The sequence below is a fragment of the Mixophyes fleayi genome, chromosome 11 (genome assembly GCF_038048845.1).
Source record: "Mixophyes fleayi isolate aMixFle1 chromosome 11, aMixFle1.hap1, whole genome shotgun sequence".
Classification (NCBI taxonomy): domain Eukaryota; kingdom Metazoa; phylum Chordata; class Amphibia; order Anura; family Limnodynastidae; genus Mixophyes; species Mixophyes fleayi.
Window position 1 is genome coordinate 91,261,101 of NC_134412.1, and position 264,971 is coordinate 91,526,071.

At 40.1% G+C, this 264,971-nt stretch overlaps 1 protein-coding gene across 5 annotated transcripts; it reads left to right on the plus strand.

The window, feature by feature from the left end:
• Window positions 1–113,987: 113,987 nt before the first annotated feature.
• CASZ1 (castor zinc finger 1) lies at window positions 113,988–243,574 on the plus strand. Of its 5 annotated transcripts, none has more exons than XM_075190243.1 (20): window positions 113,988–114,090; window positions 183,087–183,150; window positions 221,547–222,061; window positions 225,630–226,476; window positions 226,966–227,028; window positions 227,432–227,522; window positions 227,685–227,849; window positions 230,821–230,993; window positions 231,294–232,111; window positions 232,433–232,544; window positions 232,848–232,911; window positions 233,067–233,227; window positions 233,326–233,448; window positions 233,589–233,897; window positions 234,138–234,336; window positions 234,545–234,716; window positions 236,814–236,962; window positions 237,085–237,307; window positions 237,623–237,907; window positions 240,191–243,574. In XM_075190243.1, the coding sequence occupies exons 3-20, from the start codon at window positions 221,584–221,586 to the stop codon at window positions 241,309–241,311; spliced, it is 5,553 nt and encodes a 1,850-aa protein (XP_075046344.1). In that variant the 5' UTR covers window positions 113,988–114,090; window positions 183,087–183,150; window positions 221,547–221,583; the 3' UTR covers window positions 241,312–243,574. The 5 variants fall into 5 exon arrangements, with proteins under 5 accessions (XP_075046344.1, XP_075046343.1, XP_075046341.1 ...); XM_075190242.1 differs by having other exon boundaries at window positions 183,087–183,141; window positions 221,540–222,061; XM_075190240.1 differs by lacking the exons at window positions 113,988–114,090; window positions 183,087–183,150 and adding an exon at window positions 199,305–199,614 and having other exon boundaries at window positions 221,540–222,061.
• The last annotated feature ends 21,397 nt before the right edge of the window (window positions 243,575–264,971 follow it).

Below are 264,971 nucleotides of genomic sequence, written 5' to 3' on the forward strand. Positions count from 1 at the left end.
GGGCAACTGCCGGCATTAGTCTTCACTGGTTGGGGGTTTGGTAAATGTTTTTGCAGAATTTGAGGTTTATCTCCCTTTGATAAAATGACCCCTGTTTTACACTCCTGCAATTGAAGCAGACTTAATAGGTCATAGTCTGATAGTATACTTCTATCGACCTCAGCTCAAGGCAGTTTTCGCTATATAAGTCAACTGCACTGTCTGGGGAGGCTTGCGAGGCAGCATAGAAGACAAACTTGGAGTTTGACTCTGCAGATGGTGGTTGTCGATGTGGCTCCTCCGACTGCTTCAACAACCACCTTCCGCATGAAGCTGACATTCAAGCCCCAGGGTGAGTCCTGCAGATTCTCATCAGTGTAAGCCCATCATTCTGCCAACAGGGAGGGGTTGAGATGTATAGGAAAAGACCCCCCCCCCCCCACCCCTACACACACACTTCCATTTTAACTAAATCGTATCATCATCATCACCATTTATTTATATAGCGCCACTGATTCTGCAGCGCTGTACAGAGAACTCGCTCACATCAGTCCCTACCCCCATTGGATCGTATGTAATAAGAATACATGCAAGAACACAAACAGCCCTTTTAAGTGACATCCATACCCCAATTGGTGGGTGACTTTTAATTAACTTAAATGTGTTAAAGTTTAACTGTTCTTCCATTCCTCCTGCTTAGAGGTAATGTTAGGATCTATTCCCTGGGATCGCCAACTTAACATTACAGTTTTATAACCAACACTATTGCTCCATTTAATTCTTTATGCAACACTGCCTGAAAAACACAGGGGTAGAACTGTTCTATAAGGGAAACTACCACTTGGATGGACATTGTAATCTTATTGCTGCAATCGTCCATTCAAGAACCACTCCCCCCTTTTGCAAGTTCTAAAGACGGCATTGCTTGGATTATTGATCCTTCTATGCTTCTCCATCCACCATATATGCCAATGAAACCATGTCCACAATAATTAGATTAGAGTATGAATATAACATTTTATTGGCCTTACCAAATAACTATCGAGCAAATAACTTTGACATGGGAGTATCAATGTTTTATTCGGCAAGAAGAGTGTTGGTAAACAATAAATAAAAATAAATAAATGTAAATAATTTGTTTCAGGATAGTGTCCCTTAATTTTATTGGTGATCTCCTCCTCCAGCTTGATGACAGCCTCTGTAAGAAGAGCCACAGCCCAGCAAGCCATCAGCCAGGTATATGACAGATGCAGAGAGCTAACTGTTACTGACAAGAGCAAAGATGATGGGGAGGAAGTGAGGAAAACATCAGGAGAGTCCCAGAGTGACTGAAAACAGATGCTAAACTGGGCAGAATCACTCTCAATGAATCTCCGCTGGAGGTAGGGAAATGAAATAAGGGAAAGAAAATCAATAGACAGAGGAAAGAAACGCAGATTACAGGTTCTCTCAACTAATGTATTTTCTTTAAGGAACCTTTTTAAAGGTGCATTCCAGTTTATTCAATCAGCCTTTTTAATAAAATTCATTTTTCCATCCATCTTATCTGGTCATTTAGTTAAAAAAAAACAAAAAAACAAACAAAGAAAAGCCTGTTTCTAAAAGTCAGAAATATGATGCACTTCTTATCTTCGGGGTAGGATAGTTTCAGGGCCTATACAATTTTCATATGCGTGTAGAACAATTGTTTTATTTCACTTTGAATTACTAAGACATGTGTATGTAAATTTAATGAGAAGATCTATATCCCACCGACGGTCCTCATTTTTTTTTATTAAGTACCATATAAAGCAGCGATCCCATGGGGGGGAAAAAAAAAAAAGCTTTTTTTTTTTTTTATACATAAATTACTGTTAGGCTATAAGAAAAAGATTTGTAATTACAATTTTTTTTGTCCTTGGGTTGTTTCTTCAGGTTGCATAATTTTGCACGTCGTCTGACTACCATGGCAGCCACAGTCACATAGTGTATGATGATAGTTGAGCAAAAAGGCCCCTGTGTCTGTCTGCAATGTAAAATCCTCCCTATCCTTCTCCCCCACTCTGCCATGATTTGATGAGAGCTGTGAGCCTGTGTGTGACTTTCTGGGATAATGATTTGTAGGAGGATAGCTAAGGAAAATGAGGTGCACGCTTAAAATAAAGTTAACTTAGCTTGTTATTTAAAAAAGAAAAAAAAACTATGTGGGATTGATGCATGCCCTGTCTACAAGGGACGCTGTATGTCATGAGGTTGATGTTTGTGTTTTGATGCATTTAATAGCCAAAATATTTAATAATCTGACCTTAATTCAATATTGAAATAAAATCAAAACAAACAATGATGTATGAGAATATAATGAGAGAACTTTATAACAATAACTACAACAAGAAAATAATTGTGATGGCCCTATGCAGCTTTCCAAATACAGTATCTGCTCATCATTAGCAAGTGATAGCACATAATTAACTGATGGGCAAAATGTTATAATTAATGCAAGATCCCTACGTTGGTGTTTTGTTGTTGATCTGCATTTGCTATTCTGTTAAATTATGGCACGTGGACACAATTTCCATCTTGCGAAAAATCTAACCTTCTGCAAACCAGTAGCTATATACTCTATATTGTTGCTATTGAAAATAATAAAAGTTCTGAGTATAATTGAGGTTTCTTTAATCATTAAAAAAAATCCATCCCAGATCTGTCCTAATGAATTTACCTACGAGACAGCAAGTACCAATTTGCAGCCAATATATACTGTAATCTGTATATATAAAAATGCATTTGTATTGTATTCGAATTCTCTGAATTTTTATTTTTTTTCTTCTATGGCAGGGACAGGAACATTTTGGCTAGCTCTGCATCAACTATCAGTATAAAAAATTGTTGTTTTTTTTGTAATGTTTGCACATCTTGAATGTTTGGACAAACTCCAACGTATTGAAGACCAGATATGAGGTGCCATTTATGTTTTAAATCGTTTGGCAATTAAAGCTGGTGGATAGTCGAATACTGCAACTATGTTTAGGAGATTTTATTAAGGTCACAATCAAAGAGAAAATATTCATAATTCTTGCACCAGAGATAAAATGCGACACACCAGTGGAAGAGTCCCGAGTGATCAAATTGTGTGAATTATTTTCGGCATGGTACTGACAATATTATCCAGGGATTCTTCCATCTGTACTCCATTGTGTCCTACAGTTTTTGCAGTTTTCTGGTAGTGAATCTCTTCTCTGAAAACTTTGTTCACCTTGTCCCACAGAGGCTCCTTTTGGGTTGAGATCTAATGACTGGGAAGCCCACTGTACTGAGCTAAATTCACAAAAACTGTTCCAGCTCTTTTGCTAAACCTTGTACCCAAGGCGTTATTTTGCTGACAATGCCCATTCATGGATGGGTACATTGCTACCAGGCGGCTGAGCATTTAGCTATCCCAGACCCAATGTTTGCCACAGAAACACACAACAAGTTGGAGCCATGGACTTGTGTGGTTTTCTATCTATCCGCCGTTCAGTGGAAATACTTGGAACCAGGATGCAACAGACCCTGTGCTTTCAATTCTCCAGTGTCCAATGGTTGTCCCTGGGCCCTCTACAGCCGCACCTTCCTGTGCCAAAGGGAGTGGAACTCTGTTGGGTCATTGGCTGCGAAACCACTTCTATGATAAGGTAAGACGAGATTTGTATTCTTATAAGCTCCTATGAGCACCACTGTCGTACACGGCTGTTAGTTGACTGGCTGTAGTCTGTTTGTTACACTGCATCCGCTTCCATCAGCCCATTTAATTTATGGTCTGTTTCCACACCACTTTTGGCGGTCAGTTATTTGGTTTTTGGCCCATTCTTGATACACTTATTAAGTGTGAAAACTCACCAGTGTTGTTGTTCCTTATACTACTCATACCATATTTGGCAGCCACTACTATGTATCATTCAGAGTCGCTTACGTATTTTCCTTAGTCCATTCTTCCACTGATTTGCACACACATGATCCATTGGTATATGCTTTATGTAGCATTCTCTGAATAGCCAGTAATAAAAGATATATACAGTGGACATAAAATAATATGTAAATATTGTTGTTAAAATGTTCTAAAAATAGATAATAGTATTGTTAAAGAATATTTTAAAAGTATAGCTGAATAAAAACAGGCTTTATTCAGATATTGAAGCATTTTTTCATGGATCATCTTCTGTCATTAAAATAACAGAAGAATAATTAGAGTAGTACATTTGCTGCTTGGTGAATTGGCTTTCCTTTGCATATGGATTATACCACTGACGATCCCTGGCAAATCTTATCAACGACAGGGTTGCCTCCTTCATAGCAATGCTATTGCTAGCGGTTCATAGATTGGGAGAAGCCCAGTCTATGGCGAAAATACCTGAGATAGGACATTTCTTCATGTACTAAATAGAGCCCTAAGTTTTAGAAACTGCATTAATGTGACCTTGTGCACAGAGTAACCTTACCCAGAGTGCAGTATATGCCATTTAGTTTCCTGGTTTTAGGAAGTGTTTGTTGGACAGAATTGGAACTTTATTTATTATCTGCCTTTACAGTGATCCATAATGAAATCAACATAGAAGAAGTTGGAATTTCTTCTCAGCAGCACATAATTATATAGTTTTTATAGTTTGGTACATTGTGGTTTCTACCATAACTCCTATATTCATGTATGTGTTATTGTATCCTCTTGGGCCTAAGGTCGACCATCAGTTGTAGTTCAGACTCTCACATCTCCGGGTCATGCAGGTTAAAATGGACATATACAGTCATGGCCAAAAGTTTTGAGAATGACACAAGTATTGGTTTTCACAAACTTTGCTGCTTCAGTGTTTTTAGACCTTTTTGTCAGATGTTGCTATGATATGAAATGTTTGTAATTTTACTTCACTATAAGTGTCAAAGGCTTTTATTGACGACAATTACATTAAGTTTATGCAAAGATTCAATATTTGCAGTGTCGACCCTTCTTTTTGAAGACTTATGCAATTCGCCCTGGCATGCTGTCAATCAACTTCTGTGCCACATACTGACTGATGGCCGCCCATTCTTGTCTAATCAATGCTTGGAGTTTGTCAGAATTTGTGGGTTTTTGTTTGTCCATCCGCCTCTTGAGGATTTACCACAAGTTCTCAATGGGATTAAGGTCTGAGGAGTTTCCTGGCCATGGACCCAAATCTTGATCTTTTGATCCCCGAGCCACTTAGTTATCACTTTTGCCTTATGACAAGGTGCTCCATCATGCTGGAAAAGGCATTGTTCATCACCAAACTGTTCTTGGATGGTTGGGAGAAGTTGCTCTTGGAGGATGTTTTGGTACCATTCTTTATTAAGGGCTGTGTTCTTAGGCAAAGTTGTAAGTATTGGGACATATTGGCCTGTAGTTGGAGGTAAAACCCTATCGACATTAGATCACCTCCCGAAATGTTACTGTTACCTGACACACTTCCTGCCTTTCTTCTGCTGCACTAGTAGACTATACTACCATACAGTGATGCTACATGCTACTTGCTGACCATGCATATCACAGTAGATGATATTAAACGTAGCCATAAGGATTATTTTTTAATACAAAAAAGACTTTTATCACCGCAATTTGTAAAGAAAATATCGCATGGGGAGATGCCTGGCAATGCAGAACTGGAGCAGTAGGGGGTTAACTTAACCGCTTCCTCCAGACCATGCGCAATGGAACTAAACTCCCAGACTTGGACTTTCCATTCCATTCATAGAAAAATAAATAAAAATGTAATAAAAATAAAGTACGTTATTATTTAAATAAATATATCTTAAAAATATTTACAAACAATATTTATAAAACATTGAATATTAAAAAAATCTTTATATGTATGTATGTATGTGTGTGTGTGTGTATGTATATGTATATATATATATATATATATATATATATATATATATATATATAAATTTGCATCACAAATATATAGGACAATAAAAAAAAAGTTACTGTAAGATGCACCTTTAAAAAAGTATTTATTTTATTAAATTGATGTATTTTTTTTATGATATTTTACTATTAATGTGTAAATAAAAGTTAATATTTGACTCGTATGTTAGGGTGGCAGGAGCTGTTTTCCTCGGTAGAAACAAATGTGGACTAAATAAAGCTCTCTCTTTTCACAATAAACATTTTGCTTAAAAAGCTGTACATAACAGCTATGTAGTTTTTCAGCGGCTTTTAATGGCTTGTGTGGTAGCACAGAAAACATAGACCTCTATGAAGTTGCTTTAATTTTTCTTTTGTCATTGCTTGAGCTATTTTCCTGCTGGCCCCAGACACCGCATGCACTGTAAAATGTTTTAGAGCAGTAACTCTGTTTGACACCCTCTGGGCAAAACTTGTTCATTTCAATAGGTAGAAAAGAAATGCAGCAGAGCAAGCTCTCGTGTGACCCTGCCTTTATGCTAGTAACACACGGGCACTTTGACATCATGTGGTCTCCCTATTTTAGGCACATAGGAGGCAGTTTAAATGCTGGGTCACTGACACACTAGTGCTAACAAGCTTTATAAATACTGCGGAAATACCCTTTGGCACATACTTAGTCAGCATTGTTATGTATTGTTTTATTAATGTGTTTATTTTCTTTTAAGGTTGGCAAAGCATACATCAGTGTGTTTAATATTATTTTTGTGAATATTCTATAATAGTTTTAGATTTACTGTGTCATAGATGCCAAATCTCCCTGTTTTTACATAAATGAACATTTTTGAGTTTCCCCAATCCCTACGGTCTTCCTTTGATCTATATTGGCTCTTTTGGTATATTCCCATATTCATGCTCCCAAAGGTGTTTGCAGGGCTTCTGGATTCCAAATTGTCTTTCTCTGCATGAATGTGTGTTGTTATACTCTGGTAGAAGTATGTATGCTTACACAGATCATGTACATCTATATTTATAATTAGGAACAGAATAAATTAAAGGGCCGCCACAAAATTAAAATATTCAGATTTGCAGTGAGGTACAATAGATTGATTAGTGTTTGTCTGTTTAAAAAGTACAGTGTTTCCACCCACTCCCATTACAGACCACATCTTGAGAGAGATTGCAGTCATTTGAGTTGCTGTGACATCACTAGCCCGTCCCCTGTGTGTGAACCTATCCAACCCCAACATGTATTGTGGCAGAGCAGACCTTTCAGTCACACTGCATCTTGTGTTTGTCCCTCCAGACATGGAAACCTGCTGTAGAGGAGTGATTGGGAGCTTGGTGAACATTTGTGTATTGTATTCAGCTCAGCTATGCACAGTCTTTTGATGTATATTCATGTCAAATAGTGACTTTAATCCCCATTTCCAGTGCAATAGGGCTTTTTGTCTGTCGATCAAGACTGATAACAATATAGTGTTCTAGTCTTATAATTTATATTTATTAACAAGAGACAGCCAGAAAGATATAGCTGCAGGTGAAGTTACCTGATGGTGGAAAATCCCTTTTTAAAGCATCCTATTAACAGTTGTGTGGCTTAACTCTGCCTCGCATGTCTAGAATTTGATAGATTCTTTGAATAGGTTAATTATCTTTGCAAAATGGCTTTAAAATGAAGTCGGTCTTTTTGTCAAATCAGTGAATATAGTTATTCTTTCAACTAAGCTCCCTCGCCATTAAGAGGAATAAATCAAAATGTGCTAATTGTTCCAAATCCAACCTAATTCAATGTTTATGGCTTACAAATGGTTCCATTTTTGGCATGAGCTTAATAATTTCAGACTTCAGTTTGAATTACCGGCTATCTTTATTTCCTGCTTATAAGTTTACTGAAGCCGTCTTCATAATCCAAGCATTAGACTAGCTTATAGCAGCCCCATTCATATCTTCCCTCTCCCTCCCAATGGTCATCTTTCAGTAATTCAGGTCTTATGGCCTCATTAGATCCTCTCATTGTCAAATTGTTTTCCTCTCCCTTTCAGGATGATCTGCCAAACTGTTGCTTGTTAATTTGCTGCGAGGTTGAATGCAGTGTCTGAGTTCTCTAAAGCACCGATATGAAGTTAAAAGTTATGAAAACATTGTGATAGTGATATGTATGAAACTTAAGACTGGTGACAAATCGCTGTGTTTGGATCCCAAAACTTTTGTGTGCATGGTTATTTCATTGTGAGAGGTAAGAGCCTAACTCTAATTGCCAGTAGCTGGATATCTCCTTTAAAGGAGAAGTAAAGCTGGGAATAGCAAGAATGGTGAGGACGAGTTATCACTACTTTACAGATCTCACAGAGAACATACAGTCGCCTGCTAGGGTGATTGGCATTCACTGTGTGGTCTTCACATGGACACTAGTGGTAGCAAATATGTTTTTATAAGTGAACAAGGACATTTTCATCGCTTTTATATTACTATTTTCAAAAAAAAGCTGTGTATACAACCAGGCATCCCAAATGTAAATCTTAATGGCCTAGGGCAGGCCTGGTCAACCTGTGGATCTTCAGGTTTTGGGAAACTACATGTCCCAGCATGCTTTGCCAGTAGATAAACAGACGAAAGCTGGAGGGTATGCTGGGATTTGTAGTTTTAGAACACCTGGTCGTCTTATAAAATTTTGGCTAACCGAAATTAGGAAATTATTACATAATTTTGTACTCAGTGACTATAATTAATAAATCAGCACAATGCTTAGTGTCGGACTCCAAACATGTCTGCACCATTAACAGAACTCTCTCCTCCATGTCCTCCATAGTGACATTTTTTCAATATGTCCGACATAGGCTTCAGTGGCAATGAATTGCCTTCATTCAGAGACACTCGCTGGGCTTGGGTTTACAATTTTTGCGCCTACCTTGCAATTTTTTCCTCTGATGCTTCTTGGCCCACCCCTCTTCCAACTAACGTATTTCTCCATGATTCCATACCCCACTGTATCCTATACATATAAAATAAACAAACATAACTCTAAGCCCATAATTAAATGTTTTTACTATAGCTAAAATTAATAAAAACAATTATGTGCAACATAAGGCAAGTGTTGCCCCGGCAACTCTGCCGTAGTCAGTCTGGGTGTATGGGGCTCTCCTCCAATCCAGGCCTGGCTCTATCAAACTGACATTTTTGTCAGCATCCACGTAGCAGGGCTTTGTGAACAAAACACGAACTGAACTATGCACAGTAACAGACATTTATGAACGTGCGAAAATGCAAATCCTATGTTACCTCACGTACCTACTTTTGCACAATGTGGGTGGTGTTACGGATAAGCGGATTAATTTGGAAGTCAGTATAGTGGCACTTTGCCATTATCATCATCATCAACATTTATTTTTATAGCGCCAGCAAATTCCGTAGAACTTTACGATTGGTAACAAACCTTTATAAAACAATACTGGGTAATACATACAAGCTTACAATCTATGGGACAATGGGAGTTTGATACACAAGGGTAAGTGCTACATCATATTGCAGACTGGACCAGCTAGAATGCAAAGGTAAAAGTATTGAGTGGGCTGTGTGATCAGTCACACAACTATGTTGGTCAGAGGGTTGTTGTCTTGTGTTAGCTGTGTAGAGGGTGGTAATAGGGTAGCCTAGAGAGATTAAGATGCTAGTTGAGGAATATTATAAGCTTGTCTGAAGATGTGGGTTTTCAGAGAAGATTTGAAGACTAGAGGAAAGTCTTATTGTGTGAGGGAATTCCATAAAGTGGGGCCAGGCCGAAAAAAGTAATGTAACCGGGAATGGGAGGAAATGATGAGAGTGGAAGAGAGATCTTGTGCAGAACGGAGGTGTCGAGTTGGGAGATATTTTGAGACAAGTGAGGAGAGATGTATGTCGGGGCAATTTTGTTGACGGCCTTGTATGTTAGTAGACAAATTTTATATTGGATTCGTTGAAATACAGGCAACCAATGTAGAGACTGACAGTGACTCAGCAGAGGAAATAGATTGTAGGGGTTCAAGTCTGATTTTGGGAAGACCAGTAAGGAGGGAATTGCAATAGTCGATGCAGGAGATGAGTGTATGAATTAAGAAGGTTTTTGCAGTGTCTTGTGTGAGATATGGATTCCCATGGATGGAGATTGGCAGATTAGGAAGAATGGGATTTCATTTTGCAGAATTGGGTTATTTAAGTAGCTGGATTGGTGTGGAGAAAGCACATTTGGGGTGGTCCACGTTGTAGAAGTGGGCATACAGCTCATTCCTTCCCTGGGAAAGAACCTGATTTCTTCAGGTGGTAGAACTAAGGGGCAGTTTTCACAGGATTAAGGCAAATTTAGGTAACTGAGCCATTCATCAACAAACTAATGCCGGAGATATCACTGTCCCCATAAGGGGCAATTTATCAAGCTTCGAAAAACTTAGAAATCGGAGAAGATTTGTGCTTGAAATCTGAGACAAGCTTTTCTACCACCATCTCAAGAGTGGCGTTAAGCAGCATTTACAGCCCCGCCGGAGAGCGCAGTCCACAGTGAAGAGGGATTTCTTCATGATCTCTCCCTGGCAGCCTGCACACTCCTGTATCGCCAATGTTAGCAAGTCTGAACAGAGAACCACTGCAGGCTCCTATATTAAATTTCCACCTTGGTACATGTGGTTTGAGGAGAAAAGGACACAGTTACTGTGTTGTGAAAGTAAGTGCACGGTCAGTATGTACATGTACATCCGTGTCCTATCTTGTGAAGTTCCAGATCCCTCACATGCGCAGTTGATGGGAGCAGTGCTGAACAGGGAAGATGGTTCTTTCCTCGCTGCGTTAAGCCAGCGGCGAAGGACAACATCCGGTTTCTTAGAGCACTGTTTCGGCTACACCATAATGATAAATAGCTCAGAAAAGTAGAAGCAAAGAAACATTGATAAATAGGCTCCCTAATCTCGTTCTGTACTGTTAGGGGGTCAATTTATTTACAGTCGGACTTTGTCCCGTTAATTACAATCTGTCATCGTGGCAATTTGCTACCGAAGACATGTAGGGACAGCGCATCCGATAGGAGGCTGTTCCTGCGATGACATCTTTCTAAAGTTATCTCTGGGTTCTGAACCCGGTGTCTTTGTTGTGCTTGCGCCATTATGTAAATTAACGCAGGGGAGTGCAGGAAGGCTGCAGGGAGGGGTCCAAAGATCCCTCTACCGCAATGCTCTCCTCATCAGATTGAATGGATAACTACGTCTTCAGATGGACGTCAGCCATCGGGGACAAGCTTGATACATTTGCCCACAACGCAATGACCCCCATTAAGTATTATGGATACTGCGGTGATTTGCTTAATTCCGGAGATATCTCCTGCGTTAGGCTTTTCTTTTCAATTTACTTAAAAAGCTTAAACCATACAGAAAAAGCCGTTTCCGCATGAGTTAAGGCCTGATAAATAGGCACTTTAGTCTGAAACATTTTGCACTTTCCAGTTGCACTTCTGCAGGAAAGTTTCTTTGCACTCTCCGATCGCTGTATTAGAAATCTGTAACACAAGAATGACACATGTACAAAAGCCAGTCCTGGCTTCCTCTTGCCCCTTGGCCATCCACTCTTCCTCTCTGTGTGGCAATGGCTGAACCTTACACTATATACATCTACCACTGGTTGTCATGTTGTGATGTCACTTGTTCCTAGTGAGCTTATAGGCTGCATACTCATGATTTTCGGTCCTGCCCACAAAATGGCCACCTCCACTGTGTGTAGGTGTCTGCCACACTTTGAAACACATATTTTCTGTCTGACCCGGCCTAGCAGGGCCTTGTAAGTGGCTGAGTGCATCTGTTTCCCCACATATTAATAAGGCTAGAGCATGCAGTATTATAGGAGAAAAACATAAATGATTATATTAAATAAATAGTTGGTGTTAAAGTGCTAGTAGGTGACACTTTCTGATATTTACACTATTTTCACTGTTCGCATTTTTAGGTGTATCCGCAGAACTAAGTGCAATCCCCTTTTACATGGGTCTATCCAAAAACGCAAAAATAAGGGGTGTGAACCTAGGATTGCGCTCTGGGGACAATTAGGAGCGCAAATGTTATTTAGTGTTTCATAGGGATAATTTATGCCCGGATCAGTTCGCCATGTACTTTATTATTATTGTTGTTGTTGTTATTATGATTATTATTATTTATTATTATTTATAAGGCGCCACAGATTCTGTAACACCAGATACAGAAGCAAGTAAGAAATAGATGAGGTAATATACATAAGTAGCACAGATGAGTGTGAGTAATGCTGTGGGACTCACATGGAGTGCAGCAAAAGACATGACAGGACGTACGAGGGAGTCAGACAGTGGAGAAACCTGGGACAATAGGTAGAAAGTTACTTTAGCTTCAACACAGGCATTAATGTAACTAGTGCACAATATATTTCTTGCGTGGTAGCCATTGGGCTTATCCATATGGGTGTGATTCCTGTTTTCCTGCTATTAGAACATTTATCTGTACGGTGTCCAAGAACGCGAAAAACTCAGACCTCATACTGGGAACTGTTTTTAGGTATTTTTTTTTTGTTGTTGTTTTTTTATAAAAAAAATCTGATTGCTGCTGGCATGTAAAACGCTCCTCAATAGCTACAATAAAATGCCCACTTGGTCCAGTCTTTAGATAATTTTGTGTTTAAACCTTCCCCCGCGTGGCAAAGCAAATATGAGCCGTGTGTCTCAGATCCTAACTCCTGAAGGTCACCTTGGCTATAACTAGATTACAGCTAATCCTCAGACAGTTTTCCTTTACTTGTGGCCTGTTTAGATTTCTACCATACTAGGCCTACTCTGCAGCCTGCATATTGGCCAGAATACTGAATATGGCTGATTGGTTCATTTGACAACATCAACAATTTAGCATTCTTGATTTTGTTCATGTGAGTTTTCCACAGATCTGGTCGCTCATCTCAAACCTACCATGTCTGCGGACAACAGCTCGACTCTCCCATATTAGTCCAGAGTAGCAGATTTCATGGAGGGTAACTAGCAGGGGAGATTCTATATTATACACTAAAGGTGAAAGTGAAATTTGTTGATACAATATCTGTTTTTGCTTTCACCATTCTACAATGCTGCTGATGGCTATTTAGCTGGCGTAGCACAGATGCACGCTGACTAATTTTGGTGTGCAAGGGGTAAAAATCCTGTCAGTTGAGAAGGGTCAGGTCAGCATTATAAAGAGCCTTTGCAAATTGTACATTTCTAAGCAGCTTGTTCACTTGACACTTGTACACCCTCGAAGCACCTGTTCATCTATCAGTCACCAAGTGAAAATGAAGCTTTCCTGACCTCAACTTTGGGATTTAACCAGCAAAATAAAAAGCAGATCCCCGGTCTGCTCTACAGCTTCTTCTAACTGTTAATTGCTACAGAAATTGCCCTTTTTTTGTCCTGTAATTGTGTTTGTTCTACTCTAAATCCCCTTTCCTAAAAGTGGGGAAAACATAGTTTTACACAGTGACACAATTATGTTGAAAATTGCTGGATTAAATAATTCGTTATGCACCTTAAGAGGAAGTCCTGTTTCCTGTTTGTGAACCAGTGCACATTAAATCCTTTTTTTTCCCCCTCAGCAATCCCACAATAAAGGGTGCACAAAGCAGACACCCATAAGCGTGACCTATTTCACTTTTTTGTTGTTGCTGGATTGATCGATGAATGGAAACCGCTCAGTGTTCCAAAAGCCCAGTTTCTGTCCTATCTAGAGCATTCTCCTTGAACCTGACCGACTTGTCTGGGAGCACATACGGGGCCTGAATTGCCTGATCAGATAGCTTGTTAATTTCATCATTTCAGAGTTTTATAGATTTTCCAGTTGCTGCTGCTGCTTTTATAAACAAGCATTTCAGTGACCTTCCCCTCCGGACGTCAGCGCAATCCAGCTCTGCAAGAATCCCGAGCTCTGAAAGTTTATAAATAAGCCTTCTATCAAGTTCCAACAACAGGTGTGACCTCTCCCCCAACACTGTCCTAAATCTGAATAGTTTCAACATCCAAATAAAAACTCGACTGTGGCTTTCTTAAGGAGCAAGGACTTTGACAATGAAGCCGTTTAGGTGGGCACTGTCTATAGTGAAATGTTTCACTGTGTTACGGATCTTGCTGATGGGGATATTTTAATTTTATGACCTTGTCAGTTCATATATAATCCCCAGTTTGCACTCTTCTTTTGGTGCATACAGTAAGTTGTATTGTTAGTAATTATACAGAATATTGTATCAGCTGGAGATATGGTTATGGTGTACCTATCGTCACTCACAGTACAATAAGGTATATACTTGCCTACTTTCCCAGAATGCATATATTTACTAAACTGTGAGTTTGAAAAAGTGGACAAGTTGCCTATAGCAACCAATCAGATTCTAGTTATTTATTTACTACGTTCTACACAATGATAGCTAGAATCTGATTGGTTGCTGTAAGCAACATCTTCACTTTTGCAAACCCACGGTTTAGTAACTATACCCCCTGATTTTTTGGGGGGGCAGCCCTCTTGGGAGAATAGGCCAACCTCGCTGATCCTTCCATTCGATGTAAAGATGGCGGGGCGGGGCATTGTTAATGTCACCACCCCCCCTCCCCTTGCCCCTTGGTCATCCTATCTTCCTCTGTGTGTGGCGATGGCTGAACTTTACACTATATACATGCACCACTGGTTGTCATGTTGTGATGTCACTTGTTCCTAGTAAATTTAAAGGCTGCATACTCATAATTTTTGGTCCTGCCCACAAAATGGCCACCTCCACTGTGTGTAGATGTCTGTCGCACTTTAAAATGCATATTTTCTCCCTGACTTGGTCTAGCAGGGCCTTGTAAGTGGCTGAGTGCATCGTTGGCTTGCACAGCTGTTCAGCTGTTGGGCTCTGCAACAAGTGTTGTCTCTATCTCTCACAAATGTGGTTCTACTTCTTTCACAAGTGCACCATTAATCCAAGCCCCTGACTCACACGTTACGGTTTTTTATGAAGCTGGCAAAACCAGCTGACTATTTATTTTATTTTATTTATTTATTGTCCTATTGTTAATGGATGCAATTTTTCAATAGCATACATATCAAACCCACACTTTCTGATGGTTTAAGTATTTTTTTTATCTACTATAAAAGGCAGAATTACAGGTACTGTCATTCCTGTTTTTCTGCAAAGCCATCTGCACGGACTGTTTACTCCAGAAATCTTTGCAGTGATGATACAAGTTGTAGTAGGCCCACTGTTTTATTAGCTATGGATGGATGGAATGCAGAAAATAAATGACAGAGTGTATAGAAGGATAACTATAATAAACTTGTACACCTTTTTATTTTTAATCATTATCAGAATATAAATGATTATGATAAACAGTGGTCCTGAAACCTATCATCTGGACTGGACCAGCAGTTCATGTTTTGTTGAGACTGTAGGAGGAACACAGGTGAATTGATCACTGATTTTTCAGCTTTCTTAAGTAACATTTAATGTACTGATTGGAAGGATATCCTGAAAACATGCACTGTTGGTGAGGCTTGAGGATAGGTTTGAGCATACTGAGTTGAAACTTTTGAAAGTTGAAAAAACAAAATATTGTGACATTATTGCAAAGCTAGTTCACATCACTATAATCTCTCTATACTATCCTGCCTCATTGAATATCCCTGCTTATTGAGTGAGGGGCTTATTTAGAATGAAAAGACCCATTGTCGGCAAAAATGCATGTCTTCCCCCAACGAAAAGGGCTCTCCCCCATGTAATACCAAAAGGTTACTGGCGAGAACATTGCTATTGACTGCCTGCCTTAACTTCCCCATGCATGAGCAAGCCTATTTAACCAGTATCACGGTGCTACATATACTGCCACAATACTTGTCCTGTCATTGCCATCTCAGGATCCACTTAGAAGAACATAAGCATGAAACTATTTGCAACACTTTTATATTTTGGCAACAAAAACCATCATGTTTGTCTGTTATGAGACTTTATGTATGCACAAGATGGTAGTGCTGACCAGCTATGTATGTAATATGCATTTACTTGTCTTTCAGCAACATTTTATTAAATATCAAATGTACAATAACAGCAGGAGAATCTGAGAGGATTACAGTATCATAAGGAGAATAAAAATTGGTTAATGGATACCAGTATAGGACAGCCGTAGACAAGGAACAATTGTAGTTAGAGGTAAGGTCCAAGAGAAGAATAGCCTATGCATTCAGGAAATACAAAGAGCGTAAAGTCGGTAGAACAGGTACTGGGAAGGGACATTCCTAAGAAATACACAATAGGGATAAAGGGAGCCTTAAAGTGAGAGAGAAGGACCTAAAACACGGCCATCGCTCCCGGGTCATCAAAAACATGTTGTGGCTGGCCGTAAGATACTTGCTACATTTTCCATAACATGATCTAGTAATTTTTTGCAATAACTAAAATGAGAAGTAGAGAGCAAGGAGTAGTCTAGCTGCCGAGAGAGGGCTTGGAAGGCAAATTTCCATTTGGAACATGAGCACTTAGCCGACTTGAAGAACAGAAAATCTGTCTTTGAATTTAGTGCCAGGAATGTTCCAGGAACCCAAATCACCAACAAGGGCACCTAGCTTAAAATTATGGACTAAATCGCTCCCACACCATATTTGGTCGAAAGTCTCCAGTTGAGAGTAATCTCGGAAGCTGATAGGAAATAGAGATATGAATATCAGGAACCACCAGGAGGTTACCTAGATCTATATATTGCCTTGCCAACTTCTTCCTCAAAGCATTTTACCATGAACATTTTGAGGTACTGTATAATAAAGTGATTTAAAGCATCCCACACAACTTTTTTCCATGTTCAGGCACATAAGAAATGCAATAGAATGGACAGGATGAAGGGAAGTACAGGACTTTGCATTTGAACCTATCAAGAGGAACCTGTAGCATGCCACTTCTGGGTGACCCAAGCCTCCAGTATACCAGGTACAAAATATAACCACAGGAAAACCAACCCCAATGCTTAAATTCTTATTAATGTAAACTGTGAAGTTCCCGTAAAGGGACCTCTATAGAGAGTCAAGAAAAATAAAGAAGGTGTTTTTGGGAACCATGGCAACTTAATTGTTTAAATCCTACTAATCCAGATTTATTCCATTTTTCCAATAATTATGGAGCAAGCTTTCCGGTACATGGGGAAAGAACTCATATTGAGTGCAAAATTAAAGAAAAGGAAATTGCATCCATAGATATTCCACATTATGTGACCTCCAGCAGGGGACAATAAAAACAGAGTGGGGTGATTGGAAGTGTTTTCATCTTGGTGGCATTGATTTGTAGACCAAAGAGGCTGCCAAAAAGTGAGTGGAAATTCATTCAATTAGGGATTATCTTGTAAAAAAACATGTAAGATTACCATCAAACTTCTTCGTGTTGTCATTTGAATGAATGACATACACCAGGGGTTCATTAAAATCAACGGTGGAGGAGGGATATCTAAAATTGTAGTTGTATGTGATATGTAAGGGATCTTAACACACTAACAGCTAAAAGATAGTTCCCTAATACAAATGCTGTTTTGTGACATCTCTTGTCTACTTTTCCACAAATGCATCTGGTTTTATAGGAAAGCGTATGGATAATGGCTATATATGCCATGATATTGTGCCAGTTATTCTATCTATCTATCTATCTATCTATCTATCTATCTATCTCATATTTATTTATCTGTCTCATATCTATCTGTCAATCTATAAATCTATCATCAACATTTTTTTATATAGCGCCAGCAAATTCTGAAGCGCTTTACATTTGAGTACAAACACAGTAATAACCTGGGTAAAGCAGACAGGTGAGAAGGCCCTGCTCGCAGGCTTACAATCTATGGGAACACTTGGAATAACCAGGGCAGTTCAACTACAATTAAACGTAAAATTATCAGACAAATCTTACCCCAACACACCTCTTCCTTACACGTGTACCTGGTAATAATAAACTATCCTATAAATCACTTAATATATAATTATGTCAAATTCTTTTGGCTATATATGTAGTATTTCAGGGCTGGGCAAATATTTAGTGTGAATATAAATTAAAATTTTATGTAAATTTGTTTTTGTATTGAGTGAAATTCAAATAATGACGTTGGTGAATGACTTGGTTTTCCCATTGCCAGGTGCTTGGAGATGTGTCACAATTTTTTGGCCAATACAGCTTTTAGGGTTCAGCACATAAGTTACTGCACAGCACTGCAGAAGAAGGGAACAAGAGTTTAAGGGGTACTACTTATTATTGGAACAGAATTATAGGTACATTGTAAATTCATGCAAAATAAATAAATGTATTTTAAATTACATATTTATTACGTCCATTCCTCTAGTATCCTAGATGTGGTTGCTCAAAATAAGTCTGCTGCGGGTTTGTTTTACCGCCTTTGCTAAATAACACTATATTAGTAACCCCCAATACTGGATTTTATGATTATGGCTGACAAAAGTATGAATGCCACCTCTGTTTTTACCTGTATTGAATTTAATTAAAGAAAGTACTATCCTCTTCCAAATCACAAATTCTTTCACTGAATTTTCTTTGTGGCATCTACTTATTTTGAACCCGACATACAGGGAAACACTGGTCCCCTAAAGTGGACCCGTCATCCACACATAGTGGATTAAGACATTTTTGTGACTTGATCCATTAATTCATTAGGAAATAGTGACATCACTGCGCCACTTTATGGCTCATGTAGAGTTGATCGCATTTACCCACATACGTTCACACTTAACACCGCACAATATCGTAGAGATACGGCTTCATAGTGTTACTAGTAAACGCCAAAGACACATTACCCTATTTGTATGCAATATAATACTGTAATGTTGTGTCATATACTGTTGGGGCAGTTATTAATAAATGCAAGAGTTGCATTTTAATATAAATTGTATTTAATTTGTATTTATCTGCAAACATTGATTGTTTTCCCCTTTAAAATCAAATGGCAGTCTTCAGATTGGAAGTATCGAGTAATTTTGATTTGATGGCTACAACTTCATATAATATAGCTGCCACACTAAATATTTCAGTACCATCAGCTGTAGGGGTCAATACGCAAGCGGCCAATCGGAAGTGGCTGCATAAAGCCTTGCCGCAAGATACACATCACCTGACAGATCTATGTATCCACGTTTACTTGTTGCCCTTACGGTACTTGACCTATGCTTGCCCACCGCTTCCCTCGCCTCCCCATTCCACCTCTTCAGTTTTACAGTCGTTAATGTAAAATGGGCACAAATATTGATATGGGCATATACGTGTATATTGTAGTAAGCAAGTGTAGAACATAAATTCATATGTTCTAAAAATAAAACAAACGTACGGCAAGCTCTACATTGGCCACTTTGTGTCTCATTCCTCTGTAGCGTCACTAGTTCAAAGTGAATGCATAAATTCCCTTTTTGTGTATAGTGACCCAGCATACATAATGGCTGCCTCCAGTGTGTGTAGGGGACTTGTTTAAAGGAAAAGAGTGAGATGCAAACTGGTGGCTCCTGCTTTGCATACTGTTATCCAAAATGTTTGGCTGTTTTTAGCCAATCAAGTCTTTGAACCTGTTTTCAGATATGCTCATAATATTGCTATATTAGTCATTTATGTATTTTGAAACAATGAACAAGCTCTACCAATCATCTTAAAATGAGCAAGGTCAAGATAATTACTCCTATACTAGTTATTATTTTCACATTCCATTATTAGGCCCTGGATATTTTACATTGTTGTGTTCTCATTAATATCAGACTTAATGTAAATCTTGTTTTCAGTTGATTAGATGAAGAGATATTTGTTATCTGTCTCTCCTATAATTTTGGGTATAATCATCAACTTTGTTTCTGGGTAAATGTTTCCACCTCTGTATGTATCTACTTCACTACGGCGTGGTGTGCGATCCTTTTTTTTACCTTTTCCAGAATTTCACTTCTTTTAACCCCTTTGCTGCTGAGACTTTCCTGGCCACTGCTGAACCTGTATTGGCACTTTTTTTGGGCTGGTCATCTGCAAATATTAATATCAGTAATTTGTTTAATTGAAAAGACTTTTCAGAAAATATCATTAGTTTGATCATACATCCTGTCAAGTCAAAGAAATTCTACTCAAATTGGGTAAGAAAGTGTTGGATTTTTTTTATTGAAATTGCAAGAAAGTGAACTAAAAAAACCTAGACATTCTACAGAATCAAATGAGGATATGCCTGAGTTTATTGAAGCCAGGATAGGGGAGATCTTGACATTATAACCGCCCCCATTTCTGGATCTCTTAACGGTTTTTATTGTACAGAGTGTCATTGTCTGGTGATTACAATAAATACTAAGGGGGCACATCATTTGAAACGGGGCTATACTCTTTGAAATCAGGGTTCCTTGGAGGGGTAGATTTGGGCATTGCAACACCCACCACCATACCTGGGCTGCTTAATGTTTTCTGTAGTGTACGTTGTTATGTTTTTGTAATCCCCACACAATAACTACTGAGGGGCCACATTGTTTGATAGAGTCGAGTCCCCCCCCTCTTTCAAATGAGTGTATAATCCTGAGCTTATTGAAGCTAGGATGAGGGAGACCTTGGCTTTGTAACAGTGCACTCCTCTCCTATATCTGGACATTTAAATGTTTTCTGTAGTGTAGGGTGTTATTGTCTATTCTCCTGTTTCAATGGACTCTCCTCCTTAAAACAAGGGTGACCCCGAGTCTCTGGGTGTCAGGATGGATGATATCGAGCAAGAAAGATGAACTAGTCATTGTAGAACTCTTAAGACAGTCAGCTGCTGGCAATCATAACTATTTCTCTTGACATTATTCCTCTTCTAGTTCTGGAGAAGGCTTTCGCTTTTATGATGCATATGTTCTCTTGTAGTTATCCGCCAGCTCGGAGTAGCTGTGTGTAGCCCTGTATATTTCTTTGGCATCGTGCTCACTGCTGCGCACAGATCCAGGACCCTTGTTTCACAAGTCCACAGAAGGTGTGGCGGCAGCTGCTGCCACCAAGGAGGCTGCAGAGATCACCAAAGGAAGAACAGTGATGGAACTCACTGGGTCCAGCAATTGAACTGTAATAGTATTCCAGTGGATCTTTTAAAAATAATCCTGTCCTTGGTCTGATGACATTCCTCGGCACTATTTTCTAATTTTCCAATGCCTTCCCAAATTAATATATCTGAGAAAAGACTATGTGGGAGGTAGGGCACAGAACTGATCTAATGTGCAGCCATCTCTACCTGCCATCTGCATGCCAGTGTAGCAAGGAGCAATGTCACCTGGGGGAACCAATTGCTACAATGCCACACTCTACTACTAAAACTGGTGGAGGGGTTGTGGTAAGCATGTGGAAGAGGCGTAACTAGTGTGCAAGGGGTCTGACGAACCATTATCCCTGGCCCCCTGCGTCTCGGCAATGCCACATGGCCCACCTTCCAATTAATCTCCTGGCATCAGCAGCCAATCCTGTTCAGGCTGCTGACACCAGTGTCACATGGGGCGAGGGCTTGCCTCAACAAACAGCTAACACAATCTGGGCAACTATGGAGGCCTTGGAGGACCAAAAAGGTTTCAAAATATGCTGGTCCGATCTAGGATATATCGTAGTATTTTTAAATGTTCTTCTCGGCCTTTTTGAGGTTGTTTAGCTAGATTGGTAATTTCCTTGTAGTGAGCAACTAAAACGATGAATAAACAGATCCATACGACATATGTGTGAGGGACTGTATGTGGCACCACACAGTGCACCTGCTCCCCCCACCCCCTGCGGACAGGAAGTCAGCTCTACATAGGCGATTACTTTCCACAGTCCTAACTTTATATCAAGTATCTGTAAATGCTACATCTCTTACAGCTCTTTTATATAAAACAGCTTGTGTTTGAAGCTTATTGTCCTTTAAGAAGCTTTTGTGTTTCAGGTTGGCATGTATATTCTATTCTGAGTTATTTCCTATTTACCTGTTGTAGTGCAGTAAATTGTGGTTGGAAGTGTTGAATATTAAAGTAGCAAACAGTACATTAGTTTTAGAAAGAGAAAGAAAACTGTTTCTTTGAACCCAAACTTCATGATTCAAAAAGGAAATTATGGGAAGATTTTGATACATCCATGCACTAAATAGTCCGTGGGGAGAAATAAAAAGGCCATTTTGCTTAGTGTAAGCTTTGTCCCTTTTAATGCTTAGTTTCCCACAGGACTGCCACTAATTACTGTTCAAACACAATATGTTTAATGCTACATGTTGCCAAATACACCCTAATAATTCTTTATAATTTAATTCCACTAAGATATTTGTGCATACAGCTGAAAATGTTTTAGTCATTACCCAAAACCATAGATGCTGCATGTTGTCTCTTGAAATAATTAAATCTCTGTAAACTCTCCAAAAAGCTTTTTTTTTTTTTCCAGTCTCGGAGCAGATGTTTGTCTTCTGCATTTTCTGTGCAGTGACGCTACGACAAGTATAACTTACCTTCCCTGTACTATTCCCTATAATATAGAGATTGTTTTACTGATTAGCTGCTTTTTTGCTTTCAGATATGGGCATATGTATTGGGGCACTTTGATCATTTGCTAAAGTACAAATCTCACTTAATAAGATTTCCACAAATTCTCTTATGAATCAGAGACACCAGGGAGTAAATGTATCAAGCTGAGAGTTTTCCGTCGGGTTTGAAAAGTGGAGATGTTGCCTATAGCAACCAATCAGATTCTAGCTATCATTTTGTAGAATGTACTAAATAAATGATCGCTATAATCTGATTGGTTTTTCAAACCCGCCAGAAAACTCTCAGCTTGATACATTTACCCCCTGGTTTTCAGACCTTACCTGCTAGCCAACGTATTGCTGGTTTACTGCAGTCTTGCAATTAAAACCCTTGTTCAACGATACACCGAAAAAAGACCAAATTAAAGACATACTTGCCTACTCTGAGGATTTCCGGGAGACTCCTGAATTTTGGGGAGTAATCCCTGAAAGAGTAGTAGGCCGCCACCATCCTGGAGCCTGATCTTCAGAAATTGGTGGGTCGGGGGTTCGCGATGATGCAATATGCGCACTTGCCTCTTGGACCTCTACCCCAGGGTCTCCCAGCAGGGATGTAAAAATTAAATGTAGACAAGTATGTTTAAATGAAATGTGCTTTTTGGTGACATGCCCCGTTAACAATAGTTCTCCCCGCCCTCAAATGCCATAGTAAAAAATCCAGCAGTCTATCTCACCTTTCCTATGTCCCCAACTCTACATGGCCTGTCTATTTTTGCTGTATAGTTCTTTTCATTAAATAATTACTAGGGATGTGCAATGGCCACTTTTGGTGTCTCGTGTTTTGTGTTTTGGATTCGGATTTGCTTGAGGTTTTGGGTTCGGATTTGTTTCGCAAAACACCTGACGAAAGGTTTTGGTTCGGATTTAAGGTTTTGGATTCGGATTTATTTTGAAAAACACATAAAAAGTGCTAAAAACCAGTTTTGTGGGTTTTTTTTCACTCCTACGCTATTATTAACCTCAATAACATTCAATAACAATCATTTCCACTAATTTCCAGTCTATTCTGAACACCTCACAATATTGTTTTTAGGCCAAAAGGTTGCACCGAGGTAGCTTGAGCACATAATGCCAAAAAAAGAGGTACAAGATGGAATTGTTCTGGGCCCTCCCTCCCACCCCTCGCGAGATTCGACGCGAGACTTAGACGACAGAGCCTCGTTTTCATTTTTTTGCCCGCCGGAAATATCCAAACAGTGCTCGGATCCCGTTCGGATCCGCTCTATTCGGGTGGGCTCGGTTTAGCGGAATCCGAGCCCGCTCATCTCTAATAATTACGCTGGGACATTAGCTCCTAGCACTTATCAGGGATACACAGTGTTGTTGTACTGTTCCTAGCATTTTATATACTATTTATGTTCTACTTATGTTATTTCTTTGCAATCCCTGTCATTTATGCTTAAAATATTTACAGACCTGTATTGTTATTTCTGCTGTTATAAATACAAATAAAATAAAAAATGAAATGTACTTTTTAAGAAGCCTTCAACTTTTGGACAACCCATCTTCATTATGACCCCATCCCTTTCCCACCCATTGCCCTGTTGCCTAAAACCTTGAGCCAAGTCGCATTGTAAGGACAAAGCACGGGAGAACTGAATCCACCAACAGCTACCAGAGGCTCCTGGCTTTAGGTAATAGATGTCAGGAACACTCCTTATTCGCTACATGGGGGGGGGGGGGGGAGGGGTTGTACAGTCTCTCCTCATATCTACAAATATGAGTAGGAAAATAGAGTATCTGTATGTTAATCATTTTAATGGCCTTCTCCTCAAGCCGTTGAAGCAATGGTCAGGTCCTATATGTAGCATGGTGACAATCTTTTTGCAACTATAGAAACGTTATTGGGAATATCATCCAATATCATTCCCAGTCTTCCAGGGAGTTTACCACAGGTTGTCAAACTTTTCTTAGTTCTGCAGGATATTGCCACCATTGGACTGAATATTATAAATAGACTTTCATTTATGTTCTATGAATGTGTGACCTGATAGTTGACATGAGATCAAAGTGTGCTACATTTTCTGCCATTATAGGTCTAATTCTACTATTGCTTGATGCTTTGGAGATCCTAGATTTGTCCTTTTATGTAGTAAGCTGAAGAATTTGAACTTATTGTTCATTTTAAGGCTTGACACTGGCAACAGTCAGGAAATTCTTTTAGTAGTGTAGAGCTACTTGTACCAGTGATATTTAGGCAGCAAATAGGGGGTCCCATTTCACTGCAGCTTAAAAAGAGGAGGGAGGGCGACGATGGGAATCCCTTTTAAGAACTCTTAGATCTTCTGTATTAGGAAAAACAAACTGAATAGTAAATATTTTGCCAACTCTTGTGTACAGCGCGCACTGTATACGGTTACATACCTCGTCTTTGACTTATCGTTTCTTTACAATGTACAGCAGGGAATATGTTCTCCACATTCCTGTCACATATGCTGCTCGTTTATTATGGCCCTGTGATAATATCCAGCCTCGCTAATCTACTTTGAAATTTGAGTTGGTGATCAAGTGTAGATAATAACAGGAAAAAAAAAATGAAATCCGCGCTGATCCTTTGTTCCTGGGAATAATATGAGACCTTATTACAATGAGACACGCTGCTAAACATAGTGTTTAACCTCACCCCCGGCACCTCTCCCTCAACATCATCCTGAACTCCCAGACCTTCAAACTGTCTAGATACAATCAGAAAGGCCATGCCGGTTATACATGGCTAAAAGTATTGTTTAGGCTTTTCATTTGTTCATTCACTGACTTAAATATGCTAATATGTTTTGGATATCCACTTAAAGGGGTAATAATCAGAGGTAAAGTTGTTGGATTTTCTTGTCAGATATAAGAGTTTTAAAAAGCAAAATTCTTAGCAACACTATTTGGCAAATGAGATTTAAAAGTTCATCTTAGAGCAACGGTGCTTGTCAATTAGAATGTAGTAAATAGGTGTGCAGCGGCACTGTCGTGTCAGGAAGGCGGAGACGGACAAGTTTCAAACTTTTATTGTAAAGGGTGCAAGTACATCGTGCACACAAAACAGGATACAGTGAAAATAGACAACATCACTGTAAATAAAACTCTAACATGAGTAGATCTCCAGCCTGCCACAGAGTGTAACCATTAGTGGAGGGCGGTGTACAAAAAACCTGGGCCCAGGACTCACTTGAGGGCCTGGTGGTAGCAGTGATGGTGTATGGGGCTCTGAGGTGGATTTTGGGTAGGTGAAGGTGACTGCATATTAGTCTCACGGTCACGCGTTTCGGCTTTTATTGAATCTACGTGTGCAGCTTAGCGGAGATCCAAGTGCTCACACCGCCTTAAGCTACGTAGCGCACGCGGCACCAGCTTTTGCCAACAAGCACAAACTAGAGGGGTGCCCCAAAAAGTGGCTGATCCAGGGCCCATGGTTGCTTTTGGGAATCCTGGTAACATTATAGACATTTCCTAGAGTATACTGACCCTTAAAATGACTTTAGTGTATTTACCGTGACACCAAAGTATGGCGTGTTGAGCCAGGAGTTTGCTTTTGCATAAAAAAATAAAGTTTACATTGTGTGTGATGTGGTAGCGTGTCAATGCCCTTCAGTCAGTCTCTTCCATTCTCCATCCCAAGGTGTGTAGGTAGAGATGGAATACAGGTGCTATGGTGTATATTTATAATTGATTAATAAATAAAATATACACTTCACTTGGCTTGTCAAGTGATATTTAGTTCACTTGGTAGAAGAGCTTACACTCACTAATGACGGGATTGAATTTTCTACTCTGCTTCTTTTCTCCTGGTCTTTAATGTTAGGGAAGATGACCTCTGGTTCCTCATAACACCACTTGCAGGAATCCTCTCTGTAATGTCTCTGTATAACATTTGTTGAGTACCTGAATTCTCCAAATTCAGCTCCCATAGACTTTACTTTAGCATGCTCCCTAATCTCTGGGATTCTCATTCTCACACTTGCTGGGGCCATCTGCACACTAAGCACCTGCTCTGTCACAACGCTTTCCTTATCTATGAATATTTATCTTGGACTCAGAAACCTCACATGGTCCGATCTCTCCATCTCTTCCCTCCATTCCAGGCTCTCTCAATGCTCTGAACTGACCTCAACTCCAAATTCGAACGCTGAACCCTCTCAACTCACTAACTCTTGGACTTTCTGCTCCCCTCCCTTTAAAAGGGGGGTAGGAGGTATAGACGTATTTCTAGGCTTGTGTGCTGTGATTGGACGTGGGATATTTTTAAAACAAAGCCTTCCTTTCCCTTGCCCTCCCCCTTGTACTTATTATTTTTTATTTATAACGTGCCACAAATGGACCACAGCTCTGTAGATGGGTGGTACACATTTACCAGGCTACAAATACATAATTACACAATACAAAATAATACAATGACCAGTCAACATCGAATGAGCAGAGTATAAACAGGAAACATGGGCTTGCAGGTCCATCTTTTGACACGACAGGGAGCATAAAGCATAAGCTATAGATAGCACCCGTGTGAAGTAGGTCTGTGGCCTGGATGTGGGCTCAAGAAGTGGGCTGGGGAGACAGGCCTAGGGGTGCAATGATAGGAAGGAAAACACAAGGAAAGAGGGCTCAGCTCATTAGAGCTGACATCCTAGAGAGATGGGGGAGATACAAATAGGGTGGCACTGACTGGGGACCACTGGCGGTTTTCCCCCACAGCCGCAATCTTCATTAAATCCGATCATCGGGGCCAGCCCCAACCAACCAATCAGAGTGAAGGAGGAGTGTAGCTATGCAAATTCCACCCCCCCCCCCCCCCCCCCCCCTAGCCCCCTTAAAAATAAAGTCTATGTTTGCCCCTGCTGGGCAGTAGAGATGGTAGCAAAGGCAGGTTAGGAGGATGATGCTTGTATGAAAAAATTAGTTTTGAGTCTTTTGGCTAATCTAATAGGGTATGGAAGTGATTTCCACAAGACGAGTGAAGCAGAGGCAAAATCCCAAAGGCTTGAGTTGCAAGAGGTAATCGGTGTGGTAGTGAGGTGATTGTTGTTGGCAGGAAGGGGTGGGAATATGGGTAGAAATGAGGTTGCAGATGTAAGGGGGGAGGAGTGGCTCAGGGCTTTGTAGGTGAGGGTTAGGAGTTTGAACTTGATTTTGACAATAATCTAAAATAACTGTACATTGCAAAACTTCTAAAATCAAATTAAAATGGACTGAATAGCCAGCACCAATGTTATAGCCTAGGAACAGTGCTAAAGCAGGGAAACAATGGTGGAGTCCTATTGCAGCAGCGGCAATCAGCACCAGGCTATCCCAGGCTGGTTATATTCTAGCCTTATGTCATGTATCTAAATGTAGTGTTATGTTACGTATATGATGCATATTTGCCCCTGACTCCTTTGCTTAGGCATCGTTGGTTCAATCTAGTACTATATTGCAGGATGCTGTCCACATGAGTGTAGAGTTATGTTATGCATATGAGGCATTTTCCTTACCTACTTTATCTGATAGCTAAATTGCATAGAATGGAATATAGCCAGATAATTATTATATCATATATCTAAGTGTAGTGTAGTGTTGCATGTGTCATGATTGTTTGCTCCAGATTCATCCATTCGCCAGAATCTAAAATACAGTGTTGCACAATAAAACACCTAGGCACTGAGTTTCAGGGGTAGGGTTAACTGTCGACTTGTCAGCAGAAATAGAAATATTAGGTAGGTGGCTTCAGGTGAGAATATTAATAGATAATTTTTTGAAAGATTGAGTTTTGAAGTAGCAAGAGGACGTCCATGATGAAATGGCAGAAAGACATTCAGTAACACGGGCCAACCCTTAAAGTGAGAGTAGTGTTATGTTCTGTGTGTGATGCATTTTCCATGCCTACTGTATCTGATAGCTAAATGACATTTAACTGAATTGAGCCAGAGAAGCTTTATGCACCTGCACGTGTAGTGTTATGCATATCATGCATCTTTACACTGGATGCACAATGCAATATACTACATTATTGCAATATGTTATCTGCCAGAGTGTAGTGTTTTGTTATGCGTCTGAGGAATTTTCCATACCTACTGTATCTGACAGTGTACAGGGTTATGTTATATGTAAAAGAAAAAAATCATATAAAAGCGTAATATAAATATATTCATGTCAAATAAAGAAAATGGTTATCTCTTTAATATAAGACTATTGTTTTAAGTTTACAAATTGATTGAATTATTCAACTGGAATATAAATACAAGTAGCTTTTGTGCACTGTAGGTAAATGATAATGGGAGTGGTTTCCGAAAGTAATTTGCATAGCTCCTGAAAACCGTTTCATATATACATTCATACAAGCCCTGATTTAGAGTTGCTGCAAATGTAAACCTAGACTGTAGTTTTTTTTCAACTGTGCCTCTGTTATGTGAATGACGCATATTCCCTATACAATATGCCTGACATGGTAGCACAGTATTAAGTTAGCTCATTATGAAAAACTAATGGAATATATTAAAAATAATATAACCAGATTTTGTAGCAAACTATAATATTTAGAAAAACATAACTGTGTGATATGTAATGCCAACCAAGAATCAAGTCACACGGGGCTGTTTGGCCTTGGACTGAGAGGCCTGCACAGTTTTTCAGGCCTGATTCTCCTAGACTAGGGTTTCTTATATCCAGTCCTCGTGGATCTAACAGTGCAGGTTTTCCATATCTCCTTACAGAAGCATAGGTGTAATTATTACTGACTGATACAATGTAACAGATCCACAGGTGCTAATAATTATTTCCATTGTCACCTGGAAAACCTGCACTGTTAGGGGTCCTGAGGACTGGGTTTGGGAAATATTGCCTTAAGGAATTCTGTCTGTGTCTACCAGACTTTGTTTCGCATTGTAACAGGGAACACACAGATCTCCTTGTGTGAGTAGAGCCTGACATAGACCGCTGCTGGTTTGTGTTTTGCAGGGACACACGCTTGTTACCCTCTTCCTTTAGTAACCAGTCTACATCACTGGGAAATCCAGCACTTTGAAAATGGTTCTGTATCTGAAAAAAAACGATGTGATTGAGACTTAACATTCCGGTGAACTTCAACAATGTGATGCAATGTGTTTCCTTAAAGCTTTACATGAATGTCGCACAGTGCGTTCTGATGTCATCGCTTAAAATCAGTGAGTTCTGACTTTACCACTTCAGTGTTCTTTAGAAAATCTGAATTGCAAAAAACAAATGCACCCCCACCCCACAATAAATTATTACTGATATTCGAAGTCTCCTGGGGATATCTGTGACCTGCATAAAAGCAAGCTGCTGCAAGTTAACCACGCCTGTGCGAGATGCATCCTATTTGCAGTTTCACATATATTTCTTGTGTGCCCATAAGCTGGTTGCAAGTTTACAGGTTGACAATAGCAGTCGTATCTTTGCAGGCACATTTATGTGGGTTGCATTTGTCTTAAGATAAGTGCATCTGAAAATATAGGCATAAAAAATGACAACGTGTGGAGGCAAACTTTGCATGCAACTCTAAATGAAGCCCAAGGTGGGGTTTTTTTCATCCATTTTCTCTTGAGTGTTATTTAGAGGAAGTTAATTTTCTTCGGAATTGTTTCTTCAGTCGCCTGCTTTTTCTTGGATTAATTTTTAGCTAGTTTAGCAATGGAAATTCTGTTTAGTACAGTGACATTGCAATAATTCTTCAAATATCTCCTTTGTCTCAAGGTTCTCATGTCAGCCGCCTATATATGTAAGAATGTGCGCGTGTTTAAGTGGTGCCATGTAAAAATATTAATTAGAAAAATTACTGCAGCTCCCCTTGCTCTTGAAACATTTCAAGAAAGAAAGTGATGTTAAGGAAGCCAAGGAGAGTGTCATTGAGGAAATTGATGTGCATTAGCAGTCTTACACCAAGGACTGGGGTAACTTGGGTCATTATATAGGAGAAGCGTGTATTATCCAGCCGTATGCTTCCAGCTGTCATAATATTATATCTGTGCTGGATTTTACTTATAAATGGGATAAGAATATATATGCTCTTTGTATGGCGTTACATATTCTTTCGGGCACCTTACTAATAAAAGATAATAATTATAATAAATACTATATTCCAACATTGTTGTCATTCTAGCCTTTATTGTAGTATTGCATTCGTTTGTTGGTTCTCTTTCTGTTGTTTGTTAAGGAATAATTGTACACTGTGTATGTATAACTGGTGATACTAATTTCAGAAAAAATAGGAAGTTCCTATTTGAAGAAAAGAAGATTCTCTCATGTCTGAGAAATGCTCTTTGTAAAAGTGTGTAGTTGTTGACGGAGATTGTTGTTATGTTTTCATTATAATATAAGCAATAAGAGTCTTATAAATGAAAGGGTTTTCATTTGAGAACATATTCGATTGGATATAGGTTTATTTTATAGAAAAATGGTCAAAACCACACAAAAAAATTGCTGAATTATTACTGAAATTACATCTACACAATTAGCGCAACCCCAGAATATTTTAGCAAACATTTATCTTGTTTTCCCGAATACAGTTGAGAGATATGCAACCAGATTTGGAGTTGTGAAGGGGGCCACAGCCTTGCCCTATTTTAGAATATACAAAAGCATGTCCTGCATGCAAAAGAAAAGGGGTTTTCGTACAAAAACGCTTGTTTGACTGGAAATTTTGTTCCTAATTCTAAACCAGCCCCTGGATCTTTGCTGAAGATACGGCTAGTGTCTCTCATGACGACTCTATCTTTATGGTAAGAGAGCTGGAATCCTGGACACAAAGCCGCTGTATTCATTGCTATTAAAGCGAAAACATTTCTGACAAAACCTGACAGCAGCTGAAATTCAGTACGTTCATTGGAGATATTTTGTGCTGCTGTGAGACAGATTAACCAGCGTTCTTTCCTTTTATATTCCGCAGTGTCACAATGTAATAAATATTTCACAATTGGGAGTACTCACTCCTGTTCTTGTCCCATTTGACGTCTGCTCAGTGTGTTTTCAGTGTTAGACAGGTGTGGGAGAATGAAAAGGGATTTCATTATCCGAACATCCTGCCTACCTGTAACACACAAAGCTTGGAACATTAAGGATGCCTGGCCTCCGAGTTGTCACAAAGTGGGTGAGATTTGTGCAGCCGCCCTGCTGGGAGCTGCCACCAAACTCACAATTCCCAAAATACCAGAGTTGATAAAAAGTAAATGTACTAAATAAAGATTTTCCAGAGAGAAGAGACAGTTCGCTGTAACTAGTGAGAAATGTTTAGACTATTGTATCCGTTGCTTTTATCTGTTTAACTTTTGAATAAAGCACATTCTTTTACCTGTAATTTAAATACTACGGCTACAAATATGCAGCAGAGGCTTTACCTTTTACTGTTTAACAAACCTCTATTCTGGAAAATCCTTTTCTGTTTAAATCTCTTTTCCACTCTAGTATCTCAGGATGAGCTAATCATCTGCCTTCGCTAGCAGCTTCCATCACATCCGGCGAGAGGCCGTTAGGTTTCGGTCACACGTTTACGCTTTGAAAATGGTTAGAAACATAAAAACTAACGCGTTTTAGTGATGCGTCTAACATGTGCTTTTCTTTCTTTGCACTTTTCCAGTATAATTTAACCTAATGGCAGCATGTGTTAGTGCGTGAGAAGTTGTCCACGTTGCGTTCTAAATGTTTAAATGCAGCATTGCATTTTATAACGCCACAGTGGGCACAGACCATGGACTCTTATTTGTCCCAGTTGTGTGATAATTACCATGTCAAAAGCGCTTTAAAAGGAGAAATGCGTTAGTAAGCCCATAAGAGTATGTTTTAGTAGTTAAACATATTGTGATCGTTGCTGAGGGTAAGTAAACTAAGTTGGAATCATTTCGAATGGACATGTAGCTGGTGTACAGCGCGTTTCGCCTTACTCTCTTGTGTTCTGTGCAAAGTCATGTCTGTGTGCTAAATACCTGTGTGAACTTCAATGAACGCCCAGAAGCTTGTCCAAGGTGCAAATATTCATCATGTGTGTAGTCTTATAAATGTAGTGTGGTTGTAGGTGCAGGGCTTCCACGGGTACCCTGTCCGTTCCCCTTTCGTTCCCCTAAATATCTGGGCCACAAAGCTGCATTTGTTCTCTTTATACTGCGGTGTGGTAAAATCATCACTGAATGTGAACACAGACTGTTATAAACCCTATTCATACACTATTATGAGAATGAAAGACTATATACTGTAGCTTCAAATACTATTGTGAGAATAAAGAGTCCTAAATATATAAAAATGCAGAACAAATGTAAACCAGAAGGGACCTTCTAGTATCCGATTGTAACTGCTATATTTAATACATAACATTTAATAGATAACAGAGTAGGAGATGACAGATAGCAAGAAATAATATCACTTTCCACATGTTCAGGACAAGTATTCTGTATCCAATCGCGTCCTCTGGAAACGCTGCCTTTCCTTCTGACTGCATCTGTCCCTGGGTAATCCCTAAAGAGCAACCGTTACTTCAACACACTTTGGGACCTAAATCAGTGTGTGAGATTGTAGCCTGGCCAGTCACTAGGAACCAGCGTCAAAAAGGAGGCACGAGGCACCATCTTATTAAACAGGCTGAAAAAATGATGCTTATGAAAATAACAGGTGCTCTTTCCTTTCAGCTGCATTGAATTCTGTCCTGGGATTTTCAGCAAATGCAGCCGCAAAGTAACGATATCTCTATCTGAGAAATTCCGTAACTTTATCACTGTCAGAGGGGAGTCGGCCAATCCCTGGCCTCTTCAAATCCTCCGGCACGTGATGGGTTAATCAGCACTTCACCGCATCCTTCTAATATTTTTAGTGATAACATGGCTTAAATAAATACAGACGAGCGTAATGAAAGCAAATACGGCCTGACCTTTAATGTATTTAAGAAAAGCAAATGTAGACCGTAATTTAAGAACTGGTAAATGTCTTCTTGCTATTGGATGTTCCTTAATCACCTCTACTTTTTTATCTGTATTCTTCCATTAAACGGTGGCATGTTTACGAGGACAATTTGAGGCGTTTAAGGGCAGTAGTAGATCGGGCCAGTAATTTATCTGATGCCTTGGAACCCCAATTTCCAGCTGTACGAGCTGTTTGCCGAGCAGGCGGCTGTGTGTTGCTCCTTTGCTCAGACACAAGAAGCCTGCATGTATAGAGATGTGCAGATTACCAATGTTTCAATGCTTCTACGTTTATTCGTCTTCTCCTTATCAGGTGGATTTTTCTGTTTTGTCACGGTCAGACTCATTTTCCAGTGAGTTAGTTTTGAAAAGATAAAAGGGCAAAGCCAGGCTCTCCTCTCCTCGTTTTTTGTTTTTTTTTATTTCATTTTTTGAAGCATTCTAAAGAGCCATTGGCTGCCGCCTGTGATATTCCTGCAAGATGTGGCAATTAATTTTCTTTTAATCAAGGTCGGATGAAGTAAATTGGTGCAGCTCTGCAAGCCCCTCATTTTCTGTTTTTGCAGTGATGCAAAACAAATATGATCCGATTATGCTCCTTCTCACCTTATTGAATTAAGAAGCGTGAATGATCAGGAGAGCTGAGATGTTATATAGAAATCCACCCCCCACCCCTCAAAATCTAAGACGACACTGCAGGCCCCTCTGTTTTATCATCTGAAACAGTGTGGATGTTTACACATCGACATCCCCCTAAATGTATCCGACACTGAGCCACAATATTATATTATATATTAAACTTAAACCTGTATTTTATCATCTATATCACATAACAATATTTTAATATTTAATTTGTTGTGTTGCGGAGTACACACACTGTCTCTCTATATTATCGGCTATATTAAAATTTCCCGTCATCATTGCAACAAGGGTGATTTAAAGTTGCACATAATAGCGTTTGCTGGCGTAAATTGGTGCTTCATGTGAAATAAGTCGCAGTGCGCATGCACACAACTTGTTCTGTGGGACAATCCATGTTCCAATGCAAGGGGTGCAAATTTGTTTATCATTTTGCACATAAGTTAAATACTGGCTGTGTTTTCATGTAGCACACAAATACCTGATAGTTTTACACTGAAATTTAAAGTTGATCTAGGACATGCCCTACTGCAACTATAAATCTATTCCCATATTTTAAATGTACATCCCCCTCCTATGCAACATGGATTTGCCCAGGTATAAAGTCACTCCTTTTTTATGATTTGCTCTCCTTAATGACTCGGGCCGATAAAGTATAAGTCGCATTGTGCATGTATACAACTTGTGCCAGTATTTTGGGGCCCCTGGCGCTCGGAGAGGTGGACGACGTGCTCATGTAGAAGTGCAGTAAGGGCGTGTGTTGGGAGATGGTAAATATGAAGTGGACATTTTCCAAGGCTCCTATAGGCAACAATTGGCTATAGTCAACCAAGGACAGCTCCTTCACGCACATTGCAAGGCACAACACCGTTTACCAAAGGCCAGTGGCATCCATGCAGGGCATTAGGGTGGCCAACACTTGCATTCGTTATCCCCTCCCTTTATGTATCGCTGCCAGACAGTGCTGGGAAAATGCGATGAAATACTTATCACTGCTGAGCAAGAGTTTTGCCTGGAGTTTGGACACCCAAAAGGATAAACCTGCTCTATGCTAACAAAACACGGAGAGTGGGAGCTGAAGAGAACAATGCATCAATGCGAGGAGAACTGCGGCTTGTCAGGTCCTGTTTGTTTAGCTATTGATGTGCACTTGTAACTCGCACTGAACTCCTTCCATTCTCAGACTCTGAAAGGCAAGTGATTCTCTGCTGTTATCTTCTAGGGAATTCAGCCCAGGATTCATCACAAAACAGAATCTTCAAATTGTTTGCAAACGACTTTATGTGTGGAAGCTGCTTGATGCTCCCTTGCAATTATCCAGGTCCCCAGAGTGCAGCCCACAGACTGGCATGTTTGCTTTACAAATATTGTAGAGATCTGCTCCTCAGCGTTGGCAGCTAGGTATGCGGTCACGTCAGTGGCACAGAGGGATAATTTATATGTAGGGGTGCCCATAACTTTATTTTCTAACAAAGTGATCTTATATGCGCCCCTTTTCTTTTTGTTCTATTTTTTTAAACCTTTATTTTTATTACTTCTAGCATCTGCGGCACTTTGTCCTGTCCCATGTACCCCAGTTACAGATATCGAATTAATCATTTTTCACAGTACTTCCTGAATATCTGGTTTCTGTTGATTGGACCCTTTAATAAGACTTGTAGCATTGCAGTTGAGTTGTTTCTTATTTAACCATTTTCTTTTGCATTACAGACTACAAATGGTGAAACAATTTCTTTTTGCACCTTTCAGTATCTGCACAAATGACAGTTTCCTTAATAAAGTATGAATTGTGAAAGAATCACTTTCTGTGGGAAACCCCTTCTGTGAGAATGGGGAGGGTGGATACAAAGAACCTGGGCCTTCCTTGTGTGCAATTATAGCGGGTATATCGATGGTCACCACAACTGAGGTAGGAAAGATGTGAGTGCATTCTCTGTACAGCGCTGCGGAATTAGTGGCGCTATATAAATAAATGATGATGATGATGAAGTTACTGTGCTCACCAGTATTTTAATATCGTTCTGCGCACTGACGCTGATCCCAGGCTGTGCACGCAGAACCGGCTTTTCCCAAAGTTGCTCACACACCTTAGGGGCCCCGAAGAAGGAGCTGCAACTGAGGGCCCGGGATTCCCCTCCATGGCTGTGGGCTATGATAGCGTTACATAGAAAATATTAATATCTAATGTGGTCTTTTAAACACATTGATCATTCAGCTGCTGCAGTTTATTTGGTCTTTAAAACATAATTCCGGTGCAGAATTTAAAAGACAAAACAACATTAGTTAGATGTGCAACACAGAAAATTATACCACTTGATACATAATCCTGTCATTATAACCCTGTAATGTTATCTTTTATTTATAAGTCTATTATACAGCACTGGACAATGGAAGTGGCAATTTTTTTTTTTTTTAAAAGCTGATGCGCTCAGGAAACAGGACTGTGCTAATCTGCATACACTCACTATCGCTGGTCTTATTCTTCTGTTCATAGCTGCTAACTGTTTAAGTTACAGACACGTTGCTGCTGAGCAGGTGCATTTACACATGGCCTGCGGTACAGCAATATGTACAGCGTTACTGTCTGAGTAAGGCAATATTATTATTATAGCTGACAACATTATAAAATGGTTTTCTATGGCCCTTTGCAGCGGAGTCCGTGTCTCTAAGAATGCCATGTACCATGCTCCCCCTCGGTGGTACTACAATACCCATTGTGTTATATCTACTGAGTATTATTAGACTTTTTTTTTTTTTTTGCATTAAATACAGTAACACAATACTGAAATAAATATGAATAAGCAAATGGTAAGAAAGTGGTAATGGGCTTAAACAAATGTAATTCAAGTCTAAATATTGCATAGACAGAGTGCAGCAGGATTTCAGTAAAAGATAATCAAGCTCAATTAAGATTGTGGTGCAACCCAACCTATAATGTCTTCCATCTGTCCAGCTTGCAATAGGCTAGTCAGAGCTATCTATCCAGTTACTATGGTTACATGGCTGCTACTTGTCCCATTGTCTTTAGAATGTTGTATCGGTTGAGAATGGCCTACTCTCTATGTAATAAAATGCTTTATTTTTGTTGTATCACCCCAAGTGATTTGTTACCACTCTATGAAACTAAAAACAATTCTAATTCCAATATTTATAATTAAAGCTACTGTATTTAGCGCAGATAGTTGCAATGAGCAGGTTCCGCTCCTTGTCCACCAGCGCTGGCTATTTTACTTTCATCTCAAGGAGAGCGGACAGAAAAAGACCTTGAAAGTAAATTTATGGGAACGGCAGACAACCCTTCACATCCTTTCAGGGAAAGCCGAACATTCATATCTGCCCTCATTGCTCTGTGAGAAAACATTACCTGCGAGTGACCTCCCCCAACAGCATATCCTTACAAAATGGCATGAATATATATGTGTGTGTGTCTATATAATACATATATATATATATATATATATATATATATATATATTTGTAAATTTTACATTCCATTTAATTTTCGTTTCACTCTCCAAGCTTCAGAGTCATCTTCAATCCTCCTTCTCTGTCCTACTAAGGTCTAACAGTTAGGTTTGAATCTCTTCCCTCTTTTGCACAGTTAGATTGCAGAGTATTTTATATGAGGAAAACAAGTTTATTGAAGAAAGAAAAAGAAGAATCACATTTTGATTATCATTTGCACTCATTTACCCATATCCACCCTGGCATTATATCAAGTGTAATATCCATGAATTTTTAATCAATGTGTGTTTTCTATTAGGTAATTGGAAGTCTTGTAGATTTTTTTTATTTATTTTTTTTGTCTTCGCTGCTGTTTCCCCCTCGCTTGGCTTTGCAGAGAGACCACTTAGCGCAAGGAGAAGGTTTAGTGACATTTTCTCGGTTTAGCTGGTGAGTGAACACATATTTCTTTGGCTTGGCACAGAAACATTGCTGAAATTAACGATATCTATAAAGAATGAATGCCCATATCAGCGTAAGCACCCTGCTCTCTCAGCAGTTCTAACACTTGTCTCCAACACAATTCCTGGAATAAGAGCACATGAAGACTTGGTTTTCTGCCACCGCTGCAAGTAGCCAGTGAGTTTTGTAAGTCTGGATCGACATGTACGACTGTAGACAAACACAAGTCCTTTCTCTATATACACGAGAAAGGACTTGCAGAAAGTTGTAACAGTTGTTGGGCTCTCCAGAGAGTGGACAAATGTCATTTCTGTGGGTTTTAAAATGAGCAGTTTGAGACAAATTAAACAAAGTGGCAGTCAAAAGAAGAGAGTCAAAAAATAATGTGTTTTTAATACGGATGAGTCTGTTAGAAGCAGAATGTGCAGCGGTATAAAGAGTATCCTTTGCCTGCATCAGTTTGTGTGTGAGATCAATCATCGGCCAACAAGTGCCTGCCCAAATTGGCCCTCTTATAGGTTGCCAGACAGACCGAATGGCCAGATCACAGTGTGTGTAGTCCACAAGGAGACTATGAAGTTCTGGAAATGTTTTAGTGTCTGTCAATGTAAAGCTGGATGTAAAGTTTAGTGGCTTTTTAATGTTTGTGTTTTTCATGTGAAAATAGTTTCTGCTGGCATGTCAAAAAGTATATCGATGTACCCTGACTGGTTATAAATATGTGGATGCTGAGTTGTTTGCAAAATGGGCGTAAAGTACTCTACAATACAGTACGCGTAATAGAAATCGCAGAGATCTCGATATGTATTTGGCTTCACATTGGCAGCATTGTGTGCCTGATTTATGCTAAACCATCATCATATTTGCTCTCTAGCAGCTACGAGAGATACCCCTGAGGGTATATGCGTGTTTCTGTAGGTCTGCATGAGCCACATTTGCCTGAACACACCCATACTGTACTGGGCCCACAACATCAGAACGCCATTTCCCTGCACTAGTACTGTCCCTCAATCATCATCATCTATTTATTTATATAGCGCCACTAATTCCGCAGTGCTGTACAGAGAACTCTTTCACATCAGTCCCTGCCCCATTGGAGCTTACAGTCTAAATCCCCTAACACACACACACACACTAAGAGAGACTTAGGGCAATTTAATACCAGCCAATTAACCTACCAGTATGTTTTTGGAGCGTGGGAGGAAACCGGAGCACCCGGAGGAAACCCACGCAGACCATACAAACTCCACACACTTAAGGCCATGGTTGGGAATCAAACTCATGACCCCAGCTTTGTGAGGCAGAAGTGCTATCCACTAAGCCACCATGCTGCCCCCCAGCTGTAAGGAGGCACAAGTGCCAGATAGGTACAAATCAACATTGGCGCATAGGTCTCTTTCCTCTTTGTGAGCATGAACAGTGAGAGTTTGGCAATTTATGCAACGCAAAGTGGCGTAAGTTCAACTCCGCATTAGGCCCGTTAACCTACAGTAACGGAATGTAGATCTCTTGCATTGTAGGCTGGTCAAATGGTCTATCAGAGACACCGGACATATTGATCAATACACATTGTAATGTTTCATCGGATGGGGATATAAAATTACTTGTTCAAGGTCATTTACTCTGTCAGTGTGTTTGTTAAATAATCTGAGCTCTTAACCGAGAAGATAAAATAAGTTGATGATACAGTTAAGAAGTTCTGCATGCGTTTGATCAAATAGGAGTAATTCCTTCTTTGCTTGTAACAGATACCCTTAGTGAAAATACCTTCATCCGAAAGATGATAAAAGCAGAGATATTGTGTTTATTCAGATTATGATGATTTATTTAGTCAATAGTCCCTAATCAGTTTAGATTGGCGGAAGGTTTTCTGAAACAGAAAGTAATCTTTTCTGATTTTACATGGTATTCTCAAAACTAATTATTTCTTTATTTGGAAAATAATTCCCTGTAACAGAGCTCATTAAGTTGTGCTTAGCAGACCTAAATATATGTATTGTGTGGCACAAATAGGGAGCCGTCTAAACAGAATAGCTGTACATAATGTGATTATCTATTTATCTTGTCAGAAAATTGCTGTGTATGAAGGATTTTTTTTTTGTTAGGGTCAAAGTTTTCTGTATTTCCATTTATATACTGACTAGATCTATTTAGGAATGATCCAAAAAAAATGTGAAAAGTCATTTTATATAGAGGCTTTCCTCTCATCAGTAACCGATGTGTCTAATGAATTGCGTGACCGATACAAAATAGTTTTCAGGGAAAAACCATTCCAGATATTCAGCCATTGTGTGCCGTTTATTATGGTCATTACAGCATCATTATCATACGAGGTATAAATATGTGTACAGTGCCTTGAAAAGTTTTCACACCCTTGCCTATTTTTTACTATATGCCAACAATATATAGATATTATGTAGGAGAGTTTAATATAATAAGGTAATGGTAATATATGTATAGAGAATATATTTATTTACTAGTCTAGAAATAATAAAAAATGTTGTCAAAATGAAATAAAACTATTAATCCACACTCAGTCACAAAAACAAGGCGCATAATTAGTGGGCCTAAAAATGTGTAATGCTATGAAGACTTTTACAAGGCGTTCTAAACTGTAATGAAGTGTAAGCTCTGATGGTGACAATACCATATATTAAGCGTGAAAATGGTGACTAAATTGGACGATTACCCAGAAATCATCATCATCATTTATTTATATAGAGCCACTGATTCTGCAGCGCTGTACAGAGAACTCATTCACATCAGTCCCTGCCCCATTGGAGCTTACAGTCTAAATTCCCTAACATACACACAGAGAGAGAGAGAGACTAGGGTCAATTTTTTAATAGGAGCCAATTAACCTACCAGTATGTTTATGGAGTGTGGGAGGAAACTGGAGCACCCGGAGGAAACCCACGCAAACACAGGGAGAACATACAAACTCCACAGAGATAAGACCATGGTCGGGAATTGAACTCATGACCCCAGTGCTGTGAGGCAGAAGTGCTAACCACTGAGCCACCGTGCTGCCAGGAATGAACAGATCAAGGACCACACAATACAGGACACACTACAAACCTGTAACAACAGTAAAAACATGACTTGTGCCACTGATTTTGGCATAATTGTCTTAGTGAAGCATAAATGTGACTGTCGCCGTTTGCTTCATGATTAAACCAGAAGAGATTTTATTTTTGATCCAATTTATAGTTTTACATTATATAGTATGGTCCTAGCTCTGAGGATTTCTATGTTATCATCATTTTCCCTCTTTACAGCTAATTAATAATAATGTTTTGCAGCCCAGTGAAAAGTGCAAGCCACTGAGACTGAGGGTAGAATACTATAGGGATGACGGCTGCAGCTCCTCAGTATAGTTACATTTATCCAACAACAAAATAGGGACGTTAGACTTTTTGTACAAAATCATGGATTAAAATATGACACATGCATCAGCTGCTGCTGCACACAAGTCACTGCTGTGTTCTTCAGTCCTCTACACATTTGCTTTGCGTGGTCGCCAATGCCCTGTACTGTAGCGCAAAGTTTTATTTTTGTTAGCCGAGGATCCGAGAGGACAACTGCACCGCAAAATAAAATCCAACAGTTGTTATTGCAACGCCAAGTTAAAATTCACAGCGGTGTTTGAAACGGATCATGGAAGAAGAAAAGACAAATCCACACCCAACAGATTGTGTGGACTTTATAATACAAAATGCCTGGGACTTGGTTTTTCCTTAATTTACAGCACCATGGCAAAAATATACCAAAAAGAATAAAAATGTCCCCTTTCTCCACCCACACTGTTCCCGGCATTCATCCCCTAATGAAATTGTTGAGCAGTGCTCTTCACAGTGATTATAGAAAGTATCTCTTACTGCTCCTTTCTGTAATTATGACTTCATGACGGCAGCACAGTTATTTACGATTTTCTGTTTCAAAACTTTCTGCTAACTTATTTTCAGAGAAGAAACCCACATACACAAGGGCAGCACGATGACTAAGTGGTTAGCCCTTCTGCCTCACAATGCTGGGGTCATGAGTTCAATTCCCGACTATGGCCTTATCTGTGTGGAGTTTGTGTGTTCTCTCCATGTTTTCGTTGACTTCCTCCAGGTGCTCCCAAGATCATGTTTTATCGTACTAAAACACATCGTATCTGTTGACTTTGGTTTTCTAAACTTCCTAAAAGTCGTGATCAACTATGGAACGATGTCGGGGTGTGTACGCACTCGCAACCAGCAGTGTAGGCAGATATCTGTACAGAGTCACTATCTTTTCAGCAGATGATTATGAGGGATAAAGATCACAGATCTGAAGTCAAATCATGTAGGTGTGAATGCATGAATCGTCATGTTTTACCGGGACTTTCGGTCGTTAGTAAAATCGTTACAGAAATCTCATCTGCAGTAAGATTACATAGGTGTGTAACCAGCTTAAGATGTGCATGAAATCAAATGTGGCATAAGTGTGATGCTCCATCTTCTATCACATTAATGATTATTTATTTAGATGAATGTAAAATACAGTAAGATAGGTGTGTTAGTTAACAAATCTAGAAATCGCTTGTAGAACGACCTTGTCCATATACACGTATGTGCCCTCTCCGCAGAATTTTTTTTTTCCATTCTAAAAAAACAATTTGTGGAGTCTTAGCCTGGTCATTGTTCAGTGTGCGAGTATATAATCCGGGGAGCATCAGTTAGTCTGTACTTTGTTATGAATGATGACATGTTCTCTGTACTACGCTGCGTAATATGATGGTGCTCTATAAATAAACAATAATAAATAGTATTTTAGCCCATTAGCCTCTAGTGTGATCCTGCAGGGCTTAAATATTTTCAGCAAGTTACTATCCAGCCCTGTGTTCTCTTCAGCACGGAGGTAGGTAGGCAAACATTGTAACTGGCCCTTTAAATAGCTCGCACAATTCAGTCTTGTTGCGACTGTGACATTTCATATTAGCACTTAGGAATTGCCAGCTTGTCCAGTCAGTATTGTGCAATGTCGTTTGATTTTTTTTTGCAATAAACACGTTGAAACCAGGTTTTGTCCCTTCCTTAAGAAGAATGTCCTTCATTTCACTCGGGGGGCCGCTGGCCGTCCCACCAGATGTGGGCTCTGTGCCACTTCATACTTTGTAGGATCATTAGCAGAAATCATTAGCTATAACACAACCTTCTCCATAAATCTCCAGCGTACCTGAATCATTTGTCTGTGCTTAATTTCCATCTCCCTAATTTTATGATTTGTTCCTCATTTGATGAGAGTATCTTCCATTAATTGTATAGTAAGTGGATCGCGTTTCAGCTCAGTAGAATGTGTCAGCTCTGACCCTTTCTCGCTGCATCAACGGCCTTTTTTTTTTTTTCTACAGGATTGAGTGGTTTTAAAATCTTTTATACTTTATCGCCTCTCCCAAATAACTAAGTCAGGTTTAGGCGCTTCACCTGCTCTTGTTCCCATCACTCTCAAGCCACAAGTTGTCTGCCTCGGAACAGAAGCTGGTCACTTTCACCTGAGCAATGGTAACGGAGCGGATATATATGGATGCAAAGAGCATAATACATACACGGGTGTGTGTGTGTATATTATATGTCATAATTACCATTTATTTATATAGCGCCACTGATTCTGCAGCACTGTACTCATTCACATCAGTCCCTGTCCCGTTGGAGCTTACAGTCTAAATTTCTGAACACACAAACAGAGAGACAGACTAGGGTCAATTTTGACAGCCAATTAACCTACTAGTATGTTTTTAGAGTGTGGGAGGAAACCAGAGCACCCGGAGGAAACCCACGCAAACACAGGGAGAACATACAAACTCCATACAGGTAAGGCCATGGACGGGAATTGAACTCATGACCCCAGCGCTGTAAGACAGAAGTGCTAACCACTTAGCCACCGTGTTGACTATAAAGGGGCATATTTATTAAACCTTTGTCTATTCCTTGAAAACAGCAGTTTTCGGGAATAGACGCCAATTGAAGTATTTGCCTCATCTATCAACAGTGCATCGCAGCAGATATTATAGATATCTGCTGTTTTGCACTTTTTATCGTAAAACATAGTAGTCCCCATAGATGTCTATGGGGACTGCTATGCACCACAATTTAAGAATGAATAGAAAAGGCTTTACATATACGGTAATGTACGCCAGCTCAGGCTGGCTTACATTACCGTTTCTGCTATTTTTCAGCACTGTTCATCTCTGCTTCGAAGAGCAGAGCTTTACAGCGCATGTGTGGAGGGATCACATGATCCCTCCCTGTCACACTCAGACAGAATGTACGCACTAGACTTCTATGGATCACACAGCAACTTCAGGAAAGTAGAGGCAGTAAAAAGGTAAGTTTTTAACTTCACAGAAACAGCAGTTTTTTGTGACTGCTGCTCCTGTAGATATTTTTTAATAAATATGAGAAATGGTTCAATCCCTAGCAATGCGATAGTAATTTAAAATTATTTTCTATTTTATGCGGCTGTTGATAAATGTGCCCTATAGAGAGAGAGGTGTGTGTACGTACGTGTAATATATATATTATATTATATTATATTATATATATATATACAGGGTGATTCAAAAGTCGCAGTACACCCTTTTATTTCAAAAACTCTACAGGAAATTGGGAAACCTGAATACTCCAGTAAGGTATGGGTGACGTGGTCTATCTTTTACGGTATGTACCAAACATGGGCGCCATCTTGAAATCGGCCAATCGGCCCAATTCCTGTAGAGTTTTTGAAATAAAAGGGGGTACTGCGTCTTTTGAATCACCCTGTATGTATATATATATATATATATATATATATATATATATATATATATATATATATATATATATATATATATATATATATAATTATTTTATTTCATCTTCTCAATAGGTGAGATTGTCAAATGTTATTGGTTACCAGTGGCAAGTTATGTGCTTGAAATGGGCATAGCTTGGGTTTATCAGCCATTGTCTGAGTAGATGTTGGGGCTTAATTTTTCATGACTTTCCATTTGGGATCTTTGGAAAGTATGTTAAACACGGACCTAAAACAACTTGTATCCCCTCTGGTGTGTAAATTAGGACAATGTCCTATTTTACACACCAGAGGGGATACATGAAGGAAAACAAGGCAGGAAAACTATAATGTAGATTAGGTTGAGGCAACCTGTTGTAGATCAGATGTTCCTTCTATTGTAATTCTCTTCCTCTTTCGCATTGTACTCTGTTTTATAACCTGCAGATGGCGCTGTTGCTACTGCTGTCTATGATGTGGTATTAGTCTGTGCCCAAAAACACCCCCAAAACGGGAACATACTAAAGAGAAGAGACCTCAGAACAGAACCCTGAATACAATCCCAAATTTCAGTTCTTGTAAGCAGATACATTGCAGTATTCAGCTATGTTACTTTACACAAAGTGTATACACGTGTACATTTTAATACATGCTGTATCTCATTTTGATGATCTTTAACATATAGGAAACCTTAATCTTGTAATTTCCTTAATTTAAAGGTTTACTTTTTATAGAATTATTTTTTTTTAGAAGACTTCGGATTCAGATAAGACTTCTTCTTACCGATGATTCCGCTGTCTGTGTTGATGTAATGTGTAGGGTTAGAGTGCCAGTCAGTTTGGCTGAATAACAGGTCAGGTTTACTTGCAAACACAGCATGTATCCTTCTCCGAAATGTATTTTACCTCTTGTTACCTCTTAGACCTTTTACACTCTTGTTACAATATACTCTGTTTATTTAAACAATGTATTTGTGTACATATATACTTTTATACTGTGTGTGTGTGTGTGTGTGTGTGTGTATAAAATATATAGCTGCCAATGTCCTTACATATTGAGACGACTACACTATGGAAAATTAGAAGTAGAGTCTCCGCTTGTAACTGGGAATTATCCAATGAAAACTGCTTCAATCTGCCGAAAGTGGATTTTTTTTTTTTTGTTAACCTTTTGAAGATTTATACTTTTTGTTGTCTTTTTTTGCTCATTCTCCTAGGTGAAAACACAAATTTACCTCTGTCAGATCAATGGAATATCTTTTCGTGCTCATTTTAATGAGGCCGTAAAAAACCACATGGCCTTTTTTTTTAATTTAGTCTCCTGTGTCATTGTCCACAGGGTCATCGCTGCCACGATGGGCAGCCCCTTTACCGAAAACCAGAGCTATGAGGACGGAGCGGGGTTGAGATATAATGGAAGCCGGCTTCAACTTTTACTAGTAACATTATCTTTTATTGGCATCCTAAAAAGAATGTCAGCCATTAGATTTTATTTTATTTTTTTCATTGCCATTACAGTACAGAATTTTTTTTTTTTTTTTTTTTTTTAATATATACCATCCCAAATGACGCAAGTCGTAGAGAGAGGGAATATTCCGTTATCTACTTTTATAATTGTCTAGCCTTTGAAGTCATCCAATACTTTGGTGTTGCTGGCAAAACTTTTAACAGCATTTTTATTTTGCATCTGCAAAGAAACTGATTGAGCTGTAAAGGCCTTGCCAAGAAGACTTATTTAAAGTAATAGGGATGTTTTGTTTGCTGACTAGTTCGTTTTATTGCTGCTGGTTGATGAAAAGAACCGGAACCCTCTGGGTTTGAATACCTTTTAGGAATCCGTTATCTCCTCTAGAGATCTGCACATACTACCAAGACGTGTATTGTTAGCGGGATCACACAGCAGCTGGAGGACTGCATAAAGTTAGGATCAGCATCCACAGGCATTGCCGCCAGCAATGGGTTAAACTAAAATAGTGACTTGTTATAATGTAATATCGCCATTTGGATGCAAAACCAAGACACCAGTGCCAGTTTTAAAGTTCATTTGCTGGGTCTGATTGTAGCAGGCGATTTTATTCCCGATTCTATGAATAAATGGTTTTGATTATGTCATTGATTACAATACAGAACCCGGCAATTGAGTCGTGTTTCAAAGATCACCTAAAATGCAATGTAACAAAATCATCTTCTTTGTGGTAGTTTATAACTCGAGAGAGTCACACATGTAGAGTGTGTCCATTGTCTCTTCTGGTAGTGTTGTTGTTATTTTCAGTGTAGTGGAAGGTTTAAATGTATCCAGGTTACCTGAAGTTAGGAACTAGCATTCATAATTTCCATTGGTTCTATCTTAACAGACAATATGTTTAGCCAGTAACAGCTCACAGCTTCCTCATGTAAGGCTGGGGCAAGTCTATTTAATAATGCTCATGGCTGTACAAGTACTGATATTATGCTTGTTTTGATATTACCATCTCAGGATAGCAAAAACAAAAAAAAAAAAAATTTGATTCTCAATAGATTTTAAATCTTAAATTTTTTCATATTTGTATAATTTTTTTTTACTATTTATATTATATTCCTTATTATGATAGCCCAAGTTCCACTACGCATACACAAAGTGACTAGCAAAGTGCTGACCTATGGGATTCAAACCGGGGCCACCAGCAAGTTCCTCATCATCATTATAATCTGGTCAGCACCCATAACTGCTTGGCTGCCTGTGCTCAGCCGGCTTGTGTGAACAGGTTAATGCTAAGCCTTACAAAATATCACAGACACTAAACCGAACACTTGTGGCAATTGTGGTTTTGTGTCTGTTATGCCCAGCAGGTACTAATTAAATCATTTATTTTTTTGCTGCAGAATAATAAGGACTTAAATGTCCCCTTGTATACGAAAAAGTACAGAATACATTCCAAAATGGCAATGCTAAATATTTAAAATATTTGTTGCCTGCTGCTCATAATTTCACACTTACCGCAAAAAAATGGAGGGGGTGTGAGGCTTGGCTGCAGCTGCAACAGCTAAAAACTAGCAAATTAACCAAAATATGAGACCCAAAGCAACCATCAGCTGGCTCCATCCTCCCCCTCTTCTCACTCGCTGGCTCATGTGTTCCTCTGTGTGTGAGACGTCTACTAGATCCGCTTTGTCTGTCTGTCTCAAACTCAAAAATACAAGTTTCGTATTTTAGAGTCAATGACATTAGTTGTACAATTCAGTGAACAGAATACTGGTTAAATAGTCTCATTTGCTGAAGCTTCTGTGATAGGCCGCCTAGGAGGTTAGTAGTGGGTTCTAGGCGAGTACAAGATGCATACTTGCAGCTTTTGTTTCGTATTTGTCTGATTAGAGTGAATACACTATAGAGGGTTCAGTAACCCCGATTGATATTGTGCAGAGCAATTAATATTTATGAACTGCTATACGACTCCCATCTTTACTGCCCATGTGTTTGTATATTTAAAGGGGGCTTCAGACAACATTAAAGAACAAGCAATACCAAATTTCACATACGTGAATGGTTGAGTATTACTGAGCTTAAATAGTTACACATTAAATGCTCATGCACTGTTTATACTTTATTAAAATTGTCACGGTTGCTCTCTGTTCTTATCTTCAGGCAAAGCAGCCATTGCTAAGCATGGGGGTGCTTCTCTATCCTGCAGCATTGCAGAGCTTGTGTGATTTGGCAGCAAGGCTCTAATGTAGCAAAAAATACTCTGTACAGGCTGTTGATTGATGGATTCATACTCTGCGGGACAAGCGAAGTTACAGGAAGCATAGGCGATATCTAAAAACAAATAAATTAAAGAGGTATGAGAGTAGAATACTGCTACAGTATATAATGTCTTTTATCACAGGTTTGCCAATGGTCAATCTGAGATCAGTCTTCTGGTGAGAGTACATTCACCCAGTTATGTATTGCGTTTGGTGCTTTGAGGTGTTTCAGTTATGTCTGAAGGTGTTGAAGCACTAGGCGAGACTAATCTGATCTGAATAGAATTGGAGACACAGAGAAACAATGGCAACTGTACTGATTCTTGCTATCTGCATCTAGAAAACTAAGTAAAATCTTGCAACAATAATATTTTATACATGCCTCCCTTAATATTTATTTTAGACATACTGTATATAAAGATAAAATAAAAATATAGGCTTCATGTACATTTAACTTATATAGTTGAGGAGGGTTATTGAGAAAATGACCTATTATTTTGCAGTGGGAAAAACTTTTTTTTAGAGCGAGTCATATGCCTGCATTCCATGAGAGAAGTATTAAATAGACCAAAGATAGAATAGAAGCACTTGCAGAGTTTTATATATTGTAAAAATTTTGAATATATCCTTAATCTAAGAAGAAACTCTCTATTTGTTTGTAGTCATTGTAGAACTTTGCAGCATTTTTAAATGTCTACAGTGTAACTGTAACTGCCTTCCTTCCACCATATCAATATCTGTGTTCAGCTAAAGTCAGATTCACTTATTCCAAAGCCTTTTAGCATAAGAGCCGACACTAATATAGTTTTTTAAAGCCAAGGTCCTCTACAGTCGCCGGAAGGTCACATTTCTCAAGGTTATCTGCTCTTTTTCCCTGATTCGGTAAACTAAGTATTCACACTCCCTGCCTGAGAAGTGTTTCTTTTTATAGACCCTGCAGATGACAAATAATGTCTGTTTTTGGAGTCCTTTTAAAGTCAGTAATGTTGCTTTTATCTGGAGAGTCTGTCTCGGTGAAAGCAGGTATTGAACAGACCTCTGCCCGGCTGCTGCTGACAAACTTTTCAGCATTTTAGAAATTCAGTTTATTTCAAAATTTGCAACAGTGGAAATCTCTTACTTCTGATTTTCTCCAATCTCCTGTCCTAACGGCTTTAAGTTGCAGTGACACTGGTTCTATAAATACATGTAATGTGTTTTCTTCCTCCGATGGATAGTAAAACATATGGGTGTACTGTGTCCTTGGTACATTGCTTCTCTTCTCTGAAAGTTTTGTATTTATAAATACTCCTGGCAACTGCTGTTTTCGCCGCAGAGGTGAGCAAGCGAATACTATGTGTACCCCTAACATACCTACTTCACACAAAACTATTTTTCTTTCTTTCAGACACCGTTTGCATTATTGTATGTATTAAAATGAACTTAAGACTCTCTCCAACAGTTTTTTGCTTTCAGTGGAGAACATGGTCATGTAGAATTGCTGTAACCCAGTATATCTGTTCAGAGATACAAGAGACCTGTAAAATTAAATAGAATAATTTATAGCAATATCATTGTCCGATGCTTTGGATTATGTAGTTGGTATGTAATATACGTTTTTTTAAATAAATATTTTAACATGGACATGCCATCTACACACAACTGTACAATAAGCAGATATCTGATCAAGCATTAAATTTACTGTGTGATACAGTCGTATAGTTGCTTGTAAATTAAATTGACCTTTTCACACGTCTGTATAATATTCGCCGTCTTCTGGGCAGATCTTTTTGCTTATGTGAGCATCCCAAGTTCTGGCTGGATCAAGCTCATTATGCGTCTGAAAAGTTTTTCTGGGGCATCACTAAACTGCAGGAAGTCTGCCAGCTTTCAGCACATTGGCTCTGACTCGTCATGTGATAGTCTTGTCACATTATCTTCAAGCCACAGGGCAGCCCACACCTAAAGCTAATTTAAATAATGCTCAAGGCCGTACAGCAAGAAATACCAGACAGGGAAGACTGAACTACAATTTTATATGTGATTTTTTTTTTAAAAAACAAACACTGCAATTAACATTTTATTGATATTAGAGTTTTCAAATCTACCTGTGTCATGTATTTTTAATAACTTTACAGTCATGGCCAAAAGTTTTGAGAGTGACACAAATATTATTTTTCACAAAGTCTGCTGCCTCAGTTTTTATGATGGCAATTTGCATATACTCCAGAATGTCATGAAGAATGATAAGATGAAGTCCCTCTTTGCCATGACAATGAACTTTATCCCAAAAACATTTCTACTGCATTTCACCCCTGCCACAAAAGGACCAGCTGACATCAGGTCAGTGATTCTCTCTTTTAACACAGGTGAGAGTGTTGATGAGGACAAAGCTGGAGATTACTCTGTCATGCTGATTGAGTTAGAATAACAGACTGGAAGCTTTAAAAGGAGGGTTGTGCTTAAATTCATTGTTTTTCCTCTATTAATCATGGTGACCTGCAAGGAAACACGAGCAGTTATCATTGCTTTGCACAAAATGGGCTTCACAGGCAAGGATATTGCTCCAGTAAGATTGCACCTAAATCAACCATTTATCAGATCATTAAGACCTGCAAGGAGAGAGGCTCAATAGTTGTGAAAAAGGCTTCAGGGGGCCCAAGAATTTCCATCAAGCGCCAGGGCGTCTCCTAAAGTTGATTCAGCTGCGGGATCAGGGCACCACCAGTGCAGAGCTTGCTCAGGAATGGCAGCAGGCAGGTGTGAGTGCATTTGCACGCACAGTGAGGCAAAGACTTTTGGAGGATGGTCTAGTGTCAAGAAGGCCAGCAAAGAAGCCACTTCAGGGACAGACTGATATTCCAAAAAAGGTACAGGGATTGGACTGCTGAAGACTGGGGTAAAGTCATTTTCTCTGATGAATCCCCTTTCAGAATGTTTGGGGCATCTGGAAAAACGCTTGTCCGGAGAAGGAAAGGTGAGTGCTACCATCAGTCCTTTGTCATACCAACAGTAAAATATCCTGAGACCATTCATGTGTGTGGTTGCTTCTCAGCCAAGGGAGTGGGCTCACTCGCAATTTTGCCTAAGAACACAGCCATGAATAAAGAATGGTACCAAAACATCCTCCAAGAGCAACTTCTCCCAACCATCCAAGAACAGTTTGGTGATAAACAATGTCTTTCCAACATAAGGCAAAAGTGATAACTAAGTGGCCCGGGGATCAAAACATCAACATTTTGGGTCCATGGCTAGGAAACTCCCCAGACCTTAATCCTATTGAGAACTTGCGGTCAATCCTCAAGAGGCGGGTGGACAAACAAAAACCCACAAATTCTGGCAAACTCCAAGCATTGATTAGAAAAGAATGGGCGGCCATCAGTCAGTATTGTAATTTTACTTCACTATACAATAGCAACATCTGACAAAAAGGTCTAAAAACACTGAAGCAGCAAAGTTTGTGAAAACCAATACTTGTGTCATTCTCAAAACTTTTGGCTATGACTGTAGACATAAATCTATTTTTCTTTTGACATAAACAATAAATGTTTTTTATTTTATTTTCAAAGAAAAGTTTTGTATGCACACTTGCCGTATTTTTAGTCCTATCCTATTAACATACTACTGATGGGCATAGATAGGATTATTAATATTAGAGATGATACATTTGTTAACAGAGGGAGATTGCGTGCACTCAGATTTAATAATATATAACATTTCAGCTATATTGCATTCTTCCACCTTATGGGAATGTTGCATCATTAATAAATTCCCTGTGTCTGCTTATGTCATTTACGTTTTTGTAGATTTTGAATTAAATTGTTGCCTTGTTTTCTTCAGAACAGAAGGTGTTAATAGCATTACTTTCTCTGTAAACGTCGATTTTATTGTGTAACATTTTTTGAGTGGTTTCTTGGCTGCGTACTTTGCTTTTTTGCAGAAAATAATCCCTTATCAGTGTTGATAACATTATTCAACAATAGTAAAATCAACGTCTACTATATTAGGGGAGATTACTTCCACGCCCTGATATAGATTTCGGTGTCTTTTCACAATGTAACTTGAGCAGATATTCTGTATTTTTCCATTTTCCTGCTGGCTGGTTCATTATCAGATGTTTATGATTCTTTAGAGTTAACAGAATTTTTATGTGTGTGTGCGACGGATCATAATTATTGTGACGTTTCAGAGAAATGAAGATTTATTTGTGACTTGAGCTGACCTTTGATCGCACTTGGTTGTGAGCAGAATATTTTATATGTGACTGGTTATGGCTTTTTATAGTGTTCAACATTTAGAAGCTGAGTCCTGGTTTTTCAGTAATGTTAAGTAGCTATTCTTTTCTGTTTAGAAGATCACAGCAAGTCGTCTGGAGCTTGGATCGGGAAAAGGTGATTCTTTAACCGCAAACCTAGAAGTTTCTTTAAGGGGAATAATCATTTCAACAATTCCTTTTCTATATTGGTTAGTTAAAGCTTTATCGCCACCTAATCACTGAATTCCCCACTGCAGACGCTTTTCCCATGGCTCCTCTGTTTCTTACAGAACCAACAAACCTTTTATTGAAAGCCCCGGAACAGTGCTTCCGTGCCCTAGGTGCAAGAAAAAGATGAAAAACCCAAAAATGTGCACAGGGTGAGAAAGCGCCCTATACCACAACCCCTGGAACCAAATGGTCCCTTAGGGGGCAAGGGTTTTCAGACCCCCTTCGCCATAGCCTAGGGGGGGCCTTTTGCCCCTGGGTTCTGCCGAAGCTTCTCCCAGGGCATGACAACTGGCCCACCCCTGGAAGGGTGAGCAACGATGGGGTTCAGAGGGGCTCAGACCTAAGGGCCACACAGTCCCATTAGATCTTCGAGGACAGCAACCATAAGGGCTATTATAAAACATTTCCCGCCAAGCCATAAGGCACGGGCAAACAGGACGGAGAGTGCAGTGTAGCTGGAAGACCCAAGTCCGGGCTTGTAGTTCCAGTGCCCATGCGGTAGTCGGCAAGCCGGGTCATCCATGTGCCCAGAGATTGGCGGAGCACTGTCATTCCACTAATCACTGCACTAGTTTTTGGGGATTGGGAGTACACCACCTCCTCATTGTAGGTGGAGCAGAGGTAAGCAATGCTGCTCACAGGTCTCCATATTTTGGTCTGACAGTCCATTGGCCAAATTTGGTGCTGTGAACTGTTCAATGTGGGATGTTTATTGTCCTCAGTCAACCGCCCTTGCAAAAGAGTTTGTTAAATATCAGTGATCGGAAGTCTATCTCTGTGATAAGCGGCAATCCACAACTAACACCATTTAATTATAAATAATTCCCCCACCCCTAAAAAAGGTATTGGTTCTTCCAGCTATAAATGACCCACAGTATGTAGACAAGTCTACTTATTACTGGAAAGTTTGTTTATAGGATTTCCTGGGTCCCAGCTGACACATTTCCTTTTGCAATTGACAAGACTGTTATATGACAAATGATATGACAATCAGGGTCACTTCAGTGGGGTGTTCTGATCCTTGTAATTTAATTCACACTTAGTTCGGGTGACCCTTTTCTTCCTGTAAACTTAGACTGGAACGGGTAAAAACATCAGTTTTGCGTCATTCAAGTTGTCGCAGGATCAGCAAAACGTTTGGTTCAATTCTCTATCGCCACTGCTAGCAGATGATTTTAGCCGGATTGTGTAGGGAGTGGTGAAATGATGGAAAGTTGTTTCAATGGCCACTGGTATGATCCCAGGAGCTTCCGAGGGGTAGGTGGGGGCCAGTCATTGAGATGATGATGTGACCGCATGAAATACGAATAATATCTTTCTTAGAATCTCGTTTGACAAAACACACAGGCTTTAGATATTTGGACAAAACCATATTTAATAAATGGAACACCCATACGATGTGAAGACCAAAAACATTCCTAAACATGAATTACTTTTTTGAAATGGTCATAAAGTTGTCCATGTAATTTATATAATACATACATATAGTTTATATAATGTGCCTAAACATATCTGTAGTGGAAAACGAAATGTATAGAATATCTGAGATGTATGTAGAAGCCGCTTTGTAGTGTGAAAAACCAACTGGTTGGAAATTTAATGGCTACAAACATGGAAGTGACAGAATCTCTAATTGACTCCGATTCAAATTTTGTGTTTTTGAAATTTGCAACTTTAATTCAATATTCTCAGTTTACGTAAAAAATTTTGTGTTTTCAAATTATTTTTTTTTAAATGATTAAGTATTTTAACTTTTTTGTTATTTAATTCAAACTGTGACTACTCCTGTGTTCAAAGTTGTCCGTTTCATGTTCGAGGCGGGCGTTAAGGTGAATTAATTTAAGCTCGAACGAACAGGCTTGAACATTCTCAAACCTGTTTGGCTATCTCTAATTTAGCTTGATCTTATTTTAACCAATCAAAAGTTGGAGAAATTCAGTACAGTGTTTGTGCTGATCCGAAGAACCAGTTTGAGGGACATCACTTGCCCGTTAGAAGCATCTGTACTGACAAGTATTGTAGTCCATACTGGACAGGAGGCGGGCAAAGCGCGGATGAAGTACTGTAGCGTAAATATCAACTGAAATATGCAGTTTGGACGTTTAGGGCATGAAAATCATACATTGGTATTTGCCAAACAAGCAGCCTGGAAGTTTTTGAATTCCTGCTAACCAGGAGGTGCAGCCACTATACAGCCTGAGGTGAGGCAGGTCTGGCAGTGCCCGTAGACCCTTCTGAGGTGCCCGTTCTACCCTCTAACATGTGCAGTGAAGTCTTGGGTGCAGTAGTAGAGTGGGCCCTCTTCTGAGTAGAGCCCCAGGGGTTCTCGTGGTTGTTGAGCAAGGGCCATTTTCTGAGTGAAGACCCACTTCCTCTCCTGATCATGTGCCTGCCCGGTGTCCCGCCAATGTATGTATGTAGGGTATTTTATCTCTTTTATCTGGGGGTAATCTGCTAAGCATTATACCTGCAGCATTTTCCTCTTCAGAGACCTACATGACATGTCTTTCCCGTACAAGCTCTTGCGGGGCAAGTCCTAAGGCGAGCAGTCTTTAAAAGAATGGTCGTGGTTAAACTCAATTTGTAATGAATTAAAATACAGGATGCTCTGGGAAATAATATATTTGTAACGAACAAAAAGAAAAGAAAAAAACTAGAAGGGGGAAAAAAAATAAACAGCCGGTATTAATATTCTTAACCGACAGCATTTTCATAATAAAGAAACAAAAGACAACAAGTGAAGGGAGCGCGTTTTAATCACTAATCAATCCCCTTTGTGTGGTGTGAATGTAGCTTTAGGTAGTATACAATTCTATAATCGCTCGATTAGAATTTTCTCCCGAGCTCCAACTTTCTTCCTCCAAGAAAGAAACAAACAAACAGACTGGGACCCTGACTATGTAAACAAGCAACAACTAAGGTGTTAACTGTTTAATAGCTGTTACCGCACCAGCAACGAGGACGCCCGTTGTTTGCAGAACAGTGCTGAGTCTACGCTCTTTGGATGATATAAGAAAAACGGAGGAAGTTGTTCGTCTGTTCGCAGAGATTTCGCTTTCTTGACAAATTAATTTATTTACATTTTGGGTTGGTAACCTCTGTCCTAAACCTATTTATTAATATTCTTAAACTTCCTCCACTGTTTTCTAGCTTAAAAGGTAATGCCACATCACAATTAGTATTTTCAAGGTTCAGAGGCCGTGATGGGCAACAGGTGGCCCTACGATCCTCCACCTGCGACCCCCAGCTCTTTCCTGCTGTAATGTCAGATGTGTTTGTTACAGCTTGTAACACTTGTGTATAAGGTCTGCTGATATATTATTACAAATAGTTGTCTTTCTTTTTATTAAATGTATTCTAACGTATTAATGAGCTTAAGGGTAATATGTGGCCCTTTTGACGGTTAGAAGGCTGCACCATGTGGCCCCAGTCACTATCGGGTTCTCTGACTGTGCTACGGCCCGAACACCTTATGGTATTCACTCTTCATCCCCTGGTGTTGAGGGGGGTGGAGATGGAACAACTTATAACCAATCGGATCATCTGAATATTTGGAGAAGCACAGAGTATGTCAGTGAGTGTGCTGATCTTTTGGGAGGTGGTGACGTTTCCCCTCTTATTAGTGAAGACAGGGCTGCATGTGACAGGGGCAGTGACATGATGTGAGGAGGAGAATGGAGGCAGCAGGAAGCCACAGACTGAGAGGTAGATAGTGAAATGAACATCCTTGCCTGATTATATAAGTGCATAACTGAAAAGCACAGAATAAAGCCAGAAAGATAGAGAATACAAGTCTTTATCCATTTCAAGATGCTGCAAAGATGTTAACAGTAGAAAATAAATACGTTATTAAAAATAACTTATCAGTTAGGGGGGATGAATTAAAACCTCATTGAGTGTAAATCTTATATGAAGAGGTTTGTACACTCCTACCCCAGCATATAGCAGAGCTATAGTGAAGCATTATTAACAACTCTCTTATCGGATCCTTACTATTGTAATTCCATGGCAAGAATCATCTCCATTGAACTGTATCACCTGTTGTATATCTGGTATATTTTCAACCAACTTTTACCAAGTTGCCAACTAGATTAGTTCTCTTCATTAGACTTGAGAATTGTGCAGTTTCAGAACGTGGGCAGCAGAAGACTCTGAACCTTGCAGTGAGGACTGGGCAGGTAATGATGTCAGGAAGGGAGGTGCCAGGTGAGAGGAGAATATGAGGCTTGATTGGTCGACCACGGCCCCTGTCTAATCAGACGCTGCATTCAGAACACGCCTAGCAGGTTCAATCTCTTGCATGGCTCCAGTCCCTCATTGATAAAAAGCCTCTCCCTTCTCTGACACAGCGTGGTCTCCTCTTCTCATGTAACACTGGGGTTAGAAAGTAGGGACTCCCAGCAAAAGTTGTACTGAGAAAGGGGATTTTCTCAAAGTAAATTAAAGGAAAAAAAAAATTTGTATTCAGTGTATTTGTAGTCAGTATGTTTTCCTGAAAATTCTATGTTTAGGCATAGATGGTTCTGTATAGGAAGCTTTATATTGTTATATGTTTGCATTTAGTTATGTGTAAGAGCTGCAATGCTGCTTGCCTGCTGGAGTAAGCTAAATATTCATCTTTATAGTCTAATGAAACGTCTCTTGTTACAAATGATCCTGAACAATACTTTGAACAGCTAGAAGAGATGTAGAAAACGGACTGATAGGGTCGTCATCATTATTATTCAGAAATAATAGTTATATACAAAAGCTATATTCAAAATCAGAAAACGTTCACTTTAAAGCTACTCAAATTATTTGTAGATCAATTGGTTGTTTTATCCACTTTAATCAGTGAATGTTTATCTCCTACTGAGGGTCATTCTCTTTTGGCACCAAATACAGTTTGCTGAAGAAGCATTTGCTTAATATCTCTGCCTTCTCCTTATCCTCACAAATCGTTACTTTCATGGCTTAATAATATATTCTATAAACAAATTATATGCAAAGGGGAGCACTGGTGTTAAACTCATTTTCATACAGGCATCATTGTCATATCTCGCTAGAACAACGCAGCCTTGTCCTTACACATTATGACCTATCGGGCAAAATGATGACTAGAAAAAGTATTCATCCCTTATTGGTATTTTATACATTTTATTTTCTCATGTAAAAAAAATGGATTTATTCGGGAATTCTTAACATTTAAATACTCTCTCCAATAAAAAATAAAATAAAAAAAGAATTCTAAAGTCTTTTTGCTAATTACAAAGAAAAAAAAAGTCAACTATTAAATATGTCTATTCATCTATTATGTCTAATATGTCTAATATCTATTCATTGATAGAGCGAAATAAACCTTTGTGCAATTGGTTGTCTTCTGAGGTTACAATTACTTGAATGGAGCCCACCTGTCCACAATTAAAGTTAGCGAATTTAAAAATAAATACACCTGTCTGTAAGAGGTCCCACGGTTGGTTAGTGCAGTTCAAAATGAGCTTCATCGTGAACATAAAAGAAAATTCAAAGCCCGTCTGAGAAAAAGCTGTTGAAAGCCACTAGTCAGGGGAAGGAGCTAAGGATATTTTATACATTATAATTGTTACGATATCTACCATAGAACTATCGAGAGCATTATAAAGTAATGGGGAGAATGTGGCACAACAGTAAATTTGTCTAGAACAGGCACTGGGCATCCATGCGAGAAAGAGGCTTGTTCGGGAGGCCAAGAAGAGTCCTAGGACATCTGTGACAGAGCTGTTCTTCTATTGGAGGGACGGGAGAAACTGTCTACAACAATACCCCTGGCACTTCATAAAGCTTCATTCTGTGGCAAAGGGGCAAACAGAAACCATTGTAGAAGGGAACACACATGATGTCTTCAGGAACCTGAGTAACGAATTGAAATTTGCTGCTCAACAACGGTCCCCATCCCACCTGCTGCAGTTACATTAATATTACAAAGAATGGAGAGACTTCAGTGTCTAGATGTATTGCGCTGGTACAGACCCCCATAAACTCTCTGTAATTGCTGCTTAAGCTGCTTCAAACAAGTATTAAAACAAGGGAGTAAATATTTATTATTGTCTGTTTTTTATTTGCATACATACAGAATTTTGTGTTGATCAGTAGTAAGAATTCCCAAATAATTCCATTTTGATACAAAGATGTAACAAAATACAATGTTGAAAGGGCTGAATAATTTTTATAGCGACTGTGTTACTGCATCTGGTGCTTTCCAGACATTTTGAACAACTTTCAGGGGTGCAGCAGTGACCTTTATGTAGTGTCCTAATGAGTGCTTTGTGCACGTGAAATCATAGTCCTCCAAGCCATAAAACAACGCTATTTGCGATCACATTACAGGATTGTGTTCTGTGATAGGACTATGCATGCTGGCATAAGATAATATCACTATCGCACTTTCCAGATTTATAAACGACCATTATTAATAGTCTGGAGAGGTCAGAGTTGGTTGAAAGATTTCAAAATTCAGTCGAACGTAGCTGGTTCAGGGGCCCTGAACTTGTTTGCAGTCAGATTTTTTTCGGACGGTCCAACTTGGGTTCGACTGCTGCAACCGAGCTTGGAGTTCTAAGTTCAGGTTTGCAGCTCACAGTTTAAACAAACCGGTCAATTTCGTAGTATTTTAAACTGGTTTTCATTCAAGCAGCGAATATTACCGCCGCCGTTCAAAATACTGCACAGTGTAGTCATTTAAATGCTAACAAACTTGAACACGTTCGTGTTACTCCCAACTCAGAGTGAATTATGTAATCTATCTAAAGTTTGAGAATTGTTGGCACTTTAGATCCGATTAGATGAACTAGTTCAGGAACTGCTTTGAAACCAATTTGAGCGTTTCCACCTAGTTTTAAGAAGGGATATCATTAGAAAAGGATAGCGGTTATAAAAACTCATGAAACACGTTGCAATGTTTAATCATATTTCTTTTTACACAGGACAAGCACAAAAAACTAATTTGTGACACTTCCTCTTTAAATGTGTATTCACCTGGCAGCAGACAGTGCAGGAGGAAGTGTTTTATGTCTATTTCCCTAAATACACAGATAAATTGCCTTAGATGCAATCAGAAGAGAGATGCGTTTGATGGATGTAGAAGAAAACACAGTTTCCCCTCCCAAATTACTATGTATGTATGTAAATGTTATTTTGAAGAGGGAAGGGAGAAAACACAAACACACTGGAACATCTCTCCGGTGACATTTCGTATCTAAGCACAACATATAGGAATGAAATGATCTGAATACATTATATAACTGCCATATTTTTCGTTAAAGGCATGGTGTCACATTTTATTTTCCTAATCTCCATGTATCCAAATGGAACAAGAGGTGTGCAAATCAAAAAGTGCAAAAGGGTGCAGCAGCTTCAGGCCTCCTTTGAAGAGTGTGGGCCCCTCTATTTCTGACCACGAGACCAACAGTTCTCTTAGGGGGTCCCTTCACCCTGGGATCCACTGAGGCTTCACCCAGGATGGAAAGGTTGTAGCAGATTCTGTCCACCGCTGCTCTGAATGAATGAAGGTGTTTGGAGGGGAGGAGAAACAGGGGCAGCCTATTGTACTACTACTACTTTTCTGGTTCTGTATACAGTAGAGCAAATTGGTCAAAGACCTTGTTGGGAGTTTTCCTAGTAGGCTGGGGCCCCCGTAATGTCATAGGGCCACCTGAGGCATTTGTGAACTTCCTTTTTTTCCCTCCGCCTGACCTAAAGGGGGATGTCCCTAACAGTGATCACAGATAGACTGGACACAAATCAGAATGTGGCAGCTGTTGTCGGAGTTGTTGCCTGATTGTCTCACGGCACGCTGATCTGCTCATATAGGGGGCGCTGTATGAACCAGTGGTGTGAGGTTTTAACCATAGCTACACTCACTCTGATGACATGTCATACCAGCGATGTAATGCTGCTACACAGTGGGACGTGCATTTCCTCACCTCATGTTGATATGACCCCGTCTGCTTACAATTTGGACCCTGCTGCATGAGGCCACTTAAGAATATTTTTTATGGCCATTTTAAATTCCCAATCCATTTTCTTTAACTAGTTTAGTGCATTATAATCTTGACTTATTATATTGTGGGGCAGGAGAGATGAACAGATCGGACCTCCAACTTGTAAATTTTTTTTAATTGTGATGGCACAACCAAAAGAAGGGAGTAGAGGACACGTTACACAGGGCGTGGATAAGTCACGTTGGGGCACGGCCACGTCCCCTCAGCCCCTTCCCAACCCCCCCCCCCCCCCCCCCCAAAAAAAAAAAAAAAAAAACAACAACCTCTATACCAGTGTTTCTTAAACCCAGTCCTCAGGGGAATAATTCTACCACCTGTGGATCTGTTACAATGTGTCAGTCAGTAATGAATACACCTGTGCTAAAGCAAGGAGATATGGAAAACATGCACTTTTAGGGGTCCTGAGGACCAGGTTTAAGAAACACTGTTCTTTGCCACAAGCACCTGTCTCGCATCTCCCAACTATCCTGGTTTCAGGATAAAAGTCGGGATTGTCCCACTTGATCAGGACAGTTGGGAGTTTTGACATATGCACCTGTCCAGCTTAGTGACCCGGACAATTGCAGCCAGATGCTTTACTGTACAAGATTGAATCCACAGTCAGACCGATCTACAAAAAGCCACTGCGCTCCACTTTGGGAAATGACCTTATAAGACCTGCTGTGGGTTTTTTCTTAATACGTCAGGGGAAATTGTGTTTCACGTCAGTGATATTTCCATCACTGTTCTTGTGGGTCTATAATTGAAGCAGAAAAAGGGAAGTTTAGACCAGAAATGATGTGTTATGTTATACCCTATTGATGTCATGTGTGCAATAAATCAATATTTTAGTGTATATTTATTTGCACTCCCTATCTGTGTAATATACTAGTCTTGTATATGAGGTGTTTTGATATATAGAGGTTCCATCCTGTCCTGTGCACTGGGGATAAAATGAATTACCGGAATGGGGTTTGTATTGTAGTGATCCGATAAGGTTTTGCTTCTTACCCTGCCTGATGTCACAAGTTAATCTCTTATTTCAAGATCTAGAGAGATGCATCTAGTAACATGAAGTAGGTTAAAAGCTCCCTCATTAGAAGACCTTGTAAGTGATGTGCACGTTTAATTGTGTATTTAATTGTGGGTAGACCTAATTATGTATTCTGTGTGATGGTTGAACCACAGAATACATCTTCACTCCATATAAACAAAATAATGGAAGAGATTAGCACTGTTGTATTAAAGTAGAAACCATCAACGCAACATAGATTCATTCGACACAACACAATAGCAATCGCCACAACAATCCTCTGGCAAATCCGTGGATTGCCAGGTCTGGATTACCAGCACGCTTCATATATCTTCACTCCATTTCGTTTTAAAACCCTACTGTAACCATGACGTTTTTATATGACTTACCTTGGGCATGGTGCTCTAAATATCTTTTATAGCACACATTGAATATTCACAAAGTTTGTGTTGTCTACTAATGCCCCTTATTCTGCATAACGGATGTAATTCCAAGTACCCATTTAATATCTGCACACATTGACGCCTGCATAGCACTACTGCTCTTAGTCGATCTGTCTGACGTAATTCTCAGTATCTGTTAATCTGGACATGTAGAACTGCACAGTATCATTGTCTGCTGGAGGAAATGCTTAATATTGCTTCTTTCTATGGATGGGGCATAGTATTTTTCTCTGTGTTTTGCATAACAATGATTAAGAATGAATATTTACAAGAGAATTAGAGCTTGAGTGACCATATTGAGAGGGCGTAATTCTATAAGAGCTACTAAGTTTCCGACAAAAGACGATCATTGAATGGACATTTTAGCAAGTATGTGGTGACTTAACATTTATGTACAGCGAGTAACAAATAGCTACATAGTATGACTTTAGCATGTTCTTCCACTCTCACAATCGCCAACACGTTTTAGTTGAACAATTGCACCACTCTAAACATGTTAATGGTTTCAGGAGTGTTTCTCACTGGAGCCTGAAAACAGACTTACATTGGTTAAATGCATACCACAACAGGGGGATTAAACATTAACCGAGGTCAGCTATACACCTTATCTCCCCGTTCTGCCAGCGTAACGTTTTCATTAAAAAGCGTCATTGAAGTTTGGATTGTTTTTCTGAAATATCTTTCTGCTTTCAGCAATTCTGTATCCCCACTATTACATAACACAACCGCTGTTGAAGTTATTTGATGTATTTAGTTAGTTGCATGCTAACTTTTTGTGTTTGTGGGACATATATCCCAACTGTCCTGGGTCTGTTCTGCTTTCCTAGTTTCAAGACGGCCTCTTTCTTTGATTAAATAACTTTTTACTGAGATTGAGGGCGATGTGCTACGGCCCTTTTGAAGATTAGAGGGCCGTCTGTCCGGCCCATGTAGTGTATTAGGTTGCCCATCAGTGCATATTAGTGATATGGGACAGATTTCATATGTAAGAATGTTTTCCCTTCACACATCCAGTTCTACACATTCCATCACAGAACACATTGTGAAAATGACTGATATCTCAAATTTGAGAGGAGTCTGTTGATTGAGAACATGCAGACAGAGGAGCTGGGTAAACGCAGTAAGAGCCTCTTTCCTTCAGCAAAACACTATGAGAATTGCTTACTTCTGTCAATGCTTTTTATATTTGGGATAATTGCAGTGGTTTTGCAGCTTTCATCAATTTTATATTATATTATATTCTATATACATTTCCTTTGTTCCGTGGCTTAGTTTGGGCGACACAATAATTGAATTGTCCGTTGTTTTACTACATTTCCCAATGGATCAGATGATGAAGCTCTGTGATGTCTTAATTCTGAGCTGCTGCAACATCCGGGACATCCATTGTTCATAAACCTTGATGCGTTATTTTCATCACAAATAATTTTTAATGAATTTTTTTTTTTCAATTTTCTTTTATGTATTACTAAAGACAAATTTACAGGTGACCAGAAGAAAGAAGCTGGACATGGAGTTACCCATAGAACCGTTGTTACGGTTTTCCGCGGATGCATTTGCGGATGAAGAAGGCCTGCAGACTGTGGTCCGATTAGGTCACGTCTGGGCCATTTACTGCAGGACAGAAAGAGTCTCGTTGTTCTTCTGTACCACTGTTTTACCTTTGTTAAGGTCTTTGAAGCTCCACAGGCTGATTTTTCTGCTTGCCCTTCGCTTAATCTCTAATCCCAGTACTTCAAGACTGTGCCCACTCCTCTGATCCAGACTCCAAGGATCTTGATGAAGTCTGGACTTACGATGAAGGAGAAAGATGCGGTGGGTGACAGATGACTGCCTGAAGAGCATCTCCTCCGACTTCCTGCAGATCACTTTTGTCCCTGATTTTCGTCCGAAGTCTTCACAGGTCTGGATGAGTGCTGTCACCGACCGCTGATATGTGCAGCAGTCAGTGATGTCGTCCATGTACGTCTGGCCCCTTGGCAGTCAGGTCCTGGTGCCGTCATCCTTCCGATTTCTGAGACATTCAGAGACTGAGTTTTGATACTGTGGTGGCACTCTATAAACAGCTGACGTTGTCTGGGTCGTCTGTCCACACACATTTTTCACTTTATCCACGTTCTGTTCATTGGAACGCTGTTTACTGCCATTAACCAATGGTTTATTCTTTGGTCTGACTATCAAGTATCATATATTAGCTATGACCATTGTTGCTTTTGTTTTTATTCATTCGTGATATTTATCTTGAAAGGTTACCAATGTTATACTAATTGCTTGACTTAAGTATCGATAGTAGTACTGGTCCGGACTTTGTGTATATATCTATATACCTTTCTATGCATCTACTCGGTTATCTTGTTTTGCTTCAATAAATCTTTATATCTTACATATATCACCAACATTAATTCCTATATGCGCCTGGGAATTTAAATCTCTCCTGTATCTATTTGGAGGGTAGGGAACCCCCTCCTTTTAATTCTCGCTGTGGGCAGCAACCATCACATAAACATAAGGAAGCCCCTGGTATGCACATAGGTTTGGTCCAGACTAATGGTCCATCCAGTGACCGCCGTTAGCCTGTTGGCTAGTACATTGACAAGGATCTTTCTATCCTTGCGGATGTCCATGAGTTTTAATAAAGCAAGTATAGAGAAATGAGAGACTCTGTGCCGAATGATTCTCTCCGTATGTTTTACTGAACATTTGTAGGAAACTAAAATGAAAACAAATCCTCCCTATCAAGGAATAGGTGCAATGGACTTGTGGTTATATATTCAATCAAATAACATGTAATGAAAATATGACTCAAAATGGCTGTTATGGTTTGCTTGCAGCTTGGATATTGACTTTAATTGCATATTTGCATATATTAGCATAACATAATAACATAACTGAATATCTTATTTGTGAAATGAGACAATGTGTGTCAGAACTTGAGGTATAAGGTCAGGAAGCTGCGTGGACTTAACTGATCCATTTTTCATCATGTAGTCTATCTCTGCAAGTTCATAGACACATTATCAGTATTCTACGTCTTCTATGCGTCTCGTTCTTATCTGACATCCCCTTGAAAGAGCCCAAAAGTGGTGTTTACTCAGAAAATAATAATTACTCACTGGACGCTACCATATTTCTATGGAAGTCCTTCCTGCAACCAAAGCCACAAAGACTCCTTCCGACTATGTAGATCAGCAGTGCAAACACTCCTTTGTGACGCGACACGCTTACTATTGCACATGTGCACCAATTTGTAAGGGTAAGCACGTGGATTTCTGGGTTGTCGTCTACGCCGTCTGATGGAGGAAGTTAATGGAAATGAGCGTTCCTCACTGAGATTGGATTAGGGGCATGAGTGCACCAGCATTCAAATATGAGACTTTGTTTTGTGGGGTGGGATTATTAAAGCTACAACTAAGAGGTGGAGAAGCAGCGTTTATAGCAGTGTTCCCTGATTTGCGGATGGGCATATAGCCTGATTTTCACTGCAAAAGGGCTTCATTTACCTCTAAGGGGGCAGAGATTGGGACTATAATTTGATGGAGGCACATTTTGCCCCTTCCGGTTGTTCTTTTGCAGGGAAAACACATTTCTAGGTGTATTTTATGTAATGTAAGATGTGAAACACCCAAAAGTGACCCATCTATAAATACAAGGATTATATTTTATATGGCAAAAATGGTGAAAATCCCCTGTACTTCCTGGTGTCACGGCCAGCTATGGTGCCCCATCCACTGATAAGATTTGCCCTAGATGATATTTAATTACATTTTATTTTCTCTGTTCACCAAGTGGAGCTGAGAGCCCAGTATCCGGGTGGCCCTCGCACGTGACATGTAAGTTAACCCTTACTGCTCCAGGCCGGTATCGCTGAGCTGCCCTTGTTGATTGCGATGATGGGTGACTTTCTACCTCCACGGTAAATAGACTCTTCGAATATTAGAGCGTAGACCTCACAGCCCTGATCTAGCCTCAGTCTGATGATTAATTTAAGACATAGATAAGGCTAAACTGAGATTTTTAGGAGAAAAAAAACTAAACACTTAAATGAATGAGAGGTGTGATATATTATATCTTCATTCCAATTTAGTTGTTACATATGATGAGCATGATGATTACTTATAAAGACTGTGTACAGTATTACAAGTGCGTCCTGCCCTCACTGTCTGCCCAGCACAGACTGTTTCAGCCAATCATTGCCCGGTTCTAGTGGAACCTGGATATGGTCTCCTCAGCTTGGCCAGACTTTATTGAAGTACAATAAAAAATTCTAGACCCCCCCCCTCCAATTATATATTTGCCTGGGCCCCGCAGCGCCAGTGGCCGATGTACCCCACCTGTGCATTTGGTAGAAAAATAGGAGAATTGGAGCTTGATGATGCATTTTCAGGTGGGGGGAGGGGCAATGTCCTATATCCCCATGATGGACTGTTGCAGGGACTGTACACTGAACAATAGGATCTGTACAATACACTAGCCACCAAGGGAATGGGCTCTGTATTGTGTACCAGTAACTGATGTTTATAGTTGCTAACTTTCAATAATTAATTATTTCATGGGAATTTTAAAATGTATCCCTGTAAGCGTCCCTATTTTTCTCTATTGTCTAACTGCACAATGCAATTCCTCTGTTTCTTTATTGTAGATGCAGTTCTTATCATTCACTTCTCATCATGTGCTTTACAAGTTGATATCTAATGAGTGGGGGTATGTTGAATGCATGTTTAAAACAAATTCAGTATACATGACATTATAGGCATTGTAGTACTCCAAGGTCCGCAGAGACCGTATTGTGCTTGACGTGCTTCTGTGCACCAACTCAGTATCTCTGGCAGATGTTGTAAAATGTTACCAACTATGAGTGTATGTTAGTAATATTATAGGACCTTGCAGCTAATTTAACTAGCAAATAAAAATTGTCTTTAATATATGTTTAGGGGTCTAATATATGACGCTCCTACTCATTAGTGGGCTAGTTTTTTCTTTCTAAACTGCAGGTGGCGCTATTGCTACTGCTGCTCATAAAGAGGTTTAGTGATTGACTAGAATTTCTCCACCATTAGCAGGAACTAATCATGGTTATTCCCCAAACTAGAATGAAAGTTATACATGTATCTGTGAAGATGTGATCGTAATGTACGTTTAGATCTAATTTTATGCAATATTTTGAATACATTTAAATGAGTTCCCCTGTAAAATTAATGTTTTCCTGTATGGTGTACAGCAGCATTTGTCAACCTGTGGCTCTCTACCTGTTGTGGAACTATGACAATGTATCCTGGGACTTCTGGTTCTACAACAGGTATCGAGCCACAGGTTGCATAGTCTGAGTCTGTATATGAAACCTCTCCAATCGCTTATATCTGCAGATTCAATGTGACTTTTACAATCATTTAGTGACAGGTCCGGAGATGTTTCGTCCTGGTAGGAACTAATAACAGCAGCGAATATTTACTGCCTGTAACACAGAAACCTCTGAGATGGCATCTAGTATTTACGCAGCCCAATCACAAAGTAGTGGTACCGTGATTCATTGACAAGGAACAATCTTATTAGACTATTGACAAAATTGGTCTCCGGACAATTTTTAATGTTTTCATAATTTAATTAGCCTTGAGACATCGGATGACAAGCGTATAAATGAAAGGGTCTAATTTATTGCATTTTTACTAAATACAATGCCCAACTTTCCTCTGGCTCCTGACACCCTGCATTATATTCTCCACCAAACTGTGTCATATGTAATAATCTTGTTAGCCGTCTCTCATCTGGCACCGCTTGTTAACTAAAGACATTCTTGGCACCTAAGACCTGGTGTATTTTTTTTTTCTCTCTTCTAAACTGTGCTGGAAGTTAAGGACAAGGGACGTTTTTATACCACGCACATGTTTCATAAACCACGATCAAAATCACAAGCCTTCCCCCTTCCTCATTCCTGTGATAGTGTATAAAGTCACAGATACAGCCTGATTATTTATTAATATTATATACAGGCTTTTCCTTGCTCATTCCCACCACATGACCTTGTTTCATTTAGCTGTTTCGGACAGGTGAAATATTAAGTGCCTGGGAGACTACAATGAATTCTGAGAGACTGGCGCAATCAATTTAGTTACCATGGGAACTTCAAACTCTTGAAATTAGGGAAACAGTCATTTGTTAAAATCTATAATACAGTAAGCAATAAATACTATTATGTATGACATCTAGGGTGTGATATAATTATTGCAGTCATGCCTAAAGGGACATTTCATTAAAAATATTATATATATATTTAAATGGTTAGTGATAATCAAATATCTCCTTTTTCAGGTGGAGTAATTTAATTTGTGATTTTGATAAAAAATTAAATATCTGCGATTGTATCTTGTCCATTCTGTTACTCGGCCATAAACCATTTGGCCCCAATACTCTTTTATTTATTCCTCTAGCTACTACGGTGTAACCCCCCCCCCCACTTCAGTAACCGTGTAAAAGGGAGTATTCATTTGCAGCAGTTGTAAAGCATTCTTTATAACCACGATGAGAGGAAAGGATTAAATGTCATTTGTATATTCAGTGGAAAATCACATTCACTGTCCAAACAAAAACATTAACTTTCCATGCTTAATAATTTAATGACATTAATGATAATGATAGTCAAATAAAGTAAAACTTTTCCATTTAGGATTCGGTATGGTAAGATGACATTTGCCAAACATTTCAAGTGGCTTAAAAGAGAGCTAAGAGTTGTATAAACAGTCAGATTTTTGTTAAAGAACCAGAAATATTACATGTAAGCGAGCAGTCATATAAAGACGTGATCATAATAAAATTATATTACACTGTATACAGACATAGGACACTACACCCCCAACATGACCTGACCACTTGACATGATCATAATACAATTCTATTACACTATATACAGACATAGGACAATACACCCCCAATATGACCTGATCACTGGACATGATCATAATACAATTCTATTACACTCTATACAGACATAGGACACTACACCCCCAATATGACCTGATCACTGGACATGATCATAATACAATTCTATTACACTCTATACAGACATAGGACACTACACCCCCAACATGACCTGACCACTGGACATGATCAATTCAAATACATTTTTTAAACTCTGTTTTCATATTTTATTGATCGAACATTCCAATCTATCAGATTGATGGGTTAAAAAGACCCAATCTTAACAATACACTCTCTTGACATTGGGCCAATAAAGTATCTAGAGTGAGATCCTCTAGTCAACTGGAATTCAAAAGTGATAATAAGCGAGGAATATTATATATTCAGCTTACGTGACACTTGGGAGGGCAGGATAAATTATGTATTGTGCAATAACAACAATCAGGATTCATACTACAGAACTGAAATGAAAATACTAATTAATGTGCGCTGTGATTAATTAAAAGTCGTCAACAAGTATTGTTACCATTGCTCTTTTCCAGGAAGTAGGGTGACATTGTGATTTACAATGATAACTTAGACCTAAATGTACCGATTCTTTGTATTCTGGCCTCCAGCATGCTTCCAAGGATGGCAGTGGTCCTTCTATGTATTCACATTGATATTACAAAACCACTGGGAATGATCATAACACAATTCTATTCCACTCGATGCAGACGCAGGACACTATGACACTATCATCCAGGCCTGGATGACCTATCCATGCGGTACAATGAAAGGGCTGTTCATACAAACACTAAACCCCGGCCAGAGGAAAAGACGAGTAAGTAGTGGATACTCGATTCTGGACTTTCTGACCCTTACTCATCCCGGTTGTTTGTGTGAACAGAGCTTGTACCTTAGTGCAGGAATCAGTGATGAGGAAGAGCTCAGAATGTGCATCTCTGAATGCGTCTTTTTACGTTTTTATTTCAGTTTATTTTATTAGTTTCATTATAAGGGGGTGAGGGTTCCAAAACAGGAAACATGACATTATATATTGAGTCACTGATAATGTCTTACTGATGGGTGTAAGTTAACTGTGAATTACTTTTTTTTTTCGCCATAACAAATAGAGGAAAATTTTAAATGCAGCCTGATCCCCATTTCCCTTCCCCTGATTGTACACTCTCTTAGGATTCGCACTTTTCTTAATGCCCCCTCCTTCCCCTATACATTTCATTGGACATACCCCCGACTTCCCGTGAGTGAGGATAAAAGTGCCGACTGCGGGATAGTCCCCAAGAAATCAGGACAGTTGTAAGGTATGTTGTTGTGTCATTACTAGAAGTACTCAGTACAGAAGACATTCTAATATAGTATACATACTGTATATAGGACAGGATATGTTTGCTCAGATTAGGATAAATTAGATTTTAGATTCGAAGTTAACTCTCTATTTTACTGTACAGATGTATCTTTTTTTAACGAGTTTGTTTTACATCCTGGAAGAAACTGTTGTTTTTTTTAATCAGAATAATTTTTATTGGGGTATTTAAATGATAAGGAAAAGGGGTACAGAAAAGGAAGGGAGTGGGAAGGGTTACATAGTGGGGAGCCGGCAAAACACACGATACATACAATCAAAATATGAAGTGGCATTAGTGCATGAAAGTTAATATACAAGGCATACTTCAGGCAGTTAATAAGCTAGGACCAAACCATTGCATGTCTCTTGGGTGGAAGAACCTGTACGGACTTCTACAAATTGTATTTTGTGGTTTCCCTTATCTTACAAGAAACTTGGAGCGTTTTTAAATTGCTCCCTCACTTTTCTAGATTTTACACCACTCTTCCTGGTCTCTTGGATGATGTACAGTAAAGTGGGGTGTAACTGTAGTATTTACTTGGTATATTCATATAACTAAAAACGCTCAAATTAATCGATCCAGTTTGAAATTCAATCAAATTTGACCAGTTCGCAGACTCTGTACAATCATGATTTTTGGGCCAGTTCAGTATGGTTTTGACCTCTGAGGCTCAATTCCCGGGTTCGGTTCAGAAGACGTTAAAATAAACTATAAAATTCATTCCTGTATTTAAGATTATTGTTGCAGTTCGAGTTTGCATGGAAAACCGTTACTGTCAATCATACTGTACAATTTTGCCATTTAAGCTTGAATTTAGCTTAGTTTTTTTATAGTCGATAACTAAAGTTTGAGAATTTATGGGAAATTTCCGAACTTAACAGCAGATTCGACTAACAACTTTGAGATTTTAGAAACAAATTCAATGTTTTCTACTTCTAATACACTGTGTCATGTTCATACTCCTGATCGTTTTCATGCAATTAGTGCACTCCCATCAATGTGCTCAATGTGTTATTACATACCTGTGTGTTTAGCTTACAGTACACTGTATTGTTATAGCACCTGTCTTTATAACGGGTGAAGTTAGATGTAATACAAACAGAGCTGATATTGTGCGATGCCACATATTGCGGATTTGCACAGCAGGGGCGGGGCCAGGGCTGTGCGGGTTTTAATAGGCCCCATAGAATTGTATTGAACTGTGAGGTACCGAAGCCTATCTTGGCTTTATCTGTATAGTTTGGGTCCATGTGATAGAGAATGCCACCTTGAGCACCGCTCCCATGTCGACCATTAAATATCCACCTTTATTTGGGGGTGCAGTGGGATCGATCAGGGAGGCCTGCTAATCCGGGAGACAACCCAAAATTCTCCCGGACATTCTGGAAGTGGATGCAAGCATGCTACAACTGTCGCTGAGATGAACTCTTCCTGGGTGGTGCAGGGGGCGCTGTATGAAGAAGACATGTACACGACCCACACACGTCATGAGGCCGACGACTGCGCATTTTAAGTCTACAGTGAAAAAGTTATTCTGCTTCCAGAATAATAATTGTAGATCGGTTGGCAGTGTAATTTGGTTAAAAACCTGTATTAAAGTATATAGATATCATAATGATGTCTGGAGTTTCTACCCAGTACAATGTGTCTCACTATTTACATTTCTCACATAACTTAATCAAGAAATAAGTCATTAATCTCAGACAACTATGAACAGTTATAAAGAAATTACCAGATTAATAGAGCTGTGTGTTTAACTATACAGTGTTGGTATATGTAGTTATAGCTTGTTATAGTATATGCAGTTATAGCTTGTTATAGTATATGTAGTTATAGCTTGTTATATATATATATATATATATATATATATATATATATATATATATATATATATATATATATATATATATATATATATATATTTATATCTATTTTATAGTATATGTAGTTATAGTTTGTTATAGTATATGTAGTTATAGTTTGTTATTGTAAATGTAGTTATAGTTATTGTATATGTAGTTATATTTATGTTATAGTATATGTAGTTATAGTTTATGTTATTGTATATGTAGTTATAGTTTGTTATTGTATATGTAGTTATATTTATGTTATAGGTAGTTATAGTTTGTTATAGTAACAGACCGTGGAGATGCATCGAGTTTTTACTAAAATCACCTGTACCGTATTAGCCTGTGGGGTGCACCTCATGGCTAGTTGAATCTGCACCTTAGGATCACAAAAGCAGATCAAAGTAAGCCCCACCACTGTTCCAACTAAACTCCACCCATAAATGGGCGAATGTAGTTTAAACTCCACACACTTTTTATTCAGCCACACCCTTTTTGCCACCACAAATCAGGATGTCCCACCAATATCGGGACAGTTGCGAGGTTTAAGTTTTTTAAACTACACACTGGCCTCAAGAATTTCCTTAATGTGGCCTTGTACAGAGAATATTTATGATAGACATAGCTTTATGCAGGCTTTAGCAACATATAGCGGTGACAAACACCCCTTCTGCCTTCTGTCTGCCGGATGCGGATTTGGGGGCCGCCTTATTTCAGTGGAATAATTAGTTTCTGTTAAGACTACGCACCCGGTTGCCCCACCTATAATCCTACTCTGGTGTGTGTGGGTGTATATGTATATATATATATATATATATATATATATATATATATATATATATATATATATATATATATATATATATATATATATATTATATAATTTTAAACACACAGTGCATTTGTGTGTGTGTGTTTTGTATTTCGGTGTCAGTGCTTTGGCTTTATTTTAATGAAGTTTATCGGTTTAGAAGCCCAAATCCTGTAATAGCCCATCTCCTGCCATCCTTTATTTTGAGTGCCATAAAACACTATAACCTGGTGAGTACTCAATGCCCAAGTGGCCCATTCTCCTTGTGTCAGCCGTTTGAATGACACTTGTCACTATGGAAAAGTGTGAAATTACAAAAGAGAAATATGCGTTACGCACTCTTTAATTGGGCAATTCCAGAACCTATAAAGCAACATTATACCAAAATATAAATCTATACATTATAGGTCTTTTTCTGCTGAGCAACATTAAGGTACGCCGGCACAATAACTGTAAATATGCTGATGAGATGTATTTGTGGATATTAAACTATGTATTAAATATGAGGAATAACTAGTTACGTTTGGAATGAATAAATGGTGTTATGTGATTTTGGCCTATTTATCTTTGTTATGCCCCAACCCAATGTAAAAATATATATTGTAATATAGTGGCAGAAGAACCCACTATGTGCCCAGGTCTGACCTGGATTTGTAGAAGGTTCACCTAGACCTGTGCCCGGGGCAGCATATTGGGAGAGGCGGCAGACTGATTCTTCACCTTTTTGCCAAAGTTTAATGTTTAAATATTAATGGTTAATGTTACTGACTTGTACATGAATACAGAGTAATTAAACTTGGGGTTTGGGCAGACAAATATAAATCTGTTTCCTGCAAACCAGACACAACAAGATAATGTAAAAACTGCTGTGATACCTGAGGAGTAAACCACACCCAGTTAGGGAAGGGTTAACAGTGCCTTGTTTTTATAAATGGTTGCTTTGTAAGGGGGGGGGGGGGGGGGTCTCATTTGTTAAAGTCAAGTGCAAGTTAAATCAAAATATACACCTTTGAGTGCAACCTATGTAAGGGGAACATGAAGCGTAATCTTATCATCATTAACATAATTTGGAGGTGTATTTTTATGTTGGTCATTCTCAAAGTAAAACACTATTAAATAAAAATAGAAAATATTGGAATTATTTTTTTTAAAAAATTTTTTGCTTATACTTTTTTTTTGTTAATGCTGTTCATGTATAGAAAATGTTTATACAAATGTTTTCCCGGGTGCTGAATATAAGAATGTAGGGAAAGTGTTGGCATGGAGAACTAGCTTACTTGTAAATCTATCAATACAGCTGCTGCAGAACCTGTTTCAGAGTATTTATGCCAAATAATGATTGTGCACCAGTGTACAAAGTTAGAAAGCCACTTGTGAGTAAAAGTCCAATAGGAAGATTGTAGAACAGTGCAGCCTTTAGTTCTGCAGCTGCTGTGGAACTACAAGTCTCAGCATGCTGTGCCAGCCACCTGTTGCAGTCTCTGGGGAGGTGGGGGTGGCATTCAGTGTTTCATGTGTCCGGAGTGGGTGCAGCTATGATGAGGAATACTGGGCAGTGGTTGAAGAAGGGTTAATGAGCAGCATGTGCCAGTGCACAGCACTGACTGGCAGGGGTGAGTGTGCCAGCCAGCCGCCACTAGAGGTCACAGGGAGCCGCTCCGGGTTTTACACGGCCAATCTCAGCCCCGGCTCCCTGACTCCAGTCCGGGTTTCGTGCTCCGCCCCCGGCCGCCTGGTTAGAAATAGGAAAATTCAATAATAAAACCCCAGGATCAGGCAAGTTAGATGGCGCATGCGCGGAACCTCCGTCCGAAACACATTTTCCTTTACTTGGAAAGTCACCCAAAGCCGCACAAGTGCAGGTAAGAGACTTCCCTCCGCTCCCACTACGCCGGGGCAAGGGGGACACTGACAGAGGTGGTGAGGGGGGCAGGAGCTGACCCTTGGGGAGCAGGACCTGGGGGGCTGAGGAGAGGTGCAGATTAGGGAGACAGTGGCAGGAGGGATGAAGAAGAGCACAGCCTGGAGGGGTGACACTGGCTGAGGAGTTTTTTTTTTTTGGGGGGGGGGGGGGGGGGTGTTTGCACCCTGGCTGAGGAGTTGTTGCCTGGGATGACAGCTGCTAGCAGGGTGCAGACTTCTTCCCCATGCCCCAGCTTTATCCATAGGTGTCATGCCTTACCAGTGGCACTAGCACGGGCTGCAGGCTTTTCCAGGGGTGTCTGTGGACTGGGGCGACTTTTGGAAGTGTGCAAAGTTACCCCAGGTCCGGGGCAGATAAGGCGCTATGACAATTCACCACCTTTATCTATTGAACCAGGCTACAACTGCTGCACAACCTCCTGGGAGGCAGAGCTGTCAATCACTCCGTGTCTGCTGAAGTTACTCCAGTCTGGGGTCCAGGTTGACGCAGCAGAGAAGTGATTGACAGCTGCACCTCTCGAGGGGGGTTCTGCAGCAGCGGAGCTCATCCCTGCACGTGTGATGGACGGAAAAGTTACCCGATAATGAGTTCCCACCTCCAGCCACCTTGTTTGGGTCCGCAGGGACAGCATGCACCCAGAGAGCACCGGCAGAGGGGTTGCTATGGGTGCAGCTCTCACTATCCTCCTAATAATCATAATGCTGCCTGGCAGGGGGGGTGGAGGAAAGCGGCTCGCCCAGGGGGTGTGTGTATGTGTGAGTATGTGTGTGTATGTTGGGGGGGGTGCCTGTAACCGTGCATTTTTGGTCAATGTCACACTCCTATTTTTGAGCCCGGGACGGGGAACAGGTGCCCAATCTGTCACTCAAACTCTGCACGACCAGAAAAGACACTTTGGGGCGTTGACTAGAAAACAGATTTTGGAAACCAGGTGGATTCGATTCTTTTTTTTTTTTTTTTCCTTCTTTTTTTTTTCTGGAAAAAGGGTGGAAGTTCTGTAAAGTGCTGTGAAATTTGATGACTGGTTTAAAGTTTATCCCATGTAACCTGCTGCCTGGGTGCTCCTGAGCATAGGGAACCAGCTCTGCTTACAAGAGGACAGGACCCCTGTCACTGATTCTTCAGTAAGTACTAATATCCCTACAAAGTCTCTAACACTGAATTGCTACTCTGCTGCATTTACAGTTTTGGGGGAGAAAAAGCAACATTACCTCTTCAGTACTTTTTATGATTTCTAAGAGGTTTATAGTACAGTGCATTGAACTGTGATCCCACTTTTTTTTAAAAAAAAAAAATTGCTCTATAATGCTAATTGTTTCGGTATTGCCTGCTTATTTGTCTGGTTGTGGGATGTGACCTGACTAGGGGTAAGATGTGACCCCCAGAGATTATCAGGAAAGGTGTCTAAACCCCCTACTAAGGAGAAGGAGAGAGGTGGAGAATCCCTTGTACTTATTCTGGGAGAGACCTGTCCTTCACGGAGGAAAAATAATCTGTTTTATTGTCTGACCATTGTCGGTGTGGAAAGTGATGGGTCTGATGATTGTTGGAGGACACTTTGACAAACTTAAATTGGCCGAATAATGTTCACTTAAGGGTACAGTGTATGCTTAAAAATGGGGGAGTTGTGAACTTCATGATGTAGTTTAGGTATCTATGTAGATCATATCTATTTACCTATCGCATATCTATCTCTACTATCAATCTCATATCTATTAGCTAGGCACTATTGTTGCATAAATTTATTCCACAATTCATGTTCCTTTTGTTTCCATGAAACTATTACGTTCATCTATAAATATTTGAGCTGAGTATTTACTGTAAAGAGTGCTGGCCTTCACTACATGTTCTGCTTTTAAGGGAAACGCTAACGCAGTCCCTGCTGCCGCTTTTTTTTTTCGATGTCTGTTTAAGAAGCAACTTTATGGGGAATATTGTTGAACCTCGAGTAATCAAGTTTCTGCGATCTTGTGCCTCCTCCTGTTTAATTTATTAGACTAGTTATTTATTCTGTTGATGATAATCTGTTGCTCGTTTCCATAGAGATGTCAACTGATCTCTTTCAGAAATTACACTCTATATAACACCAAACAATTTAAAGGGGCAGCTTGGTGTTTTCAGACAGTAGCTGTGAAGTTTTTGGAGGTTGTTTAAGTCTCCAATATATTTTGTTTTATGGAAGGGAGGTCGCAGTAGCAGTTTTGTGCCAAGCTGAGCTTATTATGGCTAACAGAAAGTCATGTCTTTGATCCTCAAGTTGCATCATTATTTAAAATAGTTCATTTTTCTCTTCCCCCCCCCCCCCCAGCTGAAAATCTCCCAAAATGTCCAAGATCAAAGACTTTGGCAAAGGAGTATTGTTTTTAAAAAACAGTATAAAATTTGTAAGAGAGATTTCCACGAGCTGCTCATTTTTTTCCAAATCCGGGATTTTTAGCAATAAAAACAAAACTACTGAACTATAATGTTGCTTTATACTTAATCCTTGTGATGTATAAACAACTTCAAAGCAGTCTCTTGTCTTTGCTCTGAATGTGGAAGTCTGCATACTTTATTCTCACTTAATCTAAGTTTATAGTGAATCAACAAAACACAATAATGAACTTGATCAGACAATCATTTTGATTGTATCTGAGTGAGAAGAAGTACGATGATAGTGTACTCATATTCTTGCGTCTTGTTAACGGAGGCCAGAATTATAGACGTGCTGTACAGCCGTTAAAAATATGCACTTTAAATCAATTTTCAGCTTAAAATATCATCTTTTATTGTAGTTTATAAGTATCAGCATTGCAGTGTATCGCTACACCTTATTTTTTATTTATTTTCTCCAATGAAACATAAATCACAGTAAATCTATAAACACATAATTAGTTTTGCCCTTAAAAATAGCCAAGGACAAAAAAATAATAGTCATTTTCTAGCCTGCACAATGAGCCTTTTACTAGCTCCTGTTTTATTTTGCATTGCTTTAGATAGACTTTGTAAATATGCAGAAATTGCTGTGCATTTTTTTAGCACCTCTGTTTGTTTGTTATTTTGTATCACTTAATGGTGCATTTTGTTTGTGTCCTTTCGGTTTTGATGCAGAATTGACTGTGACAAGTTCTACAATAAACAAAAAAAAAAAAAGGCAGTACAGCTTTAAACTCAGGAGTTTGCATATTCTCCTTGGATCTCTCCCCTTTGCTAATTATTGTGTTGTTTTCAGAGCAAATATGTCATATCCATGGCGACCAGGCAGGTTTATTGTCTTTGTGAAGGAATAGCTCACATAAGTAATTAATGACTTTTTTTTTTCTCTCTCTCTCTGGCTTAGGTTAAACAGATCATTCAGGGAAAGTCATATCTCCACCTTCTTTCTTTTTTTTTGTAATACAGTGACACAAGAAAATTAGTTAGAACAAGAAAATACTTTAGTGGAGAAGTCGACAGGTTATTTTATTCTTGCTTTGTGTTTTAGAAGCTGTAGTGTCAGCTTTCAAACAGACAAGGTTGTCATCCTTACACAGTTAGCAATTTGGTTTGTGGTGCTGGAGGATCAGTGCTCCGTTGTAGAACAGAGCGGAATCGGCAGCATCCTGAAGGAATTTGCAATGAAATCCTCCCCACGGAACTTAGAACATCGCTTTTATTCATAATACAGACGTGTTCATTTTAGCAGCTTTTAATTGAAATGTTTACAGGAAAGGGCGACGTTACGTTCAGCAGTAGGTGTAAACCACTAATGTTAAAACAATACAACCACTCCTGTCTCTTGTAATAATGGAAACTGGGATTATTAGGGAGAGGGTGTGTGTGGGGGGGGGATCATGTTGAAAAACTTTATAAAGTTTAGCTCGGTGGCTCCTTGTGTGTTGCACATCTATGTGACATGCCACTGCTAGCATCCACTTCCTTATTAAAACCCTTAATCTTTTATCTAGCTAACCCAGCTATCCATATGGACGGTTTAGTGGGATTAGCAATTTGTGTTTGTATTCCTTTTATTTAAAATCCCAGCTCTTCATTAAAGAGATTTGCCAGCCAAAGTGATTCCTTCAAACCTCTGACTCGTCTCTTAGGCATATTGTGCCTGAAATATTCACACGAAAAAAATGTATTTTGTGGTCGTTTTGTGAAAATGTACTAACTGCAGATTGCTTTTAAATGCTCATTTGTTTTAAATGCATGACTATCGTGTATTTATTTCCCACTACTTATGGCAAAGATGTTTTCAATAAATGAAAGATAGGTGTCGTAAACATTAGTGGTAAGAGTGGACCACAAGCCACAGTGAAGAAAAAAAAAGAAACAGGAGAGAAAAAAAAAATCTCTCTCTTCCCGTTAGAATGGGCAGCTGAATCCTGCGCGCTGCTTGTGATTGAGTCTTTTACTGTCTGATATCTTACTTCCAGGGCAGCAGTGCTAAGACATCCACAAGCTGCATGTTGTGCAAGGGATCCGACACTTGAATACGTTGTGGACCTTTTAGCTGTTATATTTATATCTGTGCCGACAGAACCTGGGTACTTAAAATTGATGCTAGTCCGTCCTGTTCAATACAAGCGGGCAGTTAGCATGAGTGTTAATATCCATTGAGTGAAACTTGCAGTCGATAAGCTCGTGTTTGTAAAATGAGTATATTATGACGTGATCACTAAATCGGGATGCTGCTTAATCTTGGTGAAAATTTGTTGCTCGTTTTGTTATCCTAGGTATAATTTTCCAAAATGGTAACTGAGAAGGGCCTGCATTCTATCATGTTCCTTATTTCATGCCTACATTATTTATGCACCTGTATTTTTATGCTTAAAGCAAAGTTTACTTGCATAAAATGCCTGTTCTTTATGCCTCAATATTTTACCTGCGTATTTCCACTTTTCTTGAAGGTACCTTGGCGAGGAGCTTAGGTAAGGGCACCAGGCAGTCAGGTTAACCCTCTGACAAAATACCGCAGCTTAAATGAAAGCAAGAATAAGAGAGAAAGAGAACATCGTAAATTTTGCTAAAATTAATCAGCCGTTTAAGGGCTTCCCATTAACAAGGTTTTCTAGGCAGGCTGCCTCCTCGCGTCCCCCGGTCAAAGTCCGGGAGGGGGATGAGAAATTTGAAGAGGAATAATAAAAACAAAAGAAAGGGTGGAATTATAGAATATAAATCCTCAAGTGTCCTTGATCCATATTGTCAGTTTTTTTTTTTTTTTTTTTTGGTCTGATTTGTCCTGTGTGCCTTTGACAGAATAGGCACGTAGAGAAGAGAGCGACGGAGAGAGAGGGAAGGAGCGCGACGTGACGGTCCTTTGGAGCTCATTATCATTCTTAATAAGTCTTAAGGAATAAAGAGGAGCGTTGAGTATAAATGCTGGGTAATCCTAACACTCCTCAAGGTGAGAGGAGTCTTAAGGACAAAGAGGAAGGGAAGGCAGAGACGAGGAAACAGCAGTGGCCCTTAGAACTGTGTTAGGTGAATAAGGAAGGACCGGGAAGGGAGCCTTAGTGAAAGTTGCTTCTCTCCTTTTCCCTAGGAATATATCTGTGTCGATCAAAGGGGTGGGGGGGGGGATCTTTGAGGAAGGAGAAAGCACTTAACAGTTTCATTAGAAAAATTAGATGGTTGCGTTAGTCTCTTGTTGAAACCCTTTATCCTCAGTGGTCATGGGAAGAAGACTGTAGACGCCGGGCGATGTTCTGCATACTGGCTTAGTATTGGATAAAAAGATACGTTCTTTCTTCTTTTACAGTTCTGCTGTCTTCCTCAATGTTCCTCTATATCATTACTTCCCCTGTGTTTCATCAGTGATTCCTCGTTCAACTCCTGGTACCTAAACAAATTCCCATACAGTGTGATCCTTCCTTACATGTCTGCTCAGTGCCCTCGCTGCGCTCAGGGCCAGCTTTAGCTTTGATGTTGCCCTAGGACGCTTTAATATGCCGCCCCATACACCACCCCCTCCCACCACCAGGGCTCTCCATGGTTCCAACCCCCACAGCGTTGCATTGGAATTAAATAAATGCATGGCATTCAATTCACCCAAACTAATGGTTACATCTTTATTAAATGTAAACAATTGAGTATTCAGTATGCAAAATAAGAAGAACATAAAATCGATGATGTGCAAAGGGAGCAGAGCACAGGCCTTGTACCTCTACCCCCAGGCCAAATCCTGGACTCCCTGGATGTCCTTTTGAGAGGTCTTCAACTAAAAATTGAAAAATTTAGCAATCTTTATCAGCTCATAGTACTGTGAAAAGTGATTCTCTCAAATCATACAATGGTTTATACATTTATTTGTATCCATAGTCAATTTACCGTAGAGAACTCCTTAAAACATGAAATGAGGTAACAGGAGAACCAGAGTTGAACCTGGGATAGAGATTATGTCCATTTAATTGGAACATACATGTATGCTGGCATTAATACCATTGTATACATACTCAATAAAGCAATAGGGCTTTTCCAAGCAGGCTTATTTTTTGCCTATCTGTCAATGGCTGTTAGATAGTTGCAGCCATAAAGCACATTATGTTTTTAAAGTACAAGAGAAGAATAGGACCAATATTGGTTTAAAATGGTCCATGACACTGTGCTGTAAATCTAAATGTGTGACAAATATAGAGGCCGTGTAACAGCATTTTTGTGTGTGCATTACATGGAGACAGGGCTGGTATTGGACTGTAGCGTGAATGGTTTTCACTCACTTATGTCGGACTGAATGTTTGCTCTGTATACTGTGCAATTTGTCTTTATATAATATATATTTAGATATAATTGTATTTATGGCATTGTATTGTTTCTGTTACTTCTACACGTTTGTCTTTTGAGCAGATACTTAATTCCTGTTTCCCCCATGGCTTGTCATTTTCCATTCTTATACCGTGAGCTTTTGTGGTGGATGTGTAACATGTCCGTAGTATGCTGCTTTTCTGTACTTTGAATGAACCTAAGAGAGTCCTTTCTGTATTAATGTTTCATACATTGCCGCCAAAGGTGGATTTCAACAGTCCTGAGTTCACAGGACAGTCCTAGTTTTCAGCCGCCAAGTGTGGTGTAGCCTGCTGAAAAAGTAAGATGTCATTGGAAACGGGAAGTTTGGGTAAATTGGTGTGCGACCTAGGTTGTCCTGAAATACTCTTGTGGAGCTTCCAAGTATTGTTACACCGTATTTGTGGTGTTCGGCAAAAGATTAACACATATTCTATACTGAGGCCGTGTATCACATTAATGCTATTAGCTGTGCATTGCAATGGCTTCTGGGCGTTTAATAAAGTACCAATAGATATAAACTACAGTTAGCTTTATGTAGAAGATAGATGTGTTATTAATATCTAGTTTCAGGAACTAATTAGATCTATAGATTATTGAGATAAGGCTGTGATCACGGATTAATTGTCGTAGTCGTTTTGAGGTCAGGGAAGTCCCCACTTTGAACGGTGGATGTGCAGGGATATTCATTGAATAAATTCTTCCTGAACATTTGAAAAGAGCATCAAGAAACGCTTGTGCCCTGTTAGTGCTGTTTTTTCCCCTGCAAAGTACAAAACCATTCCACTTGGTCAATTCCAACTCTTGTATGACCTGCATATGGATGCACATCGTACATGTGAGTAACATGTTTATGTATAAAAAGTTCATGCATGCAACGTATTTTGTGTGCTGGCACTGACTATAAGTCTACTGAAGATATGCCATTATTCTGGAATGGAAAAACCAGCTCAGTTCTCAATATCACCCATCAGGAGTTTATATTCTGGCCAAATAAATATTGTGAGTTAAAACGTTTTAGTGGGGATAAAGGGTGCTGTCCTGGGGAAAACTGGGACACATGGTAATCCCAAGTGAATATCACTACAAGGGTGTCTAAAGTGGCTGATTCAAGATGACCATAGCTATGGGCAGAACAAAGCAATGTAGAATTCAACAGCCCGTTTTTAAGAAGCCAAGACTGGCATGCATCCATTGACGTCAATAGAAATGACCACACAATGTTAGTCTCTGGAAGTTTTTGGTTCATTGGAATCCTGATTTTTTTTTTTTTTTTATTGGTTCATCCCGGCAATAGGTTGCTGTCCAGCTCAAAACATGGGCACATGCAGTTTAATAATGGTCAATAAACAACCACATCCAACCAGTTGCAGTTGAAAAGGAGGTCTTTGTTCCGTGCAACAATGAAGGCAACGTTTTGAGCCATAGAGCCAAAACGTTGCCTTCATTGTTGGATGAAACATAGACCACTTTTGTACTGTAACTGGTTCAATACTGTCATTCTTTCAGCATTGATTTATTAAGAGAATAAGTATAGTCAGAGTGGGGATATTTTTGTTGGAAAATGGTTTTCGTATTGGATCAACTTTTATATTTTGGCTTTGATAGCATTTTGCCTGCGTTATAAACAAGCAACGAACCATATTAATTTATCCACATAAAGGGGCTACCTGACCACATACAGGTCATCATGGAGGTTTCTCATACGTGGGGGGGAACTGGACGAGCGTTTTGAGGGAAATTGAGCAATTTAGTTTTTCACTCCCACAGAGACTTCAAAGTGAAGATTCTGCCCTTGCTGATGTTGACAAATGACGGCCAGGGGACTGGGATGGGGAATTTCTATGGAAAATGGTTATAGACTTTTGTCAAATTGTTTTCAGTAAATGCATTGTGGCTGCTGTTACTAAGAAAAACAAGGATACTTCCTTGTCCGATAGATGCTTTGTGGCAAACTTACTGTTTGTTTATGTGCCAAGATCATTCTGCTGTTTGTCATGATAATCTGGCCCCTGCTGCTCCCTGTAGATGATATTTCATAGCAAAACGCGTTGCGGATCTTTCATATTCCTATCTGTGGCAGAGGGTTGAGGCTGTCTTTGTAGACAACCTGATGCCTATATGCTTTATTGGAAAGTGCCAGCAGGCTTTTTATTTTTTATGGGCCATGAATTCAGGATTCCCTTATCTTACTTGTACACAGGAATTAATCTATTTCACAAGGTTTATGGAGGGATATCCTTAAATATGTGAATTAGTGAAAATAAGCCTGTATACTGCATGACAAAGGTGCCTGTGGAAGTCCAACTGCTGGGGAACTACAAATCCCAGCATGCTCTGGCAACGGTCACCTGGCTATAACTAGTAATTCCCCAACATTTTCGAGATCTAAAGCTTGCTTAACGCCGGATTATTGGTCACTCTCCTTGAAAGACGCATTCAGTTTGTATTTACACATCTTTATAAGTGTGTGTATTTAGTTTTGACTCCTGTGCAAGTAAAAAAAAAAATCCCAATTACCCCTCCGTCGATGCTACATCATGCACCCATTTTGCATCATTTCAGCAGGCGTGTATCTGTCATCTAAAAATTTGCATTGTGCACTTAATGTAGCAGTCAGTTTTCTTAATGAAATTAGCACAAGTGGTCGGGAAACGCGTAAGCCCCACTCGAGGGAAGCGTGCGCCACACGGCACTAATTTCATAGCCATATTCATGAGAGAGCCATTTCCTAGATTGACCGAGCAGATGCTTATATGCAAAAAAAAAATATTCCGTGTTCCCTGATCCTCTTCAGCAGCTTGTTGAAAACGGATAGTGTTCTCTGCCTTGAACGGCATCCAATCCAAGGTGTGTGCGCCTCTCTCAGCAACGTAGGGGCTGGGGAGTCTCGGAAGGGGATGCGCAGTCAGGGCTTCAGAAAGATGAAATGTGGTCAGTTTATGAAAGTGTATATTAAACTCAGTCCTGGCTCTCTAATTTCACTGCAGTATGCCAAAACACTGCGTTTCTTATTTCAGTTACTGTGATCTTCGGGGAGGGTAATTTCCATGACGAACTGCAGGCCACACACTTAAAGGATTTATCTAATTAGAATGACACTCTTTAATTTATTTTTTTTCTTGTCCTTTTCAAGACAAATAAAGGACTGTTTTAAAATGTGGCGGGAGCAGCATCCGCTGGTAGTGCTGCTGCTGTGTGCTTCTGTCCTCTAATGGTTACAAATGTCTTCTGAAATAGACTTTTATGAACAAGTCCATACGTATATAGCTATGTCTATTAGCTTTTCTTTTTTTTACTTTTGTTTAGTGAATTGCTCAGTATTTGCAGGATGTAGCATTAAGCTTGTACATGCTTTCATGCACCCTTGTGATGCTTGGTTTGAGCTGCATTGGTGAAGGCAGCTCCATCAGGATAGACGACCGTGGTTACTTGACTTGCTGACTTTTTAGTCCATGCAATACAGAAATATATGTCAATGCATAGCCACTTAATGAGATGGGTGACAGATTCATGGACATTATAGGGATTAGCAAAGAGAGAGACACTGTAAGACTGGGGACACACTACAGGTTTTACACCCGATTATCTTGCCAATCTCACACTAAACAACTGTTAGGTCCAATATCACATTAGTGTGTATGCTCCCCCTCATTTTTTTTTTCTCATTCCAAAGCACATTGTATCGTTTTGGTTTTATAACCAGACTAAAAATCTTTGTAAACGATGAATCAATGTTGTTCCAATTCTGCAGTGTGTATGCGCTCACGACCAGCAGTGTCCATAGATCTCTATGGCGTGTGCAGAGTCACAATCTTTTTCAGCAGATGTTTATGACAGATGAAGAGCACAGATCGTTAAAGATATCGCATGGGGAGGAATTTTTTGGAGTGTGTACCCAGCTTAGCTTCAGGTAGAGGAATAAAATTGGTGCTTTCTGTGTTTATTTAAAACAATCCCCACTGGAAACTAGATAAATGCTTATCAGATATTTAAAAGGACAATAATTACACATAATTGACATTTTGATATATGAAGCATGCATGTAAAATGCTCTGTTCAGACCTAATGACTTTTCCTACTGCTGCTGTTAAACCCCCCCTCCCCAAAAAAAGGAAAGAGTTATGGAATATTTATGGAATATTTCACAAACCTCAAGAAACCTACCCCAAGCCTGAGGTCTATGGCTAATGCACTGAATTGCTTTACGATTACTTTGCAATACCAACACTTCCCGTCCCTCTGTGTTTAAATGCATTCATTTGTATTAAGCGTTGCTGTTATCTAGAAGACTTTCAGATATATGACACTTGCAAAGCTGCAAGTAAATGTATCAGATCTTTGAAGTTTTAGTCTCCTGTGCGCAGTCTCTTCTACCCTAACCAATCGCAGATTGAGGAAAAGTAGATCATTTTCCTCCAGTTATCCATTGCCGTTTGAACAATGGACGTTCAAACGCCAGTGACGCCACTTGTAAAACGTGAATGTGTTTGACATGCGCTTAACGAGCGCTTGTACACTTTAATTAAAATTTCTACTGATTCTTGTACGTCATTGGGACAGTAGGCCGAACTTAAAATGAACAGATCTGCAGTTCTTATGCTGGGCAATCGGGAATGCAACATAATGCGTTTTGGTAGTGTAATTAAAATGTATACTGTGCAGAGCTGTAACTCCCTATACTCCCACCCCTTTGCTTAAAACTACAACTCCCATCATGCACCTCATTCGACAACAACTGGAGAGCCACAGGCTCCATTAGCTTTTAATTTACTCAACCAATTGTAGTCAACAACTAGACAAGGCACTGTGAGAGGGTCCGGCTGACTTTAGCTTAGATTAGGTGCTAAGAGACCGCGTTTATATAAGATAGTCAGGGCTCAGGGTCCAGCTACAATTACATCCAAGGCCTGCTAGGATTACATCCGCAGATCAGAGGCCTGGGGAAGACGTTATCCCCAGATCAGCTTGCATGACTTTTAGTAAAATTAGGTGCTAAGAAATGGCATTTATGTAACTTGGGGACCGGGGTCTGGTTTCAGTCTTGGAAGAGGACTTTGTAGACTGTAGCATTACAACAAGAGAATAAGAAACGATAACCGCAGAAGCGGAGATAATACAGGGAGTATATCTTTACATAGTGGGGATGAAAAAGGTTTTAGAAATCTCTATGTGTTGATCCGGAGGATGGCAAAACAAAACCCTGAGAGGCATCTGCCAATCTCGCCTCACAGGAGAAAAACAATTCCTGACATCTATACCTGTCACAGGGCTGCAGCTTAGAGTATAGGATGTTCTATAGGCTGCCACTGTGTAAGTGGCCTGTGTGCAATGCAGAGAGCAATTCCAGTGGCCTGTGTGCGATGCAGAGGGCAATTACAGTGGCCTGTGTGCGATGCAGAGAGCAATTCCAGTGGCCTGTGTGCGATGCAGAGAGCAATTCCAGTGGCCTGTGTGCGATGCAGAGAGCAATTCCAGTGGCCTGTGTGCGATGCAGAGAGCAATTCCAGTGGCCTGTGTGCGATGTAGAGAGCAATTCCAGTGGCCTGTGTGCGATGCAGAGAGCAATTCCAGTGGCCTGTGTGCGATGCAGAGAGCAATTCCAGTGGCCTGTGTGCGATGCAGAGAGCAATTCCAGTGGCCTGTGTGCGATGCAGAGAGCAATTCCAGTGGCCTGTGTGCGATGCAGAGAGCAATTCCAGTGGCCTGTGTGCGATGCAGAGAGCAATTCCAGTGGCCTGTGTGCGATGCAGAGAGCAATTCCAGTGGCCTGTGTGCGATGCAGAGAGCAATTCCAGTGGCCTGTGTGCGATGCAGAGAACAATTCCAGTGGCCTGTGTGCGATGCAGAGAACAATTCCAGACGCCTGTGTGCGATGCAGAGAACAATTCCAGACGCCTGTGTGCGATGCAGAGAGCACCTCAGTAACGTAAAAATAGATCACCCTACGGACACTACTGTACTATAACAAAAGCAAAACAACCTCTTATAATCGCTGACATTCCTTGTTCTGTCCAATCACTTTTTGCTATATGGTCATTGAAAGTGACAACACGGATTCTAAGCCTGGACCTTAGGCAAGGTGCCTGATCCTACAGTAGATCCATGTTTGGAATTATTGGAGTATAATCTGGCGCTGCGCTTGTCTTGCGTATGGCGTTAATGTACCTGCAGTGTAATAACATGTCCGTACTACCAATACAGATATTTCTTACACCAGAGGAGGTAAAAGTGAGATGCACATTGTAACAAGAATTTGTTTATTCATCAAACCACTGTACTAGCCGGTGCAGAAGGGCGTTTGTTCTGCAGTCTTAGTTTGTAGTCCAATAACAGCATGTTCTTAAGTGGTATAACGTATATATGTCATTACGTCGATACGTCTATTGTTGCTTCACTTAGTGTACATTTTTGGTGGTGGGGGGGGGGGGGGTGGTAGTAAAGCAGTTTCCAATGTGATATGGGGGAATAAGGTAATTTTTTTTACATTTTTCTTTATTTTCGAAATGCAGAAGAAATCTTTAAGAAATATAACAACCCCTTTTCACCCCCCCCCCCCCCGTATTTATGAACGGATGAAAAGCATATTGCATCTATTGCCATCTTTTCATCAATGTTTAGTATATTCAAAGGGTTAATAAAATGCCCATGTGCCAGTAGCCTTATTTAAATGTCTGGGTTACTTGCAAGAGAGTTTCTGTTCTGCAGACTTCTGACTTGCAGAATAGATATGACTTGGGTGACAGTACTGCCATAAACTGCTCTGTAAGAGCACTTCCTACATCTGAACAATTTTGGTGCCGAGTTTCCTTGAGGTTTAATTTTGTAGAATTTGCTCACTTGAAAAGTTTTCAACACCTGTTCTGACAAATTGGGATCATATGCTGCAGCCGTCATGTCAGGGACGTCCTGTGTTCAGTCTCCATTGCAGGGAACGGTTTCTTGGTGTTCATATGTGGCCACCTAACTTCTACTGCAGTTTCTGTGTGTTTGTTCCTGTAATCTTTGGTCGTTAGACTTTCCCATCCTACTGTGCTCCATAGCTCAGGCCACTTTGCGCTTCCCAGCCGCAGAACAGTTTATTTGCCGTGTAGAGAAATTACATCTTGCTATATATACACAAATACCTTATTCCAGCTCCCAACTCTGCACAGAAACGATCCTGGAGTTGGTGCTAACTTTAAGCTACAGTCCTGGCTGCAGTGCTGAATAGGAGCTACCCGGGGATCATGTGAGGTCATGTCTGTGCTAGTTGCAGTATGTATGTGTACAAACAGTGAGCAAACATCTGTTCTACTGTGCATTACAAATATTCTTACAAATAGCATGTCGTCTTCCGCTGCCAAACAACCATCCACAAGGTGTTGTCCCCGGATAAACATTTTTGTAAGTGTACTGGTGTAGAAGAATGAGTCAGTGTAGGATGGTAGGTGGGGTATTTTATTGTTTCGTTGAACATTTGTGAAGTGTTTCATGATCTAAGGCATAATTTAAATACATTTTCTTGTGTTTTATGATATATTCATGTTTACATGTATATTTAGTACTTTACTTACTTTTATAAGGGCATTGTCTGCTTTCAAAGCTCCCCATGCAGTAAAGTTCCATTCTTTATGTCTCATCTCCTAATCCCTTCTCAGAGCCCTTCTGGAAGTCTACTGATGATACAGTCTTCATATCATTGTTTCTGGTTGTCTCCATACCCACTAGCGCTTGTACTGTCATTACGGTAGCATTCTACCTTATTCTTTCCACCGTCATCTACAGCAGGTAAATGCCCTTTGTTAGCAAGCCACGAGCTCCGTGCACTACCTGAGGCAGGATCTTGCATTGTTTGCGCTTGATGTACATTTTACTGTCACTGTAAACGATAACGCAACACTAGAGGCCGTGTGTTAGAGAGTTTTGAAGACCTTGTGGGCCAAATGCTATGGTAAAGAAATGAGAAGTCAATTAGTTTGTGGAGGTTGTCGGGAAGGCTGGGGGAAATAAAAAATTACCCACAAAATCGGTATAGTGTGTAGGCTATGGAGGGTACAGAGCTCAGGATATGACGCTTCAGAAGAAGTATCTAGAGGTAATTCAGTATATAGGATGGCCGCTGACATAACATGAGGACATAGACCAGCCAGCGCTCACATAGTACACAAACGCAATGACGCCATTACATGCCATTTAAATCTAGCACCAACATTTTAATTGAACAATGTAAATTACTTTTTTATTAACTTTCATATTCCCCCTAGTTTCATTGTACTTTTCACATCTGCCCACTCTCTGTCTCTCTCGTATTTCCATCACTGATTGATTGGAATGAAGAATATTATGTTTTCCGCAGCATAGATTAAGTCTGTTTTACAATGTTGCGCTGTGGTTTGCTGCGCACTCACAGTCTTCACAAACAATCATGAAATTTCACATATTTTAATATGGTTTCCAACATCTTCGTGTGTTGAGATCACAATATAACTTGTATCTTTATTGATTTATTTCATCTTTCAGCTAAACTAAAAATTTGCACAGGTTAGAATCAAAGTTTGCTCAGTTTATGGGGAAAAAAAAGTGTCTCCTTGTGTTAAAGGAATCTATTTGTACTAATGATGCCAATCTAGGTTGTTATAACTAAAATAAGAATTCCAAAGTTTCTCCAATTACAAAATCTCTAGTCATGTTGGGAAACCTTTTCATGTTGCTGAAACAAGGCGCTCAAATAAACAATCCTTAAAGTATAGAGCTATACACATGGGAGGCAGTCATTGTGTGGCCTGAACCACCGTTCACAAAGTGCCTTCGTAATATCATCATCATCTATTTATAATGTAATGTCATTAGTTCCTAGAGAATATATGGTTTGCATTTCTGCCTCCACACTGTTCCTCGCACCTCATGAAGTGCCTCAGTAACAATACTGCTTTCTAGTGAACCGATGGGCTGCATTTAATATTGGTTCCACCCACAGAAAGTCTGCCTTCGCTGTGTGCCTCACACCTCACGTGGTGCCTTAGTGAATGAATAGGCTGCATTCTCATACTTATTGATCCAGTGCACAGTGTGGCAGCTTCCACTCCTCTCCAATTAAGGAATACAGATAAACAGTGAGTTTGTAAAAAAAAATTTCTAAGGGGGAATTCAATGGACGGCGATGTGGTACGCGGACACCGCGCCCCGCATATTTCTATGTCGTTTGAGGATCAATGAGTGGAGGCTTCTGTCAAACTTCCACAGCGAAGCCTCTCCTGGACGTTCCAGAGACGCTTCATGGCTAATCGAATTCCCCCCTATTATTATAATTCTACCATTTTAAAACAAATCCGGTTTTGTGTCCCCTTTTCCTATTTGTGAGCTCCCAGCATCTTGTGTACCTTTTGTGCATAAACCTGACTTTGCAGCGATTAGTCCGAGTGAGTCAGACGGTGACTTGCACCCACATACAATACCCTTTGTCCCTCGCCTAAAACACCAGCCCAGCGTAAGAAAACACTCACAAATTATGAGATTGCTGTATTTTTCTTTCCCAGCCGTTGCCAGCCAGGTCACGTTATTTATCCAGGGTGGAGCAGCACATAAGACAAAAAAAAAAAAAAAAGCACAAAAAAAACAAGGTGGAACTGGACAGAACCCAAGAAATATCAAAACTATGACAAACAAATGTAAAACAAAGAGAAAAGCTTTCATGGGGGAGAGTAACTATCATCTGACCAAACTTAAAAGCAAAAAAGAAAATCTTTTGTAAATAACCGTTCAGCTCTTGGCTTTTGTTGCTGTGCCATGTTAATGGTCTTTTATTTGCTTAGATGAAGATGTCTGCGGCTATTATCTTGCCAGCTTTAGAATCCCCTGGAATGATTATATTGATTACACGTGTTCTATCAGGGCGCTCATCAATATAAGAGTCATGTAGAGGCTTTATAACAGTTTGACGTGGAAATGATTGCATCCTTGACTGGATTACCTGCAATTAATTAATGATTAAAAAAAATATCATCTAGGCCTGGTGTTTTATTGCTTTGACCTAGGTACAGGAAGGCGGTGATGGGCAATTCTTTGTTTCTGTGTGTACTCTGTTAACAAAGGTGGCAGAGAGTGAGGATTGCCAGTGAGAATGGCCGGGTAAATTAAAAGTAACGTATCTGTGCCTTAATAGGTCTAGGATGCACTAATGGTAAGGCTGTGTGACTTTTGGTTTTAATAGGTGACCTATAAAGGAAGGCAGTACAGTAACTAAACAGCCATAAATGAAATGAAAACATTTGTATCTTAGAGTTTCAGAGTTGTAATTTTTGTCAGAGCCGTAGAAAAATAGTTTGACGCTATTACAACCGCTCAAGACCTCCTCTGCAGCGGGTACCAGCAGCTTCTGTCCATCACATCCTGACTGATTCTTCCTACTAAATCATAGCATCAGTTTTGGGTTCTTTTTGTATTCTTTCCACCGTCCATTTGTACAAAATCCTAATTTTTAGTAAGAGATATTTTATAAGCGAGGCGTCAAGTCGATACACTTCCAAGTAGAACCATCAGTCTTTGACACCTGTGTTGCCCGTTGAGCGGACACTGTGCGTTGGCGAGACTGAACCTCGCCAATTTTATTGAGTTATCTGTCCTTGGAGCTGTGGTTCTACTGGTACAGTAGCCCACATCTCCCTTTCACAGCCTGCGTGAGCCTTATATTCACTTGCAATGAAGGCCGTGTACTTTAGGTCTCCTGTGGGTGAAGGAAATTGGTTAAAAAAAAAAAAAAATGTTTGGAGATTATGAGATGAGAATGTAAATCTTAAATAAAAAGGTAATTGAATGTAATAGTCCGCACTGTTTGGTCTTGTTAATTTTCGCTCATCCCTCTGCTACAAGGATCTGTATTAGAGTTTTATTACCGTGTTGTTTGCACTAATAAAATAGTGAAATTTATTTCAAGGAAGCTGAAGGATGGTTTTACAATGCAAATGTGAAGATGTTGGACATTTCATTTATGTCTCTGCTATTCTAGACCTTGAGCAGGATGAATTATTCCCCGGCCACGCCGGGGGGGGGGGGGGGGGATTTCACTCAGCTCCAGGAATATTTGTTAAAAGTATTTTATAGGTTGTCTCGTGTGACTGGTCCCTCCGGTTTGTTTAGATGTTTTTACAACACGATCCACTTTGGCAGCGAAGATACCCCTAGTTCAGGGTACGTTGGGCAATCAGATGGTCAATTATTTAATGGAATGGTTGTTTTCTAAATAAAATTGTTCTTTCAAACATCTCTGTACATCATAACAATATGTGTGATATAATAGCTTACACGCTCCTTTAAAAATAGCAATACCCCTGTTCTTGGGAGCTCCAGCATTACTGATATGAGTTAGTAAAAGGGGCTCCCTCAATCAAAACCGTTGGTGGTCATTACAGCCAATAAGAAATTCCCCAGAACCGCCCCACCCAATCAAAATCTGTCTACAGTCTGTATTAGTGTTTTAAGGCGCAGCTATATGTAGAATACATTTCTTTATCTGTTTTTTATAGATTTAATTGAGCACAAAGTCTGTCTATTTTTCTTGGTTGAGCTGCTGACGTAGTTATGGTTTACTTCACTATCATAGATATACACATTACTATTACTAATTAGCGGTCAGTACTGTCTATAGCACGGACTTCCTGTGTAACTAAAAGAAGAAATATTGCCAGGTGAGACTGACTGCTCTGCACGGCTCTGGTGGCGACACCGTGGACTTCTACACGCAGATTCCACATCCATTAAAATGTTCTCTTAATTCTTACATTGATTACATGACGCAGGAGTTTGTAAAACGTATTGTTTTGCAGATAGTGATTGCGAAATATACCATTCTCCAGTGTGTGATGCTCTCCGCCCATCGAATGGAAGCCGGTCCTCTATTACAGTCACTCTCTACATTGTGGTGGTTGTAAGGAGACCGGCTCCATCTTCCCATCTACCTTGTGAACAGCTTAGCATTACATTGCAAGAATGTGTTGTGCTGCCTCTGAATCCCAGAGGATTTGACAATTACATCATTCAGTGGCAAAGATGCCTTGTAGAAAACAAAAATAAATAATATAAGAGGATAAAATGTGAATCAGTCGTCCTATAAGCCTATGTATTTGTCATTGAGCAGCTGGAGGCATTGGGTGATTTACCAAATACGCTGTAACCCGAAATCGGAATATGTTGGTAATAGTTACAGTGTATTTGTGCATCACACAGTTAGATACATTCATGTTCAATATAAATATACTTTAATGATAAACCAAATGTTTGTAGTATTATTTTATATCACTTAAGCTCTGGTGGGTACAATCCTTGGACACTTCTTGGACACCTTTAATAAATAGCTTCACGGCTCTTTGAATTCACCACGGATAATACATTGGAAGTCAGGTCGGTGAGGACAATACAGGTGGAAGGTTTTGGCTGTGAGTCATCCCCGTGACCTACATATCTCTGTCTTAATCAGGGAGGATTGGAAGCAGCATATGGCGTGTAGAGAATGTATCGCTTAGTAATGAATTTAACATATTAGGGAAATTTTCAGTGGGGCAAAGCATATTTATTTTAAAAAAAATTAAAATATTTTTTGAATGTTTTTATGTCGTATAGATTCTTTATGTATTGTGTGTGGTGTCTGGTTAATAATTATAATTGCCTTCTGGAGTAGGGCTATGGTCACCCGCTGGTTGCATATGGCCCGCCACAGTCATTTCATGAACCTTAGATTCGTAGAGAACCTTCGTAGTCTATAATTTATTACTGTAAATATTTTTTTTTATTATATGAACCTTCTTGCAAACAGGTCTTTCTTAGACCCACCCCACATACAAATATTGAATAACCATGTTCTACAACATACTGCAGCCATCCAGCTTTTGGGGCACACCTCTTTGGCTTATCGAAGCAGCTCCGGTTTCGTAGCAATGGGGGTGGGGGGTGTATGTATTTTTTCATACAGGGCTGCCTTTTGCCTGTGGCTCTGTAAAGATTGTCGTTGAATAATGACAGTTAAAATCGTAGACAGAACCTGCAGCATTATAACATGTACTTAATGAGCGCTTCCGTATAACTTCATTGTGTATGTTAGTAAGTTTGGCCGATTCTAATGCTGCAGGCAGCTGACCATACTGCAAACAAGTGCTTGTCGGAAAGTCTGTGTGCAGGTCCATAGCGTGCATTATTTTCAGCGTTAAAGTGTGTTTGCCAGGCTTTAATAATGGACACTGAGAGACTGATTTCAGTGCTCTGTGATGTGATGTAAATAATAGGTTTTTCTATTATGAAAATTTGTTTTCACGCACAGATGCGTTAAGATTTTCATACATACTTTTATTTTTAGGTGGTTTCCCCCCATTTTTTTTATTACTGTTCTCAACTGGTATCCAAATATATGTAATAAATGTACCCTTTAATGTACCTTGAGACACGTGTAACACATTTTATAGAATCACATATTCCATTATAAATGACGCTACAGTGGTTAAGCCCTTTACATTGGAGTCCAAGATGAAGCGAAGGAAAAACAAGAAAGTTCTTTATCTGGTTGATCCGGTTTTGTGACAGAAAGAGGAGGAATTTATTAAATATCCTGTTTACACTGTGGCTCAATTCTAAGGGATGCTCCCATGTCAGATCTCCCAAATTTATTATAAGCTTCTAATTAAAATCTACAACTTGAAGCAGGTTTTCTACCTCTCTTCTTCAGCACAATATAATTGCATTATTTTCTGATGTCATTCGTGGAAACGCCCAGCCCAATTACAACAAAGGTGTTTAGTTAATAAACAAATGCCCGTAAAATCTGACCCCAAAAGACGTGGGGGGGGGGGGGGGGGGGAGAGAATTTATCATTTTAGTACAGGTGAACAAACAGAACACTGAGTACAGATGCAAATGATGGATACAGTGCAAACTCATGTTGGTACGTGTGTGCCACTAGATACATATACCGAGGTATACTGTACACACATCAGGTGACCGGGCATCGTAAGTAGTGGGGCACATTTGGGCCTTAATTAGTAAACCATTTGAAAGTGCTGCTATGTAGATCAATAGTTTAAAATGTTCTGTGCTTTTTGTAGCCATCGGTGTAAAGTTGGATTATATGAGGCCGGTAGAGCAGGAAAGTTGTAAATACATCCATTTCAACAGCAACCTAACAACCCCTTAGGTAGAAGATTTGGGGCCTCGCAAACAGTATCAACTTGCAAATATTAGAAGCTAAAATGCATTTTTCATGTCATAAGGGAATGTCCTAAATTACACTTGTAAATGCCAAGATAAACGTCAAAATTTTACCTCTCTGTATCTTACCCAGCTTTGCCGCTTCCTTTTTTTTTTTTTTTTTTCCCCCCATCAAAATGCATTAGGATAAGAAGAAAATTACAGAATAGCGTAAAAAATTACCCTCGCAGCAACAAGACATAACATTTCATTCCAGCTTTACTATTGAAACGCGTTGGGTTAATCAGAACACGCCCAAATAACATTAATTATTTTTCCAGTGGTCCTAAACAAGACCGTCCTTAATCGGAAGGTCTTGGCTCTTAGATACAACTTGCTTTCATTAACATGACTCTAAGCGCATACCATACAGTACTCCCAATTTAGAGGCAGGCTTAGTGATATGGAGCCTTGTCGCTGACAAGTTTGGAGGCCTCTTTTCAGATTGGGTTTGATGGGAGCTATGTTCTTATTCACACAAGTTTTGATTACATTATTTAGTTGCATAATTTTATATAAGCTTTTAGCGACCGCAAATGTGAAGCCCTAGAAGTACTTAGAAAAAAGCCTCGTCTTTCTTACATATTTGCCCGTAGCCCTTACAATGAATTTTGCCTTAATGATAATATAGATTACAGCATTTGCTGTAGTTCTCCAAATCAAGTCTCCATTAGACTACCCAACGGAACAGACAAACAAGCGCAGTTTGTATGGAAAACTGAAGTGATATTTCTGGTTTCACACTATAGACAGCGAAACAGGGAAATGCCTAAGGCAGATTTGCACAACTCTGGGATATAGCCTTACAGCTGCTGCACTAATGGTGTAATCTGCGCCGTTCTCTCGGTAGCATTGGGCAGTGGTCTTTTCTAGTTTGTGCCAAATTGCTGAAGTCCAACATCACCCTGTCTGTTAAGTTCACTGGGAAAGTAGATGGTTGTTAGTAGAAAAACATAAAATGTATCAAAAGTACCCAGTTATGCGCTTCCTGCTGAATAGGGACACCCTGAGCGACAGCCTAGTTCGCCATCTCTACTTAGAACGGACTGCAAACGTGATCTTACCTCATGTATTTCGGCTGTGTGGTAAATGCCCCTTACATGTACTATACCCAGACCAGAATGCAGTACTAGTCTAGTATTATATAGAGGGCCTCATTAGGGTTGGCTTGCTGCTACTTCATGAATATTAGTTAGTTGTCTGTGTAACTGACTGCGGTGAGATGATGATACGCAATGTCACATCACTCGGGAGACCTCCCTAGTGAATGAGGTCAGTCCATTGAGAGCCGTGCTTCTCTGCCAGTGCATTTGGGTTAAAGAGCTAAATCTACAAAGCCATTAAAATATAAAACCTCTCGTAAAAAAAGACGAGAAGGATCTATATAGGCGTCAGACCTTAATTTATCACGTTGCTGTCATTGCCTCTGTTTATTCACCCATTCTGGACCATAGAACACTGCATTGCTGTAGGCTTCCCTGTGGTACATACGGTATATTGTCTGTGTCTACGTCATTGGACAGAACACAAGGATTAGAATGTGATGAAATCTGTCTCTTTGTGGGGGAATAGTGAATGTTTAGCATCGATACGTTTTACCTTTCTTGTCACTTGTTCATACGGTATTTATATTTGTAAACTCCACTGGGGCAGGAACTGATGAAACATTCTCTGTGTAAAACGTATAAATAAAAGGTTATTATAGCTATAATACATCGTTCTCCATAGCTGTATAGTGCAATCTATCTGAGGACATATACAGCATGTGTGATCGTCCTGTGTGCTCTCGTCAGGAATGGCAAGTCAAAGCTGCCGGCTGCTGATTGGGCCCCATCCCTGCAGCCAATAATAAAATATTGCTCATGGTTTCATTATGGGATGTATTGATTACCTTTTGGGACAGATGAATTATGGAGAACATTAAATTAAAAAAAAAAAAAAAAAAAAGGAAATATTTTAATGAGACTGAGAGGTCGATGGTAGAATTGGCTGACACACCAACATTGCCGGCACGTCCTAGTGCTTACACTCTGGTGAGTGAATGTCGGGGTGAGGAAGCCACGCATGGGGGTAAATGAGCAGCAGTAATGTTTAAGTTTTGTGCAGAGTTCCTTTAAATAAGAAGAAAAAAAAAAAGTTTGATAACCAAAGTAATTCACACTATTATTGCTCTTTTTTCTGATAATAAAATAGTGGATGATTTACTTACTTCACTAAAGACCTGTAAGTACAACACAAGTTTTACAGTTTTAGATAAGATTCCAGTGACCTTGAGAATGGAACAGCTTTTTCCACTAAAAGTGAAATCATTGTGATAAAGTGTTTTTTATCTAAAGCATACTAATGTCATGTAGTTAGTTTGATAAATAAAGATATTGTTACATCCATAGTGACATTAATAAGGGCTGGGCAGACACTCTGACACGTAAAATACAGTGCTTGCTCTTTACACCCTCACCCCCCCTCCTTCATTATAACACCACCCTCACTGAACACTGGGTATTTTCTATGATGAAAAGTGCCATTCTGTCACCCTCTTTATAATGCCACACTCACTATAATACCACCTTGACACCACGCAGTTTACCAGTTTATTCAGCAAAGTTTTACACTACAGTTATCAATAAACACTTTTATTTATGGAACTGCCATGGATAGCGCCAGGTTTGTCCTGTGTTTTATAAGTTTATAAATAAAGAGCGCAGAATTCTAGAGATTAAAGAAGGTTGCTGAGGTGCTCTCGTCTTTGGCTATTCTACACCCCTCCGTGGCTGCGGAGGAGGACAGTGCTTTGAGTATAAACATATTGACAGACAGATCAGACCAGATCAGCAGTGAGTTATTTCCTATACAGAACACATCTACAGGTCAGTGGTGTATACAGTCTTACATCCTATATCTGTAAAGGCTGAAATAGGCAGCGTTTGTTTCTGTTTATAATTTAATAAAGACTCGTAAGTCGTGTGTGGAACTGTATAACCAGTCCGGACTTTCCACATACTAAATTCTGTATTTTTTGTTTTGTTAGTCGGGTCACAAAGTCAATTGCTGGTTGAGAGGAATTTGCTATATTTTTATAAAAGATTTCAAAGAATGCACTCGATGCCCGGATAATGGTGATCACGTCTCACTGACAGACAGACATGATCAGCATTAACCAGTGATCAAAGTCCAGGAACACAACAAAGTAATTGGTGTAAAATATGTACCAACCTGTATATGCCCCATAAGGTACAGAAATAATGCAGAATTAATACTCCACTGTTTCCCATCACTGTACCTTGTAGGCCTGATGTTGGAGAAAAATAGCCTTTCTTATGTGTTGCTTTGTGAACTGTCTAATTGCTATAAATGTCCATATAAAATGAGTTTAACATTTCCTTATAAATAGACTTCAAGTAAAGACTGAAGCAAGAATACATTTAGCATGGTGGCACACTGGTTAGTATTGCTGTCACAGCGCTGGTGTCACGGGTTGGATTCCGACCAGGGCCCTATCTGTGTGCAGTTTGTATGTTCTCCCAGTGTTTGCGTGGGTTTCCTCCCACAGTTCAAAAACATACTGGTAGGTTAATTAGCTTATGACAAAGTTCGATTGGGAGAATAGCGCTATATAAATAAATATTATTATTAAAATTGGTTTAGGCCACCAGAAGGCTGAATCCGCTGAGTAAAGGTGACTGGTCTGCATTGGGGACACTTTCAAGTACAAATATTTAAAAAATCATGACACTCGTTGCAAATTCAGGACAGCCGGTAATTATTCTTTGTGTCTGAGATTTGTTACTGGCTCTATTGTGCAAACTTTTAAAGAGAAGATGGTATGAATAAAACCCCAACATCTTCATCCTATTATAAGTTGAGATGTTGGTGCAGAACTTTCCTGCAGATAGTATATAGTAATGAGGGAGGCAAGAGGTTAATGCAGAAAGTTACTGTGTGCTCAGTGAGAGTCAGTACTAGGCTGTGTGTTTAATTAATAACTGAATTGCAGCTTATTTGCTGTTGAATTTACCAGCTGCCCTGCGAGCTTCTGGTTTCACCTGGGCGAATGCAAAAAGGTGGTGGTTACCGTGGTTACCGGGCTCTCCATGGCGACACACCCTCTTTATTTTATGTTCCCCAGAGTTGATTGTTTTTGGCAAAGGCCCTCAGAAAGCAATCCAACTATTAAATACAACAGATAGGTAGCTGTGAGGGCAGCACAAACACAGGCCGGATTACCTGCTGCAGGATTACCCCCTCCATGTACGCACTACATGCCTTATACGTGTGCATGCTGTACAGTAGACTTTCATGGACATACAATATGCACAGTTGCAACACACCTGTCTATACACAATATTGTGCTTTTTGTGTATGGATAACAGGTGTTGATTCCTGCATGTACACTCTCCTGTATTACAGTTTGCAGTGAGAAGTGCCTTGCATCCAAACGAGCGTTAGCAGCGCTTAGTCCATTTAGTTTTCCCACATCATGGACTCCATATTCCTGCAATTCTTGTCATACCAGCTGGGAGCTACTTGCATGAACCTACAACTTCCAGTATAAAATAATACTCTTGTTTGTGCAATGGGACAGAGATAGAGCTGACAAAAATACCCTCATTGCATAGAATGCAATTCAGAGAAGGTTCTAATATTGGTTCATGGGTTCCACAACAAAGCGTATCCAGAATGCCCTCAGGAGCGGACCATGTACAGATTAGAGGACCAGGGTGGTACCATACAACGGTTTCACTACAGTTCAGGAAGAAATAAGAGGATGTCTAGAACATGGCGAATGTAGAAGCGTGTGGAGATACACAGCCTTGTACCTAATGAGAAGCAGATTTGTGTACAACCTGCGCTGTGGTGCGATGTTTGGGTGGAACGCTGCTTGTTACATTTCAGTACATCAACGCAGTTGGAAACTTACATTCATCTATTCATCTCAATGTGACCGTACTGTAAGCACAATCAGATGTCGCCCGGAAGCGTTTACGTTTACAAAGCCTTTGGCTTTGACAAAATGACAGCTTCCTGTTTTGACAGACATATGTTTAACAATCACTGATTTAACACACTTGTAAATGTATCTAAACACACATTGAGCACATCTAAACTCCTACCAAGTGCACATAAACGCAATGCAGGTTATATGCATTTTGACTTGTAGCACGCCTCTGTGTGTACATAGGGTAGTGTGATTGTGGTCCTTCGTTGGACTGTATGGTATAATTTTGTGCAGCGAGCACCTATATTATGTATGTATGCTACCTTTACACTGAAATCCATCCTGCGCTAAATTACATCTCTGTACTTCTAACCGATTAACCTTCTCAGCACCAGAGGGTTAGCTAGTTGTGTTTGTACTGTGAAATAGAAACTGCTTCAGAATACTGGTATAAATGAATGAATGCGATGTCTTTAGCATAATATCGTGGTGTACCCTCCTTGTCCGGGTACGTTATTAGCACTGTGATGAGCGTGTACCTCAGGAGTGGTATGGTAATGGCAATTCTCTGCTTCTTGCCTATCCTCTTTGATGTAGATGTACACATTACCATTACCCACAGAGTTCTCCCCATTTATAACTCTTACAAGTTTTGTGTCAAGTGATGAACAGCTCTTCCTCTGCAGTCTTGTTAAAGTTGGCCACATATACTGTGATAATGGGAAATAACTCTGATACGCCTCTCGTTTCTGTCGCTAGCATGGGCCCCGTATGTGACTGTCTTCAGCCTGAACAAGTGCCCACCTCGGGCTGTTGTCTCCTGAGCCTCCTCTTGTAAACCTTGCATCATTGGGACGTGGTGGCCGGCCCTACTTTTTAGTAAGCTCTTTTATTCTGTAGCAGTGGCTGATTAAATAGATCCGCTAATGGTGTGGGCTAAGTATAGCCCCAAATTCTTCAGTTCCCTTGGATGCACTCCAAATGACCCCTTTGTCTGTCTCTTCTCACTTAGGCAATCTCCTCTCTTAATATACTCGTCCAGTTGCTTTGTCTTCTACATGTGAAAGACAGCCTCCATAGATTGCATGCTTATTCCAAGCCTGTACATAAAGGAAAATACATATGTGATACAAAGTGTCACCGCATTGGTCTTCCTACATGGGCTTCGGAGATTAGTAGTGTGTATTCTGACACCTATGACTTCATTTGTGTTGCAGTAGCATAGACATGCCTTTCTCTGACTAGTTCTAGTGGGAGAGTCTGCGGAGATTGTCTATCTGATGACTTGGATGTCTTGCCATAAGGACTGTTTAATATGCTATGTAAAAAATATACATATATTAAAAAGCTAATAATAAAATCCCCAGATATAGATGTAAATGTTGAAGCACCTGTAAGGTTGCATTCCCACTTCCTGGGTCCACGATCCCTGGTATAGTGCTTGCCCGGTAGTGGGTGGGATGTCTATGAGGTTATCTGAGGGTTTGTGAGGGAACGACAAGCTGGAGCAGTTTCTCCCGGGGGCTCCTCTGTTTTCTGTGGTAGAGCACCCACAAATATTTTAATTTCACCACTTATAGCTGCAGAGGGATGTGGGAGAACCAATAAGAAGCTGCAGTCGTTATGGTTGTGGCTTCTTATTGGTCCACGTGGTCACCACCCCCTCCTCTGCTCCACACAGACCCCGGCTATTGGACAGTGCTGTGAGATGAGCTCCGGAGCCTTGGGTAATACGCCTGCATGGAACCTCTGCTGGGGCTCTGGCACCGTGGGTGGGGTGATCTTTGTTTGTTATCTGACCCGGGAGTGGAGCTTTATAAGAAAGACCAAAAACAAAATACAGATAAGGCTTTATGAAATTAGAAAGCAATATCTGGGACATTGCCACAGCTTGCAGTGAACCCTTATACAATTGCATCATTATAGAAGGGAACCGAGCTGACTTCACACAATCCACCCTATGCTCTGTTTTGAGTGCCAAGAACAGTTAAACAAACCCCCACATTTCTTCATTCATTTATTTATTTATGTATTTATTTATTTGCGTTATGTGCCTGAATTATGGGAAAATAGGCATTTTAAGTAAACGGTTTCTTTCTTTTTTTTTTTTTTAAAAAAACCCGAAACCAAACCAAAATGTAAATGGGGGAGCACTTCCTGTATCTTTCTGACCTACTTTTAATTTCCTGGAAGCCAGGTATAAGTAGAACAGGTGGGCGTGACCTCATCTTGCCATTGGTGTCGCCATGTGGGCGTGTCTACGTGCGCGACGCCGTGACTCGTCCCTACGCCCCTTCATGATGCCGATTACATCATCTAGTGGGAGGGGCAACTCATGATTACGCAACTTGCGTCATCAGGGCACATCCCCGTTCACTTTGTGAGCGCTCCTCTGGGAACGTAGCTTACTCTCCCTGGAGTCTGTGAGACATAACAGTAGTCCCGAGGTCTTGTGGGAAATTCCAGGAAAGTAGATGTTACCCTTGCAGCTCATTCAGGGGGAGTGGACAATCCACTCGTTTTAAATCGGGCAAGCGGGACAGGACAATTGTGTAGAACTGTCATTCGGTGGGGGGCAGAAGATGATCTGACAAACTGAGCAAACTACACTAAAATGCGGAGATAAGATTATTATTTTGCATTTTGTCTCTGGGCAGCGTTCTCCTTTTTAAGGTTAGGGAGAGATTAGCTTAGATAAAAAGTGCTTTTTGTGCCCTCTTGCACAGAACATGCATGTACATGTACAGTTACAAACACAGCTCCCCTTTGGCATAACAACAAACCTAGGAGAATGAACATAAAACTGCTTTATTTCACCCCAATGGGGCACGGGCAGCAGATCAAACAGCCCCCCCCCGCAGACATATACGGATAATATTGGAGAAGATAGGGGTTGAATACAAATCTGCTGTCTTGTCTGCCACATACACACACCCACGCTCTCACCCAGAGGCACACCTGACTTAGGCACTACACAAACACAAGGACACCCAGCCAATTGGAAAATGCAGTGTTGAAATACAGAAGAAGGAAAAAAAGATGCCAACCTTAATTAATTTAAATATTTACCAATCCAGTTTTTTTTAATTGTGTGTTTTTGCTCTATTTGTGTACATGAAATACCTGCTGGATAGGCGTGCCCAGTGCTGATGACATCAGGGTCAAAAAATGCAATGGAAAAACATTTTCATGCCACAACAGATCACGTTAAAGTTTTTTTTCTTTCTTCCTATTTATCAAATGATTTACAAATAGAAATATAAAGTATTGAGATGACGAGACGTGTTAGAACTTCTGGAACATTTCTGTACATGGTGTCTTTTTTTTTCAGTGTAATTGTTTACTATTATTATTGGCTCTTTTCTTGGGTTCCATTTGTATTACTTTTTGATATGGTTATAATATTCAGTTAACAATGTTTTCAGGAGCTTATCAGGCCTGAAGATGTTTTACATAAAGCTATGATATGAGGGGGAGGGGGGTATATTTTGGGTCTTTTTGTCTTTTTTAAGTGGACCAGTCAGCTACACCCAGTGACGGCAGCTGTTTTGTGGCCTGAAGTACCATAAATGAAACTACCAGCTATCAGTTCACTCAGATACCCCAGTGATGTCAAACCACATAAAAATCTCAGCCTTCACTGTTCCACTATGTCCATTAAAACATGGGAAGTTAGCCTCTGATGCTGAAATGGTTGATAAAAGAAGACAGTAGCTTGTACTCAGCTGATCAAACATCTCAAATCTTGATAAGGAATGGAAACCTTTACAGATATTTCTGTGACTGGTAGAAGATTTTGTTTAACATTGAATAGTCTGGTGTTTCTTTGGGGTTTGCTGCAATGTAAAAACGCGTGGTCTGTTTCCAGTGGCTGATTATTGGTTTAGGAGCTGGAGAAATAACCTCTCCATTGCTAATACTTTGTGTAAAATTACACTTGCCTACTCTACCGGAGTATCCGGGAATATCCAGAATTCCAGGATATTAACCCGGACTCTCTGCAGAATAGGCTAGCCTACTGGATCCCGCTTCACTTTAGTCAGAAGTGGGAGGGGCTTTAATGACACGATTCAATGCAAAACGCGTCATTACACTGTGTGTGTGTCGTGGCGGGGAAGGGGGGGGGGGTGTTACACGAATTGCTTAGTCCCACCACCTACACTTGTCCATTGAACCTCCCCTCTGGCACAAAGTACAAGTATATGTAAAATAAATATATATGACAAGTCCTGTCATTCGTATGAAGCTGTGTATCTTTGGGGATATTATTTCTCTCATCTGTAGTATTTTAAATGAAAATGTACCTATTTAAGATAAAATAAATATTTTATAGCCATTGGTTTTGGACACTGGACTTTTTCAAATATTCGTTAATCTTAAAGAAACCCAGGGCGAATCTGTTGGGGGTTTTCTCGGTCTCCGTTATAAATCGATGAGCAGTATCTGTCCTTTTATGTAAAGGGTTAAAGAAGAGCAACAGCCGCCAGTGGGAGAACTGGATTCCAAGATCATTAGTGGGAGAAACATTCAATCATTTCGGAACTGTTTGTTTTAAAGGTCTATGATTAAAATGTACCAGTGGCACTAATATTTAATTTATATTAAGTCATATAAAGCATCTTTATAAACTGTACTTGGTGATTTCATAATTACCATGTATTATAATGTGCCCTCTTCACTGACCAGTATCTCCTTCTCCTAGCTGGATCCTATGACCAGACATGTTCCCCACCTGCTGACACCAGCAGTGGGCTCATTTAACTTTACAGAGGTTCCCCAGTGGACGCACTCATTATGCTTATAGTACACTATGCTGTAGGGGAGCTTTGAGAACAAGCTTCTAATGCTCTGCTACAAGTGAGATAACAGTACAAGGTTTTTTCGTGTGCCTTTAACAGACGTTGTGTTACGCCCGTGTGTACGTGCCGCTATACTACACTAGCCGAGTCTACACTGTTACATCCAAACTTAAATACTGTGACCTCAGTACATCATGCCCCGGTCCTTCCCTTGTGCACCTGGCTATTCCTGCCTCTCCTCTGTCTTCAGGCATCTCTGCGACTGCTTAGCAGCCGAAGGATTGATTTATCTCCAAGTTACTGATCCCTGGAAGTTAAAGGGATCCGATCTGCCAGCACTCATTGATTTCCCTGTGCTGCCATGTTTACAGCCTGACTTCCATTCTGTCGTATTGATCGGGAAGAGACAGGTAGCTATGTCTTTGTGTTTCAGATCTGGGAACTCGGATTCTGAGTTTCTCTGTCGTCTCGGTGTTCAGTATTTTAACAGATAAATTATACCGTTGATTAACAACTTCAGAACGATCAGCTGCTGTTAATTAAACAGTCTCCGTATGTACAATGTCGTATGTAATGAAATTGCCTTTCTACGAGTCTGTCCGCTTTGAGCTATATGTGTATTCCTTTAAATTAAAGCGTCCCAACAGGCCATATTTTGAGTATTTTCCTGTGAGGTCTCACACAAGCGTTTTGAAAGCTGCATTTAGAGAGATTGCAGAGAATGCAGTGGCTAAAGCCCACTAGTAAAACGTTACATTCAATGGGAAACACTGTTTCCTACGACATTAACGTGCGTCCGCTTAAAGAATTAATCATACAGTATTTTCAGGCGGGTTCGACTCGTGTCAAAGCACCTGTTGCAATAATTATTCCAAAATGAGTATATGGATGTGCAGGAGATTAAGTGGGCGGGGCTAGCTCATCCTGCAAGCCAATCAGCGCAACAGAATGTTAACAACAACACAGAGTATTTCATCTTGGTCAACTCCTGCAAACCTGTGTGCAGGTGTTTATAGTGGGAGCGGCCAGATGAGCACTATGTAGCCAATCTGAGCATTTAACTGATATCGACAGCACAGAGCGGTGATCTGAGGCTCCTGGAGCGGGAATATTGTGTCGTCAAACGCACTGCTATATGACATTAGGTCCATACATCCACTTGTGGCTCGTTTTGGTTACTTGCTTTAGCTGTTTCACTCTGTTGGACGCCAGCCCTCCTCTGAGCTTACAGCTACGTGTGTCCAGAGGAGGGACCCCTGTGTGAGTATTAGAGGAAATAGGTGGTGGTTGTTTAAATAGACCCTTGTTTCCCTTTGTACCACTGGCGGGCCACCCTCCACCACACATCCCCAAACTGTGGACTGTTGTATGAAACATGCAAGTGGGGATAACATGCCGCAGTCTTCCAGCATAAACGAGATGCATCTTTAATTTGTGGTCTGGTTTCTTTTCACCCCTATGTGACCAGACCGTCTGGTTTGCTGAGGAATCGGCATTTCCCTAATTTATTCCTTGCTTTCCTCTGACTACGGGCAGCTTGTTGTATGCACGTTACACGTCAGAGTCTACAAGTCGCACAAACTGGTCGATAGCCATCCCAGTTAAAAGGACAAATAAAACAAGCAGGAATTGTAAATCCAGTAAGAGGAACTGTTTATAAGCAATTTAAATTTACACCTGGGGAAAACCCCTGTGAAAGGTTCCAGGATGGAGTGTGTCTGTCCTGCAGCCAGATTCCCACAGGCACATCATGTGTGGCCTGCTGCTTGGAGAACTGACAGATCGAGGCAGCCATACCTCGGTCTGAGTGCACGCAACCTCCCCTTCCCTGTTACTACCGTCTGTGCGATGAGTCTTTACATGCCGCAACCCTGAATTGGCCTTAACTTTGTGCTTTTACATCTGCAAAACAGAGGTGTGATAACCATACAACCAAAAACAGAACATTGAACATCAGAGGGAAACTAAGAGCAGGCCGTGTTTCAGAGATTATCTGTACTTAACAATTAAAGAGGGAACTTCAAGGAACTGAGAGACACCCGGAACCGCGTTCTCTTTCAGGACAGACCTTATAATCAGTGCGCAGGTGACAAGGAGTGAGAGGGAGACAGCTAAGGAAGTTCCAAACCAGTCCAAGACTGACTTACCAGCCAGACAGGGAAGATCACAGAAGTCTGGCAGGAAACATATATTATATATATATACACCGATCACAGTATTAAAACTACCTGCCTAATATTGTGTAGGTTACCCTCGTGCTGGCAAAACAGCTCTGACCCATCGAGGCATGTACTCCACAAGACCCTCTAAAGGTGTCCTGTGGTATCTGGCACCAAGACGTTAGTAGCAGATCCTTTAAGTCCTGTAAGTTGCGAGGTGGGGTCCCCATGGCTCGGACTTGTTTTTTCAGCACATCCCACAGATGCTCGACCGAACTAAGGTCTGGGGAATTTGGAGCCAAGTGAACACCTTGAACTCTGTTCCTCAAACCATTCCTGAACAATTTTTGCAGTGTGGCAGGGCGCATTATCCTGCTGAAAGAGGCCACTGACATCAGGTAATACAGTTACCATGAAGGGGTGTATCTGGTCTGCAACAATGTGTAGGTAGGTGGTATGTGTCAAAGTAACATCACACTGCCTCCGCCAGCTTGTCTTTTTCCCATAGTACATCCTGCTGCCTCTTCCCCAGGTAAACAGCGCACACTCACCCGGCCGTCTTCATGATGTAAAAGAAAACGTGATTCATCAGACCAGGCCACCTTCTTCCATTGCTCCATGGTCCGGTTCTGGCACTCAATTGGCCATCGGTGGTGCATTCTGCGGTGAATAGGGGTCATCATGGGCACTCTGACCAGATGAGCTACGTATCCACATACGCTGCAAAGCTGCGATGCACTGTGTGTTCTGATACCTTTCTAACATAGCCAGCATAAACTTTTTCAGTGGTTTGTGCTACAGTAGCTCTTCTGCGGGATTGGACCAGACGCCCAGCCTTCGCTCCCCACACGCATCAATGAGCCTTGGGCACCCATGGCTCTATTGATGATTCATCGGTTGTCCTTCCTTGGACCACATTTGGTAGGTGCTAACCACTGCATCAGAGCTGTATCTAAAAAAGTTAAGCGCCCTGGGCAAGAAGGAAAACTGCCGCCCCCCCTAGCCTTCAATTTTAACCAAATAAACCGAAAATATTCATAAACTGCGCCCACCTTCAGCTTTTGCGCCCTGGGTGGTCGCCCCTCTTGCATAGCCCTAGTTACGGCCCTGCACTGCATACCAGGAACACCCCACAGCACCTGCCATTTTTTAGATGCTCTGACCCAATCGTCTACCCATCACCATTTGGCCCTTGTCAAAGTCGCTCAGATCCTTACGTTTGCCCATTTTCTTGCTTCCAACACTATAACTTCAAGAACTGACTGTTCACTTGTTGCCTGATATATCCCACCCCATTACAGTCATTGCCAGTGTTAGGAGATAATGTTACATATATATATATATATATATATATATATATATATATATATATATATATATATATATATATATGTGTGTGTGTATATATAGCAATAAGGATGTTTCATGATAGTACAATGTGCTTCTTTCCATCTATATTCGTGCGCTTACATCTTATCCAGTGCCTGGAATGTGCTTCACTTGTACAACTTCTACAGGATACAAGTTCCCTGACATCTCATGTACGATGTGTTAACAATGGCTCACTACTAAACTTCATCCACATCACGCACAAGTTTCCATCAGTTTTCCTATCCCATAGAGATAGATTCTTATAATAGTTTTCCAGTCATTGGCATCTAAAAGGAAGACTTGTTAAGTTTGTGGGAAGAGGATAAACTATATGTGGCCAGTATCCGCTTTCTGTTTCAAAACAATAGTACCCGCGCTCTCACTACTAATACTTTGTTTTGTGTTTTGCATCAGATTACCAAATGTATAAACACTGCCGTGTATTTGAAGACACTTACTGTAATGAATATGTGCATCTTTGTATCGCTCTAGTCTTCAAGGGGAAGTTACCCTTATAAATGATTGTACAGCTTTACAGACATGATATCTTACCTGCTACAATCTGCCTGTTTTTCCAAATCTATGTTTCCTCATAATGAAACCACAGTAATATTCTTAGGATGTATAATTACTGCAGTCTTGGATGTCACTGCCACCACTTCCTGTCTCTGAGCATGGTTTTATTTTATTTTTATTTCTTTTGTCAAGTTTTTCTGATTCCTTTGTCACTGACTTTTGTAGCGTTGTAATGGAACATGATCATATACTAGAAACTATAAGGGCTCTCCTACCACATCCTTTTAAATTATTTTGTTTTGCTGATCTGTCAGAAGAAATAGCTCTTTATTGAATCAGAAACTATACATATATTAGAAGGGATGTCTGGTAGAATGTCACAGAGGATGCCTTACTTAGAGTTTGAATTAGGTACGTTGATAGATATTCCTCCTTCTGATTAATGGCAGATTTGTATATTAGAACCTTATAATGTGTTTGTTATTTATGTTTCGCCATATATCCTCTTTCCTTGCCTGTTTCATGTGTGTTATCTCCTCCCCAAGTCTGGCACGGATTCCTCTAGTACTATTTGGATTCTCCTTTCTGGCCAAGCACAGGTGTCTTAGAAAATAACCGGGCGTGGGAATAATAAAAAAGAGCATTCATTTTTGCTAATCTGTATTTATAGTAAATAAATGGGAAGAAATCAGTTTGGAATTTACGTTCCACCCAATCCTGCCTTGTGCAAGACCGTCCAGGTCTAGAGACAGAAGGAACATTTCATGTTTTGTGTAGCCCATCCCAAGTCTTTGTTCCTCTGTGTTTCATGTCACCGCCTTCCCTGTCCTCCTGAGAGTCTGCCATAAAGTTTTGAGGATTTTTCTCTTTAAAAAGGAAAAAAAAAATCTGTAGAAAGAAACATCTACGATTAATATAAGTGAGGTGGTCGATTCTGTTGTGTTTCGGGTTATGGTAACACCATCTATGCACAAATTATGAATCAAATTTTGCTCATCCCTAAGTATCCCGAAACTCAGATTAAACCATAAATCGCACTGTTTATGTAGTATACTGTCTTGAGGCCATGGAGCTGCAGAATTATATTCTATATGCATTGATGTTGGGTTGATGTTGGTATTGTTTTGTAGTTGTGTCTGTATTTTGTTATTGATGGACAAAGCAGTGTTGCTGCATTACCCATTGTGTCGAATTTAAGTAGGCAATAGGCCCTTTTATTATTAACTCTTCATTTTCTTCATGTCCGTATGTCCCTAGTTATGGAAGTGAGCGGGGACAGAACCGCCTGTAGCCAATCAGATCGTCTACACGTTCACAACAGCACAGCGTGTTTCAGGAGGGTGCTGAGTTTGTAAGAGGCAGTGACCTGTGCACATGTTATGTTGATGAGGACAGGGTCAGTGACAGTCACATAATGTGAGGAGGGGAATGGAGGCAGCAGGAAGCCACAGATTGCGAGTTATATAGTGGAAGGAGCAGAGTCCTCCAGCAGCACAGAGTGATGTGAGACTCCTGTCACACTAATGAACAAAAATTGTAGCTGAAATTGCACTTCTACACTGAAAAGTGAAACAGTAAATTTAATCAAAATGACGCATTATTTACTAATGCTAATGAAGTAAAGTGCAAAGTTTTAATTAAGTTTCATTTTACACAACATACTTATAAATCATATTTGGATGATACCCTCCCCTTGTCCTGCAGTACTGTGTCCATGAGTCATCTAGTACTCAGTGACATAATATAATAATTCTGGTAGTAAAAGTATAAATTGAATTCTTAGTAATAATTAACCACTTTATTCAGATTAAAATAACAATTTTGACGAGCATCGTGGTCTCATAAATATTTTATTTGTTTATTATTCAAAATTGCACAATATCAGGATTTTGTCCTTTCTATGGTGTTTGTATGTTGACCTTGTTTGTGACTAATAAGCATCAACATAATTTTGTTTATCATAGTCTGCTGTTAAATGTAATAAAATTCAAGATATGTTTATTTGAAACCTCGAACTTTGTTTTAGCAAATGACATCCTCTCCTTTTTGGCTTAAAATGACCACATCCTCCTCCCACAAGGGAAACAATAGGTATGTAGTGACCAAGGAATAGAGTGGACTTTGTGCTATGAGCCAGTGTTCTTGAGTATGTGTCTTATTAATTCCCCAGAATAGGCCGCACATTCATGAAAGTTGGTTCAGTCCATAAAATGACGGCTTACACTCCATATCCCGGCTCTCAGGCAAGAAAGTGAATATGAATTAAAGTTTCTGTTTAAACTTCACAATCATTTGAGCAGGTTGCAATAATTAAAATGTCCTTTATCGCACACATGTGTTCTGATAGTAGACTCTGCGTGGCCGGTCGTCGCTGACCGCATGCACAAAGCGTTCCTCCATCCACATAGAAGCGCGTGTTAATATCCACCGTGACTGTAGCGCAGCTTGCACGGCGCACTTCCAGTTCTAGGTCGTTATGAGACGGTTTCAATGGTTATCCAAATAGTTCTCTATTAGAATAAACCTATTTTTCACTTAATTCCTTGTTCTGCAGTACTCTTGTAGGTGAGTATTTTAGCTTTTTCCTAATACTGGACGTATTAAATTTGAGTTATTAAAGTGCAAACAGGAAGGGCTTTTTTTTTCTTCAAAATGTTCGTATGTAGGATATTCAAAACAGGGATTGTCATGGAAACGCCACAATATTTGCTTAAAATGACACAAGGTCTCTTGGTAGCTGTGTTGACATATTTGGCTCCATTTTTGGCTGTGTCCCTATCTGGAATGGATCTTAAACAGTTACCCTTTGTTATTTAACAATTAGCCGCTTTTCCTCAACTCCACCGCTTTGTCACTAATTTCTTAAAAGTGGAACGAGTTCAGGATTCGTTTATTAACAACATGGAAAAAAAAAAATGCTGTTAGTCGCTTTAATTTTACAGTGTAAAGGAAACAAGATTGTGTTCTATAAATTCCACAAACTGTAGGTTTACAACACCTTATAATACAGTGGCAGCAGGAATGCTGAGATATTTCATAAAACCTCTTTTTCACAAGTTTCTTGAGGTAAATATTGATTAGAAAAATTCTGTCAGTTCTGGACTTTGACTGGTGTCAAGGTAGAAAGATGTAAAATATGATTATACTGTCCCTATAATGACGCAAGAGAATCTTCTTACGAGGAGCTGATAGCAAACCAGCAAATTATTGTAGATATGTACTGAGCTGTTATATTGTTGGAAACTACAACTGCATCCATTTACTGTGTGTTTCTATAAGACAAAATGTTTAGACAATTAGACATAACTCTTTATGGTAAATATACAATTAGCCGTCCTTTTCACATTTAATTCTGAGTTCAAATCAGGTTAGTCCGTTCACATCCCTTTGAAGAAGGGGTGGACATCCGCACATGTCCGAGCAGAATAGGGGAAGTAATGCTTGGGGTTACCATACACAGCGTGTGCTACCCGTGAGACTACAAGTCCCAGAATATGCTGCCAGCCACAGGCTCTACATGCAACGTCATGTCTAAATACTTCCTGCCTCTCCCGCTCAGTCCCCCCAATCAAATCAACCTGACCATAGTTTTACCCTCAGATTTAGCAAATCGTACAAAGAGAATAAGTGTTTCACTAAGACTGGGGTATTTGTATTATGTTGTTATTTCTTATTTTACACACAACTGTCACAGACAAAATCAATCCATGTCCAGTTTATAATTCTAATACTTACTACCTCGCCCAATTCAGCCATTGTACAGCTAATACACTAGTGCGAATTCTGTCTTCTGCCCACAATGACACCATATTGTTCCTATCCAGCTAATATGATTGGGCAGTTTGGATAAGCAGCCTCCGCTTCTGCACTGAGCTTGTGTTGTAAATTACCCCCTGTGTGTGTTCAGCTTTTACTAAAAATACATATGGTGCCATTTGTAAAATGTAAACCATGTCCCAATATAAAATATCATACCCATGAATTATTGAAAGACAGGCCTACTTAAAATGTATTTGTTTGCGATTAATTGGCTTTAATGGTTGTGCACTAAACACAGCTGCCTCCATGTTTTCTAGTTGGATGAGGGGACAAATGGACACATTTTACAAGAGGTATACAATATATGACCTGTATCTCATTTGTGCTTTTGTGTAGAAATCCATTAAAGCCAATCCATATTAATAAAGACAGCAAAGAGCGCAGTAGGACGTGTCACGAGTTGGAATGGACATCTTTCCTGCAGCATATTATTTACAAGGTAAGGCCATTTTTACCTACTAATTTACAAGATATATTTGTGGATTGTATAATTGCCAATGTAATGTAACTGTATCCTTACACTTTGTAGATTAAACACAGAAACAGATAGCCTCTATGTTGTTTCACGTTTGTTTATAAATTACCTAATGTTCTGCATACATTATTCTTGCTTTACTTCATAACATGTTATCTTTAAACCAGGTTTAAGGCGCACCTGTCGCCAACAGAGAGCGGAGGAAGCCATGTTGTGTTCTGGAACAGTATTGGTTAGAAAGCAGATTATTACTGTACATGGAGTCAGAGAACTCATTAGTCCAGTCCACAGAATGGGGCCTCCGCTCTGTGTGGGCCACACGTGTACTGCACTCCCAGCATTGTTACTGATATAGTATAATAGATCCTAGGGTGTGTGTATTAAATCTTAGGGACACACCATCAGCAACATTGTGTATTATTAATGTTTATATTCAAATATTATGGAAGGTACGGTGTCTATATTGTGTGGTCAAAAGTTTATATGACCGTTTAAAATGTATTTCGTTTAAGCTGCAGCTATTCTCTCTTTCTATCTTTCTTCATTACTTGTTTTCACCTCTTCCTCTCTCCTCCTCTCTTTCTCCTTGTCCCTCTCTTACCCTCCCCCTGTCATGCTTTTTCTTTCTTCTTCTCTTCATTCGTCTATCTCCCTCTTCCTCTTTTTTGCCCCTCACATTCTTCCTTTCTTCCTCCTCATTTTTTTTGTACTTTCCCCCATCTTTTTCCCACTTACTTTCTCTCTTCCCCATTTCCTTTCTTTCCCTCTTTCAGTTCTCATTTTTTTTCCTCTTCATTCATCTTTTTTTTTTTTTTTTTTCTTCTCCTTCTCCTTTATCCACTGTCTCTCTCTTCCCTCTTTCTCTGTCGCGTTCTATCTCTTTTTCTTCTCTATTTACTTCTCTCTCTTCCGCTCTATACTTTTCCACTTCTTTTTCCCTCTCTCTTTGTCTCACACATACTACTTCTTCATTCCTTTTTTTTTTACTCTTCCTTTTTTCCCTTCTCTTTCTATTTTTTTTTCTTCTCTGTTTCTTTGTTCTTTTTTTCTTCTCTTTCACACTGTTCTTTTTTCTTCTTTTTACCATCCTATCCATATCTCTCCCTTAATCCTTTTTCCTTCTCCCACTTTTCCTTACTCTGTTTCTCTTCCTGATTTTCTCTCCTTTTACGTCTATATTTTTCCCCCACTTCCAAACACCTCGCTTTCTTTATTATCTTTCTCTCCCCCACTATTTTCTGTTATTTCTCTCTCTTTTTCTGTCTTCCACTCTTTGTCTCTATTCATTTGACTTTTTTCCCTTCAATTAGCTGCAAAGTGTTTCTGGAACTTCCATGAGACACTTCGCGGAAGATATTTAACAAAAATCTCCGCTTATTTTTGGGGTTCAGGGGAAAAATTAGCGTAAATGCCGCCAATGTGCGTGGTGGGATGTCCGCGCCTCATCGCTGGCAATTGAATTTCCACCATAGTGTTGTGTTGGTAGCCTCAGCAAATGAACAATGTTACCAGGTGAGAAGTGACTGCTGTGTGATTTGCGGTACAGACACAATGATTCCACACCCATAAACCAGAAACATATTTATTGTGTTTTAATTTGAACAATACATTTTTCTATACAATTAAACAAATCATAACTAAAATGTGCACTTTACTTATTATGGTCCATTCACTCTCTGTTCACCTGATCAGAACTGGATAGTTTGTGCGATAGAACTTGTGACTCTACCCTGAGAACATCACTGCTTGTAGCAGCCGGCCCTGGCCCCATCTAGGACTGAAAGGGCACATTACCAAGCATACAATCCCCATTTTGGGATTTGATGAGTTCTCTGTCTTGTCTGGTACTCGTGTGTTCTAGATGGCTATATACAGCAGTACATTTTCTATATGAAATAATTACATCTGAAGCTTCACTTTCAATGGCTTGGTTTTTTTTGGGGTTTTTTTTTAAATACAAAATCTACCGGATTGTCCATTCTTCCCAACCTCCCTTAAAATCATCTCTGGTTTGTCTCTTGAGTGGTGTCAGCACTTTTAAAATCCAAAACCTCTTCCATGCTCGAGCACTAAATCACATTGATAGGCAGTCACTAAAACATTCGTTCCCCGCCAGAGTCGCATCTGATAATCTATCCATTTGTAAGTATTAAATCTAATATTACTTCCTTTAGCATTCACTGTGACCACACAGCCCCCTCTTCGCTTGACATCCACAAATCCTCATTTCTGGCCGATCCAACTACTGGAACATGACATGTTATATAATTACTAAGTCATGTTTGTCTACTTGTGTACTTTAGCTATATTTTCCTCAAATGTAATAATCACAGTAATACATTATAAGAGTATTAGAAGTCAATGAACAGTTCTCTGGTGGTATGAGGCTCAGTGTAGTTAGTATATAGGGTATGTATGTTATTCCTGATTAATACCATAGTGATGATGTCACCTCTCATTGATTATAATAGAACAATATAACGCTATTAATCTTGTTAAGGAGGAATGTCTACTCTGCTATGGATTCTAAGGATAACAGAAGTCACTGTCACAGGATTTATTTAAAAAAACCCAAACTAGTTTCTTCATGAAGTTAAATGTTACCCCCACGCTGCCCTCATTTTACCCCTGAAATGCCTGCTGAGTACACACTCATTAGGATATCTGTGCCCCCTTTAGATCAAAACCCCACCCTGATGTGCAAGTTTCCAAATAGCTATTTTTTTTTAATCAAATTTAAGTTTTTAGCAAATATTTTCTATATAGATCTTTTTTTTCTTGTCTTAAAATCCATGTCAGACCTGAGGAAAGGAACATCGTAATCATTAAATTGGCACATTTGGCTTTAGAAGAACAGCCACTTCAATCATTAAAAATTGATTGACCCAATGTAACCTTTGGTTTCCAAGTCAGGGAACTTGGGGGTCAGTTTAATGAGGCTCCTGCTGGGAGGTGGTTTTGCTTTTATTGGACGACACTTAAACATGACTGGGCAGATAATCGTCCAGATCTCTGTGCTGAGCAGTCCGCCGGCACGCTGCATCTGTCAGTCACTAATCTCTTCAAATTACACCTCGTTTCTAGAAATTACAGCAAGGCTATGAATTATGAATGAAAGCCGGGATGCAGTTCTCTAGTCTAAAAGAAATATATGAAAATCATTTTGGAGGTTGCCTGTACCGCAGTTCCCCTGTATAACGCTCACCCGTCACTCGGACAAGTTTCATACTGAGCTGATAGGGAAGACTGCCCATCTGCGGTCCGAACGAACAATAAAAGTACAGAGACCTGTTGCTTTGTTTTACTGGCACATGACTTCTCTATGTGTCCTGATCTAAGCAGCTTATTAATGAACATTGGTTCATCATAAAATCTGGAGAGGTGCAAGTTGGCTGCGATCATTCACACCAGAAAATGAAGAGTTAAAAAAACTTAATATACAAAATACACCCATTTGTGTGACAGCTATTATTTATTTTAAATCTTGCATTGATTTATTACTTTCATATATTCCCATAGCTGATTTTTACGCTTCAACTCCTTGGTGTAACGAAGTTAGAGCAGTCGCCTTTTGTACTCCTGACTTTATCAGATCCATGTGGTTTCCTGTTTCATGCCCTGCAGTACAGGAAGGACTGTGTGTGCAGAAATATTCTTCCTCCACAGACCTGTTGTCTCATGGGCAGACTTGTCCTGTAAATGTTTACTGGCTTTCCTGCCGAGCTACTTGTGGTTCAGACTTTTATATATTAATCAGAGATGGGATTAATGGGAGACAGCTGCAGACATTTATCTGGCTTGTCAGCCATCCCTGCAGTTAGGGCTTCCGGTGTCGTCCTGGCTGGCGGCAGGAAGTGAGAGCTGGTCATGGATAGGGGTTGGCATGTCGCATCCATCTGTTCTGGAGCTGACAAACAACCCATCCATATTGTTAACATATTGGCTACCATATGGACTGGTTAGCTCTCCAGGAACGCATGGGAGAGTAGACCTCCAAAAGTGGCAGCCGAGAGCGTGAAGGACAGGTTGAGAAGAGCTCAGGGGCCTTGCAACGTGTAAGGCTGCTCTTACTGCATTCGCTGCAGGCTTTTTATTTAGTGCGTCTCCTGTGTTCCTGGGCCTGCGTTGGATCATTGACCTTCATGTGTAAACGGACTGGACAGTTGTAAGTCCATCCTTCAGGGCTCCACTGAAGTGTTGTCAGCTGTGCTCTCGCAGGCTGCCAACAGCCACACAGATAAAGAGACGACACAATAACTAAGGATGGGGTTTGTTGAATGTCATGTTCAGGATCAGAGACTGGTTCAGGGAGAAATCGACTTACTGCCATGTATAGGATGGTGGTATTCATTCCTCTCCCTGCTCCCAGGAAGGTGCAGTAATCCAGCAGTCACGTTTCCTGGGCACAGTATGTGTTGTAGCTTGGATTTCTACATATAGCAGAATTGGTAGAAAAAACATTAGATACATTAGTGATCTTACTAAAATTGGCAAAATCACAAAGAAATAAAATTAGTACTTGTCTTAAGATCGTGGTTGGGGTTGAGTTATTAAGAAGAGTAAAGCATATAAAAGGAGAAATATTGCACCTGGGCAAAACCATGTTGCATTGAAGGGGGAGGTAAATTTAAAATGTGGGGACAGATTTATAGTTGGGCATGTCCTAGGTCAACTTTAAATTTCATTGTAAAATTAAAGCTATAAAGTATCTGTGTGCTAAATGAAAAAAAAAACAACCAGTATTTAACATGTGCATAATAATAAACTCATGTGCACCCCTTGCATTGTAACATGGTTTGTCCAAGAGCAAACTTACTCCTTTTTTTCTTTTTTTTGCTGTGTTCTCCTTAATGGCTCAGGCCCGTTATGACTTTGTCCTCATCCTATCACAAAAACATTGAGGAGGAGTTTGGAGAGTGTACATGAAAGGGTCTATTGACTGCTTAGAGTGGAGGCAGTTTGTGGAAGGGTATTTATAGGGAATGTACATAATCCGTTCACCAGGAGTCGGTGACATCACCGCGGCACATATAGGCAGTCGTTCTGTCAGATGATGTCATGAGACTGCAGCCTATACATTTACCATTTGACCTGGCTTGTCATTTTGGGACATCACTAAATGAAGTCATTTGCCCTTTAAGTTGTCAGTGGATTATCCTGGGAGAGTTGGAATATACGGAGCTGTAGACCTGCAGCCACAATCCACAGCGCTTGTTGTTCTGTACACCCTTCAACCTGGACAAACATTCCTGTGTCTGTCACGTTTATGACAATATACCACAACCCTAATTATATAAACTAAATGCACAGAGCGGCATTCCAGCCCGATTGGTGTTGAATATTATGATCTGTCCCATATATTAAGAGCCTCAGCAAACTAATCACTCTGTTATGTTTAATTAAAAAAAGAACAAGTTTAACTTGTTTCCCTGCACACCTGATAATTTGACAAAGTTTCCATGATATCTTGTTATGTAAATGTTCAGATCATTCCATGCAAAACAACACATGTCCCAATTTTTATAAATTTATGATTGTGTACTTTGATCAATTTAAATGTAAAAAAAAATCTGCAATTCAGGTTTGGCATTAACTAGCATTTATTGCCTGGGTTGGGTTAAATTCCTCTTTCCTCAGCTATTAATTACTTTTCACATGTATAATAAATATTACACCACTCCTTCTTGCCTGACAATGTGATGGCAAATACCTAGCTGCCGTCACCTGTTCATACGCCGCCTTTTCTAGTGTATGTAAAACAATTCTACGTGGAGACCAAGCTGCTCATTAGTGACATTCAATTCCTGCTTTCCAGATTAACTTGTAATATGCCTCGAACTTACTTTAAAAATTGCTCAAAATTTTTAAATCAATTTTATTATCCTTCGTGTAGTATATTTAGAAACACTCATGGTGAGTGCTGACGATGGCTGCTGGTGAGGCCACTGCGATGACATAAGGATAACACAAATGTCGGCCTGACCTCCCAGCCCCCACCCTGTGAAGGACTATGAAATAACATTACTCCATATTGTTAGGAACATAATCTACAGTATAAATCATGCTGTGTGGCAGGTGTACTATGTTCTGTGGTGACATAATTGTTTATAACCAGGTGCGGGTGTAACAGCAGCGCAAGATAATAACCAGGTGAGGGTGTAACAGCAGTGCAAGATAATAACCAGGTGAGGGTGTAACAGCAGCACAAGATAATAACCAGGTGAGGGTGTAACAGCAGCACAAGATAATAACCAGGTGAGGGTGTAACAGCAGTGCAAGATAATAACCAGGTGCGGGTGTAACAGTGCAAGATCATAACCAGGTGAGGGTGTAACAGTGCAAGATAATAACCAGGTGCCGGTGTAACAGTGCAAGATAATAACCAGGTGCGGGTGTAACAGCAGCACAAGATAATAACCAGGTGCGGGTGTAACAGCAGCACAAGGTAATAACCAGGTGCGGGTGTAACAGCAGCACAAGATAATAACCAGGTGCGGGTGTAACAGTGCAAGATCATAACCAGGTGAGGGTGTAACAGTGCAAAATAATAACCAGGTGAGGGTGTAACAGTGCAAGATAATAACCAGGTGAGGGTGTAACAGCAGCACAAGATAATAACCAGGTGCGGGTGTAACAGCAGCACAAGATAATAACCAGGTGCGGGTGCAGCAGTACAAGGTGTTTGGGAGTTAGTTAATCTACAGTGTACACCTCTGCTTTTCGGTAGTCCGGCCAATCTGATCAGCTCTTTAGGATAGTTAGTAATTTTCTGCAGGATGATGTCATGAAAAGGTTAAAGCCAGCTAAGTAAGCACAGACCCCCCCATCCCCCCCGTCATGTTTTGTCTGAAGTCAGACTGACCGCATGGTCTTCTCAGGCCGATTTGCTTTAGCTAATTAGTAATCTGACAAGAGCTGCCCAAGGGATTAGCTGCTTATCTGAACAGGACCAAACTCTGGCAAATGAGCCCCTCTTCTCCCCCCCGGGGACCAGCAGGTGACTTTGGGGGACGTACAATTGGAAAAAAACGGATAGAGACTTTAAATTAAATTGATAAACCTCTTTGATTGGGGGAATATGAGGAAGTGGAGGGATTTACAGGATGTAAATATATCTGTCTAGGAGAGGAAATCAGGGTGAAAAGATGCGCAGAGGGAAAGTTGAAAATGTGGGTGATTTGTCGCTTACCGTTGTGCATCGGAGCGGACAGGGAAAATCCCTGAGCCATTGTCCAAGCATCTCCTGTTTTACTTCTGTTCACTGATTTGTGTAAATCTGCTGTGTAAAATAAAATGTACTGAAGTCTTAACCCTTGTCCTCAAGAATTCCCAATTCCAGCAAGTAACATTCTCCACCGTTCCGGATAAATCACAGACGTGTCTTTATTGTTGTAACGTTACCTTAAAACACTCTCTGTCTGAGGACAAAAATTGTTAAACACTGGCTTAATCTGCCTTATACGTCGCTGCAGTAGTCTGCCCTAACTATTCCAAGTTCACAATCTGACTAAAATAGCATATACATACATTTATACATACATACATACACAGACATATATATTTATAAATATATATCTATATACATATGTACATATATATGTGTGTGTATGTGTGTGTGTGTGTCGGTGTATCTCTCTTTCTCTCTCACTCTCTCTCTCTCTACATGATTGAGATAGATAGATAGATATATATATATATATATATATATATATATATATATATATATATATATATATATATATATATATATATATATATATATATATATAACCAGTTTCATACATCATTATCTTCTCTTGTATGTAGAGCTTCTTAAAGTGCTTTCAACCATGTCATATTGTTACAGTATTAGTGACTTTCAGACGTAAAGTAAAATGGAAACGTTACACTAAATAATACAATTGTGTGTTCCACTTCCTGGAGACTTAGGTTGGTTATATGTCATTAAGCGGGGGTCTTACACAGAACCTCACATACAATCGTGGTACTGAGAAATTGGTCAGCCAAGAGAACATTGTGTTCTGGGGTCTGAGAGCAACAGTCCCACATAGCTCTGAAACAGCAGAGAAAACGAAGGACTCTTCTATCCTAATTTATATTAATACACTAAAACAATATATAACCTTTGACTAATGCACAAGCTTCCACATCCCAGAAGGATGTGTTGCGCTGGCCACGCGCTGTTGTATTACAGCACGTATTGGGCAATACAGTAGCACCTGTAGACCCCAAAACGATCTCCATGCCCGATAGGGAACCTATCATAACCGATCCTGGTTCAGCAAGTGCTTTTTGGCTTTCAGTTATTTGCTGATCCGCTTCATAGTTTGGAAATAAATAGTCTGTATTTTAAACATAATAGAAATGGACTTTATGGATACAACAATGATCTTGACAATGATACGTCTAGTACAATCAAATATGAGGTATAGGTCCGTATTCTAGCTAAAGCCCAGCATTTCTTCCTTATGTGCTAAATAAATGTTTTTGCCTGTAACATATAAATCAGTGGCCATATCTTAAACTATATAACATTGAGTGCAATTTAAAACCTCTTTGGCAACAACGAGGTTAAATTCCATATTGCTGATATTGGAGGTCACGGAACCTCCTTTTAGTGGTCCATCGTTGTAGATCGCTGTGCCAGCACTTAATAGCTTTTGTTGGCACATGACTGAGTGGGAGAGGAGAACCGGGCTCCTGAATGAGATCATGCGTGCACCCCCCCATTCTCTGCAGCTACCAGTTGCCCAGAGTGTCTCCTGGCCACATCATTAACTCGGGCATTTAGATTTCATTAACGGCATCAGACCTTGATGGTATTAAAAGCACCACCAATTATGAAACGCTTATTAATCAACAAAGTAGACCTTCAGCACAAACACAAAGCTTTTAAGGACGTCTTCTCTGCAACAATCCCCCGTTCCTGAAATAATTATAAGGCCGACAGTCGTGAGAAAAAGGAACGATTAACTCCGTACCGCCATCCGCTTCCGACGGAAAGGGTTAAGTCCACTGTGTGCGTTGTAAAGACATATGAAATAATGCCACTATAGAAATATGTTGATGGCGGTCGCTGAAGGCTCCCAAACCTATATTTAAAATCTGAGTCTAGGCTATATTTCTTGGGATAACTGATTTGTATGGTAATTAGACATGTGAAAAGGTTCCTTCGTTACGTTTAAAACTCAACATAATTTAAGGTTCTCTCGGCACAACGTTATTTCATATAGAAAATTAACAAACACTTACATGCGACTGTAGCACAAATCCAGCTATCGGCTAGGCAGACTGGATTCCTTTGTCTTTCAGATGTGACTTTTAGCGCAAACTAGTTGTGCATTACATTTTTAGTTACATAGTTACATTATTTTTAATGATTAAGGCTTGGTTTGCAACGTGGGTGGGCAGATTTAGTTTCTTCCTCACTGCAAGTTACTGTCTCTGTTATCATTTTTCTCTCTCACATGTATCCTGTTGGTGTCCTTATATAGACTTACTGACCGGAAGTTTGCTATAGCTATAAAAAAATGTCTCCCCCAGCAATAAAGCCATTTATATCTATATATTTATATCTTCTGGTATGATCCTCAAAAGTTTACATGTATGTGTGAATGGTTGTTTGTATATGAAGAAAGATAGTCGATGCCTTTGTGTCTTTTATTTTCTAAATTATCAGGTAAAGAGTTTTGTACTTTCGTTGCCCTGGGACAAAACATAAAGTTACTCTCTGGATCTACTTGTATCCAATGCAGCGAGCTCAGCAGAATAATCAAATCTAGACTTGCCTACTCTCTCAGAATGCCCAGGAGACTCCAGAATTGCCTAGAGAGTAGGCCATTCTGCCGGATCCAACTTCTCTTTCTTGTAGTGTATGGGGGAGTCCTGATGATGTGGTCTGTGTTGTCGGGCTCCTCCTGTGCCGCGCAAGGACACGATTCCAGTCATGGCGCTGTGGTGGGTGGGGCCAGTTTATGCAAATTGCACCACACCCCCATCAAGTAGGACCAACTATGGTCATATCCTGTTTGTATGGTAGAAACTTTGCTGAAACATGCAAAAAACTCAACAGTTCTGATTGTCACAGGAGTTTATTTTGGGATCGGGGGAAGGAAACCATTCCTATCAAGGTCCATTTTCTGTATCTTTGTGGCACTTGTTTCACATCTGTTTTCTCTCTGTTATATTTTGCCGTCTGAAGAACGGACTGTACCCCATTTGGCAGGGAGCAGCCTTTAAACACTTTCACTCCTACAGATGGCACTTTCCAACTAAAATGTGACATACAGCACTGACACAATACTACGATTGTGGCGATATAGATTACTATGATTATTAGTATAAGTATTAGAAGTATATAACAGCCAGGGGACATAAGTGTGCCCGATGCTGATGTTTCCTTACTGTTTTTGTTGCTTACTCGTTACAGATTGGTCGTCTCCGCCTTTGCAGACTTTCTGTTTTTTAGCTTAAAATAGGCAGAATAGACACAAATTATCTATTTTCTAAATAGATGTCCCTGTCTGTCTTTTACCAATGGCTAGATACACTCACTAGCAGAGTGTATCTAACTATCTGTTCCTAAAAGCTCTGCAGGGATCATATGCAATTCTGTGCATACAGCCAGCCCCCGCAGCTACGCCATCTGCACAATTCACTATCGCAGAAAGTCTGCACAAATCTGTTACGTTGCACCACAAGTCATTGACTTTACCAGCATGTTCTACAGCCCCAAACACCATCATATATGTATCTCAGTCATAACAACACATTGATTAGAATGTATATGTCTGCAGTGACCAGCGTGTGTGATGTGACTTATTACACAGACACATTATTATTCTTACTACTAGCGCACAACAGAAACGTTGCTGCCAGTGTCAGTAAATGACAGTCATTTGTTTATTGGGGGGGCGGAGGTGGGGGTCTCTCAAGCTAATCTGAATATTGCATTTCAGTAATGTGCAGGTAAATATAATTGTAAAGAATTCACATTTCTATCTCTTGGTCAGACAACTTAGCTGATTAATTGAAGAATGTTTACGGACATTGTTTATATACGGTATAGGTCTCCTTTCCCTGCCAGAAATCTGTATATAAGCAAAAACTCCTGTTTGTGATGGGGTCTTGTAGACTTACTGTAGACTGTTTATTAGGTAAGTGTTAAGAACAATTAGTATTATTAATAATCAGGTTTCCTGCTTCAGTTTTTCCTCGGCTCCTTGAAATGCTGCTGTTTTGTTACTTCCATTACTTTGAGAAATGACATTTTCTTTCCATCACTGTATTAGTGTTCATGATGATACAGGTTTTTTTTGTTCTCCTAGGAGAGAGGTCACTTTGGATAAAGACACATTTCCACCTGGCATGCGGCCAGGTATTTAGAGTGATATTTGTAGGACGGTCTGGGTCCTTTTCACCTTATTTGGTAAAGATGCCCCTTCCATTAGTAATAGTTGTATAGGGTATACATACATGTTGTGTCTTCCTTCACATTTGTGGTGTCTGCTCCTTTGTCTTGTATTTGGTTGAGAGCAGGTAGATGTTCTCTAGAACGGTTTAAAGGGACATTATACTAAAGAATACCTTGAAATCTATCGGGCTCTTAGAGAGTCCGTACGTTCCCGTACTGTTCATGGATGCAAGAAATCCCTACACATATGTCTGTATCCAGATCTTCAGCATTGTTGACTTGATTCCCTGTAAGAGAGGCGGTACAGTACGGGCATGTTCATGTAATTGTGACATAGTTAGTCTTGGCTACATTGTCAGATACACCTTTTAGGAGATGTATCTCTTGTGATTGCAGTGATACATGATGATAATGACCATCTAGCCGCTTCTGTTTGGCTGATTGCGTATTGACCTCCCTGTTGACCCTTAAGGACTGCCAAGACATTAGTCTCTCCTGTGCATATGACACTTCATTACATTGTTATATTGTATACAAATAGGGTAATGTGACTTTAAGATTTTCTACGAACACTGTGGATGCACCTTTAAATATGCACATATATGAATATGCTTTTTTGTTTTCCTATTTATAGTCAGTGCGCAAATGTGCCCAGAATCCTTGTTTACCGCATGAGATGTTTTGTTCGGGCGTTATTGCCCAGTAATCATTCTGTGATGTAATATGATAACTTTACCACTAGGGGCAACATTACAACGTGGATAATGTCTGAACATTGATTATCAGGACAAGCAACATGGCTTTCTCCACTCAGATTAAATAGAGAAATGAGCTACTTCATTAAGAGTAGCTTGTGCTCCATCTAATAGATATAAATAGATAAAGGCACTGTATAGAAACTACAGAGATAAACGGTATATTTTCCATTTAGAGTCTCCTTGTTTTGAGTATACCCTTCACTCTCATTGGTTTATAAATAATTGATCACCGGAAAATGGTCCTTATTGGTTTTCACCTACATTATGTACTGTACATTGTAAATGGTTCTCTTCTTCTTTATCCCAAGCGCTCATCATGTGTTGTCCATCCATGTATGTTTACAGCTCAAATTCTGAGCTTAGTAAAGGGAAATGTTCCCTATGTGTAAGTAGGGATTGTTGTAGACTGATTAATAAAAGTCAGGATGCACAGAGGTTTCACTTACTTCACTGAGATGATAAATTACTTATTGGCCATAGAGTTCAGCAGCGTAGTGAATATAAATGGCATACTAAAACAATAATTTTAGACAGTTATATTTTAAATAGCTTAATATACCTGTCATCTATATACAGTGGAAGCAGTCATTTTTTGGCTGAGCCAATATTCAGGAAAATAAATATTTATAGGAATGCGGTTCACTAGGAGCCAGTGATTGGATGGGCTCAATTCTCAGTGATGTCGCTGATCCCCAGTGATTGGATGGGCTGGATTCTCAGTGATGTCACTGATTCCCAGTGATTGGATGGGCTGGATTCTCAGTGATGTCGCTAATTCCCAGTGATTGGATGGGCTGTATTCTCAGTGATGTCACTGATTCCTAGTGATTGGCTGGGCTGGATTCTCAGTGATGTCACTGATTCCTAGTGATTGGCTGGGCTGGATTCTCAGTGATGTCACTGATTCAAAGTGATTGGCTGGGCTGGATTCTCAGTTATGTCGCTGAGCCCCAGTGATTGGATGGACTGGATTCTCAGTGATGTCACAGATGGCACAATCTGATCTGTCTGGGGTCTTTGAGCAGTCGTCTTGTAAGAAGGATCATCATACCGGGTCGTTGTAGTTAATATTATATATATTTATATTCAGTATTTCCATTGGGCCAGTCTCCCTGCCACTTACTCGGACATAAAGGGTAATATCTGCTATTTAAACGTCCCTCTTCTTGCCTGGACAGCATCACCACATTGTTATACCTCCCCCAATCCTCCCTGGTCTATGTAGATATGACATTATTAACTCCTCATTCCTATACTGTGTCTGGAGTGAATACTGACACTATTACCCTCCCTCTGTTTACCTGCTCTAATCCCTGTGTGTCTATAACCCAGTCACCTCCTGAGCTATTTGTACACGGTCCCTTTACAGACAGCAGCTGACTGATGTCCTCTCAGACCTGACTGGTAGTTTTAGTAATGTCATTTAAGGCAGAAATATTGCTCCTAAAGCCACCCAGCAATGGAGCAGCTGTCCTTCTCAATAAACAGCGTCCGTGCCTTGTATACACCATCCCCCACATCACAAATGGGTTCTATTAACCCCCCATCTCACACACACGTGCACACACAGCTCCACACGCCTGTAACCACTCGCAATATCTTTATTTTGTGTTTCCACCTAAGGGGACAGCAGCTGTTTGTACCAAGGAGGAATATCCAAAGTTTGCCATTTGCAGTGCGTAGCTCGAGCCTTCTTACGTGTGGGATTGTGGGGCAGGCGGGGGCGAGCTGTCCAACGGTTGATCACATGGCATGCCAAGTGTATTAAATTTTGCAGACATTTTAACAGCAATATGCTAGATAGTTGGGTGTCCCCTGAGGCTGCTGGATTTTTTTATCTCCTTCATAGAAGGTCAAAGCCTTTTCCTGGCTACTTGTCCTTATGCTCGTTCTCTCCTCTTCTTCTTTGCGCTATACTTCTACAGTATACTGCTTTTTCCGTTCGCTGCTTCTTTTATTCTGTTTTTATTATTATTATTATTATTATTGTTGTTGTTGTTTAACCTTTCTCCTGAAATCATCAGAGGTGGTATATTACAAAGCCCTGATTCCATGTCTTTATCTAGAACACCTTCTGTGTTCAGTCCTGAGCAATGTGCTGCTCCCCCTGATTGGGATACTGGAAGTAGAGAGGTGACTGCTAATGATTTGATATGTTTGTGTGGCTTGTAGGGCGTATTACCTGGAATAACGTTAATGTAGAGGCTGGCATGTTCTACCAGAAGAATATCTAAGTGTACAGGTGACGTCTGTAACACACACATCACTCCCCGTGTCCCTCTCTATCCGCCTCCCGCTTCCTTTCCTTTTTTCTTTTCTCCAGTAGAAGAAGGCAGGAAGAGATTCCATCTGGCATATGAATAATTGAAATGGCTCAACTTGGTTCCTGTTGCTGCTGTTTGCTCTGAGTTTTCCTCATCTCCCACCTCAGCCCCCCCTTTGTATGACATCTCCCCGCAGGGCACAGTGGTGCTGGCGTTGGGTGGAGGAGAAGCCTGATGACTGATGGCTGCTGCTGTTGGGAAACTTTATAAAAATATTTATCTCTTGTCATTGCATATAGAAATCTGGGGAGAAAGTGCAACAGCCCAGCAATATGTAATGTGTCACTGCCCCTTACCAGGAGTCTTACTGTGGTGCCAGGGCCTGTATCTGCTGGTCCCAATGTAGCACGCAGCCCCCTAGTGTGTTCTGCCACATATATATATATATATATATATATATATATATATATATATATATATATATATATATATATATATATATATATATATATATATATATATATATGTACCTTGTATATGCAATACAGAGAATAGGAATGGAACACAGCAGAACTTATATCTCTCTCTCATATATATAGATATAAATATATATATATATATATATATATATATATATATATATATATATATATATATATATATATATGAGAGAGATATAAGTTCTGCTGTGTTCCATTCCTATTCTCTGTATTGCATATACAAGGTACATATATATTAGTTGCAGTAGGAGGTACTGTCTGAATGTGGATGGCTCAGGGCATTCTGGGAAGAGTGCATCCTCAGTAATGCACACAAATGTAATAAAGATACTTTAACGATCTCCAGGAGACAGAGATATTTGCATTTTGGAGATTTTCTTTAGTAGCATAAAACAACGACATTATTACACAAGTTATAAGTGGGAGGTGACAGCAATCAAATCTACTTTCAATGGGAGGAAGCTTTTGGTTTGCTTCTGCTATACAGGAGCATTTACCAATATCATTTTGCGGTGTGTCCCCCATATTGTTACTGGTTTGTAAGCCAACACCACCAATGCCTTCTCTTAATAGCCTTGATTTTAAGAGATGTTCTGTGAAAATATAGAACTGCCTCCAGTGTTGTTGGATCCTATGTGCTCAATAAACAGGCCCCGCCCACCTGGGAATCTGTCATTTCACTTATGTTCCATGATGGAATGATATGTGTAGGGGTTAGGATTACCTCATACACGCACCTTGTTATAGGGACGGTCAGTCTTCCGTTGGCAGAACTACTATTGGGGCAGCAGGTGTGATGCATGGGGCCCCTGGTTATAAAGGGGCCCACTGCACGGGGAACTAGCAAGCTGTGGGCTCCGGTTCCTTCCTCCCTGCACCGGGGGCCACAGCTCACTAGTTCTGCCTTTAAGCCGGAGCTAACATGACCCACTTGAGTTGTTTTAATCTTGGTGTCAGATTTTACTGACACATGTCAGTAATCACAGGCTCATAGACACTAAGGACCTGTGATCTTCGTGCTGCGTTACTGTATTAGCAGCTGATTCCTGCCTGACGCTCCCGGCTGATTTCCTTGAGAACTGTCACTGGCTCATTTTGTTGCTGGAGCTGCTGTGCATATTCATATGGAGGGTTTTGAAAAAAAAAAATGGTATTTTAATGCTTTCTATTAAATTGGGACTAAAAGTAGTGTCTTAATTTGCATGCATTAGCATATTTGCATATAGATCACTGGGATGGCGGAAGATATAAGAGCGTTTTAAATGAAGATTCTGTTAAAGAGACAGACATAATTTTATTTGCTGATGCTGAAGAAAGTTTTTTCTTAAAGAGAAATAAAACAAAGTGCAGTATGAAGATGTAATCTATAGCCAGAGAAAGTCATGTGTAGTAAATCCTGCCCATCTCGTGTAAAGAGAGAGACTAGAGTTGAGTGTTCAGAGATTGGATCTAGACCAGTAGACTGAGTGTTCTCATCCTTCACTTATCTCTCTATCAAAGGTGTCTTGGAGTAGGTGAAATTACGGGTAGGTTGGCATTGCCAGGTGGTTTTGGAATAACATTAATTAGACAATGGGCCAAGCTCACAGACATAAGACACTGAGCTGCCCTACAAGCTTCTTTGCTACATTGTAATCATATTCAGGAAGATCTTGAAAGTTGTTATTTCATATTTAGCTCAAACGCCATTGTATCATCCAAGAGGTCTTTCAGGAATGGGTTTGTTGCTGTTTCTTATTTTGACTGCTCAGTACTTAATAACAATTGCATGTCTATGTGCAGAAGGAAGTGATCTCTTTACTGCACGTGCTGAAAATCTCATGTATTTCATATTTAGGCCATTGTCTTAATTCTGTACTTGGTTCCTGGTGATTTCTTATTAATATTGGTGCAGTCATTAGTGTGTAGGGGTGAGGGACGCACTTTAAATGAAATGTACTTTGTAGTGTTTGTCCTCTTTTCTACAGGCACAGTCCCCACTGTTGTGTGAAATATCTTCATTTCTCTCTTCTTCTCAGGCCTGGGTCTGTCACCTCTTATCTAAATGAGACCGTTCTGTAGGTGTTTGGGATTAATCTGGAAAGTTACAAGCTTGTTAGTGCAATTCGCAGACACCTCGTGCCCCAGTTTGGAATTTTCCAGTCCACGAAGCTGGGCTGATAAACGTACCATCCCAGAGTGGGATACAAGGATTCTCACTTTATATTACTGTCCGAGCTGTCATTCAAACCTTTGTGCTGTCATCTTGTGGGTTGCAAGGTTTAACAGATCCAAAGGTGTGGATTGCTAGCTGAAACATATGACTATATTTATTTCTTTGATGATTTTGCAGATTTGTTTTTTTGCTCGTTTCAGCAATAACTTTTTTTTTTTTTTAATATAATGTAGCTGTAAGCTGTTTGGTAGAGGGCTCCCTCATTGGGAGATGAGGGATGTCTTGCTCTCATAGCTGTAGTCCTCTGTGATCAGTCTCTCCTCGCATCCTAAGATCTTGTGACTCATGCTGCCCACTGTTCTGTGAAATCAGTGAACATATTAGGGGCACATAATAAATAAATATATATATATATATATATATATATATATATATATATATATATATATATATATATATATATACATATATATACATATATATACATATATATATATTATAAACTGGTATGCCATGCACATATACGAAGGTCTGACAAATTTGTGGACAATTTCTGAATGAAAGCTTTAGTAGGACACATAAATACTTTCCAATTTTTGCATGAAAACCCCACCACATTTATTGTATGCAAATATTACAGGTGTATTCTGCATGTAGGCATTTAATAATAACTTAAGCCACACCCATTCAGTTGATATCATGCAAGTAGGTGGGGTCAGGCTAAATAGCTCTGACACTTATCTGACTTTAGTGGGTCTTTTGGTAGTAATGTTTGACGTCCATGACAGCACATGAATGAATGCGACCACATGGAAAGGGCAGGTGGAAGCAGCCTGTTATTTCAGCACATAACACATGGTTATGAATTTCTCCTTAATAAATGGTCCTGTGTATAAATAGCTGGGACGGGGAGAAGAGGATTATCGCTGTCTTGCAGTCAACACAATCTTTCCTTGTTGAATGAGATGACCAGAAGTGTTTATTATTATTCTTAACCATAATAACAGTAATCGTGCAGAATGGGATAAACTCCTTGACCAAAGTGGGATGAAGAAAATAGGAGAGAGACTAGATTCACGCTGTGCCATTTATAGTACTGACTAATACAAGTATCACCCTGTAATCTCAGAAATGGTGATGGTTTCCTGGCCTCACATCGCATTACACAGGGGAACAGAACCACTAATAACTGTATTTTCCACAAGTTAGTAAAAGTGTCGGTGCTGTTTATACACGGCAGAGTGATAGTGCAGCCCAGGGCTGCTTCGCTGGAATCTGAGCTGCTGGCGCTGTGTGTTTTATTAGGACTTCTGTTTGGGGCTGATGGGGTTGTACAGCTGTTACTGCCCCCCCCCCCCCCCCCCCCCCCCTGCAGTAGGAACTTCCTGCAGTAGCTGGGGACTAATACCTACCGGCATACAAAATCCTTTATAATGGATTCTCACTGATTTAACCACTTGTGCCTGATAATGTGTATGCACATTGTAATTATTATTATGTACCAGCCTATGTATGGATTACAGCTATTGCTGTACAACAATCCATTCACTAGTAAGCGGGGCAGGGCTATCGATTAGTAAGCAAGTCGGTTGAGGCTTAGTCTACAGGCTGACATGCTGAGACTTGTTGTTCTACAATAGCTGGAGAGCGCCCGATGGCCTATGACGGGACTAAAATGTGCATCATTAGATGTTGAGGCAGCTCCAGGACTGAGGTCTAAGAGGTTATAAAATGTATACACCCACTTTGGCATTTCTCACGTGGAATTATGGAATCAAAATGGATTTATTTGAGATTTCTTATCACTGATCAGCAGTATTCAACTCTTGCATAAGATACATATTGATTGCTAGGATGCACCTAAATAACCTCTGGAGCAGAGGTAACAAAATAATTTGATTTGAGTCCACCTGTGTACAGTGTAAGTGTTTACATTGATTTAAAAATAAACACTTTTCATCTGTGAGAGCTCTCACAGTTAAATAGCACATTTTCATACAAGTGCTTCATCGTGAAGATCAAATAAGTTTCGAACCAAATCCAAGGAAAGGTTATTGTAAAGCACCAGTCAAGGGAAGGAGGTAAGATTTCAAAGACTTTTAAAATCCAGAGCATTGTCTAGTCCATCATAAAGAAATGAAGAGAATATGGCACAAATTGTGACTTTATCTAGAAAAGAGGGGTGCTCTCCAGAAATTAGGCTCTGTTACGAGGAAAGCACTTGTTATGGAGGCCACCAGTAGGCCTATGGCAGCTCGGACAGGGTTACAGCCTTTCACCATAGAGATGTGAGATACTCTTCATGGGAAATCTCAAGAGGTAGGTTCAGATTCTATATATAAGTCTACCCCATAGTCTTGCCTACAGATTGCAGAGAACAGGATTAAACATTTTGACCTTGATTCTAGCCGCTATATTGGGAACAAGACTAACACTTTGCATCATCCCAAAAGCACTGTCTACCATGCAGCATGGAGGCTGAGCTAACGCTGTGAAGGTGGTTCTGTGTTAAGCACTGGAAAACTTATCAAGGGAAACATGGATGGAGCAAGATGGAGACAAATCTTGGAGGAAAACCGGCTGCAGGTGACCTAGGACTTGGGAGAAGATTTAGTGACCCAAAGCATAAGGCACGTTTGACTGGCTTAAATGAAACGAATATATCTGTGAGTGTCGCAGTTAAACCTCAGACCAATTCCATTAATGATATAGGTAATGATTTGATAATTGATATTCACCAACCTCAACAAACCTATTGTAAGTCCACTAATATTGCAAAGAGGAGGTGACAAAACTAGTAAAGACTCCAATAGACTCACAGCTAGAAATGTCATGTTGGTATTTTTAATTAATAAAGTTTTTGTTATTTGACATTGTGTTTATCAGCGGTAAGAATTCCTGACTAGATCCATTGTAATTCCATGATGTAAGAAAATAGAATGTGAAAAATGTCAAAGGAGCCATTACTTTTTGTAGCCACACATATGCAAATTCTTGGAAGTCTTAGAGTACTTATCGCATTTTATAGAATTGGGGTTCCCAGTTTGATGTTAAATATCAATAAAAAATTAATTTAATGTTGTTACGTTTGTAATAATTATTGATCTATTGTTTGTCCTATTTGTCCCTAGTTTAAAACATCGCAGGAATAGAGGACTAGTAGCCATGTTTGTCAACATTCCGGTTGGGGGCATGACCTATTTTGTCCAGATGTGCACAATCATGTCTAAATGTCCACAAGCCATGCCCGTTTCTGGCAGACCACTTCCCTTTAGTTTGCTGAAAATTGAAACTGTTGGCAGTTTTGCCTCTAGAGTCTAGACTGTAGTGAAATCAACAGATATGTTAGTGAGGACAGGGCTGTGAGTGACAGGGGCAGTGACATGATGTGAAGAGAGGAATGGAGGCAGCAGGAAGTCACAGACTGAAAGTTATATAGTGGAAGGAGCAGGATCCCCAGCAGCACAGAGTATATCAGGAGATGAGTGATGTGTTAGTGAGGACAGGGCTGCATGTGACAGGGGCAGTGATATGATGTGAGGAGGGGAATGAAGGCAGCAGGAAGTCACAGACAGAGTTATATAGTGGAAGGAGCAGGGTCCCTCAGCAGCACAGGGTGGGGACACTCTGTCACAATGAATGTAAGGATATTGTGCTGTCACATGCTGTCTTTTATACAAAACAAATCCATACATCTAACTTAGATAAGTTTGTGTTTGTACAGTTCCAGTACTTAAGGCTGTGTCACAATTTGTTTAATAAATATCTATACTGCAAAAGTAAACACAGTCTTTCAAGTTACTCAAATGAAACAAAAATCTATGTTGTTATTACTTGGGCCAAAACTTTTTATATTAGTCTGCAACTCTTTGTGAATTGTATTACTTGTTAATGGTGGAGGATAGAGCATATTCACACTATAGAAATCCACATTGCTCAAATACATTTTGACTACAATGCACTTATTTTCAATAAAGATTAACAACATGCATAAATATATGCATACTTGAAAGTGTTTTGGTTTTATTGAGAGGCAGTTCTCTTTTATTAGTAAAATGTCTATTTAAAGTAAGGCTGGAAATTTTGCATGGCTGCAGACCTCAGCTGGGGTATATTGTGTAATTCGGGACAGGTGTGATATAGTAATTTTATCCCGTTACAGAATAGGAATAAACTGCAGTCCTGATTGACAGTTGACAAAAACAAATTATCCCTGCCACTATGAAGAAGTTACCTAAGACTTATTTTTTATGTCTTGAAATTCGTATTGAGCTTTCCTGTATGAGAGGAAAAAAGTTATATCTCTTCTGCAGAGGACGTGACCACCAGGAGGCGCACTAGCTGTAACTGAGTATGGGAGAGAAAGTAGTTTAGTGGTTCTATGTGACCTTGGGCAAGTCTCCCCCTAACCTCATGCATCAAACTTAAATCATAATATCTGGGTGACACCTATTAACGTATAAAGGAGACAATGTTCCATCTGTCCATCTGCTGCTAAACGGTCATTTATATGCTGAGCGAAAGTCATATACACTGCTTATAGTCTCACGGCATTTGTTATAGTTTTGTTTAATGAGATTGTGTATGGCTTTGTGCATGGAGATTCATAAATAAACACATCATTTCCAAGTTTAAGTGCTTTTATCTCTAGTCAATTGTGCTCTGAAGGGTTAACCGGGATCATTATTAAGTTCCCTCCCTGCGCCTCTTTGTGCTCCCCTCTGCTGATTGCGAATATTCACACGTAAATGACAGGAAGGAGAAAGTCTCCCTGTCCTGAGAAATGTCTCACCACTGGGCTGGGTGAAATGTGGCAGGATTTTGTGAAGAGCCCACAGCTTCGTTTGGGGCAGTTTAGTACTGAAAGCAAAGATTGGATGCCTGTAATGGTTAATATTTCTGGGAAAGGCTTTCATTTATCATATGTGTGGTTATTTTTTTTTTTTTTAGTCATTAAGTTACATTTAGCATATCCAGGTGCATAATCCTGATGTTTGTTAGTCTGTCCACGTGGCAGCCATTTTGCTGGAGTGCAGACCTCAGCTGAGGCAGCTTGCACATAGTACCAACTTACAGAGCAAGTTGACCCCGTTTGTGGAGGAGCAGGACAGGAATTGGGCGGAATAAATCATTCCTTTCTCATCCTGTACTTTTAATGGGGCCATTTTTTTCTTGGAAAAGCACTTTCTAGATGCACTCCAAGCAATGTAATTGGAAGGGTGGCTCAGTGGTTATCACTTCTGCCTCGCAGCGGTGGGGTCAAGCGTTTGATTCCCAACCATTGCCTTATCTGTGTGGGGTTTGTATGTTCTCCCCGTGTTTATGTGGGTTTCCTCTAAATGCTCCAGTTTCTTTTCATACTCCAAAAACATACTAGTAAGTTAATTGGCTGCTATCAAATTGACCATAGTCTGTGTCTGTGTGTTAGGGAATTTAGACTGTAAGCTCCAATAGGGCAGGGACTGATGTGAATGAAATCTCTGTACAGCGCTGCAGAATGAAGCTAAAATCAGCAGTAGTTTAGAAGAAAAAAAATGTAATCTTTTATTTTTATTGAACGTGACGCTGTAAAGTGGTCGGAGGGTGAACCCTGATGTAATATTTAGGCAGCGTTTTTCACCTATTGCTGATGTAAGATACTGGAGACCTTCTGAGAGGTAGGGCTAGGCATGCACCTCGCTGTATAATATCCTCCTGTGTGCCTCAGCTGTGCGGTATACATACTCTCCATGTGAGACAAGTATTTAGTGGGCAGACAATATTTATGATGAGTCAGCGTCCCTACATGGAGCTAGGGACGCCCTCATTTCTTAGTGACGGCCACAGTCTCCAGTTGAACACTGCCTAGTTGCCACGTTACTGTGAAGATGGCGTAGCGGCTGCTTGTGTCATACAGTCATTGAACAAGGCTGTTCCCAGACATGGCGGTGCCGGAAGGAGTTGCACAGTCCTAGTATTGTTAAAAAAAAAAGTATTATTTCTAATATAATTTCCCTTTCAAATTGGACAGTTTGTGGCTTTATTTCACCTCCGGAAAATGAGTAATGCAAATGATCAATTTTACATGAAAACATCCTTGAGCAGAAGGATCAATAAACCCTTTGTATTTGTCACGTTTTCCTGTTGTATTTCTGCTATAACGAGCCCCGTCTATAGTGCGTTTAGCTGCCATCATATTGCCGTAACACTAATCTGTCTTTGCATTTTACAGTAAACACAATGCCTAGTACGTTCCCCCTGCAGAATGTGGATATTATAATGTTTTGAATTTATTAATGCACAGACTAGTTCTGCTGCTAAATATTATCCATTGTTAGAAATAAATTGCTCCACCCTGTGGCCAAATTGTTATGAAAATCAGTTGGTTGTCTTTACAGTGTTGCTAGTTACATTGTAGAAGCATCTCTCAGACACAGCAGTAATATGTGTTAATTCGGAACAGCATAATAGCAGCGTGGAGCAGAAAATGTTTTCAAAACGCTATAAATGACGTTTCTGTGTAGTGACTGCTTAACACAAGCACATCAACTAAATACAAACTAAGGACGGTGATGAATCCTGTTTGAAAATAAATAATCATCTAATAATGTTTCATCTGTTCGATAACTAAGTTGATGGACAGGATCTGGGTACTTAAAATTTTAGCGCTCGGGGTGAGAAGAAAAACCTTCTCTCCCTAGCCTTCAATGTTTAACCAATTTTAAGTTAAAATATTCATAAACTGCGCCCCCCCCACTTAAGCATTGTGCCCAGGGCGGTCGCCCCTCTTGCACAGCCCTAGTAACGGCCCCGGCCTCTGTGTTCCCAGAGAGAGTCTTTACCTGATCCTTGTATTCAGGAGCCAGTGAGTAAAATCTAGGACATACTTGCCAACTCTCCCTGAATGTCAGGGAGACTCCCTGAAATAGGGGTCATCTCCCTCACTTCCTGAATAGTCTGGCATTCTCCCTGATGCTGAGCCGGTACTAGACGTGGTTGGCTTCGCCATCTGTGGCATGATGACACAGCTCAGATATTGTGTCCATGTATTGATGCCTATGGAGGTGGCCATTTTCATGGAGACCAAGATTTAATCAAAGACTGACGGGTAAGACGACATGACTTCAGTAATGGAGACTCTTCAGCCTCTAGAGATTCATTAGCTGCTTTTCTTTAACGCATAGTTGCCTACTCTCCCGGAATGTCTGGGAGACTCCCGCATTTCTGGGAGTCCTCCCTGGAGAGCAGGGCAACCTCCCAGTTCTCGACCTCTCAATAGATAAGTGGGGACTGGGCTTAATGACGCAAATATTGTGTTATCTTAGCCAAAATGATGCAATTCTTCAAGCCTTGCCCCCGCACGCCCACCTCCTCCTGGATCTCCCTGAAGCCAACGAGGAAAAGTTGGCAAGTATGATATAGGAGCCAATGGAAAGGAGGGTAGGGAGATACATAGAGATCAGCAGAAATGACTGCCCAAACTTACATGCCAGCAATCATTTTTTTAGGAACATTGGCCAGTTAGCTCCTGTGATATATTATACTATTATTTATATACCTTTATGTTATAAGTAACCTCTATTGTCTATTATATTATTTGTATACTTTTATATTATTGTAAATCTATGTGACCTATCAGTGTCGGACTGGGGCATAAAGGGCCCACTGGGGGACTGTGATGCTAGGGTCCCTCCTGAGGGGGTTTGGCTAGCCATCGTAGAGGAGTGACCAGACACTAGAGGGGGAGTGGTCAGCCCACGAAGGACAGCTAGCACCATAGTGTAGTATATAAAGAATGCAGTGTGTATATAAAGAGTACACAGTCTTGACCTGCCTCTTAGATTGGGCAGAACAGTCACCAAAAATCGGGATTGTCCCACTAAACCAGACTTGGCTAACCTGTGGCACTCCAGGTGTTGTGAAACTACAAGTCCCAGGATACCCTTCCAGCAATAAGCTGCTATATATTGGCAAAGAATGCTGGAGCTTGTAGTTTCACAATAACTGGAGTGCCACAGTTTAGCCAAGCCTGCACTAGATTAAGAACATTTGACAGACTGTCCTACCTGTTCTTGTCACTTTTGCCACCTGTGGATGCTGGTTTCTTTAGTTGTGGGTTGTCTGGATCCTGGAATGTTGGGGCCTTATTTGAAAAAAATAATGGGTATATTTAGAAAATTTCAACCAGCCCCAGCGTTAAATCAATTGGACCCACAATTAATTCTTAGGCCTTCCTCCAGCCCCAACATTAAAATAATAGTATTCCCATTTAATAAACCTATTTTCCTCCCTCCAGACAGCGCCTGTAATATATTAATTGCATTTACGTATAATAAATATACCTATTTCCCACAACCGTCACTGCCATTAAATAATTCATATTCACATTTAATAAATAGTCCTCATGCTCCTCAAACTCAGCCCCGCATTCAATTAATAGCCCCCCAAACCACCCCATCTTAGATTAATAGTCCCCACTATAAAATTAAATTGCCCCACCATTACCCCACAAACAAAATAGCACCCCTTATATGTCCACCCCTTATATGTCCACACACATTACATTGCCACAAGCCCCCTGTGCCATCACACACACACACATTGCTGTGCCTCCTTATGATCACACTGTGCCCTCCATGCTGCTTTTGCTCCCCCCTTCATCACCCTATGCCATGTTGCTTTGGCCCCCCCTTCATCACCCTATGCCATGTTGCTTTGGCCCCCCCTTCATCACCCTGTGCCATGTTGCTTTGGCCCCCCTTCATCACCCTGTGCCATGTTGCTTTGGCCCCCCTTCATCACCCTGTGCCATGTTGCTTTGGCCCCCCTTCATCACCCTGTGCCATTTTGCTTTGGCCCCCCTTCACACTCTGCCATGCTGCCTTTACTCCCCCCTTGCTTCCGTTCCTTAACTTACTGTTTCTAACGGCTTCTCTTCTGTCTTCTTGCTGACTGCTCTCTGCGGTGCTCCTTACTGAACATCGGGCGTGATGAGGTCACGCCCGACATTCAGTGCAAACGGAGCAGAGAGGACGGGCGCCGGCCCCGCGGTCACGTGAGTATTTTATTAAGTTTCCCGCTTCCCCTACCAACGAAGAGGGGAGCGATCAGGGTCGTGGTCTACCGGGGGATAGCCCGGCCCCCCGGCGGGCCAGTCCAACCCTGCGACCTATGATCTAAAAATAAACTTATATAATCTCTTAGGTCGTTATAAGCCTGGTGATGTTATAATAATCCTGCATACTCTATAATGTTATGTTTATATTATAATAAGCCAGTATACTCTTTTATACTATGTTATGTTATAATAAATTCCCATACTGTTATATTACATTGTTATAATAAGTCTGTATTATGTTATGTTTAGATTATAATAATCGTCTATTAAGTTATGTTATTATAAACTTGTATTACGTCATGTCTGTTATAATAAGCTTCAATACTGTTTTATTACTTTGTTATAATAAGCTTGTATACTGTATTATGTTTATGTTATAACAAGTCACCGTACTGTGTCACGTTACATATGTATGAAAGATTGAGGTGGGGTGAAAGAGGAAAACACTTTATTTCAGTTGGCTCCACAGGAAAGCGTTTCATAAACACTTTGCATCACTCCTCGGATGCTGACAATATTCTGTACATCTCTAGTGGTGGAAGGAAATGTACATCCAGGCATCCACCTTTCTGAAACTTCTGCTCTTCTGTCCTGGGTGCAGGGGTGTCAGAATACTGCACATTATAGCAGTCTTTGCTGGAGAGGGAGGGGGGGGGCTGTTTATCCCGTCCTCTTCCATTTGCCCAGGAACCAGCAGGACAAGGGCATAGCGCATCAGAGCCAATGTCACAGGATTTCAGTGGATGCATCATGAATTTTTCAGCATAGTTTTATGGATTTCTACCTTGGGCTGAACACTGACGAGCTCTTACACATTATAGGATATTTCTGGTTATGAACACTCTTTATATACGCATGCACATTGGCTTTACCAGACCAAGTCAGTCTTCTGTTAGTATTTAGACAGAGGCGTGTTTAGAAACCTAATGCTAGTTGTCTCAGTCACGCTGCTGCCTCCTGTGTATGGTATTGTACATGAATGTTTTACTTTACCCGGTCACTTTCCTGCGGCAGTGGAGCAGATCCCTGACTGCTCCACCACGTTACTGAGGCCACGGCTGGGTAATCCGAAGTACACAGAACCGCTTCGCTGAATAGTGGGAGGTAGATTGAGAAGATCCTAACTGGGCATTACTATACAGGATGAGAGGAGAGTGATGGAGTTATTAGTGGATAAATGATCAGTCTGGGAATGGGCGTTCTGAGCAGGTTGTAATAAGTTTTGCTGAAAACTAGACTTTGGAAGAAAAAATGTGCCCGTGTACACCCATTAGATTGCTGGATACAAATATATTTTATTATACCTAACCTTTAACCTAAGCCAGTTACTTTGCTTCCCAGTAACTTGCCTTGCTATTCAGTCAGCATCAGTCACCTGTTGGCTTTTTTTCTTTTTGTTAATCCCTATTTTTCCCTTTCTCTGAATGCTGCAATTTCTGTGTTTTCTCACTTTTCCTGCATATTGTTCACTTTGCTTCTTACAAACATACTGAATGTCCCAGCTCCTTAGAGCAGATTTCTGCTTCCTCTGCTCAGTTTTACACAAACAAATTCCAGCATTAGTTTATTGAACATTTCCATTTATTTTATGTCGTAACAATGTATTCTGGTGTTCCTCGTTCCTATTGAACTCCACAGCTCTTTATTACATAATGAAGCAGGCTTTCTAGAGGTAGTGCCACTCGTTTTAAGTGTCCTTGTAATTTTTACTAGCTCTGGACAGTAATTACAGATTACAGTCATTCACTTCCATTCCCAGATGGCCTCACAGTCACCTTCAAACACCAAGAGGAAAGAGCGGTGTGTGAGACAATGCGTTGGTAAAGGAAGATAAGTGAAAGTGAGACGGTCTTATCCTGAACACTGTATAAGAGCAATTCTGAACACGCGCTGGATGTGGAGATTGTCCAGTGTGGCGCTAATCTGCGCAAGTCTCTTTCTGTGGTTACTTCATCTGAAATGTACAGATCATCCTATTAACCGTAACACACTCCACCAGCGAGCGCTCATTCACATTGATTCCACTTCCATGCTTTTGTTAAGGAACAAAAAGTGCATTCAAAATAGGAAAATTACTTTAAAGTTGTGCAGTTCCCACTGTTCTATTGTGGATCTTCACACTGTATTACTGTATTGGTAACTTTCTGTACAGCCGTTTGTCCCAGAAACATGGTTATTTAATTTAGTATGTTTTCTACTCCTTTCCTCAGAGCCCCTTCCTAATGCCAGAGACCTTCTATATCTGTCTCCTCCCAGCCCCTCCCTAATGCCAGAGACCTTCTATATCTGCTCCTCCAACCACTCTTCTCGTAGCCCCTCCCTAATGCCAGACATTCTATATCTGCTCCTCCCACCACTCTCCTCCCAGCCCCTCCCTAATGCCAGAGACATTCTATATCTGTCTCCTCCCACCACTCTCCTCACAGCCCCTCCCTAATGCCAGAGACATTTTATATCTGTCTCCTCCCAGCCCCTCCCTAGTGCCAGAGACATTCTATATCTGTCTTCTCCCAGCCCCTCCCTAATGCCAGAGACATTCTATATCTGTCTCCACCCAGTCACTCTCCTCACAGCCCCTCCCTAATGCCAGAGACATTTTATATCTGTCTCCTCCCAGCCCCTCCCTAGTGCCAGAGACATTCTATATCTGTCTTCTCCCAGCCCCTCCCTAATGCCAGAGACATTCTATATCTGTCTCCTCCCAGCCCCTCCCTAATGCCAGAGACATTCTATATCTGTCTCCTCCCACCACTCTCCTCATAGCCCCTCCCTAATGCCAGAGACATTCTATATCTGTCTTCTCCCAGCCCCTCCCTAATGCCAGAGACATTCTATATCTGTCTCCTCCCAGTCACTCTCCTCATAGCCCCTCCCTAATGCCAGAGACATTTTATATCTGTCTCCTCCCACCACTCTCCTAATAGCTCCTCCCTAATGCCAGAGACATTCTATATCTGTCTCCTCCCACCACTCTCCTCACAGCCCCTCCCTAATGCCAGAGACATTCTACTGTATATCTGTCTCCTCACAGCCCCTCCCTAATGCCAGAGACATTCTATATCTGTCTCCTCCCACCACTCTCCTCACAGCCCCTCCCTAATGCCAGAGACATTCTACTGTATATCTGTCTCCTCACAGCCCCTTCCTAATGCCAGAGACATTCTACTGTATATCTGTCTCCTCCCACCACTCTCCTCACAGCCCCTCCCTAATGCCTGAGACATTCTATATCTGTCTCCTCCCACCACTCTCCTCACAGCCCCTCCCTAATGCCAGAGACATTCTACTGTATATCTGTCTCCTCCCACCACTCTCCTCACAGCCCCTCCCTAATGCCTGAGACATACTATATCTGTCTCCTCCCACCACTCTCCTCACAGCCCCTCCCTAATGCCTGAGACATATTATATGAAGGAAAAGTCGGAGACAGATTTAGCAATAACTTTAATCACGGAGAAAGAAATGTGTCTCCTATCATTATAATTTAATAACGTGTATTTTACAGAAGGGTTGCCTCATATGCCAGGGGCATATCAAAGTAGCTTTTTTTTGATATATCATAGAGCAATATGTAGAAAGCAGCGGGGAACACTGATGATCTCCTAATGCACCAAGAAACCCAGTTTTCAAGCCACAAGTCTTATTTTATGTGGGAGAATATTAATAAACCTAAATGTTGTTGTTATTATTAGTATTTATATAAGAAACTGTATCCTGCATATTCCCTAACAGCATTATAGAATTATCATTTGGGTAAATGACAGATCACACTACCACAATGCTGCAGAGAGAGCAGCAAGAACCCAGCAGGGTCAGTGGCCGGAGTGAGGAACATTGTGAGTCCGTCTGATGTCACTTGGAAAGTCAGCTTAAGTCATTCCCCTCCGTGGGCCAACCTTCTCCTCTCCCATAGCCCCGGTCTAATCAACCCCTATAATTTATGCAGAAAATATGATTTATATTTAATTTCACCACACTTGCTTTGTTAATTTGAGATGTAATTAACCCGTCGCCACGGCAACTAATTTTGTGATGCCGTAAATTACCGCCGCCTTTTTATCAAAATTCAGTTACTTTGGCTCCTGTGTGCAATGTACTGATGCAATTAGGTTGCTAAGGGCAACTCAGAAGTGGTTACATTCTTTTGTATCACTGCAGCGAGTAGAAGTCAGTTGTTCCTAGGAAAGGATCTGGTACCCGGGTCCCTGCGTGAATATGGTCCTGCGGGGACCTTGCAATTGTACCATTACTGTGTCAGGGTCCTGGTGTGGCTGTATGCCTCCAGAAATGATTTAACTCCTCTTTCACACGCGCATACCTGTTAGTTAGTGTTAATACATTGCAACGTTTGAGGATGGCAAATATTTACCCGAGAGGATGATCATTTTAGCAGAAAGTCCCTCTATGTTGTGTAATCTCTCAGCAAATCAGCATAAACACTTAGGGGTATATCACATATATATATATATATATATGGTGTTGGAATGAAACATCTGTTGCAACTTCCATGGTCCTGAGCAGATATAGAAGATGTCCCTCTCTACTCACCATGTTGTATAAAACAGAATTATACAGTGAGAGTACTGGGAATATTTGATCTGCAGAGCTTTAAATCCTTTTCCTTGGGGGACACAGAGAGCATGTGACTTTCCTTAGTACAGTGAGGGCAGCGTTTGCAGAAAAAACAATACTACACCTGTTAATAAGTACAAGGTGTATTTATTTTGTATTGTCAGACTCTGTAACGGGTTAAAATGCAGCACTTTTTTCCTCTTCATCTATACAGTTCATAACATGTTGCTTTAAACTTACTGAAGAGGTGTCTAGAATCTCAAGGAGATCACGATGCAAGTCCAGGAATGGACAGTAATGGAGGTGGAAGACTGTGAAATTAGAGGAAATATTTCCAGTATTCTCCCTGTCCTGCGGAAGAGTTTGTGTGCATCAAATTTTTTTATTTTTTTTTATTTAAAACAAAACCCCTCTGTGTTGCTTTTGTCACGTTAATTCCCATTTTGCCAACACCAGGGGCCCAGGCAGACGAGTTACCAAGGAACGCAAAATTTTAATTAGTGTATTTTAATCATTCAGGCTTTTCAAGCTAATCCACATACCCCAGAGAATTCCCAAGATGCTGCTCTATGCTGCGTTACCATTTATTGTTGAGTCTATTATAATTACTGTTAGCAGGTGGGGACTGCAAGATGTTTATTATGAGTTTTTCATCTTTAGTGTAATTACTGAGGAAAAAAATACAAACTAAAAAGCAGTGGTGACTCTTCGATTCCTAGACAACACTTTTCACATTTTTGTAACTCCCACTACCATTAGTTTTGGCCATTCTTGGCAGACAGGTGCGGTGAGCTGGAAGTTTGGTACTGTAGTTGTCTGTGGTGCGGAGACGTGTGGCTGCGTGTTGGAGGCTAGCAACGTATTTAAGGATGCAGGAGCCAGCAGTAATCTGGCATGAGAGCAACTGTGGATGGTTGGGTGTGCAGGCAACACCACATTATATTGGGGTGACCTGCACCATTGCTTCATGTTGAACATAAAGTCTAGAGATGCCGGAATGCTTCTTGTACTGGGCTGTCAGGCTAGAGTGATGATTTTTGACCACTAAAAACAAACTTTGGGCTGTTAATTTTTAGAAATGCCAAGTGAGGTGGTGCGCCAAACTCTAGCTTTAAAGAAAGTGGATTAATTAATGAAATGAAAACTTTTGTTAAATGCAAAAATACAAAAACAAATGAGAACGGAGAAGTTTATTGAAGTAGTGCTTGAAGCCCAGTTTAAACTACTTGTCTTGTCCAATACACATGTTGGAAGCAGAGTTGTTGAATACAGGGTAAAGTTGGCACCACTAACAGTGTAACGGGGGTTCCTATGGCTGGATAAGAGTTACATGAAACGTGGAAGTGGGATGGCTGGTCAGATATAGGTCAGACAGCTATTGTTTATATTATGAATTGTGTATGACCAAATTGTAGGAAAGATATCAAAGCAAATTAGGCTATCAATGTGACCATTGAAACCCCTCATTTTTTGATCTGATTATTGCTGTAGCACTGTATATACATACATGAGTGATGGGGTATACAGCCAGACAGTGGTGTGCAGTTTGTGTTGTATCTCAGCGGTGGTGATTGTGGTTTGCACTTTCTGTGGCAGTAAAGTGGTTTGAGATGATTTAGATGTTTTGTTTTGTATTAATTGTTCTGCATTAAATGACTTTGTGTAATTAGTAATAAGGAAGAAAGGAGAGTGACTTGTACAGGGTACTGGTGGCTACATGTATTTCGGACAGACATTGGATATGTTTGAAGGGCAGTCCCTGTTTTTTATACTTTGTTGCCAAATATTTGACTCCATCCATCTTACTGCTTTTATTTTTTCATTTCTAGGTTAAACCACATATATTACTGTACCGTATATATTCATTTATTGACATTGGAGGTCAAATATAAAATAATTATATAGTTTTTCAAAAACTATATCGAAAGATTTTTTTTTTCTCTCTATTTGTCAGCCTCTGTTGTGCTTTGGTTCAGTAACTCTGTGTCACATGATGCATCCAGCCAATCACTAGGAGTCTCAGCAGTATCAGTCCTGCAGCAGTGTCAATGGTTTGTAGGGGATTGGTAGGTAGAATATTGGTGTGACTCTAGAAATGGCCACCTCCGCTGTGTGCAGACAACAGATGCTCTTTAATAATTCAAATCTGTAGTGGAAAAACCTCTCAACCAGCAGTAGTCGTCTCATACTAGTAATCCTGTGATTTGGATCTTACAGCCCCCCACAGCCCTGTCTGTCTGATCACCCAACAAGTGACCAATCATGGAGTGATCTGCTGCTGGACTCTGCCTCTCTTTCCAAATGGTGCTATACAGACGAATGGCTCCTGTAATGTATAAAGTTAGACCATGGTATAAGGGGATGCAGGGGTTACCCCCTCACACCCCCCCAGCTTAGAACTGGCCGCTGCTCTGCTCTCAAACATGGGCCTTACAGCAGCTTTGTCAGGCTCCTTCCGAAATTCTGCTATGGGTCCTAGCATTGCACTGTTCGCCCTGCACCCCCCCACACCACTCATCCCAATCTCGTCTATCTATCTGTCTGTCTCCTATCGGTCGGCAGATCTTATATCTGTCTGTCTCATAGCTGTCGGTCTGTCTGTCTCAGACATATGTGAGACAGACCGACAGATATTGCATCTCATATCTATCTATCTATCTCCGATCTATCTGTCTATTTATCTATCTCATATCTATCTATCTATATATCTATCTATCTATCTATCTATCTCATATCTATCCAGGGGCTGGCCGGGCTGTAGGCCGGTCGCATATCTGTCTGTCTATCATTTTATCTCATATCTATCTCTTTGTCAAGACCTTTACACACACACACACACACACACACACACACACACACACACATATATTTTGCGTATGTTGAAAATGCATAGATTAAGAAAGGGGCTTGATATAGATATATATATATATCGTTATGTGTTTGTGTGATGTTGTCAAAAAGAAAGCATGGCAATCTCAGACTCCTCTTATAGGTCCTGTCTTGGACCTTTCTCAGGACGTTTTAAGAAAGGTCTAAAAGTAACAGAAACATGGATGGAATAAATAAGACACACTTGACGCTTCAGTTGAAAGTCCTGAGAGTGCCCTTATATCAGTATGTGTGTAAATATATATATATATATATATATATATATATATATATATATATATATATATATATATATATATATATATATATATATTATATATATTATATATATATATATATATATATATATATATATAGATATATCTGATCTGTGTCAGCGATGCATCTGATCTACCTTACTGGTGAACCATTGGTAATAATACCTGGGGTCTCTGGATGTAGTGAGTCCCTTTTACTGGCTGTGAATCGCAGCCCCACAATATAAATCCTCCAAGTAAGAAGACAGGGCTGGTTTAACACATTAACTGCTGGAGGGGTCAGTGTGTCGCTCAGTCAGTAAATGTGTTAATGGAGGAACTGAACTCTTAGAAGCTCATTTGTGAAGAGTGTGTGTCATTTTCTTACAAAAAAAACCTCTCACAACTATTCTTTGTGTCCTGAAAGCGTTAGAAGGACGTCCATTATAAATCCATTTTACTTTTGTGAGCCAGGGGCCCCCCAGCTGTCCCCAGCATGTGAGCGACGCAGTTGTTAAACTAGAAGACAAAATAGTTGGCAACTTCCAGAGGTTGTTTTTCAAACTGAGGTTGCTATAGAAACGCTCGGGCCATCCAAGTCAGGGGGACTAAAATATCCCCTCATGTCACCCCCCCCCCCCCCTTCAAAAACATAAGCAAACTGATATGATATGAGGAACATAAGGGCAGCTGACACTCCTGAGTGAAGGGCGTCCTTCCCTGAATTCAGACGGGCCTTTTAAAATTTTCATGAGAGTTTTGCTTGGGGGCTCTTCCCATTTAATCACAGGTTTTTAATGCAAAAAAGCAATCATCACGGTTTTATCTAATGCCTAAGACTTGGGCTGCTCAATGACCTTTAATCTGTGCTATATACAACAGATTCTTATCCCACATAGGGACGGCCGTCAGGAGCATACACACAGAGTGGTGGGACTGCACAACATGACATTACTTAAATGGCTAGTAGATCCAATACTGGGAACAATAATACTACATCTTGTAGTATCCAGCTTGCTATCTGTCCCATCCCTTTGCTGACAGCTGGGTAAGAGGGCCGAGCTCTTCTAATCACGATAATAGATAGTTGCTGTAATCCTGGAGTAATGAACGATAAGCAAGGCAGAAGATTTAGGAATCCTAGCGCCATATGAAGGGTAATGCAGCCAGCCCCCAGTATGACCCCTTCCACCCATGGGTGTCCCATGCATAAGAACCTTGTCATTCTTTTAGTTAAAAGGAATGTTGCATTTCTATGGAGTGCCTTATTGTTCATGTGTAAAAACTTTAGTCTTTGGATTTAGATATTCTTGTATATCCCATAGACAGACTTGGCAGCCGTCAACTATTAGAGGTGTCCTGTTTTCCTCCAAGAAATATCTAATCCTGAAATATATATATATATACTAATTTGCTTTGGTAGAATGAAAATTGATTTATTGCCACACTGAAAATGTGTCTGGTCAGTGAATGGTTAAACACCACGTGTCGGTGAAGCAAGTTCCATGTTTTTATGATAAAGAAAATGATTACTGCTCTGTGTCTCTATCACCCGTTTAGGTTGTTAGTGTTGGCCATTTTTGTATTACTGATTATTGTCTTATCTTTTGGTTGAATCATTTTATTCCATGTAAATGAAGTGTTCGTCATTGACATAAAAATAATTATCACGAAGCTGGGTGTGGACACAATGCTGGATTGATTAATCAGAATAGGATTAATGTGAGCAGGTTTGCCAACATATCCATGATTTCTCCCTTAATAATTAGAGGCTGAAGTTCTTGTATCTGTACCTGGATGATTTCTAGAGAGCTCCGGACAGGAACTGCACATCTTGTGATCTCACACAACCAGTCATTATCAGGACAGGCTCTGACACTCCTTTCCAATCCCCCCTAGAGTTTGACATCTTCCTCATTTTGTTCTCCCTGCGGCAGTGCGAGCTTCCAGCGTTGGTCCCTGATGCCAGGGGAACCTCTTGGGCAGAAAGGAATGTTAGGAATGGTGACGTTTAGCGGGCTGGCAGTGCCCCAGTCACATACTGAATGATGCCAGCGTTCTGTCTTGTTCTACTGAAACATTGGTGCCACGCTTCCTACCAATAGTTACAAAAGATGGCAGTGGTGTGTGAAATCTCACATCATCATCTTGGTGGTGATGATGTAACGTCGGCACCTTGTATAACCCAGTGATCCATTTACAAAGCACCGTCCTTAATAAGCTCTATTAAATCTGTGTCCTTGTTAAATAGCTGCAGCGTTTAAGGCTAAAGTATCTTCACATGTCGTGTTGTATAGAGTGCTGTAGAATTATTAATAATTAAACGATAGACGTAAAGTCTGATCATTTATTTCCACCCGTCTTTGAACCTTGAGACCAATCTCTAGCCCTCGGTAACAGATAGATATATACTTGAGTGCTCCATTACATAGTGTTTATTGTCATTGTGTATAGCAGCGGGGAATGTATTTAGTAGACGTAGTTTTATATTATTACCCCTCTGTACAGGCCGTGAGGTAGGTCAGGTTTGTGTCTGTAACTTTGTTTGCCTGCTACCTGTTATATTTTTAGACACAGCAATGTCAGACCATGTCCCTAATGATACCACACACTAATAAAAGACTATTGTGAGAGGATTATGACAAATCGGTAAGATTTTGGAAAAGTGAAGAGAAACAATGGCATCTTTACTGAATGGGTTATGTGACCCACCACCATATACATCCATATATTTTGGAGCAGTAGAAAGTGAAGAAAGAGAAATATTGAGTAACAGTTGATTTCATGTGAGTAGGAAGGAGACATTGATTGTTGCAATTCATCAATGATAAAATTCTGTATAATGCATTTGTTACAACTGCCTAAATGTAGGAAATATTTAAACCTGTACAGCTTTGTACTGCCATATTCTGCAGTATGATGTCTCCGTAGCAATACATGCTAATAATTAATTATAAGAGGATGGACATGGCCATTAGGTGGCAGTGTTCTGTAGGGCCTATGACTAATTTTAAGTTGGCAGAGCAGGATATATATATGGCAGCTTCTACTCATCTTAATTACAGAAGCTATGATGCAACTCTGAAGCTAACTACGTTTTATTTTCAGATTTACAAGCTGTATGTATACATAGTGAATCGGTGAATCGTATGATACCTAACTGTGTGTGTGTGTGTGTGTGTATGTATGTATTTCTTTTTTTTTTTTTTTTCAGTTAGCAAATGAAGATGACACTATACTACTAAACATCTCAGACCGTACAACAGTGTGAAGCTGTCACTCATAGCTGGACACATGTAGGGTTTGAGGTACATGTTTAAACACTACATATACAGAGCTCTTGTCTAGGCCTCAGCTCTTCCCAGCAATATATCAGTCTAAAGCTTGTAACTTAGTAGCTAAATGAACTCTATTTCAAAGGTTAATGCCAAAATCTGGAGCGGATTAGGTAAAAATTACTTACAACACCATTAAAATTCTGAACTCTTTCTGTTGTGGCTGTAAATTAATTTAAAATGTCAGGTTTTTTTTTTTGGTTTTTTTAAGGGAAAAAAAATCCAGTAAGAAATTGAGCCAACAGAGCAATCTGTAGTACGTCTGGCAGCGAGGAAAGTGTGGTTTCTATTGACAAGAAAAAATATGGAGCTTAACTAGAACCATATGGCAGCCACTCCGGAGAGAAGTAGCTGCAGAAAGGGAGAGCGGACGGCGAGGAGGGCAGAGTAGATAGGGTGACCGGCTGTCTGCTGATTACCATGGACAATGTTACCACCCCAGGGAGCCTGAGGCAGAGCTGCAGTGATAGTGGAAGGCCGTATTCCTCTGAATATAAGCAGGTGTGTGTGCGGGTGGAAGAGGCACCATCCCATCGCAGATTTCATTATAAACTTCCTTTATCTTGTCCGGTCCCTCATGCATGATATACAAGTTTTCAGCCGATAGCAAGGAGCCATCTGCTTATCCCCAGCTAAGAGACATGACACTGGGACATCCCAGGGTCTGTCATTGTGACCAGCACCAGTTTAGCTCTGTATCTAATGCAATAAATTACAATCTAAGGACAATATTCAAAGATTCCAGCATAATTAATCAGTTCCTGAATTTAGTGGAAATTTAGTATAAAATATAAAGCCACTGAATTCCATATAACATGATCGATTTCTGCCTTTGATCAGTGCCAACATTAGGGTGTAAATGTATCAAGCTGAGAGTTTTCCAGCCGGTTTGTAAAACCAATCAGATTCTAGCTATAATTTATTTAGTACATTCTACAAAATGACAGCTAGAATCTGATTGGTTGCTATAGGCAACATCTCCACTTTTTAAACCCGCCAGAAAACTCTCAGCTTGATACATCTGCCCTTAGCTGTTATATGTGGGCCGTACAGTATCAGGAATAGGAAAGCATGTTAGACTAATGGAATTAATCTGCTGGTTTTATAAGTGTGGGATTTGAAACACTAGTAACATAAATGGTCGCATAAAACGTGACAGACAGGCAGTAAGTCCAGGATAGTCAGCCTGGTGTAGCTACACATAAGCTGTAACGTTCTCTGTCTGAGTTATATTACTGGTCGCTTTGGTAATTCCCATCCTTGGTAGTTACATTCTGTCACCGCAGTGTAACAACGCTTTGTTATAAAGGTAACAGACAGAGGTGGTTGGACTTTGCAGGAATTTCAGCACCATTTACAGGGAAACGTTGTTGCTGGTTAGGGATGTCTGTGATTTATATGTAAGAACAGATAATGGAGGACTAATGCATGAGAACAAGAGAAGTGGCACTGTGTAAACATCAGCATAAACAGGATGAGAAAAGATACTGACTATTACATTCTACACACATATTAAGAGAAGTGGTACTGTGCACATTTCCATATGTCCAGATATCTGCTAACTTGCCTGATTTGAAATTTGTGACAAAATAGGCCAGACCCTGATCCACCCAAACCACATCCAGCCTCTAAAATTTGGGACAAGTTTGGAAAAACCTGGGACTGTCACAAGTATGGTGAAAGAATAAGAACTGAGAAGTAAATACTGCTTGTGTATACATCATATATACAGAGTAAGGACTGATACTGGGGCATACGTAAAGTCGTCGTACTGTGCACATACCCATATATACCGAATAAGAACTGATCGTTCAGGAATTAATCATGTTTACAGATCTGAGAGATTTAGTCCACGTTTGGTGAAATAAAAGGAAGGTAGATTGCCAGGGACAGTTCTTTAACCATTGGGTTCTCTCCTGTAGCTGAGCAGTAGGCACAGATGGCGATTATGGGCCTCGTCATATTGCCACGATGTCTCAAAGTCTTTCTTTGCCACAGTCACTGAATGCGTTAATGCTGATCACCTGGTGGAGAGATTAGCTGTGTGCCAGGAAGATATACCCTGGCTGTATTATTTATTACCAGACAATTACGCTTCCTCTCTCTGTGTCATTAAGCGTTGACAGGGGCTCTATGCTGTGTCTCTCAGTATGTACTGGTGTGTCCCATTGCCATCTATTTCTCTGCCTATCATCACATTAACCATGGAGCTGCTTGAAAGACACTCACTGTACAGAATCTGTGTACAAATCACCACCATTTGTCTATTTATAGGGTCCTGGACTTTGGATATTAATATAATTCCATTGTGACTGAATAGACAGTGGGGCCACTGGTAGCATAGGGTCCAAAGTGTGTATTTGTGGAATACTCCGTGGTCATTGGTGGCATATACCTGACTGTAGCCTAGACGTGTGTATACTTATCTGTACACATTGTTGTACACTTGTCGATAAAGTAATCTACTGGGGTTTTTAATGTTACAGTTCCTGTTACACTGAACTCGCAACTTAATGCCTCAATATTTACAGTTGGAGCAAAGCTCTTAATGACAAATGTCAGCTACAATAGGCTCCATAAATACATTTGCTATTGTTAAATGGTTATCAGCCGTCAGGTTGCCCTAGCATGGGTAACCTTCTTGGAATTGGGGAAGTGTGCTGGCAGGTGTAACCCTTCGCTCCCTGTGCAGGCTGCTGGTTGCCGATGTTTTCAGCTGGCTGTCGCGGTGAAGAGGAATTCTCTCTCTTTTTCCGTCTCTGGTCCCCTCTGACATGTGTTGCACATTAAACCTTCATTTCCAAAGATTTACAACACATTAAGTAATTTGTAGGTTATTTCAACTTTAATCCGCTGAACTCAAGTAAACCAGAATTTAATTTAAAACACACAATATAGTGAAATGACAGAGAACTGCTTTTTCCCACTAAAATTGGTCCCTTTTTTACGGTTCTTCACATCTTTCTGTTACCCTTAATTTATTCACATCTGTACTTGTCTGTCTTCTGTCACTTCACCCCAGGGGTTTTATTTCACAATATCCAACTCCTCCGGGGGTTTTCATAAAGCCAAATAGATTCTTCTGTTTTATAAATATTATAGATGGGCGGTAATACATAGGAGGCAGTGGTGGCAGTACAGGCAGCTGTCTATGGGTGACTATTATACCGGGAACACGTCCATTTCTTTCTTCAATCCCAACAACTTCTTAGTCTTTTCCACATCTGAATATTCATCCACAGATAAAGAGTAGGATCCAAACAACGGGACTTTATCTGAGCAGCTCCTAGAATATCTCTTTATTTCCTATCACAAGATTAACATGGACCTTCTGCTATTGGACAGGTAATCTGTCATGTATGGTGTACTAGAAGTGGCCATGATCATAATACACACGGAAAAGGACCCAGTACATGGAATAACTTGCAGCGTACAGAACAAGAACAGTTTAAATTCTGATTGGTTTTGGTGCATAATTGTCATTCTTTCTGCCAATTTACTGAAGACTGCTTTTAAAAAGCAATATGCCATATTTGCATTATAAGTTTAAGGCACTATTATTATTTTATTATTCCTCTAACCTGATATGCATTATGTCCAGTGGGATGTGCCACTGTATCCCTGTGCATTATGTATATAATATTATAATGAGAAAAGAACCTGAGAATTACATCCAGCATAAAGAACAAAGAAGTGGTACTGTGTAGTTGTCCATAGATATAGCATAAGAGCAGATGCTGAACATTGTATCCAGCACACAGAAAACGGAAATGGTTCTGGGCAGTTGTCCATAACACAGACTAAGAAAATACATAACATTTAAATCTAGAATATAATAATAACATTCAGCGTAAAGGAAAGGTAATGGTACTCTGCAGTTGTTAATACATGATAAGAACATAAAGAAGTGTTACTGTGCAGTTGTCTGTACATACAGTATAAGAATAGTCGGTATAAAGAAGTGTTACTGTGCAGTTGTCTGTACATACAGTATAAGAACAGTCGGTATAAAGAAGTGTTACTGTGCAGTTGTCTGTACATACAGTATAAGAACAGTTGGTATAAAGGAGAAGTGTTACTGTGCAGTTGTCTGTACATACAGTATAAGAACAGTTGGTATAAAGGAGAAGTGTTACTGTGCAGTTGTCTGTACATACAGTATAAGGACAGTCGGTATAAAGAAGTGTTACTGTGCAGTTGTCTGTACATACAGTATAAGAACAGTTGGTATAAAGGAGAAGTGTTACTGTGCAGTTGTCTGTACATACAGTATAAGAACAGTCGGTATAAAGAAGTGATATTGTGCCATTGTCTGTACATACAGTATAAGAACAGTCGGTATAAAGAAGTGTTACTGTGCAGTTGTCTGTACATACAGTATAAGAACAGTTGGTATAAAGGAGAAGTGTTACTGTGCAGTTGTCTGTACATACAGTATAAGAACAGTTGGTATAAAGGAGAAGTGTTACTGTGCAGTTGTCTGTACGTACAGCCACAGATGTTGCAGTGCTGTATAATTCTGCACTTGGCATATAGTGATTATACAGAGACATTCTGCTGTGATGTGGATGTTTGTACATACTGTTATATACTGTGGCAGTGGATTGCTACAGGTCCCTACAGCAAATACCCAGGCTAAGTATTGTCACAGTCATTTGTTTCTATCAAAGAGTTAACATTGTATGGAAAGAGAAAACAATGCTGCGGGTCTGTGCAGGCATTATGGCCTATGATTGTGAGCACTGCAGGGTGCAGGGAAGCACTGGATGAAAGAACCAGTGAGGATGTCACATTTAGTCTGTGCTGTCTGAGAGGTGACTCATGTTGTCCCCTCTGGTCTAAGTCTTAACCAAGCAGTGTGTCTATGTGTGGGAGACCCAAGATGTGGAGTGTGGATTTGGAGGCGGCTGTAGAGCCCCAGGTAGCAGGGACTTCCCTATTGCCCCCGTGGTAAGGCTGCGAGGCTCCTTTACTGGCCCCCTGGGACATCACTTCTGCTGAGTCGTGTGCTAGAGACCGTTGCCCTGTTTCTCCTTGAGTCCCAGCTCCCAGCTTCTACCCAGCCAGGGATTGTGGAGCTCCAATGAAAATGATGATATGTGACAATCAGTCACAGCAATTAGTGTTTTGGTTAACGGGCCTTTTTTGTTTTCTCTCACCCAGACAGAATGTCACAAATAAATCCTTGCCCGCATTTGCATATTAATTGGATCGCAGACGTCAAGCATCTTTCATTAAACAAAATGATCTGCATATTTGGAGACATAAAATAGTTATTTTGATGGGTTTTTTCCTAAGATCAGGGGGCGGGGGAGGAAGGTGATGGAAGCCATCGAGAATGTTGGTACAGGAGAGGGGCGAAGGCAGGAAAATTAATCTAAACAGATTAACTCTGTGGCTGCCACACAGAATGTTACTAATGCCAACATCAGTGCCAGGGTGCTATAGGTAGAAATGTATGCTGTATATGCCCTAAATGCTCTGTATTATTGCCATTTACAGCACGTTATTATATAAATTTATATTTTATCAACCAAGGTCTCAGTCATTTGCAGACACTTGGGTTAATTATCAGGTACTTTAAAATAACTTGTATAGAACTTGGATGGGTCGTCCGGTATTGTACATTCTGGACCTGTATTAGTGCTGTGGCCCGGAGAGGTGACTTCTTCTGTCTTTCTGTAGTTGGGTTACGACTCTTACAAACCCACTTGTGTGCACCTTTCTTGCCAAACTATTTTTTGGTGTCCTTTTTCTACCCCACTCCCTCCTCCCGCTCTTGTCTTTCACTGTCCTGCTGTTAAGTTTTTTTGGAATCCTGAACTTCAGCAGTCGTTGGCATCCAGGCAGCATTATCACACACACTGGAAATAACCCAGAAAGCTGGCAGCCCCATATTAGGGAAAGAATCCCTGTCACAAAGCAAGTGAACACAAAATTTATTGACAAGACAGTGTGACTGGAGGCAGCTTACCCTCTGCTTCCCCCATCCCCTCGCCTCACACACACCAGCAGCCGCACTGACATACGACAAAAAGCCTCACTGCCGATTCTTATATTTAGATTATCGCTGTCCTTTTCCAGGGCTGTCCTCTCACCCCCTGTACAAGTTCCAGTTTGTACTCTGCTGCTTTTCTTTCTTTGGATCGATATTTATTTATATTTTATATACGTTTCATTAAAATAATTTCACAGTTGTCTATTTAAATAAAGTGTAATTTTTAAAAGTCCCCACTTATGTTTCTGCCTTTAAAAATTGTACTTTTTGTGCATAGTTTATTTATATTGTACGGGCAACACTGTAACATTCTGAACTCGGTGATATTCTGACTGATCATATGAGAAAATGTGCACAAATATATACAGAACAGTTCCCATAATCTGATGGCTGTCTTCTGATATCCCCCATAAGCATCCACCTGTCAGTGGCTCCTTTAACTGCTGCAGTTTGGAGACCCAGCTGTACTTTCTGGGTTCCTGCTATCCGGTGGCCAAACTGGATCTAGATCAGATCTGCCCATGTATGGGCAATAGAAGACTTCTGCAGAATACAATGTCTGTTGTACATTGATTATCATTCTATTTAACACTGATAATATATGTGTGTGTGTGTATGTATGTATATATATATGTATGTATATATATATATATATATATATGTGTATATATATGTGTATATGTATGTGTGTATATATATATATATATATATATATATATATATATATATATATATATATATATATATATATATATATATATATATATAATGTTGTGTGTAACTGGTAATAGCAGCTTATTTATATGAAGAACTATGTATCTCTTCCCAAGAAGTCCTGTGTGTGGCTTCTGTCTTTCCAACTCCTGTAGGAGAAAGTGGATTATTCAGCTACAATGACATGTGGTTGCTTTTTATAACACTTTCTCTGTCCAGCATGGTTCAAAGACAAACAAACAAGTTCAACATTGACCTTGATCTTCAGGAAGTTTGTTATTGTCACCACGGACCAAGGCTGGAGGACCGTGGGCTTTCCATGATTACCCCCTCTCACAATTTCAGTGTTTTATTTTGATTTAGTAAAAATAAAATGCACATTACTTGTAGGTTACTAGGGCAATTGGAAGGGAAAGCATGAAAAAAGAGCTCATTACAAAGCCTTTCAGACAAATGTTACTTCATCATGTCCGATCTTCCTGATCCAAACGCTCTGTGGAAAACTGGCATAAATAATTTATGTGCATATAATAACGCTGCTGTTGTTTCAATAACCGATACAGCTGGTACAAGACTGCAATAGGATGGTTGGAGATGAAGCAATACACATTAATTGATTAAGATGAAGCAACATAAAGTTGCTTTTGCTTTGGGTAAACTTTGGTCGTTAGCCAGACATCTCTCCACTTCCTGCTAAGTAAAGTGCTGGGAAAAGAGACAACATGTGTAATGCACGGAGTGGGCCTATAATAAGGCAGAACATGTGCACACGGAATCTTCATAGAGTGAGTCTTATTTCTTCATCATTGGCAAATCTTCCCATAATGAAAAGGACAGTTTTATAACGCACAATACACTAATATAAATGTGTATGTAGATCTATTAGGTGGAATCAGTGAACCTGTGGTGGAACTACAAGTTCCAGCATGACCCTAAGGTGTGTTGATTACAGAAAGTTGTAATAACTAGGAGATTTAAGCCCATTTCTGATGTCATGTAGCACACACAGGGGGAGGCCTATAATAGAGGGGACTTGTATTTAGGGTAGTCCTTCTATATACCTGATACTTTGCAACAAACGGGCGTGATGTAGCTAGTGCACACACATTCGTTTTTATGTAATTTATATTCTGACTAAATCGATACTCGATACAAACAATAAATAAGATTGTCCCGTCCGAAGAGAAGATCGAGAAGTACTATAAAAACTTCTATTTTCATAACACCTCAGCACGAGATAACGTTGAGAAACAGCATGGATTGACATCTTTGTGTCAGAATGGAGATTAGCTATCTGCACAAGACATTACTAGTACTACTATTGTAGCAAATAGATCCACTATAATATGAATTTAAAAGTAATTCCCAGTTAGAGTGATGCACTGAACCCGGTGAACTGTTAGCATTGCTGTCTCCTATAGCTGGAACCATGAGTTTAGTTATTATTATTATTATCTTTTATTTGTTAGGCGCCACAAGGTATCCGTAGCGCCATACACAGTACAAACAGTGGACTATACAGGGTGAAACAGTACAGAACAATAAACAAAAATACCAATACTTCAAAAGCTCCACACAGGGTAATACAATAAGCACGGAGTAGAAGAACAGGTGAGGAGACAGGAGGGAAGACGGCCCTGCTCATGTGAGCTTAAGGGCAGAGATTGCGATTGTACATCACTACCGAGATGTTGGCGCCATATAAAAATTAATAATGGGATTGGCTAACTCACCAACTGACCTTCAGCACCAGTGTATATCTAAGGATATTTGGATTTTCACCAATGCATAAGCACAATTATTTAACAAATGTGTTGTAATCCAGACATTTTTTGCTACCTCTAACATTAAGTCATACTTTAAACTGAATTCCCGATTAAACCTTTTTTGATCACCTACACACGCTGCATTAACTAATGTTTGCTGTAAGTTCTGCAGTAGCCATTTAGAATGGGGAAACCTGGTCTATCCTGTTGCACCATAAAATGTTTTGTTGGCAACATTTAGCTTCTGTTACAGAAATGTAGGAATTTGACAGAAACATAAAAGCCATATGTGACAGTATTGTAGCGTTTGTCCAATGTGGAATATTTCTGCTGATTTTCACAATAAGGTGTGTGCGCTAAGAGTAAAACATTTCTATTTGTGTGTACATTCCTGCCTTGTAAAGTCTCATAGGACAGAAACTCTATAAACTAGTTTACTCCTAGAGAGCAGACAGCTGCATTTAAAGTTTACCTGTCACCTAAATACAGATGAATCTTGATGAGAATGTCGTTCATCAATTGACTGGGACCCTGTGACATTATATAATGCTGCCTCCCTGCATGGAACTTAGAGCAATGTCTGACACTACAAGGTGAGAGGTAACCTTTTTATGTTTTACATGTTTAATGATGGGAGAAAGCTGGGCTCTCTCCCAGGTATCCTTGTGTCACAGGTTTACTTCCTGTTCCGCTGACAGTCTCATGACATCAAGGAGGACAGATGAAGTTTCCTTTGTTCTGATTCACACCTTGTTAGTGTTACTGTGCACTCTGTGGCTGTGCTTACAGGTCTCCCATCCGCCGACACACTCTGTCCTTTTAGCAATAGAACAATGGATTCTTGGTAGTGTGTTACTGGGGTTCTGAAAGTAACAAAGCACAAAAACTCCTAGCAGCTCTGCCCCAGACATAAATGTTCAATGTCACAGCACTGAAATGTATAAATAAAAATACATAAATCTTTAGCAGTCATTGTAAAATACCACCTTAGTGAAGGTACCCAGTCACATGATGAATCTGCTCTGTAGAGAACTGCAGCAGGTACTAGCGATAGAGGGCCCCCGCCTTATGCTCATCAGTGTTACTGGTGGTGACAATAACCCTCCCCCCTTAGCCACAGAAATGGTTTATTCGTATGACACACAGACCACAGGGTAAGAAGTTGGACCAGTACAGTACCAGCTAATTAAGTCACAGAAGTGAGGGGGGAGGCGGTCAGACGGTTTGAGAAGTGTCTGGCGAGGGAGTGAAATCACTGTCTTATTTTATGGACTTCTCTGTCTTACTGCTAAATGTTGTAGTACTGAGTTTATTTAATACAGTTTTAATGGCTGTGCACTTTTGTAAATCAAAATAATTAAAAATAATAAATTTGGGAGTAAATAAATCCAGCATCACCCGGAGCAATAAAAGTGTGTTCTGATCGCGAGAAAGCTCTCCGAATGGTTTGTGCAGGGACAGACAAGCTGCTTCCAGCAGCCGAGAGGTTTGGACACCAGCCTTGGGGTTTAGGAAAGATGCCCATATCATTGCGGGCTTCCCCTGAAGCAGTGCCCTCTGGTTGCCAGCTGGGACTCCAGCTGTGTAGAGTTTCTGTGGGTAGCACCATGCCAGCACCAGCTGTAACTTCAGCTGTGTGTTCTTATTCTGTGTGTCAACTGGGACCTCAGCAGCCAGCCTTACCCACTTACCTCACCCAGAAATCTGCTAGCACCTCCCAGCTGTGTACCTGGGTTTATGTATGGAGTCACAGGGAGGCTACAGCAATGTGCCAGCTGATGAGATAATGCAGGGAGTGGTATCGCAGAGATGTGAACTAGATAGGAAAGTGCTAAAAGCATCGTCTTATAAATACTACAGGCACGTGGATCCTATGTGATGTACAGTGTAGTCTCTGATTATATTACCAGGAAAGTAAATCATTCAGGTAGTTACTCCTGGCATTTATAAAGCGAGTCTAGTTCCTGACACCGCATATGAAAGTTATATCCTGACACATCGCACTTTCATGGGGTGCGTCGTTTCCAGTTCACCGTTTATCCTGCGTAAATATATGAATATTTTGATTGGTTCCCGCTGTAAGCTAAGCTCCCCCACACTCTTATGTCGCTGTCATACTTGCTAAGGATCATCTTCTGCGTTATCCTGTTTAAATATATTTTTCCTTGCACAGTCTGACCTGTCAAGTGATCCCATTTGACATTATTCAGCCTAAGAATCTCTCTGTACATTTTCCTACCTGCCCAAAACATCACTTTCTTCACGGCCCAGGAATTTCTCTGCTATCTGACCACTTCATGCCCTGCAGTAGCAGTGTCCTGCCTTTCTCATAATACATTGTCCTGTCTCCCCAGGAAGCTTGTTATGCTCTGTCCAACCTGCTTAGAAAACTTCCTGTGTCCAATTTATATTGTATTATACATCTGCACTAGTGCCAAGAACCTCCCTTTGAATGATATTACACCTTCCCAGGAACCTACCTCTCCATTATACAATCTGTCTGTGACTCTAGGACTTTCACTTTCTACTGTCCTACCTGCTCCAAAACATCCATTCCTACATTGACTAGTTTGGCAAATAACCTGCTCTTCTCCATTATTCATTGGACTGTTTTCAGCCAGCCTTCATCGAGTCTCACCTGAAACGTCTTCACTCCATAATCTATTTACTGACAGAAATACTTATTAACTTATTATCTACACCTATAAACCAGATTCTCTCTCTAGACTCCTTCATATGCTCATGAATTGGCATCATTGCATGATGATGGTACCTACCGGCTCTCTGCTTACTTCCTAAATATTTCTCTCACATTTAACATATACTTTCATTGATGGTTTTGGATTTTTTACAATCAAGGTGAAAAAATGAAAATGTGTACAATGCAAACTGATATTTTGTACTCTGCCTATGTTCTAAGCAGGAAGAGAAGTTGTCAAAAAAACAAAACGTTCTGTACATTTCTCAAGGTCACAGCCTTATCAAAGGTTTTCTCCATATTCACCCATGTGACCTTTTTATAGCAGATCCAGCTTTGAAAATTAGCAAATTATTTGCTCTGGCAAGTTCCTGCCTGCTGGTGGCGCTAGATATCCCCACCAGTCGCACATCCTTGTTCATGGGTAAGTTTAGAGAACTGGTGCCTCTTTAAATGCAGCTTATGACAGTGTGATAAGGAATGTGATGGCTTTATCAGAAATGTGTGGCTTTATTTAGCAGGGTGAGGCAAGCAACATTCTCAATCTGCTGATAAATTGTACAAAAAAAAAAGCGAAAAAGCCAGAAGTAAAAATAAGTTCTAGAAGCAGATTAGTTTGCAACTATCAGGTGCCTCTTATTCCTATTTTTCATTGTTAGCCCTTGTATGTTGTTTTATTGCTGGATTGTTGTATTTGTAGGTTTACACATAAAACTACCCTAAAATGTATTGCACATGATGCTAAAGTGCTGTTGCCCCGAGATTCCAAACAGACTATAGTCCCTGTAAAGGTGCATCCACATTGCTGTGTTTGGAGTGAAAACTTATATTTGTTGAGCACCTTTGGATACCACTTGCCCTTGCTAAAAGCTTTTACTGCATTCAAAGTTAGTTCAGCTGTATTAAAAGCAAAACAAAATTGTAGATGTAGTAATAAAAAAAGGCGAAATAGCCACAGAAGTGGTTTACATATTGTAATTTATATACAGCGATGAATCATTTGACTGTAACTTGTCTCCTCCATGGATGTATAACTCGAGCTAGTTTTTTTTATTATTACAAAAAGTTTGGTATAACTAGTATAAAGTGACTATTTATAGTATTTCTTAGTTTTCTATCTGACCTGTGTGTCCCCCTGTAGCTCCGGTTTTGTTATTAGTTCTCTGAACCACCAATGCTGATACATAGGAAACCATCATCTCTCCAGCTGTTTTCTGGAATACGTTTACTATAATCAGACAACTGTGCTCTCATACAATACATCCCGTGCAAAATCTTATTGATTTGTCTGTAAGGAGACATTTTCACATAATCCCTGAAATGTTACTTATCTAAGCTATAACAGTGACAATATTAGGCTGTTATACAAATCATACAGTCAGCAGCGATGACTGAATCTTACTGGACCATTTTATAATGAAACTAGAAGTAAAATAAAAGACTACTTAGGAAGTAAAGTGCGGATAGAAAATGTACAAAACGCTGTGGAACACATCCAACCAGGCAATGTTGTTTTGAAATGGGGAAATGTCAATTTTGGGAGTTCATTTGGACAGACCTATCAGGAGAAACCAAAGGTATTTCTTACTTTTGGGAAAACAACCCCAAAAAGAAATGGTTCAATTTGTCATTTGGAGCAAGTACAACCTGTCCCTGATGTATTCTATGTGTGTTTCCATCAGTGATGGAATGTTCATCTTTTATACAGAGTAAATATCTAACGTATGCTCTCAGCAGTGCTCTAGGGCATGTTACAGTCATTTTTAGATGTTTCAGCCAAAAGCTATTATACTTTAGGCTTCGATTTTTTGATGCAGTACATCTTCCAGCCTATTATAGGGGACACTAGTGTTTCTATGTGATTAAATATGTGTATTACAATAAAGGCTCTGGGGCCAAAGAAAACCTTGGAAGGGCCACACCTGGCCTTTACAACCCATTGCGCGTTTCATGTTTGACATGTTGGTTATTGTTTTATTGTGTTTTCTACTTGTAACTGTATCTGTCCATAACTGCAGCCTAACAGACTGCAATGGCTCCATTATTTCTGTGTCACACATCAAATATGAATTAGTTTTACGTATTTAGAGGAGTTGATGAGAAGTATCGTATGAACTGATGAAGAGGGGACGGCAGCTGGTGCCTGGGAGGAGCAGACCCTTTTATTGTTTGACTTATACACAAGTTTTCTGGAACACTCAAATTACTACTTTAGTCACCTTTCAAACACAAACCCAATCACACCCACACACTCATAAATATTTCACACAGGTGCTGAGCCTTTCACTGACTGACGCTCAGTTTTTGCCTCTTTCCTGAATTTGCCAACACTTCTTTTTCCTTTTTGACTTTGACTTTTGTATTATTTTGTAGCTCTCTCCAGTGTTCAGAGGGCACATTTACAAGCAATATGCAGTTGGCAGTGAGAAAACGAAGTGTTGCCCCTTTAGACCCATTTATTGGATAACTGATCTGTGCTTGGGTAGGATTCAGATAAATCTATTACTTAGATTATATACCAGCTGTGGCTCCTCCACGGTTGGAACTAAATATAGAGGGCATGTTGGGACTTGTAGTTCCACAGCATCTGGAGAGCCACAGGTTGCCTAAGCTGGGTTTTGCTGCAAGGGAAGAGAGATGATGTTACTCACTTGTTGCAATAAAACAAAGCTTCCTGGGAGATCTGTTTCAATAACTTTTATGCAGTGATAGAAAACCCTGAGATACTTCAACAGGAAACCACTTTGAAACCATATAAAGTTGCTACAATGTTAACAAATTGATTATTAGGGGGCGATTCAATTAGGAAGGAGGTTCCATTGTTATCTTAAGCATTATTTTCAGTACAATAATTGGCAAAACTTTACGTGACAAAAGAATGCGCAGGGGAACTACGCTCCTAATTGAATCACCCCCTTAATGTCATATCTGCTCCTTTAGTACTTGGCTGCACATTTTGGAATGGTGTGTCTGGAATCACACTTTGTAGTACAGGTGTAGGTGTACAGTGTAGGTGCTTAATGAACAATAATGGAAGTTTCATCACAGTAGTGACTCTGTGCTGGGGGGCTTCGTATTTCAGATATATTTACAGTACATTCTCTATAGATCTCCCCATAGGATACACTCAGCTGTAACGTAATGAAACGCATACGCACAGGCCACCACCAGGTTCCTTCCTCTCCTATCCAGACTCTGTCTTCTCCATGTATGTGTGTGATGTGGTTCTTACCAAATCGGAGCGATTGGGTGACCAGGGGAGGCCTGGGGGCAAACACAAGTATAATGGCCCAGACTCTTCCAATAGCGACTGGAAAATGAGATATGGAAATAATGATTTGAAAGAATTATTATCAGACATTATTGACCAGAATTCAATTCACAGAACCTTCTAGTGACCTATATAAAACAGAGTATTCTAGTGACCTCTATACAATATACAGAGTATTCTAATTACCTTTGTACAACACGCAGTGTTCCAGTGACCTCTGTGCAATATGCAGAGCCTTCCACTGACCTCTGTACAATACACAGAACCTTCTAGTGACCTCTATACAATACACAGAGTATTCTAGTGACCTCTGTACAATACCAAGCGTTCTAGTGACCTCTGTACAACACGCAGTGTTCCAGTGACCTCTGTGCAATATGCAGAGCCTTCCACTGACCTCTGTACAACACGCAGAGCGTTCCAGTGACCTCTGTACAACACGCAGAGCATTCTAGCGACCCATATGCAATGCATAGAGTGTTCTAGTGAAAAATATGTAGATGTTTCCCAGCACTCTGATTGGTAGATATCAGTGACCATTCATCTATCAGCGTGTCAGCACATGCTAAAAAAGAATACACTTCCACTTATCAGTACCCATAGACTACACTGTATTCAGTGCACCAGGATCCTTTCTATGACAGGACTGCAGTAAATGCCAAATTGTCCACATTCCCATCAACAATCTCTTTCCTAATCCTCTCGGACTACAGCTAAATTGTATTATTTTCCTGTCTGTAACATATATCCATGGTAAAGGCCAAGCCAAACAAACATTTTGTTGCTATGTTTTAAAGTGCAGTGATAAATGGCAAGGTTTTGACACCATAGTAATCTATGTAAAGGTGCCCAGGCTCAGTAGTTGCTGTTGTAGAGGTGTTTTATCCAGCTTCCAGCAGCCGACATAACCCAGAGAAATGTCACACAGTTATATCCCCATTGCTACTGTCGTCATAGTTTGTAGCCACACTTGGTAATTGCAGCGACGCCAAAGCGATATATATCCAAGTTTTATAACTGGCTGGAAATAAACAAAATACTCATTTGCCTACTCTGTATGTTTCTGCTATCAGAGACAAAACGTGTGTGTGTGTGTGTGTATTATATATATATTTCTATGTGCTGACCCCCATAAATAACATTTTCCTTTAAAATACATAAATACGCACAGTCTATATTAAAGTCATATTTGATTGATAGCTTAACATATGGCTGACAGTTTTGTTTTTTTTCCCTGCTCAAGGGCTTGCTGTTCCAAAATTAGTATATGCCATAAAAATATTTGGAAGAGGAGATCTGACATTGTCATTTCACACAGGTCAAATGGAAACTTGTTTCTGAAGTTGGATACTGAATTATTTGTTATAAAATACTTACTCTTTATCTACCCCCTGCATGTTTATACTGAACTACAACCACCATCATGGCTTTTTTAACATGTGGAAAATTTCTGTTGAAGACACAAAGGCCTCTTTATTCCGCCCAGCAGTAATCTTCGCATGTGGCAAAAACAAGATTCTATTTGGGAAAAAAAAAAATCCACACAGACCAAATCATAGTAATCGTGCAGAAAATTGCACCTGTCACTCGGGACAACTGTGTATTGAGCTGAGCAGCTGTGCCGATGTCAGGAGGAGGAACCCTAATTACTTAGATCGGACAGGTTAGCTTCCCCTGAATCAGGCTAATAGGAGTCAGATGGGATTAGGATTAGCAGCACAGTACAGAGACAGCGGGTAGCAGTTGATAATCTAATAAATATTCGGAGAATCCTCTAGTTTGAAACACCGGATTAACCACAGCTCAGAAGATAGGGCAGCGAGCGACAAGTGTGCTGAGAAGTATAAAATGCTCCTGATTCCACAAAATGATTCCACATGGTGAAAGTAACAAATGCAACTTCTAAGTGATCTGTATAATCTCACCAGACGTGCAGATAAAACGAGGGTGTTGTATAGGGACAGATAGTGAAAGTAAGTGGAAGTGACAGGGTCAGCCCTGGAGCCTGGAATAATAATGAAATAACTCCCTACCTCTAGTTTCCTACACGGTGGGGAGCATAGACGTGATCACAATAGATTGCATGCAATGTCCTGGGAACAGATTCTCCCTCAGGAAGGGAATCCTAACCCCTGCAGAGGGAATGAGAAGAAATAGCATCACAGTGTGCAGCCACCACGCAGATCACAATGATGGAGGGAAAACTCCATCACTGACTGAGCCTCCAATGCAACAAGTGTCCTGATTCATAAGACCTCTGCTATGTTTTATGCATGTCTATGTAACATGTAGTGGTATAGCACCAGTATATATATGTGTGTATGTGTATACACATATATATATATATATATATATATATATATATATATATATATATATACACACACACACACACATGCAGTACCTGTGAGGCTGGGATAATACAGCATGAAATGGTTGAGATTCACTCATTGACGAATATGGTATAAGACAGTGGTGGAAGTGGGGGGTATACGGGGGTATGACATACCTCCATATCTCCTACTGCCTTCATTGTAACACGATCACATTCCAGTCCCTTACATTTTTCATACGGCCACTTCCACCACTGGTATAGGGTGATGTGTTTTATATCTGGATATCTGAGGCTTACTTTTGAATAGAAGGGACAGTGCACATTGTAAGTGTTCTTTTTTGGCTTTTTGAAATGTCTGCTTCACATGCACATCACACAAAGTGACCAGACCACCTACAGAGTTACTGCTGGGGTCTGACTTTGTGAGGAACTTTAAGTAGATGTCACTCAGTGTCAGTGTATTTGTCTAACTCCTAACTTCCATATAAAGTTGCCCAAATGTACTTTAGCAGATTTGTCCACTTGTAACTAAAAATAATTCCAAACATGTAATGGTGAAGGCTGTTTCCAAAGTTTAAATATTAAAAAGAAATCTCCTTACTTCCTGATGCAAAGGTGCAATCCATACATCCAAGAAATTTATGTTGTCGAGTGCACCTCTAACCACAGCACTACCCTCCTCCTCTCTTCCTGCTAAGAGCTTTTGGCCGTACATTGATGGTTTAACCGGGAGCCCTGTCATGTTATTTATAAGCATCAGTAAATATCGATTGAAATGACACTCGTACATCTGGAGAGATAGCTGCCGAGACATACCAGTGACTTCTAATGTTCAGAGTCAGTGATGGCGGCAGCTGTCGTCTTTTGGGGCTAATCAATGGATTAACGGATATTAATAATATTGAAATATTCTCTGTGATTACAAGGGACGGGGAAGGTGTGTGGTAGATTTTCAGTAGGAAGCACCTACCTCAGGGTTCAAGTTTGAGTTATAAATTTGCAGAGATATATTTCCCCCCCTAGATAACCAAAGAAAATGAAATCAATCTTATAAATATTCAGCTGTGTATTTTTTCTCCTTAGAAATCATATAATATGCATTTAATCAATAGGGCTTCCTTTTAGAGAAAATAAAAAAATATAAACGTGCTGATATCTGTAATTTTCTACCACAAACTCATTTTTAATGAGGTAACTATCCCATAAAATATGCTTTTATTTTCAGTAACATTGTATTTTGTCTTTTCTTTCTGCTGCAAACATTGTTACTGTGTTCCACTTATTTTCTCTTGTTCCCAGCTATGCTGGCCTGTAAATGCCTCGACATGCAGTATTATTGAACATTAAATTGTTCTTGGGTTAGACATCCTATCTCAGCTGGTGGCACATAGGACCGGGCTTAGGGTGAAGGAACTGGTTAGGGGAAGGGAATCTCGAAGTTCCATATTGTTACAAAATAACTTGTTTGAAATGTTTGATCTTCTGCTGAGAAGGGTGTGGGTAGAGCAGTTGTGTTGGGGCGCACACATCCATCATCATCACCATTTATTTATATAGTGCCACCGATTCTGCAGTACAGAGAACTCACTCACATCAGTCACTGCACCATTGGAGCTTATAGTCTAAATTCTCTAACACACACACACACACACGCACGTCAATTTTGATAGCAGCCAATTAACCTACCAGTATGTTTTTGGAGTGTGGGAGGAAACCGGAGCACCCGGAGGAAACACACGCAAACACGGGGAGAACATACAAACTCCACACAGATAAGGCCATGGTTGGGAATTGAACTCATGACCCCAATGCTGTGAGGCAGAAGTGCTAACCACTGATCCACCGTGCTGCCCCATGATAATCTTTTGATAATCCATGATGATCTTTTATTGGTAGAATTAGTTTATTTCTATTATACAAGATGTGGTGCAGGTAGGGCCCACAGAGACCTGAGAGAGGGCTGGGGTAGTACTATAAAATGTGCAGTTTGAACAGAGCAAAGGGCAGCACAGTGGCTCAGTGGTTAGCACTTTTGCCTCACAGCACTGGGGTCATGAGTTCAATTCCCAACCATGGCCTTATCTGTGTGGAGTTTGTATGTTCTCCCCGTGTTTGTGTGGCTTTCCTCCGGGTGCTCCGGTTTCCTCCCACACTCCAAAAACATACCAGTAGGTTAATTGGCTGCTATCAAAATTGACCTTTGTCTCTCGGTCTGTGTGTGTGTCTATATTAGGGAATTTAGACTGTAAGCTCCAATGGGGCAGGGACTGATGTGAGTGAGTTCTCTCTACAGCGCTGCGGAATTAGTGGCGCTATATAAATAAATGGTGATGATGATGAAACTGAAATTTGGGCCTGTTTTGATTACCAAATGTGGGCCATACTTTTTACCCTAGTCATACTGAATGTGAAAATGTAAATCTGATTGGATGCAGCAGGCCATGCAGTAATATAGAGGTAAGATAAGGTAATACGCGTAGAGTGAGGGGAAGTGAGCGATCATTGTAGCGCTCCCTCTGGACGGCTGCAGGAGACATGGACGCTGTCTCCGTGATCCCCACGGGTGGAGGGAGTTGATTTTCTGCTGTTAATATTGCATCCGTTGATGAAGAATTCGTTAGGATAATGGAACAAAGCTAAAATATGAATGAATCTCTGTCAAGAAGTATCTTTTGTTTTTTCAGCCTAGCTGCAAGGGGGGGTTCATCTTGGTGCAGGCTGACTAAGGTGTGCAATGTCTATTAGTGAGTGCTGCAGCTTTAATTAGGGTCGTGTTTACTGAAAGGGAAATTATTTAGATGGTTACAATATTTGTAGTGTAGTTTACAAAAGATGAGTATGGCCCTCCAAATAGTGTAGAGCCGAGTACATACAAAGGAGGCTCCACTATATGCCCAATGCATATAGAGTCCAGAAAGATGTATATGTACATCAGGGGCTCACGAACAATCTGTGGTACAACCTCCAACACACCTCCTTTATGTCTGACACCAGGGAACTCGGATGTAAACTCAAAGATAAAATACATATAGTGCAGTACGCTTAAATAAACCACGGAGGTCCAGCACCAGGCATAGTATATTACATAGTATATTACATTCATACATGAGAGTGTAGGAAACCCCTTTAAAGAGAGATTCACTTTGTGATCCTTGTAGACTTTGTCCCCTTAAGAAATGTGCTTAAAATATAATACTTATTATGGGACCTTGAATCCTCCACATCAAACTGTTGTGCAGACTTTTTCCACGACCAATACTCCATAAATATGAACAAAGTAAAGGATATGTAGTGTATTACCCTTATAATAGTACCCTAGCTTCCTTTTGTCCAACATACGAGTCATAGAGGAGGTGTGTTGGAGGTTGTACCCCATCTTACAACAGAGGATAAAGACCTGTGACTGTCAGTGAGCGCCTGATGTATGTAGAAATCTTTCTTGATACTATCTGTACTGTAGTCTGCGGCTGTTTTCCAGACAAAATGGGAAAACACTACAGAATGGCCATAAAATGCTTTTCCTTGTTAGAGCTGAACGTAATTTTACTGTTGCCATTGACAGAATTGGCGTTTACCTTACAGTCATTTTATAAGCTGTGAGGGCAAGTTACAAAAAGTATTACTAAATATTGTGACATGAGTGTGTGTGTTTCTCAAATTACAGTTCACAATTGATTGTCTAATGGCCACATGTTCCCCTTCTGTACACAGTAATATCTGCACTGAGCAGACTGCTCTCTTCCTCACAGTGTCTTACAGTACACAGACATCACTACATATTATAGGGGCACTTTGCTAGATACAAATGAAACAGTCATTGGTGGGGCCAGGGCAAAAGTCACTCTAAATGCCCCCATCCTTATTACCCCTTCTACAAACAATATGCGTTTACGTTATTCTGAACATCATGGGCTAAAGAAAAGTTGTGGCTTGGAATCTTATAACGGAGGTTTAGAGAGACGTATAGGAGATGGGTGTACAGTGGGAGAGAGAGACTGGTGTAGAGCGAGCGAGACGTACAGGAGACGGGTGTAGAGCGAGAGGCGTATAGGAGATGGGTGTAGAGAGAGAGAGAGAGAGAGACTGTAGGAGACAGGTGTACACAGACATGTATTGGAGGTAGGTGTAGAGAGAGTATTGGAGGTAGGTGTAGAGAGAGTAAGAGTTATGTTTTTCATCCTCTTCCTGTTTTAATGCACAGAAAGCTGCTGACTGCGTGAGTCGCCTCTTTGACGGTAGAAAGCATTGTAAAGATACAGCGTAGCTACTTCTGATGACTTTCACAGGGAGCACTTGGCGCTTGTTGTTTTCTTTTTTTTCCCCTGCAAAACAAAAGAAGTTTTTGAAAGCTTTGCAGGCAGATTTTACACTTGGACGTCCGAGTTACAAGAGCATCTTTTCAGCACTGCGGCACGTTCCTTGCTGCGTCCTGTCACAGTAAAATCATCTTCTCACAGCCCCTGTGTGCCCCTCTATACCCAGAGCAAGCCCCTATCCAGGCATCCCCTGTGTGTTCTCCTTTGTACACAGAACACCATTTTCCAGCGCTCCGACAGAGAGAGCCACCACTTGCAGTGGTTTTGTTTCCTGCAAGAAGAAAAGATGTCGAGTTCTAACTTGTCACCTTCATTTTTTCCCGTTACCTACTTCATCATTATCTTAATCACCATTGTGTTCAATTTGACCGTTTTCCCTTTCACTGCTTCTGGTGTGTAATGCTGTGCTGACAGTCACCCCGGGGCCTATTGCCTAGGGAACATTCCTGTTAGGCCTCTGCCCTAGGCCCTCACCCCCCTCTCCTGTGTCACTTTCTATTCTATTTTTCTCCCTTGTTTTTTTTTTTTTTTTGTCTTTTAACATGGTTTTGCTAAAAAGTTTTTTAATCAATCAAGTATGAGGCAGAAAATTGGCTTTGTCACGGCTGGGTTGTGGGTCGTGTGACAATCACACAGTCTCTTGACAGCTCCTGAAAGGCAGAGAGGGATATGGATATTTTTTGAGGAAGGCCCTGGTTTCCATGACACCACTCCATGTCGTCCGTCCCCCCAGCGTTTCATGGGGCTCTCGGGGTCCTGGACTTTACAAAAGAAGCCAAGCTCGGTGTGTGCGTTTAAAAGAGAGGGCTGCAGGAGTCAGGCTAGGGAAGGGGTGCATTTTGGGGGAGATGCTGGACGCTCTGACAGCTGCCCCTTTTTTCTTGTCTCGCTCACTTCGGGGAGCAAACATAACTTACAATAAGAGAGTCTGCTTTGTGAGGCTTCCTATAAACCACATCATTAACAGACTACTAGAGGAGCCATCTGCATTGCAAAAAAAACACAAAAAACCAACAACCTGATTTTGATTAAAATATTTCATTGAATAAAAAGTCTCCTCAGTTCTTATTCTCTTCCACAAGTTCTTAAAAGTGCTGATTTGTCCATCATTCTTGGCCACAAGTCTTTAATATGTTGGCTTACCAGATTCAGAAGCCGCTCCTCGCACCATATGTGTTCTGTGGTTACAAGTTGAGCTTTTAAAGCGAAGTTTACCAAGAAATGAAACAGATCACACTATAAAATGGTAATTGAATTTTCTAAGGCAGATATAGCTGAAATATGCTAAGTGGTTTTAATTTGGTTAGCATTCCTCGAAGGTTATTTAGAGGGGAGTGTGTTTTAACACTTTTACTGCTGGTTAGGCAGACATCCCTCTGAAGGAGAAATCCACGTTGGTGCCACCATAGAGAGGTGCTGTATTTATGTACCTCACGCCACCTCTCTTTTCCTTTGTTACCTGTGTACCCACCTCTCACTTAACCCATGTGCCCACTTTTCCCTTCTCTTCTCCCCTTGCTCGCTTTCTCCTTTTATAATTAATGATTAGTTTTAATTGGTTTGCTTAGGCAGTCTGACAGCAAATTAGCTAAAGCAAGCCAGCCGCTGCTAAAATGTTATGTGGGATTGCTGCGCTTTTCCAGTAGGCGAGAAAACGGAGGACAATATTTCTTCCTGGTGCTGGGAAGAACACGGCTCTTATATTATACAAAAGAGTCCTGTACACAACTGTTAACTAAGAGAACTCAAAACAAATGTTCTTAAGGGCACCTGGACTGTTATGGTTAGATGATCATGTCTAAAATAGTGACACCACTTAAAAAAAAAGGCAAAAAAATTCCTCAACACAGTTTTTGACGGTCACCTATAACATCAGATCAATCAAAACATTTTGATGAAACAGGCCAAACAAAAAACCTGTGCATAAAATGTATGCAGATGTGTGATACGCAGGAATAGTGGTTCCGAGTAGAATAACAATGTAAAGAAAAAACCACCAGTCACATTGTGTAGAGAAGTTCAGGCTTGTATAATAATTTCAGAAGTTTTGGGAGCTGTAGAGCTTTTTCAGATAGCCGCTTCTGTTAAAGAATTCACCATTAACCTGATCTCCAGATATCGTGTTGGGGCATGGATATATCCGCAACATTCCAGGGGTTGTCCACCTTTTGGAAAGCCCCATTATTTGGAGGCATCCTTCCCCCCCATGCACCTATTTGATGGTGCTCCTCTGGCCTCCCACCATTGCTGTATTGCACCCAGAGTACTGACCTAACCTCAGACTTGCTGAATCTCCTGTTCAGCCACAAGCCACATTTACTCTACATAAAGGGCATGCACTTACATTTCCCACCCAGATTTTGCAGCCAGCTCTCTTCTCTTCCTCTTCTTTCTTTGATGGGGTGAAGCAGTTTCTTAGGCAGCAAGGGTTAGTCAAATAGTTGTAATGGATTATAAAGGCTGTCATCCTGACTGAAGATCCCACCGCCCTCACAGGAGGGCTGAATGTCATGTGTCCCATGTTGTATGTTTTCTGAATATTGTGGTAGGAAGTTTTTGATGAAATTTTTACTTTTTAAGGTTTGTTTTTAGCATAATAAAGATGACATTTTAATGTAAATACATTTAGTGAGCCTGTCATCGCCTCCTCACTCATGTAAGAAAGTCCTGTAGATAGTGATGTTTTCCTGTGAAGGTTCCATGTATCCTATATCCGTTCTCTTATCATTGTGTTTATATCTGCAGTATAGAGTTAGTGAGAAAAAAAATTATTGTTCCTAAATTACATTTTATGCAGTTGTGAGAAATCAGTATTGCAATATTGTGAAACAGTATAAATATCAAAACAATGTACAAGCTTCTGTCAGCCCTTCATACCACCTATCCTGGTCTATGTGCTAGAGGCAATGGGATAAGTAGGCAGTGTGCTCATCGCTGGCTAGATAGGAGCAGTGTGGAGGTGAAATAATATGGGGTAGATGATGGATGGGAGGAGGAGGCAGGATTTATACATCATGTTGGATGGGAGGGAATGGGCTTAGACAAGCAGTGGAGGAAGAGGACAGCATAAATGATTCTCATCATTAAATAGAAACATACAATTTATCTCAAGTACTCGTTGGCTGTACTCAGCCTTTGGTCCTGTGCTGGGAATCAATCACTTGTATGGCTGTGTGTAGTCATTTGTAAGTATGTGCACAGAACTTTATACACTGAAATGTGGACATATCTGCAGATGAAGCTTTTCTTTGTAGATTTCCATGTGCCAAGGGGTTGGGGCCTGGGCAAAATATACAGTTGGTGGCAAAATGGGAGAAAATAGCGCATTTCCGCTCACATGCAAAGCCGTACACAGCTGGAGATACGCCAGCAGCATATTCACCTGGTTTACAACAAGTCATCCTCATCAGCGAGTATATTCAAGAGATAGGTCTCCTACCAGGCGTGTGTGTCTGCATGAGCCGCATTTACTGTACTCGGAAACCGTTAGAATGCCCCTCCCTCACAAGTGGGCATTAGTGTCAGTTACCATGTGCATCTGTAGACCATAGGTGAGACGTTCTATTATTTTCTGTGTGATTATGTAACAGTATGTCACGGCGTAAAAGTTCTATAATGACTGTTTAGAGAATCTGCCCCAGAATCTCCTACTTTTGTCAGTCATATCAGGAAATGTAAATAAACAGGGAAAAGCAGAGAGACGCGGTTTGTAAAGATAATCTTGATATCCCGCACATACACTGATATATTCACAAGGCTTTGTGTCTTCTGCCTCCGAGCAACTTTATCTTTCTGTGTACACTCTAAAGTGGGATGTCCCAGAAGCCGTCTATACATCACGCGGTCAATACGGCTTCAAAATAGCAGTAATTCCAGAGAGAGAACTGTGCGTGTTCTCACCATACCTTGCTGTCTCTCACTTCAGATCAAATAGACATGGCATGTATAGCTCTTTAACATTCATTACAGCAAGATTTGAAAACTTGTCAGTTATAGACACATTAAAGCCGATGTTTTTAGATAATGACTATTATTTAATTGCAAGCTCTTTGAAGCAGGCATTAAGACTTGGAGAGTTTACATATTGAGTGTTATCTGTGAAGTTAGCAGCTCGAGGTTTCCTCTGCAGAAAAGGTTGTGCTATCCCTTTTAATAATTTCTTATATTTTTTTTTCTATTTTGCATTGGAGGGGTTAGGAGACAGCCAGTACATTAGCTGCCTCCCCAGCATCCTCTTGGAGAACTTCTCTCCCCAATTGTTATGTGCGATCAGATCTGAAAGTTGCTCTCTAAGCTTCTTGTCACATTTTGACTTAATGAAGTGCAACTGAAGAGGGAATTTGGGTTCATCACGGCAGTCGCGCTGCGCTCCCTTGTTGTCAGAAAAGAGGGGCGGTTTGGGACCGCAACGCAGCGCTGCAAGTCGTTATCATTCCGGTCAGTCTGTTTAACACAAAATTAAACAAAGAACTAATTAGTGCCTCATGAATTAATAAATGCACAGTTGCTTGGCTAGGAAAAAAAAAAAAAAAAAGATGGGGTAGCAGGGAAGAAAGGCTGAGAGTTAGTGGCTGTGTGTCTTTGACAGGGGACGCTTTATAATGGTGACATCAATCTAATCTGCAGACACCCTAAAGTTATGTTTTTTTCAGCTTGGGTCCCTATACATCGGCCTGTGTTTACATGTGTTAGTGAGCATCTAGATAAGTAGTATAATCATACAGGTAATGATTCCAGCTAGCTGACTAAAGTGAGTTCTGTGACATGTCTCTTTCTGGAGCTGTCAGTCTTGTGTAAGACATGGCCTTCAGCGGTTGTGGGACTACATGATGAGGTCCCCAAATGGTAACTTAGTCGCCAGTGAATTTCTAGGCCTTGGGAAACACATCTCCCATTATGCTTTCAGTCAACTGAAGATACAAACCCCAACACTGAGTTTCACTGGAGCTGAAGAGCCATAGGCCGTCTACTTCTGCTCTAGGCTGTGACATCTTGGGGTAACCTGACTGTCATATACAGTCCCTCCATATAAACTCCCTCCATAACTCAAATAATCATCAGCTGAATTTGGGGGATAGCAGTGAAGGTCTGTACACCTGTTACTGATGTTTAATGTATAAGTTAATGTATATAGTTATTATGCTGCATGGTCCCTAGCAAGTCTATAATAAAGGAATTACAAAGAGATACAAGTTTGGTAGATCTTTCTGGTTCCAAGAGCTTACAGCCTAGAAAAAAAAATATTTTGTCCTTTAACAGAGATACTGATGGGCTGTTGGCTAAGAGCAAATAAGGGTAATTTACCCACATTTGAAGGTGTGCACCCACTACAATCAATTTGCACTGACTGCAGGATAATCTCATAATACACATATAGCAAAGAGTGAGACACCACTTCTAGGTCTACCCTCCTACTACCTTAGGGCCACACCCTTCATTCATTTAAATGTTTGATTTGGCCTAAAATCCTACTTGGGAGTAATCTCGTTTATATCTTACATTAATCATGAGCGTGAGGGGCACCTGGACCAAGAATTAGCAACATTTTGTGTGAATCGGATTTATTTTATATTTCTACATTTACTTTTTGCTGAATTGTCTATGAATAGAGCTGGAATGACCATTCTGCTGTCTGGTTGGGGTAGGTCAGGGGACACATAAGGCTGAATTCTACCAACAGAACGTGCAAAATGTCATGTGTAGCAAGATAAATATTTCCAGGAACAGTTTTACTAGTTGTGCTCATCTCTGATAGAGACTGCTTGTTACCTGTCACTTCTAAGTGTTTGAAGGTTTTGGTTGAAGACTGTTTTCCTGCAGAAGTGTCGCTGGGATATGTAAGATTCATTACATGAAAGTATAGACTGGATCTCTGGCACAAGGTGGTTATGTGGGGAGAAAGAGCTGAGCATCGCCAGTAAAGCAGTGACACTGTTCTCATTTAAATCATTGCGTACCACAAATGCAAACTTCTGCACCTAAGCAGACGCTGCTATATTGGGTCACAAATCCATGCGCCTCACGGTAAAACTACTGTGCTACAGTTTTGCTGTTTGTAAATGACCCTTTATGTTTTAAAAAGTATGTTGGCAGCGATGTGTGCTGCAGCAGCCCAGATTATTTTCTGATTCAAGTCTATGGATGCGAGTTAAGTTTTCAAAGAAATATGGAAATGTGCAGCAATCAACTGCATTGAAGAAAGTGTGAAGTTCATCACGTTCTCCTCTATCACAATGCAGATTTTCAGCTTTGTTATATTTTAATCTTCTGGCATGTTATACCTGTGTAATTTATGCTAGGGAGAGAGGGGTGTTTGCTATTGTTGTGCCCCGTTATGTGTGTACATATTATGTTGGTGTGTATACTACTCATAACCGGTTGTATGTTCAATATCCATTTGTTTTATTTTGCTTTATTGATGTAAGTTTGCACAGCATTAGATTTTGCTATGTGATGATGTGAGTGTGCACAGTATTGGTAATTTTGCTATGAGGTGAGTGTGCATAGCATTAGTTCTGGAGTGTGATGATGTGAGTATGCACAGCATTAGCTCGGCAATGTGATTGTGAGTGTGCACAGCATTAGCTCTGCAGTGTTATGATGTGTGCACAGTGTTGGTGATTTTGCTGTGAGGGGAGTGTGCACATTATCGGTTCTGCTCTGTGATGATGTGAGTGTGCACAGCATTAGTTCTGCAGTGTGATGATGTGAGTGTGTACAGTGTTGGTGATTTTGCTGTGAGGGAAGTGTGCACATTATTGGTTCTGCCCTGTGATGATGTGAGTGTGCACAGCATTAGCTCTGCAGTGTGATGATGTGAGTGTGCACAGCATTAGCTCTGCAGTGGGCTGATGTGAGTGTGCACAGTGTTGGTGATTTTGCGGTGTATACATTGTCAGTGGATGCAGATCTCACTCACTGCTGTGAATGCAAGGAGGGGGTGGTGAGGAGCAGGGAGGAGGAGGGAGTCCATCCTTAAGAGGACATGTCAAGTGCAATTAGTGTTATCTGTCTAAATATGTACTGGGAACACAGCATACAAGAACATGTTTCTATAGCTTTAATAGAGACATATGCAAGGTCATATTGCCTCATAAAATCCCCCAATCTGATTTTAGGATTACGCATTCTCAGTAAATTGGCGTTATTCTACTTGCATCACTGATAAGCTGCAGCTGATAGACACATGAGGAGAAACAAAACAAAATCTGACAAAACAATGTTATGAAAGTGCTGAGCTTACACCAGATGAGAAAATAGGAATGTTGAAATGCAGGGACTCATAGAGGGGTTCCAAGTTATCTTAGTGTAATATAGAGAGAATGCACAAGGCTGGCAGCCTGGTCTCTCTCATACAGCGGATACTACACCCTCGTCCTCTCTTCCTTTCCACCACCTGGCTCCTAACTCTTTTACTTCATCCTATACACATACATGTGATTGTTTCTGTCTGCCCCCCTCAGAGCTATCACACCCCAATCTCTTTCCCTCGCTGTGTCACAGCCTCGCCAGCTTCACTGTATTGTGAACTTTTGGTCACGGCTGGCCAGACTGTGACATCCAGAGATTTCACCAAATTGGACCAACAATGGGCACATGTTCTGCCTGATAAAAATCCATTCAGATTCAATAATATTCTGATCTGTCTGGTTGGAACAATCTTTGGCCCCTTTAGATCTCATAGGACAGTGACCCGATGGCATGTAGAATCGCCATTAGTTTCTCTATAGGTTTATGCTGCAATGTCCAATACAAACATTTACTTTCACAAAACGGCAAATTCTGCCCCTGTATTTGGTGAAATAATAGTGGCTGAGTATTTGTAATCACAAAAGCAAAAGGATTAGTAAATTAGTTTGTTTATCTCATGATGTGTTATTTGGATTGTCACTTGGGATATTGAGATACTGTCTGGAAGGTGTGACGTATTTCTATATTACTCCAGAAGCAGTACAGAATGTGTGAGGCATTTATATAACATTCCAGAAGCAGGACGGAAGGTGTGAGGGATTTCTATATTACTCCAGAAGCAGCACGGAAGGTGTGACATATTTCTATATTAATCCAGAAGCAGTACGGAAGCTGTGACATATTTCTATATTAATCCAGAAGCAGTACGGAAGCTGTGACGTATTTCTATATTACTCCAGAAGAAGTATGGGAGGTGTGTGGAATTTATATAACATTCCAGAAACAGGACGGAATGTGTGAGGGATTTCTATATTACTCCAGAAGCAGTACGGAAGGTGTAATGTATTTCTATATTACTCCAGAAGGACGGGAGGCGTAACGTATTTCTATATTACTCCAGAAGCAGTACGGAAGCTGTGACGTATTTCTATATTACTCCAGAAGAAGTATGGGAGGTGTGTGGAATTTATATAACATTCCAGAAACAGGACGGGAGGCGTAACGTATTTCTATATTACTCCAGAAGGACGGGAGGCGTAACGTATTTCTATATTACTCCAGAAGCAGTACGGAAGGTGTGATGTATTTCTATATTACTCCAGAAGCAGTACGGAAGGTGTGAGGAATTTCTATATTACTCACCAGCATTTTCTATGAACAACTCTTGATAATATATTTGTGGTAATAGCTGGGACCTTGATACAGTCATTTTGGCTGTTTTATTATTTATCTATTTTATGACTGGGATGTAACTGTATCTGTCCTCCGGGGCTCAGACTCCTTCCTGACTCCCAGGATACTAACTGATGTAATTACTGGTGTTAGAAGCCAAAATGGCTCCCAAACCTCACAAATCCCATGGGCCAATCAGAGGCCACAACATACGTGGTGGTCTCCAAGTCAGCATTTTCCTAGTCCCCTAGGAGTGTAGTTTTCACTTTATTGGTGAGAGTCTAACCAGAGATTCCCTGGAGCTAAAAATAAAAGGGATCCCCATTGGTAAATATGAACACTGTGTGGGACATTTATCAACAAAGTTGCTTTTACATTTTCTTCTTAATCATTACATTTTCAGCTATATTGTCTTGTTCTCATATCTGACATAAGTGATGGGAAAAAAAATTAGTTTGGAGAAATGACAACAGAGAGCACCGATTTACTTTACACAGTACTACATGGAAGTACGCCGCGATTGTCATACCACATTGTGACTTTTATCTTAGTTTTATCATGAATAGGTCACAGCTGTAATTAAGTAAACCTTGTCCACAGTTTCAGCAAGTCGTAGAAGTGTTAAGTAAACAAAAATTGTTCTAAGTCTTTTCATATGTCACAGGGCAGTTACACCACTTTAATGGATTAAATTAGGACATTGCTTCACTACATCTCTTGATAAATATTCCCCTGTATATTTTAACTTTAGTTTAAAAAAATCCCACACTTGCACTGAGTAAATAAATACAAGGTTAACTGCTATTATACACAGATCCATTGCAGACATACTGAAATCTTAGCATCCCATTTAAGTCCTGTCATTAACAAGATGGCTTTGACTGGTGGTTTGGGTTCCCTGCTGAGCCAGGGACAATAGGGGATTGTGTTAGTGTGACTTAGTCTGTGCTAACTATTGAGCAGACATAGGTAATCTTTTAACCCTCACATGTTAGGAACCGTTTGTGGTGTGTGTTTGTGAACTGAAATGCGTCCTGCGGACTCTGAAATATGCAGAAAGAATAGGTGTGAGGACGGCAGAAAGAGAATTTTTAATCTTCTTCCTTCTGTTGCTGTGCGGCAGCAGGGGACAGCCTGACTTTGAACACCAAGGCAGATTTCTCTTCCTTAGATCTGCTTGGGGGAAAAAAAAAATATGATATTGTAGATCACGTAGTTCAAGGGATCTATGGTTACCTGTGTAAAGAGAATGGGGGATCTGAATTTGCTAATTATTAACATTCTTACACCAAACCTGATACCTAAATTCAGCTGTGAATTCTTCTTCACTCTATCTCTCCAGCCACCTTCCCAGAGCTAAAAGTTTTCCTTTGTCAGATCTCCGGAACATATGGTGGTAAATAATTCAGTGGCCTCTTCCTGCGTTTTGTGCGAGACTCTTTCTAAGGATTGCTGGGAATGAATTGACAGATGCTTTATCAAATGTGCTTGTGACATCAGGATGATGAGGTCATAGGTGTTCCTCACCGGGCGTATGACTTAAAAAAAAAGGGGCTGATTGTCTGGTGCGCACAATAAAAGAGGTTGTTTATTGATGTTTATAAATTAGTGTATTAAAACTAATCATATCAAGTAAACAGAGCTGGGAGTTGCATAGAGGTGTTATTTATGTCTGGCCTTTATTTTCCCTCCACACCCCCTTCTTATCCCTGTGATCCAGCACCGGTGTGTGATCATATACAGTGAGTTGAAGCATGCTCACCCCAGCTGCTCTTCTACATCTGTGTGACACATGCTTCCTACTGTACAGCCTCTCCTCTATACAGCTAGTCCTGTGTGGTAATACACAGGACGTGTACCTGTCACCTGTGCTCTTTCTACCAGTGGACACCTGTTATGTCTGAGTACAGCTGCCAGATACACTATATATGTTCAGATCAGCTTACCACATGCTACTGTATATACATTCCTATCACCTTTATCCCTACCTGGGCACACCTCAGGTTACATTTTCTATAACAAAAATGCTAATAAAAGTTTTGTTTTTTTTGCCTTTTCAGTTAGGATGAAGTGAAGGTTGGAGGGGTGACTGGATTTGGGGCGTCTCCACACAAGGTAAGACCCGTTACTTCTGGTGCCCAATGCCGTTTGAGCTGTGCAACTTGTCTTTGTCTCTACACCTGTTGCCGGATAGACTGAAGTCATTCCCAGTTGCTGAACACAAACATACTTTCTAATGGGATGCACCACCCTGCTTCTTGGTGGACAGTGTACTAATGATATTGGGCAAGGTGCATGTAACATTTAGTTTTACATCCTGCTTTTCCAGGCTTGTGCCAACACTGGCGCAGCTATCCTCTCATCATAGAGTACAGGTGTATTTACCCAAGTGGAACGTATATATGACTGATGTTGATCAGGCAGATGAGCCGCTGTGGTCCCATCCCTTGTTTGGTTTGGTCCGGCTGGTGTCAGAGGTTATGGGTGGATCAGTAGTTTATGTAAATAGTTGTGATGTAACATGCTGGGGTCTCACAGGCCATCCCATGACATCCATCATCCCCCCTGCACACAGGGGGATTCCAGACACTAGCAGCATGTGCCCTGCTCTGCAGAGGTTTGCTTTTCCTTTTGTTTCTTTGTAAGTTTTGTAGCCCAACTGTGAAGCACTTTTTTCTTTTGTCCCTTCAACTTTTTTTTTTCTAATACGCCCCCTCCCTCTACTCCCCTCCCATCTAAACCCCTCCCTAAATCACTCCTCCTGCTTGTTTAGCTTTTGGCTTCTATTCTGACTTCAAAGCCCTCCCCAGTCATTGTCTGTGAGCTGCAGGCAGTGGCCTTGGGATAGAGCACACTGCAGGTCACATTAGGGCATCATGCCTGCCAGTGTGAATGGCTGCCCCGGGATTCTTTCTATTCATGCTTCTGAAGCCTGGTTACCGCTCTCTGCTGGCAATGTGTGTCCTGCCCCTCCATTACTTACAGGGTTTCCCACCCTGACATCCGCTGTGGGGCTGCAGCCATTCTCTGCTTTTTTGGCGTTTACTATGCCAGGGCATGAGGAGGGATGAGAGCCATACCTACCAATATGCCCTATTAGTGCCAAAATAAATACCTGTCTCTGCGTTCAACAGAGATATCTTTACATACCGGGTGATTACTGCCAGCCTTGGATTAATACAATGTTTTTTACCTGTGACAACGGGTTAGATTAATGAGAACATGAATCAACAGATTCTTATACGAACATACATAAAGTAGCTTTCAGTGTTCCTTCTAAACTAAGCAATCTGGCAGTGAAAGAATGAATAGTGTAATCGCAGATTTCCACTGCAAACTACCAAGTGATTCTGTGAGGCTAACCCAGCATTATCCCAATAGACCCCCCCGCACCCCTTTTAGCGTTCATACTACACAAGTATAATAGCTATTTCAGTTTGCCGTCAGTGATGTCTGATGAATGGTGCGTTATAAAAGCCTAACAACCAATGAGAAGCCATACTGAGGTACTCACAGGTATATTCTTGTTATGGAAATTGAAAAATGGGGGGAGGGGGATTACTGAGGTACACCTTACAGAATTTATTGGAAATAGTATATACAGTGTTCTGTTAGCACAATGTTAATTTTTTCCTTAAAAGGTATGAATTTTATGTTGTTATCTGTAGATCGTATAAAGGTCGTCCACAAGCTTCTGTGAAATTAGAGCCACCAGGAATTGCTTGAAACTTGGTAAAATCTGGTATAGGTTTCCAAGCCAGGATTCCTTCAAGATCAGAACTTTGTATTTCAGGATGTAGCATAAAGCAGTTCTGTATAACACCGCTGTCATCATAGGTTACTTTATAGACAAACATTATAAAAATTGTGCAAAGTGCTGCAGTAAAATATACATTTCTACCAGCTTCTCCTGCTAGAGTTCATTCTATACATTAGTATGGAAATTCCACTGATTTATACATACGGAACTTCATCTCTTTGCTCTTCAGTGATGTCCTGTGGAGAAGAGGTTGGAAAACACAGAATTAAAGATTATTACATAATGGAGATTCAAAATAATATAGCAAATTCCTGATAATTGCAGCTGCTTATCTCCCTTTAACTCCATTCAGACACTAATAGCCCCCCTCCGCCTGCTATGCACAATTACTTGGTTGGCCTTTATTGTGGTTTCAAGTCCAGATAGAGAAGTGATACAAGTCACATTTTATCTGTATGCCATGGATCTAGTTAGGTCCACTTAGAGCAGAGTTACATAACTGGTGACAAAACAAAAGAGTGAACCGTGTTAAGCAGATTATTTATTTAATATTACTATCGATTTGTAATGCGTCACTGTGCTCTGCAGTGCCAGACAGCGGGAAACACAGGACTATATAAAACAGGGACATACTTAAAATCTAAGTTAGATACACTGGGTTAATTGGGCTGATTTCTTCTAAGGCAGCATGGAATTTGATACAGTCCTCATAAAAATGTTATTATTTTGGCACTTGTGGCTATATTTCAACTTTGTTTTGTTATTGTACAAGTTTATTTTTCAGTCTTTACAAAATATTGACCAAAACATTGCAATCAATGACACCTGTGAAGTCCTAGATGATAGGAATCTGATGTACAATGACTAACATGAGCAGATCATCATCCTCACTCACCAGCTGTACTCCTACAGGTGCCTGTTCCCAGCACCACTGTGGTGTCCAGGGGAATCTAGGTGCTAGTACATGACAGAGTGGATAACATCACATCCACATTGTGTGGTATGGGGTAAAGCAAGGAGCAGCTGGAATAGGACTTGTATTAAGTGCATTACAGTAGAGTGGGAGAAACAGTAAGTTGTTTTAATGAGACAGCTTCATGCTGTGTGTGTGTCTTTGAACAAACAAAACAGCCTCATAAAAGCTGTGTGCTGTATTTGCCCTGGTAATATATGGTGACCCTTTTCCTAAGCACTCTCCTCCAGTGGGGTCAGAAAAGTACAGCTTCCTAAAAATAAATATAAGGCACTTTCAGGAAGCTGGGTAATATACTGTTAATGAGACACAAGGTAACAGAGTTGTTATCTGTGTGTTACTGGGCTATTGAATTCTTTGTTAGGCCTTTAGCTCATTGTTCTTTGAAGTGTTTCCTTTCAGCCCTTTCACATGTCTGCCTGTCTCTTCCATCCACCATCATTGTCCTGTGAATCTGTTCTCCTCTTCTTCCACCTCTCGGATATAATTAAATGGGGTTTCCACCTTCGGATTACTTTATTTTTAAAGGTAATGCATGCCCTCCAACACGTTTACTAATCACATTGCTTTATCTTTGTGGTTTCCTTCTATGCTCTTCAGTCTTTCATTTGTATAATCAGGCAGGGTGGTTTGTTTTTGCTTCTCCTCTGTTCTGATTCCTGACTATATAAATACATAGCTGTGAAGCATAAAAGGAAGCCAGACTGATAATACAACGTGTTTAGTGAATATTATAAATAGCTCCACAACTGTTAATGTTGCCCCTCATTATCTGGATCGCTGTAGTTAATGTCCCTCCACTAATTTGTAGATCTCTCTCAGTGCACTTCTTGCCTGACACCTTATAAAGCCCAGCTGGCCCTAGATGTTACACTGACAAGTGATGCTGTAGGACATTAGCCTAATACTGCAGCATGTTTGCCTTCAAGAATGGAGGGATGCTCTATAATATTCAGAGTGGAATACTGGATTATTATCACCAACGGGCCTCTGTGTGTTCCGGAAGTGATTCAGCCACTCGGGCCAAGTTATGAGTGTGGCCATATCAGCCCTTTATCCCATGTGTAACCGGCTTTAGTTTCTTCATATTTTTGTACACTTTTAAACTATCAGATTGTCTGACACAATAACCATGGGAAACTTGCTTACACAATTTGGAGGTCCTAGCACAATCTTAGAGATGGACTAGACAATGCATTATATGTTATATCTTTGTTTCAAACTATATTTCGTGTGACGTTTTCCTATTTTCTAGCCTCATCACTGACACACCCATTGAAAACTGTATTTTTGACTGGTAATGGATAAAAGTGGAGCTGTAGAAGACGAAGCTCATCTAGATTTTAGTAAGGCCTTTGGCCAATTTGAATGCTGGGTGTTGGATTTATAAGTAGTTGAGTGGACAGAATATTGGATGCAGGATAGACGACAGTTGTAATAAACATAATCTATTCGGAAGAAGAGGACCCAAGGATATGTACTTACATTAGTATCTTTAGTGTTTGTATTGGTGACATTACTACTGGGGTGACCAAAATGATTGATGAGCTATGTGGATTAGAGGAATAGTTAATAGTATGGTGACTACAGTTCAACGCCAAGAAATACAAAATCATTCCCTTGGGTTTGAATATAGTATGGCACAAAACAAAGTCAACTACTGAGAAGAAAATGGATCTAGGAGTCACTATTTCAGGTGACTCAAGTGCAGACAATGTAGGAAAGCAATGGGAAAGGCCAGCCAGGTTGCTAGGTAGCAGAGGTAGAGGAACTAGTAGCCAAAAGAGAGAGGTTGGTGATGCCACACCTGTGTTCATTCTGGAGGCCGTATCTATAGAAGGACGTAAATAGAGAAGGGCAACTAAAATGTAGCATGGTCTAGCCCACAAAACTTACCAGGAAAATGTAGCATGGTCTAGCCCACAAAACTTACCAGGAAAGTGTGAAGAACATGGATATTTATGGCTTGAAGCAGAGAAGAGGGGGGGGGGGGATATAATAGAAGATTCCGAATATATAACAGGATTTTTAAAGTACGGGACAAAAGCATTCTATAGAGGTAGAGAAATATTAAAACAAAAGAACATGTATTAAAACCAGAGGTGGCGTGTTTAGAAGAAAATTGAGGAATATTTACTTAACCAAAAAGTAGTAGGTAAGTGGAATAGCTTTTCAACAAAGGTGGTAGGGGAATTTAAACATGCCTGGGGTAGACAAAAGGCTAGGCTACATCTGAATAAAAGTAAGGATCAAATAGAGTTGAGGTTTTTATGAATAAAATGGGCAGACTATATAGTACATGTGATTATCTGCCGTCACATTCTATGTTTCTGTGCTGTGTCATTGTACGTCTGATGTCACTACCATTTCAGATGTGTTCAGAGAGACCATTATCATTGGTATAAACTTATAAAATGAATTTATGTCCTAAGTGCAGTATATCTGTATATACACTGTACAACCAAGACAGTAAGAGTACAACAATACAGAAAAGCTCTACTCGCAGACTAATACTCTTACATAGAGGTGTGTAACTTTGTGCATATATTTTGTTTGTGGTGTATCCAGTTTTCATGTATTGTGTATTTTTGAAGCATTGAATGTTATATATTTTTTTATAAACCTTTAGCATACTCTGCAGCTGTATAAAAGGAAGACTACAGAATAAGCCCCGAAGGGGAGTGATACCCAGTTCCCAGTAGCTTCAAATTGATCTTTCACAGATGGTGGATATTCTGTTATGAAACTACAATCTCTAGTTAGAACTTTGTAGTGTACTGTAGTGTACTGCTAATTTCATATTTCCTGAGCCCCTCCCCTGTTAGAGCGCCTGAAAAATGGAAGGTTATATGTGATGTACCTGCCTTCTGCCTTAGTGTGGTGACGTTGTAAACTGATCTGCGGTGATGTGCTGAGATTTGTTGCTGGAGAAAAGGACAACAGACAATGGAAGTTTGGTGATTACTAGCGGCAGGAGCTAAATAGCCCTGTAACTGGTATGAAGGTTAATTCATGGTCTACTAAACACAGAAAATATGATAGGTTTGTCAGACAGAAAAAGTATGGAGGGAAAGGGAGGGGGAATATACAAGCTAATTCAAAGCCAGCGGCTGCTGTGCCGTAACAAACACCGCACAGTCTCGCACATACACACAGTGACAGTCCTACCACGCTGTCTCTGCTCCGTGTTTGTTCACTGCAATGAGACAGTAGAGCTGCTCTCTTGCTTTGTAAACAATTATAGACATTTAGACATATTTAGCAATAAGTGGATCCTCCATGGCATAAATACACCAGAAGAGGATGTGAAGACACCATAGTTTGACCTTCTCTTAGGTATAACACACAAGAGCCATTAATATACATATCAAATCCTGTATATTATCAGCAGTTAAATGGTGCTTAGATACACCATCACGTATACATTCATTCTAAATTAAAAAGTGTATTATATTTATTACAGTGTACAAAACATACTGTTAAAGTTAATTTTATAGTATGGCATCCTCTCTAGATTATATACTAATTATTTAAATATTTATTTATTAAATAGGATGCCCACATCTCTAGTAGGGTTAGGTTGGGTTCAGTCTGTCCTCTCCCAGCTGTCAGATAATGGTGTATATCATCACCATATCATCATTTATTTATATAGCGGCAGCAAATTCTGTAGAGCTTTACAATTTGGAACGAACACAGTAATAAAAAAATTACTGGGTAATACAGCAGACAGAGAGGGAAGAAGGCCCACAAGCTTACAATCTATGTATATCAGTAATGGGCAATGTGATACACCTCAGGGGCCACATATGGTGGATCTCTAAACTTCAAAACGGCCGCACATTACCCTTATCTTTAGTAATAAGTGAAAACAATACATTTAATGAAAGAAAGAGACACATATCAGTAACAACCTATTAGCAGGCATTGTAAACAAGTGTTACAAGCTACTAACAATATAGATCAGGCTGCTGGGGTCATGCGACCAGATGAACCCATCTACCGTAATCCCATCTTTTAATTTCACAACCCCCAGAGGATAATGTTCACTTCTCCCCCACAACTGACAGTTTTTTATTGAGGGGGAAAAAAGCTAAATATCTCATCAAACTTGTTGTTTTCAAATCTTTTAATATTTCCATAAATTATAAAGTAACCACTTCATCGTCTTAGTATAACTACTTCGCAGTTGATCAATGTCCGTGACTCTCCTATATTCAGACATACTTGTGTATTTTCGTAGCACCCTGCCTTATCTGACATAGGTGTGTACAATGTGGCAGCTGTTCTGTAGGGCACCACAAACATACCTGCTGTGTGCCATGCTCAGTCTGTTTTGCAACTCTTCTATTGCAAAACAGAATAAGTTTGGGAGCTTTCAACTGAAACTGATTACTAATTCTAAAAGAAAGACAAAGATTTAAACAGGAGAATCAAGTCTGACCAGTTTTATTTTTATTTGAAGAAGGAAAAAAAAAAACACCAGTATAATTAATGTGTGTTTATATGATTGTTGCTGAATGCAACTGCCAAATCTCTGTGAGGTGAAGCTCCAGGTAGAACAAGGAGCCACATAGGGAGCAGCAGATGGGAAATGTGACCTTATTTAGGAGGTACAAATGGCAGACTATATAAAGGAAGGTGAGTATGGGGTTTTTCATATGTATATTTATTTTACAGTTTGCTGTTGAAGCTAAGACACAGTGACAAAGGTAAACACTGCACCATATATTTACCAGAGTCTATATTTACATGCTTGTTAATTGACTCACCAGGAGCATCTTATAGCATAAAGTACATTGTGGCAGGTGTTGATATTTGGTACATTACTGGATAATGTTTATGTGATAGAGAGGACGTCATCTTGGGAGCACTACACGTATGTGGAGTCTCTTTCCAATCCACGCAAGTTGTTAAAGATTAAAAGTAGGCAGTCTGTAAAAAAAAATTTAACCTACAGGTGGGTTTGCTGGGATTTGTAGTTTAACAGCAGCTGACAAGACATACGTTGTCTGAGACTGCAATAGATTACTTTAAATCCTACATTTAATGCCACAAAAGAACCTGTTGGCCAATGGAACTGGATTGTTCCTACATTTGGAGATGTATAGTCATCAGCTAATGACTCTCGGTTTGGTTTTTTATTGCAACCTCCTGCTATCTGGCATTCCTGACACCCATATATCCACTCTTCAATCCATCCTGTTGCAAGGCGAATCTTCCTCTCTCACCGCTCCACATCTGTTGCACCACTTTTCAGATCCCTACACTGGCTTATTGTGTCTTCTGGAATCAAATTCAGATTACTCACCCTTACCTACAAAGCCCTCAACAACACTACCCCTGCATTCATATCAAATCTCATATCAAAATACTCTCCCTCCCGTCCTCCTACATCTACCTCTGACCTGCGCCTTGTCTTGTCTCTAATAACCACCTCTCACTCCCGCCTACAAGACTTCTCCCGTGCTGCTCCCCACTTATGGAATTTCCTACCACGCTCAGACTCCCACAGCCTTCAAATCTTTAGATGCTCTTTGAAAACCCATCTCTTTTTTAGACGTGACCTTATCCTCGACAACACTATTCACACTAATGAACCCTCACAAGTGTCCAAATCTCCACTCTAAATAAACCACATTTGCTCCTCTTGTTCCAGCTGTGCCCTCTTCCACTTAGAATGCAAGCGCTGTAATGAGCATGGTCTTACATAATCTTTGTTTTTAGGTCTGCGTTTATTTTGCCTACCTTGTATGTCCTGTTTTCCCTACAGTATGGCACTGTGGCACCATACAAATCTACGATAATAATAATAATCTGGTATAGTATTTAGGCAGAAACAAATTGGACATGGTGCATGTTATCAATAACATTCATTGGCTGGACTCATTAATGTCTCATTACGTAGCTGGGTTCTAATTTGTCAGCTGATTTCCTCAGTGACTGATGTTGGTCAATCACACTAGTGGTGATCATGCCTTACACCAATGTAGTCCCACTACACAAAAGTGGAAGCAATGAAGAGGCAAACAACTACAGACCAGTGAGCCAATAGGAAAATGGAACTCTTAAAAGAAAGAGTTGTAGAATATCTCAAATCCAGTAACTTATAGAATCCCAAACAGCGTGGATTTACTGGGGGGAGATCATGTCAAACAAATCTTATTGACTATTTTGAGTGGGTGACTAAAGTAATAGATCAATGAGGAGCTGTAGATATAGCTTATCTAGATTTTAGTAAGGCTTTTGACACTGTCCCACATCCCAGACTGTTAAATACACTTGAAAGCTTGGGATTGGATTCAAATATGGTGGAATGGATAAGATCTAACTGAGCGTTATAGTAAATGGAGTACATTCACAGGATGGATAGGTTACCAGTGGAGTACCCCAAGGATCTGTACTTGGACCAGTGCTTTTTAATATCTTTATTGGAGACATTGCAAATGGTATTGAAGGGAAAGTATGCATTTTTGCAGATGACACAAAGATATGCAACAGGGTATACCAGGAGCGATAAAACAAATGATTGATGATCTAGGTAGACTAGAGGAATGGTCAAGAGAGTGGAAACTACAGTTTAATGCCAAAAATAATGCACTTGGGTCTCAAAAACCCAAATGCTAAATATAGTATTAATGGCTCTATAATGGAAACTACTGAGGAGAAAAGGGATCTAGGAGTCACTATTTCAGGTGACATAAAGGCAGGTAAGCAATGCAACAAAATAACGAGGAAGGCAAGTCAGATGCTTGGTTACATAGGGAGAGGAATCAGTAGCAGAAAGAAAGAAGTAATAATACCACTGTATAGGTCATTGGTACGGCCTCATCTAGAATACGGTGTTCAATTCTGGACGCCATATCTCCAGAAGGATATAAATACATTAGAAACTGTACAAAGAAGGACAACTAAAATGGTGCATGGCCTACAGCACAAAACTTACCCGGAAAGACTAAAATAACTTAATATGTATAGTTTGGATCAGAGAAGGGAAAGGGGGGACATGATAGAAATGTTCAAATATATCAGGGGTATAACAAGGTACATGAGGGAAACATTCTTCAAAGGAAGAAAAGTACCAGAACACGAGGACATGCACTGACACTGGGGGGGGGGGAGGTAGTTTCAGAGGAAAATTGAAGAAAAACTACTTCACAGAAAGGGTAGTGGATAAGTGGAATATCCTCCTATCAGAGGTGGTAGAGGCTTGTACAGTAGAGCGGTGTAAACATGCTTGGTATACACATAAGAATATCCTTATAAAGAATAAGGGATCAAATTAGGTTTAAGGTTACCATAAGTTAATAAAATAATGGGCAGACTAGATGGGCCAAGCGGTTCTTATCTGCCATCAAATTCTATGTTTCTACCAATACTACATGCTATGTGGATCTCGCTCACAGGAGGTGGGCGAGTTATGGGGAACTCCTCATCTGTATATGGTCTTATTTGGTATGCATGAAAAAAGCAGTTCCAATCTGTTCAAAGTCTAAATGGCTGACTGCTCAGTTCCATGTCAATTATGTATGCAATTCTCAGTATCTGTTCTTATTAGGCATGTGTGGGTAACTGCATAGTACTACTTTTCAGCCTGTTATTAATCTATGCTGTATCAGATGAATTATAATGGCCCGGCAGTATATTGTCCCTGGATGTTGTTATAGGTTATATATTTATATCGGTGCAGTGTCATTATTACATCACTCATTGCCCTCTCTGCAGTATCAATAACTATGCAAAACCTTTCCATGTTCTATGTGATTGAAAGCTAAAAAGATTATACATTTCTCTACATTTTGTATTTAGTAGAATACAAAATATAGAGAAATATAATACCTTTGTGACACTTTTGCCTATAATGTAACTGGCTCGCCACTTTTATGCGGAAAATAAACACTTTGGACTGCACATTGCAGCCAGTTCTGAGGTGTGTTCACATTGTGTACACTCTGTATGTATCCTTGGGTCTTATCTTGTTTCTCATTTTCTACCATAGTTTTAGCATGGAGAGCATTGTGTGCTGTTTAGATAGGGACTCTGGTGATGTCACTGTGACATCGGATACTAACGTTGATGGCTCTATCTAACCCCCTTCCACTAAGAGGAGAGACGTTTAGGAAATCCCATATCCGGCTAATTCTAGATACACCTTGCTGCCAAACCAACTGCTGCAACCAAAATAAAACGCACTTTAAAATTTAGACTGTAGCAAAAAGAAAAAAAGATTAATAATTATAGCTAATGCTGGTGTGATCTACATATACTGAGGCCAGTGTCAGAACTTTGGATAAGGTCAAGTTTTTCCTGATAATTCTGGTCTACTAGTCTGCATACGGATAAAGTGAAATTTCTATTCTGAGGGTGTTTTTTTGGGCTATCCGTATGTATCTGGGGTGACACGGACAATTACAAATATTGTCTGAACTAATAATTGTACGTTATTCTACTATAATGGGTTGCACAGTGGTTAGCATCGATACCTTCCAATCGGGGCCTTGTCTGTGTGGTTCATATCTTCTCCCTGTGTTTGTTTGGGTTTCCTCCCATAGTGCAAAAACTGCCGGTAAGTTAATTGCCTTCTAACTAACTGGACCCTAGAGAGGGGGAGGGGGGGGTAGGGAATTTAGGATCCGATGGGTAGGGACTAAGATGAATGATTACATACCCACTGTACCGCTCTGCATAATATGATTGGTGCTAAATAAATGATAATAAATCAAATTTAATTCTAAATCCAACAACACATACAGTAGCACTGAGCAGTGATAGATAAAACAAACCACGTTTGCAGAACAGGAATCTGACATAAGAGGAATAGAGAGAATGTCCTGCTCACAAGAGCTAACAATCTAACAGTGGAGGATAAAAGTCAAACAGATCTTATTAAATTAGCCCCCAAAGAGCCCATTCAAATGTATTTAAAAAATGAACCTGAAAATGCAATATACCATTACTAAACAGTAGCCAAAAGTGATTGGATAATGTTGATGTTGAGCTTAGAATGAGGACACAGAGGAATTTGGGTGGATGAAGGGCACAGTGCAGGTTATACTGCAGTGAGAGCATGAGGACTGCTACACACTGTCACGTTTAGATAAGCAGGTACGGGAACACAGCCAAACAAGGTCTCATGCTGTATTTTCACTGAAATATAAAGATGCAAGACTTTTTTTTCGGGTCTTCAATTTAGCATTGGAGAATTTTATAATTTAGTAATTAAAATCTCTGATAGGCTTTAGAAATTGCAGCTAATTGAATTTAATGGGAAGATGATTTTCAATTTTATTTGATTATAGGGACCCCTGGCATTGGCATTTATGGGAAAAAAAATGGAGAACGCACTGTGTGGGCTGGGATGGCAGAATTGAATTGGGGGTAATCTGATTTTCTCATCATGGCTTTCACTATAATTTTCCTATAATTTTCCATTAGATATCTAGTTTACAAATACTCACTAAGAAGCCTAGAGAAAGGAGGCTGCCAGCTAACAGGATTATAGAGACGGAGAGGCCAGTGTGCCAACTGCGCTTATGTAAACACGCTGCCACGCCTTAGTACACAAAGACAGGCTAACATACATGCACAAACTGGTACATACTGCTGAAACATACACAGAAATGACACTAGACTGGTGCAGTGGTTGTATGTTCCTGGTGATTACAGGGAGAGTAACATTACTGAGAACACGTCAGATTATCACACTCTGCCTTTTTACCATTTCACTGTATTTTGAAACACTTCTGAAAATGAAGAAAGAGAAAGATGTTGAAGTCCTAACTAATCTGAATATATTTTTATACTGTCACCTCTTTAATGTTTCCTTCCTTTGCAACTGCAAATTCTGGTGGGATGTATGATTGTGAATTGCTGTCAGACATGTAACTCACACACTATGCAGTCAGTGGTTTAATGGCCATGGTGGAGGTGACTGTTGGGAGGTGTTGAGCAGACTAGGAGCCCTTTGCTGAGCTTCGATTGTGCACCCACATGCAAAATCAGCATTTGGCGATAGCATATATATTTAACAACTATGAACAGTTGTGAGATACCTCTTTTTAATGTGTGTTTGATTATGGCAATAGCATATCAATAGTTATCTCCCCACTTTTGAAAAGGATGGGAGGAAACCCACGTATAGCCAATCAGATTATCTGAACAGCAACAGAGCTGATCTTGTGGTTGGCAGTGGCTAGTCCAGTCATGGCTATGTAATGAGAACCGGGCTGCATTAGACATAGTGTGAGGCTAGGAATGAAGGGGGGCAGGAAGCCACAGCCTGAGAGTTGCAGAGTTCTCAGACAGCACAGTGTAGTGATGTGAGGCTCCTGTCACACTGAAAGACTGTTCTGTGCAGTCCTCTAACAAATGAAGTGCATGCATTCCACTTGTTTTATATCAGGTCTATTGGTCAACCTATAGTATCCAATCAGATTTAAGCTCACATTGGGTCATTAATGCCAGATTAATGAAAGCTAATAACTGATTAGTTGCTAAGATTTAGAAAGGCACAAGTTTATTAGTTTAATGTGTCTACCACTTTGCTTTAAAGCTCTGTGAAAATACAGCATGCAGTCAGCGTCTCTGTACCGCACAACGCTGTAGCTGGTCCTACAGGTGACACTGCATTAAAACAGCCTTTTATGTGATATCCTGATACAGGTGAAATGACCGTTCTGACCCCTATGTTACTGCAGGAAAGAAAGTGTAACCACGGACAGCTTAATTCCTCTGTCATATCTCACTTTCCAGTTGTAGTTCTCATATTCCAAAACCAGGATGTCCCAGTGCTCCATTTGTATTGGCGAGTACAGAAATAAGAGGTTAATGTTGTGTTGTACAGTAATAAAAGACAGGAATTAAAGTAGATTGTGCCTCATGGCTCAGTGATGTTTGTAGTGAATTGATAGGCCGCATCCATTGTATGTAGGTCATAGGTCTTCTGTAAACCATGTAACCTGTGTCTCTCCAGCTGTAGTTATATGTATGCTGGGACCTGTAGAGAGCCACAGGTTGGCTAAACTTGAATTAAATCACGCTAATGTAATGTAAACATAATTGTATAAAACTATACTTAGAAACCGTTGTGCACAATAAATAAATACTAGATAGAAAAAAATACTTATCCTATTGAACAAATGCATTTTTTAGTACTCTGAATCCTGAGAACACACAGAAAACATTACGTATGTGTGAATATTACAGGTGGCTATTACCTATAAGTATTGTTACAGAACAATTACAAATGTATCACTATATAAAATGAAAGATCAGCTGAATGTGTGGATCCTGGTCAGTTTAAATCATGGTTGTCCAACCCGCGGCCCGCGAGCTGCATGCGGCCCAGCATGCCTGTAAATGTGGCCCAGCAGGAGTTTTGGTTGTGGCAAGGGGGCAGCGCTGAAAAAAAAATCCTGCAAAATAAAATACTTACCTTGCGGTCACGCCAGCTGTCGCTCCGGCTCCCTCCCTGGTCTCCTCCTCCGTGTGGCGCTCGCAGTGAATGTCGGGGGTGATGTCATCACTCCCGACATCCATTGCATAGCGCAGCACAAAGGAGTCACCCGCGCGAACTATCAGCAGCAGTGAAAGATTATCCAGTATCTTATTGTTGTTACTCTGAATTTGGACTTTCTGCACCATGCAATTATGAACTAGCTGTGTTCTCTGTATGTATCTAATATAAATATTAAGAGATTATTGCATTTTTTTTATATTTTAAACCATTTTAAATGTGCAGTGCTGAGTAGGGTGAAAATATCACCCACTGTTACCCTCATCGGAGGCTGCTCCATGAGCCATTTTTACCGCCACCCTTTCTTTAAATCTCTGTAGATTTCTATTAGTCCTCCTGATGCTACCTATATCGGTGACCATTTCAAACTGGTCAATAAAAAAAATGATTAATAGGTGCAGAAAGAGAGGGAAAAAAAAGTTTTTGCCATTTAATTCCCCGAACCCCTCTAAGGGGCAGATGCAGGTAAGTTAAATTGTAGCTGCTAATGGGACTACTGCTTTAATCATGATTCTGCAACAGGTTTCCTTACTCTTACTAACTTCATTTCCAAGTAAGTTTAATATGTTAACTATGTTTTCTATGGTTTTTTCGATGATCAGCCATCGTTAGTGTTAGTGTATTTTATGTGCGGCCCAAACCAACTCGTCGTCTTCCAATGTGGCCCAGGGAAGCTAAAAGGTTGGACACCCCTGGTTTAAATGTTGAGGATTTCTGTGACTGAGTCTTTATTGGCTCTATCACATCTCCACAAACTCCTCAATGACTTATAAATAATTATCATCCTCTAATGTAATAATACAGGATGTTGTGGTCTTTGTTATAACCTTGTGTGAAAACGGAAACAAAACCTGGAGGTAAAATACAGAATTTGTAAGGGCTGCTACAACAACACTGGTTACAATGTAAAAGAAACATTGTACTTTATCCTTGTGCATCAATTAACATCTCTCAAAGCCTCTGTGCAGCATAGTGTACCATGTACCTACTGAGCGTTCCCATAGAATTCCATAGTATTTTACAGTGTATCAACACTTCTGAAGGCGGAAACCTGATGCCAGATGAACGCTTGTCAGAAAGTGTGTGTGTGTGTACAGGTATATTTGCATTTGGGTTTTTTGGGGGGATACGTCAAAGTGTGCTTAATAGGCTTAAGAGCACATGCTAAATGCTTAAAATGAATAGTATACAAAGCCTAAAGGAGTGTACTCTTGATTTTTCTATATATCTAAAGGTAATAACACACAAATATGTAACTACATTCCCGATACTCTTGGGTGCAACATTCTAGTGTTTTTGTTAAAAATGAATATATTGGTTTAAATACAAATATTTCCATTTGCATAATATTTTCCATCTCTCCTTAAATTTCTGTGGACAGCAAAGATTAAGCACAGTTTATCCCAATGTATTTATCTGACAAAGCGCTCTGGGGATAGATTATTATAATGTAATCTGTTACTTAGTAAGATTTTACACCACAGTATCTGCACCTGGATTTTATGCGTATTACAGACATTTGGAATTTATTAATGTCTCAGTAGTGCAGTAGATGTTGAAATGACTTCAATTTCCCCATCTTTTTTTAATTGTTGCATTTTATCATGCTTGTTTTACATTATAGAAAAGACATTAGTAATATTTAATATTTAGCTGCTTTTTCATGTGTTTCTGTAGTTTGTGAGGGAGTTAATGCAACAGATAGGACATATACCTGCATTTAGTTCTCTCCAGGGTGAACGAAGAACACTCTGGGCAGAGTGTGGGAGGTCAGCGCAGGGCACCTGGGCACTGTCAGAGTGTGTCCTGTGTGTTTGGGAATTTCTTGTGCCTGGTGCAGCCCTGTGTCCCGCCTTCTCTGTCAGGGACTCATTGCTCTGGGAACAAGCCTGTAGAGCAGGAAGGACAGCCCCTGAGAGAGCGACACACTGATAGGACAGCCTGACTCTCTGTGACTGGGGTTGTGTGTGTTTTTTTTATTTTTTTTTTTCTCCTCGCAAACTCCATGCTGGGAGCTCATTCACTTCGCATCTACCTCTGAGGCAGCGCTGTTCAGAGATAGGCAAACATACACACACAGGGAGAGGGGCTGGGACACACTGCCTGATCTTTCACCTGCCCTCTAGCCAGTTGGTAAGGCCAGGAGGAGGCGTTGCCATCTGTACTGTGCCAATCCTAGCTTGCCCGCCTGCTCCACTGACAGAGCTCCCACAGACACATACAGTGACATCAGTCAAACAACTTGTGATCCGGGAAGCAAATCAGCCTCAATTAGATATTAATTAAGTATTATGAAAGTTGATTATTTAAGTGAATTCAGCTTTGGATTCTCTGACTATGGTGAGTACCCGGCACTTGCCCATCTCGTTTTATTCTAAAGTCTCTGTAAAGTGTAAGGACCCTTTTTCAGTCAGTTTGTGTCTGGTTTCAGTTTGACTATAGCTATTGTTGTAGTTTCTGTTTAGCTTTATATAGTAATGAGCACACTGCCAACCTTCCCCTAATAGATGGGCACTGCTGCTCTGCAAAAGTTTCATGCCCGTCACAGAAGTGGTGGCATTATGGAGTTACCACTCTGGGGGCTGTAGAAGCTGGTCCCAGTCTTCTGTTTGGGTAAAGACTAGAATAGTAGGAGGTGATGACAGGCTGTCTTTTTATTTGTACGTCTTATGTTTGTGTTGTACTTCCGTCCAGTTTTGCAGCCGAGAGATGCTACAACTACTATAAAATGTTCCTTGATTTAAAGAGCACGTTCCCTTCTCATTCATATATGTGAAAGCGTTTGAGCACTTTAGAATTGTCATCATCCCGTTCCACTTTCTTTCAGCGCAGTTGTAGCTCTTTAAGCTTCCCCGAGCTCCGAGTGACTGCGGCGGGGAGAGAGCGCTGGTGTAGGGAAGGCTGATTTCATGTTATTCTATCCCAGCTTCTGGTACTTCTGGTTTTATTTCCAAGTGTCTGTGTAACCCAAAAGGAATTTCATTAATTTGGGACAAGGCAGTGGCTGCTGTGCGGAGGCAATCATTACAATTTAATGATTTTTTTGGGAGGAACCACTTTCGTTTCCTACTTAGTGTGCTGCAGATTTATAGATTAGAGGTGGCAATAGGGAGGAATCGGGATCCAGGGCTGTCGGTGGCAGTTGTACCTACAGGCATTGTCTGGAGACGGTTACAGCACATGTGCTGAGGTGTTTCCGTGGTGACTGAGATCACACCCAGGAGATTATTATGTTTCAGCATTAAAAGAAAAAAAAAAAAATGGTCTGTATGGCTCCGTGCAACCTGCCCTGCATGTCCCGCTTCACTCCCCGCTACTTTACCAGGACTTTTACACTTTGAGTAGCTGAGTGTTAAGGAAATTGAGATTTGTTTATCTTTCAAATAAAAGCAAACTTTTACATTTTAATTGTGGACTCGTTTAGGCTGTAATTTGACTAAATAGCATTGCTATTTAAAGTGTTTCTGGGAGTGTGTACTGGTGCTGGAAGAGGATTACAGTGTTATCTGTGTAACATACATCTGCCCAGCTGTTGTTGGACTACATCTCTCATCATACTACCTCAGCTGTTTGTTATAGGAGTTGTGTGCAAACAGCTATAATATAACAGCTTGTCCTTAATTAATCAAATTCACAAAATGCTATATGGTGAAACTATATTGCAACAGGTTGGAGTCAGCAACTCAACATGGTTTTGCTTTATCCTAAACTTTATTTTTACTGGTATCAATTCTATAAATATACTCTGATATATCGCCACCTTTTTGTTATTATATATCTGTTTTATTAAAGTCATCAGAATATTAATTTATGGTGGTGTTGATTTTTTTTTTTTTTTTTTGATGCACAGAAATATGTCAGGAGAGAATCTCAACCTCTTGTCCCTGGTTTATTATAATTGTTATGTGGCCATAAAGTCCCACTATCCTGAGATAAACAAAGGAATTATGAGCAGGAGATGTTGGCTTTATCAGCCTTCCTCTGTAGACCCTTCACAGATAAAGGTTTAGGTGTTATAGGCCTTAGTCCACGCAGGTCCCTTATCGCCTCATTTTCCTGTAGTTCACAAAACACATTCAGTGCATTGCTGTCAGCAGTAAAAGATGCCACTGTCGTCCCTAACTCTCCAGGCCCCAAGATGACAGCAAATTTACATTTTTTAATTAAACGAGTGCTGAGGTTTTTTTTTTTCTGGTGCTTTATGAGAGGGCTGGGTTATGCAAATTAAATGGTTGTGTACCAAAGATTAGAATAGTTAGAAAATAAATTTTGCTAACACTGTCATGTAACAGAAAAAAGTGACTGCTTTGCATTGCCTTCTTTTAGTCTGATTTCCCAAGAGGCTGGGAGGAGCCTGGAGTAGAAATGTGTGTTCTGGTGTGAATATAACTCACTTGCATGCTTGTGATATCACACAAGTGTTAATAGCGCTTGACATCTATACAAATAAAATGTGTTTTCCATTTTATTGCCACATTAAGCACAATATTATTAATATAATCCAGTTTTGCAATGAATGATGGGGTCTAATGTCACTGCACTAAGCAGTTTCTTTCTGTGTGTTTTTTCCACTTTTCTCTGTCCCAGTGCAATATACAATGACATGCAAGCCAGTTTTTGCTATGTCACCAGCAAGCTCTATGAATGTGGTCCGTATCATTAGCACAGCAGTAATTCTCTGTACCAAGCGCTACTGTTCTCAGCGTTTTGGTGCATTTATTTCATCAAGGACAAGTGACAGTGTGCTGGTAACATGTCTGAGTGCTGCCTCCTTGTGTAAACATTTTACAACTTGTCACAGACCGTTCATACACTAACATACCCCCTGCCTCTCTTATACAATACCAATTGAGACCTCAAAAGCCTCTTCTTTAAATGTACCAAACAGAGGAAAAGAAACCTTTACTTGCACTTAAGTCTGTGTGTATGGCCTGGGCTGGGAACAAGGACATAGCAACTATTTCACTGCATTTGCAATACACTATGTTGGTATCCTTGATTGTCAGCATAGCACTTAAGACAACCTCTTCATATTTATAATGCTGGTATTTGTGGGTTCAATGTCAACGCATTGGCTTTCAAAATGATAGTGATGAATGTGTAATATCCAGTCTTGTGTGTGTCACTTTGCACTAATGGGCGTGTCTATAGACAGTAAGGGGGCTGATCTTTATAGCTCCTATATCAATATGTGCTTCTGTCTGCTTAGAAACATGACAGTCTTGCATAATGAGTTTGGTATGGCACAATATGCTGTGTCATTACCGAGGTGTCTGATACCGTTTACTGTTAAATAAAAGTGAGTGTAGTGGTTAGGCCTCTAGATGTCCCACGATATTGGCATATACTGTAGAATATACATCAGAGAATGTGTTTTCCTCAGTAGGCGAACTGGCTTGTGATGTAAACTGAAATTATAATATGTCCAAATCAGTGCCGGCTCAACTTCTGCCTCCTGTTTACAGGTTGTCACGGCCTGAGGCTGGTAGTAAAAGCACACAAGGAATTGGCGGGTTCCTGGCTCTAGTACAGGTGGGACAAGGGAGATGTGTTCCAGGTCATTGTGTGGAGAATTTTAGGTTACCTTAGGTACAAGTTTTGTTTACATTTTTCTAACAGTTTTCTAAATACCACACCCAGAGAAAAACCTATATATAGGAAATGTACTTATTTGTCCTGTTAAACCACTGACATATTCTATGTCAGACTTTCTGATACTAAATGTAACAGTATGATAGGTCAAGGATAATTAAACTAATTTTCAACAGAATAATTTGGGCTCCATAATGCTCATTTTTTAATGTATGTACTAGTAATACATTCATTATTTACCACGTTTTTAAAGTTATTTGAAAAAGAACCTCATCTTCTTTACAGCAATAAAAAGTAGCCAGCAGTAAAGTAAATAGCAGCAAGTACATTATAAATCCAAAACTGAAGCCTAGTTCCTGAAACTCCCAGACTATGGGTCCTGAGCATAAAAGAGTAATGTGGGATAGGTGGCATTTTTCTCTATGGAGAGATTAGATTATAAATCTCTCCCTACAGGAAGCTGTGCAGTGTTATCACATCACCTTGTACAGCACTGGGTACACTTTCAGTTTTCAGGTCACATTTACGTGTAGTCTCACATAAGCCATATTCTCATCTGCTGACTTGTAAAATGCCTTTTTCACACACTTATCATTTCTACAGAAGAGTCCAGTTCTCATAAAACACTTTCATGTTTAATCTGTTATTTTCCGCACTGCCGGAAGCTCTTCATTTTAAAGCTTTTAGGAAGTAGAAAATAAAAACTTGACAAGGAAAGTAATTGCAAAAGTGTTGGCACAGGTCAGCTTGCTCTCTATACTAGAGATATGGCGCCCATATGGTGTTCCAGGCAGTGTATGTAGTTCTCACAGGGCAGCATAGAATTGCACACAGTTTACAGGAACTGTATATGGTTGGACCCTAAATTTTGCATGAACCTGTTGGTGGTAATTTAGGTCTTTCGTGGATCCTGAGCTGACTGAACGTATCATTTGGCATCTTCTGTTTGCAATAGTTTACTTTTTGTGTGTTGTTTGTTAGTTAAAACACTGCATAAAATAGGACAGTTATTAAAAAAAGAAAACAAACCAAATGGCTAAAGAACTTTCTGTGTAGATGGTGAACTCTTCAAAAATGAGGCTACATAAACTGCATTGAAAAAAAATCTATTTTTATTTAGTCCACCTCTCAGTTCCAGGAAATGCTGGGTTTACCAATTATTAACATTAACATAAGTGGCATAAATGTTTGGTTTATATAAACAGTGTTTATGAAATACAAAGTATAAAAGTAACAAATGTATATCAATTAGTAAGTTTAGTATCCATGCAAAAATCCAATATTAAAGAAATGGGTAATGAGCACATTTTAATAGCCCAGTTGGTTCTGGACTGTATTTTGCATATGATACTAGATGGACATAACTGTAATAATATCTGCTTGTTTTCAGCTAACATGCATTGCAACCAAAAGTAAACAATATAAATAAGATGAAAAAGAAAATATGATTTCTAAAAAGGCAACTTTTCTTTTTTCATGTTAAAGGTGTAAATGTGGATAAACAGGAGTAAGAGCAGAGTACATTAGTTTGAGGCGGGCAGTGGAATAATTATTGCAGGGAACCAGCTGTCAGTGTGATCTCCCGGGGGGTGGGGCACAGGCTGACTTTGTTCTGCGCCTTGAATAAAAAAAAAAAAAAAAGACACTTGATCAGTTCTGGAGAGCTGGGGGACACCTGTTAGCTGAGCTAAGTGAGTATGGTGCTTGTTAGATCATGAAGGACCAGCTCAGTATCTGCTTTGAGCTCCTAACTAGCTGGAGGTCACCAGGAATATTGAGTGCTAAACCCCAACGTGAAGCCCTCACAAACCAGAGAGATGCTACAATGCTGAACAATCACAACTCCAGCATCGTCTATAATGTCTTCATTCTACAGGATTACAGAAATGGAGATTTTTCATGTGACCCAAAATGGCTAAAGTACCCCACTTTTATAACAGCCCTCTATTTCACCACTGGTTCCTTTACAGGTCACCCTCTTTATAATTCCATCCTCCTTATACTGCTAGTTTTTTTATCCATGTTTTGAGGTGGCAGATGAGCACTATAGTAAATTTAGGCCAAAATAAATTGATCCTGCCATAGAGAGATCTATTACAATGTGTGTGATTTTGGTAAGATAATAATCTTAATGCATTTTAATTCTTCTAAAATATATGTTCCCATTAACTCCATATTTCTAGACAACTTACATGAAATAACGGGGATACAGGGGTTCAGCATCCCTGCCTGGTTGATGTTGCATTACTGGAAATATTTAATACATACCCTGCATTAAATATAACCAATAATCTTCAGATCATGTTGTTGAGTCCTCTGTGGATTTGTGAACATATGTGGACAAACAATCTGAGCAATAATATCTATATTAACCCCTTCATATACAGAAAAAAATTCTGAAGTTTTTTTTGTTTTTTTTTGTGAGGGACGTGTGAAATCTCAGCACTGTATGAGTCTAATAGTTCATAAGGGAAGGCGGTGTTACAATTAGTACTAGTAATTTAGGTCTGCATTGCGATAAATCTATATGTACTGCAGAGAACACCGCTGTACTTGAGAAAAATGATAACGCTGAGTGACATTATGAGAGGAGCAGTCAGAGTAACGGAGCTGCACTATACATGTCTATGAGTGGGTGATAAGGCCTTGCAGTATGTGCTAATCCTCTCCACCAACCAGGAAGATGCAGGTTTATTGCCCATAGGTGTAAAGGGCTGCCCTCCTGGGTGATCTGAGCCTCAGTGATGTCAGCACTCTTTCCTACACACACACTTCTACTTGAAGTAAATTTGTTTTGCAAGGGCAACCTGTTTAATCATTCCATTCTCTAGCGGCTGTGTATTCGTTTGGTTTCCATGGTTACGGGGCCATTAACTAGAAGTGAGCAATAAGGCAGCGGAGTCAAGCAGGTAATAAAAAAATTAAGGCCATTTTGGTCTTGGAAAGGACAGAGACAGAGTCGTGGCGAGGCACAGAGTGGGACAATGTTCTAAGACAAACTCAGATGGGACCCAATGGGTCATAAAATGATGCTCTTTCCCTCCACCTTCTTCTGGAGGGTATATACTTCCTTCTGTACTGTGCTTGATCCCTTCATGCTTTAGATCATGATGACATTTATCTTATTTTCTGGCTTTATACAATGTACAACATGAACTGGTACAATAATCCAATAGAAAAACTAACCACATTATTGTAGGTCTGATTCAGATCAGGATTAGGCAACTTGTTGCAGCCAGGCTTCTTTTGAGCTACAACTCCCACCATGTTCTGACAGCCTGGGTATTGTAGGTAATGCTGGGAGTTATGGATTTGGGGTTCAGTGCTATGTCTATACGAGGTCAGCATACACTCCCCCGTTTACAAGCTACATTTGAGGATCACACTATGCAGCTCCTGAGCCACCCGTCCATGTCCAGTGTCTACACTTCTGTGGAATATAACTGATCTGCATTCTCCTGTGAAATAAAATATATGTATTGCACTACCACAGACAGAAGTGTTACAATCTTGTATATTATTTCCCCCACCCTATATGTCCTACAATGTCACTTATTAACACCCGGAGAGTCAGCCAGTTGTTCCCCAATGAACAGGTGTCACCGTTTGTCCTTTTGGCTTTGACGGAGCTTTTTGTTAATAACATTTTTCGGCAGACGAGCCCTTGTTTTGGGATTGTACAGCTCTGTTGGGGTGAGGGGAGTAGCAGTTTTTAAAACAGTTGCTTGGTTGCTCTATGCGAAACAGCAACAGTTGTTCTGCAAAGTGAGAAATGTTGGGACAACTGTGGATTGTGTGGATATGAGTGCACTGACTCAGGGAGGACATTTGGAGGGTATAGGACACATCTCCATTTTTGACTTAGAATGGTAGTAAGAATGATATACTCAGTCTTAAAGAGAAAGTAATGACTGAATGGAGAAAAGAGTTTACATGATTGTATCCTATAAAGCAGGAGACCAAACTCTTGTCACAAAGGAATGACTGAGTAGTAAAGTGAGCTTATTTAGATTTATACAAAGAAGCAAACAAACTAGTATTTGTAAAACAATAGAACTGATCATACTGCAGCTTAATTCTTATTCATATATATATTATAACTGTTTTCACACTATGTTTATGTAGTTAATATGTGATGAGCCGAGATAAAGAAATATATAGAAGAGCAGGGTACTACTTACTAAATATGGTTTTTATCAGATCCTAGTTGTCCTGCGGCATTTGTCTTTCCTCTATTGGATTATAGACACATTTATATACAATTTTTTTTAGGAGACTGGGGGCTAGATTTACTTAGCTGCGGGTTTGAAAAAGTGGGGATGTTGCCTATAGCAACCAATCAGATTCTAGCTTTCATTTATTTAGTACCTTCTACAAAATGACAGCTAGAATCTGATTGGTTGCCATAGGCAACATCCCCCCTTTCTCAAACCCGCAGCTTAGTAAATCTAGCCCTGGGTCTCCTTAAACAGTATGGGAATCTGGTGGTGGGATCCTGGAATCTAATTAATATGAGTATCAGATGAGCAGTTACTAGTGTATGACACGGCCTGCAGCTCCCACCCTGACATTAATAAAGCAAAGTGTTTCAACAAATCTAAATATAATTCACATGTGCCATTTGTCCTTGTTTATTGTTATATAATAAATGTACAGATTATGCATGGAAGTAAATGTAGCAACTGTGAGACAATGAGGCAGTCAGTCTGGTTACTCTCTGCATCTCCACCCAAGTCCAATTTTTACTAAAGAGGTATGCGCTTTGTTCTATTTTATTAAAAAAAAAAAAAAAAATAAGTGGTGATGAATAACGGTAAAAATGACTTGTAATAAAACATTAAGGGGCATATTCAATTAGGTTTAAAGATGGCGGATATGCATTCCCACTGACATGTTCCATGCGCATCCTACACGGTTGCGAAGGGTAATCCACAATGTTACTGTCCCATATTGTCAGTTTGCAAGCGCGGGCCACGCGTAATCGTCGGACCTAATTGAAAATAAATATATATATATATATATATATGCCCCTAACACTTTATGAAACAATTTCAGATTTTGTAAAACAAATGGCTAAAAAAAAAAAACATATTGTAATTTTCAAATATTAGACAGTGTGTTACCTAGTAGTCTGCAAGTCAATCACTCTAGCTCTGCACTTCCTCAGAGTGATGCAAGATCCTCCTGAACATTTTTATAATGGATAATTTCAACAAAGGGATGAACAAGGTATTTTGCTGGACAATATAAATATAGTCCAGTCATTTCAGATATATTATTTAGTTCAGTAATACACAGGCTTTGCTAGCTTTTAATGGTCAACAGTGGATTTACTTAATTCTTTAACAGAATTTTCACAGCAATTTATCTCTTAATTCCAAAAACGTCAGCAAGACAATGGATGACTTTTAGCATAGGCAACTATGTAGCAAAGGCAAATCTAGCAATTGACATGTATGGTATTCTACATCTTTATCGCCAACACATGCAGTGTAGTAGTACAAAAATACACTAGCAATTCTGTTTTTGGTTAGATGGAATTTAACACTGATAGTTTTGAACAGCTTCATTCAAGCGATGAGGGAAAAAATAACAGGCTCCTATGTGTCAAGCCACATTACCGGCCTGTGCTCTGTAGGGCGAATTTTGCAGGGGTTTGGACCTCCTCTACCATGCATCTTCTCAGCTGTCAGCAAGAGAGTTTAGAAAGCAGCTTTATTAATCAAATTAAAATATGCAAAATGTTTGTCGACTGATTATATTCTTTGCTCTGTGAATTAAGGTCTTTTAAAAATCACTGTAAAAAAAATAAAATGTTGGCTGAAAATATATATGTCTAACTTGAAGTATTTATAAATGTTATCAAACAGTCAGTCACAAGCTTTTGGTCACTCGGAGCCCCCAGGAGTGTGATCCCTGTCATCAACTCGTACAGCCTCCACATAGGGCTAATATCCCAGAGCCTGGACTCATTTAAGTCTCCCAGGAGTGTGGTTTTCATGCCCTTGTTCTCACAGCACTAAGTTAGGCCTCCATGGAATATAATTTTACTCACTTTATGCCTCATACATGTATCCAAGTGGTGTAATCCAGCCACTGTTCTCTAATTCAAGCCTCAAGTGATTCCCAAGCCCATCACAGCTCATTCTGAGTGTGATCTTGCCATAATCAACTGACTCAGGGCTCCAAAAAGATAAGTTTCCCTCCACTCCTGTGTTGTTTAAGATTTTTGTGGTTGTGCCAGCTAACTCAGGCTTCCAGTGAGTGCGACCCCCTAGCAGTCCACCTCCCCTTCAATGGGAGTGTGATCTCACAGCACTACACTCAGTGATATCTCTTGGTGTGGTTCACTCAGGCTTCCCTGGAGAGAATGACCTTGCAGCAGAGGAGTAGGCTGCTTACCTCCCAGGGGTGATATCCTCCAGCACTCAACAGACACAGGCCTCCCAGGAATGTGATCCCCACTCACTATAGCTTCCTGAAACTGATTCCCTGCTGCTGGATTTTTTCAGGCCTCCCAGGAGTGTGATCCTCAAGAGATCAACTCACTCTAGCCTTACAGGAGTGTAATCCTCCAACCTGTTTTATTCAGGCCTCCTGGGAGTCTGAGTTTCCAGCACTTCACTAGCTTAGGCCCCCCAAAGTGAGGGAGCATGTACAAGTGAACTGCATGGACGAGATCTGTATGGAAATGAAGAATTTAGGCTAATGGAGCTCAACCATTTCTAATTTTGTGATGGCAGGAGGATTTTGATTGAAAGTAATTAAGCAAGCTAGCTGTAAAATTAATTAAAGCAAAAGGGGGGGGGGGATTTTATTGGATTGGATAGCGATATAGCGGCTGTCAGATGGGGGACGGATGGGGGTGACCTGAATTCTCTGCCCTCCCTCCTCCCACCCGGGACGTTTATGTCACTTTAATCTCCTTACAGCGGCTGGTGTGCATTTGTTTGAAATAATCAAGGAAATATGGTCAGAAATTGTCAGCTTTCAGATCTAATTTACCTGACAGCCTCGTGCTGGAGAGGGCACTTTGTGTCTCTGTGTGATTGTGTAGGAGTCTGGGTAAGCTGTACAATGTGTGCTTGTGTGTTACCTGTGTAATTGTGTGTAACAGCGTTTTAATGATGGTGTGTCTGTATTTAATTTTGTCTGGCTGCTTTGCTTCTGTTTATTTGAGCCTGAGATGTTTATTACTGTGTGATTTGTGTCAGCGACTGGTCAGATGCACGCTCGCAACTTTGCTGAATCGTAGAATTTCCACTATTCTCCACCTGCCTATTCCATCCTCTCTAACCAGCTTTAGGGTTTAGTATATATAGGATTAAAAAGGTGACTGTAATTCCTCTCCCCAGATGGTTGACAACAGCCTAAGCCAATGCAGGCAAGTGGAGCTATTGTAGATAATGTGTACTCATAATGATTATATCAGATTCTTCTATATAGGATAATGTAGAAATAATATATCCGCTCCATAAAGAGTTTGCTTTTCCCTACACTATAATGTCTTAGCAAGTTACTATTAAACAGAGATGTGGTCTTCCTGCACAGCTTCTTTCCAAGGTTACATTCTACCTTCTTTCTATACAACTTAATGAGTCTTCTCTTGTTTTAAATTCTGTCTCCCGTGGCTTCTGTGTAGATCTTTAACATCCCACCTGCAAATATTTGTACATATGCTGATTCTTATGTACTATGTATGATTTCACACCTTAGGGCTCATACACACTAGCATCCAAAAACAATGCTAGTTAATTCATAGAGAAAAATTTGTCCTCACTTTAACAGATTGTTAGAGACATGATCTTTAAAGCCTCCCAGCAGCATAGTGTATGGTGTATTTAATGATTGCTCCTATAAAGCTCCATACTCTTTTACGAGCGTTAACGCTTCTCAATGCTGCAGCCAATGCCAACATTGGCGCAAACTGAACACTTGTCAGAAAGTGCATGTGTACAGGTTTATTCACTGACATTATTAGTCAGAGCTTGTTTACCAGACCATGCATTAAATACGTTAAAATGAACCCCCCTGTGTACAAGTCCTTATCCTCATAATTTAGAATAACTTAACTGTTCCAGCAGTCAACTTTTCCTACATTACTTTAAACGCATCAGTGCCACAATGAACGTGCAGCGTTTTTTAGGACCGCTTGCCACACTCATTTGTCACCAAAATCCTGCTTGTTGGGTTGCGCAGTGTCTCATGACCCCTGTGGCCCTGGTTCCCAACACATCACCCTCACCCTCTGCCTCTCATCCATCCCCTCATTCTAGGATTTGTTTCCCTGGCTCTGCTATAGACTTTCCCTGCCAGCACAGGGCACTGGAAAATGCTGGCGCTGCCAAAAACCCAGTGTGTGCTACAGCTCCCCAAACATCCCTTTATTTTTATTGTTCTGTTAATTACTGTTTAAACTTTAATAAGTCACTTCATCAGGAGGGGACCTCTAGTGAAGAGATCTGTGCAAACAGAGCACTCAGAGGGACCCGCTTAAATCGCAGTCTTTTCTCCAATGTGGGAATGTTTGTTTAGGAAGAAAACCTGTTATTTTAGGGATAGTTACAGAAAACAAGAATTGCGACAGTTAAATTATCAGGGCTGTGAAGCAGACGGCTGCAGGGAGCCCAGTCGATGTGAAGCTGCTAAGACACACGGGAACATACAGTGCTAGGCGCAATATCATAGAGACGTACTTATAGCCTGACAGCCATTCTCGGGCACAGTGCACCCCTCCAGAAAACAATGCATACACATCCAAAAAGCTGACATGTAATTTCCTGATAATGGTATGGAACAGTGCTGGACAAACCCAAAGAGTTATGTAGTGTTCACATGGGAGCAGACCTATAATGTAAGCACGCCTAATACATGGTGTAAACCACGAATGTGTAGTGCCACATGCACTACAGTGCTCAGTGGTTGGCTGGTGATATAGTTCAGCATGAGTTGGAAACGTGTAAGCTGCTTATCTCTGACAGAAATCAACATAAGATATACAAGAATGTATATACACAACTGTATGTAAATTCAATTCTTAAACCACAATACATTCTATAAATATACTAGTTAAACTGTACAGCGCGCACACACACACACTTGAATTTATCAATCTATATGTACACATGAACGCTTAAACCTGTCCCCCGTGGCTAAAAAAAGCATCTATAAAAAAAAATGCAAGGATATTTCCATATTCGTGTAAATTGCTTTAAAAGCATTTTATCTTGTCATAAAAAGCAAGAGTGCTGTGCGAGTGATCCTGGTCTGAGATGATTGGACAGCAGCGCACAGGCTGCTAATGGCCATTTTGCTCCAGGGTGGCTTATTAAAAAATTTATACACAAATGCTTAAAATTGCATAAATTATTTAAAAAAAAAAAAAAAAAAGGAACCAAGTAAGCACTTTAATCATTCTTACCCCCCTTCCTTTGTTGCCCACACAAAATGACAATGAAGAAAATAAACTGTAGTGTGGCAGACTGTGTGTAGTATGTAGTCTGCTTATTGCTGGCTTGTGTTTGAGAGACTTGTGCTAACTTTATGCCATCGGCTACAGTTGTGTATACTTTGTGTTGTGACATCTTTGTACATGTATAGAAGTTTTTCAGAAGTTGGGTTAGACCTCGCACTGGGGACCCTGTTCAAATTCTGCTATTCTGGGTGAATGGTGTGCTTAAATTACAAAGTGCATATTGTCTACAATGTTACAGTACTAAACATACTTTACTTACCTTAAGCTGTGTGTGTATACTAATGTTTTTTTTTTACTAATTAAAATACTGAAATGTGCGGCAGAAATAAACAGCAAGCTCTTCTGATCACAGGATGAAAATGTGATTTTTAGAATTGATAGTTCATACCAGATTTATGCAGTTAGATTGATTACCCCATCAGATTTTAGACATTTATTACATGAACTGGTCATGGACAATGTCTTTAAAGTGTAGCAAAAAAAGTAGTTTGTCACTTTTTTTTAGCCATCAGCAATGGGCGTGGTTTAATATGCAACAACATGCTGGTCTAGGTATATGTAAAATGACTTATTACGTGCAGTATGATATTTACAAATGCGGTGTGAAGTGGTAATAGGGGTGGTTATACTCCAGGGATTTTACTTGTGTGGCCTCTTGCCATGTGAACCCATCAGTATCATTTGGACGGTGTTTTGGTACCTTCCTGCCATGTTTCCAGTACGTTAAAGTTTGAACCAAAGTCCTTTCCTTTGTGTGCACCACAATAAGTTTAAATGATCAGTTTTCTGAAAACTGCAAAAGAAAAGCTGTACTTTGGGTGATAATAAACAGTCGGACTTGCTAAGCTAATATATAAGTCTGGTTCCCAATTTTAAAAATGCACTTTAAATTATAACAAAAATATTTAGCTGTTTTTAATAAGTACCATGTGTAAATTGTGATGTCTTTTTATGTCAAGCAGAGAAATGTGAGCAGCAGTTGTGTAGCTGTTGTGTTAGTGAGATGCCCTAGCAGGCAGCGCTGAGCTGGCTCTACATTGATTTGTGTGCATGGTGCAGCTGCCGACCTCTATTGAGGAACAAACATAATCAGCACTGACGCAAATTAGATGGTTATTCGTTTTGAAAATTGACAGAAAAACAATAAAAAAGATGAAATGCTCCCAAATCAATAGATATAATGAAATTCAAATAATCCGAGAGATGAGGTCTCCATGGCAACTGATAATGTGGAAAAGAAAACAATTTAATAAAGGACAGACACACTTTGCAAACAGATTGGCGAAGGGGGGGGGGGGGGGAGTTGGTTACTGTGTCTTCGTGAAGGATCACTGTCCGTCCCAAGGACGGCTGCAATAATTAAGAGGGCCTTTCGGTCCAGAAAGTGCAGATTCAGGTTTTAATACACAAAATTATTTCAGGAGCAGTGAATCGGAAAGTCGTTTGTTTTGACCTTCCAGTGAGGCCTGCAGCAGGGCATGGCGGAGACGCCAGGGCTGGAAGGGCTGAGTTATGGCATATTTGTGTTTTTATAGAGCTGAGGGGAGGGGGAGAGGTTAAACAGTATTTACAGCTCACTTGTTTTCAGAAGGAGAGAGAAATTGAGTTTATGGAGAGAAAAAAAAATGCATGCATTGGATTGATTATTCTCTCTCCTTTCCATTGTGGGGAAAGCTAGGGGGGCATTGTGAGGGTTTCAGAAGGGTGATGCGGTCTGTTCTGAGGAATGGGTAATTGGTAACATTGGCTCTTCTGGTGGGTTGGCAAGGAATAAAACTAGCTTCTCCAAGGGACTGTGAGGTAAGTCTTCAGAGGGGCTGGTAAGTGAGGGAACAAGGTCTCTTATAATGGGCTGTTGAGGGATGATTCCAGATTCTTTGAGGAGTTGGTGTGTGGATGGCACTGAATTTTGTAATGGACTGGCAAGTAAATCATGCTGCCTGCTGTGATGGACTAGTGAGAGCAGAGAGTAGATCATTTTAATAGTTGGCGGGTGGCGGACGCTGGCTTCAAAGTTAGGGTGGTGAAGAATTACACCAGTTCCTTTGAATGGTCGAAACATTGGTAACAATGAATCCTGAAAAGCTGGCAAGTAATGACAGTTGCGGGGCTTCATTGAGGTAAATGGGTTATGCCAGTTGTTATATTATCCCTATATGCTACAAAGAGGGCAGGACTGGGTACATTTCTGAAAGTTGAGAGCCAAGTTAAGAGCCAAAGTTAGAAGCCAACAATTTTGTACAAATAACATGATCATCACTTTTACCCAGCACGTATCAGTAAACGTGCTGGACCTACAGAGCAGTATTTTTTATAGCACTATAGGATACTATTTTTTTTATTTATTTTTTTTTTAAATATCTGTGCTAAAACAGGCTTTTTATATGACAGTGTTGGAGCACTGTGTAAAATTGTGAATCAGTTAAATGTACTGATAAAACAGAAGATGTACAGTTCTCCAGAAGTGGCATTTTTTTTATAGTTATTGATATAAAAGTAATAATAATTATGTATTCTTTATAATCCCAAAAAGTTTTTATACAGCATTACACAATTACTAAACAGATAATAGACATTGTGTAGTACAAAGAATACCCATGTGCCAGGTTTGTTATGTTCTGCTTGAAGGTGCTTCTCTCCATGTGTGTATTCAGTGGATAAAAAAAAAACCGTACACTCAGATAAGAGATGCAGCATAATATGTTGTGGGTAACAAAAAGGGCCTACTATGAGCACTCTGCATTTAGCCCCAACTATATTTTGTGTCGCCTGTTTCATATTTTTGTGTAGAATAAAAATACATTTTTTTGGTATCCTCCATTTTATTATAGACTGTCTTCGCTTACTGGACCCAAATATCTTTCAGAAATCACCCACTGATTTCATTCAGTACTCCACCCTGGATGAACCCCTTATATGTTTGTAGAATAACAATTCAAAAATATGGTGCTTGAAGGCTGATAAAAAAAAAACCAAAAAAAAACTTTAAATAAAACTTTATAACATCATTTGTTATGTGTCCTTACTGGCCAAAATACACGAGTAAATCTAACATTCCCAGCCTATTAAAATACAAAATGGTGGTATACGCATTTTTTTGTTTACTAGGAGTGGAAGCTTACGACACAGGCAATAAAATGTTTAGGGGGGTATTCAATTGTTGCTTTTAACGCGCTAAAAAAAACCGAGCGATCTAAAAATATTAGCGTTAATACGGTAGTTTACTCGCTGAATTGCTGCAAGATGAAATTTAACGAGTAATTACTGTATTAACACTAATATTTTTAGAGCGCTCGTTTTTTTTTGTTTTAGCGCGTTAACGGCAACAATTGAATACCCCCCTTAAAATGTTTGATGTCATTCAAGGGGGCTGTGATAGCTCCAGATGTTGTGATATCAGTTTCTGGATGTTCTTGAATGGCTTTTGCCAGACCTGTAGCCAAAAATAGCATGTCATGCCTGATATTATGCCAGCTTGAGCTGTTATAGGTCATAACCCGTTCTTAAAATTGTGGCCCAATCAGAAAAGGTTAAATTGAAAGTTTTCACACAATTTATCTTTATTTCAAGTGTGATACTTACTATATAAACAGACAGTGCAGCTACTGAGATGGTCATGTGCCAATGTGTATGGCCCTAAACTTGCTTGTGGCTCCTTTCCACTGCAATGTAAGCTACATGAACCCTGTGCACCTACATTGTGCTAGCTTCATCCGGAGAAGAGCATACATCTTTAGGAAGAAATATGTGCTCATTTTTCTTAAGCAGCATTCACATCAAATGAAATGTTTAGAAGTCTCGCCAAGGGGTAACTTTATTTCCTACCAGGGAGTTCAGAGACACACAGACAGAGCTATAAAGCAGAGTGCAGGGAGCTGACAGCCGACCCTGCATTAGAAAACCTATAATTCAGCAGGGATGCCAGGTTCTGCCCCCCTTTCCTTGCACGCAATGATTTACTGTTATAACAAGGGGGGGGGGGGGGGGGCGCTTATTTCTCTGCACCAGGAGAGAAGGGCTTGGACAATCAGCAGGCCTGAAGAGGGCAGGAATAAAAAAAACAAGACAAGAAAACCTTCTGGAAATATATAACAAGGAGACAAAATACCATTTTAGAGACTGCACTGCAGGAGGGTCAAATTATGATTAAAATATGATAGAATTGCCTGCGTACATACTGCAACATGTGGCTTTTAGAGGTCCATACACCGCACAGTCAAAGAGTAAGAAAATACTACATGCCAAACGGAACTTGAATAAGATCAGAAAATGATAATATAATCTAACAATTACTTGAATTACTCAGCTATTGCAGAGCTGCCATCAGTAACAAGGCAGATAGCGGGAATGGGGTGCTTGGATGTGTACACCAAAATACCATCCATTTAGAAAAAGAAAGCTGGTTAGATCTTGGATATGAGCAAGTTTTGTGCAGCGCAAATACCATTAGTGGGAAGACCCCAGGTTCTCATCAGTGTAGAATAATGGAGATAGTAGATGAAATCCGTAGACCGATGGATAACGATCTACTAGGAGCACAACTTTTAAATATAGCTGTAGTAGGGTTCCACTAATCCCAGCACATGCTGCTGCCAGCGTCTGCTACACCACTCTCTAGTGTTTAATACTATATATTTTTCTATCTACCCATTACTCAGCCAAGGGCCCGACTAGTTTGATTTTATTTTCAGGAGAAATGTCTTGATTACAGGAGGTTTACCTCCATTGTATTACACATTGTACCTTTATTTTACTACCTCCGATTGTGGTGTATTTATTTGCATATACCGTGTCCTGCTCATCCAAGGTAAAGATGCAAAGTGAACCTTTCTATTAAAAACTAAAAAAAAAAGTATATATAACATACATTTTTTTTTGCATATACATAATAAAGTGAATGTACATTTTAGGTTTAGCCCCTTGGATTTATGTAGATATAGTGAATGTTACATCTGTGTTACTCAGTGACAGGCCAAGATGCGCCATGATGCATTGTGGGAGTTACCGCAGAGCACGGAGGATTTTTCAGGGCTACCGCCAAAGATTTAATATTTGTTTGAAATGAGAAACGATTCTCAAATGAATTTGGAGAGCTCTGGAATTAATGTCACCTCCCTTTCAATTTCTGATGCCTGCTGATTTGAATATTTATAAATATCAGTAAATTATTTATTGGGGCAATCTGCTGTACCATTTAACAATTGCAGTTAACACTTTGCTTACTACAACTGTATGTGTAATTGAGAGCATCTCTGTAGGCATATTTGTACAAATATTAATAGCATCTTATACATTATATTAGACAACATTTTTGATATGTTAGTACTGTAATACTATTGTTGGAAGGTGCAGCTTTTTATTCAGATATAGCTGTATGCATATGTGATTGTTTTCATGGCTAATCTATATAATCAGTTTATAATATTCCACCCAATACATACTGTAGTTCCCATTATATTATATGACATGCCTGTATAACATCGGTTTGCATTTGAACATGTGTGTATCACACTGGGTATTGTAGCAGTGCTAACGTATATTTGAATAGCTGCTTGCTCAGAAGGATCCTTAGAATGGCATACTCCATTCCCTGGGGTCATCCTGGCATGGTTTGATAGAGGTGACAGGTTCCAGTTTGTGCCAGGGATACAAGTGTTGATGTTTATGGGTGAATTGTCTGTACTGCAGAGACAATCAGTTTATCAGATGCGAGTAATTAAGTTTATCTAATGAAAATACACAGGATTAATATTTCATCTGGCTATTTGGGGGTTTTGGTACTAACAAGCTACGTAAATAGCAGAGTTAGAAACAGATGCCCCACCACTTAAAGGATAAGCCACGCACTGAGACCTTCCCACTTTTTTGAGGAACAGCACAGATTACACAGAGTTTAGAGGTTGGGGATAAAGGCAGATATGCTTGATCAGCGGATGTAGATTAGGGTTATGCCCATACTTTCACACTACATGAATTTTGGACAGTGGCGTATTTTGACTATTTGCTATGAATCAAAGGAAAAAAATGTGCAATTACTTGACAATAGTTCATTGTATAATGGCAAGTACTGATATTAGCAAGCTGTACTCTATGGGCCTGATGCAGAATTGAACGTTACCTGTTTGCATAGCGCAAAATGCGTGTTTCCACTCCGCGCATGCCCACAAAAACCCACAAGTGCCTGTGCAGAGTTGCACGCATCCACACTTTCGCCTGAAGAGGTATGGTGGGAGAGGAAATAAGCAATCTAAGATAAGCCGATTGCAATAAGGGTGTGTGCACGGAATTGCAAGCCAATGCAGATACGCTTTTTGCAGCTATTATTTGTACCAGCCTATGATCGTCAGCACTAGCTAAATGCTTATTATTGGCCGATTGCTGTTTCACCTCTGAAGCTGTTGTGTGCTTTCCTCGTTGATCATGCCTATATTATAGGATTGTGTGTATATATTAAAAAAAAACATTACTTTCATTTGTAAGGGAGAAGGAAGGTTATACCTGCGGTATTACATGAAGCCTAACTGCAAATGTGTTTTTCCTATGAAAACAAGTGTTTTTTTACGTTTTATTGCGCTTACAACCTGGTTCTGTGTATGTTGGTGTAAGTGTGCCTGCCATAAACCTGGAGCATATGCAGAGTCCGACTCGAAAGCGAATTGGGTGTAAAAACAAATATAGCTCAACCTTCGTGCCAACTCTGCATCAGTCCCTATATGAGCTAAATATGAAAGAAGAATTAATGAGAAAAAAATATTTTTACTATATGAAGTGTATCTTTTTAATTAAAGAAACGGTCAAGATAATTTCAGAACACAACATAAAATGTGGGTAAACGCCATATACCCATTGATGTTTTTCTTGTACTATTGTTTTTAATGCTAGTACAACGCATGTAAATGGCGCTGAAAACGAAAACCCCATACCCCCACTTCATGTTGTTCAGGATTCTGCCAGCATTACATTTTTCAGAACGCTTTCTTCTAAATCTACTCCAAAGGAATGCATTGGGAAGGCCTAGGCGGTGTCCAGTATCCTCCTGAACACGAGAAAATTGCAATAGCGTTTGTTTTGGGGGTTTTTAGAGGCCTAAATGATTCAAGGTAGATAAATATCCATGTATGTGTCAGATTTGGGAAAACAATGTTCATGTATTATTTCAGCATGGGTTGCTGATATAAAGTAACCGTATAATAACGGTTCTCCTGAGCTACACATATGGGCAAGTTGTGGACACTATTGGAGTGCATCACTTAAAGACACTGACTGATTCCATTATTGCAAAGCAACTGTGTGGGTCATTTTACTTCATGTCAGCAGTCTACAAACCTGACTAGGCTACCATCAGAAAAATAATCCAACAATACAAGAAAAAAACACTGTAAAATGGAAGTTTCATTGCAGCAAATTCACTAGAATTGAAAACTAGAGATATACTGTGAGCTAGAAATTCCCAAGGTCGCAAGCAAGGGATAGTACGCATGCAAGGTCGTTTCCTGAACTAAAAGCAATAATGTGTTTTATTGATAAACTATATGGCAATGTACTGTATGGCAATGCACTGTATGACAATGTACTGTATGGCAATGTACTGTATGGCAATACACACAAATTTAGTGTCACAAAAAAGGATCTGTTTAGTACATTAGAGTACTCAGCAATATGTCACTAACCCTAACCCTGACAGTAGGTCACTTGCTAACTTATTTGAGAACATAGCGATATCCTAAAACTATTGAATACCAACATTCTGACACATGGCACAATATTACCATTACACTACAAGCTGCTTCCACTTTTGTTATGATAGGTTGGTGAATATATTGGTTCAGTTTTTTATTTTGGAGGGGTTTTTTGTACAACGCAGACATTGTGCATTTTGCACACAGTAACATACACAGCTGAAAATTCATTCATTATTATGTGTCTGTATGTGGAGTGATTGTTCTCCCATGTTTTAAATGTGGTTTCTGACCGTGGAACCACAGTGTTCTACAATGCCCAGCTGACCTCATACTCTCCTAGAATTAGAGAGTGGACTATTTTCAGGTGTACTGGCGGCTCTGGGTGATGAGAAGAATATAGAGAACAGCTGTGAAACAGAAATCCACAGGAGCTTCTCATTACAGTTCTTTCCTTTGTGTTGATCTCCACAGCTCTTGGAAGGCCGGCCGTGAGGCAATTACATTACGCTGGCATTGTTTTAAGAGGAAGTTGTGTGCGTAAATAGAGTAGTTGGTTAGTTTGTGCTGGGAAAAAAGATGAAAAAAGTAAGTTTGACAGGCCAGCTTTATGAATGTCTTCCTTATATTGATGTAAAATAAAAGAATTTTTGTTTGGACTAAATGAAATAAAGCGGGATGTTTATTGTAAGGGTGTAATAACAAGCTAGGCTCGTTCCACCAGTGCACAGCAGGAGCCAGTTAACCATTTATTGCCTGTTGTAGTTGGGAAAAATGTTGGCGCCAACTTTTCTTTTCTTGTTGAATAATACAGTTACTAGAGAAAGTAAGATGAACTTCTTCCACTTTTCGTTTCTCATCCCCCAAGTGTTTCTGGATTCTGATAAGTGTAGCTGAGGGTCCACAGTACAATCGCACGCAGCGGCACCTATTCACTGCAATACCTACATTCATTCCACAGTGCTCGGCCTGGAATTCAATTGCTCATATTAGTGCTGCTTTATTTATGACAAAATCTGTCTTCCTGTCCTGATGTGATACTTATCCCCCTTAGCTTAGACCCCACTAGTGTTACAGAAGCTGTCTGTAGTTTAAGTTGTGCAGTAGTTGTGCTGGCTCATTGTCAGCTCATCCAACCTCCTGACTGTTTGTTCTGAGCTGTCAGGCTAGAGGATTATAGTGTTGGGAACAATGTAGGGGGTCTGACTTGTATCAATGCTTTGCTGGTAGAACACTGACAAAAACAGATATGCTTCTCGTATAGGAGTGTATACACCATCAGTGGCAATGTAGTACATTAACCCCTCCATTACTCCATAGAACCAACATACAATACACTGGCTATAGTGTGTGCATATAGGTTACATGTGTTGCACTCCAGCTGTTGTACAGAATCATCTATCTGAGCATTAGTTGATTTAAATTATGCTTAAATTATATTGGGGATTATGATGTCAGCTTCTGGGTGCTTAGAATATTATTTACACATTCTCTCTTTTTCTTTGTTGCCCACCTGCAGCTGAAAGAAGTGTTTGCACTGACGGAACCTCAGGAAAGCCGAAGATGGCTGCCAAACGGAAAGGCGGCCTGAAACTAAACGCTATCTGTGCCAAACTGAGTCGGCAAGTTGGATCAGAACAAGGGTCAGATCTAGGAGATGCTGAAACTGGACTAGTGGAAAACAGTGAAAGGGAGGGGGAACAAAAACGAGAAGCGGATCCCACGGACAGCCTCAGTTCTGATCAAAGGACTGCTGAGGAAGATAAGCGACGTAGGGAGGTTATAGAGAAATGGGTCAATGGGGAATACACAGATGAACCCCCTGAAAGGACGAACAAAATTTGTAAGAAAATAGGGATGGCTGAGCTTCCCCCTGAAGGTGTCTACATGGTACAGCCTAAGGGGTGCAGCGATGATGAAGACAACACTGAGACAACTAGGGCCTCCCAAGGCAAGAGATACTTGGAGGAGAGAGATTCAGAGAGGACAGTGTCCAAGGAAATAGAAACGCCTGCAAAACCAACCTCAGGGGCACCCACAGGTGAGTGGCATTGTGGTTGCCAAAACTTATAGGCACTCTAACCTCAAACATTTAATTTGCTTGATTGTGCCTAGTAATTCTAGACAGTACAAACTATGAACAAGCCTTAGGAAGTTGTGTATGTCCCCTTTGACTGTTCTCTGATATTGCCATGCAGCCAGTGACAACAGACCTGCCACGTGGCCCCAGTACCACGTCTAAACCTATGTATTGTGAGAGGATTATTACAGATGACTTGCTAACAGGAGGATTATGGGAAAAAGGCAGCAACAACTGCAGTCTAGTGAATGGTAGGCTCTCGCAGCAGGGTTCATAATACCTTGTATAGAGGCTATGCAAGTCCTGTTGCATTATTTTTTTTGTATATTCATCTCTTAATATTTACATTGGTCAGATGGAAATTATAAAATAGGATTAGTATACTCAATTATCCTGGTGAGGACACTGGTTTTCCTAATACACATTACACACTGTCTCATAATTAATAATCTCAGGTTAAAATTCACCTCCCACTCACTTCACCTGCCTGTCAATCTGTCATTAAGACATCACATAGGGGCTGTCATCAGTTCGTCTCCTATCTTTTTAAACCATGTAATACATTTTCAATATGACAGTCAGATGGACAGCAAATAGCCTGCAATCCTGTCTATATATGTTTGTGTGAGCATTTAGACGGTCAGACTGTTAGCTTGGCTGGCTGCGAGTGGCAGGGCTAGGCTCATAATTATGCATGAAGATATAAACAGAGCTGTTTAATTATCCTTCACCACATCAGTGACAAAGTAATTAACAAACATTGTGAGATCAATGGGAAGATGTGTGACCTTCAACAGACGCCCATAGGAAAGCATTTCCCTCTATGGGACAAGGTGACTCTGTTCGTCGTGTGCACTGATACAGACAAACACGCATAAACACACAAATGACTGAGGGAGTACACACGGCTGCTTCTTGTGGGATCTCTGATCACTCAGACCAAGATTCCTCCTTCTTTAGTGTTTTCCTTCCAAATATAGCCAGCTCTTGCTATTTATATATATCTGCCTGAGTCCTGTGTCCCATGACATATAACCAAGGGACACTGGGGGAAGCCTTCTTTGCACTGTGTGTATATAGAAGTCTATCACTCTTAATTGCTTTCAAACCACAGACATTTAACATAACATGTCCAGTCCAAAAGAACTGCATACTGAGCTCAGTTTGTCTTGCTGTCAGCATACAAAGCTAATCGGTGTTATTAATGATCTTGCTCATCAGTCTACCACTACATTCGCTAATGGTCATGAACTGGATGTGCACTATACAATACAGCTACGTGAACCGTTAAGTGACGGAAAATCTCACACTCACTTAAACTGTGCTTGCAAATGTTAGACCAAAGTATCATGTTCGGTCACTCCCTGACTGCTTGTCTAGTGTACAAGACCCTGAAGGTCATTTACAAAGTGCAAAATCCTCTTTGGTGGCACTTTGTGCTTCAATGTGCACCTAAATTTCTACAGAAGTACGGCTTTTGTGAAGGAGAAGAGTACGGCTTTCAGCTCAGTAGTAGCAGCGGTTAATGAGCTTATACACGGAGCGGAAAAGTTGCACCTAGCAAGCAGATTTAATTTTGTAGTCTATTGAAATAGGATAATAAAGGGGTGAAGAGGGCACATTTTAAGGTATTTCTATGGTATGCAGAAGGGTGCATGACCGTTCTGAAAAAAAGGACTTTATTTTTGCACCAGCTATGAGCTGAAGAAGCACGGGTCGCACTTCAGTGGAAAAGGCAATTTCTTAGGTGCACTTTATCCAGTGTAATAAAAACACAAAAGTGCCAGATCCTGGCGTCCACTCACTCTCATGAGAATCAATGCCTTAAATGAGGTCATAATTATCATTGCTATAAAAAACTGAATTTAATGAAAGGGGTGTTTCTAGAGAAGTAGGGGTTGGACTTTGATATGACACACAGTATTGCACAGAGTTTCCCACCTCCCTAGACACACTTAGTTTGCAGAGAAATAGGTGTGTACATTAAAGTGGGCTGAATAGGCCATCTAGGTCTCCCAGGCCAAGATCAATGTGATTTGTGGTACACTTCATGCATGAAGCCCTCACTGTAATAAACATTAAACCGCTGCACAGTATTTAGTTTTTATTTATTTTCTTTTAAAGCTACTATTGGCTTTGCTCAAACTGCAGTTTAGCATCTCTACTATATGTAGCACTACTAATTTACACTAAACTTTGTTTAGTTTCTGACAGTTTTTCAGTTTCTTCAGTAGCTTTTATGCAGTTGCCACTTATTTTGTCTAGGACAAAATGTCGACAAAACAAATAATGAACAGACTATGAACAAATATGACTGAGTGACAGATATAGTTCAAGGTATACACTCTTGGAAATTGGAGTTATGTTACTTGGATTATGTTCATAATATTTAAAATGTCTATTGAAATAGCAAGACTCTTCTCCTTCTTTAATTTATATTACTATTAGAAAATCAAATTAATCCCCCCAAAAAGCCATGATTATTTATATTTCATCAGCTATTTAAAACCTGTAACGTGCTTTAGCTCAGTATTATAAACGTCTCTTTTAAACTGTACCCCCCTACTTGTCAATTGCTTACTTATCCTTATCTCCTTAAAAGACAGCCTTACAACATAGTCAGGAAGCAGGTTGATAGATGTGCCTGAAAATCTTTTCTTGCCTGTGTTAACTGATGGCAGCCAGATCTCCTGCAGGGTTATTGCACCTGCTCTGGCTGTGTATAAGGAGGAAAGGTGTAGGTGTATGGACCCAGGGAAGTCCTGTGATACTACAAGCTGTCGTTTTTCAGCATAAGAGAGCAGCTCCGAATAGATCAATGTTAGTCTAACGGGCTCACTGGGAAAAAAATACTGTATGGCTATTAATATTATCTGAACCTGTCATTATCAGGCTGTAGGGAATGGTTATTTCTAGGCAGAATTGCCAAAAGGCCATGGCCATGTGCTGTCTATTTTATTTATATTTAAAATAATGAACATATATTTTCCAGTTACACCAGCAAAATTTACAGCATATATCAACATAATGTATACAGCAGCTACTATATACTGTGGGTTTTGTTTTTTTTCCATGCTGCATATTCTGAGCATGTTGTCACTGCTCCTGACAAAGTAGTTTCCTTTATAATGGCCAAAATTCTTACATACATTCCACAGCATTTATATTTTAGACATTTACTCAGGTACATTTAGTCCATGCATCTTGATAGACACGACTTGGCTCTACTTCCAGTAAAATGACTTTCGTTCGTATTAGGCCAAAGCGGGAGAGCAGAGACATTTATGAAAACTTTGTTTAATGTACTGAAAAGCCATCGCTGAGAACATTTAGGGAATTGATTTTCTTGCCATTGATGAACTCCTTTTTATTTTACCACAGTATTAATTACTTTTTTTTTTTTTTTTTTTTTACAAATTAATTTAAAAGTCATAAAACCTAGGGAGTGAGCCAGATGTGTGTATTGGAAAAGGATGGAACAGGCTGTGTGCTCTGTGATTCTGAACATTTCACTCTTCTGCACATACAGGAGAAGCGTCCTCGCTGCGAGATTATGCAGCCAACACTATGAATGAATTCCTCGGGATGTTTGGGTACACGCAACCCAATGTGAGAGATGAGCTTGTAAAGAAAATAAGCTTTGAGAAAATTAATGCTGCTACCTCAGAGCCCACTTCTGCTGAAGACCCCCTAAGCAAGCGAGCCAGGTTCTCCAAATATGAGGAGTATATCCGTAAACTTAAAGCTGGGGAGAACCTGTCCTGGCCTGCACATGTAGTAAAGACTGAAGAACTCAACTCCAAACCTGTACAGGTCAAAGAGAGCGCACCACCGCTGCAGCCAGCACAGCAGCCCCTATCTATTAGAGCCCCAGGACATGAGCCAGTCATTGCGCAAGAACCGAAAACCACCGTCTTGCCTCTTTCGACAGCCAGCAGCTCTCATATGCAAGGCCTTATGTCTCGAGCTTCCAAATATGACTTTTTTATCCAGAAGCTAAAAACCGGAGAGTCGTTGAGGCCACAAAATGGAAACACCTACAAAAAACCCTCCAAATATGACCTGGAGAATGTCAAATACCTTCACCTTTTTAAGCCTGGTGAGGGGAACCAGGACATGGGTGGTTCTATTGCTTTTAAAACAGGGAAAGTTGGGCGCCCTTCCAAGTACGATGTACGCAATATTCAAAAGCTCACTCCATTGAAAGCAGCAGCAGTTGTCCCCAGTATATCCCCCGCTCCTCTCACAAGTACTCCCACCACTCCTGTGCCCGCCTCCGAGCAACCAGTAACATTGCCTTTCAACACTCCAGAATATCTAAAATCAACCTTCTCCAAGACGGACTCCATCACTACAGGGACAGTCTCCACTGTTAAGTAAGTACCTGCATTTAGTATGGGCATTCTGTCTCCCTTTATAGGCTACACCTATAGATAGCTTATCTAATAATTTTATTAATAGTTCAGATTTGTAAACACAAGGACAGTGTTAGTAAGAAAAGGAAGGCACAGTACGTCCCCTTATGGGGGCAGCACAATGAGCTGAACTGAACAATGAAGGCAATGTGTCTGAGGAATTAGAGGGTTAGGTTCAGTGTGTGGGAACAATTTGGGGGCTTGTATGAAGTAAAATAGCTTGTTAATCTGTGTTTAATAGGGATTTCTGTCTATGTATGCGTGGAGGCAATGAGAACATTGTAGGCAAGGTATAAGACGCGGGGGTTGTCTATAAGTAAATGGTTCAGAGAGGATTAAAGTAATGTGAGTGTGGTTAACTAACAGCCAGATCCGGGAGTGTGGCATGAGACGGAGCTGGATAGGGAGCTGAATGGACTCTAACCAGCTCTGCCCTGTCTTTCTCACCAGGAATGGACTGCCCCCAGACAAGCCCCCAGAAGATGTAAATATTTACCAGAAATATATTGCCAGGTAGGAGTGGTTTGTATGGAGGTGGGAGATTGTTTTCATCTGTAGGCCCAGATGACATACACCCATATGCCATTTCTCTCTAACATCTACACTAACCCTTCACCCTGATGGGTTCAGGGAGAGACATCACACACCGAATGCCTGTTCTGTCTGTATATGGACTGTGTGTGGCTTCTATGCATGCTTTGCATTATCTGTGTGGCTGTTTCCATACAATAAAGTACATTATCCATTACCAATGCAGTCCACCCTGTCAAAGAAGCTAATTTAATGACTGGGTGACTAACGTGTTCATGATATATCTCTCTTTGCCAATTATGATATCTCAGTCACTTCATTCTCCTTTTTATCACATACCTCACTTTCTATCTACTTTTCCCTCACTGTATTATTTTGCTTGTAGATTTTCAGGCAGCCAACACTGTGGTCACATTCACTGTGCATATCAATACCGAGAGCACTACCACTGCCTGGACCCTGAGTGTAACTACCAGGTAAGGGCGCTTTAACCCTAAACAGATGATGCTTCCATCACCCTCCTCCCTCTTGCTACATTACGAAGTACAAGTCACAAACGTTATGGAAATGTTAAACATTGCAGACACTAGCAGTGCAGTAGTGTAACTGTCCCCTGCCTTCTTGTGTTCTTTGCTCAGAGATTCACCAGTAAACAGGATGTGATCCGCCATTACAATATGCACAAGAAACGTGACAACTCTCTGCAGCATGGCTTCATGCGGTTCAGTCCATTAGACGATTGCAGTGTTTATTATCATGGCTGCCATCTAAATGGGAAAAGCACACACTACCACTGCATGCAGGTGAGTATTTTGGTAGCTATGCTAAAAGTGCCATTAGACTTCCAGAGACAAAGCCAATTCCCTTCAGATTTAGGATCAGGGATACTGTTCCTCAATGCTGCTTAGTTTGTTTACTACATGAGTGCTCCTCTTAAGGACATTTTTCCATGAACACAGTCTCTTGTACACCAAATGTGGAAGTGTCCACTACTGCACTGGTATAGGGGAAATAAATAAGGAAGCACGCAACTCTCTATTAATGCCGGGAAAACCTAGTGACATCACAATTATCAAGTCACTCAGAATACTACTAGGGGGAGAGAAAATTACATAGATATAGGAGAAATGTGAACGAGATCTCTGCCTACATCCCAGCACTAAAAGATACCGTGCAAACTTGATGACGGCTACTACTGGATCCAGGTTACACTGATCCCATCAATGCTGACAAAAGGGAAAACCCCAACATTGTGGGAATTGCACTTATTAGGTACAGGTAAAAATGGAATGAATATAAATGTATATTCTCCTATAAACATAACGTGATCTATTACAATATGCTACCAGAAGAAAGTCTTTCTTGACCTAGAGAATAATATGTAAATAAAGATATAAATTTAAACTAGGCAAAGAGATAGAAACAAGTTATTCCTGGTCCAGCTGACACAATTGCAAGATTGTGAAAACTGCTTTGGACATTATAAGTATAAAAACAGCTTTTGTCACAAAGGGGTTGATTTAGGAAAATAAAAGTTGCCCCTTATATCATTTAAGGTAAATCAATATCCAGCATTCTACAAATATATTAACTGATAAATCCAGACCCTGGTCTCACACTATACTGTAAACATGTGACTCTCACCTCTTAGCTTTACATATAAAGTGGATTTGGTTGATACATACAAAGCCAGCACCCTGCTTTATTATACAACATACACCCCACCCTGACCCATCACACTGCTCTGGTAACACCCTTCTCCTTGATGCTGCATGCAGGTCCTATCTAGCCCAAATACTCAGGCAACACCCTCTTCTATTCAACATAAAAGTGACATCACTCTATGCCCCCTATCCTCATAAAATGTGACCAATCTAGTGCTATATTGTGTTCAGCTGCTGTCAGAAGATTAATGTTCAGTCACAACCTATGTAGATTGGTGTATTTTATATATAAATTTGTATTGCAACATGTTAATTGCTCTGCAACTGAAGAAGAGCCATAAAGCCAGGTAAAAGTGATTGGGGAGGATCATGTTATTGCATCTTGGGAAAAACAATGGCATAGGACAGGGTCCGTTTTCCTGTAAACAATTATATACAGGAGTAGAGTTACTCTAAGAGATCCATACATGGGGAAATTGGGAGTTTTTTTGGTTTCTAAATATATGTCCTGCTGAACATAACTATCAATGAGTAGGTTTACAGAGGAAAGTGCTTTGCAGATCCTTAAAGAGGTTTGTATTATTGATGTTCTGAATATTAAATGATGAAAATAAATGCAATACCATACAAAAGAGGAATGATTACATGTTCGATAGTACAAGATATGTTGCTATTTTCAGTAGTATAATCTGCTACCCGTGGAAGCACTGATTAGGTACATGGTAGACTGGTACAGAGAGGGTTTGAGAATGCTCTTCTGGCGCTCAGTTAAAAGCGAGGACAAAGTATAAGGCTTTGTTTGCTCTTTTAACAGGCGTTATTTATCTATGCCCATGTTTAAGGGCACTAAAAGTAATAACAGGCAAGTTTTAATCATCATACATAAAGGTAAATTATATAAGTAGGGGTAAATTTGTATGGGCTCATAGTAAAGTAAGAGTGAGGATAGCCGATTAAGAAGTGTGTCATATCTGCCTACAATATTTTTTACGGGCTGTTTAAGATGAGAACTAAATCTGGCATCCTATGATTTACACTGTAACTTATAGTTGTATTTTACACTGGAATACACTAGAAACTATGAAATCTATAAATGTCATATTTATATGTAACACCTTCTCTGTGCTATTGCTTACAATGTTGTCCTGTGACTGGCTATAGAATAGCTGACCTGTATCCCTGTCTAAGTTATGGAGGATCTAGTCAGTGCTATTGGTCGCTTAACACTTTTCCATACTACAATTAAAGGTGTGATGAGCTGGAGCAATGAGATTTGTGTAGGACACACTTTGGTTATGTCCATAATTGGTGTGGATAAATTTCAGTTCCTTGTTTATACAAAGCCCACATTTTTCAAGCTTTAGAATCAAGTGCCATATTGCAAATTATTCCTCTGCAGCTTTTTGTTTAATCTTTTTATTTTTTTCCTGATCCCGTGGCGGGGTTCTGCTTTTTTTCAAGGTGTCACGAGCGAGTATGCCTTTGTACAGCAAACAGCTGGAGATTTTTTTTTTTTCGTTTTGGGTATTTGTCAGAGGGTTTTGTTATTGTCTGTTCTCATCAACCTGCTAGCAGGACAGGAGCGAGCAGAAGGCGGCATGGGAGGTACTGCTTGTTCCCTCCCCTTCCCTCCCCCTTTTCACTTGTGAGATGGTGCAGACCCTGGCACTTGGCTCCTGTTTTTCCCCCTCAGCTGCCGCATTTGCAGATTCCGCACTTTTTTTTTGACTCAATATGGCAAAGTTGCCCGGTTTGCCTGGAGACAGATGCCAGAGGGAAGACAAGTTGAACATTCCATTAGTGACGTGATGACTTTGAGCTTGGACTCACTAGATCTTGTACATGTTCAGCTGCTTTTTGCAGACCACCCCCTCAGCATAATCTTGTTTTTTCCATCTCCTTTTCCCTAAAAGTGATGTACAGCATGCAGTAATTGGCAGCATAAAAATCATAGCGGGCTCACCTCTACATAAGGTATATAAAGTACACATGAAAATAAGGTATAGATAAGGATTAAGAACTATACTAGAATGTTCTAAGCAGTTTTTTCTTGTTCAGGTAAACAGAACCGCAATCATATTGTGTTAAGGTGACTTTCTCTGTTCCCCAGGTTGGATGTAACAAAGTCTACACCAGCACCTCAGATGTGATGACACATGAAAACTTCCATAAGAAGAATACTCAGCTGATTAATGATGGTTTTCAGCGTTTCCGAGCCACTGAGGACTGTGGCACAGTAGATTGTCAGTTCTATGGCCAGAAAACTACTCACTTTCATTGCAGGTAATCATGCCACCACTTGAGAATTTGAGTTTATAAAGTAGGTCAGGTAGTGGAACGGAAACTGAGCATAATACCCATTACTCCTAATTCTTTATACATTCTCAATACGGATTGTACACATGCTGTGAGGTTACAGCTTATCAGGCAAGAGGTAAAAGGTATTAATCAGCAGGAAAAGGTCTATTAGCCGTGTTGGATGAGACTATTTCCAGTTATTCACATAACAGATTTAAACTCTTCATTTGTAGGAGGTTTGACACCAGAAACTACACTATTCTCATCTCTCTCTGCTTTTTGCAGGCGTCCAGGATGCAGCTTCACTTTCAAGAACAAGTGTGACATAGAGAAGCACAAGAGCTACCACATAAAAGATGATGCTTATGCAAAGGATGGATTCAAGAAGTTCTACAAATACGAGGAATGTAAATATGAGGGATGTGTGTACAGCAAGGCCACAAACCACTTTCACTGTATCCGCAGTGGCTGCGGCTTCACATTCACCTCCACCAGCCAGATGACCTCACACAAACGCAAACATGAGAGGCGGCACATTCGCAGCTCGGGGGTACTCGGGCTCTCATCTTCCCTTATTGGGGGAAAGGACAATGACTTAGAAGAGTCCAGCAACGATGATCTCATTGACTTCTCTGCTTTGAGTAGCAAGAACTCTAGTCTGAGCGCCTCCCCTACGAGTCAGCAGTCTTCTGTATCCCTGGTCCCCACGGTTTCTGAGACACCTTCTCCACAGACGCTCAAATCCACCAGCACCATTCCACCTACAACAAAGATCTCCACCCTCCTGTCCCAGACATTGCCCACTAATATGCCCTTGGCTTTAGCCTTGTCTAATTCAACACTCCCTGCTGGAACTGGCCCATATATTCCTATCATGAGTGGTCGTGGAGGCACCTCGTTGCCAATCAGTGCCAGTAATATAATGACTGTAGTTGCCCCAGACTCTTCTCCACTGTCTGCTTCTGGGGCCAGCGATCAAAACAGCACTTCTCCAGCTGCTATATCCATTATGGAAAGGATTTCTGCAAGTAAAGGGGTAATCTCTCCTATGATGGCACGGTTAGCAGCAGCAGCACTCAAGCAGTCTCTGACACCTGAAGCAGGTGAGCTTGTCTAGTAGATCTAACTATGCCACACTATGCTCTGTATTTCTATTGGAAACTTTGCTGAAGAATGCAATAAATCTTGAGCACTGATTGGTGTTATTGCGTAGCAGTCTGCTACATACCCAGGCTTGCTTTAAGTTGCAATAAAGGGGTGTGTGGTTTAACAAGATAATCCATGGATTGCTTATTAGTTGGTTTCCATGCTCTTTCTAAATAGTTAGTGGAAAAGTCCGAACCAATAATCGCATCTGAATTAACAGCAAACACTTTTTACAAGTTGTTTTTACTCTGATTTCCTCAAATTATATTTTGCCACAGGTGGTGGTCAAGTACCAGGGCGCCTTAGCTTCAAATCAGAAGCTCCAGACACAGAAGGATCACTGCTCCAGAACAGCTCTCAGGAGCACAGCCTGGACCTGAGCTTGAACAGGTGAGAATGGCTTCCGTGACACGTGTCACCTTCAGGTAGCAGCCTTCACAACCAAGGGAGCTTCAACATCCACATATTATATGATTACTATTAGCATTTATTTATATAGTGTTAGTATACTCTGAAATGCTATTATATGATGCTGTATATTAATAGGCATACATGGGCAGTCTGTCCACTCTTGTAATTATGATAGACCTCTTTACAGCAGTGTGATTACTTGAGCAGCCGGCCTTACGTACCTTTTTAGGATGTATTTACTAGGTAACTTTCTGTATTAAAACATGTGTTTCTGTTATTCAGTAATGAGCCCAACAGTCAAGACACAATATCTGATCCACTGCTCCATCCCTCTCTTATGAATAAGGTGAGATCAGTGATGATTGATGTGATAAAAATAAATTCCATTCCAGTCCAATGTGACACAACTTTACTCCATGGCTGAATGCAGAACAATGCACAGAATGTTTGATATAGGTTGGGTTTCTGAAACTACTGTCTGACCCGTTTTCCTTTTGGCAGATCCAGCACTCCAACTCCAACACAGGATGCTTGTTGAGCCTGAAAGCAGACCCTGACAGCAGTGACTCTGGGGCTGGGGAGTCCACTCATTATCTTGGCAAAGTGATGAAGGCACTTGATAGGGAAAAGCACACAGAGCCCTGGAAGGCATACCTGCGCAGGTACCATGCAGCTGTCATACAAAGGGGAAATCGTTACTAGAGGACACATAACTATGATGATAACAGTCTGACTTGTGTAAATATTTCTGTATTACCAGGTTTGATCCAGCAGATGTCTGTGACCATCAGTGTGATTTTCTGCACAAACTGCATTTTCACTGTGTTGTGGAGGAATGTGGAGCCCTCTTCAGCACCCAGGATGGAGCCATAAAACATGCCAAGTAAGTGACTAAAGTAAGGTAATGCAAACTGTCATATAGGAAATACCCACATACTTCTAGTGGACCTTGTCTGTAATGCTGATTCTCTTCTTAAACAACACTGTTTGCCCTTTCTGATGTATTCAATTCTCTAATTGCAGCTTTCACTTCCGGACTGATGTAGGGACTAAAGGCAGCTCGGAAACACCTTTTTCAGGAGAATCCAAATTTCCCCCTATGCCAACATCACCCACAACAATGACACCTGGCTGTGAGGTTCCTGCTCCCTGCCCTGCCGTTGTCCCATCTAACCCTACTCTTCTGGCATGGAAGCAGCTGACATCATCCATACCACAAATCCCCCAAATACAAGCCTCCATGCCCAATTTAGCTTTGTCTCCAATAGCAACTACTTCTCTTGAGAATGCTAAACCTCAAGTCAAGCCAGGATTCCTGCAGTTCCATGAGAAGTGAGTGCTCCAGTACAGACTTCAGCTGAGAGAGTGTTGGACTTAGTAATGCTGGGCTTCAGAAGCTCTTCCTTTTACTGCCTATGCTGCAGCTATATTCTAGCTATGTTCAATGCTTATATAAACATACAACCTGGTGATAAATGTACTGTTATGTTTCAATCAAAGAGTTATATGTACAGTGCAAAACTAGAGATTTCAGTTTGGAGTTGATTTTATTGTCTTTGTGTTTTCTTGTAGTGACCCCTGCCTGGCGACTGACTGCAAATATGCAAACAAATTCCATTTCCATTGTCTGTTTGGAAACTGCAAATATGTGTGTAAAACTTCGGGTAAAGCGGAGTCCCACTGCCTTGACCACATCAACCCCAATAACAGCCTGGTGAATGTACGGGACCAGTTTGCATACTACTCCTTGCAGTGCCTGTGCCCTAACCAGGTTTGTGTATCAGGCTTGTAGTCACCATACCTAGCATATAGGCCAGAATAGAAACGTTTACACTTGCTCGACAGCATCTGTCAATTGAAATAAACCAATGACATAGGATCAAGACTGTAAAAAAAAAAAAAAGTGTTTTATTACAAATGCTGCATAGGTCTAGTAAAGTTACCACTTTCATCTCATGTTTTTTTCCATGTATCTTCAGCACTGCGAGTTCAGGATGCGTGGGCACTACCACTGTCTGCGGCCCAGCTGTTACTTTGTCACCAATATCACTACTAAGCTTCCCTGGCATGTGAAAAAGCATGAGAAGGCTGAACGGCGAGCAGCAAATGGCTTCAAGTACTTCACCAAGCGAGAAGAATGTGGCAGAATGGGTATGTACAAACGCTCAGGACCACTGATCTTTTCACCATTTTCCAAGTGGTAATCCTAGTTGTGGACAGAGAGAGGACTATTTAAGTAGATTAAGGTTTTTTTTTTTCCTTTTGTAGTGCAATACTAATAGTGCTTGACCATGACACTGCTTCCCATTATACCACTATGTATTTTCTTACAACAAAAGTGTGTTAATTCCATTGTATGTCACCTTTGCTAAAACACCAGTTGTCCTGTGCTTTCAGCTGCTACTATAAAGATGGAGCCTGTAATTACTGCAACAGTCATTTGACAGTGAAACTAATTTGTTTTAAACTAACAGGAAAAAAGGCTCAGAAACATTAGTCATGGTGTAGCAAGTGTCCCCCTCCTCAGGATTTCTTGTATAACTGAAACGTTTGCAAACAAAACAGAAGGGCCTCACCCTGTTAACTCATAAAGAATTCATGTCCCAGGTTAATAGTGGCTTGCAGTAACCACGGTGATCAGTATCAACATACACGAGCCAGTCCCGTGTCCTCTTACAGATGTCAGGAGACGGCTCTTATTTGTTCACCTTTCGGAGTTACAGGTGCCGGGGCCAGCTAACAAAGCCAGGCAGTGCTGTCATGGAGACTGCAAGTCCTCACCTGCCATATACTCCACCTGTTTGTTCTGGTTGCTAGAGAAGCAACGGTCAAAAAACTGGAAGATAGAACTTATTTTTATCTGCTAGAATCTGTGAATCAGGGCGGGAGGGGTGGATAAGAAAGAAATATTTCCTAGTAGAGCCGCAATCTGTGGTTCATGTACTCCAAGGTGTACATTAGATGATAGAAAAATGAACATGTTAAAGAAGGTTGAGACGCCCTGAATTCGAGGTGTAGCACTACATCTGATATCTGCCTCTTCAATTGCAAATTGATAGATATATGATGCAGAAGATAAAATGTCCCATGTAAGAATACTACACATTTACCACTCATCATTATTTAACAAACCATCATATCCGAACATATAGTTTTTGAATTAAAAATTGTGTTCATGGGGTAAAGTTCAGCCAAAAAAACTATTAAATAGGGCTTTTAATATTTTCATAAAGATAACTATTATATCTAATGCACAATTGTTACAGACTAGTTTTGTGAATTTGGAGTTTGTAACCTCAGATTTAGAGTGAATTATTTCAGTATTGTTTATACGAAGTTAACATTTAAAAAACTGATCTATTTTGAACCTTATACACAACTTTTGGAGTTACATGTGGAGGCAGCATGAGTTAATCCCATCTTATAAGCATTTATATCATTTTTACTGTAGCAGTTTTAAAAATGACTTTAGATGTTTTTCAAGAAGAACTCCACCCAAAACTAAAACAACAACAATCTGGGTGGAGTACAAAGAGAGGTAAAATACGCTCATTTACCTGCTTCAATTCATTCACTGGATCCACCAGAATCCCTGATGGTCTAATGGTCCCCTGCTGCCCTCCACTCTCTTCTTACCCATCTATTAGACAACCAGGTGGAGGGATTATAGACAACTGTTCAACTTGTTTTAAACAGAGCAAGTGGGAAGTGGAGAGTGTAGTGTGACTGAGGCAGTCAAGACCTATGAGATCCAGCAAATAAACCAGAATATGTAAATAAGCACTTTTTTTATTTTTTATTTTAACGCTTTGTACCCAGGTTACAATTAAAACAAATTTCACCCAACAGTAAAAGTTTAACTCCATTCTTGTGAATTTGTCCAGTGGTGTCTGAGAAGTACCAAATCAACAGGTCCACAACAGGTGCCATTATAAAATGTATCCTCAAATTACAAAAACCTATTAATCTTTAAGTTAAAGTCAACAGATGGGATCCTGCACAGCAGCAAGAAACAGTTCATGCTAAACACAGGATCTCATCTTCTTAAGTTTTGCCCTAAACACAGTGAATGGTTTACAGTGATTTGCAAAGCAAGATACATCAGGCTGTTCCTGACCAAATAGCTTGCAGTCAGTATGCTCTCCTGAGTTTATCAACAGAATGGACTGTTACTGTCTTCACCAAAGACTCTACTAGTTCTTGAATACAAACATTAAGAGCTTTCTCCCTTTGTGTTTCAACTTACAGGCTGCAAATACAATCAGGTAAACAGTCACTTTCACTGCATTCGTGATGGCTGTCAGTTCTCCTTCCTGCTCAAACACCAGATGACATCACATGCTCGCAAGCACATGAGAAGGATGCTGGGAAAGAACTTTGATCGGGTACCTGGCCAGGTAAATTAAGATAGTGAAACGTGTTTTAGACAGACATTTACAAGACTGATAGTGTAAGAACTCCAACCGTGATATAAGGTATCACAAGACCAAAGCACTTCTAACATGCTGCTGTTTTTCAGGTGGTGTCACACACTTCCATTAGCAGCAGCACAGCCCCCAGCCCTTCCTCTACGGAGAACCCCTCATCGTTCCAAGCCACATCCCAAACCATGATGGACACAGAGACAGACGAGTACATGGACTATACTGGAATGGGCAGCCCTGGTGGGATGTCATCCGAGTCCTCCAACCTTGACCGCAGCTGCTCCAGCACTCCGGTGGGCAATGAAAGTACTGATGCAGGTAATTGTGTAGAGAGAAAGCTATAAGCGATAGGTCTGATCTCATATTAAGGATAGATAACATCTTCCTTACCTATAGCCAGGGCACGTGATGTGAATTGTTTCACTTTAACATGATTCAAACATTCAGTCTCATCAGTGTGTATTAACAAACATTAAACCCCATCTGTATGGTACAGTTTTCTGAGCCCCTCTTCAATTTAGTGTTTCATTTCATCTCATCATTTTCTCTTCAGCTTCTCATTTGGTTCATTTTGTTCTGTTTCTTTTTTCCCCCTTTCTGTTCTGTTTTCCTGCTTCTCTCCACATTCTCCAGGCTGCCTGGTCCCTTCTGCTTCTGACGACGCTCTCACCCACAATGCACCTCCAGCAGCGGCTATGCCTCATGCTTCTTCCTTTCCTCCTGCCCTGATCAGGCCTCCCCTCTCTTCCCTCCCTTACCTGCTCTCTCCATCCTGTGTCTCATACTCCCTGATCACTGCCAGCCTGGGGGTCAGCAGGGGCATTGTGGTGCCAACAAGCAGCACTCCAACTTTCACACCAGTTATAGCCACTCCAGCTCCAGTCAAAAGTGATGTCCCACTAGTACAAGATGCAGCAGGTACCTTTCAGCTTCTTACACACCACACATTTATCCTAGGGTATGTGTCAAGCACAATATTTGTATCGTCCAACAAATAATTACCCTACTGTTTCACTAGATTGCACAATCCATTTCACCATTTGTACATTTACGCATATGTTAAATTAAAAACGGTCACATCCCTGTAATAATTATTTTGGTGTTTTTTTGTGCATACCCAGTTTATGGTAAGAGGAACCAGGGTTCTAGCATAAAAAGATGGGCTCTAATAGTCCCATAACCTTCCTGTGTTCTAGTGCTGCTGAAGGACTGTTTAACACGGACTCCCACCCAATAGGCTCTGATATTGTATATAATTAATAAGCCCCACACATGGAAGGAGGCTATAAATGACAAGGTTCAGTCTTGTGGCTTGGAATCACATCACTGTCGCTTTTAGGGCAAAGCCTTGTGCTTTGTCCTCACTTTTAACAGAGCATTAGAATACTGTTCTCAAAGCCTCCCTGCAGCATAATGTACTAAGTACTTTTCAGTGCCACCATACAACTCTATTGTATTGTAAAGTGCGTTACTACTTCTGAAAGCTGCAGGCAACTTTGACATTAAAGCAAAGCGACCGCTTGTTACAAAGTGCGTATATAGAGGGCAATACACATAATTTTTTGGACTGTTATTGATTGTTAAGGTGACTTTACCAGGCTTTAAGAACAGGCACTGAACAAGTTATATGAACACCCATATATACAAGCCCTTAATCTGGTTAAATGTCTGATATTCACGGTATTGAAGCAATGAAGATTGATTTAAGTGTGTGTGTGTGTGTGTGAATTTAGACTGTAAGCTCCAATGGGGCAGGGACTGATGTGAGTGAGTTCTCTGTACAGCGCTGCGGAATTAGTGGCGCTATATAAATAAAATGGTGGTGATGAAGGGTTAAAACGATGGTCAAATATTTGACTCCAGAGTAACAACCACAGAATAATTAGATAACTGTACATGTTAAAATACAATTAACAGTGTGATTGTAAGAAGCACTGCAATGGGTTTGCAGTTGTTTGGGATGTGCAAAAAGATATTTAGGGCTGATTCAGTGAAAGCTTTGACAAATATTCACGTATGGTGTTCTGATCAGAAACTGCTGCAGGCACAATCATGGAATCATTGATGGCCCTGCTGATTACTGATGTAGAACGCTTGCTGGGGTTTTGATGCAATATGTGTTTTACATTGTAACATGTGTGAAGAACAAACACACATTGGCATAAATGATGAGTGTTTTCTCACATGTGTATTGAGATGCAGAAAGATATATAAAAGAACTCACAAAACATCATTCTCAATAAACTATTAAAGTGTAGTCTGTAAAAGACTGTAGATGTTAAAGAATTCATGGAATACATAAAAGCCTTCTTATAAACTTGTGCTTATCCCTCTTCCAGGATCTCCTTCATTTGCAAGTGACTTACCCTGACCAACACCCAGCTTCCCCTAACTAATATGTTGTTCCAAAAAAGTTTTCAGTTCTTGTGTTGGAGTAGATAATTCCCTGACAAATTCACTACAGTACCTCTAATAAACAACATCTGAATACCGCAGCATGGTGCTGGTGGAAGCACTCTGCAATTTTACTATGCACTGGGGAACTGGGGGCTTCTTTAAAAAAAGATCATAATGTTATTGGATTTAAGGTTCTATTTATACAATTCAATAATTATTGGGATAAATAGTTAATCTACAAATTACTTAACACAGCAGACTAATTAGTCCATTATTAGCACGTATAATCTTCAAGCAGAAATACTAGGAAGCAAAGGGGCGTCTTCCATTGTACACGGAAGTGTTCTGCAAAACAGAGAAAAAAGTTGTGTATAAAAATAATTACCAGATTTTTTTCTGAATCCTGTAGCTGTTTTATGTTACATGCGTATAGTGAGAGAAACCTAAGCTGCTGTTTTGTCATTTCATTAACCTATCATTTAATATTTAGTGGCAAATTCAATTGTTGGCGGGATTGCCGAAAATCCCGCTGTAATTGTACGCGGAAAATCAGTTACTACGGTAAAATACTCGCTGGATGTCAGCTGGCAGCTCCCTGAGCCGCGAGCGGAAATCCAGCTAGATTTTACCGTATTAACTATAATAGTTTTAACGCCGCGGAACTTTGGGACAATTGAATATGCCGCTTAATGTGGGATTCTACAAAGACAACTTTTACTATATTTTGTACAGGAATTGTCTGTTGGCATAGCACATATCCCTGTATAGAGACAATCCCTCATGCCCAATCTTGTATCATTGCAGGAAACACCATTACCATGCCAACAGCTTTGGGAGCCAAAAAGCGATTCTGGATCATTGAGGATATGTCACCTTTTGGCAAACGGCGCAAGACGGCTTCTTCTCGCAAAATGCTGGACGAAGGGATGATGTTGGAAGGATTCAGACGTTACGACCTGTATGAAGATTGTAAGGATTCGGCTTGCCAGTTCTCCCTGAAGGTCACTCACTACCACTGTACTAGAGAGAACTGCGGCTACAAGTTTTGTGGGCGAACCCATATGTACAAGCATGCCCAGCACCATGACAGAGTGGACAATCTTGTTCTTGATGACTTTAAGCGTTTTAAGTCCTCTCTTAGCTGCAACTTTCCTGACTGCCAGTTTTCTGGCAATAGCACCCATTTTCACTGTTTGCGCTGTGGCTTCCGCTGCACTGACAGTACTAAAGTGACCGCTCATCGCAAACACCATGGCAAGCAAGACGTAATCAGTGCCGCTGGTTTCTGTCAGTTTAGCTCTAGCGCTGATTGTGAGGTGCCCGAATGCAAGTACAAGCTGAAGTGCTCACATTTTCATTGCACTTATCCCAGCTGCAAGCACACTGTAGTGGGAATGTCTCAAATGGACTCACACAAACGCAAGCATGAAAAGCAGGAACGCGGGGAGCTACCCTCTGTTTCTCCTGGCCCAGAGGGGTCCACTCAGTGTGGTGTGGAGTATGACCTTCACAATGCACCAGTGAACTTGGACAGTTCCCTGAATTTGAGCACAGACACTCACAACTCTCTCCTATTTCTACAAAATGCTGCTGGAGTGGGTCTGAATGACTCGCTGGACCTTAGCAAGAAGCCGCAGGATGGCGCCGACACTGGTCCCAGGGAAAACACTCAGACGGCCAATTGTGGCGATCCTGATGATGACTTGTCTCAGGATGAGGAAGATGACGACGACGAGGAAGAAGAAGAGGAGGATGAAGATGATGAGGAGGAAGATGATGAGGAGGAAGATCTGAACACAGATTCTGAGGATTCTTTGCCTGATGGTGAATGTTTACCTAGGAAAGGAAACAAAGAAAGTGCTGGGGATTCCACAAACCACTGTGATACCTCCCAAACTCCATTGAATCTCCACACATCCCTTTAAATACACTTAAAACTTTGAATGTTTTTTAAGTCACCCCCTTTGAGGGCCCTGCTCCCTCCACCCATAAAAAACCCCAAAAACACAAAGAACAAGTGAAGGAATAGGAACCTTTAAAAAAACAAGAAATGCAGCTAAATGTTTTCTGCAAGAATGGACTCAATCAAGTCATCAGTAGATAGAACTCAAGGGGGACGCTTCTGTTTGCTGGCCTCCTCCATTACAATTCATTCATACTGGTGCTTGAGAGCAATGGGATAAAGGAAATTTGTTTATGACTCCTTGTGACATGAAGTCCTTCAATAGGTCCTTTCATAGGGGGTGAGAATATAGTGTACTTGTTACTCCTCCTCTTTCATCACAGAATAGAGGCAGCTCCTATGTGGTTGTGGCAAGGGAGGAGGTCAGACTGGTTGGGTTTGGGTATTTATTGACTAGCATTATCGGGCGCCCTGCAATGAGGCTCTCTCTTGTTCTTCCAGTTTCTCTCTGGGCTGTTCCCGGGAAGCTATTGTTTTATTTTATAAATATTTATATAGAAAGCTTTCCTCTGCACCAATTGCTCTGGTTTATTTATTTTGGCATTGTTCTGGCGAAATAAAAATAGGACTTTGCTTATGTAAGCAGCCAGAAGAACCTCACAACTATAGGGGGTTACCTTCTGTCCTATAGGACATGCTGTTACTGCTTGTTAAAATACTGAAGAGATTAGTGGGGTGGGGTTGGAGGGGTGATGTGTGTCATAAGAGGTGGGCTTCTTGTGGCACCTTGTGGAGAAAGTTCCCTATAGAAAACCATTACTGCTCAGGGGTCAGTAAAGCCACAGCTCCGTTGCAAGAGGAGTTTCACCTCTAGCCCATCTGTAGTGACCTCTGTGACTAAGTCAGGTGACCATGCATTAGAAAGCAATGTTATAGAGGCTACACCACAGACCAACAACTATAGCACAGGATGTCCTCTCTCTCAGGTAGAAAACTATTTAGTGAAGAACTCCTTTATTTAGGCATGTTCAGATGGATTAATTAAAATTCTACATTTTCTTCCCATTTGAAAAGATGTAAGTAGAGCATTCTGATTCTATTCTCTTAGTTGTTTTGGTCACTAGATGGGGGATGCATTACCTCAGTCTAGCCAAGTTTTCTGCCAAAGGACAGCAGTGTATGATTATTAAATCAATGGGTAAGATCTCTGATCGGGGTTATTTGTATGTGAATTGGGCTGTCAGTAGCATCATTTATAATACATGTATTCAAAACACTACAGGCTAACTTCCATCTTTTCCCACCAACAGATAAACATCACACAGATCCTACCCACCTCACTGACTCAGATGTATTCTATTTAATTACCCTTAACAAAGCAAACAGCAAAAAGATTAGGGGAGGAAAACCTCAAGTGTTTGCAACTAACGTGTCAGAGCAACAAATTCATGCGGATTTAAAAAAAAGTTGTACAGTATTTTTTCTGTAAAGGTTATATAAAGAACAAAAAAGGAAAAAAAAAATCAAAGTAATCTTGCAAAATAGGGCTGTGTAAGTATCTGAGCATCAGCAGACACGGACCTCAGCCCTAGTCCCTGCTCTAATCCCCACTTTTTGGTTTTTAGCTTCTGATTTCTGGAAGTCCTGAAGTTTGACTTCACTTTAGCACTGAAACGCGTGATTCCGACTTTTAACTTGAATTTTATAGAAAACAAAATAACAATGTTCAGATAATATGGAGGATTGTAATCTTCAGATCGTTAATATACGTTTTTAGTTATATATTTAATTTTGTGGGTTTCTCCCTCAATCAGTTACATGTGTGCTCTTTTTTTCCTTTATAATTTTTTTTTTTTTTATAATCTGTGAGATGAGTCTGGGAAATAAATGCCTCTCAAACCTTTTTGCAGCTGAGGTGACCAATAATATATTGTTAGAACAATAAAGTGCAGCGTCACAGACGCCAAAGGTTCGTGGTATGAACACAGGAAAATATAGTAATGTTTTCTACTTTGTTTATATGATGTACAACACCACAGAGGTCTCAGAGATCCTCTTTAGTGATGCACTGATTTATTATTTGTGTATCGCAAACGTTTCCTCTTTCGCGTGTAAGCAGTAATTGGACCTACAAAAGCATCAGGGATGGGAGTTGAAAGGAGAGTTACTCAAGACACTACAAACTCTAAACCATACACTTTATAGCACCCTTATGGCAAACAGAAATAATTATATTCAATGTAGCAAAAATGACAAAAGAAAATTGAAAAAAAAAAAAAAAAGAAATGAAGAAACGATCAGGTTGGAGGTTTTTCTAATCTTGACTTGATATTGCACAGTAGGACGTAAGCCATCTCCAACTCATCTGCAAAATTTAATGTGTCATTTTTTTAAAAAATGTCCGTGGAAACAAAACTAAGGTCATCCTGGCTAATTACAGTTTACTATCTATATCTGAATACTGTGTCTGTATATTGATATAGGTATAAGCATGTGTACATTTGTATATAATGGGGTATGTTATATATATATATATATATATAGTATGTATATATGTATTACATACAAATATATACTTTTAACATTATTATGAAGCCAGGTAAAAATGAGTTCTTCTAAATACTTGAATTGGACTGTCCCGCATTAAGAACTGAATATTTTTCCACTTGAATTTAGTGCTGTTAGAAATTTAATATATGTGCTTATTTATTTGATTTTTTTTTTTTATTTGATTTTTTTTTTTGCATGACTGATGCAAGGTTTGACATTTTCACTCAATAAAAACTGGAAAAAAAAATAGACACTGTGTCAGTCTTTCTGCAGTTATGGGCCTAGTTCTGTTTCTATTCTCTAACACAGGTGAAATGACTGCAGTTTCTAATGACTGAAGAAAGTGGATTGTATCTTTATGTTCTTCCTGGGGAAATAAGGGTAACCCCATGAAACGCTCTGTTCAAAAGTTACTAAAAAAATACTAATAGGTCCATGATATTAACTCTCTTCCCAATGTAAATATACAGTTCAAGGGGATGACACAACCCCTGCACAAAAAATGCTGATTGCATTAGTTAACGTGACTGATTAGGAATACTAAAAAACTTACTGGCATAAGAGGGCAACATATGCCTGGATGTGGGGAGATCACATGATGCTCACATCCAATCGTGTGCCACTCTCTTCGACAAACAATATCCTGCTTGATCATGAGATCAGCTTTTTCAGTCAGGAGGTGGTCCAACTCAAATTAAAAATAGTTTATAGGACCTCCTTAATTGGAAGCATCATGCATAATTTCTATTTCTCATAATAATTTGGGCAGTGGTGGACAATGTTTGCTTTCTGTGAAGCAATCCGCTCCCTCTCATATTAATAAATGTTTATCTGGAGAAAATGTAAATCTGTCCTTGTATAACATTTTTGGTATGCATGTAATAAAATAACTTGACTTCGCTCCACATTTACCTGTGAGATGTTCTCAAGGGTAGCGTGGTTAGTACACCTGATTTGCCAACAGTTCCCTATTATGCTGCACTCTCCAGGGGTGTCTCTGCTCCCGATACTTATGAGCATTAGAAGCCGTGTAAGCACTGACTACTGCATGTACAGTGAGAGAGGGCTGGAGTGGTAGAAAGAGCCATGTTGTGCATTAGCATACCATGTGCTCTACATGGGAGTCTCTCATGCTCCCTGTACGATATCCGGTTATGGAGTAAGAACAACTCGTCAATATACTTCTAGAAAAATAATGTGAGAATGAACCTAATTGTAACAGTTTTTATACACAATTTGGTTTATTCCAAGGCTTTAAAATGGCACACAACTTGTACTGCACTAATAAAGTTGCATAGCTTATCCCAAACGCTCACTAAACACAATTTAATTTTAAATATTAATTTATTAAAACAATTACTTTATAGGTGATTGCTAAATCATTGGTTGATCCAAACTGTAATCTAAAATGTACAATCAATAGCTGGTGAAGGCAGATATGAATTGCCATAAGGACAAAATATGGCTGATTATCTACATATTTAAGTTGCAAAATAATACAAAGAATAATTGTTTCAAGAGATTTAAGGGGTATTAAAGCTAGAAAATCAAACTACTCATGTAATATAAAAATCACAATTACATAGGTAAACATTTTCATACACTGAGCAAAGACAATTGGAAAATAGTAGAGTAATAGACCACGGTGCAATAATTTACCAGGCTGTGAATACACAGCTTAGGATAAACAACTTCAGAGGCCAATTACGTGCATTGATGGCTGTAAATGTATGAAGTGGGCTTTTGACAAGTACAAAGCAGATTCATTTGAGTAGTTTACACTATATATACTATTTCTAAAAAAATGGATTTTTGTAGTTATCGATAAATTCCTTTCTCTGGCTCCAGTACGTTGGACATGAAAGGAAAAATGACAAAATCCTACACCAGGAAGTTAGTTTGTACCTAGGAAAAAACATTATAGGCTACCAAAGAAGGAAACCTCAAACAAGCGCAAAAATATATGCACAGGTGGAGGGAACAATGCACCCCCCAGTAAACTACATGGGAGAAGAATTTAACAGCAAGTACAAAAGTCCTTTTTCATGTTACAATGGAGGACAATGAGCATCCTAAAGCAGTATTAAAAAAAAAAATGATGGGAAAAAAAAAAAGTAAAGAACTAATATAGGTCAGAAGCCACTAGCTCACTGCAGCCTGCAACACCTTGCACCCAACTCTAGGTTGATATTTCTGTCAGTACATGTCGATGTCATGCTCTATCACCTAGTAGATAAACTAGTCAAATTCCCAGATATGTTCAATAACTGATCAGGAGTGACTTAGTAAAAAAACTGACTTAAAAAATGACCAAACTAGCCAACAAATGCAATAATGTACCAGAAAATTAGCCCAATATTGAAGTGTGTGTCTCCTAAACAAGTGTGATGCTAGAAAATGGTCAGATCATTATCAGGTATGTCCATAAATCTAGTTGGTAGATTCACACACAGAATGATCCAGCCACTTCATCCCTGATGGTTGGATCATTCCAGTTTGATTTGTGCAGTCACCTGTGCACCAACAGAAACCCTAAAATCATCAGTTGTTACATTAAACAGTATTTTCATCCAAACTATCATTTCAGAGTGGATTCCGCTAATCTCATCTACACTATACTGTCCAATACCTTTTTACAGATTTTGAATACCTCCAGGTAAGAATTCTTAGAAGGTGTTTAGTGCTAACATGACATATTAGGTAGGTGGTTGAAAACAATACAGAATTCCCAAAATAAATTATACTATATATGGTACCCTGAACTGACCATGTACTATCAGAAAGCACGTGCAGACATAGAAGGGCAAAATGAGGAACCGGATGTTACCTCATCATCAGCTATTTATATAGCGCCACTAATTCAACAGCTCTGTACAGAAATCTCACATCAGTCCCTGCCTCACTTGAGCTTACAGTCTAAATTCCCTAACATACACAGACCGAGAGAGGTCAACTTAATAGCAGCCAATTAACCTACTTGTATGTATTTGGAGTGTGGGAGGAAACTGGAACACCTGGGAGAAAACCCACATAAGCATGGGGAGAACATACGAACCACACAGATAAGGCCATGTTTGGGAATCAACTCATAACCCCAGTGCATTAAGGCAGACCTGAATAAAAAGGGGGCATATCAGTACTTAATTGAGTAATATACAGGGGTAAGAGAAATGATTAGCACATTTATACAGCATGTAATGGTTTGTTTTAAAATAATATAAGTGGGGTTATCCTGTATGGAAAGGCTGGACAAAGGTATTTATAACAATCCGTTTATAACAAGTGCAATCTGGTAGATTAGGTGAGAAGTCTTTGACAAGTTCTAAACCCGATAGACCTTGAATGACAGGGACACTGACTATTACATTTGTTCAAGAAGTATCTACAGAAACTGCCGACCTGTTGCTGCACAATGTTTGAAACCTCTAGGAGGTTTTGTTTTGTTTAGACATTACAGCTGTATTGGCAATGCAGCACATCCTGGTTGCTCCTAATCGTCAGCGTGACACCACTCCAGCCAACCAGGTGTCACAAATAAGCACATTACTGAGGCCTGTCTGGTGTGGCCACTTGGGGGGGGGGGGTTATATTCTTACATGATCTTAAAAGCATGTCCACTTTAAAAAACACTTATACAGCTCAATGGAACAAGACTGGACAAATTGTGTCCACTAAACAACAGCTACATTCATAAACACAGTGAGCTCAGTCTAGCTCCCTGCAGCAGGTATCCGGGTTCTAGAGAAGAGGACCCAACCTATCTGATAGAAGACAATGTGAGGCCATTTAGTCTTGATTTGTGCATTCACCTTTCAGGCTGGTGACAGTATAAAACGTATTTTACAGACATTATAGTTTCTTTTCTAAGATAAGTGCTAAAAAGGATTGGCATGTGGAGTCCAAAAATATACTGACACAAGACAGAAATGAGCAGATAAATGGCAGCATAGATATAATGTAGACAAATGCTTGGTAATGCATTTGGGTACCAAAAAACCTCTTAAGCAAAATATTATGAGAATGGAGAAGCGATACATGGCTGTATAGAGGGAAAAGATCCTTAATGTTTATTGTAGATAAAAAAAGGTCTGTATAATGTCAGGCAGGCCAGCAGAGATTGCTTCAAACATTCCATTTTAGAGGAGAAAAAAAAAATTGTTTCCCATCCTGTGCTCAGGCTGGATCTAAATCTCAATATTACAATACTATACAGACAGCTGTGGTACATACCTACAACAGGACTTGCTGAGCATATAAACTAAAATGTTCAGGCTTTTTTTTTTTTATTTAATTTATACAGTTGGAATTGTGAATACTCTAAAAATGTTAACATTTGGAGGCAATGGTTCTGGAAGAATTGGGATAATAAATAGTGTCATTCTTAAAGAATGTACATTATTTAGCAATAAAATGGTAAAACAAATTCTGCTAGCCCTGGTTGGGAAGGGAAGGCCATATGCCATTTTGTTAATCAGGGGATAGAGAAAGTATATATCGATTTAGAGCACACATCATGACGGAATAGAAGACATTGCCACAGTGATGTAGTTTGAGAAGACATCATGTAACAGTCAGAAATATATACATGCGTACAAGTTTAGATACCACAACAGGAAGATATTTGACACTGTACACAGCCTTGCTATCTACCTCAGCAGATACCATTGTCCTCTCTCCTCAGCCACCTGAGGCTGAATGATGTTCCAGACAGAAATTCTGATGTTTATAGTAAAAAATTAATACACTGCGAACACGCCCATATCTCCAAAATTCCAAGCACTGATAAGCTCCAGAATCATTTACTTCAACTATAAATCCAATGTTGTTGAATATAGTTCACTACATAAAGCAACCTGTATTCTAGACTTAGTAATGTTTAATCATACACAAGTGAAATAATCTATTTGGTCACATATATGTTTTTCTCTGTGGTACGTTTAAGATAAAAGATGGCTATAGCAGCCTCTCTACCCCAATCAAATTTTAAAACACATTAACCTCCAGTACATTTGTAAAGTGAATGGTCAGGTGCATTGATCAATGTCCAGTAAAAAGTCTGTGAATGAGTCTTTGAAATCTAATTTACAGGCTCAGTCAAGAGAGATATTGCCATGTGATAAGTTGGGACGTTTCAGATACACCATATTTTACAGATATATAAACTTAAACATACAGGTGTCAAAGGCAGGTAGACATGAAATCAGCCATCATAAAGAACAAATAAAATAATAAAGAAAAAAAAATGAAACGCCTTTAACCAATTAGTATATAGGTCATGTGAGGCTGCATATTCACTTGTCATGAATGGTATAAACAGCTTAGAAAAATTCAGCGCAGTTTATTTATTCATGTTGTCCCTGGAACCAGATACTTACAGACTCTGGTTCCAGTACTGTGACCTGGAACCATTAGATACGGTCCTGGTCACACAAATTTAAAACACAGCGCTCAATCTAAACTGTTTGTTCCCCAATATGTTCCGCATTGAGGCTGCTGTGGAATTATCCTAAAGTGGCCGGCCACATTAGGGTGAGAAAGACGCAGATTGTGTCTCTAGTGCTCTAACAATAGATCACTGGTAATGGTGATCTAATGCTAGCTGACTTGCCAATGACATTACTAATCTCCTTTGCAGCTGCTGAAGATATTGAAAGTAAACCAGGAATCTAAACTGACAGTTTCATACTGCTGAAGAATCAATTTTATACTAAATAGATATTTGAATTTCACTTCCAAGTAGTCACAATTAAATACTATATTTAGTAACATTGCGTACAGTGAGTATATTCCATCATTTGAAAGGAAAGAAACCTTTATTGCCATCTAAGTGAAATTAGAATGTGAAGCATAAGAAACATTCTGAGTAGAAATATATACTCTTATACAGCATTGCAACTGATTCCATCTATGCTTCAGAAAAGTGAACATCTATAATAATATAAATGAGATGCAAATGAGACACTGCTAAATGCAAACAAAAGGGAGCTAGTACCAATCAGGAGACAGGTGAATACAGGTTTTACACTCACTTTACTAAAGCAGACAGCTCCTACTGTGCAGGAGTTACATCATATCTGGTAACACCTCCCTCCCTGTAACACACACATACATGACAATTACTCACCCATGTGCTCTCCAGTTGACACCCTATTCACCACTTCATTATCTGTATGCTACCTCACCCTTACAGTACTCAATGCAATATCCTTACCAACTAAGCCCTACCTCCTTGTGGGTGCCCCTTCAAATGCTGCACCAAGCCCTCACCCTCTCTTCTGACTAGCAATGTGATCAATGTAAGGAGGATTACCCTTACTCACCACTGAACCCCACACATTACACCATGTCCTCCTGCTATATACATTAATACTCCTACACGTTCTACTAAACCCCACACATTACACCATGTCCTCCTGCTATATACATTAATACTCCTACATGTTCTACTAAACCCCACACATTACACCATGTCCTCCTGCTATATACATTAATATTCCCTACAATTAACCCCACATACCAAACAATTCCTCACTCCCTACACTAATATACAAGACTGTCGTCATCCACACCCCACTAATATCTTAGTCTCTTTCCTCTTGTTTATCACACCCTCAAACACCGTTCTTCTTCCACAATCCTACACATTAAACATACACCTCAGAGGGCCACTCATTGCTGCAGGCTGTAAGTAACCAGACTGCCTAACACAGAAATGTATTTATCTAAAGACAGAGCATAAAAACATACACCATTTACTTTACAATACACCAAAGTGAGAACATTATAAAAGTTAATTTAAAGTTGATGTCACCCAGCAAAAATTTTTATTTTGTATCATGTGCGATATAATACACATCTCTAACAGTTTGCGAGTTGCTGGCAGTGTCCAGAGAGCGGAGAAACACAAGATTTATTTAGATTTGGCTATTTTTTGTATATATGTACAATAAACTAAATACATGTTGTGGATGGGGAGAGAGGAGAGGCAAATTAATAAATTAGAAATAACACCTTTTTCTGCAACAACCATGATTAATATACAACCCTGATGCCCACACAATGGAAGAATTCATATGGGGCTGAACGAATATTCATGAAAACTCACTACAAAAGTAAAAAAGTTACCTCAAATTAACATGGCAAATATGTGTCAAGTGTTTTGATCATGGGGTTACACAATATCTATACATTAAAAAGTGTCATGTAGCATTCACAAGTTATACATTATATACTTCAGTGATGTTGTCATACTTCATATGTGGTTCTTGTACATTATGATCTCTGTTTTGCAGAAACAATTAGTGCAGCATTCATCATGGCCAATTGAAAATAAATATCATTCTTTCCTGTTCCCAAGTCTTTTGCATGCTTATATATTTGTGAATGTTACTTACTACACAAAGCTAGGTATACAGTTTTCAAACATTATGCTGTATATTAGAGTGCATTGTACTTATCATCTGATATTGTTAGGTATCAGTAACACAGGTCACTTACTTTTCAAGAAGATGCTTGGGTGTAAATTCAGTGGGAGCCGGAGTTACAGAGTGACATCGGCGCAGGTTCCGCTTCCTGTTGGATGAAAAAAACAGATATGTTTAAGTCCTGATCTTCTGCGATGAAGCTTATATTTTTAAATAAAACAAAACAAACATCTGTCTATGTGATGAGAGTACCACTATCCCAATGGAAATGTAAGTTCCTGTATCAAAAGTAAACCTAAACGTAAGGCCATATATCTGATACGGTTTGAGAGCACAGGTGTCCCTCTGACCTTCTAAAGGGTCTTACATTATCCTTAATCTCAGTAATAACTTAAAACAATACATTTAATCAAAGAAAGACACACATATCAGCAAGCCCTTTAAACAACTGCTACAAGCTATAACTAACAAATCTGTCAATAAACCAGGAAGCAACTGGGGGCCAGAAGTAAGGGTGTGGCCCATCACTGCCATCTGCCCTCTGTTGTTAAGAATTGAGGTCTATGGAAAGAGGGAAGTTACTGATCATGGACGCTTTACAAAAGAGGGTTTCAGCGTGGGGACAAGTGAATGTACTATTTACTGTCCCTTTTCTGTAATCCTCTGTAAAGGGCCATGTACGCTGTCAGTCCATCTCTCAACAGAGATCAGTAATTGCTAAGCAAGTATCTGTCTCTCCTCTGTTCCCCTGTCAGATGGATTTAAGGAATAAATCAGTTGGGTGAACAGTGACTTAAGGGGGTCTTCGCCAGGTCACAGACTGGTTATATGTGCAAGTTAGTCAACCAATTTGACTATCTTTGAATAAGTTGAATGACTATTGCACAGTGTGTGGCACCATACTATACAATTACGGATTTGGTCTCAGACACATCTGTGGGGTCATCACCCAACACCTAAACAGCAAGGCAGTGTGCACTGCAAGTTTCCATAACAGTCCAATGGAATCAAAACATTGCAATCATATCTGTGTGCCATGGACCTCAATGTGTGTGTGGCCAAATCTAGTTGGCTCTTAATGTGTCGCCAGCACAAGGTTGCACAACATTACATGATAAAAAAAAACTGCTTGTGGTTTATTATTCCGAGCTAGCAGCACTACACCGCTGTGGAAGCCGGGCAGCTTTAAAACACCAGGCTGAGCATACCACAAATTATACTATTTCCACTTATCAGAAAATTGATGAGTACTAAGGGCAGGTTGCTATAGGTACACATTTAATCGCAGCTTTATTTGATTGTTGTACGTTAGACATGTAACACAAAACATACTGGTTACAAGTAACGCACGCAGCAGTGTAGACACATAGCTTGTGGAGCCACAGCCTTGCACAGGCCTGTAGGAAGTTCTTTTAATTGAAAACTTCTTATCTATGTGGTAGATGTGTCAAGATATTACTGTGAATTGCCTGGCCAGAGATAACATCTGTGGTAGACTAGAAGTGAAATAAGGACAAGGCATGTTCTATACATTGAACGGAGTTGTATCATTATATATGAAAGGAAATCACACATTGGTTATGTTAATATACAGTATAATAGAAATCATTATTCTCTGTAGCAGTTTATTCATTATTATTCTACAAAAATAAATGCAGTCTCTTTTGGACATAAACCCCTACACTCTACTTTTGGGGGAAATGTTCTTTTTATGGAAATAAGTGTATAAACTCTACCATCAGCTTCCAGTTTGGCTTCTATGTTTAGAATAGCTTTTACTCTTTATACTATAACTGTTTAATGCATTGGAGTGTTTGTAGCCGTTCATAGAAAACTGTGTTTTAAATAATTTGCAACAGTCCAAGTACCGCATGCGCTTGGTTAGGAAAATGTGGAAAGGTTACTCTTTTTACAAGAAATCTTAAATTGCACCCGTTACCTACAGATGTTTTTGAGCTGAACCAGTTTGAGAATGCAGCCTACTGATTCATTAGGTAATAATGACACTACCTCTACTGTGACTAGGAGCTGTCTCCTAGTGAACTGATGGGCTGCAATGCCCCATCATGTGCAATTAATGTCTAAATCCACCTTTTTTCAGCAGCAAGAAAGAGAGGTCCAAGTTAAGTGGGAGGTTTGAAACAATAACACAAGTGGCGCTGGTGATCTTTATTATTCATTAGGGGTAGGAAATTTATAAAACTAAACCTGACCATAATTCTACCCTATTCCGTGACCCAAAGCAGACCCCCCAGTGTAGTAAAACCACAAACTGTGAGCCTAACTCACCAGAAACCCTGACAATAGACATAAAATTATTAAAGATGTTACAGAATTTTAAAAATAGAATTAGTAGCAGCTCCCACGCCCTAAGCATACCTGTTCTAGAAAATACCACCAATAGACATATTTTTAATATGATAGCAGTGAGTAACTGCATTATCTGAGAAGAGAGAGGACAAACATTGGTCAGCGGTGCACTATAGAAGTGTGTAGCAAGCAGACCACTAGCAGATTAATAATAGCGAGGAGGACAGCCTGCATGTGCACAAACTGTGAAGCACTTGCCCTACCTGAACAGAGCAATCAGGAGGGGCAAGGAGTGAACTTCCTGCACAGAGCAGGGAGCAGAAGTCCGAGGAGCCGTTAAGAGGGAAGGAGCAGAACAGGAGCGGTTAGAGAGAAGGAGACTGCGAGAGTGATAGCAGAAGTGGGGCGGTTAGAGAGGGGAGCAGGAGTATGATCAAATGTAAAAGCAGCAGTTAGAGAGAGTGAGCGAGAGCAGAGGATGAACAGTTAGAGGAGAGAGTCAGCAGAAGCGACTAGACAGCGGGAGAAAGTGAGAGCTGAATTAAGAGAAGCAATTAGAGAGTGAGGGCAAAAGTAAAATGAGCGGATAGAGAGGAGAGAGTGAAAGCAGAAAAGGAGCAGTTAAAGAGAGGGACACTACCAGGAGAAGTTATAGAATAGGTGACAGAAGAGAGAGACTGACTAGTGGAAAAGATGCAGATTGTAAAGAGAGGATAGAGCGTTCAAAATGGGAACCAGCAAAGTGATTAGATAGAATCATAAAGAAAAGTAGTTGGGAAAAAAGTAAACGGATAAATAAAACAGGAGCAAAAAAATTTTGGGGCAATTCAATTAGTAGCAAAGTCCCATTGGAGCCTTGAAGTATGTCCGGTAACTGAAACATTGTTGACATTTCCTTGTACAACATAGAAGTACAAGTAAAGGTCAGTGATGTTCACAGTACCCAAAAAAATGAGAGGAAGTGTAATATCCCAGATTATAGTAAGAGAGAGATTTTAGTCAGAAAGATGCGACAGGTAGAGAAACATAGAGAGGAAAGATTCTAGCAAGTTCAGGCTCAGACCAAGAAAACAGAAGAGACAACCAAAGAGACGTCATAGGAAGAAATCGTGAGCTGATAGACAGACAGTTATGTAACGTGAGGGGGAGGAATTTAAGGGTTTCAGCAGAGAGAGGGAAAGTGCCAAAGAGAGGTATTAGAGTAAGGAAATCAAGGAGTGAGACCAGAGGCAGCAACAACCTTGGACAACAGGTGACTTCGGCAACAACCAAGAACATGTCTGACGTATTCAGGACCAAGCCTACTCCATTCCAGGGGGATGTCTAGTTCTGGACACCACCAAATACAGATATATGGTACCACTAAGTGACTCTTTACTACACCCACAAAAATTGTGATAAAGATACACAAGTACTGGCCAGGTGAGTGTCATCAATTATCTACAGACAAAAGCTGATAGGTAGAAATTAGGAAACAAAGGTGTAAATAAATTTAGAAACTGAACATTGAAAGTCATTTCCCAACTTGATCTCAAACTGATAACTGAACGTATCCCTCCACTAAGGGAAGCGGATTAACAGCATTAAAACAAAAAAAAATGTATTAGTGTTAAGCAAGTTATCAACCTTATAGTCTTATTGCCGGTTAATAAAATATTGCATGTATTTGTATGGCTAGAAAACAGCACTATATCTTATTTATTAGGCTACTTGTTAATTATACAGGTGCCAAGTGACTCCGCCCACCTGTCATTCTACCGTTATCTTGAGCACGACCACCTCGCGCTGTTCAACCGAATCAGTATGGGTGGGGGACAAGGGTGGGACCAGGGGGCACAGAAATGACTCGAACAGGGATAACTAAAATGTTAGGTGGGCGGGGTCAAGTAGCATCCATATAATTAACAAGTGCCCTATTGTGTTCATTCATTACATTTTGAGGCTAATTTATTATAAGTAAACAATGTAATTGTTGTTATAATAAATATTTATGAATTCAGAGACTGAACAGATTTCAGCTAACTACAGTAATAGTTATACATCTTCCATTATATTCTGGTATTCCCCCTTCCCAAATACTGTCCCCAAACTTCCCTAAGCCATTGCAAGTGGAATATCACAGAGTAATAATACAATTATTACTGTAGCTAGTAATAATTGCTGTAGCTAGTAACTGGCCCCTCTATGGCCAGATACCCGACATCACACCTTATAATAGATTCATTAATTAGATTGTGAGCTCTGATGATCAGGGCTGTCAATACCCTATGGTTTCATATCTGCCTTTATTTTGTCTACCTTGTCCCTGTTTTATGTATGTCCGGTTATCCCCACTTTCCGACACTGCAGAGCACTAAGGCACCTTACAAATCAACCATGATAATAATTAAAAAATAATAATAATAATAATACATAGTAAACAGTGTTTCCCAACCAGTTTCAGGACATGTCTGTGTCACAATCTAGATGTGACACATGGATTTTAATTGATGGGTGACATTTTTTTTAGGGAAAACCTATATTTACATTGCAAATGAGGCTAATCAGATTTAATGCACTTTTCAAACACATCCATGTTGATATTTGTTTGACTTGTAATATTGTCACATTTCTGTGTCATGTTAAAAAAAAAAAAGGAATGTGTCAGGAATCGTCTCATAATACCACAAAAAAATAAAATGGGCTCCTCTGCAGTAAAAACAGGGATAACTGCAATGAAATAAATGATTTCATATGTATCGCTGATTGATTTGAAAACGTGGGGAGAATGGGAACTGAAGGGGCCAGAGAGCGGACACTACCTAACAAATATTTACAGTAATGTAACAAATGTACCTCATAAAGCGTCAGCTAGACCCGCCAACCACCGCCGCCGCCATTACGGCTCCCTCACGGGAGTCACCTCAGACGCTTTCCCGCCCACAACAATCAGCGCGTGCGGGGGTCTGACAGAACGTCCAATCACATGTAATGACACACCCACAGCACGCGGAGGGGGAGTAAGACCGCGGCTCATTGGTTGCCTCGCCGGGTCTCACCTGACACTATTGTTACCAGTGCGGATCCGCCAACAGTCTGCACAGAGTCAGTGAGCGGCGGATAAAGGCGACAACTCTGTAATATTGCAGAATTAAAGGGTCAAATTAGTACAGCGTGCAAACCTTGCTGCCAAAATGCTTATTTGTTCTGCAGAAAGTAATGCTTTAACTCATCAACAAACCATTAAAGCAACAGCATTGTATCAAATATGCTACAGGCAATGCACCGTATAATGTTTGCTTAGCACTTCACCCAGCTATCCCAGTTTACCTTTTCAGAATCCTAGGAAACACTTACTAAGCAAACTGATTATACATTGTTAATTGGGAAGACCATATAACCAACCCCATACTTCTATTTAGGTCCCAAACAAGATAAAACAATCAGGGGCTATTGCAACTTTGCATGTTAGGTTTGGTTCATCAGACGTAAACAATGGCAAATTTGTATTGTGAGCTAAATATTTTAAAGTGGAAATAAGGGGAACTGTCGCACCTCCCAAACTTTCGGTTTGGTACCATTGCGCGCAGTAGAAGGGGCTGGGCCATATAGCCCATGGGTGTATCCAGCACTTTTGAATTTCTGGTCCATCTCGTCTTGCCTCCCCTAAAACCATTCCTTCCGTATCGCACACACTCGCCTCTGGTACATGTAGAATACCTTAAACTGACCTGGAAAAATCCTTATCCACAGTCACCTCAAATCAGGACAGTTGGGAGGTATAGGCTGTGTTGGAAACAAGAACAGGTGGGAGTCCTATTAGTATGGCAGGCTGAATACACAACCTACACTGTAAAGTAGCAATACCATTACAGCAAAAAGGAAATATTTAGCTTAACTATGTAGAGCAGCTTTAAATATTCGATTTGATTCGTAAATAGTTTAATCCAAAATTAATAAATTGATTAAATTCCCCCCCCCCCCAAATTTTTATTTGTTAGATAAATCCATAGTTCAAAATAAGAGCTTTGGGGCACCTGCAGATTTGATGGCAGCGCTCTGCAAAAGCTGTAATGAACCTTTCTGAAGACCAAACTACTGGATCTGCCATTAGGATCAGCTATTTAGCCGGATGCTACACAGAACTAACTGTTGGGTGCAGAGCCACTCAGGAAAATCCTAAAAAGATGGCATGCTAGGATACATAAGAAAAGGATTTAAATGCACACATGTAGCTAAACCTGACGTCTTTATGTAAGACCCAAACAGACGAACATTGCATTTAATGGGAAAATATGCACTAAACCCACAACAACCAGTTAGCAATTAGCTTTATTCTATCTAGTGCAAGTTAGACACTTAATTCAAATGTCTGACTGCTTGTTATGGTAAACTGCAAAGGTTGCACAATGTCAGTAAATGCGCTTATTGAGGCCAGGGTGAGTCTTTTGGTCCCAAAGACAAAACCTTGCCCATAGGTCTGCCTGATGTGAAAAGGTTTTCACTTCCAAGCATTTTTCTGGCCGGTACAATGTTAGTCTGGAGAGGCGTAAAGTCAGGTACAGAAGTGGGACTTGTTTCCCCCTGCAGCACCATCGCGCAGAACGTTCCAACTCAATCATTATCACTCCTGTCCACATTAATGATCACAAGTTAAATCATATCCCAATGTTCATATTAAACGTGTCCAATGTAATTAATGTGGGACTTCTTTACATGCGCTTGTAGCCCAGGCTTTAATTCAAGATCGTTAAAGGGGAACTATCACATTTTATTCATAAGCGATCCCCCCATTCTGAGACCAGTGTACCATTTCTCAGCTGGTATCCTAAGGACAAGTAGAATAACAGCCCAAGCCAGATTTAATGGAGATCTTTGCTTATGAGCACTAAGAAAACTATTGTCAACTATTTTTTTTACAAAACTATGTATTTGCTTATGCTATTATAATATTCATATTTGTGAGATGTGTTTACACCACTGGTGTTTGTCTTTGACTTGTTTTCTCATCAGTGAAGATTTCTGCCACTGACTAAACCTACGCCTAGGGGGGGAATCCAATTGCTGGTGATGTGGTGCATGGCCAAATCGGTAAAAGTCTCTGCTCATTTTTCCTCGCATGGGGTGCGAGGAAAAATAAGCAGGGATTTTATAGGAATCTCTGCCGCAAACTGTCGGTGAGATCCGGAGACACCTACAGGTGGTGCCGTTGCTACTGCTGTCTATGTGGGTAGAGGGGAAGGGGGGGGGGGGGGGGGGAGATGAGACCCCCCCCTCCCATTAGACAGCAGTAGCAACAGCGCCACCTGCAGTTTATAAAACAATCTACTATACTAAAGGATAAATGGCAGAACAAGACATTGTAAAACACACTATATTGGTTTGCACTAAAGCTATTTTCATTCCGTGCAACTACATGCAGTGGATGCAGGTTCAGTGTAAGCTGAACAAATATTCAGGAGCACTCAGCCTATCAATTCACAAGGAGTCAATGACATCACCAGGCCTGGATTTGAGCAAGGCGACAGAATGGCATGGGTGACTTGGTTGTCCCTCTAAGTTCTCAAAGCTGGTTGCTAAAACAGTCCAATATTCATTTTCTCAAATATTTTATAGGTATACTGAAAAAATGCATGATTATTTGTAATTATTGGTGGAATGTCATTGCAAATATCTACAGTATACTACACAACTGCATTCCATTGCAATCCTTAACATGTAAACACTTCCATACCTTGACAAAACGTAGAACCTCATGTGGTGTTTTTGCATTTCATCCCAAAAATGCAAAAAAAGTAGAAAATACTCTGGATACCTGGATTACAATATATATATATATATATATATATATATATATATATAAATTGTCCCCTGGAGATAAAAAATTAATGACAAACTTTCACATATGCAATGTATGGAAACATTTCCATATATATTTACGACTGTCATAAAACACACTCTTAATTTTCCGGTAATAAAACACATTTTTTGTTAAGTGATTTTTCCCCCATGAACTGTTTGTTTTAATCTGCAGCTAAAAGCTTTGGTTCAAGTAGTGTTTATATGTAATTTAGAACGTGTCATTTATCTTTCATTATATCTGAAATTTCAAGAAAGAGTTTTATTTACATTTAAGTAGAGGTAGGGAAACTCATTCACTGAATCCATGTAAGGCTGGGTACACATCATACAAAATATCTCCCGATGCGACATCCTTAACGATTTTACCAATAACAGAGGAAAAAAGTCCTGATCAGCAGCGGATTCCTGTGCACACACTATACATGTTTTACCATCAGATCTGTGCTCTTCATCTGTCATAACCATCTGCTGATAAGATAGTGACTCTGTACACTCCATAGAGATCTATGGACACTGCCGGCCCTGAGCGCATACACACTGCAGAATGGGAACGACATCGTTCCATCGCTGAACAAGATTTTTTTAGTCCGGTTTAAAAATCAACTGAAACAATACGATGTGCTTTGGAACAATAATTCATTGCAGTGTACACACTAATGCGATATCAGGCCGATCAGCCATTTATCATGTGATTAGCTTGATAATTCGGCTGATAAACTTGTAGTGTGTACACAGCCCAAGGCTCAACATTGTATATTAGTGTAGATTATTTATACTGGACCTACATGCATATAATGAATAAACTTATATTAAAACTAATTACTAAAACCAGTTGTGAGGTGGGTGGGTAGGTAGGGGTGCAAAACACCATTGCAGGGCCCCATATCAAAATTTGGGGGAGGGTCCACCACCCCAAATACCCCACTTAAAATGATTTAATGGATAAAGCAACCTGTATCAAAAACTGAAGGTCCACACAGCAGTTTGCACATATCAACATTACGGTCCTTACATCAGATGTTTTTTGTTTATTTTGGTGCACACATTTGATATGCAACCCATATCACATGGGAGCTAGCAGGTCTGTGCTTTGTTACTGTGGCTGATACCTGTTTTATTGTCATCCGTTTGGATGCACGTTATATTGTCCATACACCATAGGCAAACTGAGGGGTGGGGTCCTAGTGCCTGTAAACCCCCCCTCCAAGCCTGGGCACTGTATAATTGAGGTGGCTGGACCCTGCCCCCGCTTCACACGGCTCTGCTTGAAAAGGGAGAGTTGTGTGCACCTAACAGTAGTGCACGCAGCATTGCCCATGTATATTATGGGGATAGGAAGAGTTGCGAGCAGCCAAGCACTGTCTAATATTATAGCCACTTCCCCCATGCATGCTGGACACGCCCACTGGTGGCGTGGTGTGGAAACACCCTCTACAAATCCTGCGTTTGCCCCTGTACACAGGATCCGGATCAGTTTGTGTAGCGTATAGATCCCTATAGTACATTCAGGCTGATCTGGGTTGATCTGCTGCTGAAAGCAGCCACAACATAATGTGAATTAGGCATTGCTGATCCCCGTGGAGACATACACACAGGGGTAAATGTATCAACCCTTCTAAAAAGAAAAAATGGCAGTGTGCCCACAGCAACCAATCACATTACAGCTATCATGTATCTAGTGCATTCCATTACGTAATGTAAGCACATTGGGCAACACTTTCACTTTTAATTTTTAGGTTTGATAAATCTATCCAAGTTGATTATTGAATACTGAAGGAAGACTGCAATAGAACACAACTACCACCGCCCATGGTGCCTCAGTGATGTCATCAATTCCAAGCGAGTCGATAGGCTGCACGTTCACGAATATTGGATCAGCTGCTTCCAATGTGTGGAGGTGTTGGGTGCCCTTATTCCATGCAGTGCGAAAGATACTGCAAAACAGATGATCTTTGCAGACGTGGCAAAAAAAAATTTTTGTTTTGTTTTGCTAATTAGTTACAGAATATTAACCGCGAGTTCCTATTAGTTATGTTATAGACACCACCACATGCATCTAGTCCTGGGCTGAACACGCGAAGCAGAAGCACTAAAAAAGCCAATATGTTTTGATAGGAGAATCTGCAGCCTCTGATGAATAAACAAGCCGGAGAAGACAGTTAGGAGCTTCTGCTCTGTGTTCTTCCCTCTGCAAATATTTTACCTTATTAGGAGGAAATATATTATATTTTTACAGAAAGGCATCTCTTTAAACATGAGCCTTTTTTCCCCTTGGTCTGGTCTCTTCATCAGGTTAAAATCAATACAGTACTGTGTGGATTCTTGATGTCAGATAGTTTGGAGAGACTGTGTAGCTAATCGTGCAGTTTCTGTAGCGACATAAAAGTGCAAGTACTTTCCTGCTATTAAATGTATATTTTTGGGGAAAACTGAGTGTATGCTATGAAGGGCAGGGTGCACCTGTGGAATTTCCTCGTTATAACTCTTGCATTTAGATTGTATTGTTAAAAGACTTTTGTGTCTGTTTTGGGGGAAGAAAAAATTATTATTATTTTTTTTATGCAAAGTGAACTTTGTTTAGTTTTGTTTTCTTTTACTTGGGAGCGAGCTTAAAGCTTTCTTCTGGTAGCATATTGGAATAAATATTGTCTTAGGCTTTACCGTTTTATAGGGAAAAATAGGCAAAATTAGGGAAGACCCTGGCTTGTTTGATTGGAGCTAAAGAATTCAGTGTAAATAGAATCAAATAGCGCGTTGCTTCTATTAGACCCAGTTTACCGTGATGTGGTTATGCTAGCAGGCAGGAGAGACCCTGGAAATGCCCTCAACGCAGGGTAAACCGTTCACTTTGAGTGACGTGTGTTGCTACGAGGGTGCCAGTGACAGAATGAGATGCTACCTAGCATCCTTTCTGAATCCTGAACAGTTTCTGACTATTTAAGGGAAGTAGGGGATAAAATGATGAGAGGAAAATGTTTACACAGCAAGCAGAGACCTTGCAGAGTCCTGGCCACCTACGGTGTATTTTTAAGTATATTTAGCATTACAACTAATAATACAGGATGAAATGAGAGGTGAAGAAGATAAAATAACAGATTGGTAGAAGACAAAATGGTGAAGGGTTACATAGGCAAACCAAGAGGGGTTTCCTAGTGCCTGGAAACCCCCCTCCATGCCTGGGGCACTGTATAATTGAGGTGGCTGAACCCTGTCCCGCTTCACACAGCTCTGCTTGAAAAGGGAGAGCTGCGTGCACCTAACAGTAGTGCATGTAGCATTGCCCATGTATATTATGGGGATAGGGAGAGTTGGAGAGCAGCCAAACACTGTCTAAAATTATAGCCACGCCCCCATGCATGCTGGTCACGCCCACTGGTGGCGTGGTGTGGAAACCCCCCCTCTACAAATCCTGCGTTTGCCCCTGGGTTACAGGATGAAATAATTAAAAACAACCTGTGCCAGTGTATGGACGGACTCGACGAGCTGCCATGTTCATTCTCCTCTTAAGAGTGGCTTTAGCACAGATAAAAGTTGTAAATACCCAGAACAAATTTATGAACATGTTGCTGCTGATTACTGTAAATGAAAAAGTGTACTTTAAGCCTAATTATAAATAGGGTACATTTTCCCTTTAACACCATCACTGAACGTGTTTTCCACCTCGTCTTGCGATTTATAAACGTGAACATTTGTAGTAAGATGTTCTGAAAATCTGTCCTGAGTCACAGCAGAGAAAACATTCCAGTGATCTATCTGCCTTATAAGTCCATTCCACACAGAACTGACAGGTTCTAATAACAACAGTTTTTATCTATTCATTTTTATTTTTAAATTAGAGCCTTTTTGGCTTTCTCCGAGGATCTTGTCCTTGAAAAGAAGGATTTATACCTCTCAGTCCTTGGCTCTCTATCTGGAAGGACGATTCTCATACCGCCTATTTATGGAGGGGAGAAAAAATATATAATTGTGCTATTTAAATTTGCATCTCCACTGACATGATGTAACCACTTAATTAACATGAAAATGATTATATAAAATACTTATTGCTAACATTAATATATATATGAACATGACTGAGGCGTTTATCAGAACTAGTGATATGTGAGACAAAGGATAAGATTTTTTTTTTACTGCAAATAATTACTATCACTATTAAATAATATATACAGTCAAAAGTAATTTTTGTAGTTATCATCCCCAAATAGGGACACCGCAGGTCAGGATAAGTCACCCCTGCCAGTAATGTATTGGATCCTCTCCCTGCATCGCCAACAGTGGGATGGGGATGTACAAACGGTAATATGTTAGTTTGGAACACGGGTGCGGATTTTACGGTTCTGTTAAATTAGTGTTAGAAAGAGGAATTGTGCTGTTTACATGTATCCTTCAATCCAAAGAAAGGACACCAAAGAGTATTTATGAATCTATAATGGCTGCTATAATAACATATTTAGTATACATAAAGGGCCTGATTCATTAAGGAAAGCAAAAAAAAAAAAAGGAGTAAGTTTGCTCCTGCTCAAACCATGTTACAATGCAAGGGGTGCATATTAGTTTATTATTTTGAACATAAGATAAATACTGGCTGTTTTTTATGTAACATACACATACTTCAAAGCTTTATTTTTACACTGAAAATAAAAATTGATCTAGGACATGCCCTACCCCCAATATAAATCTGTCCCCACATTTAAAATTTACCTCCCCCTCCAATGCAACATTTTTTGCCCAGGTGCAAAGTTACTCCTTTATTATGCTTTGCTCTCCTTAATGACTCAGGCCTATAGTGTTAAACATAACTCCTTTGAATAAATAAATGAATTTTATTGTGAATTTATAGTATGAACAGAAGAGGATGAAACGACGAGGCGGGCGAGGTGACAGAGGATGAAACGACGAGGCGGGCAAGATGACAGAGGATGAAACGACGAGGCGGGCGAGAGAGGATGACACGACGAGGCGGGCGAGAGAGGATAACACGACGAGGCGGGCGAGAGAGGATGACACGACGAGGCGGGCGAGAGAGGATGACACGACGAGGCGGGCGAGGTGAGAGGATGACACGACGAGGCGGACGAGGTGAGAGGATGAAACGACGAGGCGGACGAGGATGAAACGACGAGGCAGGCGAGGTGACAGAGGATGAAACGACGAGGCGGACGAGGATGAAACGACGAGGCAGGCGAGGTGACAGAGGATGAAACGACGAGGCGGGGGAAGTGACAGAGGATGAAACGATGAGGTGAAGGAATGGGAATGAAATGACGAGGCGGGCGAGGTGACAGAGGATGAAACGATGAGGTGAAGGAATGGGAATGAAACGACGAGGCGGGCGAGGTGACAGAGGATGAAACGACGAGGCGGGCGAGGTGACAGAGGATGAAACAACGAGGCGGGGGAAGTGACAGAGGATGAAACAACGAGGCGGAGGAAGTGACAGAGGATGAAACAACGAGGCGGGGGAAGTGACAGAGGATGAAACGACGAGGCGGAGGAAGTGACAGAGGATGAAACGACGAGGTGGAGGAATGGGAATGAAACGACGAGGGAGAAAATG

Bases quoted from the DNA above. Each gene is read 5' to 3' on its own strand.
- CASZ1 (XM_075190240.1), top strand. From the start codon at position 199,566: ATGAAAGTTGATTATTTAAGTGAATTCAGCTTTGGATTCTCTGACTAT. The intron at 199,615-221,539 runs GTGAGTACCCGG...GCCCACCTGCAG, and splicing joins CTTTGGATTCTCTGACTATG to CTGAAAGAAGTGTTTGCACT. The intron at 230,994-231,293 runs GTAATCATGCCA...TGCTTTTTGCAG, and splicing joins ACTACTCACTTTCATTGCAG to GCGTCCAGGATGCAGCTTCA.